Here is a 288,358-nt window from a genome sequence, read left to right as displayed (position 1 = left end):
AATTGGAACTAAAACTTGAATGTAGGTCTATCAAACCCCATAGCCCAAGAACATAAGGAGACTGCGCTCTCAAATTTGTGTGTCTCCATGCCCTGATACTTAGTTAGAACAGTGAATTGGTGATAAGTGGTGGCTTCTTTGTTTGCAGCAAGGTTTAGCTAGCATATAAGCCATTCACAGAGAGCCAGAACAGTTTGCAAGACCAGTTGAGCAGACACCCACTGCAGGAAACTGCAACTTTGATAGTCATGGTCAGAAGCATGCTCAACCATCCCAACTAGTGAAAATATTTTGAAGATGGATAAGTTAAACCTGCTGGAATATGACACTCAGAATGAGACCTCCAAATGAAGCAGCTCAATAGAAATGGTTTGAAAGCCTTTATATTGTCTAAAATGAGACCAATCTGTTCATTATGGGGATAAAACCTAATAAAGCAGTTAGAAATGGTTAATCCAATGCATAAGCATTGCCTTATGTATCATACTATGGTGAAGATTGCATTGCCATTCTATAAAAGGCTACATCAGACAACAGGTGTGACACAGCCAAAGCACCTGCTAAACACACCTGTACCAGCTCTGCAAGATTCACGTGTGCTATGCCTGTGTGAGGTTTTAATACAGGAATGAAGAGTGAGTTCCTGGAAGAGTCAGTGATACTCTAGCCAAAACAGAAAATGTCAGTGAAAAAATAAAATGAAAGAAAAATGGTGCCCAACAGATAAAAGGAAAAGGTCTTCTTTCGACTATATTGGGTTGTTATAATTCCTGTTTCTAATTCTGGACTTTTTCCTATTAGAGGGTTGATTAGGCAATGAACATAACTGTGAGCTTGGTTCTCCTGGGTTGCTAGAGAGGAGGAAGCAAAAGTATGATATAACCTGTATTAGCCAAAGGGGTGCTGATACAAAATACCAGAAAACTGTTGGTTGTAGATTGTAGAAGCTTACAACCACAAGGCCATAAAATGTAAGTTACTTCCCTCACCAAAATCTGTTGCCATGTGTTGGAGAAAGATGACTGCCAATCTCTGTGGGGGTCAAGCCTTCCTCTTCCTCCTAAGGCTCCGTGGTCCCAGTTTCTTCCAATCTCAGTTGTGGGCTAGCATAAGGCTCATCCCTTTCCCCAGGGCTCATTTCTTTCTAAGCTTTCTCAACTGTTCAGGGCTCTGGTCTCTTCAGCTGCAAACTATTGGTGAATGGCTCAGCTCTTTGCCCGGGGCTCAGTGTCCAAAACTAAACTCTATTCTCCTTTGTATATTTACTTCCCTGCCTTTGATTGAGCATCTTTTATAGAGCTCACAAATGTGGTGGTGGAGGGGCAGGGACTCAAACCCAGTCACCCTAATACTGTGGACAAATTAAATCCCTAATCTTGATTTAATAAAGTAAAAATGAAATCTCTGAATCTAATACACCCAGAGGAACAGATCAGTTTACAAACACAATCCAATATCTGTTTCTGAAATTCATAAACAGTACCAAATTGCCACATAACCATAAGCAGAGGGAGTGTTAGAGTATGCTAAAGAAGAATGCTTGAGTGAAAGCAACTCCCTAGTTCTGTCCCTGATCCTGCACAAACACTACCAATGCACACCTAAGTCAAGGGAATAAAGTTAGATTTGCCAGTGAGGCTAATAAGGTTTTCAAAGTGAAGATACCCAGAAATTCTTGGTATCTAGAAGCAATCAACCACTTAAATTTTAATGTGGTTATTGTTATATGGAGGTTCATGCAAATAAAGTTTTTTAAAACTGTTTGGCAGCAAGAATATTTGTCCTGAATTTCAGATATTCCCAAGAATGCTGAGAAAGGAAAATGTTCTGCTGCTTGGCAATATTCCAGAGAGCTAATTACCTTAGATAAGATTTATGAGAGACTGCGTAGATTGCTTTTCCACACATACTTTCCTAAGGTGAGACTTTTGTTGATGATTTTTCTTAAACCTCTGTGCCTTCACACATGCCTGTGCTCAGGATGTTTCTGGTGTTTGCCACCAGTTTTACTTTCAAATGTCTTCTTGCCTTTAAAGACTTGGCTAAATTGTTACCTTTGCTATGAAGCTTTTTTATGACCCTATACTGTACAATGGTCCAAAGCTTTTGTGCTACTAATGTACACATTATGGTATTGTTAATACTCTACTACATTTGTGTTTTAAGTGTCTGTTTCCTGGTTCTCCCTAGTAGATTAGTAACTCTAGTTACTAATTAGTAGATTAGTAATAGGGACAGTGGCTTTTTTCTTCACATCTACAATAGCTAGAATAGTTTATGAAACTTTGATCTCATTAAATGTCTGTGGAAGGAAGGAAGGAAAGAAGGAAGGAAGGAAGAAAGGAAAAATCATTATCCAACTAATTAGGGAATTTCATAATCCTGGCTAATAAAAATCTCATTGGGAAGAAGAAAGAGCATGGGACATAAAGGCAGAGAACATGGGTTTAAGTGCCAGCATTTCTACCCACTATCTGTGACCTAGGGTAAAAGGCTAAATTTCAGTTTCTTTAGTAAAATTTTAAGGGAATTAGGATTAACTGAAACAAAATATACAAAAACAAATGACTCATGGTTCCTCGAAGATTTAATAATATAATAGTGGCTGACTACACTAAAGAATGATTGACTTTTAAAATCCTTAACAAAATAAAACAAAACACACTTGGCAAAGACCCTGACTTTAGAATTTCTGTGACTTAAGGTATTTTTTTTGTAAACATCAATTTATCTTTTTATTGCTAAAGCAGTACAGTAGCTACTTTTTCTCATTGGTAGAATGCCTCCAAAGCAACTTACATTATGTACTGACTTCTCTTGTTAGAATTAGGGAGTGAGACTTTTTTTCAGTCTCTTTAGTCATGAAAGTGCGTTGCCTACATAAAAATCTTTAGGCTCTTAAGTAAAGCAGAATCCTACGTTTAAGTAATTAATAAGTAATAGAAAACTGATCAGAAACAGAATGAATTGGATTAGGAGGTTACCTTTTCCACATTACAGAAACCCATCTCTTCCTTAGCTCTACTGTGCATCTCCAGGATAGTCTAATTTTAAGAAACCACTACCGTATATATTTCCTTAAGTCTTCAGTGCTCAATCCAGGTCTGTTTACAGGAGAAAGAGATAGCTTCCCCCTTCTCCTGCTTTTCTCTCTACCTTTAGCACCAGTGTCAGGAGAATGCCAGTAGTAAAGGAAAGTAGGAAAAGGAGAGGGACATGTAGCCACCATAATTTCATACTACCTGTGTGAACCACATTCTTGGTTCCAATTAAGTCAACCTCTCCTATTTCCCTCACAATGTTTGTTCAACTTCTTCTTTTTTTCTATACCTTTGCTGAGATTTTTCTCGATCTCCTGGTCACCTCTCTTTCTCTCTCTGACTTTCTCCTCTTTCTGAATGTCTCTGTTCTTTTCATTCTTGTCCATCCTTCGACTCAAGCCCAGCTCCACCTTATGCATGGAGCCCGTGCTGACTTCTTCAGGCTTCATCAAGCACTTCTGCCCTGACCTCTGCTTGAGTTTATAGACACACCTCACAATCCACACGATGCTTAAGGCAGTCTTTTTTTCTTTTTTAAACTGCTCTTTGACCTTTTTTTTTTTAAGATTTATTTTTATTTATTTAATTCCCCTCCCCTCCCCCAGTTGTCTGTTTTCTGTGTCTTTTTGCTGCATCTTATTTCTTTGTCCGCTTCTGTTGTCGTCAGCGGCAGGGGAAGTGTGGGCGGCGCCATTCCTGGGCAGGCTGCACTTTGTTTCGCGCTGGGCGGCTCTCCTTACGGGTGCACTCCTTGAGCGTGGGGCTCCCCTTCGCGGGGGACACCCCTGTGTGGCACAGCACTCCTTGCACACATCAGCACTGCGCATGGGCCAGCTCCACACGGGTCAAGGAGGCCCGGGGCTTGAACCGCGGACCTCCCATGTGGTAGACGGACGCCCTACCCACTGGGCCAAAGTCCGTTTCCCATAGACAGTTTTATTCTTTGATTAGATTTTATTACATGCTACCATTTCATAGTAAATCCTTTGTTGTTTATCCTATCCTTATACTATTTGTAACCATTAGAAGAAACAAACTCAATTTCAGAATACAAAGAATTCCATCCTGTAAAATGGAGAAAATAATAGTACCTACCTTGTAAATTTGTGAGAATTTGATGAGAAAAAAGTAATAAAATTAAAGGCACAAGGGAGGTGCTCAAATGCAACTTGCTATTCCTATTATTTTAAAAATAAGTATGTATGTGCCTAAAGTACCTAACATACTACATGGCACATAGTAAATGTGCAAATAAATATTAATTCCTCACCTTATTTTGCTTTCTTCTTTTGGTGATCCTTTTCCTTCTAACATTTGAGAACTCCAGCAAGTGTTCACAGTCACTATTGTAAGTGAACTTACGGGAAAATGACTGATGCATTATTCACCTCTCTTAATAAACTTAAGATTAGTACTACAATGCTGAGGGAAAAAGTTATTCCAAATGATATAAATTGCTCTATAATATTGATGGAATAACTACTCTAAATCAGATACCACTCCAACCCTGGGAGCATAGCAGTGGATTAGAAAGACAAGCATCCTATTTGTATTTAGTTTACATTCTAGTAGGAGAGAAGTACAGTAAACAAATAATCAGATAAATAGGAACTTCAGATACTGACAACTATTATGCTGAAGAGAAACAGGGCAGTATGCCTGAGTGTGACTAGAGAGGGTGGGATAAATTAGATACGATGCTCATGGAAGCCCTTCCTGCAAAGGTAGCATTTGAACTGAGACCCGAATAATGAGAAGGAGACACATATGCACAATTGGAGGGAAAAGTGGTCTAGGAGAAAAGAACAACAGTGCAAAGACCAAAGATCTTGAGGTAAGAAAAAGTATTGAGCTCACACAATTGGTAAAATGATAAGTTCACAAGGAACAAGTGCAGGATAACTGATTGTACACCAGGGATAAATGGTATTTAGGTAGTTTTCCTCAAGCCTTGAGTTCAGGCTATGCACCTGCTGCTGGCAAGGGAATATTATGTGTTAATTCACACTGTGCATTTTGCAAGCTCACCATTCATGGCATGGTACCAAGGGATTTTTATTAAAGTGGTGACATCAAGTTCTTCTTTTTACAGCCCATCTCTCTCCTTCAGGACAAAATGCTGTAAGCCCTCATTTCCTTATTCAGCAAGGTTTCCTACCTAGTACCTTATTTTCAGAATTACATGAATAATTACTTTTCCTATGATAGCCCATCATATTTGGGATCCAATTCATTGCTATTTTTACAGCTGGTTAACTTTTCATTCTGCTGTATCTTAGCTATAACGTGTCAACAATTTTATCTACATTAATAACCTCCCAATGCAGAGGTGCCATAATTACACCTCTTGATTTGACAGAATTGTTATAGTACTAGCACTTTGAGGGAGATAAAAAGCAAGGAGTAAAAAAGCAATTTATTTTTCTAATGTTTAGTGTTTATGTGTGAGTAGACACTAAATACCTGCATACCGGATGGTCTGCAAATAAGTAGATTCGAATTGCCTGCTGTCATATTTTATGCTATCATTATAAAGTGGCACTTATAAAATCATGATAATTAATTCTCCATCTGAAAAAAATAAAGTGCTTTCTCTGTTCAAAGCCAAAGCCTAAAATAGTAATGAAAATCAATGCCATTTTCAGATTTTGTGATTTGTTTCATGTGGATAGAGAATTAATTTAAAAGAAAAATAATTGTAAGCATATTATAGATAAGGTATTACATCAGATATTTTAAGCGATTAAGAAAAATAATTAAATATAGATCCTTCCTGCTTCTGGGAGTTCATAGTATAGAAGAAGACATAGGATATAAATTTGAAGCACTATGAATTATTGACCAGAAAGTGATTTCTTATAAGAGGGGTTCAAATAAAGTGCTATAGTGGTTAAGAGTCAGAATTGATCATATTTTATATTATAGAAGACATTGGAATAGAACATTTATTGAAAAAATAATTTGGCTCATCATTTTAAAAGTATAGGGGCAGGAAAATACAAAGATAAATGGAAAACTTAAAATAATTCTGTAGGGCTACAATGAACATATAGCTCAGGGCTACACAGAAAATAGGTTAGTAGAATATGTGAAATAAATCTGGGAAAAAAGGTGGAAATTTTTAAGTGGGGTCTGTTAAGTAAACAAAATGGAAAATATGTAACCAGAATAAATCCTCCTGCTTGGCAGCCCCCAGATCTTCCCAGAAGGCTTCACTCTTACAAATTTACTTGTCTTCCTCCCTCCCTCCCTCCCTCCCTTCCTCCCCACCCTTCCCCTCCTTTCCTCTTTCTTTCCTTTTCCTCTTCCTCCTCCTTCTTTTTGCCCTCCCTCCCTCTCTCTCTCCCTCCCTCCCTCCTCCTTGCCCTCCCTCCTTCTTTGTCTTGCTCTCTCTCTCACTTTTTCTTCTCATTGTTTGCTCATTCCTTTGATATTGTCAAAGACTGTTTTTCTTCCTCTTGAGCAACTTGCCAGCCTTGCTCCTTGCATGTTCTTATGGGCTCCTTCCCATGCCCAGGCTACCTTGAACCTAATCTTGTAGCTAAGGAATTGCAGAGATAAGCAAATAAACAAAATAAACAAAAAAATCGGACTATAGGGGGGAATAAAGGAATAAGATTACTTCGAATCCTAACTATTCTAAATACCAATCTCACCCCAGATCTCCTCCTCCACACTTCCTCTCACCCCTGTTCTTGTGCTACCCAAGGGCCTGAGAATCTTAGATAGGCAGCTCATTATCTTCTCCCTCCTCTCTCCTGGCCCTGACCCTTCCACAGGCCCTAATTACCACAAAGGAAAAAATAGCAAACCAAGTGGTCCTAATTGCAACCTCAGTAAATGCCCCACCCATCTCTGTGGAACCAAAGCATCTTTTTTTTATTTTTTTTCATTCCCATTATCAGGAGAAAGTTTTCCACATTTCACAATTAGACTTGTTGCTTGAAATGTGTTTTTTAAAATAGTTTTTTTTATTTTTTTTATTTTTAATCCATTTTAAAAAAAAATATTACATTCAAAAAATATGAGGTCCCATTCAACCCCACCGCCCCCATCCCCTACTCCCCCCACAGCAACACTCTCTCCCTTCATCATGACACATCCATTGCACCTGGTAAGTACATCTCTGGGCATCGCTGCACCCCATAGTCAATGGTCCACATCATAGCCCACACTCTCCCACGTTCCATCCAGTGGGCCCTGGGGGGATCTACAATGTCCCGTAGTTGTCCGTGAAGGACCACCCAGGACAACTCCATGTCCCGAAAATGCCTCCCCATCTCATCTCTTCCTCCCATTCCCCGCACCCAGCAGCCACCACGGCCACCCTTCCCACACCAATGCCACATTTTCTCTCTGGACATTGGATTGGTTGTGTGCATTGCACATCTATGTCAAGTGGGGGCTTAGATTCCACATGGATACTGGATGCGATCCTCCTGCTTTCAGTTGTAGGAACTCTAGGCTCCATGGTGTGGTGGTTGACCTTCTTCAACTCCATGTTAGCTGAGTGGGGTAAGTCCAATAAATCAGAGTGTAGGAGCTGCAGTCTGTTGAGGCTCAGAGCCTGGCTATCATATTGTCAGTCCAGAGATTCAAATCCCCTAAATATATCTTAAACCCCAGCACCAACTACAATTCCAGTAAAGTAGCATGTAAGTCTTGTGAAAAGAGATCCCATCTGAGTCCAGTTCCATCATGCAGAAACACCAGCTCCAAAGAAGGGCCATCTGATATGGCAGTGAACCCCATCTGCCATGACCATAGAACCCATGGGTCTCTTTATCCCTCAAAAGAACCAATACCTGGTGTTGTATCTACTTTATCTGTCTCTTAGACACTGCTCAGTTGTGCATAAGGGCAATCCTTCTGACAACCTCCAGACTCTTTTTTAGAGACCCATAGCCATATAAACTCATTTCTCCTTTCCATTTCCCCCTTACATTAGGTCAAACAGCATTTTGAAGTCATGTTATTATATGTAGACAGGGATATTCTGCTGATCCGCATTGAACCTTTAATTCAAGGTCATTTTCTAGTTGCATCTTCAGCTGATATTTGATAGTGATCCCTCGGTGCCAGGGAGGCTCATCCCCGGGTGTCATGTCCCATGCTGGGGGAAAGCACTGCATCCACATGCTGAGTTTGGCTTCGAGAGTGGCCACATTTGACTAACATGAAGGCTGTCAGGAGGAAACTCCCAGGCACAATGCTGCTCTAGGCCTTGTTCTTATTGCAGGTGTATAGGCTTACAAGCATAGCCATTAGTATCAGGAGCCCACTGTTGGACCCTCATTCCTTCCTGGTTCTTACCGTTGCACCTGGGGGACTGTCGCTGCTCCCCTAGGGACAATGACAGAGCCCCCCGGCCAGGAACCCAGTACCCCCCCAGCTGTTGTTTTTAATTGTTTCCACTATTAGTATATCTAAACATTACCATGTACCCTGGACATATGCCCTGTATAACTCCCTGTCAACCATATATCGCCTGTCAATACCATCCCATACCAGTATTCCTCTGCTGCCATTGTTGAACCATTCTGTGATCCAAAACTTCCTGTAAAGTGAATCCCAATATAATGTCAGTTTCCCTTACTAGTAAAATGGAATATAGCGATGAGTTTAAAGGTTAGATCTAGAGTACATATTGATTTGGAAAAATTTCTACATCCTATCTTTTTCTTTTCTTTTTTCCTAATTATTGAGCTTCTCTTCACAAGAGTCTTAGATCACAGTAATTCATATATACAATATACAGTATTCCCACACATCCACCATAAAACCTTTTCCCTTCCACAGTGATAATCTTTTAACTTATTCATGACATATTTCCTGAAACTGATGTACAGACTCCGAAACAATAGCTTTCAAACAAGGTGAAATCTGTGCTTACAATGTGGTCCATACTTTAGGATATACAGTTTTCTAAATTTTTCAGTTATCCTATGTTTTACATTATGGTTTACATTATTAGTCTGTCATCCCCTATATGTTTTTGTTGTAATATTACATGTTTTATATTCATCCTTGTGTACTCTTGTGAAACTCCTCTCTTGCCCCCACATTTACCTTGGTTCCATCCATTCCACATCCATTTTCCCCTCCCTGGCCCACAGTGACAGTCAATCTCCATTTCCTGAGGAGCCACGTCCAGAGATACTTGCAGCAGTGTTCAGGGCCTGACTTTCTCAACTGCCCTAATGCCCTGGGAGCCACCCTTTCTCTCGAGAGATACAGTTCTCTCTATTTGATGGCATTAGTCCTCCCCAGGATGTGGGTCCACCCCAACTCTCATTTCTTGGGTCTCTACCCAATGGTACAACCCACCCTGGCAAAATGAACCTTCAGCCATTCCCCAGGAGTCTGTCCCGCATCAAACCATTCCCTCTGAGCATCCTAAACAGGTAACCCTCCTAATTATATTTTGATATGATTTTCTCGGCATTTTACTCTCAACCAACACTTGACACTCTCCTATGTTCGTATGTTGCGCCTCCCTCCCCCCAATTTTTTGGGCAATATTACCCCTCTGCCCATCCCCAGCCCCCCTCAAACCTGCAAAGCCCCACCTGAAGGCAACCCCTTGCCCCCATTTTATCTCTTCTTTGTGCTCATACTTACCGCCAGCTCATCATAGATTCCACCCCTGCAGACGTCGGCTCACATCCTTCCTCCATCCCTCCCCCCCCCCCCCGATTTCCTGTAAGCCTATTTTCCAGTCTCTAGCTCTCTGAGGCAGCTTGCTTATTTCATATCATTGAGGTCATGTAGTATTTGTCCTTCAATGCCTGGGTTGCTTCACTCAACATAAGGTTCTCAAGATTCATCCATGTTATCACGTGTGTTTGAAGTGTATTTGTTCTTACAGCCGAGTAGTATTCCATTGTGTGTATATATCACATTTTATTGATCCACTCGTCTGTTGATGGGCATTTGGATTGATTCCAACTTTTGGTGATAGTGCACAATGCTGCTATGAACGTTGGTGTACATATATCGGTTTGTGTCCTTGTTTTCAGTTCTGCTGGGTATATACCCAGCAGTGGTATTGCTGCGTAATATGGCAAATCTATGGTTAGTTTTTTGAGAAACCGCCAAACTGTCCTCCAGAATGGTTGATCCTTCTGCATTCCCACCAGCATTGGATGAGGGTTTCCCTCTCTTCACATCCTCTCCAGCATTTGTATTCTTCTGTTTTTTTCATAGCTGCCAATCTTATGGGAGTAAGATGGTATATCATTGTAGTTTTGATTTGCATTTCCCTGATAGCTAGAGATTTGGAGCATTTTTTCATGTGCTTTTTAGCCATTTGTATTTCTTCTTTGGAGAAGTGTCTGTTTAAATCTTTTTCCCATTTTTTAAATGGGTTGTTTATCTTTTTATTTTCAAGATATATGACTTCTTTATATATGCAAGTTATAAGTCTCTTATCAGATATATGGTTGCCAAATATTTTCTCCCATTGTGTGCGTTCCCTTTTTACTTTCTTGACAAACTCCTTTGAGGTGCAGAAGGCTTTAATTTTGAGGAAGTCCCATTTATCTATTTGTTCTTTTGCTGCTTGTGCTTTTGGTGTGATATTCATGAAGCCATTTCCTATTACAAGGTCCTGTAGATGTTTCCCTACACTGCTTTCCAAGATCTTTATGATCTTGGCTCTTATATTTAGGTCTTTGATCCATCTTGAGTTGATCTTTGTATAAGGTTTGAGATGGTAATCCTCTTTCATTCTTCTACATATGTCTATCCAGATCTCCAGGCACCATTTGTTGAATAGGCCATTCTCTCCCAGTTGAGAGGGTTTGGTGGCTCTATCTAATATTATATGGCTATATATATGAGGCTCTATAACAGAACTTTCAATTTGATTCCATTGGTCTGTGTGTCTCTCCTTATGCCAATACCATGCTTTTTTCACTACTGTAGCTTTATAGTATGTTTTGAAGTCAGGAAGTGTGATTCCTCCAATTTTGTTTTTCTTTTTCAATATGTCTTTGGCTATTCAGGGCCTCTTTCCTTTCCAAATAAATTTCATAGTTAGTTGTTCTAGTTCCTTAAAGAAGGCTGTGTTGATTTTTATTGGGATTGCCTTGAATGTGTAGATCAGTTTTGGTAGGATAGACATCTTAATAATATTTAGTCTTCCTATCCATGAACAATGAAGTGTCTTCCATTTATTTAGGTCTTCTTTGATTTCCTTGAACAGTCTTGTATAGTTCTTGGTGTATAAGTTTTTTACCTCTTTAGTTAAATTTATTCCTAAGTATTTGATTTTTTTATTTACTATTGTGAATGGTATTTGTTTCTTGATTTCCTCCTGATCTTGCTCATTATTGGTGTACAGAAATGCTACTGATTTTTGCACATTGATCTTATAACCTGCGACTTTACTAAACTCATTTAAGAGTTCTAGAAGCTTTGTTGTAGATCTCTCAGGGTTTTCTATGTATAGGATCATGTCATCTGCAAATAATGAAATTTTGACTTCTTCCTTTCCAATTTGAATGCCTTTTATATCTGGTTCTTGCCTCAGTGCTTGAGCAAGTACTTCTAAGACAATGTTAAATAGGAGCGGAGACAATGGGCATCCTTGTCTTGTTCCTTACTTTAGAGGGAAGGATTTTAGGATTTCTCCATTGTAAACAATGTTGGCTGTAGGTTTTTCATATGTACTCTTTATCATGTTCAAAAAGTTTCCTTGTATTCCTATCTTTTGGAGTGTTTTTATCAAGAAAGAGTGCTGTATTTTGTCAAATGCTTTTTCTGCATCTATAGATATAATCATGTGATTTTTTTCCTTCAATCTGTTTATATGGTGTATTACATTGATTGATTTTCTTATGTTGAACCATCCTTGCATACCTGGAATAAATCCCACTTGGTCGTGGTTTATAATTCGTTTAATGTGTTGTTGAATACGATTAGCAAGTATTTTGTTAAGTATTTTTGCGTCTAGGTTCATTAGAGAAATTGGTCTGTAATTTTCCTTTCTTGTGGTGTCTTTGTTTGGCTTTGGTACTAGGGTAATGTTGGCATCATAAAAGGAGTTCCTCAATGTTCCTCTGTTTCAATTTTTTGGAATAGTTTCAGCAGGATTGGTGTTAGTTCTTTCCTGAATGTTTTGTAGAATTCACCCGTGAAGCCATCTGGCCCTGGGCTCTTCTTAGTTGGGAGATTTTTAATGACTGATTCTATCTCTTTGCTTGTGATTGGTTTGTTGAGATCATCAATTTCTTCTTTTGTCAATACAGGCTGCTTATGTGTTTCTAGGAATTTGTCCATTTCCTCTAAATTGTCATTTTTGTTGGAATATAGTTTTTCAAAGTATCCTTTTATGATAGTCTTTATTTCTGTGGGGTCAGTGGTGATATCACCTTTCTCATTTCTTATTTTGTGTATTTGCATCTTTTCTCTTTTTTTCTTTGTTAGTCTCGCTAAAGGTTTGTCAATTTTGTTGATCTTCTCAAAAAACCAGCTCTTGGTCTTGTTTATCTGTTCAAGTGCTTTCTTATTTTCTATTTCATTTAGTTCTGCTCTTATCTTTGTTATTTCCTTCCTTCTTCTTCCTGTTGGGTTACTTTGTTGTTGTTTTTCTAATTCCCTCAAAGGTGCAGTTAGTTCTTCAATTTTTGCTCTTTCTTCTTTTTTGATATATGAATTTATGGCTATAAATTTCCCTCTCGGTACTGCTTTTGCTGCATCCCATAAATTTTGGTATGTTGTGTTATCATTATCATTTGTTTCAAGGTAGTCATTGATTTCTTTTGAGATTTCCTCTTGGACCCACTGTTTTTCTAAGATTGTGCTGTTTAATTTCCAAATTGTGGTGTGAAATCTGGGCCTCTGTCCCTTGCAAATTTCCAGCTTCACTCCACTGTGGTCAGAGATATTGTTTTGTATGATTTCAATCTTTCTGAATTCATTAAGCCTTTCTTTGTGGCCTATCATATGGTCTATCCTGGAGAATGATCCATGTGCACTTGAGAAAAATGTATATCCTGCTGTGTTTGGATGTAATGATCTATATATGTCTATTAGATCCAGCCCCTCTAATATACTGTTCAAATGTTTTGTTTCTTTAGTGATTCTCTTTTGAGATGTTCTGTCTAGAGTTGATAGTGGTGTATTAAAATCCCCCACCATAATTGTAGATGCATCTATTTTTTCACTTAGTTTTTCCAGCGTTTGCCTCACATATTTAGAGGTACCCTTGTTAGGAGCATAAATATTTATGATTGTTTGATCTTCTTGACAGATTGTTCCTTTCACTAAAATGTGGTATCCTTCCCAAAGCATTTTAATTCACCTTAGTAAATCCCTCACCTCTTCCAGCAATCAACCAGACCTTAAAAAGCTTGCTTCCTTTTCTTTCAAAGGAGTGGACTTCTAGTCTCTATCTTCCCCCTGCTATAGCAACCCCTGAATAAAGTCATCCTTACCTGATTAACAGTGTCTGGTACAGTGTTTTCTTGGGCTTCTATATTGATTATACTAGCTAAAGGTTGAGGTTAAGTAAAATATGAGATAAGCATCTCATACATATCTCACCCTCATGGTGCTTATTTATATTTATAGTATGGATGGGTGAGGTAGACAAAAATCTAATTGTGAAAATAAGTTAATTTACTGAATTATAAATTATGATAAATGTTATGAAGGAAACAAAAAGGGGAAAATTAATAAGTGTTACTTGCTTTAGAAAGGGTAATAGGGAAAGATTTTTCTGAAGACCTGGGATTTAAACTAAGATTTCTTCTTTTTTTAACCAGTAAAAAAAAACAGTTTTGTTATTGAATAAGTATTAAACCAGTATGTGATGCATCACAGGAAATCCACTAAAGAGATTGCAAAAAGAAGGAAAGATACAAACAAATACATATATGCTTTCAAGATAAACTAGTCCTCGAGCAAAAAGACTCGCCCGCACTATTTGTCACACATAGTTCTTTTATTTACCTGGAAATTGGGGTGAACTTGGTGTTTGCTAATTGCCCATAGCTGAAGGAATAATAAAACTTCTCATGAATCTATGAGGTGTGGAGAGTTACAACTTAGAGCTAAGCCCAAGGTAAACGCTCATAGAAATGGGGAGAAAAGGGAACTATCTTTCTTTTTCTTTTTTTAATAGAAAGATACATTTATTTCCAGTTTAATTTGAAATATCTGTAAAAGTACCTTGTCTTGAGGCTTTAAAATGTGTATAATTATAAATATCAATATGTTTATGAAAATAAATGTTCTGGAAATTTCTAGCCTTATCATTATAAACCACTCTGAAAAGTCCTTATTTTAACTCTTTTAGCCATCTTTCCATGCTGCCATAATGGTGCACACAAATACCATGGCTGATGCTCTCAAGAGCATCAACAATGCTGAGAAGAGAGGCAAATGCCAGCTTCTTGTAGGCCATGTTCCACAGTGCCCTTCGGTTCCAAACAGTGGTGATGAAGCATGATGACACTGTTGAATTTTAAATCATTGATGATCACACAGAACTGGGAAAATTGTGCTGAATTTCACAAGTAGGGTAAAGGAGTGTGCAACTTAAACATCTAGAAAAATGGCAAGAATTATCTTATCTCATCCTGTCAATTTGGTTTCATCATACTGAGGGCCTCAACTGACACCATGGGCCATGAGAGAGCAAGACGAAAACCCACAGGAGGTAAAACCCTGGAATTCTTTTTCTAGGGATGTAATGCATACATGCAAATAAAATGCCTGAATGGAAAAAGTTTCTATTTTAAAAACTACAACCAAATAAATGTGACAATTTATATGACCTTATCCAACATCTTTTAAAATGTTGCATATGCAAGTATTTAATACAACATACAGTGGCCACAAGCTTATTTTTGCAACTGCTTTTATCTGGGCAAAATATTAACAGTTACACTTTTGTTAATTTTTTTTAACAAATCAATTCTATTGATGTGTTAATAAAGCATAAACCCATCCTAAGATTTTTTTAAAATAAGAGTATACTAGCTTTTTAAAAAAATACTTTTTACTTTTTTAAAGAAGATATTTAGATTACATAAATGTTACATAAAAAATATAGGGGATTTCCATATGCCCCGCTCCCAACCCCTCCCACATTTTCCCATATTAACAGCATCTTTCATTAGTGTGGTAGATTTGTTACAATTGATGAACACATTTTGGAGCATTGCCACTAAGCATGGATTATAGTTTACATTGTAGTTTATACTCCCACACAATTTTGTAAGTATGACAAGGTATATAGTAACTTCTATCTATCATTGCAATAACATTCAGGACAATTCCAAGTCTCAAAAATGTCCCCATATTATACCTGTATTTCCTTCTTCCTCTCCTTAGAACCTTCAGTGGTCACTGCCTCCACATCAATGATAAAATTTCTTCCATTGCTAGAATAACAATAAATCCATAGTAGAATACCAGTAAGTCTACTCTAGTCCATTGTTCATTTCCCAATCCTGAGGATTCTGGGATGGTGATGCCCATTCCAGCTCTAATTGAGAGGGGGCTCCAATTCCATGGGTCAGATGGATGGGACTATCTTGCTTGCCTTTGTAGACTCTCTCTGTTTCTTGGGATGGTCGTTGAGCATATACTAATTTTTTAAAGAGGTGGGAAGGAGCATTTCAAGATAGAAAATAATATTTGCATGGTCCCCTCAACAAGGAAAGAATTTGGCCCCTTCAGGCTACTGAAAGAAAACAAAAATGGTGAAGAGAAGTGAACAGTGGGGAGAGAGGTAAGCAGAGGCCATGTTATGCAGAATTTTTTATTTGGTTCCAAATGCAATGACACATTAATTGCTAGTGAACTATAATGTAGATTATCTTTCTGCCTCAAGAAGAATGTATTGGTGGTAGTAGGAAGTTTAAGAATGGAATTGGAGACACTAGTTTCAAGACAAACAAGAAATGATGGTGAATTGTAGAATCATTAGTACGTGAATTGTAACAGTGGTGGCAAAAAAAAAAATGGAAAGAAATGGAAACATTTGAGATATTTTAGAAATAAAATTGTGGAAGTTATGAGACAAAAATAATGATGATCAACCAGTGATGCATTTTCAGACACTTGCTATTATAGTAGTGTTCAGTAGTATTTCATTGCATAGATAAATTGTTTCTTTATCTATTCCCCATTAGTGAGAGCCTTGATATCAGGTTGATGCTAACTTCAAGAATGCTGTTAATATATGCTTAGTGGCAATGCTCCAAGTATGTTCATCAATTGCAATGACTGCACCACACTAATGAAAGAAGATATTAATGTGGGGAAGGGTGGAGGTGTAGGGTGTGGGGCATATAGGAACCCCTTATATTTTTTTGTGTGTAACATTTTGCATAATCTAAGTATCTTTTAAAAAATAAAAATAAAATATATTAAAAAAAATACTGCTAATATTGACAGCACCAAGTGCTGAGAAGGATAGGGAGAAACTAAAGCCCTCAGTTCTTGCTCCTGGGAATACAAAATTGTACAGCTACTATGGAAAAGAGTTTGGCATATTTTTATGAAGTCAAACATACACTTACATGATTGAACAATCACACTACTAGGTTTTTACTAAAGTGACATGAAAACGTATTGTCATACACCAATATATAGAGAGAGTAACTTTATTTGCAACTGTCAAAAAACTTGAAACAACTCAAATGTCCTTTAACTGGGAAGTAGATAAAAAAAAATTATCTATGCAATGAAACACTACTCAGCAATAAGTATAAGGAACTATGAAGCACACCACCATATGAATGAATCTCAAGTGCATAAAGTAAGGTGAAAAAAAGCAGTCTCAGAAGACTACATGCTATATGATTACATTTATATGACATTTTGGAAAAGGCAAAATTATAAAGATGAAAGGCAAGTCAGTGGATTAAGGGTGGGGAGGAACTAACTACAGAAGGGTAGCTTGAGGGTTTTTCTTGGGAGTTGGGCAGATGGACCTTTTCTATGTCTTGACCATGGAAGTAATTACATGACATTTTGCATTTGCCAAAACTTATAGAATTGTACATCAAAAAGAATGACTAGTAGTGTATGTAAATTTTTTAATAAATAAATAAGGTTCTACCCATGAAACAAAATACTGATGCAGACTAAGCAGGGGTCTACTGCACCAATGGAGAAACTCATGGTCTCACCCACAGCACCTGCTTTTCTGAAACCAAGATAGATGGAAGACAAATTTAATTAGTGAGAATATCTCATAGCAAAAGGGGTAAGTCATTTTGGAAAATATTTTATATTCTTCAGGGTGAGACCCAATTAAGGAATCTTCTTAGTTTTTAAACATCATGAGTGCAGGAATCCTGTCTTTGTTATGATTCAACTTTACACAGTACTAGAAATAGTTCTTGGAATATTTCTAAAATTATATATAATGAGATCTTTCTGTCAGCTTAGTTCAGAGTTAAGTGATTTAAATTAGTCAAATACTTTTGTCTGAAAAATATAGTGAAGAATAAAATCTAAAATTACCATGAGAAATCTGGCAAAACCCATTATTTTTATTTCTGTATATAGTTAGCCAAAACTTCCTACTATTTTAGATTTTGAGCACATATGTAACATGCAAAATCATAGTTAGCCGTTTATTCTAATTTTTGGAAAAAAAATTGTTATGGAGACAGGTTTGTCATGACTTGTTTGCCTACATGCAATCTAAAATATTCCTTAGGTTGCAATTGGATATTCTGATATTTTAAACAAAGGCAATTGATCCCCAAACAACAGGATATACATTCTTATCAAGTGCTCATGGATCTTTTTCTAGGATAGCTTATATGTTGGTTTGCAAAGCAGATCTCAATAAATTTTTAAAAGATAGCACTTTTTCTGATCTTAGTGAAATAAACCTGGAAATCAACAACAGAAAGGAAAAGGGAAAATTCACAAATATATGTAAATTAAACAACATACTCTTATATAATCAGAGGGTCAAAGAAAAATTACTAGAGAAATCAATAAATATCTTGAAGCTAATGAAAATGAGAATACAACATATCAGAACCTATTGGATGCAGTGAAGGCAGTGCTGAGAGGGAATTTTAAAGCCCTCAATGCTTACATTTGAAAAAAAGAAAACAAGAGCTAAATTCAATGACCCAATTACACAGCTGGAGGAACTAGAAAAAGAAGAACAAACTATTCCCAAAGCAAGAAGGAATGAAATAACAAAAATCAGAGCAGAAATAAAAGAAATTGAGAACAAAAAGCAATAGAGAGAATTTTTTTAAAAGGTGGTTCTTCAAGAAGATTAACAAAATTGACAAACCTTAGCTATATTGAAAAATGAAAACTGAGAGATGATGCAAATAAATAAAATTAGAAATGAACATGGGGACATTACTACTGACCTCACAGAAATAAAATAGATAATAAGTGAATACTATGGACAACAGGGAGCCAACAAACTAGACAATGTATATAAAGTGGAAAAATTCCTAGGAACATATGAACAACTTACACTGACCCTAGAAGAAATAGAGGACCTCAAGAAACCAATCACAAGTAGAGAGATTGAAACAGCCATCAAACACCTCCCCAAATTGAAAAGCCCCAGAGCAGATAGCTTCACAGTTGAATTCTACCAAGCATTCAAAGGTTTAAACCAATTTTACTCAGTCTTCCTAAAAATTGAACAGGAAGGTACATTACCAAACTCATTCTATGAAGCCAATGTCACTCTAGATCCAAAGTCAAAGAGCTTACAAAAAAGGAAAATACAGACACATTTCCATAATGAATATGGATGCAAAAATTCTCAACAAAATACTCACTAATTGAATCCAACAACACATTAAAAGAATTCATCATGATGAAGTGGGTTTTATATTAAGCATCCAAGGGTGGTTCAACGCAAGAAAATCAGTGTAATACACTATATTAATAAATCAAAGAAGAAAAATCTCTTGATCATTTTCATTGATGTAGAAAAGGCATTTGACAAAATCCAGCATTCTTTCTTGTTAAAAATACTCCAAAAGATAGGAATTGAAGGACACTTTCTCAACATGATAAAGGGCATATATAAAAAAAGCTAACATTGTCCTCAATGGTGAAAGAATGAAAGTCTTTGCTTTGAGATCAGGAACAAGAAAAGAAGGCCCACTGTAACCACTGTTTTTCAATATTGTGATAAGAATTCTAGCTAGAGCAGTCAGGCAAGAAAAAGATATAAAAGGCATCCAAATTGAAAAGGAAGAAGTAAAATTCTTGACATTCACAGATGATATGATCCTACACCTAGAAAATCTCAAAAAACTACAACAAAGCAACTAGAGCTAATAAATGAGTTCAGCAGAATGGCAGGATACAAGTTAAACATGGGGAAGTAGATGTGGCTCAAGCAATTGAATGCCTGCCTCCCATAGGAGGCCCTAGGTTTGGTTCCCAGTGCCTCCTGAAAAAATAAAAACAAACAACAAGCAAAACAATGAAAAAACCAACTCAGAAAAGCTGATGTGGCTCAGTGGTTGCACACCAGCTTCCCACATACGAGGTCCTGGTTCAATCCCCAGTCCTTGGTACCTAAAAAAAAAGAAAAGATTAATATGCAAAACTCCAAAAATCAGAATCATTTCTATAAACTGGTAATGAGCAATCTGAGGAAAAGATAGGAAAAAATATTCCATTTACAATAGCATAAAAAAGAATCAAATGTGAATAAACTTTAACCAAGGATGTAAAGCACTTATATTCAGAAAAATACAATGCACTGCTAAAAGAAATCAAAGAAGTAAGTAAATGGAAGGACATTCTGTGTTCATGGATTGAAAGACTAAATATCATTAAGATGTGAATTCTACCCAAAATTATTTATAGATTGAATTCAATTTCAATAAAAACTCTAACAGCTTTATTTGCAGAAATGGAAAAGCCAATTATAAATTTATTTGGAAGGGTAAGGGGCCCTTAATAGCCAAAAATATTTTAAAAAAGGAAAACTGAAGTTGTAGGCCTCTCATTTCTGGACTTTGAATTATATTACCTATATTACCTATTACAGTGGTAAAAACAGCATGGTACTGGCATAAAGATAAACATATAGACCAATGGAACTGAACTGATGGTTCAGAAACAGACTTTCACATCTATGGTCATGTGATTTTTGACAAGGCTGCTAAGCCCACCCAGCTGCACCAGAACAGTTTATTAAACAAATGATTATGGGAAAACTAGATATCTATATCCAAAAGAAAGGAAGAGGACCCCACCCCATACCTTATACAAAAATTAACTCAAAATTGATCAAAGTCCTAAATATGAAAGCTAAATCATAAAACTCTTAGAAGAAAATATAGAAAAATATCTTAAGGTTTACACTGAAAGCACAAACAATGAAAGAAAAATGTATAAATGCGACTTCCTCAAACTTAAACAGTTTTGTGCTTCAAATGACTTTGTTAAGCAGGTAAAAACACATACCACTCAATGGGAGAAAATACTTAGAAACACACTGGAAAAGGGTTTTTGATATCCATGCTATATAAAAAGATATACAACTCAACAATTAAAGAGCAAGCAATCCAGAGATCCAAGATGGTGGGTTAGGGAACTGCAGGCTGCACTCCTCCTTCAGAAACTGGGGGAAGACAGGTTTATCTGGCCGTAGGGAAGCCACAGGAGATGGAGGACAATCCTTGAGGGCAGAAAGAGAGAGGGAATCCAGTTGGCCAGGGCTGTGTCTCAGTTCCCAACAGTCTCTTGTGGTGGGAGAGCTGTGGGGAAAAGAGGTGGTAGACCGGCACTACTTGCTCAGGGGGACAGGAGTAGAAGAGAGGGGAGATAGGACCAGATTTCACCCTTTTCTGGGAAAAAGGGAGAAACCAACCAGCGCTGAAGCACCTCCAGGGAGAAGGAAGGGGGTACTGAATAGGCAGACGGTCATACCCACCAGCCCTGGGAAAGAGAGGAACTGGGTCAGTGAGGGGTTGGCTGACAGACTCCCAGCTGCTCTGGTGAGAGGGGAGCAAGGACAGGTAGTCAGTGAACTGTCAGACATCCAATGGACCTGAGGGATAAGGGAGCAGGGAGAGGCAGCCTGCAAGCCATCAGATGCCCAATGAGCCAGAGGGAAAGAAAGGCAGGAAGAGGCAGCCATCAAGCTGTTAGGTGATCAACCTGCCCAGAAGAGAAGGGAACAGAAAGAATGATCCAGCCAGTTGTCTGGCACCCAGCCAACTCACTGGAGGAGGGGAAGTGGCAGGTCCAGCCGCCTCATGACAGGGAACTTAGACTGAGGTGTTCGTTTTTTTTTTTTAAGTTTTATTTTTTTGAAGTTCTGCATTCATTATTTTGTTCCCTACGTCTGGGTAGCTTACCTGCAGAGGGCAGGCTGCAGGGTGATTAGCTGGTGAGCACTGGCAGTCTGAGATGGTTGCTACTGGCCTAAAGAGAGGTCTGTTTTTTCTGTTGTATTTTAACTTCGTATCTTTGTATCTTTCTTTCTTCATTTTCTTTTCTTTCTTTTTTCCTTCTTCTTTTGCTTTATTTTCATTCTACTTTCTCCTGTTCAATATACATTTTTTTCTCCTCTTCTCAGTGTTCCAATATTTTATTTTATTATTTTTAAATTTTATTTTATTTTTCCTGTTTGTTTTTCTTCTCCCATGTTTTTTATTTTTATTCCTTTTTACTTTTATGATTTATCACTCTTATTACTTATTTTTTTCCTGATTCTTTTATGGTTCCTATTCCATCCTTTTCTATTATTCTTTTTCTCTTTTCCTTTCTTTCCCTTTTATTGTCTTAGTATTTTATGGAGGAACATAGACAACAACAAGGATGTAGAATAAGAGTATCAAGTGTCAAGGAGGACCCTTAACATGAAACAAAATTAAATAAAGCCCTAGAGTAGAAAGAGAAGGCAACCAAATGAACAAGTCCATCAAGATAAACAGATGCCTAGACATCAGCAAAAAATTACAAGCCATACTAAGAAATAGGAAGAAATGGCCCTGTTTAATGAACAAATTAAAAGCAGGAGGAGATGCAGAAAATGGAACAGCTAATCAAGGAGGTCCAAACAAATATCATGAATCAGCTTAATGAACAGAAGGAAGAAGTCAAGGATTATAAGAAGACACTATGGGAACATACAAAAGAAATAATAAACATATATAAAAAGTTAAGAGATCTGATGGTGATGAAAGACAAAATGCAAGAAATTAAAAATATGCTGGAAGCACATAGCAGATTTGAACAGGCAGAGTAAAGAATTAGTGATGTTGAAGATATAGTATCTGAAATCACACAAATAGTAGAAGAGATAGACTTTTAAAAAAGAAAAAATTCAGCAAGGACTTAGGAAATTTAATGACAATACAAAATGCACACACAAACATATTATAGGCATCCCAGAGAGAGAAGAGAAAGGAAAGAGGGCAGAAGGAGTGTTGGGAGAAATAATGGCTGAAAACTTCCCAATTCATATAAGGGACACAGATATACATGTCCAGGAAGTGCAGAGCACTCCAAACAGTATAAATCCTAAAAGGCCTGCACAAAATGCATACTTATCAACTGTCAGGTGCTCAAGGCAAAGAGAGAATTCTGACAGCAGCCAGAGAAAAGAGATCCATCACATTTAAGGGAAGCTCAATAATATTAAGTGCTTTTAAAGTCTATTTCTTCTCATATAAGTATAGCTACTCTAAATTTTTTCTGTTTACTTTATCCATGAAATAATCTTTTGCAACCTTTACCTTTCAATTTCTTTTTTTTTTTAAGATTTTATTTAATTTTTAAATTTTTTTTATTTCTCTCCCCTTCCCCCCCAAACCCGGTTATCTGTTCTCTGTGTCTATTTGCTGTGTCTTCTTTGTCCGCTTCTGTTGTCAGCAGCATGGAAATCTGTGTGTCTTTTTGTTATGTCATCTTGTTGTGTCAGCTCTCCATGTGTGCGGCACCATTCCTGGGCAGGCTGCACTTTCTTTCATGCTGGACTGCTCTCCTTATGGGTTGCACCCCTTGCGTGGGAGGCTCCCTTACTTGGGGGACATCCCTGCATGGCACAGCACTCCTTGCGCGCATCAGCACTGCGTGTGGGCCAGCTGCACACGAGTCAAGGATGCCCAGGTTTGAACCGCGGACCTCCCATGTGGTAGACAGATGCCCTAACCACGGGGCCAAGTCTGCCGCCTGCCAAGTCCGCCGCCCTCAATTTCTTGATATCCTTGGGACTAAGGTGAGTCTCTTGTAGACAGTGTATAGAAGGTACATATTTTCTTATCCATTCCACTAGTTTTTGTCTTTTATTTGGGAGTTTAAACTATTAACATTAAATGTTATTACAGTTCTTATTTCATCCATTTTGACCTGTGTGTTTTATCTGTAATAATTTATTTTCACCATTTTTGACACTTTTATTTACTTTTACTGATATAATGTTTAAGCCTCTCTCTCTTCCAAGCTCTCTCTCCTGACTTTTCTTTTCAGGCTGTAGCACTCCCTTTAGTATTTCCTGCAAAGCTAGTCTCTTTGGTATAAATTCTCTCAGTTTCTGTCTATCTGTGAATATTCTAAACTCACCCTCATTTAAAAAAAATTTTTTTCCTCCTCCCCTCACTGTTTGCACTCACTGTCTTCTCTATGTATCTGTTCATGGTGGGCTGTGTGCTCTCTTTTTTTATTAGGAAGTACCAGGAACCAAACCTGGGACCTCCCATGTGAGATGGAAGTGCTCAATTGCTTGAGTCACCTCAGCTTCCTGCTTGTTGTGATCCCTCATTGTATTTCCTCATTGAATTAACTTGTGTCATCATGTTGTGCCAGCTGGCTGTCATGCTCATCTTGGGCACCCAACTGCTTGAGGCACATCTTCTTCCCCTTCATTTGTGAAAGACAGTCTTGCTGGATATAAGATTCTTGGCTGGCAGTTTTTCTCTTTCAGTATCTTAAATATATTATACCACTGCCTTCTTGTCTCCATGGATTCTGATGAGAGATTGGTGCTTTTTGGATATCCCTTATATGCTTTGCATTGCTTTTCTCTTGCTGCTCTCAGAATTCTCTCTTTGTCTTTGGTATTGGACATTCTGATTAATGTGTGTCTCAGAGTTGGTCTATTCAGATTTAATCAGACAGGAGGGCATTATGCTTCTTGAACAAAGATATCTATGTCCTTCAATAGGGTTTGGAAATCTTTTACCATTATTTCTTCAAATATTCCTTCTGCCCCTTTTCTCTTCTCTTCTCTGAGACACCCATGACACATACGTTTGCACATCTCTTGCTGCTATTTAGTTCCCTGAAACCTTGTTCAATTTTTTCCATTCTTTGCTTCATTTGTTCTTTTTATGTTTGCTCTCATAGACCATTTCTTCAAGCTCACAGATCCTTTCTTCTGCCTCCTCAAATCTGCTGTTATATGGCTCCAGTATATTTTTATTTCATTTATTGCATATCCTTCATTCCCAAAAATCTGCTATTTTTCTATATATGCCTTCAAATTCTTCTTTGTGCTCATCCAATGTCTTCTTAATATCCTTAATTTCTTTAGTCATCTCATTGAATTTCTTAAAGAGATTTGTTTGAACATCTATACTTATTTGTCTCAACTCATGTATGTAATCTAAAGGCTTATCTTTTTCTTTATTTGGGCCATATGTTTCTGTTTCTTGGTATGGATTGTAATTTTTTTGTTGGTGTCTTGGTATCTGGCTTCCTAGATGTATTTATTCTCGGTGCAGTTTCTCTCTTTAATTTAGGAATTTCTTAGCATTTTTCCCTTGCTGTTTGTATAGTAGGAGCCAAGGATGTAGTCTGTGTTGTAAACTATGGAGGCTGAAGTTGCCCACATTGACCCAGGGACCGATTACAGCCATGTGTAATAATTCATGTCCTGCAGGCCAAGACTGTCTGTAGTTGCCCAAAGAGGCTGATGGAGCTTCATGTCCCTTCCTCCCCTTCCTGGGGCAGGAATTGAGCTGTAGGTATAGGCAGCAATCTATGCTGTGCAGGTCCAAAATGACTACAGTTGCCCAGGCAGATTGGCCTAGCATCAGCTCCCCTTCCCTGCCAGTGGTGGGGATGGACCCTCTGAACTGCCTAACAATCTATATTGTGTAGGCCAAATGTGCTTGAAGTTGCCCTGAGAGGCTGAGGAAGTACTGTTGCTTCTGCCCTTTAGGGGGTGGGAATGGAACCACTGATGCCCAGCAGTTCAGCCTGTGTAGGCCAAAAGTGCCTTCTGCTACCCAAAGGGGTTAAAGAAACACGAATCCCCTCCTATCTTGTTGGGGGGTAGGAGTGGATCCACAGGTACCCAACAGTTCAGTCCTTGTAGGCTGCGAGTAACTAACACTGTCCAGAGAGGCTGAGGATACTCCGGCTCCCTTTTATCCTATTGGGAAGCAGGGATGGAGTTACAGGTGCCTGAGTACCCAGTCTGTGTGGGTGGAAAGTGCCTGCAGTTACTCAGAGAGGCTGAGGAAATACAGCTCCTCTTCTATCTTTTTTGGGGTACAGGGATAGAGCCCAGCAGTCTGTGCTAGTCAAATGTGCCTGCAGTTACATGAAAGGCTGGTGCAGGCCCTGCCAGCTTCCTTCCTGCCAGAGGTGGGGCTGGAGCATAGGTTAGGGCTACAATTCTATCTGGGTGGAAAGAAGCTCATCCCTACCATCACTGTGATTTTCAAATCTGCCCCACTCTTCCTCATGCTGGAGGTAGAATCAAAATGGCAGCTCCAGCCTCTTTCTGACTTGGACAGGTACAAACTTTAGCTGTTCTTAGAGTTATACTTTAGCCAGTCAAATTTACTAATCGATAGTGAAGTCAATGACCAACTGTCTCTTCCTTCCCTGTTTTTAGGAAATGTAGCTTCCAACTCCAGCCACAGAGTAGTTTCTGAGGTGGTTTACACTGCCAGAGTAAAAGGAGCACTGAGCTCTGCAATGTGGCCTGTATTTTCCAGGAGAGGCTGATGCAGGTCCCCCCCCCCATCTTCCTCCCTATCAGAGGTGGGTCTGGGGCTTAGGCTAGAGCTGCAATCCAATTGAGTTGGAAAGAAGACTTTCCCTGCCAGCACTGTGATTTTCAGCCAGCCCCTCATGCTGGGGACAGAGTTGAAATGGTGACTACCAGCCTCTTTCTGACATGGACAGTATCAAATTTAAGCTGGTCCTAGGATTATACATTAGTCAGTCAAATTTACTAATCACTAGCTGAAGGGGTGCCTAACTGTCTCTTCCTCCCCCACTTTTGGGAAATGGAGCTTCCATTTCCAGCCATGGATTATCTCTTGAGTTGACTTGTGCTGCCAGTGGAGTATGGGCACTAGCCTCCATGGTGTGAAGTGCTTTACTCAGGAATCTTCACTGCAGATGGTGAGTATCCTCCTACCATTCTTTCAAGAATGTCTCAGGATGCTCTTCTGGTCTCCTGAAGCCCCCAAACAGGTGCTTTAGATAACTCTGGGTGATTACTAACTGCCCTGTAGCACAAACTGTCTCTTGAAACTCCTTAGTCTGTTGTCATCTTGCCCCTCTCTGCTTATACTTTTGATATAACTTTTCTTTACTCTGAAACTAAAAATAATATTTAGTGTATTTTAAAAAGAGCAAGCAATACAATTTAAAAATGGGCAAAAACTTAGACACTTCTCCAAAGAGGAAATACGAATGGTGAAAAAGCACATGAAAAAAATGTTCAATATCATTAGCTGTAGCAGTTTAATATTGTTTATGAGTTCCAAAAAATACATATTGGATTATGTTTATAAACTGATTTGTTCCTCTGGGCATATTAGATTATATTGGATTCAGAGGTCTCACTTCTAATTGATTAAATAATGATTAAGGATTTGATTGGCCCATGTCAGCAGGACATTGAGTCCCTTCCTCTTTGGTGGGTGGGGACTCACTGAGAAACTGCACAGCAGAAAAGGGAGGTTGGAGTTTTGATCCTGGGGCCTGGGAAATAAACACACAGAGAAGCAGATACGTGAGGAAACAGAGAAGTCTCCGTTAAACACAGGCAGAGACCTCAGGCAGAGAGATAAGCCATTCACCTGATACCCTACAGTTGCCCTTGTGGAGAAAGTGGAGCAGCTGAGCCTGAAGAGAAGTGAGCCCCGGGAAGTGACGAACCCTGAAACCTTGCAGACATTGACAGCTATCTTGCTCCAACACATGGCAACAGACTTTGGTGAAGGGAAGTTAACTTATGCTTTATGGCCTGATAACCATAAGCTTCTACCCCAAATAAATACCCTTTATAAAATCCAACAGATATCTGGTATTTTGCATCATCACCCCTTTAGCTGACTAATAACACTAGCAATTAGGGAAATGCAAATCAAAACTATAATGAGATATCATCTCACACCTCAGAGAATGGCCATTATTTTTTAAAAGAAAACAGAAAATAGTAAGTCCTGGCGAGAATGTGGAGAAATATGAACACTTCTTCACTGTTGCTGGGAAGGTAGAATGGTGCAGACTGTGTGGAAGACAGTTTGGCAGTTCCCCAGGAAGCTAATTATAGAACTGCCATATGATCAAGCAGTCCCTCTACTAAATCCAGAAGTACTGAAAATATTGATACAAACATACAATTGCATAATGATTTTCATAGCAGCATTATTCACAATTGCCAAAAGAAGGAAATAACCCAAGTATCCATCAACCAATGAATGAATAAACAAAATATGATATATACATATGATGAAACATTATGCTGCTGTAAGAAGTGAAATTCAGACACATATGATAACATGGATGAATCTTAAAGACATTATGCTGGGTTAAATAAGCCAGACACAAAATGACAAGTCTTGTATTGTCTCAATATTATGAACTAAATATGAAAAGCAAACATGTAATGTGAGTTAAAGCCTAGAGTTACTACGAGATAGAATGAGGGCTGAGAACAGTTACTAATACTTAATGTACATAGAATTTTTAATTAGCTTGACTGTAAAAGTTTGGAAATGGATAGAGTTTATGGCAACACATCATGGTGAGTAAACTGACACAGGTTTTTAAATGGGTTTGGGCTGAAAGGAGTAGTCTAGGGATGTAAATGTCGATTGAAAGAAAACTAGAGAATAATCTAGGGACTGAATAAAATAGTGAACCCAGAAGTGGATAAACTATAAACTAGAACAAATGTACATTACTATGACAAGGTGGTAAGAAAATGGTGATGCATGGGGAAAATACAATTAGTATAATTTATTGACTATAGTCAACAGCGAAATTGTAATATTCTTAAATCAATGTCAAAGAATGTACTATATTGATGCTGAGGGTCAATAATAGCTGGGTATGGAATTTTTCTTTTGGACTAAGGAAAACATTAAAGAATTTACTGAAGCAATGACTGCACAATATTGTGATGAAAGTGATAGCCACTGAGTGCACATTTTGGATAGAATGTACAAGGCTTGGGACTATATAATACAGTGAACTGTGTGGTGGAAGATGGACTGTACTTAATAGTACACATATAAGAGTGTTCTCTTATGAGCTGTAGCAAAAGGACAATACTAATATACGGTTAATAATGTGGGGTATGAAAAAATATACCAAATATGTGCTATACACCAGAGTTAGTGGTAATAGTCTGATCATGTTCTCTCATAATCTGTAACAAATGTTCCATAACAATGTAAGGTGTTGGTGGAGGAGTGGTGTTTGGGAATTCTCTACATTATGCATGATTGTTTAGTAAGTTCACAACCTCTCTAATAAAGAATATATATTAAAAAAGAAAGAAAGAAATAGGTTGGTTATAAATGGCAGGTGCAACCCAGAAGCCAATATTTAGTACTTTTTGTTCATCTAAATTGCTTAACTACTTTTGCTGACGGACTTTATAATAATTAAATGTTTTAATTTTCTTATAAAATAAATACCACTGCTCTTTTGTAATATATTGAATACAGGTTAAGATATCACTTTGAATAAAAGTGATTCTGTTAAAAATAAAACAGACCACATTGCTCTGAATAATATGCAAGATGGCCAAAATAAATATTAAATATTACTGGGGGAAGCATCATTCAGAATACTACTCTGGAAATTATATTAACCAGGTATTACTCTTCCCAATGATCTGATTAATAGGAATCATCTGATTGTAAAGGTATAGACTGTGTAGGTGATGAACCCAAGTGTTACAGATTGAATTGTGTGCCCCCAAAAGATATGCTAAAGTTCTAACCCTCTATACTTGTGAATGTGACATTATTTGGAAATAAGACCTTTGTAGATGTAATCAAATTAAGATGGAGTTATTCTGAATTAGGTTGGGCCCTAATCCAGTATGACTGTTACCCATATAAGAAGAGAAGAGACATAAACACACACGTACAAGAAAATATCCTTGTGAAAATGGAGGCAGAGATTGGAGTTACACTGTCACAAGTCAAGTAACACCAAGGATTGCTGGTAATTACCAGAAGCTAGGAATAGGCAAGGAAGGATCCTTTCCTAAGGCCTTCAGAGAGAACATAGCCCTGCTGATGGCTTGAGTTTGGACTTTTAACGATCAGAATTGTGAGAGAATAAATTTAAGTTCACGCTACTTTGTTACAACAGCCCCTGGAAACTAATGCACCAAATAATTTTAGAATAGCACCATAAAATACAAAGCTAGAAAATATTGAAGCTTGCTGTGGTTTGGACTTTATTTGTACCATATTTTTTGAGATGTATATTTTCTAAAGCTACACTTTCAGAAAAACTATAGATATCAACCAAGGATAAGTAAAACTTGACCCCGTGCAAGGTTTTAATTTCAGATTCAGACATACTCTTCACTGAACTACAGATCTGTGTTTAGCCATTCACCCACCTGAGGCAGGTAGGGACAGCATTACACTCTCCACTTATTGTTCTTTATCTAGAAATCCTGAATGGAAAATACTTTGAGTCCTCTTGATAGCAATTAGAAAAATATCAAACTGCCAGGTGACACCACTCTGACCCCCTCGTTACCTTCCTACCCTTAACAGGTTCTTAAGTAGGCACCACTCCTGAGCCACAAATTTCTTACCTCCATAAACACATTTATGAGATTTGTCCTGTTGACCAGTCATCTTGTTAACCACCATATCATCTCAAAGGATGTAGAATGAAATTTTTATCAAGGCACCTAGTCATGTACTATTAACAGAATAAGAGAGAGAAATCACTTTGCACTTGTCCTAGCCTCAGCTATGGTGGAACTGATCCTCAGGTCCTGGGATAAAACCATGAGCTCTGGTCAAGCTCCAACTTTCTTACACATGCTACAGTAAATAAGCATTCAATACCCTCAGTTTCTTCTTAGTAAATATCCCAAAGGACATTTTAAAAAATATGGGCCTCTATTTCTAAAACCTACTCACCAGCATTTCTGTTCCTATTGAGGAGAACCTAAGGATGTTTCCACTTAATTACTCCCTCTATAGGCAGTCATCTTGAGAACTTAGAAGCCTTTGTCTTTTCATCCAGGTTCAAAAAACTCCCTTCTCATCTCCTCCCAGATTATTCTAGTCACTTTACATTCTGTGTCATCATTTCTTGGACTTGATATTATGTCTGTAGCATCATCTTGCATAATGATCCTTAGAAATAAAACAGACAAAAGAGATTGTTCTACGATCCAAAAAGATTTTAAAATGCTGTATATTTTCCCACCTTCTACTCAGGAAATCCATAGCCCATGTTAGCACACTGAAGCTATTTGAAGCCCTACAGTAGAAAATTCTTTAAATAACCCAGTATTTGCCAATTTAATTTACTGAGGAATCTCCTAATTCTGAAAATACCTACCAACATCCTTCTAGATCCAGAATTCAGCAAACTACACTTAGGAAAATGCTGATATAGCAAAAATAATTTTTAAAATTATTTTAATGCTTTTTAAAAATTCTGTTCATCTAATTATTATTAAAATCACCAGGGCATAGGTGAGGACTACTCACCAATACTCCTCCTGCTAGATCCATATGTGGGTTTTACTTCTGCACTTCCTTGAAGTTAGGTATGGACATATGACTGCTAAATCAATGAAATGTGAGCAGAAGTAATGAGTGTCACTTTCAGGTAGAAATATTTAATTCCCTGTATGAGTCTATCCAGAATACTCCCAACCTTGCTATGAAGAAGTTATTATCATTCCTATATTGTGAGTGACAAAACTAATTTTCAGAAAAGGATGGGACAGGATTCTAGTTGTGTGTTTCTCAAAGCACATGTCTTTTCTAACACACCCTGCTGCCTGAAGTTGATACTTATATTACACTAATAATATGCTAAGTTTTATATGCACGCATCTTTCAAGATGATATATTACTCCTTTAGTGATTTTATTTTTGCATCCATTTTTCATGTCACATTCATTACACCACTCCACCTACCTATGGTTCCATTAGAGTAAGTAGCTGGAGTTAAAGCCAATATGTCTTATTTCAAAAAAACAAAACAAAACAAACATATGTATCCATTCACTTCTTCCTTTGAATTAATCGAAAGATAATGAAACAGATACTGGACATTGTATGTCCTGTCATGGCCCACTGGGTGGATGGGGGGAGAGTGTAAACTACAATGTAAACCATTATCCATGTGGTATGGCAGTGCTCCAAACTGTATTCACCAAATGCAATGAATGTCCCATGATAATGAAAGAAGTTGTTGATGTGGGAGGAGTGGGGTGAGGGGGATGGGGTGTATGTGGGGACCTCTTATATTTTTTGAATGTAACATTTAAAACAAAATAGAGAGAAAAAAAACAAGATAATGAAATCTAACAATTTCCTTATATTGTTAGAAAAGCTCAAATCATGTTAATTAATAGGGATGAAGACACCAAAATTACTCTTATCTTTCTCTCTTGGAGCACTGACAAATACTCAGGAGATCTGGATTCTTGTTTTGCTTTTTCTTCTACTTTCTTCTATATCTTTGGGGAAATTATTAAACTCTTTAAGTTGTGATTTCTTCACTTGTAAGATAAAGATAGTAACATCTGCTTTGTAAGCCCCAAAGCTTACTTTTGTTATATGTGTGTGAAAATTAAATGAGATTACATAAGTTTTAAAAAAAACAAAACAGCACTACTTTGGACCTAAAAAGACACTACACTATAAATGTTTTGTATTATAATTATTCACACCTAATTTACTTTTTCCATTCTATTATTTTCACCCAAATCATTTATTATAACCATATTCATTCCATTGTATTCTACATGCCAACAAAGAAAAATTAAAATTTTCCATCACTTCAATAACCCTTTTACAATGCCTTAAACTCTCAGCTCTATGTAAACTCAAGCACTGCTGCAGAAAGTCATGTAACAGGACAGATTTGAAGCATAAACTGCAAGATCACCACCTTCAAATGGGTCTTTAATACCACACCCAAACCTTACCATTTCTCTCATATTCGCCATAACCATTTTAAATATAAATTCTCTCCTAATACTTTTATTTCCCTACTGGAATGATCCAGTCATCCATATATATATACCTGCTCCCAACAAATAACCTCATCTTCTACTTCACAAAGGAAACTTATTCAGCATATGTACATTGAGTGCCTACTAAATGTCAGGTATTTTTCTAGGTGCTGGGGTTACAGTGATTTATAGATATATAATATCCCGGGTACCCTGGTCCTTAGATCTGAAGGAAAAATCAGTCAGCAAATGTATGAACAAATTTTAAATATACAGATAGGTGAAAGATTATCTAAATGAAGAGATAGAAAAATAGACAAATGGGTTTACTGGTATGATAAAGACAGCAAAACAAGCTACTAAGATAATGACAAGGATACCTTTCATATAGTGATCAGTAAAGGACTTTCTGAGGAGGAGTTTTATGAGCAATGTGGCAGAGACTACTGGTTACTTCTCCTAATATCTGTATTTCCTTCTTCCTTCACTGGGAACTACCAAGAAAGACTACCACACTTTTCCCAAACTCTTCTACAGCTGTGCCACTATATGACTAGGCTGCAGCCAGTTAGATTTAAGAAGTGCTTTGTGGTACTATTATAGGCAGTCGTCTTAAAAAAGAGGAGATAAGCCCTGGTTTAGTTTGCTAAAGCTGGTCAAGTAGATACCATAAAATGGATTGGCTTTTAACAATGGGAATTTATTTGTTTACAAGTTTACAGTTTCAAGGCTGAGAAAATGTCCAAATCAAGGCATCATCAGGTGATGATTTCTCCCTGAAGACTGGTGAAAAGCACACGGCGGCATCTGCTGCATTTTCTCTTCTCTTCTGGGTTTCACTGCTTTCAGCTTCTTGCTTCCATGGCTTTTTCTTTGACTGAATTTCATTCTCATAAAGGACTCCAGTAAGAGGATTAAGACTCACCTTGGGCATGTCTTAATGAAGTAACTTGGTCAAAAGATCTTACTTGCAATAGGTTTACACCCACAAGAAAGGATTAACTTTAAGAACATACTTTTCTGGGATACATACAGCTTCAAACTATCTCAAGCCCTTTTTTTACTTCCTACATCCTATTGCTTAGACTTTATTGGATTTTAATGGGGAGACATTGGCAAGCGTAAGAGGAAATGTCTGTGGAATATGGTCATATTCGCATATTAGAGAGCACACTGGCTGTTCCATGGACAGTAGAGTATAGAGAGCACACTAAGAGCAGGGTAACTGGTTAGAAGACTATTGCAATTACCCAAGAGCAAATGATGGTAGCTAGGACAGTTGCAGAGGATATGATTAAAGTGGTTATATTTTCAACATATTTTGGAAGGAAAGCCAATAAGATGTGGAAAATGACAAGTGGGGGAAAAAATGTATCAAGAATGACTCCTTCATTGTAAATCCTCACAGGGCCCACTGGATGGAATGGGGGAGAGTATGGGCCATGATGTGGACCATTGACTATGAGGTGCAGAGGTGCCCAAAGATGTACTTACCAAATCCAATGGATGTGTCATGATGATGGGAACGAGTGTTGTTGGGGGGGGGGGGGGGGGGTGGGGGAGTGGGGTTGAATGGGACCTCACATATATATTTTTGATGTAATATTATTACAAAGTCAATTAAAAAAAAAAAGAAAAAAAAAAAAAGAATGACTCCTTAATTGTTGGCTAGATCAAATGGGTGAAGTTGTGGTACCAGTTACTGAAATGAAAAAGAATGGAGAAGAAGCATAGCTGATGGAAAGTGAGGAAGTGAAGGATCAAAAGTTCTATTTTAGATGTGTATGTTAAGCCTGACATGCCTTTTGGGCATTCAAATGGAGATATTGAGGACAATTTAACAAATGTGTCTGGAGCCTTCTGGATAAAATGGGGATGGGCATATGAATCGGTGTTATCTGTGGGTGGGTGGCACTTAAGCTAAGGGGCTCAATGAAATTGCTTAAGGAGACAGTATAGATGGAAAAGACAGGGGATGACAAGCTATACTGTGCTTCAGCTTTTAGAGGCCATGGTGAGAATATAAACCTTCTTGGAGTGGAGAGGAAAGGGAGGAAAGAGACAGGTTTTCTGTGAACAAGAGCAGGAAAATTCTACAGTAGAAAGAGGGAAATGTGTTATGAAGAGAGAATTGTCTTTTTTATTTGTTTGCTTGATTTTGTATTTTTAAGAAAAGGAAATGTTAAAAATATCAGTAGGCCAATGACAATAATCTAGTCAAGAGAGAGGAATTAATACTTCAGGTGAGAACTGACTAGAAGATGGATCCAAAATAAAAGTGGTAAGGTTGTCCTTAGATCCATGAAGACAGGGACAATGTCTGTTATTGATAACTCTTGCCTTTTCATTGCCTAGCATAGTGTTCAAGACAGTGTGGATGCTTCATAACTATTTGTTAAGAAAATGAATGATATGTTCAATAATTTTAGGGAAGCATATTTTATCTCTAAATTTTAAATTTGATTATTGCTTTTCATGCATAAAATACTTGGGGTTCCCCATAACCTGCTTAATAAAGTTACAAAAAATAAAAAATCCTTAACTTGGCACATAAGGCAGGTAATGCGGGAAACGGACTTGGCCCAGTGGTTAGAGCGTCCGTCTACCACCTGGGAGGTCCACGGTTCAAACCCCGGGCCTCCTTGACCCGTGTGGAGCTGGCCCATGCACAGTGCTGATGCGCTCAAGGAGTGCCGCACCACGCAGGGGTGTCCCCCGTGTAGGGGAACCCCACGTGCAAGGAGTGCACCCCATAAGGAGAGCCGCCCAGCGCAAAAGAAAGTGCAACCTGCCCAGGAATGGCGCCGCCCACACTTCCTGTGCCACTGACGACAACAGAAGCTGACAAAGAAACAAGACGCAGCAAATAGACACAGAGAACAGACAACCGGGGGAGGGGGGGAATTAAATAAATAAATAAATCTTAAAAAAAAAAAAAAAGGCAGGTAATGGCGTAAGTCCTACATCCACATCACAGTGAACAACTAGTTCTAAAAGTCCATCATATTGTTTCCTACCTTATTGCCTTCACTGTGCATGTTCTCTGTTCTTATAAAAACTCCCTTATCAACATTTTGTGTTTTCCTAACTCTTATTGACTGTTTAACATCTGCTCAAGCACTATTCCTTCTGGGAAGCCTTCTTTGATGTCTCTTTGTGACTTGAGGTCTTCACTGTTCCCAAAGTATCTGCGCCAACCTACACATAATTATCATAATATATTGAATTTGTTTACTAACTTCTTTGTTTCTATAATTAAGAATTAAGCTTCTAAGGGAAATATGTTTTTCCATCTCTAAATACTGACAACTTACCTCATGACATTTGTCTTTAAGTAAATAAATGATATCACGACTTCACAAAGATGGTTATGCTATTTAATTGACCAAACTTGTTTACTCCTAAATATCTTCAACAGACATGATTGAAATCTTCCTTCCATTTTCTTGTTGCTATCTAATTGAAAATTCATATATTTAATATGATGGTAATCTTAAAATACTTTCAAATATGAGGATAAGTTTATATAGAATAGCACAGTTGTCATGGGAATGACAAATACTAGGATTTCCACTTGTCATTTCTTCATTCTTTGGCAAACATTCCTATTTAATCATGTTAGTGCTACTGAGATGGGCTGTGACCTTAGAAACATGTGCAGCACAATTTTACCAGGCAGTCAGTATCACAGTTACTGTAGGGAATGAGATTTATTTTGTATTCCTGAGTTTGTACAATGGCTTAGATAAGAGTAACGGTCTGGGTAAATGAAACAAGGTTCAAGTTTTATTGGAAACATGGGAGGATGGAGAATAAATCAATAATTTGCTAAGGAAGGTTCAGGGCTTCGGGTGTATCCCAAGTAGAGAGCATGTAGATGTAGCAGCTGAAAATAGATTAGAGAATGGGAGACAGACCAAGGACAACTTTGGAATTTTTTTTTCAAATAGTCTAGTAGTCCAAGAGTGAGCATTGAAATAAGAATAAATAAAGAAAATAAATGTGGGAATAGTTTGTAAATGTCATATACTCTGCTAATATAGATTGCGACGGTTTGCTCGGTCGGTAGAGGTGGGGTCTGGCTGCGGACGAGGGGTCGGTCCAGCTCAGGATGAGGGGTCGGTCCCACTTGGGACGAGGGGTCAGTCCCACTTGGGACGAGGGGTCGGTCCAGCAGCAGACGAGGGGTCAGTCTCACAGGGGTTGCGCGGTTCGGCTGACGGGGTCGCCCGGCGAAGCCGGCGACGAAGGAGTCACCCGGAGAAGCAGGCGACGAACCGGGGACAAGGGAGGCCAGGCCCTTTTCGGGGGCTTTCAGGACTGGAGGGCGCACGGCAGAAGAACTACCGCGGAGACGAGGTAAACACGCAGGTCCACTTTATTGAGGGAGAGGCAACAGTTTTATAGGGGCTGGGAAGGCTGATTGGTCGAAGCCATGCCCTGTTCTGATTGGTTGCCGGAGAAAGGTCAGTGGGCGGTACTGGACAGGGGAGGGGTGGTGGTTAGGGATTGGCTGTCGCTGTTGCTGGGGGAAGGGGCAGGGTTTAGGGATTGGTGGCTGCTGTTGCTGAGGTGGAGGGCAGACTTGAGTTTCCCACCCACGCCTGGCTGTTGCTGCTGTCGGGGGGAGGGAAAAGGGCAGACTGGATTTTTCCGCCCACGCCTGGCTGTTGCTGCTGTCGGGGGAGGGGAAAAGGGCAGACTGGAATTTTCCGCCCTGCGCCTGCGCAGGGAGAAAGAAGAAGAAGGCATCGTGTGGCACTATCTGGGAAGAGGGGCGGCCACGGAAGCATGGCTGCCGAGAAGGGGAGACCCGAGGGCACTCTACGCCCATACCGAGCTTCCTTCAGGGGTGGCAGTGGGCCCAACCAACCACCCTATTACGGGGGCAGCAGTTTGGAATAGGCCTACCATGGCCGCTCCCCTGCCAGGCCCACAAACCACACTTCAGCCTGAGGGGTGACCGCATTTCCCCCTTCTTTTCAAATAAGGGCCAGGATGGCAGCAGCAACAAGTAGCCAAGGCCCAAGAGGCAGTAAGCAATGAAGGAAGCAGGGCTGAAGAGGGAGGTGAGTATGACGGGGATATAAATGTGCAATTTAGGGGGCGATATCTTGCCGTTGCAAGCAAGGGTGGCCAATGTCCAATTCTTGTTGATCTCGGTGGCTATAAGGTCTATCTGCTGTTAAAAGTCCAGGGTGACAGCGCATTACAGGTAGTTGATCTCTTCTTGGTGGCGAAGAGCAGCAGAGGCAGACTGTGTGATGGTCTGGAGGATCGCAGCTGTGAGGACAAGTCACGCCAGGGCACCAGCGGCGGTGGTGGCGGCAGCGTCGGGAGTGGTGGAGACGTAGGCGAGGACAGCAAGAAGGCCAAAGTCTCCACGGGCGCGAGAGAGGCCGATGTTAACGGGGCGGGCCGACATGGGGCGGCCCAATCTGCAACGCAATGGGGGTTAAAACAAAAAAGGAGGGGGGCGGGACGAGAAAGGATGCTTTGGATGGCTGAGAAGAGGAGTGAGGTCGAGACAGGAGGAAGCTCTGCAGAAGTATGGGAAGGCAAAAGCAGAAACGTTATTAGATGCTAGAAAGCAGGCCGCGGGCCAGGGAAAGCGGGTTGCGGGCCGTTTAGTGGGGCTGGAGCTGCTTGAGAGTGATGGCGGCATGGGGGGCCGCAGTTACAGAAGACTTGGGGCTGTTTCAAAGAGATCTTACACCGGTGAGTGTCTAGGAGACCGGCGAGGGCCCGAACTTGTTGGGCTTGCTTAGCAGATAGGATGTTACCCATTGCTAATGGCCTTTTGGAGCCGATAAGAAAAGGGGCCCTTACCTTGAGAGCGCGGCGATGGGAGCCGAGGTGCGCGGTGAGACGAGGGGTCGGAGCCGGTGGGGCTCCGACGGTGGTCGCGGACCAAGAGAAGGCCCCGACGAGGGGAGGGCAGAACAACGAGCAGTGGAGCAAGGCAAAGGGGAGCAAGCACGGAGGGGAGGAGGCAGAGGTGAAGGCAGGGGTGGAGGTGCTCAGGCACGCGCTCCTGAGAGTTTTATTGGCGCCTCTTAATCATAGCGGGTCGGTATAAGCCCCCGACATGGAAGGAGAAAGCCATCCAGCGATTCTCCCAGACCGCCGTGGATTGTATGAGGTCACCAAGGTTCAGGAGCAGCAATGCAGAGCGAAAAGATAGGGGTGAGAAGAGAGGAGGGCGTAGGGCTTTGGTAGGGTTACTTCAGACGTGCAAGCGCGCTCCCGAGAAATCCAAGGCTCCTCTTAATCATAGCGGGTCGTTATAAGCCCCCGACATGGAAGGAGAAAGCCATCCAGCGATTCTCCCAGACCGCCGTGGATCATATGAGGTAGCCAAGGCTCAGGTAGCAGCAATGTTGCATGAGAGAAGCCCCACGGTGAGAAGAGAGGGGGGGGGCCACCAGGTTATGGAGTGAGGCTGTGGTGGAGTTGCCTTGCCCCACGTTGTGCTGTGGTGGGGTTGCTTTGCCCCACGTTGTGCTGTGGTAGGGTTGCTTTGCCCCACGTTGGGCGCCAACTGCGACGGTTTGCTCAGTCGGTAGAGGTGGGGTCTGGCTGCGGACGAGGGGTCGGTCCAGCTCAGGACGAGGGGTCGGTCCCACTTGGGACGAGGGGTCGGTCCCACTTGGGACGAGGGGTCGGTCCAGCAGCAGACGAGGGGTCGGTCTCACAGGGGTTGCGCGGTTCGGCTGACGGGGTCGCCCGGCGAAGCTGGCGACGAAGGAGTCGCCCGGAGAAGCAGGCGACGAACTGGGGACAAGGGAGGCCAGGCCCTTGTCGGGGGCTCTCAGGACTGGAGGGCGCACAGCAGAAGAACTACCGCGGAGACGAGGTAAACACGCAGGTCCACTTTATTGAGGGAGAGGCAACAGTTTTATAGGGGCTGGGGAAGGCTGATTGGTCGAAGCCATGCCCTGTTCTGATTGGTTGCCGGAGAAAGGTCAGTGGGCAGTAGTGGACAGGGGAGGGGTGGTGGTTAGGGATTGGCTGTCGCTGTTGCTGGGGGAAGGGGCAGGGTTTAGGGATTGGTGGCTGCTGTTGCTGGGGTGGAGGGCAGACTTGAGTTTCCCACCCACGCCTGGCTGTTGCTGCTGTCGGGGGGAGGGAAAAGGGCAGACTGGATTTTTCCGCCCACGCCTGGCTGTTGCTGCTGTCGGGGGAGGGGAAAAGGGCAGACTGGAATTTTCCGCCCTGCGCCTGCGCAGGGAGAAATAAGAAGAAGGCATCGTGTGGCGCTATCTGGGAAGAGGGGCGGCCACGGAAGCATGGCTGCCGAGAAGGGGAGACCCGAGGGCACTCTACGCCCATACCGAGCTTCCTTCAGGGGTGGCGGTGGGCCCGACCAAACACCCTATTACGGGGGCAGCAGTTTGGAATAGGCCTACCACGGCCGCTCCCCTGCCAGGCCCACAAACCACACTTCAGCCCGAGGGGTGACCACAATAGATATAACAAATAAGAGAGAAGGGGAGGGCAAGTGGAAAGTAGAATATGCTTGCCGCTGGCCTCATTGATATTAACTGGGAGTGAAATTATCACTTAAAGCTGGCAAGAAAAATGAAGGAGCAAAAGTTCAAGCATTTGTTAAGAGTACAGAGATAACTTTAGGTAATTTTTATTTTTATTTTTTTAAAGATTTATTTGTTTCTCTCCCCTTCGCCCCACCCCTGCTGTTGTCTTCTTTCTGTGTTCACTTGCTGTGTGTTCTGTCTGCTTGCACTCTTAGTAGCACCAGGAAACTGTGTGTCTTTTTTGTTGCCTCATCTTACTGCACCAGCTCTCCATTTGTGTGGCACCACTCCTGGGTGGGCTGCAATTTTCTATGCAGGATGGCTCTCCTTATGGGGCGCCCTCCTTACATGTGGGGCACTCCCACATAGGGATGCCCCTGTGTGGCAAGGCACTCCTTGTGCACGGCAGTACTACACATGGGCCAACTTACCATATGGGTCTGGAGGCCCTGGGTATCGAACCCTGGATCCTCCCATATGGTAGGCAGATGCTCTATCAGTTGAACCACTTTCTCCTTCCCAAAGGATAATTTTTAAAATAATTTTTGTTGTTAAAACTGAATAAAAGGAGTGGAAGTGGCTCAAAAGTTTAGCACCCACATGGGAGGTCCTGAGCTCAGTTCCCTGTGCCTCCTGAAGAAACAGAAACAAACAACAAGTAAAACAAATGAAAAAACCAACTCAGGGACACTAATGTGGCTCAGTGGTTGAGTGCCAGCTTCCCACATAAAAGGTCCAGGGTTCAATCCCTGGCCCCCATTACCTCAAAAAAACAAAACAAAAAAAAACAAAAAAACTGAATATTGGAAGAGAGAGAGGAGAGGAGGAGAAAAGTATGGTGCAAACTACATTCAATATTGTTTATTACGGGCAGCCAGTAGACATTATCTTAGAAAAACAGTGCTAACGTATTCTACACAAGTATTGGAATAATAGTAACTACAGAAACAAAAAGATAAACTATACCAAATACCAAAATAAATATTAAACCAAGTCTTTTTAAAAATGGCCATAGTTAAAGATTTAGTGTGAATGAAGATATGTATATATAAATATAATGTAAAACCATATGACATAAGTTTGAATTTATAGTAGTTTAGCAATAAATATAAATGTCCTTAATTAAAAGAAAAAAAAAGATGTTCAGCTTGTCTAATAAATACATATCTAACTGTTTATTGAATACAAGAGACACAATACAAAGTGATTCAGACAAGTACAAAATAGAAGGATGGGATATATTAGACAAGAGCAAATGAAAAGGAAGAAGGTGTAATTTTGATATCAGACAAAGTAGAACTTAAATTCTTTATTTTTTCCAAATATATATATATTTCCAGGCTTTCACCATAGGACAGGGTTTAAAAGTAAAGTAGGTTCAGGAACAATGAGCTCACCAAGTATCCATAATGTGGAACCCAGGCCTCCAGAAGTAATGGCTGATGCCAGAGCTGGGGAAGGAGAGACACTTGATAAACTGAGACATCTTTTGTGTCAGAAAGCAGAAAGATGATCTAAGACTTATGGATCATGCCAAAAGGACATAGGATTCAACATGAAGGGATCCTACTGGTCAAAGATGAAAGATGACATAATTTAAGCACCAAAAAAGAAAAAAAAGAAAGAAGTTGATTGAAACTCATTTCATATAAAATAACCTATAAGTTAGTTAGAGAAAGGAGAGAGACAGAAAGAGGCAAAACTGCTCCCCCTTTGTTGGTTATAGTACAGGTAACAGGCCCCAAGTCCTTTCTCTGAATATTTTTAATTAAATATTTTTCCTATTGGAATTATAGCCCATTAACCAAATCACCCTGTTAGATAAGAAAATGTTCCTTTTTATAGAAGACATTTAGTCAATAAATGTAGAGTAAATTGTGGAATTAGAAAATATTTCGCAACCAGTAGTGTAACAATAAAGTCTGCTCATGATCATTAAGGGCAAAAGCAATCATGTGAAATGTTGATAGGAAAATGAACAATAGAGGGTGAAGTTGTCACAACCTGAACTCGCTGATAAAACTTAGCATCAGCAGGAAGGAAATGATCAAGTATTTTGTTTTCCTTTATGTATTAAATATAAAGTATTAGAACCATTTATGAAATCTTCTTACAAAATTTGTGGACTTGATTCTAATGGAGTAGCTAGACAGCTAACTTCCATTATAGAGGAAATAATTCTTAATATCAGTTAACCCATTTTTGTTTTTGTAACAAGGCAGTAGCATGAAAATAAATAAAATAAAATAAAAAGTGGGTGAAAGAAGTTTAGATTCATCACAATTATATGTGATGGTGGACCTGGGTGCAATACTGATTTAAACAATCTACCAGTAAGAAAACAACCAAGGAATTTTGAACATGGACTAAATATTAGATTGTGCTAAGAATTACTGTTAATGTTGTTAGGCTGCTTATAGCACTATGATTATGTAAGAACATGCCCATAGTCTTTAGAGACAAATATTGACATCTTTAAGTTGAAATAACATGGTGTCTAGAATTTGTTTAAAAGTGCTTCAGAAAGAAAATAGAACAGAAAGAGATAAATGAAGCAATTGTGGCAAACCTTGAAAATTGTTGGGCCTGGAAGATGTGTATCTGGGAGCTTGCCCTACTATTGTTTTTCATTTGTAAATGTTTAAAAATATTTAGAATAATTGTTACTAAATAAAAAGAAGATAAAGATCAAAGAGTACTTGTTTCTGTAATAGAAGATGAGAATAATAAAAGAATAAGGCTTCTATGGAAACTCAAAGCTTCAATTAGAACAGAAAACACTGGCTAATTTGTTTTCAGAAATAAAACAAGTACATAGCACATCAAGCCATTTTTAAAGAACTTTACTCAAATTTTAATGTAACTGCTAACATTTGTAAATAGGATTTTTGAAATAAAAACATTTCCTAAGGCAATTTATATTTATTATCACATCTATGAATAAAACCAAGGAAACCAATTTTAGTTTAAAAAAAAAAAGATTGTAATTACTTTCTTCCTTTTCTTTTCTCTGCATTTTTCCTTTGTAAAGAAGTATTTATAAGTTTATTTGTTTTCAAAACCTGTTCTGCAGTCAGGAAAGCTCTCTGAAGATTTCGGTATTTAATGCCAGAAAATGGAATCATGGATGGCAAAGGTGATCTAGCATTTGACTTCTAAGAAACATTGAGTCAAATAATCCCACACTAGTCTAAAGAGGTCTGGCAGTATATTGTGTCTGTCTATTAATAATCAAAAATAAATCACAGGATTACTTTACCTAGCAACAGCAATGGGATATAAGCTTTCAGAGAAATCAGGAAGAACTGATCTATGCAATTGAATGTCAGTCATCTCTACAATTCTGTTATAATCCATGGGGATAGCATGGAAAGTTTGCTCTAAGTGAAAATGTGAAGTCAGTAAAATTTGTCTTTTAATATCCACTAACCTTAGTTCCCCTCTTCCTTCCTTGATGTTTCCCTCTTCCTACTGACCAAACTTAAGTTTTCCAGGTCATTTTTTTTTTTGAAGATTTATTTTATTTATTTTTCTCCCCTTCCCCAGCTCCCCCCACCCCCCCATTGTCTCTCTCTTGTGTCCATTCACTGTGTGTTCTTCTGTGTCCACTTGCATTCTCAGAGCACCGGGAATCTGTGTCTCTTTTTTTGCTTCATCATCTTGCTGCATCATCTCTCTGTGTATGCAGCGCCACTCCTGGTTGGACAGCGCTTTTTTCATGTGGGGCAGCTCTCTTTACTGGGCGCACTCCTTGCACATGGGGCTCCCTTATGCAGGGGACACCCCAGGGTGGCATGGCACTCCTTGTGCATGGCAGCACTGCACGTGGGCCTGCTCACCACATGGGCCAGGAGGCCCTGGGTTCAAACCCTGGACCTCCTATATGATAGGCAACGCTCTATCAGTTGACCCATATCTGCTTCCTGGTCTTTTTGATCTATGCTAATGATAAAGTGTTTAACATACTCACTACAAGAAGCCCAAGACTTAATAGACAAAACTTCCCAGGACTATTGACATTATAAAAGTGGCAATACTTGATCCAAAGGGAAGCAAAGTATTAGAGGAATTTCAGTAACTGGCATTTATTATAAGTAGAAGAGGGGAAAAAAGGCAACTGACACCCAATTTTAGTCAGCCAAAGGGGTGCTGATGCAAAATACCAGAAACATGTTGGCTTTTATAAAGGGTATTTATTTGGGGTAGAAGCTTACATTTACCAGGCCATAAAATATAAGCTACTTCCCCCACTATGTGTTGGAGCAAGATGGCTGCTGGTGTCTGCAATGGTTCAGGCTTCCTGGGTTCCTCTCTTCCCAGGGCTCATTTCTCTTCCAGCTCAGCTGCTCTGCTCCCTCCACAAGGCTAGCTGTAGACAATCAGGTGAATGGCTTGTTTCTCTTCCTGGGGCCTCTGCCTGTGTTTAATGGCATCTTCTCTCCTTCCTAATGTATCTGCGTCCTGTGTATACTAACAGGGCTCCAGGATCAAAACTCCAACCTCCTTCTCTGTGGTGCAGAAATAAAATACAGGAGAGTATGAAAGAACTGTAGAATTCTTTGTTTGTGTTATGTGTCACTTCTGCTGATAGCTCACAAGCTGGAATAAACATATACCCCAGCCCAATTGCAAGTGTGCCCAGAAGGAGAGGAGAAGCAGAAACGAGAGATAACAAGGAGTATCTATTACACCCACACTGTCCATCACAGTGCTGATTTTCAAAATTTGGATGTTATCATGAAAGAAAATGAATGAACAAGAGAGTGAAAATATTGAGTGAATGATTAGGAGAAAATAAGTATACCACAATACTATAATAAATTACTGGGAAAATTTATTATCAATATTTATAAATGACCATTGACCATATACACTCCCATTCCTCAGAAAGATGCCACAAATCTCAGGATAAAAATCTAATTCTATGCCCTTAAACCGATAATAATTTAAGAATTCTCTAGAGTTAAATGAAATCCAGCTAAAAAGGCTAGATGACCCCAAACCTTGATAGAAATGTGCCTTGAAGTTCATATCACAAGAGTAATAGGATAAAAATGAAGCTCAGTGATTTAAAGAATGGAGTCCCCCATATAGGTAACATTATGAAACAAGCAGTCTTCTTGACACATTTGTCCCCACTCTTCTCTTCATCCTATTACTTTTCCCATTCTCCTACTTTATATTCCCACTCCTCAGTATCTGTGAATCTGCTGCTTTCCTAATTTATGCCACTAAGCACACTTTTGTAAAGAGATTCAAATGTGAGGTGTCAAGGGTCTAGGGAAACTAAACCTTAAGTTAAAGTGTAGAATTTCAGCATAAGTAGTTTGGTAGATAGGATTATTGATGTCAATTCTTTACTCTCTACCTATATTAAAATTGTGCATCCATGTCCGTTACCATGTCACTTCTCATTGCCTCACACAAGAATCAGTGGAATATACTTCTCCATGATGTTGATGTTAGGCTTGGCTATATGATTTGATTTGACCAATAGAAAGTGGGCAGAAGTGACAGTGTGCCAGTTCTGACTGAATAGTGGATATAAGAGGCAATGTGTGCTTCTGCTAACCTCTTCTGATTTTCTGCCATCTCCACAAAAAAGCAAGCATTAGGTAGCCACTTGTCCTAACATTATACCCATGGTAAAGATCTGAACCAAATATGCACCCCAGAGCAAGTGAGCCAAACCTAGGAGAGCCTAGGCCACTGAAATTTTGAGATTGTTTGTTATGGACTAATATTGTATTAATAGCTAACTAATGTAAGTGAAGGGAAATATTTCAGGACCAAAAGTTTCCCAATACTCTTAAAAGTTCATTCTGTATATTGCCTACCATTATACTTTGACAAAAGGACAATTGTGTCTCTATCCCTGGAATTTAGTAACAAACTCTGGCATTTATCAGAGTCATCTTTAGAAATTGAAAAAGAAAAGTTAGTAAAAACCAAGACTCTAGAAAGTCAGTAAGCAAAAGAGCCATTATCATAAGGAAAGAATAGCCTATGTAGCCATATGGGTGGGCATCTTTCAAAAGTATATTGTAATTGGGACAGCCAGCAAGATGGTGGCAGGCTAAGGAGCTCCTACAGTCAACTCATTCTACAGTCCAGTTAGTAATCACCCGGAGCTATCAAAACAACTGTTTGGGGGCTCCAGGAGGTCAGAAGAGCATCCTGCAACATCCTTGAAAGAATGGAAGGAGGAGTCTACACATCTGCAGAGAATATTTGTGAGTAGAGCCCTCCATGTTGTGGAGGCTGGTGCCCATACTCCACTGGCATCACAAGGCACCTAGGGAGCTATTCTATGCCTGGAATTGGAAGCTCCTCTTCCCAAAAATGGGGGAGGAAGAAATGGTTGGGCACCAACTTCAACTACTGATTAGTAAATTCAGTTGACTTAAGTATAATCTTAAGAACAGCTAAAGTTTGAACCTGTCCAAATCAGAAACAGGTCAGTAGCCACCATTTTAACTCTGCCCCTGGCATGAGGAGAAGTGGGGTTGACTGAAAATCACAGTGCTGGTAGGAACTGGCTTCTTTCCATCTAGCTCAAATTGCAATTCAGTTCTAGTCTAAGCCCTAGCCCCACCTCTGACAGGGAGGAAGCTGTTCTGTGGTTGGAGTTGGAAGGTCCATTTCCCAAAAACAGGGGAGGAGGGGATGGTTGGCCACCAACTTCAGCTACTGATTGGTAGACATGGCTGGCTAAAGTATAACCCTAAAAACAGCTAAAGTTTGAGCCTGTCCAAGTTGGAAAGAGGTCAGTAGCCACAATTTCAACTCTGCCTTGGGCATGAGGGGAAGTTAGTCTGATTGAAAATCACAGTAACTGTAGGTACCAGCTTCTTTCCACTGATCAGACTGCAGCCCTAGCCGAGGCTTTAGCCCCACCTCTGGCAGGGAGGAAGCTTATGGGACTTTCTGGGTAACTACAGGTATATTTGACTGGCACAGACAGAATAGTCAGAAGCCTACCATGGTAACTGTGCTCATTTTGGACTCACATGGCAAAGATTGCTGCCCATACCTGCAGCTCCATCCCAGCCCCAGGCAGGGGAGCAAGGGGTATGAAGATACATCAGTCTCTCTGGGCAACTAAAGTCTAGGCCTGCACAACTTGGATTACACATGGCTGTGACTCTGCTCCTACCCCTGGCAAAAGAGAAAGATGGAAGAAGCTTTGATGGTCCCTGGGGAAGTGCAGGCAGCTTGAGCCTCTTATAGCACCAACTTATAGCACCAACTACATCCTTGGCTCCTACCACACAAAAAAGCAAGGGAAAAAGGACAAGAGAGCCTAAAACTAAAGAGAGAAACTATACCTAGAATAAAATACATCTAGTAAGCCTGATACCAAGATACCAACAAGAAAATTACAATCCATACCAAGAAACAGGAAGATATAGCCAAGTTAAAGGAACAAGATGAGCCTCCAGATGACATAAAGGAGTGGAGACAACTAATTATAGATGTTCAAACAAGTCTTAATAAATTCAATGAGCTGGCTAAGGAGATTAAGGATATTAAGAAGACATTGGATAAGCACAAAATAATTTGAAAGTACACATAGAAAAACAGCAGATCTTATGGGAATGGAAGACGCAATAGGTGAAATTAAAAATATGCTGTAGTCATATAACAGCAGATTTGAGGAGGCATAAACAAAGATTGATGAGCTTGAAGAAATGGCCTCCAAAAGCAAACTTACAGATAAAGAAAAGAATGGGAAAAATTGAAACAAGTTCTCAAGGAACTAAATGACAACAAGAGATGTACAAACATGCATGTCATGGGTGTCCCAGAAGAAAAGAGAAAAGGGGCAGAAGGAATATTTGAAGAAATAATGTTAGAAAATTTCCTAACCCTTTTGAAGGACATAGATATCCATGTCCAAGAAGTACAAAATACTCCCATCAGAATAAATGAGCAGACCAACTCCAAAACACATACTATTCAGAAAGTCAAATGCCAAATACAAGGAAAGACTTCAGAGAACAGCAAGAGAAAAGCAATGCTTAACATATAAACGATTTCCAATAAGATTAAGTGCTAATTTTTCATCAGAAAACATGGGGACAAGAAGATAGTAGTATGATATATTTAAGACACTGCAAGAGCAAAACTTCCAGCCAAGAATCTTATATCCAGAAAGATTGTCTTTCAAAAATGAGGGCAAGATTACAATACTTAGATAAACAGAAACTGAGAGAGTTTGTAACCACAAGACCAACTTTACGAGAAATACTAAAGGTTGTTCTGCAATCTGAAAAGAAAAGACAGGAGAGAGGGGCTTGGAAGAGAGTCTAGAAATGAAGATTATATCAGTAAAAGTAACTAAAAGTCTCAAAAGAGTGGTGAAAATAATATATGATAGATAAATCTCATAAGTCAAAATGAAGGAAATAAGAACTGCCTTTACAGTAATAACATTGAATCTTAATGGATTGAACTCCCCCATCAAAAGACACAGACTGATGGAATGGAAAAGAAAATGTGAGCCATCTCTATGCTGTGTGCAAGAGACTCACCTTAGCCTAAGGATACCAGTAGATTGAAAGTCAAATGCTGGAAAAAGATATTCCATGCATGCAGTAAGAAAAAACCAACCAACAAACAAAAAATCTGGAGTAGCTATACTTACATTAATGAAATAGGCTTTAAAAGACAATGGTAAAGTGCAAGCTGTGGAGGAAGTCAGGAAAAAAATTCATTTACATTAGTGACTAAAAAAATCAATATTTAGGAAGAAAGTTAACCATGGATGTAAAAACACTTGTATTCAGGAAACTACAATGCATTGTTAAAAGAAATTTAAAAAGACCTACATAATTGGAAGGACATTCTATGGTCATCCATTAGAAGACTAAATATCATTAAGATGTCAATTCTACCCAAACTGATATGCAGATTCAATGCAACTCCAATAAAAATTCCACCAATAATTTTTTAAAAAATGGAAAACATAATTTTCACATTTATCTGGAAGGGAAGCCAGATAGCTTATAATTTCTGAATAGCCAGAAACATCTTAAAAAGGAAAAGAGAAGTTGAAGGACTCTTACCTCCAAACTTTAAATTATATTACCTAACTACAGTGGTAAAAACAGCATGGTACTAGTATGCAGACAGACAAGTAGACCGAGGGAACTGAATAGATGGCTCAGAAACAGATCCTCACAGCTATGGTCAAGTGATTTTTTTTTTGCCTTTTCTTATTTTTTTAATATTACATTAAAAAAATATGAGGTCCCCATATGCCCCCCACCCCCCACCCCACTCCCACTCCTCCCCCCTTAACAACAATCTCCTCCATCACCATGAGACATTCATTGCATTTGGTGAATACATCTCTGAACACCGCTGCACCTCATGGTCAATGATCCACATCATACCATAGCCCACACTCTCCCATGTTCCACCCAGTGGGCCATGGGAGGACATACAATGTCCGGTAACTGTCCCTGCAGCATCACCCAGGACAACTCCAAGTCCCGAAAACACCTCCACATCTCATCTCTTCCTCCCATTCCCTACCCCCAGCAGCCACCATGGCCATTTTCTCCACACCAATGCCACATTTTCTTCAATTACTAATCACAATAGTTCATGAATAGACTATCAGTAAATCCACTCTAATCCATACTCTATTCCTCCATCCTGTGGACCTTGGAATGGTTGTGCCCACACCACATCTATATCAAGAGGAGGCTTAGATTCTACATGGATGCTGGATGCAATCCTCAAGCCTGTCAAACCCACCAGCTCAGGCAGAATAGTCCATTCAAGAAATGGTGCTGGGAGGACTGGATACCCATAGCCAAGAGAAAGAAAGAGGACCCCAATCTCACATCTTACACAAAAATTAACTCAAATGGATCAAAAACCTAAATACAAAAACAAGAACCATAAAACTTCTAGAAGAAAATGTAGGAAGACATCTTCAAGACTGGCGGTAGGTAGTGGATTCTTAAAGGAGATAGGAGGACTGAGATGGATTACTGATGCTTAATATATGTAGCAGTTTTAATTAACTTTACTGTAAAAGTGTGGAAATGTACAGAGTTGATGGTGATAAATTATAGTGATTAACAGCTGGTTTATAAATGGGAAAGTGGTTGGAAAGGTTAGTCTAGGGATGTAAATGTCAACTGAAAGAATGTTAGATAATAATCTAGGTACTGAATAACACAGTAAACCCAGAGGTGGATGAGAATTGTGGTTGATGGTACAGATGCAAGAGTGTCCTTTTTGAACTACAGCAGATGTACATCACTATTGCAGGGTGCTGGGAATGTGAAGAAGTGTGGGAAAAATATAACTGGAGTGACCTATAGGCTGTAGTTAAGAGTAATATTGTAATATTCATGCATCTTTGCTAAAAATGTACTCTATTGATAATGGTGAAGAATAAAAAAGTGTGCCAAATGTACACTGGGGACCATGGTTAGTGGTAATAATCTGATGATATTATCTCATAATCTGTAACGAATATTCAATGAAGGTGTGGTGTGTTGATAGACAGGTGTTGTATTGGAATTCTGCACATGCACATGATTGTTTTGTAAGTTTACAACTTCTGTAATAAAAGTGTATTTTAAAAAATAATAATAGGATGGTTGTGGGGGAATACACCAAATATAAGATATAGACTATAGTTAGTAGTAAGATTTTGATGATCTTCTTTTCATAATTTGTAACAGATGTCTCACAGCAATGCAAGGTGTTGGTGGTGGATTGATGTATGAGACCCCTGTATGATGTTATGCATATTTGCTTTGTAAGTTTACAACTTTTACTATACACTTATTGTTTATGTATGTTCATGTGTAAGTGATATAAAAAATAATAAAAATAATAATAGGATAGTTTGGAGAAAGATACACCAGATGTAAGATAATTTGGTTAATAGTAATATTTTAAGGATGTTCTTTCAACATTAGTTACAAATGTTTCACAACAATGCAAGGTATTGGTAGTAGGGTGAGGTGTGAGAGTCCTGTATGATGTTAGGTATATTTGTTTTGTAAGTTCACAACTATTACTGTATAGAGTAGTTGGAGCTATCCTTTATAACAATATTCCAGTATGGCAGGACTCTTTGCAGAGAAAAAAGAAAATGAAATCAGAAGGAGGTGTGCATCAGTATAAATCCAAGATTATTAATGTGGGCAGTGTTTCCTAACAGGAAAGGAACATGACATTGAAGAAAATAGAATTCCTGTGCAAATGATATAGAAAACTAGAGATGGGCCTGAAGAGGTGTAAACATTTACCCAAATGATCAAATATACTGGCCATATAAAATCTCTCATGGAATTTTATTGCTTTGAGAGCATAACATCATTTCTCCCTTTGCCTAGTAACACAGGCCTTCTTTCATGTAACACATTCCATGAGACTCAAGTAAAACTATATAGCAAATATCCCCATCCCTATAATCAAGGCCTGAGATATGATTCAAGTAGATCAATTATTGGTTTTCTGAGGACACCTCTTTAGAACTTAAATCAGAAGATCTCTGGAGTTAATATACTGGTAGATCGTGAATAGTATTTCTCTAACAGCTATTACATTCACCACAATGGACTAAGAGATGGAGATATGATGAAGCCTGTGGTTACATGCATGTATGAAAATGAACATACCCATTTATTTTAGAATTCTTTGAACCATCAAATTCATGGTTTCCCTAAGTTGTCTTGGGTTGGATTTCTATCCCCAGCAATGGAAAGCATCCTAAACAATGCGGTCAAAACTTTTTTTTTACTGAGGCAAAATGAGACTTGTGGATAAAATGTACTTTTACAAACCCATTGCCATTTTCAACAACTTTTACTCTGCTCTATCTCCCCCACGTATCTTTCACTTTCAGGACTCCATGTTTCCCTTTAGTAAAAGGGTCTAATTTGTGTATGGGTAGAGTGGTCTATAGCTGTCTCTTTTGTCTGGTTGGCTTATCACGTTGTTCAGGTCTTCTATTTTCTTGTTGATCTTTTGCCTAGTTTTTCTAATCATTATTGAGAGTGGAAATCTCTAATCATTATTGTTGAATTTTCTATTTCTACCTTCCTTCTCAGTTTTTTGTTCATTTAGCTTGGGACTCTGCTGTTATTGCATATAGGTTTGTGGTAATTGTATTTTCCTGATGGATTGACACTTTTATCATTATAAAATTCTCTATCTCAGAGATGTTAGTGTAGGCTCTCCAACTGTCTTATAATTTCTGCCAACATGGGATATCTTTTTCTGTGCTTTTATTTTAAACCTATTTGTACCTTTGAATATAAAGTGTATATCCTCCTAGTCCTTTTAGTTAGCTTTTTCATTAAGTCTTTTTTTATTAAGTCTGATAATCTGTCTTTTGATTGGATTGTTAATACATTCACATTTAATGCTATTTTTATATAATTGACTTATGTCTGTCAGTTTACTTTTTTCCTATGTCTCATGAATTCTTAGTTCCTCTTTTAGTCTTTTATTACCTTTTTTATGTTTTAAGTGAATATTTTCTTTTGGACAATTTTAATTATTTTAATGACTTTTTACCAATATTTTTTAATTTTCTTAGTGGTTGTTCTAGAGCTTCCAATATAAATCTTAATTTATTAGTGTATACTTCAGATTTATCCTATGATTCCAGTAAGATATAGAGACTTTACTCATTTGTAGTTCTAGTCAGTTTCCCTTTTTATGATATTATTGTTATGGATATTATGTCTGTACATGCTATAAACACAATAATACATTGTTATAATTTCCCTTTTACATAACCTTTTAACTGTTAAAAATGATCAGAGAATAAAAGGGAGCAAAAATATATAGAGAGGGTTTTTTGATGTTTTGTTGTCTGTACGCTTGTTTGTTTTACTTGTTTGCTTGTAGTTTTCTTATATACCATTTCTGCTTTCTTCATTCCTTCATGTGGGTTCAAGTTACCATCTGGCATCATTTCCTTACTATTTCTTTACTCCAATATAACTTCATTCCCACCCCTTTCCATTGTGCTATCATTGTGAGATATATAATATTCTATATGCTATAACTAAGCAATACAATTTTATATTATTTTGTGCAATTGCTTTTTAAATCACTTAAAAGAAAAAAGAAAAAATACACAATTTTACTCTTTTATTTTTATCTATATAATTACACATACCTAGCCCTTTGCTATTGTTTTTATTTTCCTTGTAGTTCCCAATTCTGCCTTGCATTACTTCCTTTCAGCCTGAAAAATTTCCTTTAGCATTTCTTGAAAAACATGTTTTCTAGCAAGAAATTCACCCAGTTTTTGTTTTTCTGGGAATGCCTTTATTTCACTTCATTTTTGAAAGACAGGTTTACCACATATAGGATTCTTGGTTGACAATTTGTTGCTGTTGTTGTTGTTTTTTTATTTTTATTTTTATTTTTATTTTTTTTTAATTTTTTTATTTTTTATTGACTTTGTAATAATATTACATTAAAAATATATATGTGAGGTCCCATTCAACCCCACCCCCCCACCCCCCCTCTCCCCCCCCCCAACAACACTCGTTCCCATCATCATGACACATCCATTGGATTTGGTAAGTACATCTTTGGGCACCTCTGCACCTCATATACATTGGTTTTTAATCAGCACTTTGAATATATCAGCCCATCAGCCCACTAACTTGTGGCTTCCATTATTTCTAATGAGAAGTAAACTGTTAAGTTTATCAGGGTTTCTTTGAACCTAAATAACTTTTTTTTCTTGCTTTGAGATTTTCTTTATTTAGCTTTCAATACTTTGACTATGATGTATACAAGTATCTATCTCTTTGTGATTCTCCTATTTAGACTACATTGAGCTTCTTAGGTGTGTAAATTAGTGTTTTTCATTATATTTTGGAGGTTTTCAGCTGTTATTTCTTCATTTTTTTATGTTCCTTTCTTTCTCTTTTTTCCTTCTGGTACTCCCATTATGAATATGTTGTTTTTAAAAATATGTTCTATCATTCTCTGAGGCGCTGTTCAATTTTACTTCATATTTTTACCTTCCTTTATTTAATATTGCATAATCTCTTTTGATCCATCTTCAAGTCCCCTGATTCTTTCTCTTAACAATTCAAATTAACCATTGAGCCCTGTAGTGATTTGAAAGGTGGCCCCCACCTCAAAAAAAAAAATGTCTGTGATCTAATCTCTAGGACCTGTAAGTGTTCCATTTTTGAAAAAGGATCTTTGCAGATATAATTAAGGATATTGAGACGAGGTCATCCTGGATTATTGAAGTGTCCTTATAAGAGATAGAAGGGAAGACATAGCTACACATATGAGAAGGTAATGTGAAGAAGGAGGAAAAGATTGGGGTTATGCCAAGGAATACCTGAAGCAACCAGAAGCTGGAAGAGGCAAGAAAGGATTTGAAGAAGTATAGTCCTGCCAACACCTTGATTTCAGACGTCTAGGATTGTGAGAGAATAAATTTCAGTTGTTTTAAGCCACCAGTTTCTTTGTGGTGAATTGTTATAACAGTTGTAGGAAACTGAAAGATGATCCTTTAGTGAAATTTCACTTTGATTATTGAAATTTTCAACTTCAGATTTTTCATCTGTGTGTTTTTTAGAAATAAATTCTCTTTATTGATTTTCTCTGCTTGATGACTCTGTTATTGAACCTTCCTCTAATTCTTTAACCACAATTCTTTTAGTTCTTTGAGTATATTTATAATAGCTTGCTTGAAGTCTTTGTTTGCTAAGTCCAACATCTGGGACACACAAAATAATTTCTATTGTCTGATTTTTTTTCCTGTGTCTGAAAATACATTTCTGTTTCTTTTGAATGCCTTATAAAATTTTTGTTGAAAACTAAACATTATAACAACTCCAGATAGTGATATATCCAACTCTACAATTTGTTCTTTTGTTTGTTTCATCATTTGTCTGTTTATTTAGTGACTTGGCTGAATTAATTTTGTGAAAATTATTTCTCCACAGAATCACTATTGTCACTGCTCAAATTTTCTTTTTTCTTTTTCTTTATACTTTTTTATACCTTTTAGTCTGGATGCCTAGGGGTTGCCCTCGGGTCAGCCTAAGCCACTTATGGGTCAAATGTTGTGCTTAACTTCCCTTGATCAGTTAGATTTTTCACTCATTATCCTAGGGTATATTGTAGCTTGGACACTGATTTTGCAGTTCATATTTAACCAAATACCTAGGAGGTAGAAAATTCCCTCTACAATCATTACTCAGTGGGCTGAGCCTTGGGCATGTATGCAGTCTTCCAGGTCACCAGGGATTAATGTGGTTCTTTATAAAACTGGATCCCTAGATGCTGCCTCTGGATCAGAGTTTTATATTGTTCAGGCAGTGTTTGGACAGATAGCCTGCTTAAGCTCCTGAGCCAATAAAGCTCTTCTTTGCTGATGGATTTGTGTGTAACTCAGGAATTCTTTGAGTCTGTCCCACATCCTTCCACTGATTGCTCCTGAGTGGGTGCCACTTAGTGCACGTGCACAGCCTTTTAGACCACCAAGGTTGAGTGTGACCCCAAGAAAGCACTTCTTTGCTGTCTCTTTTCCTCTGGCTGGTCTTCCATTTTTTCTTATAATATTAGGATAATGAAACTTCCAGCTTCTTAATTGCTTGCCATCAAAATCTCCATTGTTTTCAATAGTGCCTTTCTGCCTGCAATTCTCCTTGTTTTGTTCCCAGTAAAGTCAGTCATCTCAGCAGAGCTATGAAGCAGTCAGTCCTTAGGGCTGCCTCTTACTCTGGGTAGAACCTCTGCAACACTGCAGCACAGATAGATGGGAGAAAGCAGAATTCTGTAATAGAGCTGGGGACATGGGTGATAGGAGCATGATGCAGCTCAACTGCCACAGACTCTTGCTGTTCTTAAGATATACTAGATTTTTCTTGAATAAGTCCTTCTTCATTTGCTGCATTCTCTAATGAAAATTTCCAGAGACTTCAGATGGTTATTTTTAAAGATATAACTTTTACCAGCTAAATGATTGTTTTGCTGGGGAGATGATCCATCAACTTCTTTACACAACCATTCGAAAAATCTTACCTCCAGAATCAAAATTCAATTACTTGTCTCTTGCCCACTTCTCTCAGTACCATGTTAGGTGACTGGCTAACTAATTAACTAATTTAATTCCTCTCTACTTCTGATATTTCGAATGGTTAGTAAAAAAAGGAATTAAAAAAGAAAGCAGATAATAAGAGATAAAGGGAGAGAAGTGGAATGTCAGGGAGAGGAAACAGCAGAAAAAGCAAAGGTGAAGCATTTTTAAAAGTTATAAAACATCTCGGCATTGACAATCTTATTTTTGCCTGATAACAATCTCACAGAGGGAGGAAGGTAAGAATGAATTACTTCATACTTTGCTGAGAAGGCTATCAGTGCCTTGGTTATTGGCTCAAGGTCATAAGATAAGTGGCAGAGGCCAGACCAGATCCCAGGTCTCTTGACTTGTGGTCTTGGAAGCCTTCCTTTATACCCTGAGGCTCAGGTTACCTATGGTCATTTCAAAGGGCTCTATTAACAACGTCATAAGCCATAGGAAGGAATAAGGTAAGGTTGTTTGACATTGTTGCAGAACCATTTAGGGAGACAATTTGGGGAAAAGGAGCTTTTAGTTCTTTCTTATTCATATCACTGAGGTTGCTGCTTTATACTTGTGAGGCCACACTATTTTTTAAATATCTTTTCTCTTAGAGTTTTAGTGACTGTTTACTTTATATGAAAACACCCCCTTTAAATGAGACTCCATGCTGAATGCATCAGATTTCAGTGCTTTAAAAAATTCAAAGGGACAGATCTTACATTTCCAAAACATCAGTCAATTGCTGGCCCTCACTCTTTGCCCTCTATGAGGACAAGGTATTATAATAAGCAAATCACACAGCTGTCTCCCCTCCTTGGTAGATCCTCTTTAATATCTAAGAATTGAATATGTCTTAATTTTCTAATTTCTCTGGTTGATAGAGGATCTTACAACTCTACAATTCCTTTTTCTTTCTCTTTTTAAAAAATAGAAATTAAGCTGCTTTCCTGACTACCAGGAATGAATGGCCTCCCTCAGAATAGACAACAGGCCATCAGGCTGCAGTGAGAACATAGTCTAAATTAGGTTGGCTCTTAGAGTGGAAAAGTTCCCCTCCTTCTTAAGTAACTAGTTATCCTCTTTCTGAGTGAGAAATATTGACAAGCAACAAGAAGATAATGAAGACAGGTTAATAAAAATAATTCATATTTATTTGCTTTCAAGTATTTATAATGGGAGTTTATTTATATACCCCAGTGGTTTACTTGAGAATGTCTATTTTTAAACTATAATACATTATTTGATATTTAATAAAGGGAAGAAATTTAACATATACAGTTAACTCATGTAGTGAAAATCTTGATGGAGGCCTCAAGGCCAAGAGTACATGCCAAACCTTGCTCCCCAGGCACCTATGAATAAGGCCAGAATAAGACCCAGATAATTTAAGCTAAGCTTTAAGAATGAATAAGATACCATCAATTGAAGGAGTACAAATATATTCCTGGCAGAGAAAAAATGGGAATTATTTTCTCCTCAGAGATAGGAAAAATGTACCTTTATTAATATATCCCCAATATATAGCATATACTGGCACAAGAAGGTGCAAGAAAATGTTTTTTGGTGAATGCATTAAAAGCATGGAAACCTAGAAGTAGACAATGAACAACAGTAAATAGTAAGGGGCAAGACATGAGATATGTGATTGCAGAAATAGGCTCACATCACTGAATACTTGCTTGAGTTCCATAAAATCTGTGTATAGGAAATAAATTACCTCAAAGTCCATATTTTTAGACTGTAGTGCATAGCTTGCCCTGTGATTCTCTTTATCAGTAAACAAAGCGAAATCCATATTTAACTAGATCTACAGGATAGTTTGCCACCATTTCTAGGTCTTTTTGCACATTCTGAAAGACCTTCTATCAGGAGAGGAAGATTTGCAAATGAAGCTCAAGGATAAGGAAGGCATAAAGGTCCATAAACTTTTTTTTTTAATATTTATTTATTTATTTCCCCTCCCCACCCCGGTTGTCTGTTCTCTGTGTCTATTTGCTGCGTCGTCTTCTTTGTCCGCTTCTGTTGTTGTCAGCGGCCCGGGAATCTGTGTTTCTTTTTGTTGCATTATCTTGTTGTATCAGCTCTCTGTGTGGGCACCACCATTCTTAGGCAGGCTGCACTTTCTATCACGCTGGGTGGCTCTCCTTACAGGGTACACTCCTTGCATGTGGGGCTCCCCTACGCGGAGGACACCCCTGCATGGCACAGCATTCCTTGCGCACATCAGCACTGTGCATGGGCCAGCTCTACATGGGTCAAGAAGGCCTGGGGTTTGAACCCTGGCCCTCCCATGTGGTAGGCAGACGCCCTAACCACTGGGCCAAGTCCGCTTCCCATCTATAAACTTTTAAAATTCTCTAATGTTGTTTCTTCAACTAAGCTTACCCAAAATGTGCTGCAAGCTATCATCTCAAATCAAATGAAGATGCCCTAGAGAATCCAGAGCAGGTTTTCATGGGAGAGAGAGCCCAAAAGTAAAAAAAAAGAGGAAGCTAGTTATGAGATTCCCTCTCCTGCCTATAGAAAAATTGGATCCAAACTCTATCTAATGGGTGTGACTACTATTATGTTTTTTGATCTAAAGTATCATATTTAGAGAGAAAACATGGTATAACGGGAAGGGTACATTTGAGCCAAAGTCAGAAGACTTGTTTGGACATTAACGTAGATTGAATTTCCTAGAGTAGCTCTGTCAGAAATTGCATACCTCCCACCAAAAACAAAAAAGACTCCACTGTTCTACAGCCAGCAGAAAGTAGCAGTCTGGCTTCACAGGGACACCCTAAGTAGTGGTACTGAGGCAGCAAACCAAAAGCAGAACTGCTAAGAGACTATGGGATCTGGTGGTGGCAGGCAGTCTAAGAGATTTCTAGATCAGAAACTTTCAAACTAAGATGGGAAAGTGGAAAATATAGACATTTTTGTTCTTCTCAGTTTTTCCCTAACAAGGTGAAAAAAAAAGGAAAACAAATTCCCAGCAAGGGCCCAGATACGCTAGGTGGGGACTTGAGACGAATAATAAAGGCGTTAAATTGAAAACTAATTCTCAAATGGAGAGACTTAACAGAGAGAAGGAAAAAAAGCTATCACATTGTCTTAGTTTTCACTGTTGTTCTGAGCTCAGATGAAATCATGGATTCCAAGTGCTTTATAAACTATAAAGCTATGTTATTTATTATGGCTTATCATTGTGGCTAATAATCCCTAAACTAGGTTCATAGAACTAGAAAGGATCATAAAGATCTCCTAATCTTGATTTTCTTTTTCTTCAAAGGATAGCTTAATGGGTGGGTGCAATATTCAAACCACCTGGATCTTCTTTGACCCTGAGATGCCTATTCAAAAACAACTGATCTAATCTTATCCTCTCATTATTCAATAAATTAAAGTGGGACTCAGAGAACAGAAATATCTAGCCTGGAGTCGCAGAGCCAGTAAGTAGTAAGAACCCTTCTTATTTTCTAGTTCCTTATCAAGGATAATCTCTTGTACACATCATATCAGTGCATTGTAATGCTGGAAGAGCTGTATTTCTTGCCAGGTTAACTGGGCTACATGGATTCACAAGTTTTCTGCAAAGAAAAGAAAGGAACAAAGGATGACATCCTGGAAAATAAAGAGCATAAGCCCACTCATTAACTGTCCAGATTTTTTAAAACAGCATAAGAGTAGGTTGGTAAAGTTCACCTATTTCCTTTTCTTTAATTCCAAAATAGTGAGCATTTCCTTTCCCCACACTTAAAAGAGGAATGAAAGGTAAGAAAAAAGAAAATGAAGAATGCAAAGGAAGAGCAAGTCTATGGAGAAGGGTGTTCAAGAGGTAGCCTTGTCTGGGTAACAGAAACTATGTTGATGTGTTGCTGTGTATAGGCTTGAGAGACTAAGAGAGAAGAGAAAATGGTGAATGATGGTAAGTTATGTTGATGGATTTTGAGCATAAATTGGCTAAGGAAAAGTTGTTGCCATAGATAGGCCACAAGAATCTGAATTGATTTCTAATTGGATTAGAAGGATATGACTAGCCTTGTCATTATGCTCCTTATCATAGTCCATGTTTCCCAGAGGGAAGAAGGAGTCAGGTGGGAAATTGAGGAAAATGGAAATCTATGTAAAATTTTTTTTTAAAGATTTATTTATTTATTTTATTTTTCTCCCCTTCCCCCCACCCCACCCCACCCCACCCTACCCCAGTTGTCTGTTCTCTGTGTCTATTTGCTGCATGCTATTATTCTTTGTCTGCTTCGGCAAGGGAGTCTGTGTTTCTTTTTTTGTTGCGTTGTGTTAGCTCTCCATATGTGTGGCACCATTCCTGGGCTGGCTGAACTTTCTTTCGTGCTGCACGGCTCTCCTTACAGGGCACACTCCTTATGGGGCGCACTCCTTACAGGGCACACTCCTTGTGCATGGGGCTCCCCTACACGGGGACACCCCTGCATGGCAGGGCACTCCTTGCGCGTATCAGCACTGTGTGTGGGCCAGTTCCACATGGGTCAAGGAGGCCCGGGGTTTGAACCGTGGACCTCCAATGTGGTAGTCGGACGTCCTGACCACTGGGCCACGTCCACCTCCCTATGTAGACTCTTCACTCGCCTGGATATGCTCCTGGCTCCCTCTGTGCCACTTTGAATATATTTAATACACGGTTGTAATTTTGATGAAAGAGTCATTTCATTGGACTATGGAGTTCCTATTTTATCTTTCTCCTTTATGTTATATATCGTTTTAAAAATGATGGGTTATGAAAGGGAACCAGAGGCATTCAAGCTACGTCAGGCTGGATTTTCTAAAGCAATTACCCATAATTGAGGGATGTTTCCTAGTTAATAACTCATAAAGAGTTGCCTATAATTGAGCCTCTGGATGGCAGTGATTCATATTCATCTTTTTGGTGAGATAAAAGCTCTTATTTTTCCATTCTTATCTTAACAAACCTGTAAGACTAAATATTTTTCTACTGTATTGATTGGACATATGTGATTTCATTTTATTCTAAATACCCCAGCAAATGATGTTAGTAGAATTAGAATCCTATGAGGTCAGAAATGGAAGAAACCTTGGAAACAACCTACTCTGATCTCATGTTAAATGAATAGACCAAGGCCACAGAAATAGTTAGCTGTACACCTGAACTAGAATTCACATAACCTCATTCTATTTCACTGAGAGGTCTAGTTATCTCCCTAATGGAAAATGATTTTATAATTAACTGACAAGAAAAAATATGTGCTTGTTGTGGCTAGAAATTCATTCTGTGTGGATGTGGCATGCAGATAGTAGAAATTGTTGTGACAAAATTAAAACAAATATGTGGAAATCAATCCCTGTGAAAGGAAAAGAAAAATTAGTTTTCTAATCAAGTAGACATGTATAATTTAGGTGGTAATTGACCAACAAATTGTATGCATTTCTGTTTTTAGATTGATTACAGATGTTATTGGTGTGGCAGGAAAAGAGCTGAATCATTTACTTACAAAGGGGAATCATGAATCTATTTATATGTCTGCCTATAGCATAGCCATATTAAGTTGTGAGCATAAAATATTCTCCCATAGATATTTGTGTGTTTGTGTGTGTGTTTTCCTTTCTTAGTTTTCTTAGAAATAGAATAAAAAAGGTCAATTGACATCTGACCAAAGATACTATTACCTAATCATGTGTTTATTACTTGGTTAAAAGTACTTATTGAGCTCCTGCAATTTGTAAAATAATACCAGATTAAGCCTAAGACAATCTGTGTTCAGGAAAAAAAAAAAGTTGTAACCTGTATTAGGGACCTCCAGAAGGAGGATTTGGATATCATTAAATTATGGGTGTTCTACCCACAAAAGTCAGTGTTCTTAAACGGAGCTGCATATTAGATTATTGACGGAGCTACAAGCAAAAATTGAAATCTCTGATCCCCTCCTTCAGAGATTCTAACTCAATAGGTTTGGGAAAAACCACAAAGAATCTATATTTTTTTAAGTTTTCCAGTGACTTTTAAGCAGTCAGTCATATGACAAATCTCAGGAACCACTGCATAAAATAATATACTTTTCCTGCGTGTCAAATATTTTGGAGCAAGATATTACAACTAGTATTTATTACATATATTATACAGTATATAATGTGAGAATGAAGACTTTCAAATATTAGTTCATTTAATCTCTCTAACAGTCCTGGCTGATAGGTGAGTCTCAGCCTCTGCTACCTGGTACTTCACTTCTACATGTCTGTTAGCACTTGATCTGGCTAATTTTGTAGATGATAGATGGGATTTTTGGTGACCTCATGATTTCATCCCAGAAGTCACTTCAGGGAATGGATCTGGCTCAAGTGGTTGAAAGCTTGCTTCCCACAGGAGAGGTCTCAGGTTCGGTTCCTGGTGCCTCCTAAAAACAAAAGCAAACAAACAACAAACAAACAAATGAAAAAAAACAACTTAGGGGAACTGATCGTGGCTCAGTGGTTGAGTGACGGCTTCCCACATGTGAAGTCCCAGGTTCAGTCCCCACCCCTGATACCTCAACAACAACAAAAAAAAAGTCACTACATTCCAGCGACACATAAGCTCCTGGCAGGATTTAAGGCCTTTGGGAAAATAATAAACATTTAAAACTCAGCACTTGAAATCTCTGGTGGAAGATGATTACGGAGTTGGTAAAGCTATTCTGGGGTAGTTTTTATACAACTGTGCTCACAGAGTTGGTTGCTAGATCTGTCCTCTTCAATCAAGGCTTTGACGTCCATGTGCTCCCATGAGCATGGAACTTCATAGGTGGCTGAGTGAGGTTTGGGGGAATGTGACCCAGGTCACACTATTTATTTGGATAAAAATACAAACCATTTGGATCTCAGGCAGCTAGGATTGACCCAAAAGTGTTATTGTCTAATAGCTATTGGCAACCATTTCAGTCATTTCAGGGATCTAGTTTCAAGAATTCACTCTCATACAAAACCAGCCATTCGACCTAGAGAAAGCCAGTACCCCTTTCTTGGCCTGTTTCCTTTCTGGTTGACTGCATCACGAGCAAGGGCAGAAGTTATTTCTGCTTGCCACTGAGTCCTCAGAATCTGGCACATAGTAAAAAGTAAATAATTATTTGCTGACTTAATGAAAAGGATTGGCCTTGATGATCTGGTAAGGCCCAATTAGCTCCAGCATTCTATAGCTCTTTCCTTTCTGGCACATACTCACCTCCAATTAAAACCTTATTCCAGGCTACCCTATTTATGACCCTATTGACAGCTCAGGCCAAAGCTTCCCTCTTAGGTCATTCCTCTCCCGCTTGATTCCTCATTCCATACCTATGACCACCACTAGCTTAAAGAAGTTTCAGTATCAACCCACTTCCTTTGAGGCTTAATCCTGTGTACCCTCATGCATCTTTTACATTTGTTTTTTATCTATACCTTCATTTTCATTCTCCCAATGTTTTCTTTTTCTATAAAGGCATTATGCAGTGAATTTGTGCTTACTAACTCAGAAATAAGTTGGCACCAAATGAAAATAAAATTGCCTTTATTATATGTCCTATGAAGCTACCAAGAAGAAAGAAATTAACAACAATAAATAAATAAATAAATCTAGACTGCAGGAAACCCTGAACATACCAACATAGAAGAGTAAATAGCAATTTCTTCCCAAGGTTTGAGGATAGGTAAAGGAATCACAATTTGATTTAAAAAAAAAACAACTTCACATTTAGTGTCATGACAGATGATACCAACTCTTAGAATCACAACTCTCATTCTCTAACTTCTACAAAAAGTCTCAGTGATCTTGTCCAACCTCTGTACTTCACTGATAAGACTAATTCAAATAACTCCTTCTACTTTCCTATCAGCAGATATTGTAGCAGTTGCTATATTATTAATTTTTTTTCCAATGGGTTAACCCTCTGAGATCAAGACATTGGTCTCAGGACTTTTGTTTTGTCTGAATATAAGAAATTTTAAAAATGTCCCCCATTGCCCTTTGAAGAACTAGAGTAACACTGAAAATGTAATTGCTTTGGGGAACTGACAACTAATTATCCCAAAGCAAAAAGAAGGCTAGGCCTTTAAATAATGAAATGTCAATCAGTGTAATAGAAGTGTCACTTACTTAATACTTCTCTGTGTTTGAAAAGATTGCTCATTATTTGAAGACACTTCCATATGTATCAGCAGCCAGAAATATAGTGGGTACACTCAGACTAGGACTCTTTTTACATACTTAAAGATACTGCACCATAACATAGCTATGAAGCCAGGGACTTACAACACTTTGTGTGTGTGTGCTTGTGGGTGTGTATATCTATGTCTGTGGTATCTTTGTGTATCTGTGTACCTGCCAACTTGCAGGATTCTGTTAAATGCTGGCCTTCTTGTTCTAAGTCTGTGAAGCCACATCTATGGCTGCTTTTCTGCAGAAAGCTACAATATTTCATTCAGAGGAATCTTCAGTGCCCTTGACATTGAACAGTGCCAGGAATCTAACTTCTGGCCATCAAGCATGGAGCTTGAATGCATAAAAAGGAAAACTATTCCAGGAATATTTATGGGAAGCCCTGCTTTGCATAAGTGAAAATGATAAGGGTATACTGTTAATAATCAAGCTGGATTGTTATTTGTATGTAATAATTTATAAATGGGGGAGAAAGGGAGAAAGCCCTACATTTTATTAAGTAATACAGATATTGTTCCAAATATTGTGTTTTGTGTTTATTGGCTCCTTCCACTTTCCTCTTGCTGGGGTCAGATTTTAACTTCTTCATGACCCTTTATAGAAGCAACTTTACTCTTCAGAGAAAAGACAAATAGACTCCCTTTGTTGGAATGACATGACATATTTCTTACACCTCATTATTAAGATTAGCAAAATCTAGCTGGCATAGCTTCAATCTAGCCTCATAAGGTCCCCTTTCTTTTACTCAGGTGATAATGACCAATCAGCAATTCTGATGATGATAAAATACATGTAGGTGTATTACCAATATTGCCTTTTATGGCTAAATGGAATACTAGTAGCTCGTCTTCTATATTAGTCTCTAAACACCGTGAGACCTAGGACTATGTGAAAAAGAGGATAGTACGGTGTAGTATAGTAATGACTTGGACCTAAACCCATGCTCCCTGGTTTGAAAGTCCAGCTATATCACTTATTAACTGAGTGGTTTCAGATAAGTTACTTAAATGCTTCGGTTTGTTCATTTGCAAAATAAGAATAAAATAGTACATACTTTATACAATTGTGAGAGCGAGCACAGGTAAGCATCTAGGACAGTGCCTGAACTTCAATAACTGTTTCCTCATATTTTATGCTTATTAATGAGTGTTTTCTCAAGTGTGGTACATAGAAGAGGCCCAATAGTTTTTGTAGTATAAAGCAAAGGCCTAGGATCAGCTCAAATATCACCTCCTTTACTAAGCCTCCCCAGTCTATAAAGCCTCTTCAATACCCTTATGACTCCTTATCTCTACCTGTTTAATAGCACTTCTCATCTACTACATTATATTAGTGGTTTTTTTCTTCATGTATTCTTTCCCCTCCTAAACCAAAAGCTACTACATGGCAGGCTCCATATAATCTCTCTATTCACTTCATCAACTAGGAAAGAAAACAATTGTCAGATGAAATGACTCAATAACTCAATCAGTGAATCAAAGGGAGTCCTTAAAGACAGGTTGGGAAGGCAGAATAAGAGTGAAAATAGGGTTGAAATTTGGAAATTAGACTAAGAAGTTTGGATGGAGGATTTTGAAATAGACTACCCCCTTCCACGAACCATCCCCAGAAGTCAATGAAACTGTGAAAGTCTGGTGTTCCCCAAAGCTGGGTGGTCTGTTAAACTCTGTCATGCATAGGGGTAGATCCATGTCTCAAACACAGGGGCCAGAAATGATAAATGGCAAGTCTTGGCTCCCTGAGCCAGTTGCGTTGTGCTCAAGAAACAAGGGAATGTTCACTGTGGGCTTTTCACATGGCCCTTGGTATAAAGCCCTGCAAACACGTGACTGATGGAGAAAAAAAGCAGTTCTGCCATGAGATGTCACTGGATTATAAAGATCCAGAGCTGATGAATTCCAATTCAGAATAACAAACTAGAAACGTAAAAAGGTAGGAATGATGCTCACACCCATCAATTTTCCAGAAAGATGACAGGATATTATATGTAAAGTCCAACACTTACAGATAAAATAGAAATAGAAGCTTATAACAAAAATTTCAAAGAAGCAAAAGTAAATATTTCTGGGAAGTTTCTCTAAAGTATGTGCTGAGAATAAAATGTCTGCTGAATAGGTTTTTCCATAAAGCAGAGGTTCGTAACAAGGGGTCTGTGAGCTTGAATTGAAATTGAAAAAACATTATTTTTGTGGGGACTTGTTGGAACAGGTGTGACATATTTATTAAATAATTTACAGCATAGTGTGGACTTAGTCAGGGGTCCATGGTTTTCACCTGAATGGCAAAGGGGTCGAGGAACAAAAAAGGTTAAGAACCCCTGCATAAAGGATTCTCCTAATCAAATAGATTTGGGCAAATGTGCAAGCTATAGCTTTTTCTTGGATATTTATAATGCACATTAGAACATGAAATCGAATCTGAAAAATCTGGAAGTCATAAAACTTTTAAAAATTTACATTAACCCTGAAAGGTAGTGACTTATCCACAATTACCCTTGTTGGTAAAAAAGGGAAGACTAGAATCCACTCCTATTTTTAAAATTTAGTATAATTATTATACTTATTTTTGGTAACTATAAAATAGGTTGGTGGAATAGGCTTCCAAGAAATCAAAAAGGAGGAAGCTAAGAGAATACTTTTAGCACCACTTTCATACTCAAGCTTACCATGCATGAGCCACTCTAGTAATATTTTTCCCAGCACATAGACAGGGAAGCCACACTTGGATGCAAATCCTGCTATTTTCACCTCTTCATTCTAGATCGTTCCAGTTTATATACCCATATATTCAAAAGGGAAGTCTAGTTTCCATATTTACCCACACCCCACAACCACCAAGTTTTATTTCTAAAGTTTTCACCTGGTTCCCTCCCAGAGAGCTTGTAAATGTCCCCAGTGAACTTCTCCCAGAAAACTCAAATGCTATCTTTCTATCTTCATTCGCCTTGACCTTTCTACAACATTATCTATGACTCTTCCTTTCTCTTTTAGTTCAATCTTTCCTTATTTACTCTCGATCCCCAGGATAGAGAACTGAAATAAAGTGAGATTAGATCTAGACTGAAGAACGACTGTCAGAATAGTTCCTGCACTGAGCTGATACAGCAATGAAATCTTTCTTGCAACTTTACTTTGTTATCAATGAAAAACTTGTGGGGCTAAAACCCAAAAACTTGGAATCCAAGACTAAGTCACTAGACAGTAATGTGATATTGAAAAAATTGTGGTACTAAGACCCAAAAAACTTGGAATGGAAGACTAAGCTATTAGACTAAGCTATTAGACTGTGATCTTGAACCAAAAACACCTGGGCCTCTATGTTCATCATTTAGGAATTGAAAGCATCAGATTAGATTTATCTATGATGCCGTCAGTCTTTGACATCCCCAAAGCATAATGCTCAGGAACTGGTTCTACATCTTACGTATGTGACCTTGATCAAATTATTTAACCATTCTGAGCTGCAGAGTCTCACCTATACAACAAAATTATTATAAAGAAAAAATACTTAATATTGAGACCATAGTGTAAAACTGCAAAAACTATAAGGCTGTATTGTATGTGTTCAAATTCCAGCATTTTCACTTCATGGCTGTTTGATCTTGGGCAAGTCAACTAACCTCCTGTACTTCAGTTTCCTCAACTAAAAAAAAAAGTTATAGTAACAGTTTCTTCCATATAAGGATTTGAGGATTAGATAAGTTAATGCTTGGAAAAAAAAAAGAAGAATGCTTGATACATAATAAGTGCTATGTAAGTGTGGCTATTAATATTAATGCATCTTGAAATTCGTTGAAAATCAAGTATTCAAATATTGTTTTTCTTTTTCATCTGATTGTGTGGTATTGGTAATTTGTTCATTGCATTTGAAATTTTGAATCATTGCAAAGAAAACAAAGTATCTCTCTTTGATAATTAAATTATGGATTTATACTCTATCCATAATATTTTTTAAAATTAAGCATTATTTCAGTTTTACCTATGTAAATGGAAAACATGAAAAAAATCTTTTGATTGGAAAAGTCATCATACAAAACACATCAAGCTTCCTTACAATGCAGTTTTCTTATTTTGATTGAGATATACAATAAGAATTACAAGCATTCTTATAGAGTTAAATTTACATTTGTTATTTTACTTTTCACTTCCTATGTCTCATTACATTTTAATTTCTCCATTTCTCCTTCATTGCTTTCTTTTGCTTTAAGTGAATATTTTCTAGTATAACATCATAGCAAGCTTAATGATTTTATTCACTATATTTTTATATTTCCTTAGTGGTTACTCTAGGGCTTATCATGCACATCTTAACTCATCATATTCTACTTCAGCATATGCTAAATTAATTCTAGTGAATAGAAATGGTACACCTATATATAATATATTCCCTCTTCCTATTTTTGTGCAATTGTTATGCATGGGTCACCAAATATGTTACAAACCAATAATATATTGCTATATTTATTACTTTATTTAAGTTTATACCTTCCAGAAAAACTGAAAGAAGAAAGGAAAGCAAGCATACATTTTTAATGTTATATTAACCTTCTGACTTTCCATTTCTGGTTCTCTTAATTTGTTTCTCTGGATTTTAGTTACTATCTGGTATGGTTTCATTATTCTAATACATATTGTGTTGTTATTGGCAAATATACTTCTTTATTTTATAGGTTCAACTATACAATTATGTACATACTTTTTGTACAATTAGTTCTTAAATCAGTAAGGAGAGGAAGGAGAAAATATGTATTCATAGTTTCTTTTATAATTACATTATTACATTTACTAGTGCTCTTTGTTACTTCATGTGGATTTGAATTACTGTCTGGGGTCTCTTGGTTTCAGCCCAAGTTGTTTCCTCTGGCAGTTTTCAAGATTTTCTCTTTGGATTTGGCATTTTCTCTTTGTACTGGTCAGGGTATGGATCTCCTTGTGTTTATCCTACTTGGAGTTCATTGAAATTCCAGGATTTATAGATTTATGTTTTCATTTAAATTTGGGAATGATCAGTCATTTTTTTCTTCAAACATTTTTTCTGTTTCTTTCCCTTCCTCCTCTCCTTCTACTGTCATTATTTATATGTTGTTGAACTTAATTGTGCTCCACATTATCAGAGGCTCTGTTCATTTTTCTTCATTCTCTTATTCTCTCTTCTTTACATTGTGTAATCTCTATCAATATATCTTCACATTTGCTAATTCATTCTTTTGCCAGTTCAAATCTAATGTTAAGCCAATATAGTGAATTTCCCATTTGTGTTATTGTATTTTTCAATTCCAATAGTTCAATTGGATTCTTTTTTATTCTTTCTATTTCATTATTAATATTCTCTATTTGAAGAGCCATTCTCATCATACTTTGCTTTACTTCATTCAGCATGATCTTTTTTAATTATTCATGTTCATATGTTATTCATATTTATAATGACTGCTTTAAAGTCTTTGTTAAATCCAACATCTGGGCTTTCTCACAGATACTTAGTGTTGCTTGCTTTTCTTCTTTTCTATTCTTTTTTTTTTTTTTTTTTACTGTGTATTGGTCACTTGCCTGTTTCTTTGCATAACTTATACTGATCCTCCCATCTCAGGGTTTGCTGTTGCTGTTTACTAGTTTGTTTAATGACTGGTGTATTTTAGTGAAGTATTTTTTCCTTTACAATATGAAGGATCTGTTGTTTCTCCTTAGAAATCTTATCTTTGGGCATGCTCACAGCTACCCTATGATGACAGTATTTTTAGCAGGGCTATCTTTGACTGTCACTTTCCATTATTACATCCAGCATTTAGGCCCCAGTGATTGCCAACTTGCTGCTTCAATGTTTTTAACAATGTTCTGGGGTATAGACTGCTCTATAGTCTAAGCCAATTAATTTCAGGGCTCTTTGCAAGTATAATATTTGACACCAGTGACTAAGGTTTGTTTTGACCCAAGAAATGTTTTTCTTAGCTGTCTTGTTCGCTGATTATCTCTGGTAAACCAGTTGGCCTGTGGTTTAGCTTATTGCTCTTATGGAGATTAGTCAGCCAAAGGGGTCTGATACAAAATACCAGAAATCTTTTGGCTTTTATAAAGGGTTTTATTTGGGGCAGAAGCTTACAATCACAAAGCCATAAAGCATACGTTACTTCCCTCACCAAAGTCTGTTGTCATGTGTTGGTGCAATATGGCAGGTGATGACTGAGAGGGTTCAGCCTTCCTCCTCCTCCCAGGGCTCCATGGTCCCAGTTTCTGCCAATCTCAGCCACAGGATGGGATAAGTCTCACTCTCTCCTGGGGCTCATTTCTCTCCCAGTTCAGCTGCTCTGTTCTCTCCACAAGGTCAGCTGTAGATGATCAGTGTCTCCAGAGCTGCCTCTATTCCTTCGTGTTCTTCTCCCATGTGTTTACTTCCCAGGGCTCCAGCATCCAAGACTACAACATCAAAACTCATCTGCCTTGTCGTTTTCTCTGTGAGAAACATCTCACTGACGAGGCCCAATCAAAGCCTTAATCATAATTCAATCAAGTAAGAATGATACCTCTGAATCCAATACAATCTAATGTACCCAGAGGAACAGACCAATTTACAAATATAATCCAATATCTATTTTTGGAATTCATAATACCAAACTGCTGCTCGAGCTAACAGCCTCCTCTTAATTACTTATCGCCAACATCTCCACTGTTTTCAAGATTTCTCTTATGCTTGAATTTCCTTTGGGGGCAACCTTTAAACTACCTGTTCTTATGCCCTGTCTCCGCTCATAGGCAAAAATCTCTGAGCCATTACTTATGATCTCAGAGTAGAGATACTGGCCTGCTTCTTTCTGAATGGTACTCCTACTTAGGAGCAGGGCACTAGACAGGGACAATACCATTTGCCCTTCTTGGCTTTCCTCTCCTAGTGTGGAACCTCTACTCTATTAATGGACTGAAGTGAGGGTGATATGGGTCTCAGTAACACCCAGCATGCCACAGCTGAGGTCAAGCCCATGAGTGTTGACTGGGTGGAAGAAGGGAGTCCATGACTTCTTGGCCAAACTTGCCTGGAATTTAGTCTCTGCAAACAGCTCGGGTGCTGGAAGTTTTCCCCTCCTAAGAAGATACTGTAGCCCTTGAGATGGACCTGAAGGGAAAGAGATTCCTGTGTTCTGGACTACAACTGCCTAGAGTGGAGTTTCTGGCATGTTGATCTGTTATGGGGAAAGGAGTGATCTGATCATTATTCAAATGCCACAGATTCTCACTGTTTACCAAATTTTAGTAGATTTTCTTGAATAAATGTTCCTTCACTTGCTATATGTCCTTAAGACAATTTCCAGAGATTTTAACTAGTTGTTTTTTGTTTTGTATAATTTCCCCCAGTTAAGATGTTTCTCTGGGTAGTGGACCCACGAACATCATCAACCTTTCATTCAAGAAGTGAAACTACCATTCATTCTTCTGCATGTATTTTAGATGTATGCTTTGTATTGCTTCTATATTGACCCACAATTACACTGATCTCACACCAATTAGTGCACCCATTTTAAAACTCTTTTAGATCCCTTAGGTTTTGCTTCCTTGTAATCAACAATTCAGGAATATTCTCTAGCAATGTCAGTCTCTTTGTGTTTGAATGTTTAATAAGGATTAGTAAATTTAATTGTCTTATTCTCTACTTTCCTTTTTTCCCTTCAGTAATCAGGAATTGCTTAAAGATAAATGCTATTTTAATTAAATTTTTAAAATTGAGATAATTATAAATTTGCATGCAGTAATAAGAAATAATAAAGAGAAATCTCATGTATTCTTACCTAGTTTCCCCAGGAGTAAGAAATGACAAAATGTTAGCACAATATTATGATCAGAATATTGAAATTGATATAGTCAAGACACAGTACAGTTCCATCAACATAAGTACCCCTCATGTTGCCTTTTTATAGCTACACACACTTTCCTCCAGGTCCCACCCCTCCTTAACATTTGTCAACCATTAATCTATTCTCCATTTATATAATCTTGTTATTTCCAGATTGTTATATAAATGTAATCATACAATATGTAACCTTTTGAGATTGGCTTTTTAAACTCAGCATAATCTTCTGGTGATTCATCCAGACTTCTGCAAGTATTAATAATTTATTCCTTTCTATTGCTGAGTAGTATTCCAGGCTCTGTATATGCTATGGTTTGTTTAACCATTCGCCCATTAAAAAACATCTGGGCTTTCAGTATAGTGCAATTATCAAAAAGCAGCTATAAAAATTCACTCATAGATTTTTATGTGAAAATAAAATGTATTCTCTGGAATACATGCCCAGGATTGCATTTCCTTAACAGTATGGTCAAAGGACTTAACATTTTTTTTTTAAGAAACTGCACACTGTTTTCTAAAGAGGATATATGAGTTTATGGCCCTGCCAAACCATCTATGTATTTTCCAGTTTCTCCACATTCTCTACATTTGGCACTGTTGCCATTTTTTATTTTAGCCATTCTGATGTTTGTGTGGTAATATTCCATTGCACTTTTAATTTGGATTTTCTTAATGATTAATGATATTGAATATCTTTCTATTTGATTATTAAGAGTTTGTATATATTGTTTAGTGAGATATATTTTCATGTGTTTTCCTATGGTATAATTAGATTGATTTTTTTTAATATTCAATTTTCAAGGCTTTTTACATATTTCACATATAAGGCCTTTGCCAGATATGTGGTTTACCAATGTTTTATTTCACACTGCAGAATGTATTTTCATCTTAATAGGATCTTTCACAGAATTTTTTTAAAAAAATTTCATGAAGTCTATCTATTTTTCCTTTTGTGGATCATAATGTTTGTCTCAAATTTAAGACTCCTAGCCTAGTCTTAGATCTTGAAGACTTTATTCTACATTTTTTCCCCAGAAGATTTAGAGTTTATGTTTTACATTTAAGTCCATGATCCATTTAAGTTAATTTTTGTATAATGTGTAAGACTTTGGCCAAGGTGCATTTTGTTTCCTATTGCTCCAGCACCATTTGGTGAAATGGATTTTCTTCCTTCATTGATTTGTGGTAGCATTATTCCAAATATCAGTTAAGCATAATTAATTGTGTAGGGATATTTCCATATTCTGTGTTCTATTTATTTTGTCTGTATGTCTATCCTACATGAATTTCACAGAATCTTGATTCTTAGCTATATATTAAGTCTTGTTATCATGCAGAATGATTCCTCCCACATTCCACTTCTTTGTAACATATACTTAGCTATTTTAGTCCTTTTCCTTTGGTTCCCATATAAATTTTAGACTAATTTTGTATAAATCTATTAAAAATCTTTCTGGGCTTTTGGTAAGAATTGCATAAAGTCCAATTAACAATTTAGAGGGAACTGACAGCTTTAATATGTTAAGTCTTTTGCTCCACAAGCATGGTATGCCTCACTATTTGTTTAGATATTATTTTATTTTATTTTATTTCATCAGTGTTGGACAGTTTTAGCATACTGGTTCTATACATGTTTTGTTAGATTTCACCTAAGTATTTCACTCTTTTAATATGAGCATGATAAACACTATTGTATTGTAAATTTCGATGTCTACACACTCATTGCTGGAATATAAACTATGATTGATTTTTGTATATTTGACTTGTATACTGTGACCTTCCTAAGCTTATTTGTTAGTTCTAGGTATGTTTTATAGACTCCTTGAGGAAATTACATAGTAATAATGTCATTGATAAACAGCAACAGTTTTACCTCTTCTTTTCTAATCTGTATTTTTTTCTTGCCTCATCGCACTGATTAGAATTTCCAGAACTCTTTTGAATAAGAATGGTGAAAGCAGAAATCTTTGCCTTATTCCCAACCTTAGGGAGAAAGCATTCAGGCTTTTACCATTAAGTATAATGTTTGCTGTGGGATATTTCTAGACACTCTATCAAGTAGAAGGAGTTTCCCTCTAATACTATTTTGCTTCATACCTTTTAATCATGAATGGGAATTAAATTTGCCAAATGCCTTTTCTGCATTGATAGATGTGATCATATGACTTCCTTCTTTGAGTCTCTTAATATGATGGATTTCATTTCCTGATTTTCAAATATTGAAGCAGTTCTGTATCCATGGAATAAACTCCATTTTGTCTGGTGTCTAATTGTTTTCTATATTCTATTTACTAATATTTTAAGTTTTTATGCATCTATGTTCTTTAGAGATATTGCTCTACAGTTTCTTTTTTTTTCACTATCTTTGTCAGGTTTGATATTAAGGTGATACCAGCATCATAGAATTGATTGGGAAGTACCCTGCATCTTCTGTTTTACAGGAGAAATTATTAATAATTGATGTTAAGTTTTATTTAAACATTTGGTAAGTAGTCTAGTGTGATAATTGCACATAGAGATTGATTATTTTAGAGATTTCAAATAAAAAATAAATTCTTTTAATGGTTATTATATGGTTATTTCCATAGGATGAGTAGCAGGAGTTCATATATTTCATGAAACTGGTTAAGGGGTTAAAGTTGTTCATAATATTCCATTATTGTTTCTTGGATTTCCTTAGGAACTAAAGTGTTATTCACTATTTCATTCCGGTTTGTAGCTTGTCTTTTTCTCTTTATTTTTTCTTTTTCTGTCTTGCTAGATATATGTGAATTTTATTGGTCTTTTCTAATAATCAGTTCTTTGTTTCATTTTCAATATGATTTTCACTTTTCAACTTTATTTATGGTCTTTATTATTTCCTTCTTTCTGCTTTTGTGTTGGGTTTATTTTGCTTTTCTTTTTAATGTTTTGAGGTGAAATCTTATAAGACTTTACATTTTTGTATAAGACTTTTACATTTTTCCCTATGAGCATTACATTAGTTCTTTTCCACAAATTTGATATGTTGCATTTTCATTCACTTCAAGGTTTTTTTTTCTATTTGCCTTGAGACTTATCTTTGACCTATAGATTATTTAGAAGTGTATTGTTTAATTATCAAGTATTTGGAGACTTTCCTGTTATCTTTCTGTTAACGATTTCTAGTTTGACTACATTGTGGTCACAAAGCACACTCTATAATTTCAATTCTTTTAAAATTTTTTGAGGTTCGTTTATGGTCCAAGATATTGTTTCTGTTGATGTATGTTCCATGAACACTTTAAATGAGTATGTATTCTGATGTTGTTGGGTGTTATATTCCATACATATGAATTAGATCTTGTTGGTTTATAGTGTTGTTAAGGTTCCATAAACCCTTGCTAATTTTCTGTCCAGTTCTTTTATCATCTATTGATATAGTTCCTTTTAATTGGTGTTATTGAGTTCTATATCCTTGTTAATTCTCTGCCTGTATGATATATACATTTTGAGGGAAGACTGTTGAAGTCACCAACTATGATTTTGGGTTTGCTATTGCTCCTTTTGGTTTTATCATGGTTTTTTTTTATTTGTGAAAGTCATGGTTTTAAAGGAGATTTAGATTACATACATGTTACTTCAAAAATATAGGGGAGTCCCATATACACAACTTCCTTCCACACTTCTCCCCATTAATGGATCTTTCATTAACATGGTACATTTGCTACAATTGACAGACAAATATTGAAGAATTGCTACTATTCATGGTCTATAGTTTATATGTTTTTACACTTTGTACTACACAATTTTATAGGTTTTGACAAAATGTATAATGGCCTATATCTGTCATTTTAAGATCATGCAGAACAATTCCAATGTTTCAAAAATACCCTATGTTATATATATTTTTCCCTCTCCCTCCCCTCACAGCCTCTGGTAACCATTGTCTTTATATCAATACTACAAGTTTTTCCATTACCATAATACCAATGTCTATTTTAGTTCATAGCTGCATTCCCCCATATGTTTGTTCGTTCCTCTATCTTGGGGATTTGGGGAGGGTGATGCCCACTCTGCTTCCAATTGAGAGGGGGATTAGATCTCATGGGGCAGAGAGATGGAACTGTCTTGTGTGCAGCTGAAGATACTCTCTGCTTCTTGGATTGGACATTGTTCATCATCATCCTTTTGTTAGTTATCCTGGGCAAGTCTGATGAACTGGAGATTAGGTATCGGCTGCAATTCTGCTGAGAATCAAGGTTTACCTGGTTTATGAAAAGCCAGAAGAGTAAATCTCTGGGATATTTATTTAATGGATATAGCGTTAATCATAAGTTCAATTAAATGGGGCAGAAGAACCAAGTGTAGAACAATACAAATAAGTCTAAGTTTGATACATTGGGAGAAATAGGTTATCATATTCCAAATTAAGGTCCACTGATGGGGTACCATTTCCTAGGGTTCTCTTTTCTGCCTATAATGTCTGGATCTCTCTAGAGCCCCCAGAAGCACCCATGCTTGAGGCACTGTTTACTGTGGCACACAGTGAAATCCTCCTGAGACATGCATAATTATAACCTTCAGTTCTGTGTCTCTATCAAGTTTGATTTTAATTTCTTTGACCAATCAATTTTATTGGTACTTATTAATACAGTATAAATCCATCCAAAGTCTATAATCAATGGTATTCAATGTGATCACATGCTGGTACATTCATCGCTTCAATTATTCTTAAAGCACTTTCATTATTCCAATAATAACAATAAATAAAAAACAAAACTCATCACCTCTCAGTCTCTCTATGCTTCCCCTGCCATACATAGCTGCTATTTCTTTTTCCTTCTCTGTAGAATATTTGTATTTATATTTTGTAAAAACAGTCCTATATATGCAGTATCACCCATATTCGTGTTTTATATGTGGTTTTACAGTCATATACAGCACCATGTTACAATTTTTAGTTTTCCTTCTAGTAATATACAAGGGACTTTCCCTTTCAACCACCGGCATGTCCATACAATAGCACTGCTAGTTACAAACACCATGATATGCTTTCACCTTAAACCTTACCTTTCATTCTCTAACTGCATTCTATTTTCTGGTTACCTATATTCTAATTATTATCTGCATGAATTCACATAATATAATTAGTTCATAACAGTGCAGTCATACAATATTTGTCCTTTTGTGTCTGGCTTGTTTCACTCAACATAATGCCCTACAGGTTCAACCATGTTGGCATATGCTTCATGAATTAATTTCATAATATTCCATTGTATATATACACCATAATTTGTTTAACCATTCTCATTTGATGAATATATGGGTTGTTTCCAAGTTTTGACAATCTTGAATAATGCTGCTGTGACCAATGATATGCATATGTCTGTTCATGTATCTGCTTTCAGTTCTGGATACATACCTAGTAATGGTATTGCTGGGTCATAAGGCAAATCTGTGGGCAACTTCCTTAGGAACTGCCAAACAGAACTTCACAGTGGATGTACTATTCTACATTCCCATCAACAGTGAATAAGCATTCCTATTTCCCCACATACACTCCAACATTTACAGTTTTCCAACTTTTTAATAGTGGCCAGTCTAATAGGTGTGAAATGATATCTCATTGCAGCTTTGATTTGCATTTCCCTAATCGCTAGTGATATTGGGCATTTCTTTCTTGTGTTTCTTCGCCATTTGTTTTTCTTCTTTGGACAATTGTCTTTTGCCCATTTTTTAATAGGGTTTTATGTCTTTTATTGTTGAGTTGTTTGATCTCTTTGTATTTCATGGATATTAAACCCTTATCAGATATGTGATTTCCATATATTTTCTCCCACTGAGTTGGCTGCCTTTTCACCCTTTTGACAAAGTCCTTTGAGGTGCAAAAGTGTTGAATTTTGAGGAGGTCCCACTTACCTATTTTTTCTTTTGTTGCTCATACTCTGGGTATATGGTTTAAGAAACTTCCCACTTACCACAAGATCTTGAAGACGTTTTCCTATATTTACTTCTATGAGTTTTAAGGTTGTTGTTTTTATATTAAGGTCATTGATCCATTTTCAGTTAATTTTTGTATGTCGTGTGAGATACAGGTCTTCTTTCTTTCTTTTGGATATGGATATCCAGTTCTTCCAGCACCATTTGTTGAATGCACTCTTCTGTCCCATCTGGGAGGACTTGACCACCTTGTCAAAAGTCACTTGACTGCAGATGAAAGGGTCTATTTCTGAGTTCTCGGTTTGGTTCCATTGGTCAATGTATCTGTCTTTATGACAATACAATGCTGTTTTTACCACTGTAGCTAAGTAATATACTTTAAAGTCCAGAAGTGAGAGTCATCCAAGTTCTTTCTTCTTTTTAAGAACTTTTTGGCTATTTGGGGCCCCTTACTCTTCCAAATAAATCTGATAATAGGTTTTACCACTTCAGCAAAAAAGGCTGTTGGGATTTTTATTGGGATTGCATTGAATCTGTGAATCCATTTGGATATATCTGACAACTTCTTGATATTTAGTCTTCCAATCCATGAACACAGAATGTCCTTCCCTTTACTTAAGTTTTCTTCAATATCTTTTAGCCATGTTTTGTAGTTTTCTGAATACAGTTCCTTTATGTCCTTGGTTAAATTTGCTCCTAAAGATTTCATTATTTTAGTTTCTCTTATGAATGGAATTTTTTCTGATTTCCTCTTCAGATTGCATGTCAGTAGTGTATAGAAAAACTATTGATTTTTGCATAGTAATCTTGTGTCCTGCCATTTTGCTGAACTTGTCTGTTAGTTCTAGTAGCTTTTCTGTGGATTTTTCAAGGTTTTCTAGATATAGGATCCTACCGCCAGTGAATAGTGAAAGTTTTACTTTTTCCTTTCCTATTTGGGTCCCTTTTATTTCTTTATCTAGCCTAATTGCTGTAGTTTAGAACCTCTTGCAGATACTAAATAACAATGATGACAGTGGGCATGCTTGTCTTGCTTCTGATCTCAGAGGGAAAGCTTTCAGTCTTTCATCATTGAGTATAGTGCTAGCTATATGTTTTTCATATATGCACTTTATCATATTGAGAAAGTTTCCTTCTATTCCTATCTTCTGGAGTGTTTTTTAATCAAGAAAGGGCTGCTGTATTTTGTCAAATGCCTTTTTTGCATCAATTGAGATGATCATGTGATTTTTCTTCTTCAATTTATCAATATGGTTTATTACACTACTTGATTTTTCTTATGTTGACTACCCTTGCATACCTGGGATAAAACCCACTTGATCATGGTGTATAATTCTTTTAATGTGCTTTTGGATTCTGTTTGCAGGTATTGAGGATTTTTGCATCTTTATTCATTAGAGATATTGGTCTGCAATTTTCTTTTTTTGTAGTATCTTTATCTGGTTTTGGTATTAGTATAATCTTGGCCTCAGAGAATGAATTTGGTCGCATGTTGAGATCTTCTATTTCTTCTAGGGTCAGTGTAGGTAGTTTATGTGTTTCTAGAAATGTGTCCATCTCCTCTAGATTTTCTAGGTTTTTGCTCTTATTTCTGTGGGGTCACTGGTAATATGCCACCTTTCATTTCTGATTTTATTTATCTGTGTCTTCTCTCTTTTTTTCTTTGTCAGTCTAGCTAAGGGTTTGTCAATTTTGTTGTTTTTCTCAAAGAACCAACTTTAGGCTTTGTTGATTCTCTTTATTGTTTTTTGTTCTCTATTTCATTTATTTCTGATCTGATCTTTAATATTTCCTTCCACTAGCTTTTTTTGGGATTAGTTTGCTGTTCTTTCTCTAGTTCCTCCAGGTGTCCAGCTAGATCTTCAACTTTAGCCCTTTTCTTCTTTTTTATGTAAGCATCGAGTCGCTAAATTTCCCTCTGAGCACTGCCTTTGTAGTTTCCCACATGTTTTGATATGTATTGTTCTTATTTTCATTTAAGAAATTTGCTGAATTCTCTTGCAATTTCTTCTTTGACCTACTGATTATTTAAGAAAATGTTATTTAATCTCCATATATTTATGAATTTTCCCTTTTCCATCCATTATTTCTCTCTTTTTTTGTTGTTGTTACTATTTATGTGTGGAATACCTTATTTAAACTTTTCAGTTTCAACCTGTTTGTGGCCTTGCATTTGATGTGGGTCTCTTGTAAACAATATATAGATGGCCCATATTGTTTTTATCCATTCTATGAATCTATACTTTTGATTAGGGAGTTCAGTCCATTAACATTCAATGTTATTACTTCATCCTTTTTGTCCTTTGGCTATGTGTTGTCATATCATTCTATTGTCCTCTTACCCATTCATGCTTCCTAATAATCTTTATTTCTAAACTCTTCTCCACATCTCTCATCTTTGTTTTTTCCTTTCAGGCAGCAGCACTCCCTTTAGTATCTGTTGTAATTCTGGTCTATCGATAACATATTCTATCAGTTTCTATTTGTCTGTGAAGACTTTGAACTCACTCTCATTTTTGAAGAACAGTGTTGCCAGATACAGAATTTTTGACTGGCAGTTTTTCTCTTTCGGTACCCTTAGATACATCATACCATTTTCTTCTCACCTCCATGGTTTCTAATGACAGGTTGACAATCTTAGCAAATTTCCCTTGTATGTGATGCCTTGCTTTTCTCTTACTGCATTTAGAATCCGCTTTCTATCTCTGATATTTGACATTCTGAATTGTAGGTGTTTTGCAGTAGGTATATTTGGATTTATTCTGATTGGGGCCTGTTGTCCTCCTTGAATATTGATATTTATGTCTTTCATAAGGGTTGGGAAGTTTTCAGTCATTATTTCCTCAAATATTCTTTCTGCCACTTTTTGATTCTCTTCTCCTTCTGGGACACTGATAATGTGAATATTTGTGCATTTCACATTGCCATTCAATTGAATGTCATATAATTCCCTGAGACTCTTCCATTTTTTCCTTCCTTTCTCTTTCTGTTCTTCTGGTTTTTCCAGTTCAGATATTCTGTCTTCAAAATCACCAATTCTTGTGTTCAAGTATTTCAAATCTGCTCTTATGTGCCTTTAATGTACTTTTAATCTCATCCGTCATGTCTTTCATTCCCATAATGTCTGTTACTTTTCTTGTAGGCTTGCAAATTTTGTTTATGCTTACCCAGTGTCTTCTTAATATCCTTTATTTCTTTAAATTCTTTGGAGTGATTTAGGAGAGTTGTATGATTACCACTGATTAATTGTCTTAAATCCAGCATCTCTTCAGGATATTTGTTTAGTTCTTTGGCTGGACCATCTCTTCCCGTTTCCATGTGTGGCTTGTAATTTTTTGCTGATATCTAGGCATCTCAATATGTTTGTGAATTTACTCTGATGGTTGATATCTGTCTCTTGCCTATTTTTTTCACATCTCTTCTTTGATATTTGGTTCAACTTATTCTAAGTCTTTAAAATTGCCTGGCATAAGTTATAAAAATCAGGCCAGGGACTCACTAGTGAGGTACGGATTTTCTCCCAGGGATTAGGATTTTGATAGAAAAGAGGACAGTTTTTGCCCATGTAATTTCTGGACCAGCCAGGAATTGGCACTCATCAGCATACCTTTCCACAGAGGTATTTCATTCTGGGCTTTCCTGTGACTGAAATAGCAATGATAGAAGGCTAGACAGTATGTGGAGGATACTGGAGCTCTCACTAAAGGGTTGAGGGTAGGACCTGACCAATCAGGCCATGTGGACTGGTTGTGGGACCCCCAAACTGAAAGAAGTCTCCAAAACAACTTTTACAAATGTCCCTGCTTAGTGACCTTGGGAAAATCTCTTCATTTTTTCAGGTATTCATTTACTCATCTATAAAATCTTCTTCAAATTAATTAAGTGATTAGCAACCTGAGAAATAGGAAGGGTTGAAAGGCTAAAGAATCCTGGTAATTAAAAGAGGAGGCGGGCCCAGGAACTGACAAGAATGTGAGCTCTCTGGAGATTCCTACTCTCATCTTCGAGCCCCTTTCTTCCCTTCTAATCCTTTTTCGCTCTAGTCTAGGTGTGCACCTTGTTCCCCATTATTGTTAATCCAAGTCAAAGAATTTTTATGTATATGCCCTCCTCACCCCATCATGGTATTTGCTGAGAGTATACCAGGTATCAGAAAACGTAGGGCATTTAGGGTATGGCAGAGCAATTATTTGCCTATCTACATTGGAGGTATAAGCCTTACTAGGAATGTCTGGGTTGCATTGGGAACTCCTGCTGATCCATCAGACTAGAATAAAATGGATATGTTATGATTACTGCTCCCTTCTTTGCCCCCCCCACACAAGTTCCCCAGTGGTTGTGATGAATAAAATTAGATACATAAAAATGAGTACTAATTTTTATAAGATGGTAATTCCTATTTGAGGCTGTGAAAGGCCCCTGAGAAACTCAGAGATAGAATGAGATACAGCCTTAAAATATTATATTTGATTTTTAATCCAAAATCATACTTGAGTAATGCTTAGAAATTACCAAAATTGAGAAAAGCGCCCCAAAAGATTTGCTGCAAGGGGAAGATTTATTATGCATATAAGTGTGTGCTTCTGTGGTTATACACATATATACCCCCAGAGTTTACCAAAATCTAGAAAGCTCCCCTCAGCCACATAACTTGAGAAATCATTGTACAGACACACACACACACACACACACACACACACACACTTATATACTAATACCCTATTTTGCTGCAAAATATCCAAATGTATTGACTCATCCCAGTTCTGTGACTAACCTACTTACTCTATGACCTTAAACAGATCACACCTTTCTAGTTATCAATTTCCTTATATATAAAATGAATAGTCAGAAATAAATTATCTCTGTGGTAGCTGACAGCTCTCCAAATCCAAAGATAACTTACTCACTGTTACTCAAAACAATGTTATTTCCAAGTGAAAAATCAACTACTGCTTTTTTCCATACTACTAAACAAGTGATCTTTGTTATTCCTGACTAAGTGAGAGGAGGGCTTCATAATGTAAATAAATTTGAGAACTGATTCTTTTTTTAATATTCTGAAAGATTCTTATGTTATATTCACTGAAATCCACAAGTGGTAGCAGTAATTTGGAAAGACTTTTTTTGTGTGTGTGAAATAAATATCTTCACCTCAGAGACTGATTTCTCTGTCCATTTCCCAGGTTATAGGATTTGAGGATTGAACAAAGTGAACTTTCAAGGGCACTTCTTTCTGTGGAAGTTTCAATTCCAGGAAATCAAAGCTTGAGTTCTTAGGCTGCTATATTCATATCTGTTCCAAAACAGTGACCCTCAAAGAGTGAAGCATGACCACTGAAGCGCTTCATGCTGTCAGACTTGATCCTAAAAAAAAAAAGTACAAGCAGTAATTTTTAAAATATGAAATGTGTGCTTGGAAAATGTATATATCTCCATGGTTGTCTTTTATTTAACTCTTTCCTTTTAAATTTTCCTCTTACCCCAACAAACGTTTAGTTAATTTTTGTCACTATTTTTATAACAATCCTATTTAAGACCCTTTCAATAACACAATGTGTCATAGTATTTGAACCTCTCTTTGACTTTCTAGAAAGGCCCTGGTGATAAGGTCATGTAGGAGACAGAGAAGACAAAAACTTTCTCCCCTTACCCCTCCCAGGGCCCACTGTGTGCTTTCTCAAAAAGACTGGGAAATCACCAAGTCATTCAGCCTCTCTAGAACCCTGTTTCCTAAGCAACAAAAGGAAGGGAATTTGGTCATTCCAAGTACCCTTCAGTTTGGAAGTACTAGAAATCTTCATTTTATACATTAGTCTGATAAGGTGATAAGTCTCCTGAACAGTTTTCAAAGACAAAAAGAAGTTGATTGAACAATTGTTTCTAACATAAAATAAAGAATAAAACTATAGACGGAGCACTACAAAATGATACCAAAGGAGACAAAGGCAATTCACTTGCTCTGGAAAAATAGTAAAATAAAATGTGAAGTGAATGGCAGCAGGGGGATGGCCATGGATGTTAAAACCGAGCAACAAGATTCTGATGGAGGGTGGGACAACACCTCTGGTGCAAATAATGTTGTGGAGGGAAATATCCAAGTTATATAGGCTTTAAGGATGGTGATACAAGCAAGTGTGAGAAGGCATGTTGTAGAGGAGAGCATTTCTGAATTGCATCAAAAGATGCACTTCAAAGTCTCTTTTTGTCTCCTTCCCTACCACATGCAGCTTTGATATTCTAAAATTTTCTGTTAACAAAGCATAATTCCTGAGATCTAACAGGATCTTAATTCCCAGACACTTTATCATAATGTCTCTCCATCTTTGACAAAACTTGCCTGAAACAAGAGTTCACTTCTTAGTAGGTCCAAAATGGAAATATCCAAAAGTCAAGACTCTTTCCCCACTGAAGGATCCAAATAACTGTGGTGGCTCCTTCAAAGCACAAAGTCTGAGCTCTGGTGATATTTTATCTCAGAAGCAGTATGTGCACCACCTTCCTTGGTTTGTCAGATTGTCTTGTAACTTCTAAACAAGATGAATAGCTAAAACCCAAAAGCTCTTAATGGGGAGTGATCCCAATAGCAGTGTTGTAGAATGAATCAAGCATAGAGGGATTCCAAAATGCAGGGGTTTGGATAGCATTTAAATTCATGTTTGGTAGTAGGGATCCCTGTATTCACAATTAAGTTCAAATTTAACTTTAGGTTTCTTCCTAATCACTTAGTCTCCACTACATGTAACTTTTTAAATGAAGACCTAATCTACACATCAGAGATTTTCAGCTAGGGCATCTTAGAAAGAAAAATGGCATCATAAGGACTTAAATACGGAAAAGACTTTTTAAAGCTCCGTGCTCTTAGACTAACCAGCTATCATCTTCAGTTATAGTGGTGATAACTGTATCATGGTCTGGTGGATAAGACACAGAATGGGGAGAGTAAAAGTCTTTGTTCCAATTCTACCTCTATCATTAGCTCACTGAGCTCTCTTCCAAAAGTTGAAACATTTAGGCCCCCATTTCTAATTGTTTAATTGTTAAAAGAATTAGTTGACTTCTGATTCACAGAAGATACACATGAAATGAGTAGATAAAAGAGAGACTTGAAAATACAATATGTTCTTATTTAAAAGATACTGTGGAGTAATACTCCTCAATCTGAATAACTCAAGAATAACTCAATCACTTCTTATGGGACCTTAAAATATCGGTTCCTATCAGAAAGGTGGAATTGAAGTAGACTTTATGTTTTTAAGTGTTATGGGTAAATGCTTTTTGGTTTCATTGTTGTTTGAGCAAGTCCCCCTCACAATTTTTTAAAAACTTTACAATCTATAGAAAATAATTTCAAGAGAGAAAGTAGGATTAAAATTTAAATGCAGGAAAAGACGAGCATCTTTTATGAAATCACATCATTTCAAGAAGTTGCTATGATTTACTAACTTTCTGAGTTGTAATCAAAGGGTAATCTTTTTCTCTGGTAATTTCTTCCTGTATCATATGGTTGAACAAATGAAGGCTACAGAGTTAGATCATTATAGTAATTGAGATGCCTAAACTTAACCTTATTGGACCAAAACAAATATAAATTTACTCTGCTACTTCCACGTGGGTGTGCATACCCTCAAAGGACCACCCCTTGTCTTGTACCAAATTCCTAATCCAGATAACAGCCATGAGCTCATGCAAGTCACAATAATTTAAACTGCAAAGTATATCTAGAAATACATCCTATCCAAATGCTAATGACTTCTAGGTGTGGATAAAAAAAGGTACTTGTTTGAATTAATCTACCTTTCTATTCTAGAACTTAAGCTATTAAGATCACTTCTGCCACAGCATCCCAAGCCCATGTCTATCTCATATTCACTTTCATCAACAAAAGATTTTTTTCAATCAATGGGGGAACAGCAAGACGAGAGAAAATAATCATTCATTCTAGAAAATTGTTAAATTAGACCAGACTCCCTAAAATTCCAGGGAGAAAAAACTTACTTTCTTCTATTCCTAGAATGCTTATATTCTTTCACTCTTTCATTCAATAAATGTTTATTAAGCACCTACTATGTGTCAGACTCAATACTAATCTTTAGTAGTACAAGAGTGGCTAAGAAAGTTCCTTTCGTGAGGGAGTTCATGGTATATTAATAGTTGAACAGAAATATAAGTTAATTGCAAGTGATGAGGACTATATAAGGTCAGGTACAGAGAGCTGAGGGTAGGGAGGAGTTCAAGAAAGGAGTTCTAGAAAAGAGATATCTAGAAAGGAGTAAGTTGTCATCCAGGAACTAGGGTGAAGAGGAGACTAGAGTCCTGACAGTAGTTCAGTATATCTGATGCAAGAAATGGAGAGTAGAGAAAGATGAAATAGAGGAAAATAGGATATATCTTTAAAAGAACATAGAGGTCTACTCAAGGCATAAGCGTTCTATGCGGATGTGAGGGGGAGAAAAGCATACAACTTGAATTTTCCAGGACAGTGGAGGAAATGGTATATTTTGGTCAGCTATGGAGATGAACACATTTTACTGAATGTCAACCTCACATTCAATAAATAATGTTACACATAATCATTGAAGAAAAACACAAGCTTTTCTTCCTTTTTTCAGAGAGAAGAAATAAATACTTCCTTAAGAAATTGAGAAATATTCCTATTCCATAGATGAGGAAATTGGAGGAAAAATATCAATGATGCTAATCCCTATCTTAGAATACCTGCTAAAACCAGAATTAAAATTTACTAAACCAGACAAGTAGGCCTACACAACAAATTATATGGCATAATAATCATTTGACATGCACTCAGGGAAAGCCAGCTTCTTTCTCTAACTTGACTGGTGTTCTCAGGCAGATGACTACCTATTCTGTAAATGAGGATTAAGTTCCCTTTCAGTTCTAACCCTCTTGGATTCTGAAATATTATACAAATACATATTTACACACTAAACTGAGAAAAGTATAAATGGTAGAAAAGTCTTACTGTGTTTTATTGTAGGTAAGTTAACCTGGTATATATGTTGACCTGAGATTTTTCTGCATAAGCTTTAAGATTTCAAATTGCTTCATGGTCCTGAAGCTGCTTTGAACAGAGGTGCCGATGGGTCCTGAGCTGCTCCCAGCCAGATGCCTAAGCAGGTGCTATGGTGGAGCTTTCCCATATTCCCCACGTCTATTCTCGATTTGCTTCTGCCTCAGCAGTCTCCTGAAGATACTGTTGTCAATTTGGAGAGTGCTAGAAAATCTACAACAAAGGAACTTATCTCCTAAACTCTCAGCAGGTATCATCTGGTCTGGATGAATTTTACATGAATCTTAAATCAGTGCACAGTTGAAGGTTTTGAAATCAATTTTTCTAATTTAGCCAGAAACTTGTTAGTTATAAAAGTGACCTTGAAACCTGAGTCTTAATGTTTTTTGAGCACTTACTATGAGCCTTTCATTTTCCTAAGCACTTTACATATATTAACCAATATAATCCTTATACTAACCCTATAATTACTATTATTATATTTCTTAACAAATAAGGAAAAAAACACAAAACTGGGGCATAAAGATGTTAGGTTATTTGCCCTCGGTTACATGTCTAGAAAACTATAGAGCCAGAATTCAACCCTAAACAGTCTGATTCCACCACCTTCAGTCTAAATAACTACACACATTTTCTCCTCAGGGTGAAGTTACAACCATTTTAACTTCAGCTTACTTATTCTGAAGATACTTCAAACTTGGTGAAGTAATTTTGTAATTACAAGGCATTCTCATTCTTCACTTTCTCAGGAACAATCTCTGCCATCTGTTTATCAGGATGGTATTCAACTTTCCATTTTAGAGAAATAATGAGTTTTGAAGAAGCTGACTTGCCTAGCTCGGGTCATGAGAGCCAAGATCACTTCAGGTCAACTAATTCTTTCACTATTTTTAACAGGAATTCTTTCTTCTACTACACAACAATTTTTATAAAGACACTTCCTATAAATCACTCTAAACTATTCCTCTAAGCTTTTCATGACCTATGATTTGGTTAAGGTTATAACTAGGTGACAGTACTTTGGTACTGGAAAAAAAGTTCATAGTTGAAAAGAAGAGTTGAGAATCCAGAAGACAAATATAACCATTAGCAAAGATAGACTCCAAACCTGGGTTAACTTGACCATGTATGTCCTAAGTGAAATACTGATGCTCATGCTATCAAGGAGTTGAACTTTTGTAATCAGGATTAATAACAGCATAAATAAGGGCAGGATATTGTGTCCTGAAAATATTAAATCTACACTAACTCAGACTGGGTCACTCAAAGACATATAATTGCAAATGTTTGTCAGAAATGGAATCAGTGGGCTTGAACCACTCCATATAGGGTCTCTTGGGTAACCAAATCAGAATAATAACCCTGCTGGAGAAAATCTGCTTAGCACTTACCTGAATGAGGGAAAAGTTCCCTAGAAGCATAAGAATATTCCAAGAAAGAAATTAACATAGTGTTTGTGGTAGTTTGGAGATGTATGTACCCCCAGAAAAACACCCATCCCTGTGTGTATGAACCTATTGTAAATACTACATTTTTTTAAAGATTTATTTAAAAATTTTGTTTCTTTCTCCTTCTCCTCTGCCCCCTGCCCCAGCTGTCTGTTCTCTGTGTCCATGTGCTGCGTGTTCTTTTGTCTGCTTCTGTTCTTGTCAGCGGCATGGGAATCTGTGTCTCTTTTTGTTGCATCATCTTGCTGGGTCAGCTCTCCATGTGGGCAGTGCCATTCTTGGGCAGGCTGCACTTTCTTTCGTGCTGGGTGGCTCTTCTTATGGGGCACACTCCTAGTGTGTGGGGTTCCCCTATGTGGGGGCACCCCTGCATAGCATCGCACTCCTTGCATGCATCAGCACTGCACATGGGCCAACTCCACACGGACTAGGAGGCCCAGGGTTTGTACCGCAGACCTCCCATGTGGTAGACAGATGCCCTATCCACTGGGCCAAGTCCGCTTCCTGTAAATACTACTTTTTGATAAAGTTACTTCAGTTAAGGTGTGGCCCAGCCCAACCAGGATGGGTCTTAATCTTATTCCTGGAGTCCTTTATAAGTAAAATGAAATCCAGGCACAGAGAAAGGAAGTCATGGGATGCAAGAAGCTGAAGATCAATGGAACCCAGAAGAGAAGTGAGAGGCCAGAAGAGACCTCTATGTGAATTGCCATGTGATAAAGGACCCCCAAACCAAAGATCACTAGCAGGCAGACCCAGACTGCCTGTCTTTGGAAAGAAACATTGCTTTAATGATACCTTGATCTGGACATTTTCCTAGCCACAATAGTATGAGCTAATAAATTCTCATTATTTAAGCCAACCCATTGTATAGTATTTGCTTGAGTAGCCAAGAAAACTAAAACAGTGTGGGAACAAATGTCCAGCTAGCAATCAGGAAAGCTGGATTACAATTTGTTTTAGAATTGATATGTAATCACCTCTTATGCAAGCCATTTAACCCTCCGTGATTACTTTCTTATCTGTAACCTGGGGATTATATACTCATCCTGCTTGCTTTGATGGCTTAATACGAGATTCAAATAAGAGAACAGGTTTAAAAGACAATGAAAAGTGAAATTTGAGCTCTGCATGTGAGGGGTTAACTGATATAAGCAATGTAAGGAATTGCTTTTGAATAGGCCAACATTACCATCTATTTCTGGGAAGAATCGTTCATTGACCACATAGACTGTGCTTGGCACCATGCTAGACACTTCTCACAGTTCATCTCACTTGATTTCATAAACCTGATACTGTGTCATTATCATTTTACTGATGAGAAAATCCAGGCTCTGTCTCAAAATCACCCAGCTAGTGAAAGTAGCACAGGCATTCACATCTAGGTGTGTCTACCAGAAAAGTTAATGGAAATGGCAAATGAAAGAGTATAGAGTCAGGGGACTAGAACAAATGGAAGGATCAGGTGTTATGATAAACAATGGATGAGAAACCACCAAGGAGGAAATAATTTGATCTTGGAGGTGTCATTTGAGACCTTTTGAGGTACATTTCTATGAGTGCTATGCTTCCATAGAATTCATATTTCAAGACAGCTGAAGCTACCTGTTCATTCTCTCAATAAACTAATGTGCTTATTTTCTTTGACAGTAAGAAGCTAATCTCCTCTTCCTTCAGGTCACTTTCTTTATTATAATAGGACCTTGTGGAAAGATCAGATAGGTGGATGGTGCATAAGGTCAGGGTGACTTTGTGACATTCTCAGGGAAAATATCTCAAAAAATTTGTCCAATGGAAAGAACATGAGCTACACTAAAATAACTCATTTATCCTCCTACACCTCCAGCATTGTATCACTATCATCACCATCATCATCACCATCATCATCATCATCAACAACAACAAACAACAACATAGTTTAACTGGCATGAAAGCTAGAAATGCCCTTTGACCTTAAGCAGTCAGTTAGCCTTTTTCACTTCAATCCGCCATTATGTAAATTAGGCTATTGGATCAGGCGAGATCTCTGAGGTCCTTTCCAGTTCAAAATTTTGAGAAGTCTCAAATAAATTACAATAAGCTTACTTATATAAAACAAAAGGGAAAGTGACATAAATAATAGTCCTGGCCCTCAAGGGACTTAGAAACTAGAGTTTATCCAGAAAAGCCGGTATCCACAACAAAAATTAATTGGAAAAAAATCACTAAAAATAATGAAATCATATTATTGCATAATATCCAGTGATATTTACCTTAGGAAGTTTAAATTGCTCTATTTATATCTTTCATTTGTCAGACCACACTTAACTGCCCCACCCAACCCTACCCTATATAATTTCTTCATTGTCACCTTTCAAAATTATATTCATGATTCAAAGCTCAAGCTTCAAATACCACCTGCATCAAAAGGCATCCTTACCTCAGCAAGAGTATTTCTCACCCTCCTTTATATTCAGTTCCACTTCTTGATTTGCCTATACAATACTTGGGATGCAGTCTTATTTGGGAAGGGCCTGATTTTTAAATATGGCTCAACTACTGATTAGCTAGCAGACCTCTCAGACTTCCAGTAAAGTAGAACTGATAATAATGTTTTTCTCACAGACTATGGAGCAAATTAAATGAAGTAAAATGTGGATGCACTTAGCAGAGATTCAAGAACATATCTGAACCCTCTGTTGGCAATTATATCATTCAGCTTTCTACTCCAGTTATTTGTGTATCTGTTTTATTCTCTGGTAGAAGGTAAAATCTGAGGACAGAAAACTTCTTTCTCATTCATCTTACCCCCATGCTTTCCTGTAACTTAATACCTAGCATAAACGCTTTACGTGCTGAATTTTATCAAATTGGTGTCAGTATGTAAAACCTGTCTCTTGGACTCTAAGAATTTTCAACAAATTCAGCTCTAACAGGAAATTTGTTTGTCTTCTATCTATTCCCCACCCCTTACTACCCCCTTCACAGCTTTGGAGGAGAGGCTGTAGTCAGAGTCATTTCACTATAAGAAAATCATCAATTTTCTGATGAAAACCCTTGTCATTAAATATCCAGCCTCTGGCACAATTCCTACATTCCCACAGTGCACCTGGTTAATTTGTGAGCCTGCCTTGGTGAGCAGAGACTCTCCCCTGACCCTGGAAGACAATCAGCAGTAGTCCTGAATCATGAAGCATGAACACTTACCATGGCATCATCTTCAGCTGCCATACCAGCTCCTTTTATTGAAGGTCATCCAGCGACCCTGTCTTCCATAGAGAGCTAATCAGTCCCTTCCTTTCCCTGACATGCTTTTTTCTACTCTTCCCTCCTTCTCACACTGGGCTCCTACCTATCCGTTTTTCCTTTACAGTGGTTCCCTTTTCCTTTACAGTGGTTCCTTTACAGTGGTTCCCTTGAAAAGGGAACTGAGGAGTTGGAAGTTTTGCAGTCTTCAACCTACTGAGCTATAAATACCCGACTGAGAAAACCAAAATATGTTTATAGGACTTATGATAGTTCCTTGTCTAAACCATACATATGAAATGCATTTCAACATTTCTCAGAAAATCTCCAAATCCCAGATTCAATTGGCAGCACAAATTTACTCCCCACAAGACAGCACCAAAATCGCAACTTTGCAGTTTTCAGTCAAGCCTATGCATGCAGCTGCATTGTGCTAGCAAAAGCGGAACATTATTAGCTCACATATCCTGGCAAGCCATGTCTTAAAACGATTTTTCTAAGCTATAAGAAATTCAGCTTGGTAGTGTCGAAGCATCATAAACAGCTAAATTGGTAAAATCTGAGACTCTGATGTTAAAGATATTCTGTAGCTGCAGCCATAGTAAAGTGAGGCAGAATACTTTGTAAGATCACAAATTTAGAAATTAGACAGATTTCTGTCCTGCCACCTACATGATGTGTCACCTGAGAAGTTTATGTTTCTAAGCTTCAGTTTTCTCCTAAATATAAAACTGCAAGAAATACCATAACCACTAAATAGAATATTTGTGACAATAAAGTAAGATCATATATACAAATAATTTAGCTTAGTACTTCCTATTTATTAGAACCTCAACTAAAGATACTTACTTTTTAAAAAGCTCATATCCATTACAAGATGGAAATACTCAAGCCAAAATGGTTTCCAAGCCTGCAAAGATATTGTCTCATTCTAGATGAGTTGTTTGGATATGAAACAAAATCTAGAAAGATTTTCACAACAAGATTTGTGATCCTGCTTTCATAATTTGTCCTCTATCAACTAGGGGCTTCAATTAGGCCAGAATTAACTGGTAGTCTCCAGGAATGATGCTATAGGAATCTAGGAATGATTCTGTAAGGTAATTGATCACTTGTCTATCTCTCTCACAGGAATGTAAGCTCTCAAGGGCAGGGCCTATGTCTTTCATTTCTTTATCATCATTATCTGTTTGTGTTCAACAAGAGAAGGTCACAGCATAATTGTTAGTATTAGGGCAGTTCCCAGCTCAAACCTTTCAAGATCATTTCTTTTCCTCAAGGTGTTAACTATTATAATCTCATCTATGGAAGGACTGTCAAGGCATTTGGCACTCTGCCATGTGATCTACCTATAGGCTTCCTCTCATTCAAATTTCATAACACCCTTTGAGATAACCATTACTGTTATTCCCATAGTACAGATAAGAGAACTGAGGGTTAGGGAGTTAAATAAACCAGCCTAAGTTGTACAATGTTGCCTGTTCCCAAACCAGACCTTTCTGGGTACAGAGCTCACTGCATAAATGCACATTTACAACTCTTATTGCTGTAATGAGGCAGGACAAACACTATGAATGGTTGTTAACAGATACTATTAGGATTCAAGTATTTATATAGGTATCTTATCCCATACCAGAGCAGCTGACTCCTCTAGAAAACTGGTAAGCTCAAAACTGCTTACATTTACCATTACAATCACTGCAGGTACACAGATATCCATGGGAAAGAATAAGGAAGACTTCTATTGGAAAATTTCATATGATATTCTATTTATTAATAATATATCTCAGAGACAGTATATGACCAGAGGTTCATAGAGTCAAATCAACCCTCTTATTCTCAGAGGTCTTGTTGGGACACTAAAATTAGAGTGGACTTACTTTTATTCTACTATAGAACTACTGTGACTAGTAATGGAAGGAACTGTAGCATTGATCTGGAGAGAGTGGCCACGGCAGTTGCTGAGAACAGGGAGAGGGAAGAAGAAATGTGATGTGGGGGCATTTTCAGGACTTGGAGTTGTCCTAAATGATATTGCAGAGAAGATGCTGGACGTTGTATATCCTGCCATAACCCAATGAATGTACTGGCAGAGAGTGTAAACTACAATGTAAACTATAATCTATGCAGTGCAGCAGTGCTCCAAAATGTATTCACCAAATGTAATGAATGCGCCACAATGATGAAAGAGGTTGTTGATGTGGGAGGAGTGGGAGGGAGTGGGGTGTGGGGTATGTGGGAACCTTTTATGTTTTTTAAAGTAACATTTTTCATGATCTATGTATCTTCAAAAAAATACAATAAAAAACAAAATAAAACAAAAAAAGTATTGTATTGATATAGCCTCTCAAAATATGATGCTTTCTGATATGTGACAGGGCATGATCCTCACTCCACACAGGCTCACTGCCTGAAGCTTCCAAGCCTGGGCTGGATGAAAGGAAGAGACCCTGTACAAAATTTGTGCATGCTATTTCTTCATTTTCCTGCAGCTTAGCTAAAACAGATACTGAAGTTTGAGACATGGACATGTTGGCTTAGGATGCAACAAGCAAGTTTCCATGGATAAGAGCGAAAGACCTTAGCTGGGGGCTGATGTCACCTGTTAGCTGGAACACATCAAGAGGGCCTCACTTCCCCCAAAATTCCCTTCCAACTTTGAGACTTTAAGAGATCTCTAGTGATGGGTCTAAGACCTTGTACTTGGTCCTGCACAGGCCAAGTTTTGTATCAATTCTCAAAATACATGAAGGAGATTTAGTCTATTTATAGATAACTCAGAAATCAGAGTCAATGGGGAGCCAAGAAGAGTTTTGAGGATGGTGGAATCATATACTTCGTATTAACAGAAATTTAGGAGGATCTTTCTTAGAAATTTTGTCTGGAAGTCCATAATACCTCCCTACCACAATGCTCTCTCTCTCCCCCTTTTTTTTCACAAGCCCCCAGGCAGTGTTCTGCATCCTCTATCCTCAAATGAGCCTGGATAATTGATTCTCTTAACATTTGGGGTGACTTGCAAGGATGTTTTCCTCATAACCTTTAGTGGCTGCTTCTAATCCTATTAGCAACCTCCCATCACAGAATATTAATGTGGTTGTATCTGATTTCACTTTTTGCCAATACCCCACGAAATGTAGCAGTTTATTAGTGACTTTTATGTCATGTGGTTTTAGCAAAATTGAATGCTAACGAGATGTGATTCGGTGGAAAATTATAGCGATAAGGAAATTGCCTTCTATATTTGCAACATAGGCTTAAGTTTAGAATGGGGATACCAAGATTTCTTTTACTAATAATATTTCTGAAGCACAGGGTGGTACTGTGTATTTACAATTGATACAGCAGATGATTAAGTTACTGGTACTGGTGGATTGCTGAACAACCTTGCAAATCACAGAGATGGTCAGAGAAAGTAGCAGGGAGATGACAGTTGCATTGTCTCATCTGATGCCTCATTTATTACCTCCCTCACCAAAAGAGTGGGAAAAGATTCAGGATCATGACAATGATGGTAGTCTTATCTAAAATAAACTTATTAAATGAGACAGATTCTTCATTACTAGTCAGGACCCAAATGATTAAATAGCTTTTCTTGCCATTGAATTCCAAGCAGAAATCAATGTACATTATACAGTTTCCACAGCTGAAATTGCAAAAGACCCAAGGACAGGATAAAGCTGGTGATTTACTGAAATAGTTCATTAGTGCAATGGTCAAGAGATGGAGTACAGTTTGTCCATGTAGAACAGCTTATATCTTGTTCATTTTTTGTATATATTAGAAAAGCTACTGGCATAAACTCCCCATTTGTAATATTCATGTTGCAAAACCAAAGGAAAAGAATTGTCTCTATATTCAGGGCATTTTTTTAGGCCAATAAGCTGCTTTATGGAGACTTGTCTTTTGTCATTCAACTATCAGTGGTGCTACCCAATGAATTTGGCATGGTTTACAACAAATGCCATGATTAGGGATTATTAAACACAGCCCTGGGTCCTCCCTGTGCCACCACACAGCACTAAAAGGACAGAGAAGAGGCTGTGGTATATGTTCTTGAATAATTTAAACAGCTCATGAACTTTTATACAAACTTTATTTAACACCAACAGTTTTGGGGAGTTTCTACAAATAGTTGTCCTTCCAATTTAAAATTTAGAGAAAGACATAAAAGTTTAAAAGAAGGAAAAATAGAAGCAAACTATAATATTCAACAATTGAAGGATTTCCCTCTTCTTGACTATCAGTAAAAATGATTTTAATTACTCTTGTAATGTCTTCTTCCAAAAAAGGATTTGAGTTGGGTTATAATAAAAGCAGTATATCAGAGACGTTCCAGTTACCTATTACTATGTATAGAAATACCCTAGAAGTAATGACAGAAAATAACAATTTCATTCTGCTCATAATTTTTTGTGTCAGGAATTTAGGACAGAAATAGTGAAGATGGTTTGTCTTTGATCCACAGTGGCTGGTATCTTAATTAGGGTGGTTTGAACAGCCAGAAATTGTGGGCATGACTTAACTGGGCCCATATGTCTAGAGCGTCAAGTTGTTTTGAAATTCTTCAGGTCTTCTCCATGCTACCTCTACTAGTTGTCCCAGAATGACAGCTGCTTCACATCATAGTGGTCAAACAAGACACTAAGTTCAACCTTGATTCAAAGCAGCAGAATTAAGACAATACTCCTCAATAGGATAATTAGCATAATATTTGCAGCCATCTTTAGTATGTCAGCATAGGTATAGGATAATTAGAATAAAGATATTTTTAAATAAGAAGAGCTGTGCTGTGGAAGGAACAAATGATTAAACTAGAATACTAGGTAAATGATTGCTCCTACTAGGATGCTAGGAGTATAGAATTTAACCCCGAGCTTCCTAGTGATCAAGGCAAAAAGAAAAAGAAGCAAAACAGTATGCATTACAAGGTCAATAAATTATGCTATATTTTTAATTCAGGCAAGTTTTGTAAATTATTATTTGAATAATAATCAACAAAGATAGAATGTGCCATGTATGTTACACAGTTCCTTGCCACCTAACCCTCCCTTTCTGCTGCCGTACCTCAGTTCACCCCTGAGTAGTAGTCATTGTGAATAGGAAAGTAGCTGCTTAGAATGGAGTCTGAGGTTAAGAGATTGAGAAGAGGACAGAAGAGAAAAGAGTGTGAGTTGAGACAAAAACAATGAAAAAGATCAATAAAGAAGAAAAGGAGAAAGAGAACTAGATGTGCAGATACCGAAATACCATCTTGGTTTGTCTTGACTGCTCGGACTAATACCACAGAATGGGTTGGCTTAAACAAAAGGAATTTATTGTCTCACAATTTTGGAGGCAAGAATCCCAACATTAAGGTTTCTTCCAAAGTCTGTAGCATTCTGGCAATGGATGGTTTGAAATCCTTGGCATTCTTGGCTTAAAGATGCTTCTTTCCTATGGTTATCTCTCTCCTCTGGCTTCTCCTGAACTGTGTCTGAATTTCCTCTGCTTATAAGAACTACAGTCATATAGATTAAGGTCTATTCTGATTGAATTTGGCTATATCCAAATAGGATCTTTGAAGATCCTATTTAAAATGAGCTCACACTCACAAGACCAGGGGTTAGAACTTGAACATATCTTTGTTGGGACCATGATTCAATCTACCACAGACACTGTGGTTCAGCCTTGTAAAGTGTTCCACTGGTCACAGACACAAATGCCTATTGGGATTTAGTAGGTTCCTACACTACCAGAAATATCTGAAGCCTAAGACCATAAATAGAGGTAAAGGTTCTGTCCAATGGAAACATGTATGTCCTGTCTAAAATTATCAAATATTTTTATTAAGTTGATTATATGAACGATACTGCCCAACATACCCATGTCTATGGCTGACTGTAGGCTGTGCTGCTGGCTTCCAGGTTGTATCCCTGGGCTTTGACTTTGCCATTTATGGAGAAATTTGGAGTTCTCAGGCTGAAAATCCAGACTGTAGCATTGAGGTCCCTCTCCAGCTGAGAGACTTTCCAGGATAACTGAAAAACCAATCACAGGTAATCACAGAGTATGGGACTGACCTCCCTCCCTTCCCATATTCTAACAGCTAGGACCTAGGTCTCATATCATCTGTCAAAATAGTCATTTTGTAAGAAATGAGAGAAGGAGATTTTATTGATAGTATGGGATAAGTTAATGAGTTACGCCAGACTGGTCCAAAGTAATAATTCCTACTCAGATTCACAGTGTTAGCATTGAGAAATACATTGGTGCATTTTGTCAGGCAAGCTATCACTATGTAATTTACCTCTAATTGTCACTTTTATGCCATATAATGTGTTAAAATCCAAAAAAAAAGGACTATAATGTGATCTTCATGAATAGGACAGTCAATATTAGCTCTCCTCCAGTTCTAACCAAAAGATTTTTCTTCCTCCTTTCTCCCACCTCCTCCTCATTTTTCTAATGGGCTACCATTAAAACCAATAAAATACCCAGAAAACTAACATTTTTTAATCAAAAAATTTTTTAACAAAAGTAGAATTTCAAATGAAAAATAAACTACTCTGTTTTCTATAGATCTCCCTCTTCCCTTCTTCCTTTTTAAAATTTTGTGGCAAAGGCTAATTGTGTTTCTACTTATCTAAACTCCCCTTAGACTAATAAAATCATGGATTTTTAGCTGTGCATGTGGCAACCCAATTTTTCCTTTGCTAGTCTCTTCAAATTTAATCACCCTATTTTTTCCAGTTGCAAAGGATTCAAGTTCAGGTCCTCCCTATATCCCTATCCCTATGTTTCTTCCTTCATTGTGTCATGTCCCCATGCTCTCTTTCCATGATGTTTCCCATCCACTTAGTTCTCACTTCATGCCCAAAACTGATTTTTTTTCCAATGGTATGAACAGTAGTAGATAATAATATCATGACCCTCATAAAATAGAACTGCAGTTCAATGGGTTCCTTTGATGACTAAATTCATATACTACTCAAGCCAAATACGGTTGAGAGAGAGTCCACATAGCTGGTTGTTCATTTTGAGACATCTCATTTGAATCTTACTAGATGTTCTATATTGTAGATTCTCAGTATTTTACATCCTTAATGTTTTCTTTGATGGCCAGTTTGTTCTGACTCATTGGTTGGAGAAAATTAGGTGAGATATAAGAATTAGTAATTGTTACTCCCTTTAGATTGGCGTTGATTATGGTGAATAACAAGGTGAACTTTCTAGTAAAATGGTTCTGATCTTTTCCATTCATCTATTTGCCCATTAGCTACCTTATTGTGTGGGGGGAAAAAAGCATTAGTTCCTCCATAGTAACACATTTTATCATTCAGTCTTAATTGCAGACGTAGACTTTTATAGTCTAATGTAACAGAATAAAAGAAATAAAAAATGAGTTCTATGGAAAAGAGGAGAATTAATTTTATTTTGGAACAAAGAAAATGAATTTCAGATGGAGCATTCCAAAAGCTTTGGTTTCATGAATAGCTAATCTTTATGGTAATGGACAGCCGTGCTCCTGTGAACATCTAAGCGTCAGTTAACTTTGGTCAGAGATGGAGATATTAAAGGTCGTGGAAAGAGAAAATTGACTCTCTTCTTCTAACTGGGCTTCTTTACTGCAGAATTATACTAAGCTTTCTCACCAACCCTTAGACTGACATTCACAGTAATGAAATGTATCATTCTCTCCTGCCACAAAAAGCCAGGAATTTTAAAAGACCTGTCCTTCATCAGTAAGTACTGCACAATTTTTCCCCTTCAGGGTTTTTTTTGTGTGTGTGAATATCGTGCTGGCCTTCTTTATATTCTTTTTCTTCTAATGGAAAATTTCTTTCCTCTGTAATTTGTTTCAAAGTAACCCAGTGTGAACCCAAAAGGCAACACCTATGGGTGACCAGACAGAAAGAATGAACCAGATTAGAGACCTTTTTTAATGAAGGTCCCAGGTGAAGATACATGGAGAGGAACATACACAATTGTGTGTCTCAGGGAAATTTGGGATGATATGGCCACCTGAAGTTGAAACTTAGTGGGGGGTCTCACAGGAATAGCCAAAGCTGTCCATTCCCTAAGAATGAGAGAAAGATGCCAAGGTGAACTTTAGAACAGTACTGACAAGAAGACAAAAGACTACTGGGGTTTGGGGTGATCACTTAAGAAAGGAAATGGAACCTTTGAAGTGCCAGCATTGTAATTATAAGACCTGGTAAGATGTCCTAAAGCTTTGCAACTTCTCTTTATTTGCTATTTTTATTGCCATTCTGTTTCCCTGAACCAGAAAACCCATTGAAGGAGAAAGACATGGGTAGTCTGCGTCTTCCTAGAGCTTGACTTGGGAGGATTAGCCTCCAAAAGATACAGTGGTGGTGGCCATTAAAAGAAGGAAAATGAGAACACAAACAAGCTTAGTGACGTGGGTTCACAAGGAGGAAGGTAGTGGATTTGGGCTGAACAGCGGTCTGAGAGCTATGGATTCATAATGTCCTTGTGCTTCTTCCACATTCACAACCCACTAAAGTAACTGTTAAGTACCATGTCAGTTTTAATGGAAAACATTATGACCATTATATGAATAGCAGCTCAGCAGAATTAACATTTCACCTGATTCATTAAACATTATTCTATCCTTAAGCCAAAGGTCTCCTAACATTGGATTCATAAGAAAATAACGAATGAAATGTCATTTGTATCTATTACTTTTTAAATATCTATTTTGCAAAGTTTTAAGAGTGAGGAGTGAATTTGGAAGTGAAAATGCTTTCTATAATGGCTTTAGTTTTCTCTACTTACGGAAAAGAATTATTTGGAGGGAGCCAAACATAAAATGCTGGGGGAAGGCTGCATTTGAAAGAAGATATTAAATTAGTGTTGTGGGTTCCTTTTTTTATGTGATCCAAATGTAAGAAGACTTTATATACCACTTGAGATGAATATACCCAAAATAGTCTAGAATTGTCGCTGATTATACAAATGCGGTTTTTACCCAGAAAAAGGCATGATTATGGATTTATTAATCCTTTGAGAAGAGCAAGGATAGCCATTTTAAGAGGAAGAGAATGAGGGAAAAAGAAAAGGAGAGAGACAATATGATATTGAAATACTACTGAAGCCAAACCACAGAATTACTAAGTAACAGAATGAACCAAATATTATGATGAGATATATCATAAGAACAAAAAAATATGTCCCCAGTACTTTTTGTGGCACTTACTCTATTCCACCATTAAAATTCATGGCACTCTCTTAACCTGCTGGTAGTAGTATAACCATTATGGAAGGTATTTGGCAACATATAATACAACACTTTCCATTCAGGATTTCTTTTTCCTAAAGAAAGGTGAGTATCGCATAAGAACATAGTCATACCTTGGTACTCAAGTGCTTTGAAACTTGTGAGATTTGGTACTTGATGCATTTTGATACAAAATTTTGTCCCAGTACTCGTCTTTTGTTCAGTACTCAATGTGCAAGCTAGAACTTGTCAGGGTTGGTTGCCTCATGACTTGCTGCTTTTTCCAGCCAAAACAAAGCGTAACACTTTAGTCACATGGAAGCTCTTGCCCTGTGCATATCCCATTGCCGTCTTAGCATCTGTGGTCATTTTGTGTATTTTGTGTGTTTTTTTTCCTCATCACGGGTCCTAAGAAAATGAGTAGTGATAGTACTGAGCAGAAAAGAAAATTACTTTGCACCACCATTGAGCAAAAGAAAAGAAATAACAGGTAAATATGAGAGTGATATTCGCATTAATAATCCTGCCAGGAAATATGGTATGCATAAAACAATGGTCTCCACCTTCATTAAGAATAAAGAAGTGATAAAAAAAAAAGGTCGCTATTGCAAATGGAACTAAAGCAGTAACAAAGCAGCATTCTCAAACACTCATGGAAATTGAAAAGCTGTTATTAATTTAGGTAAATGAAAAGAGTTAGAGGGAGAGAGTGTATCAAAAGTCATGATACATGAAAAAAACAAAAGTGTTGCATGCCAATCTTTTGAAAAACAAACCTGAATCAAGTTATGAGAATGTTGACGTTTTTAAGACCAGCCATGGCTGGTTTGACCGTTTTAAAAAGAGTACCAGCATCCGTAGTGTCATGAGGCATGGTGAGACAGCAAGTGCTAATAAAATGCCTGCTGATGAATTTGTAAGTAAATTTCAAGACTGAAGGAAGTTGAAGGTTTATTCCACACCAAGTTTTTAACTATGATGAAACTGGAGTTTTTGGAAACAAAAAAGTAGAACCTATATTACTAAAGAGGAGAAGACATTCTCAGGGCAGGTTTTCTGGCCAGAGGTTGTGACTCAGAGAGACTAAGAAGAAAAAGCATTTGACAAAATAACAGCACCCTTTCTTGATAAAAACACTCCAAAAGATTGGAACACAAGGAAATTTTTTGAACATGATAAAGAGTATATATGAAAAACCCACAGCCAACATCGTTTACAATGGAGAAATCCTAAAATCCTTCCCTCTAAAGTCAGGAACAAGACAAGGTGCCCACTCTCTCCCCTTCTATTTAACATTGTCTTAGAAGTACTTGCTTGAGCACTGAGGCAAGAACCAGATATAAAAGGCATTCAAATTGGAAAAGAAGAAGTCAAAATTTCATTATTTGCAGATGACATGATCCTATACATAGAAAACCCTGAGAGATCTACAACAAAGCTTCTAGAACTTATAAATGAGTTTAGTAAAGTCGCAGGTTATAAGATCAATGTGCAAAAATCAGTAGCATTTCTGAACATCAATAATGAGCAAGATCAGGAGGAAATCAAGAAACAAATACCATTCACAATAGTAAATAAAAAAATCAAATACTTAGGAATAAATTTAAATAAGATGTAAAAAACGTATACACTGAGAACTATACAAGACTGTTCAAGGAAAATAAAGAAGACCTAAATAAATGGAAGAATATTCCTTGTTCATGGATAGGAAGACTAAATATTATTAAGATGTCTATCCTACCTAAACTGATCTACACATTCAATGCAATCCCAATAAAAATCAACATAGCCTTCTTTAAGGAACTAGAAAAATTATGAAATTTATTTGGAAAGCAAAGAGGCCCCGAATAGCCAAAGACATATTGAAAGAGAAAAATGAAATCGGAGGAATCACACTACCTGACTTCAAAACATACTACAAAGCTACAGTAGTGAAAACAGCATGGTATTGGCATAAGGAGAGACACACAGACCAATGAAATTGAATTGAAAGTTCTGATATAGAACCTCATATATATAGCCATATAATATTCGATAAAGCCACCAAACCCTCTCAACTGGGAGAGAGTGGCCTATTCAAAAAATGGTGCCTGGAGAACTGGATATCCATATGTAGAAGAATGAAAGAGGATTACCATCTCACACCTTATACAAAGATCAACTCAAGATGGATCAAAGACCTAAATATAAGAGCCAAGACCATAAAGACCTTGGGAAGCTGTGTAGGGAAACATCTACAAGACCTTGTAATAGGAAATGGCTTCATGAACATCACAGCAAAAGCACGAGCAGCAAAAGAACAAATAGATAAATGGGACTTCCTCAAAAATAAAGCCTTCTGCACCTCAAAGGAGTTTGTCAAGAAAGTAAAAAGGGAGCCTACACAATGGGAGAAAATATTTGGCAACCATATATCCGATAAGAGACTTATAACTTGCATATATAAAGAACTCCTATACCTTTAAAATAAAAAGATAAACAACCCATTTAAAAAATGGGAAAAAGATTTAAACAGACACTTCTCCAAAGAAGAAATACAAATGGCTAAAAAGCACATGAAAAAATGCTCCAAATCTTTAGCTATCAGGAAAATGCAAATCAAAACTACAATGCGATACCATCTTACTCCCATAAGATTGGCAAGTATGAAAAAAACAGAAGTATACAAATGATGGAGAGGATGTGAAGAAAGGGGAACATTCATCCACTGCTGGTGGGAATGCAGAAGGATCCAACCATTCTGGAGGACAGTTTGGCGGTTTCTCAAAAAACTAACCATAGATTTGCCATATGACCGAGCAATTCCTCTGCTGGGTATATACCTGACAGAACTGAACACAAGGACACAAACCGATATATGCACACCAATGTTCATAGCAGCATTGTTCACTATCGCCAAAAGTTGGAATCAACCCAAATGCCCATCAACAGATGAGTGGATCAATAAAATGTGATATATACGTACAATGGAATACCACTCAGCTTTAAGAACAAATACACTACAAACACACGTGATAACATAGATGAATCTTGAGAACCTTATGTTGAGTGAAGCAACTCAGGCATTGAAGGCCAAATACTACATGACCTCAATGATATGAAATAAGCAAACTGCCTCAGAGAGCTAGAGACTGGAAGATAGGCTTACAGGAAATCGGGGGGTGAGGAATGATTTGAGCTGATGTCTGCAGGGGTGGAATCTATGATGAGCTGGTGGTAAGTATGAGCACAAAGAAGAGATAAAATGGGGGCAAGGGGTTGCCTTTGGGTGGGGCTTTGTGGGTTTGAGGGGGGCTAGGGATGGGCGGATGGGTAATATTGCCCAAGAATTTGGGGGGAGGGTGGGGTAACATATGAACATAGGAGATTATCAGGTGTTGGTTGAGAGTATAATACTGAGAAAATCTTTTCAAATATAATTAGCAAGGTTACCTGTTTAAGATACTTAAAGGGGATTATCTGATGTAGGACACACTCCTAAGGAATATGTGAATGCTCATTTTGCCAGAGTGGGTTATACCACTGGGTAGAGACCCATATAATGAGAGTGAAGGTAGGCCCACATCCTGGGGAGGGCTAATGCCATCAAATAGAGGGAACTGTATCTCTCGAGAGAAAGGGTGGCTCCCAGGGCATTAGGGCAGTTGAGCAAGTCAAGCCCTCAACACTTTTGCAAGTATCTCTGAACATGGCTCCTCAAGAAATGAAGATTGACTGTCACTATGGGCCCCAAGGGGAGGGGGAAATAGATATTGAATAGATGGAACCAACATAACTGTGAGGGCAATAGAAGTGTTTCACAAGAGTACACAAGGATGAATATAAAACATGTAATATTACACCAAAAACATATAGGGGATGACAGACTAATAACGTAAACCATAATGTAAAACATAGGATAACCAAAAATTTAGAAAACTGTATAGCCTAAAGTATAAACCACAATGTAAACACAAATGTTACCTTGTTTAAAAGCTGTTGTCTCAATACCTGTACATCAGTTTCAGTAAAAATGGTATGAATAAGTTAAAAGATTATCGCTGTGGAAGGGAAAAGGGTTTATATTGGATATGTGGGAGTACTGTATATTGTATATATGAATTACTTTGATCTATGGCTCTTGTGAAGAGAAGCTCAAAAATTAGGAAAAAAAAAAAGAAAAAGATAGGATGTAGAATTTTTCCAAATCAATATGTATTCTATATCTAACCTTTAAACTCATCACTATATTCCATTTTACTGTTAAGGGAACCTGGCATTATATTGGGCTTCACTTTTCAGGAAGTTTTGGAGTTCAACAATGGCAGCGGAGGAATACTGGTATGGGATGTTATTGACAGGGGACATATGATTGACAGGGAGTTATACAGGGCATGTGTCCAGGGGGCATGGAATTGTTTGGATATACTCATTGTGGAAACAATTAAAAACAACAGCTGGGGGGTACTGGGTTCCTGGCCAGTGGGGGGCTCTGTCGTGGTCCCTAGGTGAGCAGCGGCAGTCCCCCGGGTGCAACGGGAAGGACCAGGAAGGAAGGAGGGTCCAACAGTGAGCCCTTGATACTAATGACTACACTTGTGAGCCTATACACCAGAAATAAGAACAAGGCCTAGAGCAGCACTGTGCCTAAGAGTTCCCTCCTGACAGCCTCCGTGTTACTCAAATGTTGCCAGTCTCAAAGCCAAACTCAGAATGTAAATGCAATGCCTTCCCCCCAGCGTGGGACATGACACCCAAGGATGAGCCTCCCTGGCACCAAGGGATCACTACCAAGTACCAGCTGATGACGTAACCAGAACATGATCTTGAATTAAAGGTTCAACGCGGACCAGCAGAATATCCCTGTCTACATATAATAACAGGAGTTAAAAATGCTGTTTGACCTAAAGTAAGGGGGAAATGGAAAGGACAAATGAGTTTATATGGCTATGAGTCTCTAAAAAAGAGTCTGGAGGTTGTCAGAAGGATTGCCCTTATGCACACCTGAGCAGAGTCTCAGAGACAGATAAAGTAGATACAACCCCAGGTATTAGTTCTTTTGAGGGATAAAGAGACCCACAGGTTTTATGGTCATGGCAGATGAGTTCACTGCCATGTCAGTTGACCCTTCTTTGGAGATGGTGTTTCTGCATGATGGAGCTGGACTCAGATGTGATCTCTTTTCACAAGCCTTTCCTGCTACTTTACTGGAATTGTAGTTGGTGCTGGGGTTTAAGATATATCTAGGGGATCTGAATCTCTGGACTGACAATATGATAGCCAGGCCCTGACCTCAACAGACTTCAGCTCGTACACTCTGATTTATTGGACTTTCCCCATTCAGCTAACATGGAGTTGAAGAATGTCAACCACCACACCATGGAGCCTAGAGTGCCTACAACTGAAAGCAGGAGGATTGCATCCAGTATCCATGTGGAATCTAAGCCCCCTCTTGACATAGATGTGGGATGGATGCAACCAAGCCAAGGTCCACAGGAAGGAGGAATACAGTAAGGATTAGAGTGGACTTAATGATACTCTATTCATGAAATATTGTGGTTAATAATTGAGAAAATGTGGCATTGGTGTGGAAAAAGTGGCCATGATGGCTGATGGGTGTGGGGAATGGGAGGAGGAGATGACATGTGGAGGCATTTTCGGGACTTGGAGTTGTCCCGGCTGGTGCTACAGGGACAATTGCTGGACATTATATGTCCTCCCATGGCTTACTGGATGGAACGTGGGAGAGTGTGGGTTATGGTGTGGACCATTGGCCATGGGGTGCAGTGATGCCCAGAGATGTACTCACCAAATGCAATGGATGTGTCATGATGATGGGGGAGAGTGTTACTGTGGGGGGAGTGGTGGGGTGGGGTGGTGGGGGTGAATGGGGACCTCATATTTTTTGAATGTAATTTTTTTTTAAATTAATTAAAAAAAAAAGAAGAAGGGTTTGAGAGAAGCAGACTTGGCTCAGTGGTTAGGGTGTCCGTCTACCACATGGGAGGTCTGTGGTTCAAACCCCAGGCCTCCTTGACCCGTGTGGAGCTGACCCATGCGCAGTGCTGATGAGCACAAGGAGTGCCATGCCACACAGGGGTGTCCCCACATAGGGGAGCCCCATGTGCAAGGAGTGTGCCCCATAAGGAGAGCCAGCTGCCCAGCCCAAAAGAAAGTGTAGCCTGCCCAGGAATGGTGCCGCACACATGGAGAGCTGACACATCAAGATGACACAACAAAAAGAAACACAGATTCCCATGCCGCTGACAACAACAGAAGCAGATGAAGAACATGCAGCAAATAGACACAGAGAACAGACAACCAGGGTGGGGTGGGGTGAGGTGAAGGGAAGAGAAATAAAATAAATAAATCTTTAAAAAAAAAAAAGATGGGTTTGAGTCTGACCCCAAGCCTGCAGGTACAGAGGTTACAGTTGTGCAGGATACTGTATCTTTGGGCCAATCCATGGGTCTGGAGGTTGATACTGCTGTGTTGAGGAGTTAGTGGAGGATCATTGTGACTGCTCAGCACTGAGAAGCTGTAGGAACTACAGAAAGAGCAGTAACAAGATGTAGCTGAAGAGATTTCCTCAGGTAAGAGATAGGGAAGGTGTCTCCAATTCCTCGATAAAAAAGTGTGCAAAATGGGAAGAAGTTCAAATCTTTATGCAGAAGTACCATCCAGACAAAGCTCTGACAAGCATAAATATGAATGTATTGAAAGAATTTCACACTTGAGGAATTCTGAAAACAAGACAGAAGCAGTCCTCATTGGATAAATTTTTAGTGAAGGTGAAAAAGAGTGTGTAAGAGTATGTGGTGCAAGTTGAAAAAAGGCAGAAAAGAGAAAGAACACCTGAAGTACAAGTGCCTAATGTTTTATTGGAGAAGGCTCTCCTTCCAAGCAATCCTCCATGTAACCTCTCCTCACACCATCCTATTAGGCCATGAACTCTTCTCAGTATAGGTAAAGTGAAGTTATGTTTTTTTCTCATGTAAAATCATGCTATACAACCCTATCTTTTTACATATTGCCTTAAAAATGCACATTGTCTTTGGCTTAGGAACACATTAAATTTATTTACATTATTCCTTATGGGAAAAATTTGATTGGTACTCATAATTTTTGGTACTCATCATGCCTCCCAGGACCAATTAATGATGAGTACCAAGGTACCACTATATTAATAAATGGAAATGACCTAAAGTTCTGCTAATAGGATGTTGGGTAAACAAACTATAGTATATCCATAGGATTGAATACTCTATAGGCATTTAATATCAGTTATAGAAGATTATTTAATCATATGGGGGAAATAATCACAATAAGCTGAATAAATTGTGTGGCTCTTTCATAGCACTAGATTTTCAAGAAAAGATGAGGAGTCTAGAATTTGTATATTAATGCACTGGAAGAAATAAATACAACTGTTGAAGGAATCTGAAACTATTGATTGTGTATTGCATTGATTCCTACCATGTCATAAGGCAGCTATTTGTTGAAAAGGAGACCAGAGGAATGATATTGTGTTGGATTTTGATTTGTTCATTCATTGTTCATTTACATATTCATCTATTTACACAGACATAGTGTCTTAAATGCCTACAACATGTTGAGTACTTGTCTAGGTACTAAAGTATAGTTGAAAAATGGGGAGAGATAAGGCTAGAAAAGCAAGCAGAGAATGGGTCAGGGAGAATCTTTGCATTCCTTGCACAAGATTTTGGGTAATCTTCTAGGCATTGGGGAGTCACTGATAAATTTTGAGCAGGGAAATAATAAGATTAGATTTTCATGTTAGATAATTTTGGCAGCAGTAAGGATAGTAGATTACAGGAGAATAGAACTGAAATAGGGATCAGGTGATTAGACTTTTGGGGTAGCTGGTGTGAGAGCTGAGGAGGACCTAAACCAAGGTTGTTGCCCAAAAAATAGGGAAGAAGGAACAGACACAAAATATGTTTGTGAAGTAAAGTTGGACATGGAGACCAACAGGGTATATGAGGGGAAGAAAGACTGGACATAATTTTAGATAATCCTCAGTTTTGGCTTGGGTAGAGAATAATTCTACTATCAAAATTTTTGCATGCTGCTTCAGCATTCATTTTACTTTGACAAAGCCACTTGATTCAACACTGAACTTTGGCCTAGTTAATAAGCAATTATCCAGCTCTGGGGCATAAACTCCCCCAAAGCCCAAACCCTCATCTGTGGCCACCATTCATGCCACACACACACATACCTCACCCAAAACCCATATTTGGCCCCAAATGATAAGTTAGCCATCCCCATCACCCTTGGATCCCTAATTCCTTTCCCTTTTTATGCATTTGCTTTTAAATTATTTTTAATTTTTTTCTTATTTTTACAAAATACTTAGATTACACAAATGTCACATAAAAAATATAAGGGATTCCCATATGCCCTGCTCCCCATACCTCCAACATTTTTCAACATTAACAACATCCTTCATTAGTGAGGTACATTCATTGCAATTGATGAACACATTTTGGAGCACTGCCACTAATTGTGGATTAAAGTTTATATCGTAGTTTATACCCTCTCCCACCCAAGTCTGTAGGTTATGGCAAGATATATAATAGCTTGCATCTGTCATTGCAATGTCATTTGGGACAATTCCCAAGTCCCCAAAATGCCCCTATATTACACCTGTTTTTCCCTCTCCCTGCCCTCAGAACCTCCACATCAATGATATAATTTCTTCCATTGCTAGCATTGCAATAAGTCTGTAGTAGAATACCAGTAAGTCTACTTTAGTACATAGTTCATTCCCCAATCCTGAGGATTCTGAGATGATGATGTCCACTCCACCTCTAATTGAGAGGAGTCTGTGATCCCATTGGGCTGATGGATGGGACTCTCTTGCTTGCGGTTGTAGACTCTCTCAGTTCCTTAGGATAGTCATTATCCATCATCATCTCTTTGTTAGTTGTCCTAGGTGAGACAAATTCACTGGAGAGTAGGTGTTGCAACTTCATTGGGATTCAGGGCCCAGCTGGAACATGGACAACCCAAAGATGTAAGTCTCTTAGACATACACCTACCAACTCTAGTATTAATTTTAGGTTCAAATAGAAGGACAAAAGAGCCATGTGTAGGGAAAGCACAAATGAGTCCAACTCTGTCACACTGGGGAGCATAAATTCCAAAGTAGTGCTCACTGGCAAGGGACCAAACTCCTGAGCTATCTGCCCTGACTAGAGTGTCTGGATGTTTCCAGAGACCTTATGAGCCCCACTATTTGGGGTAATATCTGCTTTGGCATTCAATGAGATCCTGCTGAGATGTGCATAAGGGTAACCTCTGGCATGACCTCCCAACTCACTTTAAAGTCTTTTTGCATATAAACTCATTTGTCTTTACCTTTTCCCCCTTTTGGTCAAGGTCTTTCCCAGTTGGATTGTTAGTTGGTGCATGGTAATAATCCCTCAGTGCCAGGGAGGCTCATCCCCAGGAGTCATGTCCCATGCTGGGGGAAGGTAATGTATTTATATGCTGAGTTTGACTTAGAGAGAGGCCACACTTGAGCAACAAAGAGGCTTCCAGGGGGCAACTTTTAGGCACTCTGTAATACTAGGCTAAGCTTCAATTTCAGGAGTAAAGTTTCATATGCACATCCATCAATATCAAGGGCCTGTCAATGGACCTACACATTTGCTTTAAAGTAAGCAATCCTTGACTCCCCAGGAAATCTAGTAATCTCCATCCCTGAACCACAATAAAGACACAAGCCCATGGCCCCCTCTTGCTCTGCCCATGTGCTCTCTCTCTACTAGTTGAGCTATCCAGTCATGCTTCCGGTTAACCCCTTATTGCACTCTCTCTCTCTCTAAGGGACCTTTACTTTTACTCATACATTATGACCTCAATTTCCCTTTTTATCACACCCAGCCTCCACCCAGATCTAAGTTTAAAATCCAATTTAACTACAAAACAAGCTCTATTCAGCAAATTACTATGGATAGCAATCTATGGCATTTTATACATTTTCATTTTGCTGCCCTATCCATAGAAATTCTGCAGGAAGAAATCTAGATTAATTTTACACACATTCATATACACCTCTGAAGTTTTAAAGGAGTTTTATCAATACTGATAACCCATTCCAATTCTCTATCATGGAAATTTTTCACTACACTCTATGACTTTGTGACTATGGCTTCACTTGGTAAAATGAGACATTTACCCTTGAAGTCTAAATCTCTGGAATTTCTAATAGAACTGTGAATGAAAATAATAAAAACGAATATACAGAGAACCAATTATGTCCCTAGCTCTGACTTAGAATTTTACATTTATTACATCATACACTCCTTGCAGCAATATCTGGTTATTTTCTCACTTTACAGATAAGAAAATGAAGCACTGACAGATTAATTAATTTACCCAACATTCAACAACTAGCCAGTGGAACAGCTGGAGTTCAAACAAATACTGTCAATTTTTTAATCGATAAAATTTGGGTCAGAATTTCAAATGATAAAATGGGTCTATATAGGAGGGAATTTTCTGATTTAAGAGCTGGAAATGCTATGCTCTTTGTGCATGGGAAGTAAAGAGAATGGCCTCTGTTTTGCATCTTTATGAATTGATCAACTCAACATCAAATACTTAGATATACCCTCAGTCTTTTCAGAAACTCCTTAGTTGGTTCATTACTCCTATGGTGATTTGGAGCTATGTATCCTAGAAAAACACATTCTTAAACTTAACTCATTCCTGTGAGTGTGAACCCACTCTAAGTAGGACATTTTGATGAGGTTATCACAGTCAAGGCGTGACCCAAGTCAACCAGTTTTGGTTTTAATCTCATTACTGGCATCCTTTATAAGCACAATGAAATTCAGACAGATAAAGAGAAAGCCACAGGAAGCAAAAAGTTGAAGACCATGGGAACCCAGAAGAGAAGGAAGAGGACAGCAGAGGCTGCCTTGTGTATTGCCATGTGACAGAGGAGCCTAGGATCACTGGCAGTTAGCTCCAGTATGTCAGTTTTGGTACTTTTCCTAACTTGCAAACCATGAGCTAATAAATTCCCATTATTTAAGCCAACCCATTTCATGGAATTTGCTCAAGCAACCAAGAAAACTAAAACAACTCTATTATCGTAGAATGAAGCCTTAGATTAAAATTAGGCATGGGGACTCTGACCAATTGCTTTGGACTCAGAGCTGAAATGGTGTCACACTTGTCAAGATGATTTAAAGTGACCTAAGGAAGTAGGTATAACCTGACATTATTAATCATTGTGAGAAAGCAATTGAAGGCAGGTAGTGGTAGAAACTCCTGGCAAAAACAAAGTTATGGGCATTCTGGGAATTAATGTGCTCATGTCCTCACCTCAGTGAGTTTGGATATGTTTAATTACCACAGAATATATGAAAAACAGCTGTCAAAAGTACCTCTGGAGCATTCCCATGGAAGTCTACTTGCCTCGAACAATTTAGACTAGCATCACCATCAGAAGGGAAGATAGATAAATTGCCTGGAAAACAGTTTAATACAGTATTTCAAAATCTCAATGTTGAAATAATTTTTAAAGGTCATTTATGCCAATATTTTTTTAAATGATGGGCCACAGATGGATATTCATGTGTAACAAAGTTGTCATTGGTCCAAGGCAAAATTAAAAGAGTAAGGACATTGCAGTAAATTTTTTTAATCCCCACCTCCCACAGCATTTTGTGTGCTGTCTGCTTTCTGTGTCCATTAGCTGTGTGTTCTTCCGTGTCTGTATTTATTTTTATTTCCCTTCCCCCTCTTGCAGCTTGCTTGCTGTCTGCTCTCTGTATCCATCGCTGTGCTCTTCTGCATTTTTTGCTTGTCTCACTTTTCCTGTTGCATCACCTTGCTGAGTCGGCTCTCAGTGGTGCTAGTGGGCTGGGCAGCACTCCACAGGGCTTGTGGACCAGGCGGCTCTCCACAGTATGCGGGTGAGCCTGCCTTCACAAGGAGGCCCCGGAACACAAACCCAGGGCCTCCCATATGGTAGATGTGAGCCCAACCGATTGAGCCATAGCTGCCTCTCCTGTAGTAAATTTTTAACAAAGCTATATTTATTCAATTTAAAGGGAGATCTGTTTTCTAATATTATGTTTTTAGAACTTAATCTGGATTTTTTTCTTTATTAAATGATAATTGCAATTAACAATTATTCTTTTATGTTGTTTTGTTTCCCTACATAGTTATTTTGTAAAATAACATGGGCATTTAAAAAAATTACTATTTGGTAAAATAAAATTTTCTGGAACTTCTGAGCTAATCTAATTCACAGTCTCTTTCAGGCCATATTTGAAGCACTCTTGAATATTTTAAACAAACAGCCATCCAACCCATACTTGAAGTCCAGTGGGAATGAGAAAGTCAATACTCTACTCCATTTTTCAATGGTCCTAGATGTTTGCTGTTTTTGTCATATTTTGCTAAATATGTTTCAGTAGTTCCACCCAATAATAATACTTTCATATACACATTTTATATACGATAAAATGTAAGAGGGTATGTAGCTTTCCCTTGCTAATGAGTGGCATGACTAAGACTAATCTTAGGTTCTTCATACTTCAAAGCCACACTCCAACCAACCACAAAGTTTTGCTTTCCAAGTCTTGCCTAATGACATCTTAGAGATCAAGCCCAGTTTCTCTTCTACCTGATAGGCTTTCACAAATTTAAAGACAACTTTTATGTTTCTCTGAGTTATCTCTTAGCTAGGATAAACATCATGAGTTCCTTTCATTGTTGGTAATGTGGCAAGATTCCTTAATGTCCCTTTACCAAGACAGCTTCTTAAAAAATCGCTGACTTCATTATCATTCTTATAGGAGGCAATATGGTGTTGTAAAGAGAAGATGGCCTTAAAGACAGACCTACTTGTGTTTGGTCCTGGCTCTGCCTCTGACTAATTCTGTGACTTATCAAGACATATTTATTAATCAGAGTTGAGCATCAGTTTCCTCATCTGTAAGATGGGAATAATTCCCAGAAGCATCTCTGTGAAGATTAAATACAAGATTCTATTCATAGGTAGCTTTCACTAATTTTGTAAACAGAAAATTAAAACAACAAACAAAAAATGTATGTGTATGTTTATGTGTATCTGGACTATGACAGACAAAAATGAAGTTAAGAATTAACTTGATAAAAATTGTTAGCCCCCTTAGATCTCAAAGATACCAAATGAAATGAGGAAAGATATGTGAAATTGCAATTTCTCTATCATTCTGACTCACATCAGATTCAAGGATTAGACGATTAACTTTCTACACTTGTCCCCCATTGATCACTTGATTCATATGCTCTCCTGGAATTGGATTGTTATCCAAGCATGGCAAATTAAACTTCCAATTTAACAATTAAAACCATCAGGCTGATAAATGAGACTATGTTGCTGATTTATTCTGGGTGAAATTTTAGCTCCCAGGCATAAGTGAGGCTCTCTGTTTTCAAAAGTAGCCTGGCTCCAGCCTGAATCTGAGCTCTCATACTGTCACTATCACCAGGCATCTCTACTCAGGGCATGATAGTCCTAAAGGTATTCAGAACTGAGTCACTCATGGGACTGCAATGTTACTGTCCCTTTGTTGCCATTATGTGCTGGTTCTGTAACTCTCTGGAAGAAGCTTTTAATTGACCTCTTATTCTGTTTTTAAATAGATAAAATAAGTATTATAAATCGGTCTCCATGTTTTCTCCTTTGACTCAGCACTATAAGTGAAAATTCCTATCAAAATACACATACAATGCTCTAATCATATCACCGCATTATGGTGTAGTGGGTATACCTTTGGAATCATGCTAATATGGGTTCAAATTTTGCTTTAACATTTATTAATAGTTATATACCTGGGTACATAACTTTATCACTCTGAGCATCAACTTTATCATTTGGAAAGTAAAAAATATATCACCTACACTATAGAATTGTTATGAAGATAAGGGGATGAATAAAGGGCTCAGCAGACCTCCCTGGCACATGGTAGATACATGGTAACTGGACTATTCTCTGTTATTGTCCATATTTCTTCCTCTAGCATTGTGACTTCTGGGCGCTTGTAACAAAATACAAAGAGATGTCAATTCATTGTCACTTGGAACATTTTATTAACTTCATGAAGTCTGATAACTGTATAGAAGAGAGGAATGTGATACCTCATGCTCCTCTAGAAGTTCAATCACCTCAAAAACCTCTTTTATCTTCAATATATAACCATAGGGATTATTCTTGAATATTTTCTGAATTCATACATTTTTTATAACCTCAATGGAAAGCAAAAACAGTACGTGTGGATAATTCCTGTTTGTCTCAGATTTCTGGAAACAAGACATCTTATTTAAAAGATCACAACTTATTTAACTTGTGTAGGAAGGAAACAGACGACAAAAAGATGTCCAAAAAAAATTAAGCCAGCTTCATAGGAGTTTATTAAAAGAAAATCTTTATGTCAAAGTCAGGGCATTTAGGCCATTCTACCTTCAGCTAACTATTAAATCACCAGAGGGAGATGGTAGATGAATTGTTAAATGATCCTGTTTGCCTGCAAGATCTGCTTCATTGTTTTAATATTAATGCTCATGACCTTAAAGTTTGTTAAGAAAATCTCCCTCACGTCTTCCATTATGTCCTGAACAGTCACCAGTTAACAAGGTCCAATCATTAACATGCAACAGTGTGCTGTGAGTGCAGCAGAATTATAAACATGAATACACAAAGATTTCAAAATTCATTTCCAATAACTGAATGCCTTGCATCCCCAGTGTTCCTTGTCTTTTTGCTCCATGCATCAAAGGGTCTTAAACATCTACCATGAAAAGAATCACATCACTTTTTGATGGGCACAGGCACTGTGGTTAAGAGAAAAGAGAGGGAGTGAGAAAAGAGTGTTAGTCTCAGGGGATTAAACCTTTTTATTTTTTATTGCAAGTGTTTTCACTTCCACTAAAATATTTCATATGTGTCACCATCCTCATACAAAAGAGAATTTTCTGAGACCTTTCCAGGAGGGTTAATAAAATTGTCAGATTCCTAATGCTAAAAGATTAATATTATTGTAACTAAATTTTTAAAAAATAAATTCAGAAAGGGGCAAAATGGCCTCTTGCTGATTTTACATATCTGTAAAAGGCAGCCAAGCTGACATCTATGAGCTGTCTGTGGGGTAATCTAACTGACTTTTCTTCCAGGGCTGCTGGAATAAAAGACCTATAAGACAGCAATTGCTTTATTTGCTCTTATCTTCCAAAAATCACTAACTCTTCACAACTGCAATCATGAATATTTACTAGAGGCTGAAATTGAGCAAATCTAGCCCCAGTTGAGTACTGTACTAGAGTATATGGTTAATACTTTGAAATCAAGGCTCCCTAGAATGTTTGAACAGGATTATTTTGGTAAAAGAAATTATGGAATTTAATGAAATTTAAACAACAAAATCCTAACCCATATCATCATTCGTGAGCTTGAATAGAGAAAGAGCACTGGGCAGCATGTCAGAAGGTCTGAATTAAGGTCTGCCTCCTCTATTGACTAGATGTAATACCGTACTTGAACAAGTCACTTAACCCACTCTAAACCTCTGCTTCCTTCTCTATAAAATGTGAATGAAACTTCCTAGATTTTAAATTAAATTGGACAAGTTAGGTAACCCCTCAGAAATTTGGTTTCTTAATCTGTCAAATGGGAATCATGATTCTTGCCTTATGACCTCACATAATTGTGAAAGTGGCAAAGATCTTCTGCCAACCTTGACCAAAGTACTAACTGAAAAGATATGGTGGTTACACCTGAGATCAGGTATTTTGCCCTAAAAACACCTGAGGGGTTTCTCCTCTTGGTTCCCTCTTGGAAACAGCCAAAAGACGAAATCCACATCAAGAACTAAAATCAAGCCATTTTCTAATTTTTAATATAAGCACGAAGACACATAGTAGAGCAAAACGGTAACGGTATCATGATTAATTAATTATCCAAGGTATTAAATCTGTAGATGTTCCTGACTCATTAATAAAGTATATATTTATATACATAAGAACACTTGGGAAAAAAGTTTGCCTTCTAGGAAATAAGGTGTATTTTTAAAAAAGTTATTCTAGAGTGGTGTAGTGTTAATTCAGTCTATTATTGCAGGCGTAGCCAGGAGTTGTGAAGTTAATGTGACTATTCTGGTCTCAATCTTGATCATCTTTTCTTTTTGCTTTTACTTTTGTGCTATACCTCTCCCTGTATTCCAATTCCAGCTGGTAGGTTTTATTATCAGTTCTGATTTCCTTTTTGTACAGCACCCTCACCCTCTTAAACTGAAATTGTTCCAAGTTCAGCCATCCAAACTTGTGGGCTTTTTCTTGGCTACAACAGAGCTTATAAATGAAGTTCCTATTGGCTAGTGAAGAAATTCTTTAACTCAGGCACTGCAAAGAAGTGTTATTGCCCTGTGACATATGTATGGCATTCACTTTTCCTGCTATGATGAGGTTGTTTTCATAAGCATCTCTGGTTTTAAAAGTGGTGAAAAAACTATATTTCAGGTAAACACTCCTTAGAAGCATTTTCTCCATTACTCAAATATCTTGTGCCCAAGGATGCACAGGATAAGATCAAACCTCTTCATCTGGGATTAAAGGTTTTCCCTGACTCAGGATTACAAATAGGCTTTTAAACAACTAAGCAGGGCACAAAATTGTTAGAAAAATCTCCCCAAAATGTAGGAGTTCTCTTTATTATGCAAGCAAGAAGACTAGAGATGCTCTCATAGAACCCTAGAGTTCACAAGTTCCCTCTTTTTAGCCTATCAGCACTCAGCTCACACCCTCCATTTCTGTTCTTTCCACAGACTGTTTCCCCCACCAGATTGAACTGCTTGGAGAAGTGATGGTGTTTTATTCATCTGAAATGTTTGGTGCTTAGCATAGTGACTAGTACCAAGTGGGTACTCACTGTATATTGACTGGTGCAAACATTGATTCTTATAGCTGCAGAAGGTATGAATGAATATTGACCTTAATGTATACCTCATTTGTTTATTGCTTGAGATTTTACTGTATAAGATTTTCAAATGTACTACAATAGTAAATGTACTCTGGAATGCAAACCCAGTAGTTAAACTAAGCATGCTACAAAGCTGGCCATGTCTTTGAAAACATATTTTATAAAAAATAGCCTATCTTGGATATTTCCTCCTAACTTCCATTCCATCAAGACAGCCTTCATGAGCAGTGATTTCTTTTCCATCATGGGTGCTCTGTTTATTTCTTCTTACTCTTTCCATAGAAAAGTCATTACTAATGACTTTTCATTAGCTCTAATGAGCTATTCTTTACACAGGATTTGTAGGAAGCAGGACAAAATATATCTTATTAAGATTCAATGCAGGTAGAATATATCCCTTTAAAAAGGGCCTGATGTTAAAAAGTTGAAACAGCCTTGGGAAGGAGCATTGTCTGCTATGTGGTAGAAGTTTTCATAAAGAATCCCTGGTTTGTGATGCTGAGAAGGAAACTATCCCTTGAACCTCTTCTGTATAGACCAGAACTAAGTCCCACAGTGCAGGTGTTCTGTGTGTGCAGAACACATGGATGTGGCTTTTGAGTTGTAAACTGCTTTAAGAATGAGAAGACAAAGAATATCCTTAAATAATGAACAGATGTATTAGATCTGCAGATGTTGCAGTCTAACACATGCAGTGCATGCTTGCATGACACACAGCAGTGGTGACTGGAGGAAACTGTTCATCTACCAGGGAAGTGTTACATAATTGGTTTTAAAATGCTGGCATAGCATTTTATTCTGTTTTTGCCAATGCCTGATCCAGGGATTAGGATGCATTTTGAAAACAAAGAAATCTGGCTTTGTTTGAATTAATGATCAAGTAATCACTTGAATATCTATTCTATCAGTCATTGTCAAATTTTAGAGTGCATATGAATTAACTGGTATCTTCTTAACAATGCAAATTTCCAAACCTAACTCCCAAGATATTCCAAATCAATAAGCTTGGTGGGGCCTGGAAGCTTGCATGTTCAGTGGGGTCTAAAGGTGATTTGAAGGATGGTGGTCATCTGATCCCATTTGAAAACATTTTATCATATGATCAATACTGCAAGCTAGGTAGAAAAATGGGACTTTGAGGTGTTTCTCTTTCAGACTGTGTCCCATTTCTGCTTCCTTTATTAATATTAATAATGTAATTGAAAAATATTCCAAATCATTAATATTATTAAGCAAAAATAATAGGTAGGAATTACTGAATATTTCCTCCACTGTTCTTGGCATTTTACATAGGTTAATCTAAAAATTAACCTTATAAAATGAGAATGATTGATTTTCCCATTTTATTGTGACATACCTATTACTCAAGAGAGCATAACAAACTTGACAACTGTCATACAGAGTAAGTGATAGAACCTAGGTCAGGTCAAGCTGATTGTCAGCCCATGGACTTAGCCACAATTCCTTCCTAAACAATAACTTCGCAACCTGACTCCAAATCTGGCCCTTTTTCTCTCTGAAGTCCCTCCCAGGCTGTGGTTAGCTTTGTCTACCTACAGGCCAAGCCCATAGATGGAGGTCCCCAGCTAGTCACACTGCCAGTTGGAATCTAGCACTCCTACTTATGAAAAAATCAAACCAAAGCATATAAGGTGGCCCTGCTTACAAGGAGTCTACAGTCTGCTGAAGAAGAACAGATTATGGGTGAAATAGTACAAAACACCTGAAATGATAGATAACTAAACATGAAATCAATGTTTTCAGCTTTAAAAGTTCATGTATAGAGATTTAATGAGGACTAGAGTAATTTTTAAAGACTCCATGGGAGGGTTGGAATTTAGGATGAGCCTTTAAGGATAAATAGAATAACAGAAGAGGTAAGGGGATAAGAAGGGAGAGAAAAAATAGGCACACTGATTCTCTGCTTTGACATATGTCTTCTTGGTTAAAGAAGCTACATTTTCTCCAACACAGCCACCCCACCCTGGATTACATACAGATGACTATTAACCTCTTTCTTGTACATTTTCAATGACAAAGAATTCATTCCCTTCCATAGCCTTCAGCTTAATTATTGGATACTGCTCATACAGTGTTCACTTTGAAAAAATGCTTCCAGTGTAACTTCCCCTTATTGGCCGTAGTTTTGCCCTCTGGAGTAGCACAGAACCAGCTTGTTGCATGAGCAAAGATAGAGAGAGAGAAATCAGCACTTAGCTTTCATAGGACATTAGGGAAAAAATCAACCTGACTCCAGGGTAAGATTTATTTGGAAGACTTATGGAAAATAAGATTGCAGAAGTTCAGAGATTCTGAGAAGGGAGCTGGGAGGAAGGGACTTGAATGAGGAGGAGGGGGAAGAGAAAAGTTGGCAGCTGTGATGTATTTGCTGCTATTCCATTCACTCAGTGAGGATCATACGCCTACAATTATGCCTGACACTTTACTAGGCCTTGGGGATGCAGGGAGGAAAAATATAGATGTGGTCCTTATTATAGCAGCCAGGATAGGCTACATTATGCAACCCCAAATCTCTGTAGCTTAGCACAATAAAGTTTTATTTCTCACAAATAGTACAGGCCCAGTTATGATGAAAGGGGAACTCTTCTCAGTGCAGTCTCTTAGGGGCCCAGATGGACTGACCTCAAAATACATTCCCGTGATCCTGGAGCAGGACAAAAGGAATGGAAAAAAGAGGATATTACCTCAACATTTTACTCAGAATGACCATATCAATTGTGCTCAAAGTGCAAGACCCGAAGCAAGCCATATAACTACAACTAACTTCCACGTTAGGAGTAAAATCCCCACAAGAAATGGAATATTTGTAGATAAGACTGACGTGCCTGTTTTTACAGAATTTGTAGTCTAGGGTTAGGTGAAGACAGGCAGGTAAACAGGAAGTTACAGCCAATATGGTAAGTGCTATAAAATAGGAAAAAGATCTTTGGGAGCGGTACCTACCCAGACCCAGAAAGGTCAAAGAAGAATTCTAAGAAAAACTGGTAAAAGCCAAAAGTATGAGTATGAATGTAGCTGAATGAAAAAGGAATTGGGAGAGGAACTACCTTGAGCTTAGACCTCAAAGCACATAAGAGCAAAGCACGGATCATGGAGTATTTGGAAGGGGGTGATTGATCAGACTAGAGAAGTAAGCATGTAAGGCCTTACCAGTCACATTTACAAGTTTGTACTTAATCATTGACCAGTATGGGACCGGTTGCTAGACTTGAAGTGCCACTGGTTGAAGTGAGATTGTGGTAGAAGGTGAAAGTATTGTATTTGCAAGTCACTTTCCATATTTGCAACAAATCGACAGTGTTAATATTATTATTACCACTTTTCCAAATGAAGAAACTAAAGTTTTATAAAAGTTAAATGCCATCACAAAGACCACAGAATAAATAGATGTGTTAATAAGAGAGAATGAGGGGAGTTGGACTTGGCACAGTGGTTAGGGCGCCGGTCTACCACATGGGAGGTCCGCAGTTCAAACTCTGGGCCTCCTTGACCTGTGTGGAGCTGGCCCATACGCAGTGCTGATGCGCACAAGGAGTGCACTGCCACGCAGGGGTGTCCCCCGCAGGGGAGACCCATGTGCAAGGAGTGCGCCCCATAAGGAGAGCCGCCAGCACGAAAGAAAGTGCAGCCTGCCTAAGAATGGCACCACCCACACGGAGAGCTGACATCCACAAGATGACACAACAAAAAGAAACACAGATTCACGTGCTGCTGACAACAACAGAGGCAGATAAAGAAGATGACAACCAGGGCAGGGATGGGGGGGAAGGGGAGAGAAATAAATCTTAAAAAAAAAAAAAAAGAGGGAATGAGGTTCAAAACCTACAATGTATATGATTCTAAGCCCATGCTCTGTATTTTATAGTGTTGTCCTCTAGTCCTCCTGAAATATAATCATAGTTCCTCAATGATAAATTTACAACCTAACCTCTTACCCAAAAAAGTTTTAATTCTTAGAGAAAGTTAGTATAGAAGTGTTTATAACTCTTTATTCCCTATGGGATAAGGTAAGTGGACTATTATTTGAAGGAGATGAGGTGATCAACCCACTGCCTCTTTGGTTTCTGGAGATCACAAGGTAAGGATAGCAATTATCTTAACAAGAGAAGCTCTAAGGGGAAAAGGAGGATGTAATGGACACTTATTCAAGTGAACTGGGAGAATTTACTCCTTGTCACAAGTGTCTGCTCAGTCTAGGCACTAAAGACCAACCTGTGTTGCTCCTGCCTCTTACAGCTCAAAACAGGAAAAGTCTGGACAAATAAATACAGTTTGATCTGACAAGGCAGTGCTGGGAACATCTCACTTTCCATGCCTCCCCTGGTTCCACAATCCAGGATGAGATAGAATTAGGAGTGATTTCCGTATATCACATTGCAATCTTGTCTAAAAGTGATTTTCAAAATTGTTGCTCATGGGGGTGTCATTTGTTCAAATACGTAATCCAAGATTGTCCTTCATTCAAGACTCCAATTGTTCTCAGAAGCTGCTTTTGAATTAAAGTGCTAGTTTTCAATTTTTGCAATTTTCTCTGTACTTTCCCTGGTGCTGACCAAGGGCCCACGATGATGTTAGCAGTTCGAAGTGTTTGATGGAGTATCTATCATATCTTAAAATAATTACTAAGCGCACAGTTTTTGGGTATAATCTTCATAAGATTTTTTTTGCTATAACTTAAATTAAAATTTAAAATATACTTCATTAATGTTTGCTGGAATTTTGCCATGCATTTAAAGGTTTGAATTTAAAAGAGGTTATTATGAATTGAGCTTATGTGTGTAGGCTGCAAAGGAGGACGTTTACATACTAATGATATTCATATAATTAGCTTCATTAATGGCAGAAATTGTCATATATACATACACAGGAAATACGCAGTAGGTATTACTTGAGCATATACATGACTGAACTGAGCAGTTAATAGTAATAATAATATTTAATTTTTTCTATACCGTGTAATGAACTGTTTACTGAATTGGCTATTTTAATATTTTTAAGTCTCATTTGAAGAATATAAATAACCTATGAGGTGGACAGGATTGGTTTCATTATCTATATGAAGGAAGATCTAACCTGGATGATGGATGAAAAAGGATTTGAATATGGGTTTTCTCAGAGCCACTCCACTGAACTAGGTGAGAGCTCTAACCTACCACAAGGATTTGCCTTAAGAAAAATTGTGAAATGAATACAGGTTCTTCTTTGGCTCTCTCAGTCTCCTACTTACATACCCTTTCCTACATCAGGACTCCCTAGTCCTGGGAAAACTTCAGAGACTTCATGACTCTCACCTACCTGTTCCTCCAAATCCGTTCTTAGAAAGATTTGAGAAATGCTGCCCTACCAAATCATAGCTTAATAGTGACCTCTTTTGGGAAGTTTTGTTCTTAGCAGAGTATATTACACAATCTAGGGCTATCTACCAACTTGTTCACCTTTAAAATGTAGCTGGTTAGTTACCTTTGGTAATGAAGATGCTCATAAGAGCTAGCCAGCTATGGTCAATAACCTGGCAAGAGAAAATCTATCAATTGCTTGTCCAGCTTGTCTTCTTGACCTTCTATTATGGCATATACATCCCATGGCATCAAAACCTAGATCCTGCTATGTGACACAGGACCTTTCTATTTTTGTCAACTATTTGGACATTCTCCTTCAGCTTATGTATGTCTATTAACCAGGATAGCTTCCCTGTCAGCAGATGGCTATCTGATGTGGACCAACCCCCTAACAGTATGATTTCTGGGATCAGCAAACAAGTAGAAGAGCTTTGAGAGGAAATAGGGGACACTGTGGAGCCCATTAAATCACAATTGCTATTTTGGATAGCTAAAATGGTGGCATAAAGTGCTCCAGGATGCTCTTTCCATACAGAGTCTTTGAAAAACTAGCAAAAACTGGCAGAGCCATCTTCCCCAAAACTATAGAAAATGCTTAAAGGGTTGCAATAACTAGGATAAGTGCCAAATAAAGAAAATGCAGCTCTAAAAATGGTATGAGAACCAAACACTGTTGATTTATGAAAGTGATTGTGGCTGAAAGGGGTAGTCTAGGGAGGTTAATGTTGGTTGGATGAAAGTCAGAGGATAATATAAGGAATGTATAACAGTGACTTGGGGAGTAGATGAAGATTGTGGTTAATAATTTAAATACAGGAATGTTCTATACAAGGTGTTAAGAATATGGTGATGCATGGAGAAAATATAACTAATGTAACTGACAGACTGTAGTTAACAATAATATTGTAATATTTTTGTAGCAACATCAAAGAAAGAACTACATTAATGCTAAAGGTGAAAAAAAAAGTTTGAAAAGAAAACATTTAAAATGGTATGAGAAGCTTGTGGTGCCTTGCAGGCTGCTCACCCACCTCTCCCAGCATTTTATGGAGCTAGCCTGTACTCCCATGTGTGCCCTTGGTCCTGTTTCAGAGGGAGCAGAGTATACCCTATGGGCATACCAGGATGCCTGTAAGTGGGTGCCTATCAGGTGAGTGCATGAAAGACTGAAATAGGAAATTGCTCTCTGACTCACCCTTTCAGAATTTTCCCTACAGGCAGAAGCATCTAGCAGATTACTAAAGCAGAGTAGGAATCAAGTAAGTCAAAGTGGCATAGGGCAAATAATTACTGATTTAAGACATATAACAGAGCAACCTGGAGGGGAGAAAAGTCTATTTCATGGGGAGGAAAGGGGATATTTGGATTCCTATAAATGGGGGAATTCCTAAGGACAAAAGAAAACACAAGCCCAGGACAACACACAAGCTTAGAAAAGATGAAGAGGATCTTGAACTTCACTTTTAACTTGGAATGACCTTCTTGATTTGAGGATTCTGAGTGAGAGCAACAGCCAACTCAGAACTAATTTTCAAAGACTATAGAAGGTGATTTTTTTTGTATTTTTTGTTTGCTTTTTGCTTTTTTTTTTTCTTTGCATTTGTTTGTTTGTTTTTGTTAGCTCCTGGTACTCAAGGAAATCTGTCACATCACTAGCTGGATACAAATTTAAGAAACAGACAATTAAGGGGTTAAATCCCAGAGTTAACACTTTAAAATACCGAAATGCGCAGAATGCAACGAAGGTTATAGGACAAAGAAATAGGAAATAAGACCTATCCAAATGAACAAAAGAAAACTTCAGAAAACATCTATTAAGGAGACAGCCTTTGGACATACCAGGCAAAGACTTAAAAAAAAAAAGAAAAAAAAATCACTACTTCGATATCTCAAGGAGATAAAGGAAAATGTGAAAAAAGAACTAAACTAAAAGATATCAGAAAAATAATGGATGAAAAATATGAACATCACTATAAAAAGGCAGAAAAATTTTAAAGAAATCAAGCAGAAATACTGGAACTGAAGAACACAATAACTGGGGAAAAAATCCCCTAGAGGGTTTCAATAACAGATGTCAGCTGACAGAATCAGTGAACTCAAAGACAAGACAATTGAAATAATTCAGACAGAGGAGTAAAAAAAAAATTTTGAAACACAGGGAACAGAACCTAAGAGACCTATAGGACAACATCAAGTGTACAATATCCATATTATGGGAGTCTCAGAAGGAGAAGAAAGAGAGAAAGAGGCAGAAGGAATACTCAAAGAAAGGAATAATGGCAGAAAAATTCCCAAATCTACCAAAGACTTGAATATGCACATTCGAAAAGTCCAGCAATCACAAAGAGAACAGACTCAAAGAGAAACAATTCCAGACATACAGTAGTCAAACTCTTAAATACCGAGTACAAGGACAGAGTTCTGAAAGTTGTAAGAGAAAAGTAATATGTTATGTAAAAGGGAGTAACATTAAGATTAAGTGCTGATTTCTGAAAGTTGTAAGAGAAAAGTAATGTGCTATGTAAAAGGGAGTATGAAAAAAATTAAGTGCTGATTTCTCATCAGAAACCATGGAACAAGAAAGCAGTGGGATGAAATATTTAAAGAACTGAAAGAAAGTAATTGCTAACCAAGAATTTTGAGACTGTTTTTCAAAAGTAAGGATGAGTTTAAAACTTTCCCAGGTAAACAAAAGCTGAGCAACTTCATCACCACCGGACTTGCCCTATAAGCAATGCTAATGGGGGTTCTTCAGAATGAAAGTAAAGGAAGCTAGAGCTTGGAAAAAAGTGTCATAAATAAATAAATAAATAAATAAAGATTTCTGACAAAGGTAATCATATTGGTAATGATAAATGCCAGAAAATTTGTAATGTATTATTTATTGTAGCTCCACTTATTTCTTACAGGTTCTAAAATGCAAATGCATAAAAAGTAATGATAAATCTATGGTTTTTGATGTAAAATGTACAAAGATATCATTTGTAACAAGTTTGAAAAAGAGGTTAGGGATACAAAATACTGATACTTAATAAATGAAAGGATTATAAAAGGGTATTATGAAAAATTCTATGCCTACAAATTAGATCATCTTGATAATATGGACAAATTCCTAGAAAGAAACAAAGTCCCTACACTGATTTAAAAAGTAGAAGATCCCAAAATATGGATAACAAGTAAAGAGATTGAATCATTAATCAAAAACTTCCCAACAAAGAAAATTCCAGTACCACGTGGTTTCACTGGTGAATTTTACCAAAGAGTCAAAGAAGAATTAACACTAATTCTGCTTAAACTCTTCCAAAAAATGTAAATGAAGAGAATATTTCTGAACTCATTCTAATACCAAAGCCAGATGATACCACAAGAAAAGAAAATTATAGACCTATATTCTTTATGAATATACATGCAAAAATCCTCAACAAAAAAACAACTCCCAAAGGAGATTAAAAGAATTATACACCATGATCAAGTGGGATTGGTCCCAGATATGGAAGTGTGATTCAACATAAGAAAATAATTTAATACACCACTAAATAGAATGAAGAGTAAAAAGAGAATGAATAGAGAAAAGGCATTTGACAAAATCTTGCATCCTTTCTTGATTTAAAAAAATCCAGAAAATGAGGAATAGAAGAAAACAACATGATAAGGGGCATACCATCTATACTAACATAACAACTAACATCACTCTCAGTGGTGAAAAACTGATATCTTTCCCTCTAAGATCAAGAACAAGACAATGATGCATTGTACTGCAAGTTCTACCCAGAACAGTTGGGCAAGGAAAAGAAATGAAAGGAATCCAAATTGGAAAACAAGAAGTGAAAGTTTCCCTATTTGCAGATGACATTATCCTAGAGAAGATACTAAAAAATCCACAACAAACCTACTAGAGCAAATAAACAAGTTCAGCAAAGAGGCAGGGCAGGGTAAAAGATAAAAACTAAAAAATCAGTAGGGTTTCTGGACAGTCTGAAGAGGAAATCAAGAAAAATATTCCATTTACAATAGCAACTAGTATCAAATACCTAGGAATAAATTTAACCAAAGATGTAAAGGACTTGTACATAGGAAGTTACAAAGAATTGGTGAAAAAATCAAAGAAGACCTAAATAAATGGATGGACATTTCATGAATTGTCAGTATTAGATATTAGATATTAGATATTGACATGAATTAACAATATTAGATATTGTTAAGATGTCAATTCTATCCAAAGTGATTTAAAGACTCAATGCAATCCCTATAAAATTTCCAACAGCTTTCTCTGCAGAAATGGAAAAGGCAATCATCAAATGTATATGGAAGAGTAAGAGGTATAAAATAGGGAAAAATATCTTGAAAAAGAAGAATGAAGCTGGAAGACTACTGCTTCCCAATTTTAAATCTAATTACAGAGTTACGGTAATCAAAACAACATAGTAGTGACACAAGGAAAAACATACAGATGAATGGAATCAAATTTAGAGTTCAAAAATAAACCCTTAAGAGTTCCAGGAAGATGACATTGGAGTAGGCAGGCAGGGCTCAACTCTCATAAAAACAATGAAGGAAGGGCCAAAAACTGACCAAGAGACTGACTTTGAGGTTCAGCAGACAAGGATAGTGCTGCACAATTCCCAGGAAGGTGAGGGATAGAGAGACAAAGAACGCAAAACAACAAGCCTGAGTTACTAAACTCCTGCAGTGGCCATGATGGGCTCCATTCCCCCCACATTCAAGACATTAAGCCTGGATAAAGCCTCTGGCTCACTGTTGCTGACTGAGAGGGGAAAAAACATCTTCCTCTCTGTCAGCTGTTACCAGGGACAAGGGAGGGTAAGAGGGCTGTTCTTCTGTGAATTCAGTCAGCAAAGCCCACTTTGAATTTTGGCTTTAGCCAGATCAAAAGTGGGAAAGTGGAGTTTGAAACACTTCTGTGGAAAGTTTCTCTATAAATAGCTATCAGCTGGCCAGACAGGAAATTGCAAGAAGAAAAACTGCTTTTAGGTCTCTCTTTAACCCCACCTAAGAGAGAAAATCTGTGCCCATTAGTGGAGCCCCTGACCCAATTTTGATAACTTAAGCTGGGCAATTTTAAAGACAGAATAAGTGTAACCAAAATTCAAAGAACTGTGAAAAAAAAAAAAAAACTAGGCAAAAGAGAGAAACTATCAGGGTAAATTCACCAACATATTTAGATACCTAGACATCAGTAACAAATTACCTGCCATACTAGAAAACATGAAGAGATGGCACAGTGAAAGGAACAAACCAAATGTCCTGATGAGATACAGGATTTAAGACAACTAATCAATGATAATCACACAGATTTAGTAAATCAATTCAAGGAATTGAAGGAAAATATGATGACTAAAGAGATAAAGTACACTGGATGAATGAACATAAAGAACAATTTGAAAGCCTACAAAGAAAAATAACAGACATTATGAGGATGAAGGACATGATGGACAATATTAAAAATACATTAAAAGTACATAGGAGCACATTTGAATTGCTCAAAGACAGAATCAGTAATTTTGAGGACAGAACATCTGAACTGGAAAAGAAAGGAGAACAAAAAGAGAAAAGAATGAAAAAATGGAATAGGGTCTCAGGAAATTGAATGATAATGTGAAATGCACAAGCATTTGTGTTATTATCAATGTCCCAAAAAGAGAAGAGAATCTAGAAAAGAGCAGGAAGAATATCTGAGTAAATGATGATAGAAAACTACTGAACCATTATGAAAGATATAAATATAAATATCCAAGAAGGGCAATGCAGCCCAAGCAGAATAAATTGGAAAAGACCTACTCCAAGAAACCTACTCTTCAGAATGACAAATATTAGATACAGAGGATTCTGAAAGGAGCAAGAGAAAATCAAAGCATCACATACAAGGGAAACTCAGTAAGATTTAGTGCAGACCTTTCATCAGAAGCCATGGAGGTGAGATGAAAGTGGTATGATGTATCTGAGGTACTGAAAGAGAAAAACTGCCAGCCAAGAATTCTTTATCTGGCAACACTGTCCTTCAAAAATGAGGGTGAGTTTAAAGTCTTCACAGACAAAGGAAAACTGAGAGAATATGTTCCCCAAAGACCAGAATTGCAAGAGATATTAAAGGGAGTGCTGCAGCCTGAAAGGAAAAACTGAGGGCAAGAGATTTGGAGAACAGTGTAGAAATGAAGAAAATTAGGAAGAGTAAATTAAAGGATCAAAAGACAGACAATAATAAGATATAACAATGGAAAGCCAAAGGACAAAATGGATGAAATAAGTAAAGCCTTCACGATAATAACATTGAAAGTTAATGGCTTGAATTCCCTAGTCAAAAGACATATACTAACAGAATGGTTAAAAAAAAAAAAAAAAAGAGCCATCTACTACAAAGACTCATGTCAGATGTAAGGACACAACCAGTTGAAAGGGAAAGGTTAGAAAAAGATATTCTACACAAATAGTAACCAAAACAGGCCTGCAGGGAACGAAAAAGATTTTACATGCAAAACTGCTATAAGGGATGAAGTAAGTCATTATATATTAATGAAAGGGGCAATTCACCAAGAAGAAATAACTGTACTAAATATTTATGAACCTAACTAGGGTACCCCAGAATACATGAGGGCCACACTGGCAAAACTGAAGGAAAAATTAGATGACTCTGCAATAATAGTTGGAGACTTCCATACACTACTCTCAGTATTGGTTGGAACATTTGGACAGAGGATAAATAAAAAAACAGAGAGCTTGAATAATATGATAAATAAACTAGGCCTAACAGATATTTATAGAGCATTCTACCACCAAACAGAGGAAATACATTCTATCAATTCTCATGGATCCTTCTCCAGGATTGAAATTATATTAAAGACTTTCTCTAATCATAATGGAATGAAGATAGAAATCAATAATGGGTGGGAAGAGGAAAAATTCATAAATATATGGAAATTAAACAACACACTTTTAAAAATTCAGTGGGTCAAATAAAAATTGCAAGAGAATTCAGTAAATATCTTGAGATGAATGAAAATGAGAACACAATATATCAAAATCTATGGGACATTGCAAAGTCAGTACTGAAGGGAAATTTTACAGCCCTCAGTACTTACATTAAAAAAGAAGAAAGAGCCTTAACCTAAATAGGAAAGGTAGAAGTAAAAATTTCTCTATTCACTGATGACACAATCCTATATCTAGAAAATCCTGAAAAATTCACAATAAGGGTACTAGAACTAATAGATGAGTTCAGCAAAGTGGCAGGGTACAAAATTAATACTAAAAAATCAGTAGTATCTCTATACACTACTGGTGAGCAATCAGAGGAGGAAATCAGAAAAAAATTCCATTTATTTTAGCAGCTACAACAATCAAATATTTAGGAATAAACTAAACAAGGAACATAAAGTACCTATATTCAGAAAACTATAAAACATGGTTAAACTTAAGAAGACTTAAGTAAATGGAAGGATATTCCATGTTCATAGACTGAAAGACTAAATATTGTTAAGATGTTAATTCTACCCAAACTGATTTACAGATTCAAAGCAATCCCAATAAAAATCCCATCAGCCTTTACTGCAGAAGTGGAAAAACAAATTATTAAATTTATTTGGAAGGGTAAGTGGCCCCAAATAGCCAAAAAAAGTCTTAAAAAAAGAAATAAGTTAAGGATTTTCACTTCCTGACTTTAAAGCACATTACTTAGCTATGGTGGTAAAAAAAGAACAAAAAACTACATGGTACTGGAATAAAGACAGACACATTGATTAATGGAACCCAACTGAGAACTCGGAAATAGACCCTCACATCTTTGGTCAGGTGATTTTTGACAAGGCTCTAAAGCCCTCCCAGCTGGGCCAGAGGAGTCTGTTCAACAAATGGTGCTGGGAGAACTGGGTGACCATATAGAAAAGAAAGAAAGAAGACCCCTATCTCACACCTTATTCAAAAACTAAATCAAAATGGATCAAGTACCTAAATATAAAGGCGACAACCTTAACACTCATAGAAGAAAGGTTAGGAAAATATCTTCAATATCTTGTGGTAGGTGTTAGTTTCTTAAGCCTTACACCCAAAGCTCTAGAATAAAAGAATGAAAAAATAAATTGGATTTCTCAAAATGAAACACTTTTGCACCTCAAAAGACTTTGTCACAAAGATGAAAAGGCAGCCAATTCAGTCTGAGAAAATATTTGGAAATCACAAATCTGATAAGTTTAATATCCATGATATATAAAAAGATCATACAACTTAACAATAAAAAATCAAACTACCTGGTTAAAAAATGGGTAAAAGACATAAATAGACAACTGTCCAAAGAGAAAATACAAATGGCAAAAAAAAGCATGAAAAAAATGTTCAACTTCACTAGTGATTAGGGAAATGCAAATTTCCCTAATTCAATCAATGAATGGATAAAGAAATTGCGGTTGTATTCACGTGATGGAATATTATGCAGTTGTAAGAAGAAATGAGTCATGAAGCATTTGACAACATGAATGAACCTGGAGGACATTATGTTGAGTGAAGCAAACCAGACCCAAAAGGAAAAATACTATATGAGTACTCTTTTATGAACTAAATATATTGTGTAAACTCATGGAGCTAATAACTAGAATATGGGTCACCGGAAAATAGAATGAGGATAGAGAATGTAAAGCAGAGGGTTAGCTTGTGCAGTATTGGTAAAAAAAAAAAAGGTTGTTTATAAATCTTTGGAAGTGAATAGAAATGGTGAAAGCACATCACAGTCTTTATAACTGGCAGAGCTATTATTTGGGCATGACGGTGGTTAAAAAAGAAAGTCTAAAGTCATGCATATTACTCAAAGGAAAGCTAAAAAACATAAGATGGGACTATATATCATAGAAAGACCTCATGTGAAATACAAATGTGGGTAATATTGCATACATGAGACTGTTTTTACAAAATGTAAATACAAATAAATGAGTTAGACAGAAACAGAATAGCAGCTACATATGGCCCAGGAAGCACAGAGAGGTTGAGAGATGATGAGGTTTTCTGGTTTGTCTGTTTCTGTTTACTAGTGTTATTACTGGAATAATGAAACTGCTCCAATAATGGTTGAAATGATGAATGCATAACTATGTGATTTTACCAGATATCATTGATTGTACAGTTTGGATGGATTTTTTACTGATATGTGTCAATCAAATGGATTTGTTAAAGAAATAAAAAATAAATGAAACTTCAGTCCTGCTAAAAGAGTAAAAAAATTTTAAAAAGTATAAACCATCAGACATAATTGGTTTTGGACAAGGGTGTCAACTCCACTCACTGAGGGAAAGAATAGTCTCTTGAATAAATGGTGCTTGGAATATTGGTTATCCATGTGAAAAAGAATGAAGGTGGACCCCTACCTCATACTGCATACAAAAATTAACTCAAAGTGGATCAAAGACCTAAATATAGGAACCAAATCTATAAACCTACTAAAAGAAAATATAGGGAAGCATTTTCAAAACTTTGGTTAAGCAGTGGTTTCTTAGATTTTACACCAAAAGCATGAGAAACAAGTGAAAAGATAGGTTTAATTAAAATTAAAAATATTTTTGCATCAAAGGACTTCCTCATGAAAGCAAAAGCTCAACCTACTGAATGGGAGAAAATATTTGGAAACTACATATCCATTAAGGGTTTGATACCCAAAATGCAACATAGCAACAAAAGGCAAACAACATGAATTTTTTAAAAATGGTCAAAAGACTTGAATATACATTTCTTTAATGAAGATATAGAAATGACCAATAAGTCATCTGAGCATGATAAAATGCTCAACATCATTTTAGCCATTTGGCAAATGCAAATCACAAACACATTTCACATCCTTTTAAATGGCTACTGTTAAAGAAATGGAAAACAACAAGGGTCAGAGGGGATGGTTCCTAGCTGGTGGGAATGTAAAATAGTGCAGAAGCTGTGGAAACAGTTTGGCAGTTCCTCAGAAAATTAAGTATAGAATTACCATATGACTAGAAAACAAATGAATTGAAAGTAAGGACTCAGATACTTGCCCACCAATGATCCTATTGGCACTATTCCCAATTTCCAAAGATAGAAGCAACCAAAGTGTCCATCAACAGATGAATGGGTAAACAAATTGTGTTATATACAGATAATGGTATATATACAAATGAATTTCTGAAACATATGACCACATGGATGAACCTTGAAAACATTATATTTAGTGCAAAAAGCTAGGCACAAAGGTCAACTAACCTATGATCACACTGATATGAAATAATTGGAATGAGCAAATTCATAGGGTCAGAAACTAGAACATAGGTGGGGTAAGGAATCAGGAGTTGATCCTAATTGGAACAGAGCTTCTGTCTGCAGTGCTGGAAAATTTTGATAATGGATGATGTTGATGGTAGCACAACATTATAAATTGAATTAGTACCACTGACATATATTTGAATGCAGTTACAAGGGAAAATTTAGGTTGTATATATGACTAGAGAATGAAATTTTTAAAAGAACATAGGACTATAGAACACAATCAGTAAACCCTAATGTAAACTATGGATTAAAATTAATAGTTTAATTATGATAATATTGTTTCATCAATTGTAAGAAATATATCAAAATAATGTGAAATGTTAATATAGAGAAAAGTGAGTGTGTGGGGGTATATGGAAACTCTTCATGGTTTTTCTGTAAACCTACAACTTCTCTAATAGCATAAATAAATACATTTTTAAAATCACAATTGTTCTCCCTTACCTTAAGACTAACTGCTACAGCCTATTTCTTACAGCTGATTTCTTCAGTGAAGGAGAAGATGTTAAAAGTTTGTTTAAAATATTTATATGTCTTTTTACAAGTTCTTGCTAAATTTACCTTCTGCTCCTCCTTTTACATCCCTCCTTTTTTTTTTAAGATTTATTTTATTTATTTCTCTCCCCTTCCCCACCCCGCCCCAGTTATCTGTTCTCTGTGTCCATTTGCTACGTGCTCTTTGTCCGCTTGTCAGCAACATGGAAAACTGTCTCTTTTTGTTGTGTCATCTTGCTGACTTCAGTTCTCCATGTGTGTGGCACCATTCCTGGGCAGGCACTCCTTGTGCGTGGGGGTCCCCCTGCATGGCACAGCACTCCTTGCATGCATCTGAAGCACGTGAGCTAGCTCCACATGGGTCAAGGAGGCCCGGGGTTTGAACCGCGAACCTCCCATGTGGTAGACGGACACCCTAACCACTGGGCCAAGTCCGCTTCCCCCTCCTACTTTCAACTCACCAATTCCAAGCACCACTGTGTATAAGCTAGTGGCAACCCCACGGGACATCTGACCTAAACTTTGAGTTTGTAAACCCCAGTCTGAGCCCATCACCCTAGCCCCAAATTCATTTGGGAAATGGAGATTAGAAAACAGCATATGCTTTTGACATTTTCTTAACTATCAACTCCTGCCTCGTAGATTAGACTTCTGCCTAGAACCCCTTTTCCCTGCCAAAATTTCTGAGGCCAGTTGTCAGCTTAACTTGATTGTTTTCACCCTTCACTTACATAAACCCTGGTATGATAAAGTTTATAAAAGCACTGATAATGACAATAACAGACAATTAAATAGAGATGGCAATTTATGGAAGACATGAAGCTAAAAATAGTACCTTTGTAAAAAATACCATTTCTATCACAAAAGAACAATTGAGACACAAAGGCAGTTTGCCAAAATTACATGTTTGGGGAAAAGTGATTGAACTGTGAGTGACAGTATTAAAGAATTTATGAACTATGTATGTATCACACTTAAAAAACTAGCAGAAAATTGCTGTTGTTGTTGGAACTGAGAAATGTGACACAAGGATATATATGATTAGAAAATGATAATAATAATTGCCCTAGAATTATCTGCTCAAGGTCTTGAGTAGCCTTAAAAGGATCATATTTTAGAATAAGACCTATATGTTCCCCTTCAGGCCACATAGATTTGTTTTTCCTCCTGCGTTTTGTAATTCAAAGTAAAAGTCAGAACCACTTGTAGATTAAGCACTAGGAGAGTTATTGTAACAAAAAAAAGGCACTGGTACACTAATAATACCATACTACATTCAAGGACATGAATGGATCTAAACTTGTGGCTAAAGGCAATCATCACTGTCGCCTTTCACACCACCCACTTGTTGCTCTTTGTTGTTCAGTCCTTAGTGGTCCATTATTTGTTCCCTGAAATGAAACCAAGAAAGAAAATTCAATCTAAAGGCCCTAAAGGTGAGAAAACATCTCTAGTTCATGACCCCTGAAACTTAAACAGTTATGTTGCTTTAGACAGTTTCAGCAGAACTAAAAGACTGTCACTCAATATAACTTCCATATTTCCCCATATTCCTTGGCCAATACAAGTAGGAAATATGGACCTACTCATCAATTTGCTTTTATAGTGGGTACACTTCTCCCAAAATATAACTTCTTTATTATACTATGTTAAACTAAGTTCTCAGACCTAGTAATCTGGCATGTTAGTTTATAGAATTTTGTCTGGTAAAGATAGAATTAATTTCATTGCCCTGTAGGGTATTAACTAGTTTTGTATTTAATCCAGCATTATTATCTTATCAATTCTTCATTACATTGTCTATAAATGCCTTTTGAACTCGTCTTAAAATCTTACTGATTCTATAATGAATTGAGTAAAATATTTGACTTGTTCATTTGATATTTTTATGAGGGTCATGTTTTTAACTTCTGAAAATTATACTTTAGGAATTTGGGTAGTTGTCCTTTTGAAATCCCTATATGGACTATCCTGATAGAGCCAATTAAATCGAATGACTTGAAAAGCACATCTCATGGGTTGCTTAATCTCAGACATGTCTCTTCTTGGCTGCCAGAATTAGTCCCAGCAGCAATAAAACTTTAATCTTGCTGATTCTCTGTATCCCTAGGATTCTCTTTTATTCTTTTCTTATTTTGAGTATTCGTTTTTGCTTCTGGTTTTCATCTGCCCTGTAAGTTATACCCCATTAGTGGTAGCAATGATAGAGAATTTGGTTTTGTGATATGACCATTTGTAACCTGTCCGATGCATGAAGGAGACCTATTTTCTTCTGTTAGATGAAAGTAGGGAATCTGATTTGTTACTCTGGGTTTGTTCTCTGCTTACCAATTGGTGAACTTGAATCAATTAATGATGTTGTGCCCACCAGGAAATAAAACAGATCTGTAAGATTTGGACTGATAAGTTTTTGTGTCTTTCTGCTTATTTTTGAACTTTGACTGCATTTGTAGAACTGAAACTATAGTAGATTTATATTTCTGCATATCTGTAAATGAGAAAAGCTTTTATCTCCCATTATATAAGTATAAAATGTTTTTCTACCTCCAGAGGAAATTAATAAATTATACTGTAATGTCCTTTAAATTTAAAGAGCTCTGCTCTCATGGCTTACAGAGATAAATAATTATTTATGTAAATATAATAGTCCCAAAATTCAGAGCAAAGAAGAAAATTGAACTTCTAATAGTTTAAAAGTCCTAGACTTAAAAAAAAGAAGCCATTCTTAAAGACACTGCTCAGAAACACTTTAACATAATAATATAAATTGACATAATTAAAATGTATCTTTGGACACATTAGATGGGTGTAAAATTTTTTATTTAATAATAAATAAAAGGTATTATATGTGTTGTATTCTTGAATTTATTAGTATTGAGTATAATAAAGCATGCCTTTAATTTATTTGTTTTCTCATGAGATTAGTTACTCTGATCTTTCTAAATATCTTATTCTATTTACTGCTCACCTAAACCAATATTACTACTACATAACAATTTACTACCAGAGTATATTGGCCTTATGAAGGAGATGCTATGCTTTTGTGTGTGTGTGTTTATATGTGGGTGCAAGTGAAGTACTTAAAATAGGTCCCATGGCCTATCAGGGATATCAAGCTTTAGGATTATAAAATGTTCCCTCACACAATGATAAATGAAATATATCGTTTAAAGGACAAATATGAAAAGTTTCTCTCTGTGGGGTAGAAAATATAATTCCCTACTTTGGTCCTAAATAAGCATGAGAAATATTATACTCATCCAATTGAAACAAAGACTAAGAGTTTAGAAAGTTTAAGTGACTTAGATCACAAGACTAATAAATGATATATCTAGAAAACAGTATATCTAGTACCCACACTCCCAGCCAAGTATTTTCTCCAGGGGTTTCTATATTCTGTGAACTACACACACCTAACCATAACCACATTTTACATGTGCATCTCCAATATGTAAGTATTTATTCACATATTATATATGTGTACTGCTATATTCATATATCATATACATAACAAAAGAAAAATAGAAATGTTTAAAGTTTGAGATATAAAATATAAATAGAACTTCTAATATTTTCTTCCCATACCAATTGGAATATCTTTCCAATATACCAGGGGTATATGTTAGACATTAATTTTCCATTTGCACTGGTGCTGATCCAGGACCTTTCATGTGAACTTACAAAGAGTTTGGGGCCCACAAAATCAAGGGAGATATGGAGAAACTGGAGAAAAATGGATTCTCTTTTCTTGATCTTATATCTCCTGCAGTTACCATCTCAGAAATGCATTCCTTATTTTTACCCATAGGTCCAAAGTCCAACTTAATTTTATTTCATTTTTCCTTGGTTAATGTGCTCAAAAGGATGCATACCATCACATTCCTTTGCTCTTTGCCTCTGGAGAAAGTTTTATAAAGGTTGCAGTTTTCACAAATTACCCTGAATTTTGTAAGGACAATCAGTGCTTGTGCAATCAAAAGAAGGTTGACTATGGAAATGAATCACCCCTTCTTCTGAATTGAATGTTTGTCTTCAAAACCGCCCTGTGAGGTAAGCAAATCAAATATTATTTTCCATATAACAGATAAGAAATCTGCCACAGTATATACTTGGCTATAAACAAAATTGAGTTGAATGAAAGAGTCTAAGTTCATGGAGCAGAACTAGTTCTAAAATCTGAGTCTAACTCCTGGTGGAAGAGTCTTGGGTCTTTTTCTTAAAACAGTTGTCCTTGGAAAGGGTCTAATGGGTAGGAAAGAGAAGACTAAAGTTGAAATAAGAAGCCCTTTACCAGGGTCCAAGCCATTTCCTAGCTATTTAAATTGAACAGGTCACTCGGTACCTGAGCTTTATAGTCTTTGTCTGCAAAATGTTGTATTTAATACCTACCTTCCACATCTCAGAAAGTTGCCCACAAGATCAAACTAGACAATTACAAATATAAGACACTATTTATACAATCTAAATCCCCTGGATGACTGAGTGGTGGGGCTTTTTTTAAATCAAAATACCTGGATCAAGAATGCCATAAGTTTGAAATATATTTATGAGCTATTTTGATAGCCATATTGATCAGAACTGAGTGATTCATTTTCCATTCAGTCAAAAGATTTCATTATAATGAAAATATTTATTCAAGATATAATAAGAGCAGGGGACCCAAAATATGAAAAGTACAAGCAAAGGGTGGTCCCTTCAAGGAGGGATGTGGCAGAAAACTACGCTGTATAAATTCTGAGAGAGGATAATTACAACAGATTGCAGATCCATGAAATCTTCTTGGTGGAAATGAGATTTATGCTTGGTTTTGAAATGAAAAGGAATAGGAGGCGCTGGACTTAGCCCAGTGGTTAGGGCATCCGTCTACCACATGGGAGGTTCGCGGTTCAAACCCAGGGCCTCCTTGACCCGTGTGGAGCTGGCCCATGTGCAGTGCTGATACGTGAAAGGAGTGCCCTGTCACGTAGGGGTGTCCCCCGCATAAGGAAGCCCCACGTGCAAGGAGTGTGCCCCATAAGGAGAGCCGCCCAGCGCAAAGAAAGTGCAGCCTGCCTAGGAATGATGCCGCACACATGGAGAGCTGACACAAGATGATGCTACAAAAAGAAACACAGATTCCCATGCCGCTGACAACAACAGAAGCGGACAAAGAAGACGCAGCAAATAGACACAGAGAACAGACAACAGGGGTGGGGGGAAAAATGAATAAATAAATCTTAAAAAAAAAAAAAAAGGAATAGGAATGGAAGAACGACCCATAGGAAGGAGAATGTGGACATTTGTTAGAAACAAGGAGATAACTTATGGACTTGCATCACATGGCGTACCTGCCCCTACTGCCTCTCATGATAATACAGATATTCACTACCATGGGTAACACTTCAACTTATAAAATATTTTGGTTTACATTCTCTCATTTGATCATAATATTACCCCCAAAATAACTAATAGTATGTAAGTAACATAACCTGGATGCACTGACTCTGAAACTTAAGCTCTTGCCACTACATGGCCTTGCCCTAGCATTGTGACATTTCAGAGGACACTTGCTCTTCAAATTTTTGCTTCTGGGTATTTCAGAGTAGAAGAGATCTTGATGCTAAATATCCGGAAGGAAAGAAAACAGAATGAATCAAATGGTATGAGGTATAGAGTAGGGGATCAAATCAATACTCTTCTATTTAGATAAATCATTTTTACTTAGCTGAAAACACAATGGGTCTCCAAATTATTATTATTTTGAGTATTAAGCTGTAAGTAAGGAATGTTTTCTTTATGTTATCTATATATATTTGAATCTAAAGAATCCAACTTATCCTGAAAAAAGTCATTCCTGTCAGCTGCCAGTTTCTCTGGATAGAGTTTAATTAGCTGATTGAGTTGGATGCATATCTTAAATTATAAAATCATTTTGTCTAATTTAAGGCTTCACATATTATCTATGTGCCATATACTGTTTTGTATTATGCACCAGGAATGTACGTATGAGTTAATTCTTCAATGGCAGTTATGTTTTTTTACAAACTCAACACTTAAAATATTTAACAAGCATAAAAAAGATGTAACATGATCAGATGGCAGGAATAAAATGTTATCTTAAGGCATTATTAAAAACGTCTTGATGTCCGAATGTCACATGGCTCTGTAGGCAGGAAAAATAGTAAAGATGAAATAATACAGAATAACTTCATCAAAGAGTTCATTTAAAAATTCTTGCCAATTTCCAAAAATATTCTAAAATGTATAGTAAAATATGTAGCCTTTGAAAATCCAATTCTACTACTAGGATCCTAAAATAAATAAATAAAATAATAGAGTATAGATGGATATTTATGTACCAAGAGGTTCATTAAAAGGATGCTTACAAAAGCAAAGTGGGGGCATAGTCTAAAATATTAAACCAGAGGTTTGCACACATTCTCAATTTCAATCTGGATGTTCCTTTACTATATAGCACTAAAGTGTTGTTTTTCAAAGTATGATCTGCAGACCACCTTCATCAGCATCAGCTCGAAGTTTGTTGGAAATACAGTTACTGGGTCAGAATCTGCATTTAAATAAAAACCCCAGGTGACTCCCCTGCACACTGAAGTTTGAAAAGCCCTGGTCTAGAAGATAAGTCAGTGTCACACACCACTGCTTTGTTGATAATGACAGCAAGGCACAAAAATATCCCACAGTGAGACAGAAGCCAATGTGGGACTACATGCAACCATCTTTTACAATGATGATTTGCCTAAAATAATGCAAGGGGTTTTGTTGATTTTGTGGTAGGATCCTTCCTGTGGCCAGACAAGAATTCGCCTACAGAGAATAGAGAGCTGAGTAAAAGATAATGGGTTAAAGCATTTGTCAAGTAGTCTGTCCTTGGAATCCTTAGCTTAGACTTTCTCTTTAACCCGACTTTAGAAAGTGTTTGAGTTCTATAGCAAAAGTACAACATAGAGAAAAATAAAGAGAACTAGCTCTCAACCCTTGTTAAGTATAAAAGAAGATTTCTGGGGATAAGGATGAGCTTAAAGTTGATGGATCTTTTAACTACACAGTATACTGAAACAAAAATCCATTTATTATAGAAGTTAATCCTGAGACCACTTCAATGTCACGTTCATCTGGATTTTCAAAAAGATTTTCCAGTGCATCACCTGAGGCCTTATATGCATTTCCTTTCAGATGTTTAATAACCACAGGATCAAGACCAAATATTGTCCCATAGGAGAGTGCTGAGAAGTATATGACTGACATTTTATTCATGTCATCCTCACAGTTATTTATTCATTCACTTTTGAGCACCATTGATTTGTCAGGTTCTGTGGATTTAAGATTGAACACTAAATGGTCTCTATTCCCCAAAAGGCTCACAGTCTAGCAGAAAAGTAGCAAAATTACTAAATAAATTAGATTTACTATGGAATGTGCCATAAGAGGTACATGATTCAAATGCTTAGAGCAAGTATTTATTTCTTTCTAAGGCAGGGAGAAGTTAAAGTTCCCAAAGAAAGGAACATTCTACTCTGGCTTTCATTCCCACAACTTGGCTTTTATTGTCAAAAATACCACAGTCATATGATATACCCTATATTCCCACACCTAAGATACAAGATTAGTAGTTACCATTCCCTGAATAACTGATAAATGTACTAGAACTTCTAGGTTTTGACATACTTATTAACTAGTCTTTTGCATCTCAGATAACAGCTCCAATATTCACATAGTTGATTAGGCTAAAATCCTGGGAGTCATCCTTGAATATTTTCTTTCTCTCACCTCTTATTTGGATCCATTAGGCAGTGCTATTGGTTCTCCAACATATATCCCCAATACTTACTTTCTCCCTTTCCACTGCCACCACCTTACTCCAAGCCACCTGCAGTGCTCAGCTGGACCACTGCAGTAGCCTCACAATGACCTGCGCACATCCTTTCTTTCTCCTTACCAAGCCATTTTTTTTTCCTCACGGTAGCCAGGAAATTGTGTAATACTGATCAAATAATGCTTAAAGCTAGTTGATGTCTTTGCAATAACATTTGAATAAACAGAAAGCTTTTTTTTCCCTTAAGAACTTTGTATCATTTTATTTTATGGATACCCCATAGTATATGTAAGCAATTCCCTGTGGAAAGATGAAACCTGGGCAGGTGGCTTTTTCAGTGTAAGAAAGTCTGATTTTCTGACCCAAGACCATGAGAGCTGCAGCCTGTAACTGAATCAGGGAAAGAAAAGGCTTAGGACACCAGTCTCCACAGCCTTTAAAAGCCTTCCTGATACATTTCAGGATCCCTTAAACCTCACCCCATCCCATCCTCTCCGCTTACTCCACACTGGTCATATTTCTGTTCCTGATGCACTTTCTCATCTCTGAGCCTCTTTCTGCCTGGTTCTCTGCCTGGGACTCCATTCCTTCATTTGTCTACTTAAGACATTCTCATTCTTGGCTCAAAAGTTACCATCTCAAGGAGGTATTTCCAAAATCATGCCATGCCCTATCACACTGATCAGACCATCTCAATTATTTTCCTTATAGAATTTATCATCAAAGTATAAAAAAGTGATGGTTTGGGATGGCATCATCAACATGTTACCAAAAGACATCCCCTAGACAAGTCTCCTGTCAGAATTAATACATCAAAGGACAAATCCCACTTGCTTTTAAATTTGGATGACAATCAAGACTGGAGAAGAACTCCACAAATGCTGAATTGAAGAAAAAGAAAAATAATCTCCAAGATCAAGGAGGAGATTTCTGTTCCAGGCCCACTGTCTAGATACTCCCCCCTCATTTGGTCCTTCACAACCTGGGAGTCACACAGAGGCAGCACAGCCCATGACACTCCTACCAGGGTACAGACTATAGAGTCACACACAGCAGTGAGTTCTAACTCCATGCATATCCAGGCACAGGGACCCACATCCATAAAGACCCAGGGTAGAAACATTGAGAAGTACCACATAAAAAAGAGCCCCTGGGCTGGGGGTGGGGTGAGGAGAGTGACCATGGCAAATCTGTTGGCAATGTTTGCTGGGCCACCTAAAAGCCAAATGGACCTTGCTGTATTGACCCACCTTTCTGGATTGATCCTATCTGGGTCCTCAGGGAGGGATAACCTAATGCAAAAAAAAAAAGAGAGAGAGAGAGACAGAAAAGCTTCATAGAAAAATTAAGGAAAGGGTGCTGAACTGCTGTAAGAAGGAATGGAGAACTGCAAAGTGTAAGAAAAGGGAACACCAAGTGAGAGAGAATTTAAGTAAATCAGGGAGAAAATTCTGTACAAAACCAAACATAAACAGATCAAGATTCCCAAAGAAAGAATAGAAGAAAGGGAGATGTCTTCTGGAGGTGAAACAATTGAACAGGATTACAATCTTGAAAATTGTACTGTGTATCCAGGGCAAGAATAAAATAAAGAACAGCTGAGAAAATCTGAACACGTCAACAGGAACTATTCTGTAGATCTAAAATGAGTTGGACCAAGCATCAAAGAGCCTTAATACAAACCCAATCAACAATAACACCCTAGACAAGAGGGAGAAACTGACTTTCAGAATTAACTCATTAAAATAATCAGATGCCTAGATATCAGCGAAAAATTACAAGTTATACCAAGAAACAAGAAGATATGGCTCAGTCAAAGGAACAGATTAAAACTTCAGAGGAGACACAGTATTTGGGTCAACTAAACAAAGAAGTTCAAACAAATCTCCTAAATTAATTCAAGAAGAGGAAAGAAAACACAGATATAGAACTAGAAGGTATAAATAAGACAATGTGTGAACGTGAAAAAGAATTTGAAAGTTTTAAAAAGAAATGTATCAGAAATTATAGGGATGAAAGGCACTATAGTGGAGATTTAAGAAATACACAAGGGACATACGACAGCAGATTTGAATGGACAGAAAAAAGAATCTGTGAACTAGAAGACAGGAAATTTGAAATCATATGGTTAGCAGAATAGATATAAAAAAGAATAGAAAAAAAGGGGAAAGTGTCTCAGGGATTGAGTGACAGTATGAGGCATACAGACATGAGCATCATGGGTGTCTCGGGAGAAGAAAAGGGAAAAGGGACAGAAAGAATATTTGAGAAAATTATGGCTTAAATTTTCCCAATTCTTATAAAAGACACAAATAGACATGTTAAAGTAGTACAACATACTCCAAACAGAATAATTCCTAACAGACTTAAACCAAGACACATACTAATCAGAACGTCAAATGCCAAAGATAAAGAGAATTCTGAAAGCTGCAAGAGAAAAATGATTTGTCACCTAAAAGGGATTCTTAATAAGACTAAGTTCCAGTTTCTTATCAGAAACCACGGACGCAAGAAGGCATTGCCTCAGTCTGCCAAAGGGCAATATGAAGTACAATAAATTGTGTTAACTTTTACAAAGAGGATTTATTTGGGGTGAAAGCTTACAGTTCCAATACTGTGAAAAGTCTAGCCAAGGACACCCTAAGAGGTGTTTTCTCACCAAAATCAGCTGCCATGTTTGAAGCAAGATGGCGGGCTATCTCTGCCTGGTTTCTCCTTCGCCTCCAGACTCTCTCTCTGTGGCTCAGCTGCTCTGCTTTCTTCCATATTTCAGCTGCAAGCAGGAATAAGGTTTGTCTCTTAGGGCTTCCGATATGAGTCTCTCTGTTCTACTCTTTTCCCAATTTCATCTATAAGCTATCAGGCAAATGGTTCATCTCTCCCTGGAGCTTTAGCTATTTGAGCTTTCTCCTTTCTGTCACATGGCAGCATCAGAAATGACAGAGCTCTCTCTTCTTGGGTCTGTCTCAGTCTTTTTCTGTGTTTCCTTTTATATCAGACACAGCAAGGGGCAGAGACCAACCTGAGTTATGCAGTTTTGATGTAGCTCAATCAAAAGCCCTAAATCAATCTCATCAAGAAATCTAAACAACTGAATTTAATGCCATCAAAGGGTACAACAAAGAAAGGAATAGATCATTTTAAAACATAATCTTTCTCTTTTTAGATTCATAAAATAACCTCAAACTGCCAAAGAAGAGGTATGATGTATTTAAGGTGCTAGAGAGAATAACTGCCAGTCAAAGTCTTTATCTGGCAATACTTCCTTCAGAATGAGAGAGAGTTTAAAATATTCACAGATAAACAGAAACTGAAAGAGTTTGTCAATAAAAGACTTGCTTTATATGAATTATTAATGGGAGTTCTGCAGGTTGAAAGGAAAAGACAGTAGAGAATGTTTTGGAGTAGTGTAAAGAAATGAAGATCTTCAGTAAAGGTAACTTAAAGGAAACATGCAAAATCCAATAGCACTGTATCCTCAATATGCAAATCTACTCTTTAATTCTTATAAAAGTCAGAATACAATTGAACAAGAAAAAGGCATTTTTCCTGATAATGAACATGCAAAATATTTAAAGAGGAAAAGTGGGAAAAAACAATATAAAGAAAGGAAACAGGGCATGTGAGCAGACAACATGTATGCTATTTTAGTAAAGTTGGTATCAGATAAATTAGTTTATAGATGTAGGGGGTATAATATAAACTACAGCATACCTACAAAGAAAGTATTTCAAAATATACAGAAAGAGAAATGCGAAGGAAGCAATCGGACACCTTACAAAAGAACAAATATACATAAAAGGAGATTGCAATAAATGATAGAGCCAAAAGAAAGATATGGTATATAAAAACCAAAGAAGACACAGCTGAAGTAAGTACTTCCTTTACAGTAATAACACTGAATGTTAATGGCTTAAACTCCCCAATCAAATGGCACAGATTGACAGGATGGATAAAAAAAGCATGATCCAAATATAGGTCATTTACAAGGGAATCACCTTAGACCCAAAGACACAAATAAATTGGAAGTGAAAGTTTGGAAACAGATATTCCATGCAACTAGTAACCAAAAACAGAGCAGTGGTACCTAACTAATATCTGACAAAAGAGGCATTAAGTCAAAAGCTTTTGTAAGAGACAAAGATTGACACTATTAATAAAAGGATTGTACTGGTTTGAGACTTGTGAACCCCAGAATATCTGTTTATAAAGCAAATCCATTCCTTTGGGTGTGGGACCCTTTGATTAGAATGAATTAAGTTGGGAGCCTTTGATTGGAGGACTTAGTGAGGCATGACCCAGGGTGGATCTCAGCCTTCTTGCTGCAGTCTTTTATAAATAGGAGAAACATGCAGAGACACACAGAGAAAGAGAGCCAATATTTTACCGTCCCATGAGAGGACCTCCTGCAGCTGCAGAAAATAAAAACAAAACAAAACAAAACAAAGAGGCTGAGAGAGAGAACAGAGGTTAAAATTAGTGGTGTAGACCACAAAGGAGAGATGAGCCAAATGGCTGGTCATCCACAGTTGAGCTCAGTGACCATGGAGGAGAAGGCAGAGACCACAACCATTTTGCCTTGCCATGTGGCAGGAGTCCAGGTTTGCCAGCAGCTAATCTTTGGTGAGAAAGCATCTCTGATGATGCCTTGATTTGGACATTTCCACAACCTCAGAAATGTAATGTTTTATCCTAAAAAAATTCCCATTATAAAAGCTAAAATACATGTAAAAACCTGTATTTTGCATTGGCAGCTTTAACAAATAACAATCAGAAATAATTATGCACCTAACCATGGTACCACAAAATACATGAGATAAACAACTGGCAATTACAATAATAGTTGGAGACTTCAATACACAACTCTCATCAATAGATAGAATATCTAGGAAAAAAAGCAACAAGCATACAGAGAACTCAAGTAATATGATAAATGACTTAAGCTTAACAGGTATATACAGGACATTTCATACTACAATAGCAGGATATACATTCTTCTAAAGTGCACATGGATTGCTTTCCATGATAGACCGTATATTGTGCCACAAAACAAGTCTCAGCAAATTTTAAAAGGTTGAAATTATACAAATTTTCTTTGACCATTTTGGAATGAATCTAGAAATCAATAACAGGCAGAGGACTGGAAAATTCACAAATATATTCAAGTTAAATACCATGTTCTTAATCAGTTAGTCAAAGAAGAAATTATGGCAAAATTAGTAAATATCTTGAGAGGAATGAAAATGGGAATGCCATATATAAAAACCTAGGGATACAGTGAAGGCAGTGCTGAGAGTGAAATTTATTGCCCTATATGGCTTCATTAAGAAAGAAGAAAAGAAGAAAAAAAGAAAAGAAAAAATTGCCAAAAAAGAAAAAGAAAATGGAAGAGCTAAAATCAAAGGCCTAACAGCACACCTGAAGGAACTAGAATAAGAACAACCTAAACCCAAAGTAAGTAGAAGGAAAGAAAAAACAAAGATTAGAGCATAAATTAATGAAATTGAGAACAATAAACAATACAGAACATTAATGAAACCAAAATTTGGTTCTTTAAAAAGATCAATTATATTGGCAAATCCTTAGTTAGATTGACAAAAACAAAAAAAGAGAAAACACAAATAAATAAAATCAGAAATGAGAGGAGGGACATTATTCTGACCCACAGAAATAAACAGGATCATAAGATGATACTATGAACAAATGTATGTCAGCAAATTAGACAACTTAGATGAAATGGACAAATTCCTAGAAACAAGCAAGCAATCTACACTGACCCTAGAAGAAAGAGAAGACCCAAATGAATCAATGGCAAGTAAAAAGATTGAAACAGCCATCCAAAACCTCCCAAAAATGAAAAGCCCAAGTCCAGATGGCTCCACAGGTGAATTATACCAATCGTTCAAAGAATTAATACCATACTTGATCAAACTCTTCCAAAGTATTTAAGAGGATAAAACACTACGAAACTCATTCTATGAAGACAACACACTCTAATATCAAAGCCATATGAAGAAATGATGAAAAAGAAAATTACATACCAATTTCTTTAGTGATTATAGATGCAAAAATCCTCAACAAAATACTTTGTAACAGGATTCAAAAGCACATTAAAAGAATTATACACCATGCTCAAGTGGGTTTTATCCCAGGTAGGCAAGGGTGGTTTAAATTAAGAAAATCAATGTAATACATCACATTAATGAATCAAAGAAGAAAAATTAAAAGATCATCTTAATTGATGCTGAAAAGTCATTTGACATAATACAGCAGTCTTTCTTGATAAAAACACTCTGAAAGATAGCTATAGAAGGAATGTTACTCAACCTGATAGAGTGCATGTATGAAAAACCCAGAGCTAACATTGTATTCAATGTTAAAAGACTGAAAGCTTTCCCACTGAAACCAGGAACCACACAAATATGTCCACTGTCACCACTGTTATTCAATATTATGCTACAAGTTCTAGCTAGAGCAATTAGGCAGGAAAAGAAATAAAAGGCACCCAAATTGGAAAGGAAGAAGTAAAACTTTCACTATTTGCTGATGACATGATCTTATATCTAGAAAATCCTGAAAAATCCACAACAAAACTACTGCAATTAATAGATGAGTTCAGCAATGTGATAGGACACAAGATTAATATGCAAAAATCAGTAGTGTTTCTTGACACTCCTAAGAGCAATCTGATGAGGAAGTCAGGGAAAAAATTCTATTTACAACAGCAACTAAAAAAATCAAATATTTAGGAATAAGCTTAACCAAGGACATAAAAGACAGAAAACCATAGGGAAGCAGACTTGGCCCAACGGATAGGACATCTGTCTACCACACGGGAGGTCTGCGGTTCAAACCCGGGGCCTCCTTGACCCGTGTGGAGCTGGCCCATGCACAGTGCTGATGCATGCAAGGAGTGCTGTGCCATGCACACGCAAAGAGTGTGCCCTGTAAGGAGAGCCACCCAGTGCAAAAGAAAGTTCAACTTACCCAGGAATGGTGCCACACACACAGAGAACTGACGCAGCAAGATGATGCAACAAAAAGAGACACAGATTCCCATGCCACTGACAACAACAGAAACGGACAAAGAAGAACATGCAGCAAATGGACACAGAGAACAGACAATTGGGGGAGGGGAAAGAGAAGAGAAATATATATTTTTTTAATCTTAAAAAAAAAACAACTATAAAACATCGCTAAAAGAAATCAAAGATGACCTGAACAAATGGAAGGACATTCTGCGTTCATGGATTATAAAACTAAATATTGTTATAGATGTCAGTTCTACCAAAATTGGTTTATAGATTTTATGCAATCCAAGTAAAAATTCCAATAGCCTTTCTGCAGAAATGGAAAAGGCAATTATCAAATTTATTTGGTAGGGTAAGGAGCACTGAGTAGCCAAGAATATCTTTAAAAAGAAAAAAAGGGGAAGCGGACTAGGCCAAGTGAATAGGGCATCCGTCTACCACATGGGAGGTCCGCGGTTCAAACCCCAGGCCTCCTTGACCCGTGTGGAGCTGGTGCTGATGTGCGCAAGGAGTGCTGTGCCACGCAAGGGTGTCCCCCATATAGGGGAGCCCCACATGCAAGGAGTGGACTCCATAAGGAGAGCTGCCCAGGGCGAAAGAAAGTGCAGCCTGTCCAGGATTGGCACCGCACACATGGAGAGCTGATGCAGCAAGGTGACGCAACAAAAAGAAGCACAGATTCCCATGCCACTGACAATAACAGAAGCAAACAAAACACAGTAAATCGACATAGAGAACAGACAACTGGGGTGGGGAGGGAAGGGGAGAGAAATAAGTAAAATAAATCCTTTTAAAAAAAGGAAAAAGTTGGAAGAAGACTCTCATTTCTTTATTTTAAAGCATGTTACTGAGCTACAGTGGTAAAACAGCACTGTACTGGCATAAAGATTAAATAGGTTGACTAATGGAATTGAATTGTGAATTCAGAAATACACCTTCACACCTATGGTCAATGGTGCTTGAAGAACTGGATATCCATACCCAAAAGAAAGAAAGAGGACCCCTATCTCACACCTTACACAGAAATATATTCAAAATGGATCAAAGCCCTAAATATAAAAGCTAAATACAAAACTCCTAAGAGAAAATATAGGGAGACACCTTCATGATTTTGAGGTAGATGGTGGTTTCTTAAGCCTTATACACAAAACAAGAGCAATGAAAGAAAAATAGATAAATGGACCTCATCAAAATTAAACACTTTTGCTCTTCAAGTGAGTTGCTAAAAGGTGAAAAGACAGCTTATTCAAAGGGAGAAAATATTTGGAAACCACTCATCCAATATAGGTTTGACTTTCATGTTATATAATGAGATCATTCAACTCAATGATAAAAAGAAAAGCAACCCAATTAAAAAGATTTGAATAGCATTTTCCAAAGAGGAAATATAAATGGCTAAAAATCACAGGAAAAGATGCTTAACATCACTAGCTATTAGGGAAACACAGATCAAAATTACAATGTGGTATCATTTCACATCTTAAAGAATGGTTGTTATTAAAAAAAAACAAAAGAGAAAACTGCAATTGCTGGGAATGATGTGGAGAAATAGGAATACTTCTTCACTCTTGGTGGGAATGTAGAAGGAGCAGCCAATTTGGCAGTTCTTCAGGAAGCTAAATATAGAGGTGCTCTATGATCTGACAATCCCTCCAGTAGGAATATATTTAGAAGAACTGAAAGCCAGGATTCAAACAGACATTTGCACACTGATGCTCACATTGGCATTATTCACAATTGTTAAAATAACCCAAGTGCCCATCAATTGATGAATGGATAAACAAAATATAGTATATACATATGATGGAATGCTATTCATCTATAAGAAGTAATGAATTTGGGATGCATATGACAATATGGATGAACCTTGAGGACATTATGTTGAGTGAAATAACTCACTAATATGAACTAAATACAATGAGTAAATTCATGAAGATAAAACCTAAAATATAGTTTACCAGGAGATAGACTGTGGGATGAGAAGGGAGAGCTGATGCTGAATGTATGTAGAATTTTTAAATAAGATTGACTGAGCATGTGTGGAAATGGATAGAGTTGATGGTAAAACATTACAGCAAGTATAACTAACTGTTGATTTACAAATGTGACTGTGGTTAAAAGGTGTACTCTAAGGACAAAAGGTCAATTGAAAGGAAGCCAGAGGATAAAGTAGGAACTGTGTAACATAGAGATTTTTTATGGTGAATGAGGTTTGTGGTTAATAGCACAAATACAAGAATGCTCTTCTATTACAAGATGTTAAGAACATGGTGATACATGGGATACAACTAATGTATCTTATGAACTAGTTACCAGTAATACTGTAATGTTTTTTGCAGCAATGGTAAAGAGTATACTACATCAGTTCTAAGGGTCAATAATAAGGGTTTGAGATTTTTCCTTTTGGAGTAATGAAAACATTCTAAAACTGATGACAGCACAACTCTATGGTGAAACCGAGAGCCATTGAATGTACACTTTGGATAGACTGTGCAAGACATGGGATTGTATAACACAGTGAACCTGATGGTGAGTGATGAACTTTGGTTAACAGTACAAATATGAGGTCATTCTCTCATGAATGGTAACAAATGTACAATACTAATACATGATGTTAATAATATGATAATTTGTGGAAAAAATATACCAAATATAAGACATGGACTATAGTTAGCATTAATATTTTGATGATGTTCTTTCACCATTTCTAACCAATGTTCTATAACAATTCAAGGTGTTGATCATAGAGCAATGTAAGGGAATAGTGTATTGTATATAACACTTTCTCTAAACCTACAAATTCTCTAATAAAATAATAATAAAAAAATCAATTAGGTAAATAAATGAATCAAATATGTAGACATTGCTAGAACTACAACATCAAGAGAATGCAATGTATGTGATACTCCCAATGCTATTTGTCACCTCTCCTCTCAGTTACTTATTGATTCCTTCATTCATTTACTTAAAAAATACTTAATGAAGGATTACATTTCTAAGATCTAGGGATACAAAAGTATACAAAACAAAGAGAAACTTTGCTCTTATGAATTTTATATTTTAGTTGGAGAAGACAGACAATAAATATAGCAATTAAGTAAACTATAGAGTATATTAGAAGATGTGTGTTTTGGAAAAAACAAACCAGAGTAAAGGAATGGAAAGTATCTAGGGAGGATGACAAATTTAAATAGGATACTCATCAGAATTGACAACTGAGAATAGAGTCAAAGGCTGTAAATTGCAGGTGCAATTGGGAGGACATATTTTACTAAGACTAGAAGTGTGCTTGGAACATCATCATGGAATGATGGCTCAGGAAGGGGTCTAATAGATCTCTGTATAGTAGGGTCTCCCAACTGGAAACCAAGCTACAACTTCCTCAAAGGATTCAACTACAATTGAGAATATCTGAGTGATCCTGAATGTGTCTGAAGTCAATTCACATGTCCTTTCTTTGTTTTTGTTTTGTTAGTTTGCTTGATGCATATTGTTTTACTTCATTTTGCTTTGTTCAGTGCATGAGCACAAGAAATAACCGTAAGAGTGAAGGGGTGCTATGTTAGAAATTAATTCTCTAATTCAGATACTTAAACATGTATCTTAATCTCATGAATGAGCTAAAATTGTTCCTTCACACATTGGATGGAACAAAGAAAGCCCTTAAAAGATGTTAGTTATTAATATCTGGTTATTATTTTTATCATCTGATTTAATCCTCACAAAAATCTTTGAAGTAGACAATAGTATTATTACCATTTAAAAAATAAAGAAACTGAGGGCAGAGATTGAAACAAGTTAATCTCTCAATGGTATCCAAACTAAACCAATACTCACTTCACTTATACCGTTCAAATGCTTAAGTTGGCACTTGAGAGAAGGAACCTGGAGAATACACTCTTCTGCGAACACTTTCAATTCACATTCTGTAGTGGGAAAAATAATTCTACCTCCCTCAATCCCAGACTTTTCCATAAAAGTTACAAGGATTTCCCTGTCATCCCAAACTAGGCAAAGAATCAAGGTGGTTTACAAATGCTTTTTACACGAATGCTAGCTTTAGTCATGGCCCAGAGCCTACCTAATGAAAGTGATTTTTAAAAAACAAAATTTAGAAATTTTGGAATGGTTGAAACTCTTTTAAACAAAGATAAGTCAACTCCAGGGACCCAAAAACCACCAGGTCTCCTAGCTTTCAGAAGGATATTCATCTGCTGACTTACATAATAACAGGAGGCTCAGGAGATGCTCTGGCAAGCTAATCAGCAACCAGCAAATGCACTAAAAGTACCAATTTGGAAATTTCTATCTTCCCTGAAGGTAAGTATTAAGCATTTACATGTTTTAAAATTTCCTAATCTTACTTACCTCAATAATTCTATCCTTCTTACATTTTCTGATTTGTAATTAGTATAAGTCAGTTTCTCTCCCAAAGGCAAAATCTGCAGAACTATGTATGAATAAATACAGACGTTTGTGTGTGTGTGTGATTCCAAGAAAGCCTACAGCTGATGTGGTTCTTCTCTCCTATTGTTATGTTTGTGCAGAAAGAAGCTACAAATCACTATGATGCCTCTTTGCCACCTAGTGGGAAACTTAATTTTGCTATTTCTTTTTTTTTTTTTTTACTTTTTTAATCTTTTTTTAAAGATACATAGATCATGCAAAAGTTTTTTCTAATTTTTTTTTATTTAGCTGTCTTTTTTTAAAAAGATACATAGGTCACAAAAAATGTTATATTAAAAAATTTAAGAGGTTCCCTTATACCCCACTCCCTACCCCCCACACACACACTCCTCCCACATCAACAACTTCGTTCATCATTGTGGCACAATCATTGCATTTGGTGAATACTGCAACACAACACAGATTATGGTTTACATTGTAGTTTACACTCTCCCCCAGTCCATTCTGTGGGTTATGGCAGGATATATAATATCCTGCATCTGTCCCTACAATACCATTCTGGGCAACTCCAAGTCCCTATAATGCCCCAACATCATACCTCTTCTTCCCTCTCCCTGCCCTCAGCAACTCCCATGGCCACTGTCTCGACATCAATGATACAATTTCTTCTAATGCTAGAGTCACAATAGTTCTATAGAAGAATACCAATAACTCCACCCTAATCCATATTTTTTTCCTTCCATCCTGTGGACACTGGGATGGTGATGGCCACTCCACCTCTAAATTGAGAGGGGGCTTAGAGCCACATGGCTGATGGATGCAATTCTCCTGCTTGCAGTTGTAGACATTCTCGGTTCCCTGGCGTGGTGGTTGACCATCTTCACTTTCTTGTTAGCTGACCTGGGTAAGTCCAACAAACCAGAGAGTAGGTGTTGCAGCTCTGCTGAGGCTCATGGCCCAGCTGGCACATGGCCAATCCAGAGATTCAAGTCTCCTGAGTATACACCAACCCCAGCACCAACCACAGGTTCAGTAAAAGTGACAGAAGAGGCATGTGTAGAAAAGTCACATCTGAGTCCAACACCATTACACTCAGGAACACAAATTCCAGAGTAGGGCCCACTGGCAAGGCACTGAAGTTCAGAGCCATCTGCCATGACCATAGGACTTAGGTGTCTCTGTAGCCCTCAGGAGCACCAGTACCTGGGGTTGTATCTACTTTGGCTATCTCTGGGATCCTGCTGAGATGTGCGTAAGCGAGACCCCTCTGATGACCTCCCAACTCATCTTGAAGTCTCTTAGCCAAATAAACTCATTTGACTTTACCATTTCCCCCTCCTATCCAATGTCTTTCTCTAGTTGCATCACCAGCTGGTGATTGGTAGTAATCCCTCAGTGCCAGGGAGGCTCATCTCCAGGAGTCATGTCCCATGCTGGGGGGCATGTAATGCATTAACATGCTGAGCTTGACTTAGAGAGTGGCCACATTTGAGCAGCATGGAGACTCTCAGGAGGTAACTCTTAGGCACCCTACAGCTCTAGGCCTACTTGAAATTTCAAGCACACAGGCTCATAAGCATAGTCATCAGTATCAAGGGTCCATCATTGGACCATCCTTCTTCACTGGTCTTTACCCTTGCACTTGGGATGTTTTTCCTTTTCCATTGGGGAATGTGACAGAGCACCCCTGGCTAGGAACACAGCACTCCTTCAGTTGTCTCTTGTAACTCTACCTACTATGACAATACCCAAAGAATATCTGAACTTTTTTATATACCTTATACACATACTCTGGAGAACTCCCTTCCAACCATGTGTCCCCCTTCAATGACACCCACACCAGTGCTCCTCCCCTGCCATAGTTGAATCCTTTCGTGATCCCAAACTTCTTCAAAAATAAAGTCTAATATATTGCCAAATTCAATTAGCAGGAAAATGAAATAGTAATGATAGGTTTAATGATTAGAAATAGAATACATACTAATTAGAAAATCTAAAATAAACTAAAAAAATAAATTGGGATATTACAAAATGAAAAATATCATAAAACATTGTTTTTGACATTTTTCCTTTCATCACTGTAATAGGTGTTGACCTGTATATACAGTGGCAAGGCAATCTCTTTCATTTCTTCCTCAGTGTCTTACATCATTTTTTTCTAATTTTTAATTTTCTCCTCAAAAAAGTTTATATCACAATAAAGTAATATTTATAATATAGGGGACTCCCATATACCCAACATCAAATCCTTTTCCCCCTTCTCCAGCAATAATCTTTTTATATGTTATATTTGCTACAGCTGATGTACAGATATTGAAACATAGCTACTAACCATGGTTCCATATCGGTTTACATTATAATTTATATTTTAGGCTGTACACTTCTCTAAATTTTTAGTTTCATTATAGTTTACATTATGGTTTACATATAAGACTATACACTTTTATAAATTTTTGGTGAAATTTAACATGGCCTATATCCATCATTGCTTGATCTTGTGGAACACTTCCATTGAGCCCAGTTACCTCCTCTTCCATCTATTCTATTCCTCTCTCCCCACTCCCCTTGGGGCCCAAAGGTGACAACCAAGCTTCACTGTATGAAGGACCAGATTCATAGATACTTGCAACAGTGCTGAGGGCTTGACATACTAGATTGTCCTCCCCAATTGGGAGCCACCAATGTTCTCAAGAGACACCCTTCCCTCTGTCTGAGAACATCAGGCCTCCCCAGGATGGGGGTACAACACCTTCCTGCTCATTGTATGGGTCTCCACCCAATGATACAACACACTAAGACAAGATGAGCACTCAGACACTCCCCAGAAGCCTGCCCCAGGTGCACCCTGTGCTATATTTCACCCATCAAACACTCCAAACAAGTATCTCTCCTTATTATATTTTCTAAAGAGTTTTCTTAACATTATAGTTTCAACCATATACCTGACAATCTCCCATGTTCACCTGTTCTCTCCACAACCTCCCCCCAATTCCATGGACCACCTGACCTATCCTCCCAATCCTAGTTCCTCTCAAGCCTGCAAAGCCCCACCCAATAGTGTCCCTATGCCCTCATCTTATCCCTTCCCTGCACAGCTACTTACCTCTACTTTATCATAGATTTCACCCATGTAGGCATCAGCTCACAACCTTCCTCTCCTCTCCAATTTCCGTAAGCCTATCATCCAGTCTGTAGCTCTCTGAGACAGCTTGATTTGCTTAATTCATATCAAAGAGGTCAAGTTGTATTTATCCTTCAATGCCTGGCTTTCTTTGCTAAACATGAGGCCCTCAAGTTTCATCCACGTTATCCTATGTGTTAGTTTTGTATTCTGTCTTACAGCTGAATAGTATTCCATTGTATGTATATACCACACTTTGTTTATCCATTCATCTGTTGATGAGTATTTGGGTTGATTCCAACTTATGGCAATTGTGAATAACGCCACTATGAACATTAGTGCGAATAGTTTGGTTTGTACCCTTGATTTCAGTTCTTCTGATTTCAGTGGAATTGCTGGGTCATATGGCAAATTTATAGCTAACTTTTTTTTTAATTATTTATTTTTTTTAATTACATTTAAAAAAATATGAGGTCCCATTCAACCCCACCGCCACCGCCCCCCACTCCCCCCACAGCAACACTCTCTCCCATCATCATGACACATCCATTGCACCTGGTAAGTTTATCTCTGAGCATCACTGCACCCCATAGTCAATGGTCCACATCATAGCCCAGACTCTCTCACGTTCCATCCAGTGGGCCCTGGGGGGATCTACAATGGCCCGTAATTGTCCGTGAAGCACTATCCAGGACAACTCCACGTCCCGAAAACGCCTCCACATCTCATCTCTTCCTCCCGTTCCCCACACCCAGCAGCCACCATGGCTACCCTTCCCACACCCATTCCACATTTTCTCTGTGGACATTGGATTGGTTGTGTCCATTGCACACCTATGTCAAGTGAGGGCTTAGATTCCACATGGGTACTGGATGCACTCCTCCCACTTCCAGTTGTAGACACTCTAGGCTCCATGTTGTGGTGGTTGACCTTCTTCAACTCCATGTTAGCTGGGTGGAGTAAGTCCAATAAATCAAAGTGTAGGAGCTGAAGTCTGTTGAGGCTCTGGGCTTGGGTGTCATATTATCAGTCCAGAGATTCAAATCCCCTACATATATCTTAAACCCAGCACCGACTATAATTCCAATAAAGTAGCATGCAAGTCTTGTGAAAAGAGATCCCCTCTGAGTCCAATTCCATCACGCAGAAACACCAGCTCCAAAGAAGGGCCATCTGTCATGGCAGTGAACCCCTTCTGCCATGACCATAGAACCCGTGGGTCTCTTTATCCCTCAAAAGAACCAATACCTGGGGTTGTATCTACCTTATCTGTCTCTTAGACTCTGTTCAGTTGTACATAGGGGTATTCCTTCTGACAACCTCCAGACTCTTTTTTAGAGACTCACAGCCTTATAATCTCATTTCTCCTTTCCATTTCCCCCTTACATTAGGTCAAACAGCTTCCCGAAGTCATGTTATTATATGTAGACAGGTATATTCTGCTGTTCCGCATTGAATCTTTAATTCAAGGTCATTTTCTAGTTGCTTCTTCAGCTGGTATGTGGTAGTGATCCCTCGGTGCCAGGGAGGCTCATCCCTGGGTGTCATGTCCCATGCTGGGGGGAATGCATCGCATCTACATGCTGAGTTTGGCTGTGAGAGTGGCCACATTTGAGTAACATGAAGGCTGTCAGGAGGAAACCCCCAGGCACAATGCTACTCTAGGCCTTGTTCTTATTGCAGGTGTATAGGCTCAAAAGTGTAGCCATTAGTATCAAGAGCCCACTGGGGCCCTCCTTCCTTCCTGGTTCTTGCCGTTGCACCTGGAGGATTGCCGCTGCTCTCCCAGGGCCCACAACAGTGACTCCCCGGCCAGGAGCCCAGTACCCCCCCAGCTGTTGTTTTTAATTGTTTCCACTATGAGTATATATAGATATTACCATATACCCTGGGCATATGCCCTGTATAACTCCCTGTCAACCATATATATCCTGTCAATAACATCCCATCTCAGTATTCCTCCGCTGCCATTGTTGAACCACTCTGTGATCCAAAACTTCCCATAAAGTGAATCCCAACATAATGTCAGCTTCAGAAGAGTCTTAGATCACCGAAATTCATATATACAATATACAGTACTTCCCCAGATCCACCATAAAACCTTTTCCCTTCCACAGCAATAATCTTTTAACTTATTCATATCATATTTCCTGAAACTGATGTACAGATTCCAAAACTATAGTTTTCAAACAAGGTGACATCTGTGCTTACTATGTGGTCCATACTTTAGGTTGTACAGTTTTCTAAATTTTTTAGTTATCCTATGTTTTGTCTTATGGTTTTCATTATTAGTCTGTCGTCCCCTATATGTTTTTGGTGTAATATTAGCTGTTTTATATTCATCCTCGTGTACTCTCACATAACTCCTCTCTTGCCCCCTTATTTACCTTTGTTCCATCCATTCCACATCCATTTTCCCCTCCCCTTAGGGCCCACAACGCCTGCCAATGTAATGCCCTGGGAGCCATCCTTTCTCACGAGAGATACAGTTCTCTCTATTCGATGGCATTAGTCTTCCCCAGGATATGGGTTATAGCTAACTTTTTGAGAAACTGCCAAACTGTCCTCCAGAATGGCTGGATCCATCTGCATTCCCACCATCAGTGGATGAGGGTTCCCATTCCTCCACATCCTCTCCAACACTTGTAGTCTTCTGTTTTTTTAATAGCGCCCAGTCTAATGGGTTAAGATGTTATCTCATTGTAGTTTTGATTTGCATTTCCCTAATAGCTAGTGATGTTGAGCATCTTTTCATGTGCTTTTTTTTTACATTTTATTTTTTATTTATTTCTCTCCCTTTCCCACCCCAACCCTATCCCCCCCTCCATTGTCTGCTCTCTGTGTCCATTTGCTGCATGTTCTTTCATCTGCTTCTGTTGTTGCCAGTGGCATGGGAATCTGTGTTTCTTTTTGTTGCATCATCTTGTTATGTCAGCTCTCCATGTGTGTGGCACTGTTCTTGGGCAGGCTGCACTTTATTTCATGCTGGACGACTCTCCTTATGGGGCATACTCCTTGCGTATGGCGCTCCCCTACACGGGGGGGCAACCCTGCGTGGCACGGCACTCCTTGCACAAATCAGCACTGCGCGTGGGCCAGCTCCACATGGGTCAAGGAGGCCCGGGGTTTGAACCGCAGATCTCCCATGTGGTAGACGGATGCCCTATCCACTGGGCCAAGTCTGCTTCCCTTTTCCAGTGCATTTTAACCATTTGTATTTCTTCTGTGTCTCTCCAAACCTCTTGCCCTTTTTTTAAAAAGGATTATTTGTCTTTTTATTTTCAAGATATAGGATTTCTTTATATATGCTGGATATTAGTCTCCTATCAGATATATGGTTACCAAATATTTTCTCCCATTGGGTAGACTGTCTTTTCACTTTCTTGATAAACTTCTTTGAGGTGCAAAAGGCTTTAATTTTGAAGAGGTCCCATTTGTCTATTTTTTCTTCTGCTGCTCATGCTTTGGGTGTGAAGTTCATGAAGCCATTTCCTATTACAAGTTCCTGTAGATGCTTCCCTACATTGTTTTCCAAGGCCTTTTGGTCTTGGCTCTTATATTTAGGTCCTTAATCCATCTTGAGTTGATTTTTGTATAAGGTATGAGATGGTGTTCCTCTCATTCTTTTGCATACAGATATCCAGTTCTCCAAGCACCATTGGTTGAAGAGGCCTTTCTTTCCCAGTCGAGTGAGATTGGTGGCCTTGTTGAATATCAGATGACTGTATATGAGAGATTCTATATCAAAACTCTTTATTCCATTGATCAGTGTGTCTGTCCTTGTGCCAATATAATGCCATTTTGAACACTTTAGCCTTGTAGTATGTTTTAAAGTCAAGTAGAGTGATTCCTCCAATTTCATTTTTATTTTTCAATATGTCTTTGGCTATTCAGGGCCTCTTTCCTTTCCAAATAAATTTCATAGTTAGCCTTTTTAGTTCATTAAAAAATGCTATTCTGATTTTTATTGGGATTGCATTGAATTGATAGATGAGTTTGGGTAGGATAGACATCTTAATGATACTTAGTCTTCCTATCCATGAACAGAGAATATTCTCCATTTATTTAGATCTTCCTTGATTTCCTTTAACAGTGTTGTGTAGTTTTCTATGTGTAAGTATTTTACATCTTTAGTTAAATTTATTCCTAGGTATTTGAGTTTTAAAATGTACTATTGTAAATGGTATTTGTGTCTTGATTTCCTCCTCAGATTGCTCATTATTACTGTACAGAAATGCTAACGAGTTTTGTGCATTGACCTGATAGCCTGTGACTTTACTGGACTCGTTTGTAACTTCTACAAGCTTTGTTGTAGACCTCTCAGGGTTTTCTATAATAGGATCATGTCATCTGCAAATAGTAAAATTTTAAGTTCTTTCTTTCCAATCTGGATGCCTTTTATATGCAGTTATTGCCTCAGTGCTCGAGCAAGTACTTCTAACACAATGTTAAATAGGAGGGGTGGTAGAGGGCATCCTTGTCTTGTTCCTGATCTTAGAGGGAATGATTTTAGGATTTCACCATTGTAAATGATGTTAGCTGTGGGTTTTCCATATATACCCTTGATCATGTTCAGAAAGTTTCCTTCTATTTCTATCTTTTGCAGTGTTTTTATCATAAAGGGTGCTATATTTTGTCAAATGCTTTTTCTGTGTCTATAGATATGATCATGTGATTTTTTTCCTTCAATTTGTTTTTGTGGTGTATCACCTTGATTGATTTTCTTATATTGCACATCCTTGCTTACCAGGGTGCATAAGTCATTTGATGTGTTGCTGAACATGATTAACAAGTATTTTGTTAGGATTTTAGCATCCAGGTTCATTAGAAAGATTGGTCTGTAATTTTCCTTCCTTTTATTGTCTTTCTTTAGTTTTTATATTAGGGTAATGTTGCCATCATAAAATGAGTTAGGCAATGTTCCTGCTATTTCCATTTTTTGAAAGAGTTTAAGCAAGATCGATATTAGTTGTTTATAGAAAGTTTGGTAGAATTCACCTGTGAGGCCATCTGGCCCAGGGCTCTTCTTAGTTGGGAGGCTTTTAATGACTGATTCTATCCCTTTATTTGTGATTGATTTGTTGAGATCATCAATTTCTTCTTTTGTCAATGTAGGCTGCTTATGTGTTTCTAGGAATTTATCCATTTCCTCTAAACTGTCCTTCTTGTAGGCATATAGTTTTTCAAAGTACATCTTATGATAGTCTTTATTTCTGTGGGGTCAGTGGTGATATCCCACTTCTCATTTCTTATTTTGTGTATTTACATCTTCTCACTGTTTTCTTTATCAGTCTAGCTAGGGGTTTGTCAATTTTATTGATCTTCTCAAAGAACCAGCTCTTTGTTTTATTTTTTCCAGTGCCTTCTTATTTTCTATTTCATTTAGCTCTGCTCTGATTTCTGTTATATCTTTCTTCTTCCTTTGGGGTTAGTTTGTTGCTTTTTCACTAATTCCTCCAAGTGTCCAGTTAGGTCTTCAATTTTAGCCCTTTCTTCATTACTGATATTTGAATTTATCACTATGAATTTCTTTCTCAGTACAGCTTTTGCTGCATCCCATAAATTTTAATATGTTGTGCTGTCATTTTAATTGGTTTCAAGGTAGTTACTAATTTCTTTTGAGATTTCCTCCTTGACCCACTGTTTGTCTAAGAGTGTGCTGCTTAACTTCCATACCTTTGTGCCTAATCTGGTTCTCTGACCCTTGCAGATTTCCAGCTTCATTCCACTGTAGCCATAAAAATTATTTTGTAGGATTTCAATTTTTCTGAATTCATGGAGCCTTTCTCTGTGGCCTATCATGGTATATCCTGCTGTATTTGCATATAATGTTCTGTATATGTCTATTAGGTCCAAATTCTCTAATATATTGTTCAATGTCCTTGTTTCTTTATTGATTCTCTGCTGAGATGTTCTGTCCAATGGTGATAATGGTGCATTAAAGTCCCCCATTATAATTGTAGAGGCATCTATTCTTTCACTTAGTTTTTCCAGTGTTTACCTCATGTGTTTGGAGGCACCCTAGTTAGGAGCATAAATGTTTATGATTGTTCTTTCTTCTTGAAAGATTACCCCTTTTATTAATATATAGTATCCATGTTTTCTTCTCACATAGTTTTGTATTTAAAGTCTATTTTGTCTGATATTAATATACCTATATCTGCCCTTTTTTGGTTATTGTTTGCTTGCAAGATTGTTTTCCAGCCATTTACTTTCAATCTCCTTGAATCCCTGGGTTCAAGATGGGTTTCTTGTAGACAGCATATAGATGGGTCATATTTCCATATCCATTCTGCCAATCTGTGTCTCTTGACAGGTGAGTTTAATCCATTGACATTCAGTGTTCTCAAGGAATCACTTACATTTGCCATAATTTCTTTGGATATGTGTATGTCATATGTTGTTTTTATTTCTCTTTTTCTCTTTTTAGTTGTTCTTACATTCTCCTCCAACTCTACCTGTTTTTTTCTTTCCTCCTGCAGAACTCCCTTTAGTAATTTTTGAAGGGCAGGTTTCTTGCTGGTATACTCTCTTATTTTCTGTTTATCTGTGAATATTTTGAACTCTTCATCATTTTTGAATGCCAGCTTTGCTGGATAGAGTATTTTTGGCTGGAAATTGTTTTCTTTTAGTACCTTGACTGTGTCATACCACTACCTTCTTGCCTCCATGGTTTCAGATGAGAAATCAGCCTTAATCTTATTGAGCTTACCTTGTATGTGATGGTTCTCTTTTCTCTTGCTGCCTTCAGTATTTTCTCTTTGTCTTGAGCATTGGACAATTTGACAAGTATATTTCTTGGGGTAACCCTGTTGGGATTTATGCTGTTTGGGGTCTGTTGTGCTTGCTGGACACCTCCCTCAATAGGTTTGGAACATTTTCAGCCATTATTTCCTCCAATACCCCTTCTGTCCCCTTTCCTTTCTTTTCTCCTTCTGGGATGCCTATAATGCATATGTTTGTGCATTTTGTGTTGTCATGCAGATACCTGAGTCCCTGCTGGATTTTTTCTATCTTTTTATCAATCAATTCTACTATGTTTGACTTCAGATATACTGTCTTCTACATCACTAATTCTTTCCTCTGCCTCTTCAAATCTGCTGTTATTTGCTGGTAGTGTATTTTTTATTTCTTGGATTGTGCCATTCATCACCATCATGTCTATTATCTTTTTTGTGTATGTTTACAATTTCTTCTGTATGCTTTCCTAGTGTTTTCTTAATATTCTTAATCTTTTCCTTCACTTCATTAGATTGGCCTATGATATCTGTTTGAAGAGATTTGATTAGGTGTTTGATGCTCTGCTCCTCTTCCTCTTTTTAGGTTTGTTCGTTCAATTGGGCCATGTCTTTTGGTATGGTTTGTAATTTTTTGTTATGGTCTTGTCATCATTTTATCTTGATGGGTTTGTTCAGTTGATAAGCTTCTCCATCTAGTATTGAGGTTTATTTAGGTACTGTTTTGTGTGTGTTAAGTCTTCTCTTTGATACTTTGTACTTCTTATTCTATTTCCTTGTTTTTGTCTAAGTTTCCTTGAAGGAAAAAGATTAGGGCCAGGGAAAGCAAAAGTAAGAAAAGAAAAAGTATAATAGTAGTATTGATAGTAAATGTCAGCAGATGAACCATGTGAGACCTAGGAGGATGAATATTAAACTCATGTAAGCTGTGTAGAGTTATAGCAAATAAAAAAGTAGAGTACCTACAATGAGATGGGAAACTGAATATGGAGAAGAATACAGTATTAATTAAAAGGCCAGTGTGATCTGGAGAGAGGGAAAGAAAAAAGAAAGGACAATAACATAAAGAGGAATAAAAGATAGAAAACAGAATATAAGTGTTAGAAATAAAAAGTCAGAAAAATTGGAAGCTAAAGAAAGAAGGGTGGAATGTGAGAGCAACAACAGAAGATGGGAGATAGAAAGGTATAAAGGAAAGGGGATAGCATTGGTAGCCAAAAGCAGAACACACAGAAAAGAGGAAATCTAGGATGAGGAAGCACAGCAGACAAGAAACACTGCCTGCAGCAACAAAAGAACAAAAATAAAAGGAAAAAAGGGATATTGGGGGATAAAGAGGAAGGAAAGACAAGAAAACAACCAACCATAAAACAGACAAGCCTTCAAGCAAGGAGTACTCTTTGTAATTGAATAAACTGATTAGGAATCTGTCCTTCCCCCTTTCTCCCTTCCTCACCTCTCTCTCTCCCAGAGCAGTAGGAAGTCCATGTGAGAGCTCCCCTCTGAGATTCAAATGGGACCCTGGTGAACCAACTTACCACAGAAAATAATGACTCTCAGTCTCTTTGAGAGCTAGCACTCTCACCTTACCAGGAACCCTAAATATGCTATTGGAAGCCTACCAAGCACATTGTACTATAACCTTCCTTTAGGTGTGCTGCACAGGACTAGTTAATTGCCTAACTCCACCTTCTCTCAGATCAATCTTCCCTAACCCAGGGCATTTAGGTAAATCAGGCAGCCTTAGTAGATTCACCCTTCCTCTCTTCCTAGCTTCTCCCCAAGCCAGCTGGCATGCTCCTCCATGCTCAAAAAAGGGGGGACCAGACAATTGAACCTGCAGTCCTTGGGCCCCTCTACACCTCTCACCAGAACCCTCCCACTCTTGGAGTTTGTTGGAGACCAGCAGGCTAGAGGAATGCCAGTGTTCAGGGAGCATTGGGCTCAGGGAACACGGGTTTGGGGAACGCAGGGTATGAGGAATGGGGAACTCAGGTTTGGGGATCCTGGGTTTGGGAACAAGGGCCTAGCTGTGCGACCAGCAGTGTTCAGGGAATGCTGCAGCTATCAGCCCTAGGAGAAGGGTGTAGTCCTCCCACAGCTTCAGGCACAAGTGCCAGAAACCTGCAGTTTTACCTTGAGCAAGGACTCATTTTGTCACACTCTCTCCAGATCAGTGTCCAGAAACCTCCCACTTTGTGGGTTCCCAAAACAGCTCACTCAGTGAGGATTCTGTCCCCACTCAGCTGTTTTTTTGCAGGAGAGATGATGAGGGTGCCCTACCTCTGATCACACAAAATTTTACATTAAAAAATATAAAAGGTTCCCATATACCCCACTCCCAACAGCCCCCACTCCTCCTACATCAACAACTTCTTTCATTAGTGTGGGTCATTCATTGCATTTGATGAATACATTTTAGAGTACTACTACATAGCATGGATTATAGTTTACTTTGCAGTTTACACTCTCTCCCAGCCCATTTAGTGGGTTATGGCAGGATATATAATGTCCTGCATCTGTCCCTGCAATATCATACAGGACAACTCCAAGTCCTGAAAATGCCCCCATTTCACATCTATTTTTTCCTCTCCCTGCATTCAGCAACTCCCATGGCCACTGTGTCCCTATCAGTGATATATAAGGTCCTACTGTCATGGCAGATGACTCTGGAGTTCAGCCAGTGGGCCCGACTTTGGAATTTGTGCTCCTGAGTATGATGGTGTTGGACTCAGACGTGACTTCTATACACAGGCTTCTTCTGTCACTTTTACTGAACCTGTGGTTGGAGCTTGGTTTGATATATGCTCAGGAGACTTTAATCTCTGGACTGTCCATGTGGTATTTTTTTTCAAACTCTTGTGTCTCAAGCAATTATGGAAGTCTATGAAGTTAAAGTAGAAAGGAGGAAGGCTAAGCTTTGTGTCTTTAAACATAGAATATCAGAAAAGCAATGCATGGTCCAGGCAGAAGACACTTCAGAAGTGCAGTCATAACATTTTCCCAGTATATTAGGAAATCTGGCTTTTTTAATAGCACTGTCCTATCACTATCATTTTTTTCTGTTGTCATCTTTTAGATTACATTTAATCAGATCAATACTGTACATAAAATCTTATTCTGAAGGGTACAGCCCTGATAAATTAGTTACGTCCAAATTTAATGCCTGTGAACTTCAAAATCTCTTGAGAGAGAGAAAAAAGGACTGAGGCTTAAATGTCCAGCTTTTAAAAATCTGCATTGGTAATAGTAAGAGCTTCACTTTAATGACATCTTACCATATGCACAATGGAATATTATAATGTATGTGAAACACTAAGCAAGGTATCTATCTTGTAGTAAGAGCTCAATATATGGCAGTTTTCTGGTGTCAATACTGTGCTAAGTACCTCATATCTATTATCTTTCTTTCTCCTCACTACTGTCTTGCATGACAATAATTATTTATCTCCATTTTACATAGGGGGAACTGAGACTTGTATATGGGAAAACGAGAATTTTGACTTTTGTGTACCTGGTACTAAAATCTATCTGGTAACCTGTACTTTTATTGTTCAAATAAATAAATAAGTAAAATAAGAAAAGCCTTGTGCTTTTGCAAAGGAAGTAACAGTTTTCCTAAGACAGGATTTAATGGCATTGTTACCTACATTTTATACAGTAATGTATCTTTCTACCTGTCTGGAAATTTGTAGGTTAGACTAAAGAGCAATATGAATGTTAAATGTCAAGGCCTGATAATGGATCAATAAAGACTTAATGGCATCCAGTGGCCTATAAGAGAAAGCCCCACTATTTCAGAGGAACTGCTGGTGAAATTGTTACTAATCAAAACAATGTATTATCACCATGGTGACCATGGATTGATGGATGAAATGTCAACAAAATAGAGGGGACTGTATGGATTAGTGATATCTGGAAGGTCACATAGCATAGTGGATATAGCATAGACTCTGGAGCTAGATAGTATGAGTTTGAATGATGGCTCTGCTATTTACTAGCTCTGTAACTTTATCCAATGCAACCTATTTAATGTCTTTATGCTTCAATATACTTATCTTCAAAAACAATACTATCTATTCAATTAGGTTATTAACTTATTGACTTAATTATTTTAATAACCTAATTGAATAGATAGTATTGTTTTTGAAGATTTTTAAAATAAAGCCTTGAGAATGATGTCTGACAAATAGTAAGGGTCAACAAATCTTTCACATTGTAATCAATGAATCTTTTTTTCTGGATTGTGATTCTTCAGACCAAGTCTTTCCCTTTGCGAAAGACAAGATAGCTCACCAGACTCAAAATGAGCTACATCAGTAAAGAGATGGAGAAAATTTCAGAGAATTCCTATCAGAGAAAAAGCTCCATCTTTGACTCTTAGGAATGAGGTGATAAGTACTTGGTATAAAATCTAGGGCCTCTCCATCCCAACCCAACTCATAGGGGTGAGGGGTAGGTGATAGTTGGCACAAGGCTGCTTCAGAAAAGAAGTATTACTGTTCTGTATAATAGAAAAATTGAAATTCCATTGGAGGAATCTACAAATAAAGGCTTATAGATATGACAGAAGGAAGAGAAATGAATAAGAAAGATCAAGGGTTGCTTGGGGAAAGAGTGAGAGTACCAGAAAAGCATCAGAAAAGACAATTTGAGAGAAAGAATTGTCAACAAAGAGCTTTTTAAATTCCATTTTAAAACTGATCCCTGACTATCATTTCCCTACAAAATCTCATTGCTCACTGATGCTTTTGCATGAGGAAATTCTTTTTGGAAATTCAAACGAGTGTTTACTTCTGGACTCAGATGGGTGCCAGAATACAAACAAACAAATGAGCAAACAACGAATAGAGGCAGGAACTGGAGACAAGGAGGCTGTGAAAGTAGAAGTTCCTGGGTATTAATAAAAATCATGCCAAAATTTCAGACATTCAAGACCATGGAATTGATTATAGTCTTAGTCAAACAAACTTCCATCTCCAGCAGGCATAGAGATTAACCTATGGATCCTATCCATATATTTTAGCTGTTTTAATTATGCTTTTGAAGCTCACATATGATCATGGCATTTAAAATTTTTATTATTGCATTTTTTACCTGCAGGACTAAAACCATTATAAGACATTTAATAGAGCTATGATATAAGGTCAAGATTATAGACTGAGAATATTCCACAGGGGAGAAAAATGAGGGGAAGTATGGCAGGCAGGGGTCAATGGGATTCTTTATGGTAATGAGGCAAGTTAAAAAAATGACGATAAATTAAAACTCATCTCAATTAACAGTAGATGTTTTTAAATTTCACAAATGCATTTACATCCATTATCTCACTTAAACATTAAGTGAGACATTATGAAGATAGATGAGGAATTATTCTTCTTATTTCTTTGAGGCAGACCCAACAACCTTTGATAAGATACGTCTTCAGCAGTAGAACAAACTTGGATGCAAATCCAAGTTGTCTGACTAGTGATCTGGAGGTTATTTGGTCTTTCAGGAAGTTTTTATTGAGGCTCTACTAAGTGTCTTTAGTAGGTTGGGGATTTTAGTAAGGGTCTTTTGACTACAAAAGTATGCCTTTTTGCAAATAGTGAATAACAGAGACAAGAATTCACAAATATCTAGTTAGGGTAGAATGTAGGCAAGTTGTGTGTTCAGGATTTCTTCCTACTTTTTGTACTCTCTAGAGCAAAGATATCATTGCAATAGAGGTGGCGTATACCACCCCACTCACCAGAACTCAGGCCCTGAAGATTCTGCCAAGAGATGCTCGATAATTGTGACCAGATGTATGCTCTAGATACTCCATTATCATAGTTAACTGTGTCCCAGGTGTGACTTGTTCTTTAACCAATGAATAATACTTAATTTCAAAGATCGTTATCACTGATCCTGACAGGTTTAAGCAAATATAGTTTCGGTGCTTCCTGTGCTTCATGGGGCATTAGAGGCTAATTTCCACAGTACCTGCAACAACTCTAAACAGTCCTCCTAAAAGTCAATCCATATCTCTGATGCTCAGTTTACTCATCTGTAAGGTGGGGATGAAAATAGGAGTCAGCTCATAGGGTTCCTGGAACACTGGATGAGCTTATGTATAGAAGTACCTAACACATGGTAAATGCTTCATAAATGTTACTTACGGTTAATATAATTCGATTATTATTCTGTGAGAAGATTCATTATTCATCCAAGATCACAAAGCTAGTAATGAATGGATTTGAATACAGACCTATCTGATTTCTGATTCAGGGTTTTTAAGCACTAAGCTATCCTGAAGCAAAAATGTCATTTTATCTGGCAATGAGACTGAAGCAAAATATCAGTGAAAATGATTTTGGAATGGTAAGCATCAGAAAGGGGAAAAATAAAAAGGAAAAAATCTTTAGAATAACCTGACTTGATGAAAGTCATGACTAGAACCAGTGAAAAGAAATGCAAGCTAATGAGCCTCAGGCAAAAGAATAAAAATGGGATTATAACCTTAATTGTTCTTTTGTTTCCAAAACATTAAACTAGTGAAGAATAGAGAGCATATTGGAGGCTAACTCATATCAGAAACCTCCTGTACTTCTAAGAAATCAGGGAGAACATTGAAAGGCAATATGGGCAATTATGATTAAGCTAACAAATCAAAAGCAAGGAAATTTATAATGGACATTTTCCCCAAAAAGTTAGAAGGAAACTCAAATACACACAAAATGAAAAAAAGAAAAGAATGGTCTTTTAGATAGTGTTCAGAGTAAAAAAATTATAACATAATGAAATGTCCTCATGACTACTATAATTTTACCAAGTACATGAGGTTTCAGTAACCATTGGTTATGACTATTTAATTTACTTTTTCAAATAATGTCATTATTCACTCAAAAGGTAGATCTATCCTACTTATTACGTCCCATTTTAGGTATCAATATCTGTTTCAGTTGTTTATTGCTGTGAAATGTTGTAGCAAAATGCTTTAAAACAACGTTTTATTATTTCTCACAATACCGTGGGTTGACTGGCAGTTCCTGTGCTGGTCTTGCCTGAGCTCACTTACTTGGTGCTAGAAGCTGGGAGGCTTAGTTTAGGGATGAGCTTAGCTGGCACAGCTAGGATGGCTGCATCTCTTTTCCCATGTAACCTTTTCTACTTGGCATTTTTCTCCAAATAGCAACCTCAGGTCAGTGTATCTAGAGTGGAAAGTAGAAAAACCAAAGAGTAAGACAATGACCCAGCACCTATGGTAAAAGAGAAAAAAAAAGCTAAAAGCAAAGTGCCACCTTCACTAAGGAAGAGATAAGAGTAGAGGAAACTGAGGACCAAGATTTAGGAATGAGGTGCTAAATGGAAGAAATTTTGCCCAATGAGCATGTTCCTACTCCAAGTTTCTTTATCTTGGTAAATGGCCCAACCATCTATCCTGCTGCCCAGGCCTAAGCATCCTCTTTAATTCCATCTCCTTCCCACAAAGGCTGTCAGTCCCTAAGCCCTGTCAATACTACTTCCTTTTTTTCCCTTCTTTATTTTTTTAATGTTACATTAAAAAAACATGAGGTCCCCATATACCCCTCATCCCCCTCACCCCACTCTTCCCATATCAACAACCTCTTTCATCATCGTGGCACATTCATTCTATTTGGTGAATACATTTTGGAGCACTGTTGCACCACATGCATAATGGTTTACATTGTAGTTTAAACTCTCCCCCAGTCCACCCAGTGAGCCATGGTAGGACATACATTGTCTAGCATCTGTCCCTGCAGTACCACCCAGGACAACTCTAAGTCCTGAAAATTCCCCCACATCGTATTTCTTCTTCCCTCTTCCTATCACTTTCTTATTAGCTCTTAGCATCAGCTTCTTCTTCTCTATCTCCAGGCACTGTCTTAGTTCAGGACTCAATTTCTGGTATATCTGTCTCCCAACTTGTTCCCCTTTAAATGTGGAGAATGTTAAATTTTGTCATCCAAACCAGAACACTTAAAAGAGAAAAGGTGTGCTATTAGCTATTGCTTTAGGATAAGAGGTGTAGAACAGGAATATTCAAGGCAAATCAGGACATTGTCATCACCCTTCAGTAATTTATATAAAATGCAATTCTCCTGCCAATTATCAAAATGGCTTCCTGTAATCTTTCAGGATCAAGTTCAAACTTCTTAGCATGGAATATGATTACCTTAATTGACTGGCCCATGCACAGTCTTGGGCATCATCTGTTGCTGTCTTTTCCCTCTGTGTTTCAGGATGTGCTACAGGTAATACCTCTAATTTACCATACCTCCATCTTTAGACCTCCCCTGTAGCCCTCGCTTAATCCCTCCACTTTCACTACCTTCTTTGTCCTTCAGGAATGTGGTAATTTCAGGAGTAATCAACTCCGGGAATATTTTCTGGACTTAGGCTAGCATAGATAGCTTTGTTTTGCTACTATGGTATCCTGGTAATACCACTGTCATAGCACTAATCATCCAGTATTATAGTAATTTGTTTCCTTAGCTCTTTTTCCTACTAAAACATGAGTCTATGATGGTTAAGTTCATGTGTAAGCTTGGCAAGGTAGTGGTGTTCAGTTCTTTGGTCAAGCAAGCACTGGCCTGATTGCTACTGTGAGGCTATTATGTAGATATAAATCATTAGATAGTTGATTGCATCTAAAGCTAGTTACAGCTACAATTAACAAAGGAGATTATCTTCAGCCATATGAAATTTCATCCAATCAGTTGAAGGTCCTAAAGGGAGTACTGATGGTCTCAGCCGTCAGAAAGAGGAATTTCTGTCTATTTCACCAGTCAGCTTCTCCCAGGGAATTCATCAAAATGGTCATCAAGAGTTTCTAACTTGTGTCCTGCCCTGAGGAATCAGCCACCAGACTTCAAGTCTGCCTGAGGACTCAGTCACCCAACTTTCAGTGGGCCTTGAGGAAAGGCCGTCAAGTCTCCACCTGAATAGATCAACCTATTGTGCCTAAAAAACCGGTATTCACCTCCCCCTGAGGAAACAGCCTTCTATCAGAAGAGATTAACCTTTTTTCACTAGTTGAAATTGTAATGAAATGCCCTGAAATAGCAAGCTTGCAAGACACCACCACTTCCTCTCATGTCCCACCCCTACCACCTCTCTTTTCTACCAAATCTTTTACAAGCCTGAATTCCCAACAGGCCAGAAAAGGTGAGGTACAAAATGTGACCCAAGAGGAGGTGTGCTATACTCCAAAGGAACTGCATGATTTTTCCAATTTATATAGACAGAAATCAGAGGAATATGTGTGGGAATGAAAAATAAGGGTGTGGGATAATAGTGGAAGGAAAATAAAGTTGCCCCAGACTGAATTTATTGATATGGGCCCACTCAGCCGAGATTTTGGATTCAGCATTAAAACTCAAGATGTTAGAAGGGGCTCTAACATTTATTCAGGTGGTTGACAGGAACAAGGACAGAAAGGGTGCCTACATTGATTGCTTAACGTCAAAATACCAGACTACCCTGGTATAATGTAGTTGAAGGGGTCCAAAGGCTTAGAGAGATTGGAATGTAAGAGTGAATTTATCACATAAGAACTGCTCATCCAACCCAGAGGACACAGCTTTCACCAGGACTGTGAGGAATAAATTTATTAGAGCAGTTCCATCATGCCTGAAGAACTCTGTGGTCACTCTTTTCTGTAGGGTAGATATTACCACGGAACTGCTGCCATTGAACTTGGATCCTTAAACACAATGGGGATGAACAAACCCTGGGCTGGTAGGAGTCAAGTGGCAGCACTTAATCACCAAGGACAAGGTGGACATGGCTACCAAAATGTACAGCAGAATCAAAGCAGTAATCAGAATAGTTTACCTCTAAGAGAACTATGACATTGACTAGTTTTTCATAGGGTACCTAGAAGTGAAATAGATGGGCAGTCTACAAAATTCTTACTTGATTTGTATAAGCAGAACAGTTCTAGATTAAGTGAACAAAAGTTTAACTTGAATCATAAAAACAGACAGTCATGGTCCCTCAATCATTTCCTAGGCTTGAGACAGTTTACAAACCCAGAACCATTTGAATGAAGGTGCTTTGGTTTGCTAAATATGCTGGGAGCAAAATACCAGAGATGTGTTGACTTTTATAATAGGAACTTACTAGGGTAAAAGCTTACCATTCTGAGGCTGTGAAAATGTCCAAGTCAAGGCATCAGCAGAGATGTTTTCTTACCAAAGTTGGCTGCTGGTGATCCTGGAGTCCTGCAACATGGCAGGGAGGCCAGTCTCTGCCAAGGACCCTGCTTTCTCCTCCAGGCTCATTTTCTCCCTGAGCTGTGGGCAATCAGGCACATGGCTCCCCTCTTCCTTCTCATTTTGGGCTGATCCACTGATTCTAGCCTCCTGCCTCTCTCTCAGACTTTCAGGATTTCTCTTTCTGTAGCATAGGTGATCCTAGAGTCCTTTCTCAAATGGCAGGGTAAAAACAGCAACAACTTTCTTTCTCTCTGTGTCTCCATTTTTACTGTCTCCAGTAAAAGGATAAGACCCACCCTGGGTCCTACAATTTAATCAAAGGCCTTAAATGAAGTGATATACTCAAAAGTAATCTAATCAAAAGGTCCTTTAAATGAATTTAACCAAAACTTCCTACAGTCAATAGGTTTATATGCACAGGGGTTAGATAACTTAAGAACATAATTTTCTGGGGTCCACAAAAGACTGAAACCAGGAAGAATGGAAGGCTGGGTCCTCTTGGGGAAAAATCCTGCTACACTGACAAAAATTCATATTATTAATATTCTTCTCAACCTTCCCAAAGGAACCAATGGACTTTTAGAAGATCAATGGGGTTTTAGTTGAGGTCCATCTCACAGTGGGTTCAGTGGTCCCCAAACCTACTCTGTGGCTATTTCCCCACTTCTGGAATGCATAATTGGAACAGATATACTCAGCAACTGGCCAAATCAGCACATTGGTGCCATGATTTTAGAGTGAGGGCTATTGTGGTAGGAAAGGATGAGTAGAAGCCACTTGAACTGTCTCAACCTACCAAAATATTATATCAAAAGCAATACCACATGATTGGAGAAGAAATGGGAGTATTTGGGAGCAGAAAATGTGTATCCTATTAAAGTTACGCTGGTATCACTTCAAACAGTAGTTTATAGACTTAGGTTGTTTAATACAATCCCAGGGTAGCCACAAAGAAAGTATTTAAAATATAAACAAAAATGGAAATGAGAAAAGGATCAATCAGTTACTTCACAAATGATCAATTACACACAAAAGGTGCCTTCAATAAAATAAAAGAGACAAAAATATATGGCATAAAAGGCAAAGGACAAAATGGTTAAAGTTCTGCCTTATCAGTAATAACACTGAATGTTAATGGACTAATTTCCTTAATCAAAAGATGCAGATTGTTGAATTAATAAGAACAATTAATAAAAAAGTGCAATCCAACTATAAAAGACAATCCATTTATAAAAGACTCACCTTAGACCCAAGGATACAAATTGGTTGAAAGTGAAAGGATAGAAAAAGGTGTTCCTTGCAAAAAGTAATAATAAGATAGCTGGTGTAGCTATACTAATATCAGACAAAATGGAATTTAAGTCAAAATCTGTTGTTCAGACCCATGGGAGTTATGGTCATGGCCGATGGGGTTAACTACCAGGGCAGATGGCCCCTCTTTGGAAATGGTGTTTATGTGTGATGAATCTGGACTCAGATGGGATCTCCCTTCATAAGACTTTCATGCTAATGTGCTGGAGGTGCAGTTAATGTTGGGGCTTAAGATATAATTAGGGGATTTGAATCTCTGGACTGACAATGTGATAGCCAGGTCCTGAGCCTCAACAGACTCCAGCACCTACAATATGATCTATTAGACTTACCACACTCAGCTAAGATGGAGTTGAAGAAGGACAACCACCACACCATGGAGCCTAGAGCGATTACAACTGAAAATGGGAGGATTGCATCCAGCATCCATGTGGAATCTGAGCCTCCTCTTGACATAGAGGTGCAATGGACACAACCAATCCAATGTCCACATAGAAGAGGTGGCATTGGATTGGGAAAAGTGGACATGGTGGACGATGGGTATGGGGAAAGGCAGGAAGAGATGAGAGGTGGAGGCGTCTTCGGGACATGGAGCTGCCCTGGATGGTGCTTCAGAGGTAATCACCGGACATTGTAAATCCTCACAGGGTCCACTGGATGGAATGGAGGAGAGTATGGGCCATGATGTGGACCATTGTCTATGAGGTGCAGAGGTGCCCAAAGATGTACTTACCAAATCCAATGGATGTGTCATGATGATGGGAACGAGTGTTGTTGGGGGGGGGAGAGGGGGGGTGGGGGGGTGGGGTTGAATGGGACCTCATATATATATTTTTAATGTAATATTATTACAAAGTCAATAAAAAAAAAGTTTAAAGTCAAAAAAAAAATCTGTTGTTGCAAGAGACAAGGAAGGACACCATATATAATAATAGGGTCAATTCACAATAAGAAACAACAATCATGAACATTATGCATCTAGCTATAAACATTTATGCTCCCCAAATACATGAGGCAAACACTGGTATAACTAAGGGGAAAATAGTAACCTCTACAATAATAGTGGGGACTTTAGTACACAACTTTCATCAATGTGTAGAACATCTAAACAGGAGATCAATAAAGAAACAGAGAACTTGAACAATGTGATAAATAATCTAGACCTAACAGATATATATGGAACACTGCAACCCAAAACAGCAGCATATACACTCTTCTCAAGTACACATGGATCATTCCCCCAAGATAGACCACATAGGAGGTGTCACAAAACAAGTCTCAATACATTTTTTTTAATTAGAATTATTCAAAGCATCTTCTCTGACAAGAATGGAGTGAATTTAGAGTTATTCATGGAGATTAAACAACACACTCTTAAATAATCAGAGGGTCAAAGAAGAAATTGCAAGACAATTCAGCAAATATCTTAAGATGAATGAAAATCAGAACACAACATATCAAAACATATGGGACACTGCAAAGGAAGTGTTGAGAGGGAAATTTATAGCCCTCTATGCTTACATTAAAAAAGAAGAAAATGCTAGAATTGAATATCTAACTGCACACTTGGAAGAACTAGAAAAAGAACAGTAAACTAATCCCAAACCAAACTGAAGGAAAGAAATAATAAAGATAGAGCAGAAATAAATGAAATGGAGAGCAGAAAAAACAATAGAAATAAAACAAACAGTCGTTTCTTTGAGAAGATCAACAAATCTACAAACCCTTAGCTAGACTGAACAAAGAAAAAAGGAAAGAAGACACAAATAAATAAGATAAAAAATGAGAGGGGGGAACATTACCAATGACTCTGTAGAAATAAGAGAGGTCATTATTGGATACTTTGAAAAACCATATGCCAAAAAAACAGAAAATGTAGGCAAGATGAACAAATTCCAAGAAACACATGAACCACCTACACTAACCCTAAAAGAAATAGAAGACCGCAACAAACCAATCACACATGAAAGTTTGAAACATTCATCAAAAACCAGGATCCTCAGAACGGAGGAGTAAAACATGGATTAGAGTGGATTTATTGGTATTGTACTATAGAATTATTGTGACTCTAGCAATGGAAGAAATTGTATCTTTGATGTGGAGATAGTGGCCACTGGAGTTGTTGAAGTCAAGGAGAGGGAAAAAGAGGTGTGATATGGAGGCATTTTCGGAACTTGGAGCTGTCCTGAATGATATTGCAGGGACAGATGCAGGACATTATATATCCTGCCATAACCCACTGAATGGACTGGGAGAAAGTGTAAACTACAATGTAAACTATAATCCATGCTGTGTAGCAGTGCTCTAAAATATATTCATGAAATGCAATGAATGTACCACACTATTGTAAGAAGTTTTTGATGTGGGAGAAGTGGAGGGTGTGGAGAGTAGGGTATATGGGAACCTCTTACATTTTTTAATGTAACATTTTGTGTGAAATATGTATCTTTTTTTAAAAAAAAGATAATAAATAAAAAAGAAACAAAAAACAAAAAACACTCTAAGAGAAAAAGCCCAGGACCCGATGGTTTCACAGGTAACTTTTACCAATCATTTAAAGGTGAACTAATACCGATCTTGCTCAAGATCCTTCAAAAAATTGAAAAGGAAAGAATGCTACCAAACTCATTTTATGAAGCCAACATCACCATAATACCAAAAGCAGATAAGGACACTATGAAGAAAAGAAAGTTACAGATTAATATCCCTAATAAATATAGATGCAAAAATCCTCAATAAAATACTTGCAAACAGAATCCAAAATCACATTAAAAGTACTATATACCACTATCAAGTGAGTTTCATCTCAGGTATGCAGGGGTGGTTCAACACAAGAAAATCAATCAGTGTGATAAACCACATTGATAAATCAAAGAAGAAAAATCACATGATCTTCTCCATTGATGCAGAAAAAGCATTTGACAAAATACAGCACTTTGTCTTGATAAAAACACTCCTAAACATGGGAATAGAAGGATGCTTTCTCAATATGATAAAGTGCATATATGAAAAGCCTCGGGCTAGCATTGTACTCAAAGGTGAAAGACTGAAAGCTTTCTCACTGAGATCAGGAACAAGACACAGATGCCCATTGTCATATTATTCAATATTGTGCTAGAAGTTCGAACAACAGCAATTAGTCTTGACAAAGAAATAAAATGTACCCAAATAGGAAAGGAAGAAGTAAAACTTTCACTATTCACTGATGACATGATCCTATATCTAGAAAATCCTGAAAAATCCATAAAAAAACTACTAGAACTAATAGACAAGTTCAGCAAGGTGTTTCTATACAATACAAATGTGCAACCCAAGGAGGAAATCAGTTAAAAAATACATTTATAATAGTGACTAAAACAATCAAATATTTACGAATAAACTTAACCAAAGACATAAAGGACCTATATTCAGAAAACTACAAAATATTGCTAAAAGAAACCAAATAAATAGAAGGGCATTCCATGGTCATGAATTAGAAGACTAATATCATTAAGATGTCAGTTCTCCCCAAACTGATTTACAGATTCAACATAACCCTAATAAAAGTCCCAACAGCATTTTTGCAGAAATCGAAAAGCTAATAATCAAGTTTATTTGGAAGGGGAAGGCACCTCAAATAGCCAAAAATATCTTTATGAAGAGGAATAATGTTGGCGCACTCTTACTTCCTCACATTAAAGCATATTTCTTAGCTACAGTGGTAAAGATAGCATATGGTACTGCCATAAGGACAGAAAGATTGAGCCATGGAACTGAATGGAGAACTCAGAAATCGAACCTCACATCTGCAGTCAAGTGATTTTTGAGAAGGCTCTTAAGCCCACCTACCTGGGCCGGAAGAGTCTATTCAACAAATGGTGCTGGGTGAACTGGATATGCATATTCAAAAGAAAGAAGACCCCTATCTCACACCTTATACAAAAATTAACTCAAAATGGATCAAGGATCTTAATATAAAAACAACATCCATAAAACTCCTACAAGAAAATGTAGGAAAACAGCTTCAAGATCTTGTGGTAGGCAGCTGTTTCTTAAACCTTATACCCAAAGCATGAACAACAAAAGAAAAAATAGATAAATGGGGCCTCCTCTAAATTCAACACTTTTGCACCTCAAAGGACTTTGTCAAAAGGGTGAAAAGGCAGCTGAAACAATGGGAGAAAATATTTGACAATTTCATATCTGACAAGGGATTAATATCCATGATATAGAAGGAGATCATACAACTCAACAATAAAAAGACAAACTATCCCGATTAAACAATGGGCAAATCTTAAAAGACAACTGTCCAAAGAAGAAATACAAATGGCAAAAAGACACATGAAAAAATGTTCAACATCACTAGTGATTAGGGAAATGCTAATCAAAACTACAATGATATATCATTTCATACCTATTAGACTGGCTGCTATTAAAGAGTCAGAAAACTGCAAATGTTGGAGAGAAGGTGGAGAGATAGGAATGCTTAGTCACTGTTGGTGGGAATGTAGAATGGTACAGCCACTGTGGAGGACTGTTTGGCAATTCCTAAGGAAGTTGAATATAGATTTGCCATGTGACCTGGCAATATCATTACTAGGTATATACCCAGAAGAACTGATGGCAGAGACACAAACAGACATCTGCACACTGCTGTTCATAGCAGCATTATTCACAATAGCCAAAAGTTTGTCCATCAACTGACAAATGGGTAAACAAACTGTGGAGTATACTCATGATTATGCAGCAGTAGGAAGAAATGATGTCATGAAATATATGACAACATGGATGAGCTGAATGACATTATGTTGAGTAAAGAGAGCCAGACACAAAAGGACAAAGACTGTATGATTGCCCTAATATGAGCTCAATACATTATGTGAAATATGAGTATGGGTGAATTGTATATATAATACCGCTTTTCTTTGAACTTGAACAAATGTAATTTAATATTACAAAATGTTAATATCAGAGAAAAAAACTAAACATTATACTAAGTGAAGGATACCAGACACAGAATACTACATATTGTATGATTCCATTTATATAAAATGCAAATATAAATCAATTTATAAAGATGAAAATAGATCAATGGTTATGTAGATCTGGGGAAAAGGGGTGTAGAGTCTTTCTTTTTGGAGTTATGAGATTGTTCTAAAAGTTTTGAGATGATGAGTATACAACATTGTGGTTATACTAAAAGCCATTGATTGTATACCTTGGATAGAACATCCAGATGCAGCAGCTATGTACAGTGAGTGAAGCATAGAGAGATTGTGAGGTGGGGAATTTCTTGTTTGTTTGTTTGTCTGTTTTCTTATTTATTATTATTATTGAAATAATGAAAATGCTCTAACAATGATGTAATGACCACACAACTATGGGATTATATCAAATACCATTGATTGTACACTTTGTATGAATAGTATGCTCATTAATACTTATCAATAAAATTGATATGCTTTTTTAAAAAAGCAGAACAAAACAAAATAAAAGCAGAGTGGTACTGGCACAAGGACAGATATATAGACCAAGAGAATTGAATTGAAGTTCATAAATAAACTCCACATCTACGGCCAATTGATTTTATGACAGGGTTGGCCAAGTTCACTTGTGGTGGTTTGGAGCTTTATGTACCCCAGGAAAACACATTCTTAAACTAAATTCATCCCTATGGAATGAACCCATTGTTAGCAGAACCTTTCTGATGGGGTTACTTATATCAGTTAAGGTATGGCACACCTCAATCAGAATAGGTTTTAATCCTAATACTGGAGTCTTATGAGAGAATGATTTAAAGGGAGTAGCCAGAGGTTGAAATTTAATGGAACCTGGAAGAGAAGAGAGAGACTGGGAGACACCATAACATGCCTTGGGCACCAATGTTCATAGCAGCATTATTCAAAATTGCCCCAGATGGAAGCATACCAAGTGTTCATCAACTGATGGGTGGATAAGCAAATATGATAAATATATGCAATGGAATATTACACAATCATGAAAAGGAATGATGTTCTGATACATGTGACAACATGGATGAACTGAAGGCATCACATTAAGTGAAATATGCCAGACAAAAAGGCACAAACATTGTATGATCTTACTGATATGAAATAATTAGAAAAAGCAAATCCATAGAGTCAGAAACTGGATTACAGTTTATCAGTAGCTGGGGAGTGTGTAGGGGATGGGGAATTAAAACTTAATTTGCAAACAATTTATTTTGGGGCTGATAGAAAAGTTTGGTAGTGGATGATGGTGATAATAACATAACACTGTGAATATAATTTAACACCACTGAATTATATATCTGAATGTGCTTAAAGGAGAAATGTTAGGGTGTTTACACATTACTAATATAAAATTTTAAAAAAAATTTTTCAACCCAGGGGATAAAGAACATGATTAGGATAAGTGAAAAATTGGAATATGGACTGTATGCTTAATATCAAGGATAATTTCTTAAAATCTTGATAGCCTACTTAGGTGGTTACATAGTGAATGTCCTTGCTCTCAGGAAAGGTGCCAGGAGGTGTTAAGTGTTAGAGGAACAGGACATATGCAACCAACTCTCAAATGTTTAGATGATAGGTAGGTAGATAGATAGGTAGATAGATAGATAGATAGATAGATAGATAGATAGATAGATAGATAGATAGATAGATAGATAGATAGAGGATAATAGGAAGAAATAATAAATTTCACAAAATGCTAAAATTTGGTAAATCTGGGTATTTGGGTGGGGGTATTTTGGAGTTCAAAATGTTTTTTTAATTATTCTCACAAACTTCCTGTAAGTTTGAAGTTATTTCAAAATAAAAAGTTAAAAAAATTATTATAGTGGTTATAAAATGAAGGAGAGAGAAAAGCAATATTTAGATAAAGTAAATAAAGTCAGAGTATACAAGGTATAAAAAAAATACATGTTTTGTGGCTCTATTTATATAAAATTGTTGAACTAATCCTAGGTAAGAAATTAAAAATAATAGATTTTTGAGTGCAAGATATTGATTGGAAAGGAGCATGAGGGAAATTTCTGGGTAATAAAAATATTTTACTTGTTGATTAGGGTGGTGGTTACATAGGTGTATATGCTTGTCAAAATTCATCAAACTGTAAACCTAAAAGCCATTGCTTTTTATTCCGTATAAATCATACTTGAATTTAAAGAGTATTGGGGAACATAAATTAAAATAAATGAATATTTTAAAAATTATTTTCTCTCTAAAAAAACACAAAACCACCACCACTCCAAAGACTGACAGATCATTCCCTAATGGAATGTGCTACATAAATTAATCATGTAAACTTCATGTCACAGCAAATAAGAATCCTTATAGTAGACATAGAGAAATACCAAAGATTACATAAGAATGAAATGAGTAGTGGAATTATCTTTAGGATCTGAGTGACGAGAAACCCTGTAGTTTATTGGAAAAAAGTCCTGGACTCCAGACCTAGAAGATATGCAATTTGGTATGTAGTTGGAGGTATGCTCCTGTAATACTGTGTGACAATGCACAAAACATTTACCCTCTCTGGGACTGTTGTGGGGTTTCTTTTTCTCTTTCTTTTGAGAAATTAATATATTAAAGTGACCTGTCAATATGGTACCTTTGTGCCTTAGTGTACTGTGACATTGAGAATTCTTGCCTGCAGCATATGCATCCAATGTTACTCTTAAATATGATGTGCTAGTTTTTACAACTATTTCCATTTGAGGTATTTTCATATAAATTAAGCTGTTGTTGAAGTTACCCTCTTCTAATTTAAAAGTACAAATTGACTCTTGTTTGTTTATATATTTCTAACAAATATATTGGAATCTAGGAAATTAGTAACAACATTTTGAATAGGATCATTTTTAGACAAGGGACTCATTTGCACTCTATAACTGTCCCTGGATATTTGCTACTCTGTTTGTTTTCTACTTTAAAAGTGGCAGCTGATTGATTGGGTTGGTTGAACAAATTGACTTACTGAAAATAAAATTGTTGCATAAATTTAGGGTATCCAAATTTGTTCTCATTAAAAAGGATTTTACATGCTGAGCTTGGCTTAGAGAGTGGCCACATTTGAGCAACATGGAGGTTCTCAGGAGATAACTCTTAGGCACCTTGCAGCTCTAGGCCGAGTTGAAATTTCAAGCACACAGGCTCATAAACATATTCATCAGTATGAAAGGCCCATCATTGGACCATCCTTCTTCTCTGGTATTTGTCTTTGTACTTGGAGAATTGTTGTTGCTCCACTGGAGAGTGTGACAGAGTTTCCCAGAATGGGAACTCAGCATTCCCTCAGTTGTCATGTGATAATCTACCCTCTATGTCAATATCAACAAACATCCAAATGTATTTATATAATCTATAAGCATGCCCTGGAGAACTCCCTCCCACCCATGCATCTCCCATCAATGACACCCTACATCAGTGCTCCTCCCCTGCCATAGCTGAACTCCACTGTGATCCAAAACTTCTTCAAAATTGAAGTCCAATATACTGCCAAATTCAATTAATAGGAAAATGAAATATTAATGATAGGTTTAAAGATCAGAAATAGTTGCTCAAATGTGGCCACTCTCTAAGCCAAACTCAGCATGTAAATGCATTACCTTTCCCCCAGCATGGATATGACTCCCAGGGATAAGCCTCCCTGGCACCAAGGGATTACTGCCAAACACCAGCTGGTAATGCAACTAGAAAAAGACCTTGAATAAAAGGGGAAAGTGAGTTTATATGGCTAAGAGACTTCAAAATGAGTGAGAAGGTCATCAGAGGGGCTGTGCTTACACACATCTCAGCAGGATCTCAGAGTTAGCCAAAGTAGATACAACCCCAGGTAGTGGTGCTCCTGAGGATTATGGAGACACCCAGGCCCTACGGTCATCACAGAGGGCTCTGGAGTTTGGTGTTTTGCCAGTAGGCCCTACTTTGGAATTTGTGCTCCTGAGTGTGATGGAATGGGACTTAGATGTGACCTCTCTATGAATGTCTCTTCTGTCACTTTTACTGAACCTGTGGTTGGCACTGGGGTTGGTGTATGCTCAGGAGTCTTGAATCTTAGGACTGCCTGTGTGTCAGCTGAGCCCTGATCCTCAGCAGAGTTGTAAAACCTACTCTTCAGTTTCTTGAACTTACCCAAGTCAGCTAACAGGGAGGTGAGGATGGTCAACCACCACACCAGGGAACCAAGAGTGCCTACAGCAAGCAGGAGAATTCCACCCATCAACTATATGGGATCTAAGGCCCCTCTCAATTTAGAGGTGGAGTGGACATCACCATCCCAAGGTCCGCAGGATGGAGGAATAAAATATGGATTAGAATGAACGTACTGGTATTCTACTATAGAATTATTGTGACTCTAGCAATGGAAGAAATTATATCATTGATGTGGAGACAGTGGCTGCAGGATTTGCTGAAGGCAAGGAGAGGGAAAAAGAGGTGTAATATTGAATTTTTGGGACTTGGAGTTGTCCTGAATGATATTGCAGGGACAGATGCAGGACATTAAATATCCTGCCATAACCCACTGAATGGACTGGGAGAGAATGTAAACTGCAACATAAACTCTACTCCATGCCGTGTAGCAATGCTCCAAGATGTATTCATCAAATGCAATGAATGTACCACACTAAAGAAAGATGTTGTCAATGTGTGGGTAGTGGGGGGTGTGGGGAGTGGGGTATATAGGAACCTCTTATATTTTTTATTGTAATAATTCATGCTACTTATCTATCTTTGAAAAAAGATAATTAAAAGAAAAAAAGAAAAAGAAAAAGAAAAAAAGGGATTTTAAATTCTCTTAAAGTCTACCTTGACTGTTTTTGTTCTTACTTTTCTTGAGGATTTTTATTAGTTTAGATTAGTCCAACAAGGAAACATATGTAACCATCAACTGGGGATTTCCCATCCATATTACAGAGAGAAAAACATATTATCACTCTTTGACATTCTGCTTGAATACTTACAATAATAAATGATGAATTATTCTCAATGTGTTTTATTTATTGATATTAAATGGCTACTTATGTAGGCCAATTATATAATTCATGATGTGAAATAAATGAAAGGCAATAAATCCTACTTAGGATTACTAAAATTACTAAATTACTAAAAGTGTAAATTACTAAAAATGTGCAAAGTATGCCTTAAATAATAACCACAATTCAAGATAATTAAAATCTATTTTTTTCTAATTCTAATCAGACAGACTATGACTAACTTGAGGAATAGAACAAACAGGGCTAATATGAAAAACTGTTATAAAATCTCAATATTTTAATTAGTCTATTGTCATAGAAAATACAAAGTCAAGATTTTATTATGTTTGCAATTATTTCTAAATTGAATAATGTGGGCTTATCACATGCCCAGGAAACGTTCATATTTATCTGCGGTCCACATTCTTCAGTTGAATGGCTGAAATACTCATCCAAAAGAAATATGTGACCAAAAGATAGCCATTGACAAGGGCATTTAGTTTTTTGTCAATATCCCTTCCTTATGTTTTTTAAAAGACGATTCAGTTTATTTTTGTTATAAAAATTCATTTCTCTAAGTAATATAGCATATGGAAGTTGTGGTAGAGCAACCAAAAATAAAAGAAACTTCAAATTGTTGCTTGTCTATAAAATATCACAAATGACAAAATACATAACATTAATTTTTCCGCTTGTAACTTAGGATCATATCTTAAAAGTTCTTTGTCATATTTTTCTTTTTCGATTTTTTGAAATTTAGCCTTCCCTTCTGAAAAAACTTTTTACTTAAGAGTAAAAATTCTGCCATTTCAATTGATCTGCCTCCAGTTTCCTTATCTACGCTTTTATCTTTCCTGGAGCTTTTTATTTCTTCATGTGGATTTGAGTTATTATTAGTGTCCTTTTATTTTAGCCTGAAGGACTCCCTTTAGTAATTCTTGTAAGGCAGGTCTGTTAGCAATAAATACTTCCAACTTTTGTTTATCTGGAAATACCTTGATATCTTTTAATTTTTGAAGGATAGTTTTGGTGGATATAGAATTCTTGCTAGCCAGTCATTTTCATTCTGTCCTTTGAATATGCCATTCACTGCTTTCTACCCTCCAGGGTAAGAAAAAAAAAATTAGCTCTTGATTTTGCTGAGGATCCTTTTATATAATGAGTTATTTTCCTCTTGTTGCTTTGAAGATTCTCCCGTTGTCTTTGTCTTTGAACAGTTTAACTATGATGTGTCTATTAGGTTCTCTCTATATTTTTCCTCTTTGAAATTTGTTAAGGATATTTAGATTAATAGTTTTCATCAAATTTAGGAAGTTTTGGCTATTATTTCTTCAAATACTTTTTTTGTACTTTTCTTTCTTCTCTTTCTGGGACTCTGTTATACATATGTTTGTAGTCTATGGTATCCTTCAGGTCTCTGAGGACCTGTACATGTTTCCCTCTTCCTTTTTCTTTTAGCTATTCAGATGGGATAATATCAACTGACCTATCTTCAAAATCATTGATTCTTTTTTCTGTCAGACCAAATCTGCTGTTGAGCCCCTCTAGTGAGTTTCTCATTTCAGTTACTGTAATTTTCATCTCCAGAATTTCTATTAGTTCTTCTTTATTCATATTATCCATTTTGTGAAACATCATTCTTATACTTTCTTTAATTCTTTAGACATGGTTTCCTTTAGCTCTTTGGATATATTTACAATAACTGATTTAAGGTTAGTCTAATAATTCCCATATCTGGGCTTCCTTAGGAATTGTTTCTTTTGACTCCGTTTTTTTTCCCCTATATATGGGCAACATTTATCTGTTTCTTTGCTTGTCTCATAATGCCTTTTGGAAAAATGAACACTTTAAATATTATAATGTGGCAGATGTAGAAATCAGATTCCTTCCCCTCTTCATGGATTATTGTTATTGCTGTTTGTTGTTGGTTTGGTGACTTCCCTGAACTAATTATGTAAATCTGTATTATTTGTTGCATGTAAACCTTCTGCTTGTTTAGCTTATAATGATTATAAGCAGATTTCCTTAAATGTCTTGAACCAATAAGGCTCTACTCTTTGCCAAGGTGCTTTCTTTGTGTGTGTTAGTGCATACCTTCAATGTTTGAGCAGTTTTTAAGTTCACCTTCGCTTTCATATTCTGCCTGCAAAGAGATTCAATGTCAGCCAGAAATTTCTTAGATCTTTCTTGGGCATGCACATAGCCCTGCACATGCATGTGGCCTTCTAGATTAGTAGGAATATGTCAGGAATTTCTCAGAGCCTGTAAGGAATTCTCATTCTCCAAATTTTCCTTTTAAGTTTTTGGGCAGCCTCTTGTTTGACTCAACTTGTATTGCTGCCTCAGGCAGTTGCATATTAAATAAATGTCATTGATTTCTTTCAAAAAATGCCCTGGAGAAAGTGCCTTTCTCACTCAGTGAGCTCTGAGTCTGATCAAATAAAAATAAACAACTTGTTGGGGCTCTTCCAGGGAACCCACTAGACTGGACAAATAATGACAATTCTCTGGGGTTGAGCTTTTGGAAGAGTTTCAAAGTTATTCTGCCCTTCAGTGGCTGCTAGGCTGCTGGTTTACACAGCTACTACGATAGTGAAGTTGCTTATTTTCAATCTTACCTTAGAGATAGGAATTGGGGAGTGAGAATATAGCACGTTAAAATGCCTCAAATCTCGCTATTCTTACAGATATTTGGCCTTTTTTATTGAATAAATTCTCTGGGTTGTTGCAAATCTTCAGTTAATTTCTATAGTTCTAAAAACAATGGCTTTGGCATTTGTGTGTGTGTGCCAATGTTCTTGTTTCCACGGAGGAGGGGATTTTAACAGACACTTACACCACCTCTCTGGTGGTGCTTCTTCTTTCCCTTCTTTGATTAGGAACTCACTTTTAAAATCAGAAACCATTATTGTATTATTTATTATTCTTCTACCAGTTTTTTCTAATATTTGATTAGTAAAGTAATGTTTGTTTAAGTAAGATTCTGAACCTAACAAATAATCAGCCATACTGAGGAAAGGTTAAATGACTTTATAGAGTATATTTTATAAGGGACTCAATATAAAATGCCATAGATATGAACACCTATATTATGCAGACTTTTGCTAATAACAGACATAAACTAGGCTTTGTAACTCAAGCTAGACAGAATGAAAAAATTATCTTATTATAATGATTTTGGTGCAGTGTATTATCAAAATAGTAACAATCATCAAGCTTGATGTGAATAATGGAAATGATCAATTTCTTAAAAAAACTGGAGTGAGAGAGACCAGTTAGGAGATACTAACTACAGTCCAAGTAAGAGGTGATAGAATCAGAATAAAGATAGTTGTTAGAGGCATTGAGGAAAAGAGATAAAGATTTTGAAATATTGATATTCAGAGGTCATCTCATGAATAATGAAAGCCAGACATCTTTCACCTCAAATTTTAACAGGCATGTGTGGTTCAAATTACAGTTTATGAAAATATTCTGTACTTATCCATATGATTATTTCTAATTTTGCTTAACTGTGTCAGCTTCTCCTTTTAAAGCCTTAAAAGTTTTCCTATACATAGAACTATATTTTTTCTATTTTCCTTTAAACTAGATTACATGAAAACAAGGAAAAAACTCAGCTTGGTTAGTTTGCTTTTTTTAAAACAGTAAATTATTTCATTTCAGGTGGCCTAACATGGAAAAATCAGAATAGTAGAGTTGGAATGGAGCTTAGAGCTCATCTGTTCCAACCTGTCACCCAATGGCTAAACCCCCTCAACAACAGGCTGGGTTGGTAGTCATCCAGCCTGCATTTGAATATGTAGAATGATGGGAAATTCACTGACTTACCTGTTTCACATTGGGATAAACTCGATTTTTGAAATGGTCTTTTTAAAGTTTGCTCTAAATCTGCTTCACTGCAGCATCTGGTACAGTTCTGTGCTCTAGAGTAAGAATTCTCAACTTCCATATCATTGCTACTTGGGGCCAGATAATTCTTTGTCATGGGGCCAGCTGGTACATTGTAGGGTTTTAGCAGTACCTCTGGCCTCTATCCACTAAATGCCAGTAGAACACCTCACCCCATATTGTTGGTTATCAAAAATGTTTTCAGACATTGCCAAGTGTCCCCTGAGGGGTAATATCACTTCCATTTGAGAGTCAGTAGAGTAAACCCCCAAACAAAAAGCACAGGTTAGTGACTAATAATGACCTAGTCTCAAAATCCCACTCTGCCATTTTATTCTGCCAAGTTTCCTTGAGCAAATTTATCTTACTTCTTAGACTCAAATGGAGCTAATAAGATCTACCTCCAAAGGATGAAATCAGATACAGTGAAAGCAGATGCAAAACATGTAACATGGTATATAACACTCAGTAAATGATCAGTAAATGCTAGTTCCTCTCATGGCCTCAAAAAGTTCTTGCTGGTTGATTGATTCTGGAATAAAGCTAAGTCTCAAGTCACATACAGCTGAAAGAAAAACTCAAACAGTATATGACCACAGACTTACACAAATAGGAATGATCATTTCTGAATTCTTCAGCAGCCCTGGCAGTGTAGGACTATGTTCCTCTTTCATTGAAAGTGAAAATGGATTTCAGCCCACAGACACACATTATACTTTTATGGCCTTAATGGCATTTTCAACTGTTTGGGCTCTATTATGCTTTCCCTAGAATCCATTTTCAATAAATGTTATGTTTGCAATTAAACACAGAGGGGGAAAAAAAAAAACTTTAAGAAATAACGGGGAAAATACATTTCCATGAATCAAAAAGCCCTGAAAGTTTTCAAAGAAAATGACATTGCTAAAACAAGATTAGAAATAATTACATTCAAATGGAACATAACATTATGATGTAATTTAATTTGAATTGTACACATCTCTACAGTTTTAGAAAGAACATGCTGCATTCAGAGATAAAGTAAGACCAAATGCCAACTTCATAAACTCTTTTCTTCTTTCTCTTAATATGAGCGTTATCAGATAAAATACAGCCCATCCAGTTAAATTTGAATTTGAGGTAAACAGCAAATTAATTTCAGTATAATGATTTCATAAATGTTGAATGGGACATATGTATAATAAGGAAATTATTCATTGTTTACTGGAAATTCAATTTTTAAAATAATATGCGGCACATTCAGCCTAATCCAGGTTTTTATAATTTTGCCCTTGACTTCATGTTCCCAGTCTTCCCCCCAATTCAACTTCCCTACTCCAAACTCTATAAAAAGAAGTGTTGCTCTCCATGGCCAGAAAATAATGTCAGTGCATAGCATTCTTCAAAACAATGTAGCTTAAGTCTGCTTTTACTGCTTTAAGTAGACTTTCTATTCCAATACTCACAAAGAAATATATTTCTCTCTCTGGCACATACTGTGTTTTGCTTTCCTTTCTGCATCCTCTCACCTTCTGCCTACTTTACTCCTACTCATGTGGCAAGTACAAACTCAAATGCAGCCTCCTTTCTGCTAGCCTCCAATCAGAGCAAAGGAGAGTCTCATCTATGGAATTTTGCTACCACTAAACTGTGTATCTAATGTATTCCTACTGTTGAATTCATACTATATTCCAATTACAGTAAGATCCCCAAATGGCAAGGAACTTGGTAACACTCAGTTGGTGAATAGTTCTTATCCTTCAGTCACATCTTATTCTTATACTGTTCTAGAGATAATTAAACATTTTATTTTGGCATGGGGGAAAGAACAGAAGATTAGGAAGTAATACTACAGGTCATGCAATTTTGGGAAGGATTTCAGGGAGATAGAGGCCAGATATCCAAGTCTTTAGTGTTTTCTGGGCCCACCATTCCCTGATTTGTAAACAGAATAGGCTCAGCTAACCAGAAGCTTCCTAAATTACTGACAGAAGCCCTGGAAGATCGCACCACCATAATTGTCTCCAACCTTATTTAAGCTGGAGCAGGAAAGCACCACCAGGTAATAACATGTCACACCTGGAAGTGGGAAGGTGGAGGCTGAATCCTGGAATATGAGGAAGGCTGTCTCTGTAGATGTACATTTCAGTAACCTTGCAATGTCGTTACCTTAATTTTTGGTGAACCCACTTGTTAACTTACAACAATACTATTTTTTCTTCAAATGTTTGCTTTATTGGACAGAGTTCCATAACTACAATGACTATGGCTTTTTCATCTCTGTAATATAAGAGCCGATCATAATGCCAGATTCAGAGCAAGTAATTCACAAGGAAATACAAGCATTTATTTTGTGATTAAATGAAGTACAGTAGATCCTTTGCTTTATCAAAAACAGGAAAATATTTGAATCAGATTTTAGTATAAATATAAAAATTCATGTAACTTGTTCAAACCTTTTCTCTCATATTGTTTTTTAAACAAATCAATTTTATTTGTACATATTAATAAAACATACAATTTATCCAAAGTGTACAATCAAAATTATTTGGTCTAATTACATAGTTGTGCATTCTTCACTTCAATCATATTTAGAGCATTTTCATTATTCCAATAATAATAATAATAAGCAAAAAAAAAAGAAGAAAATTCTCCATTGCTCAATCTCTCTATGCTTCCCCTGCTATACATAGCTGCTGTTTCTGGCTATTCTTGCACATTTATTTATTTTTAAACAATTTTATTGAGATTTAGTCACATATCATATGATCTATCCAAAGTGTATGATCAATGACTTTTAGTATATCACAATATTGTGCACTCATACCACAAAAAAATGTTAGAACAATTTCATTACTCCAAAAAGAAAAACTCTCCATCCCCAACCTTATATAACCACTAACTTAATTTCATCTTTATAAATTGGTTTATATTTACATTTTATATAAATGGAATCATACAATATGTAGTACTTTGTGTCTGGTCTCTTTCACTTAGCATTATAGTTTTTTGTCTGATATTAACATATATTAGTTTAGTTTCAAAGAAAAATGGTCTTAAATATGGAGTTTTGCCCATATTCATATTTCACATGCAGTTTTACTATGTTATAAATTTCATGTTACATTTTTAGCTTTCCTTTAGTAGTTTTAGCTAAATTACTAAATTTCCTTTAGTAACTTTAGTAATTTTAGCTTTAGTATATACATGTCCTTAGACTTTCCCTTTAAACCACAGTTGTACCATATAATAGTACAGCTAGTTATAAACATTATGTTGTGCTTTCACCTTTTCTATTATTTCCAAAGATTAACACAGATCTTTTTTACCAATACTTTACAAGTTAACCCTTAGTTTTCTATTCTCTAACCTCATTTTATTTTCTGATGACCCATATTCAAGTTATTAACTCCATGAGATTACACAATATATTTAGTTCATAGTAGCACAATCATACAGTATTTGTCCTTTTGGGTCTGGCTTGCTTCATTCAACATAATGTCCTCCAGGTTTATCCATGTGGTCATATGCTTCACAACTTCATTTCTTCTTACACCTGAATACTCCATTATGTGTATACACCAGTTAGTTTATCCTTCATCGGTTGATGGACACCTAGGTTGCCTCCATCTTTTGGCAACTGTGAATAACAATGCTGTGAGCATCAGGGTGCATATGACTATTTGCATCACTGCTCTCAGTTCTGCTGGATATATTCCTGGTAATGGTATTGCCAGGTCATGTGGCAAATCTGTTTTCAATTTCCTTAGGAACTACCAAACAGTCCTCCACAGTCGCTGTACCATTCTACATTCCCACCAACAATGAATAAGCATTCCAGTCTCTCCATATCCTCCCAACACTTGGAGTTTTCTGACTTTTTAATAGTGGCCATTCTAATAAATATGAAATGATGTCTCAATGTAGCTTTGATTTGTACTTCCCTGATTGCTAATGATGTTGAACATTTTTTCATGAATTTTTTCATCATTTGTATTTCTTCTTTGTACAAATATCTATTCAAGTTTTTCTTCCATTTTTTAATTGGGTCATTTGTCTTTCTATTGTTGAATTGTAGCATCTCTTTATATATCATGGATATTAAGCCCTTATTGGATATGTGATTTCCAAATATTTTCTCCCATTGAGCCAGCAGACTTTTCACCCTTTTGACAAAGTGTTGAGGTGTAGAATTTTGAGGTCGGTCTCATTTATATACTTTTTATTTTGTTGCCCGTGCTTTGAGTGTAAGATCCAAAAAACCACTAGCTACCACAAGATCTTGAAGATGTCTCTTTACATTGTCTTCTAGTAGTTTAATGGTCCTGGATTTTATTATTAGGCCTTTGATCCATCCTGAGTTGATTCTTGGATAAGGAATGAGATAGGGGTTCTCTTTCATTCTTTTGGTTATGAATATCCAGTTCTCTCACCATTTGTTGAAGAGATTGTTTTACCCATTAACAAGGGTTTGGTAGGTTTGTCAAAAAGTATTTGTCCATAGAAGTGAGCATTTATTTCTGGACTTTCTCAATTCTATTTCATTGATCAGTGTGTCTATCTTTATGCTAATAACATGCTGTTTTGACTACTGTAACTTTGTAGTGTGTTTTAAGTTGAGGCAGTGAAAGTCCTCCTATATCACTCTTCCTTTTTAGAATGCTTTTGGCTATTCAGGTGCACCTACCCTTCTGTCAAGTAAGCTGTTAGAATTTTGATTGATATTGCATTGAATCTATAAATCTGTTTGGGTAATATTGACATCTTCATGATATTTAACCTTTCAATCCATGAACACAGAATGTCTTTCCATTTGTTCAGGACTTCTTTGAATTTTTTAGTAATGTTTTATGGTTTTCTGAATATAGGTCTTGGACTTCTTTGGTTAAGTTGATTCTTAGGTATTTGAGTCTTTTTGTTGCTATTGTAAGTGGAATTTTTTTCCTGAGTTCATTCACAAATTACTCAAGTCTGGTGTACAGAAACATTATTAATTTTTGCATGTTGATAATCCACCCTGACACCATGCTGAACTCATTTATTAGCTCAACCTGCTTTGTCATTGACATTTCAGAATTTTCTAAATAACAGATAATGTCATCCATGATTAGTGATAGTTGTACTTCCTCTTTTCCTATTTAGAAGTGTTTTATTTATTTTTTTCTTGTCTAATTGCTCTAACTAGAACTTCTAGTACAATATTGAATAACAGTGATGACAGTCAGTGTAGAAGTTTGGAATTATTTATGAATTTCAGAAATAAATATTGGATTATTTTTGTGACCTGGTCTTTTCCTCTGGGCATATTAGATTATATTGGATTCAGAGGTTTATTTGATTAAATAAATGATTAAGGCTTTGATTGAACCATGTCAGTAGACTGTTGCATCCCTGTCCCCTTGGTGGGTGGGAACTCACAGAGAAAAGACATGGCAAAAGATAGAGTTGGGAGTTTTGAGCTGGAGCCCAGGAAGTGAACACACAGGGGAAGAACACAGAGAAATAGAGATGGCTCCTTACACACAGCAGAAGCTCTGGGAAGAGAGACAGAGCCATTAGCCTGATAGTCTAGAGTTGGCCTTGTGGTATGAGCACAGCAGCTGAGCCTGGAGAGAAATGGAACCCCAGGAAGAGAGGAATGCAAGAAGCCTGAACTCTTGGCAGATGTCATCAGCCACCTTGCCCATTGTGTGGCAATAGACTTTGATGAGAGATGTAACTTATGCTTTATGGCCTGGTAACTGTAAGCTTCTACACTAAATAAATACCCTTTATGAAAGCCAACACTTTCCGGTATTTTGCATCAGCACCCCTTTGGCTAACTAATACAGTCAGAAACCTTGTCTTGTTCCTGATCTTGGAGGGAAAGCTTCCAACCTTTCCCATTGAGTATAATGTTAGCTTATCATATTGAGGAATTTCATATTAAGGAATATCATATTGAGGAATTTCTCTTCTATTTCTATCTTTTGAAGTGCTTTTATTAAGAAAGAATGCTAAATTTTGTCAAATGCTTTTTCTGCTTCAATTGAAATGACTATGTGGTTTATTTCCTTCAATTTATTGTAGTGGTATATTACATTAATTGATTTTCTTATGTTGAACCATCCTGGCATACCAGGAATAAAACCCACTTGGTCATGGTATATAATTCTTTTGATATTCTGGTGGATTCTATCTTCAAGCATTTTGTTAAGAATTTTTGCATCTATATTTATTAGAGAGATTTGTCTGTAATTTCATTTTCTTGGAGTATATTTATCTGGCTTTAGTGTTAGGGTGATGTTGACCTCATAAAATGTGTTGTGTAATTTTCCCTCCTCTTAAATTTTTTTGGAAGAATTTAAACATGATTTGTGTTCATTTTTTTCAAAGTTGTTGGTAGCATTCACCTGTGAAGACTTCTCATCCTGAACTTTCATTTGTTGTGAGGTTTTGATGATTGATTCAATCTCTTTAAATATGCTTAGGTTTTTAAGTTCTTGTATTTCTTGTAGAGTTGATGTAGGTTGTTTGTACATTTCTAGGAATTTGTCCATTTCACCTAGGCTGTCAACTTTGTTGGCATACAGATTCTTATATTACCCTCTTATGAACCTTTTTATTTCTGTGGGGTCAGTTGTAACTTCCCTAATTTCATTTGTGATTTTATTTATTTGTATCTTCTCTCTTTTTTCCTTTGTTAGTCTAGCTAAGTGTTTGTCAATTTTATTGATCTTCTTAAAGAACCAGCTTTAGGTTTTGTTGATTTTCTCTATTGTTTTTTTGTTCTCATTTTCAATTATTTCTGCTCTAATCATTTTTTTAAGATTTATTTTTTTTAATTTATTTCTCTCCCCTTCCCCCCCGCCCCCCCATAGTTGTCTGTTTTCTATGTCCGTTTGCTGTGTGTTCTCCTGTGACCACTTACATCCTTATCAGTGGCACAGGGAATCTGTGTTTCTTTTTGTTGTGTCAGCTCTCCATGTGTGCAGCGCCATTCTTGGGCAGGCTGCATTTTCTTTCGCTCTGGGCAGCTCTCCTTATGGGGCGCACTCCTTGCACATGGGACTCCCCTATACGGGGGACACCCCTGCGTGTCACCGCACTCCTTGCGCGCATCAGCACTGCGCCTGGGCCAGCTCTACATGGATCAAGGAAGCCCAGGGTTTGAAACACGGACCTCCCCTGTGGGAGGCAGACATCCTATCCATTGGGCCAAGTCCGTTTCCCCTCTGCTCTAATCTTTATTATTCCTTTCCTTCTGCTTGCTTCGGGAATGATTTGCTGTTCTTTTTCTAATTTCTCCAGTTGTTCAGTTAGATATTTATTTGAATGCTTTCTTCTTTTTTAATGTAGAAGTTTAGAGGTATAAATTTTCCTCTTAGTACTCCCCTTGCTGTATTCCATAAGTTTTGATAAATTGTGTTCTCATTTGCATTTTTCTCAATATACTTTCTAATTTCACTTAGAATTTCTTCTTTGACCCACTGGCTGTTTAGGAGTGTGTTGTTTAGCTTCCATACATTTAAAAAAATTTCCCCTCTCCCTTCTATAATTGATTTCCAGTTTCATTCCATTATGATCTGAAGGTGCTTTGTATAATTTCAATTTTTAAAATATTTTTTATATTTTTATTGAGAACTGTCTTGTGAACTAACATGCAGTCTATCCTGGAGAATGTCCATGAGCACTTGAGAATGTATAACCTGTTGATTTGGGATGCAATATTCTGTATCTGTCCATTAGGTCAAGCTTATTTATCAAATTGTTTAATTTCTCTGTTTCCTTGCTAATCTTCTATTTAGTTGTTCTAGTTAATGACATGAATGGTGTGTTTAAGTCTGCAAATATTTATGTAAAGATGTCTATTTTTTCCTTCAGTTTTGCCAGACTTTGCCTCATGCATTTTGTGGCACCCCGGTTAGGTACATAGATGTTTATGACTACTACTTCTTCCTGGTGGATTGTCCCTTTTATTAATGTATAATGGCCTTCTGTATATCATAACTTTTTTGCATTGACCGTCTTTTGTCTGATATTACTGTAGCTACCCCTGCTCTTTTCCAGTAACTGTATTGTGGAATATCTTTTTCCAACCTTCACTTTCAGCTGTTTTATATCCCTGGGTCTAAGACAGGTGTTTTTAACCTTTTTTATTTCATTGACTCCTTTGCCAGTGAGGTGAAAACCATGGACACCATACTAAATCCACATTAGACTACATTTTATTTTAAAAATATATCACAGTGCACCAACACATCCCCACAAGAATCAAGAATAATTTTTTGAATTTCAGTTCAAGCTCACAGATCCCTTGTTAAGAACTCCTGGTCTAAGGCGAGTCTCTTGTAACTAGAATATGGATTGCTTATTTTTACCCATTCTGTCAGGCTATATTTTTTGATTGGGGAGTTTAATTCATTCACATTCACTGATATGATTATAAACATATGATTTACTTTTGTCATTTTATTCTTTTGTTTTCATATATTATATCTTATTTTCATCTGTCTTTTACTCTTTTGGTTATCCTTTCTGCTTTTCTCATCTTCTATATTCTCCAAGCCTCTCTCTCCTGTCTTTTTCTTTCAGGCTGTAAGGCTCTCTTTAATACTTCCTGCAAAGGCAGATATTTTTTTTACAAACTCTCTTAGTTTCTGTTTATTTATGAATATTTTAAACTCACCTTCACATTCGAAGGACAATTTTACCAGATAAAGAATTCTCAGATTGCAATTTTTCTCTTTCAGCATCCTAATTATTTCATACCACTGTTTTCTTGCCTCCATGGTTTCCGATGAGAAATCTGAACTAAGTCTTACTAGTCATCCCTTGGTTTGCTTCTCCCGTGCTCCTCTCAGAATTTTCTCTTTTTCTTTGATATTTGGCATTCTGAGTAGTATGTGTCCTAGAGGAGGTCTATTTGGATTTATTATGATTGGGGTATGCTGCACTTCTTGGACATGTAAATTCATTTCTTTCATGAGAGTTGGGAAATGTTCAGCCCCTATTTCCTCAAATACTCTTTTTTGTTCCTTATTCCTTCCCCACTTTTTCTAGAACTCCATGATATGTATGTTGTTGCGTTTCATGTTGTCATTCAACTCCTTGAGCCCCTGATCAATTTTTCCATTCTTTTCTCAAATTTAGCTATTCTGCTTTTCTGTATCACTTGTTTTTTCTTCTGTCATTTCAGGTGTGCTCTTGTTTGCCATGATGTACTTTTTTTTTTTTTTTTTACCTCACCTGTCATCATTTATTACCCCAAGCTCTTCTATTTTCTTTCAGGTTTTCAAATCTTCTTTGTCCTTGCTCAGTATCTTCTTGATGTCCTTTATCTCTTTAGCCATACTGGCTTTCCACTCATTAATTTGATTTTGGAAATTTGTATGAATCTCATTGATTAGTTTTTTTCAAATCCTGTAGTTCTTTGGGGCTTTGATATGTTCTAAAGACCCAGAACAGGATGAATCAAGCATCAAAGAATCTTAGTAACAAACAGCCTCCCACCACTAAATTCCTATGAAAAAAAGAAGATGAGCATCATTAAAACTCACCAACATAAACTGATGCCTAGACATCAGCAAAAAATTACAAGCCATACTAACAAAATGGAAGAAATGGTCAAAGGATTGTCCCTTTTAGTTGCTCAAATCTGGGCCATGGACCAAGTAATGGGTTGCAGACCCCTTTCCAAGGGTTTTGAGGAGGGAAGCTACAAAGGCTGGAAAAAGTCTCTCATTTAATTTCCTCACATGCTTTTCCTTGCTCCACCACAGGTGACACACCTTGGCAGTGCTCTCAGGTCAAAGCCTGGTGGGAGTGTGTTTGCTGCCAAAACACCAAAACACTGACTGCAGCAATATGACAGAGGCTCTTGCCTGGAGGCTAAGAGTCTTGCAATTCAAACTTTCTCAGAGAGGCTGTTTTCCAACCTTTGCTTGCAGTCCCCTCCCTTTTTCCAGGTAAGAAATACTTCTATTCCCCTCTGCATCCTCAATAACCAGTCCCCACCAGTAGGGAGAGTGATTGAGAAGGCTGGATCATCTTGATCCCACTGGCTCCCAGGGCAAACAATGGCACAGCCCCTCCCAGCCTGAAAGGCTCCTGGGACACAGCTGACCAAATTTGTGAGCCAAAAGCTGAATCATCCTTAGGCTGCCTCACTCTCTTCCCCATTTTCTGGGGAGGTGGATCTCTGCACATCCTTCTGTTTGTAGCCACTGGCCCAAGGCAGGAGAATTTCAAATTGTCTGCTAGTCCAGTGGGGAAAGGACACTGGCAGAAACCCCATCAGGCAGTCGTAAACTGCTTACAATTGTATTCAGAGAAATTTCAAATCACTAAAGATGTATGTGGAGGAAAGAACAACCAAAGTAGGGGTCAACTGACCTAGGTTTCAGTTTCAACTCTTTATTAGTTTCCAATTTGCTGTAACAAATTAACAAAACTTAATGGCTTAAGACAACATAAAAATTCCTTATCTTAAACAATTCTGCAAATTGGAAGTTTGATAGGGACCTCACTGGGCTAAAATTAAGGTGTTGGCAGGATTGTGTTCCTTGTGGAGTGTCTAGGAGGGAGCCTTTTCCAGTTTGATGTTTTTATTATTTTTCATTGCCTTTGGTTTCTGAAATTTCACTATGATGTGCCTAAATTGGATTTTTTCATCATCTTAAGAGTTCAGTATAATATTCGTACTAAGGATTCATCTTTATTAATCATTATTAATCATTATTTCTGGAAAAAAACCTCAAATATTATCTCTTTATATATTGCCTCTTCCACATTCTCCACTTCTAAAAACTCCTTCTGTTAGATGTACATTGACCTTTTTTAAAATTGTATCTCCCTTGGCTTTTTTTTTTATGCTTGCTAGCTGTCTGCTCTCTGCGTCCATTCACTGTGTGTTCTTCTGTGTGTCTGTATTTATTTTTATTTATTCCGCCCCCCCCCCCTTGTGGCTTGCTTGTTGTCTGCTCTCTGTGTCCATTTGCTGCATGCTCTTCTGTGCTTTTTACTTGTCTCCCTTTTTGTTGCATCACCTTGCTGAGTCAGCTCTCTTCAGAACTTGCGGGCCGGTTGCTCTCCATGATGTGCGGGCAAGCCTGCCTTTACAAGGAGGCCCCAGGACATGAACCCAGGGTCTCCCATATTGTAGACGGGAGCACAACTGATTGAGCCACAGCCACATCCCTCTCCCTTGGCTTTTAATTTTGTTTATGTATTGTTTATCCATTCCTGTTACAATATAAGCAACTCCTTCTGTCTGTTCTACCTTCAAGTTCAGTATATTTCTCTTCAACTAATAATAAATGGCAACTAATAATTAGTAGCAATCTCATAAAGCTTACTTGGTGTCAGACACTCTTTGAAACCCTTTTTACACATTAATTTATTTAATTCTTACAACAATCTTATGAAGTTTATACTATTATTTTCCTTATTTTATAGATGAGGAAACAGGTTCTAATTTGCTGTTTATCACTTGAACCCTTACATTGAGTTTTTAACTTCTTTGACTGCCCTCTTGCATGTTCTCCTTTAACATCAATTCCTAACCATAGCTACCTTCCCACCATAGTCACCATACTGTATTTAACAGATGCCCTTTATGAAAAAAATATAGTGCTGTTGTTATATGTGCAGTTCCAAACTTAAATAAATGATATTTTCCATATCTCAGAGTTTCTTACTTTCATCCAAGTCATACAAGTTTCATACATCAACCTTCAACTCATAATTGCTTCTGAAAGATACATAGTAGTCCACCACAATCATATACCATATTTTACTTAGTGCACTAGGCAGGATAGATCAAATTATGCTTCGGTAACAAGTGGCCCTTTTATAGCTTCTTACAATAACAAACATTTATTTATCAACATGCTACATATCTAGGAAGACTATACTCTCTAAATAGTCTCTTGCTGGAATGTTGCCAATTGTCACATTCCATTGGTTAAAGTATATAATGTGGACAAACCTGATTTTATTGGAGTGTTAAAGTAGATCCTTCCAGGCGGCGGACTTGGCCTAGCGGTCAGGGTGTCCGTCTACCACATGGGAGGTCCGCAGTTCAAACCCCGGACCTCCCTGACCTGTGTGGAGCTGGCCCATGCACAGTGCTGATGTGCGCAAGGAGTGCCAGTGCCACACAGGGGTGTCCCCCGCATAGGGGAGCCCCACGCACAAGTAGTGCGCCCCGTAAGGAGAGCCGCCCAGCGCGAAAGAAAGTGTAGCCTGCCCAGGAATGGTGCCACACACACAGAGAGCTGACACAACAAGATGACTCAACAAAAAGAAACACAGATTCCTGTGCCACTGACAACAACAGAAGCGGACAAAGAAGATGCAGCAAATAGACACAGAGAACAGACAACCGGGGTGGGGGGGAGGGGAGAGAAATGAATAAATAAATAAATCTTAAAAAAAAAATAAAGTAGATCCTTCCCATGGAGGTTATGTTGATATTGGAATACTGTTACTCAATCTTCCGTAGTCCACCTTTCGGATGAACAAATATTTTATTTCTTTCACCTTCAATATGCAGACTTCACTCATTCATTTTCAAGGAAGATAAACCCAAAATTTCCATCAAGTCTTTGTTCTAAGAACAAAACCAGAATCACTGATTCTGGAGGTTAATATTTTTTGTTCAAAAACCTCTGATACAAAATGACAAGTTAGTGGCTTTATGTATTCTCACAATAAAATGATGATGCAGAGATAGCTCATTCAGAAAGTGGAAGAATGGGAGCATATGCCCAAAGCCCCCAAACTATGTCTCTTAGAAATATTTAGGGTTACTGATATATGTAAGTTAGGGGTATGGTTAGGGTTAAAGGTTGTTTATGAATCTCATCTACACTCTGCTACTTTAATCTGTAGCAATTCCAAAATTTTGCTGGACAGAAGTTTCAAGAAGCCATTACCTTCAGAGTGAGGAATGTTCTTTGGACACCTAGATTGTGCTGCATACAAATATTTCCCAAGTTTATTTTCCTCATGGATTTTGGCCTCACTCTTAGTGATTTATTTCTTCTCCCCATGATCTTCTTCGGGCACATATGAAAAGGATGTTTAAGAATATGTCCTCCTAGGTTTCTGAGCAGCTCTTAATTTTCCAATTCCCACCAACTTGGAAAGAGGGTATTAATTGCCTCCTAATTCCAGCCAGCCAATTCCTAAGGTTAGCACATCTTTCCAGAGAATTAGAAAAATTTCTCAGGTGAAGAGATGCCAAACTGCAAGTTGAAAGTTGACTGCAAGGCTACTGAGAGCAAATGCCATGAAATGGTTTGGCTTTTTTTTTTAAGATTTATTTTATTTACTTATTTCTCCCCACCCCCTTGTTGTTTGTATTTGCTGTATCTGTGTGTATGTGTGTGTGGTGTGCTGGTCTTCTGTTTTCTGTTTTTAAGAAGACACAGGGAACTAAACCTGGGCCCTCCCATGTGGGAGGGAGATGCCTAATCACTTGAGCCACCTCCACTCCCTGCTTTGTTGTTCTCTCATTATATTTTCTTCCATGTGTCTCTTGTTGTACCATCTTGTTGTGTCAGCTTGCCATGCCAGTCCATCATGTCACCTCATTGTCTTGCTTGTTTTCTTTACGAGGCACTGGGAACTGAACCCGGACCTTCCATGTGGTAGGCAGGAGCTCAATCACTTGAGCCACATCCACTCCCTGGGTTTGCTTTTAATGATGGGAATTTATTAGCTTACAAGCTTACAGTTTTGAGGCTGTGAAAATGTACAAATCAAACCATCATGAAGACTATGCTTTCTTCCTGAAGACTGGCTGCTGGTGATCCTAGATTCTTCTGCCACATGGCAAAGCACATGGCGGCATCTGCTTGTCTCTCCCTTCACTTCCGGGTTTCATTGCCTTCAGCTTCTTACTTCTGTGAATGTTCTCTCTGTCTGAATTTCATTCTCTTTTAAAGGACTCCAGTAAGAGAATTAAGACCCATCCTGAATGGGTCACACAAATTAAAATAGCCTCATCCCAAGATCCTATTTACAATGGGTCCATACCCTTGTGATGGATTACATTTAAGAACATGCTTTTCTGGGACAGATAGAGTTTCAAACCGCCACACACAATAACTGAAGTAACTCCATCAAAAGATCCTATCAACAATGGTTGACACCCAAAGGAATGGATTTGCTTAAAGAATATGATTTTCTGGGGTACATACAGTTCCAAAGCTCAGCAAGTGGCAAGAGGCAAGGCAAATGGTGAGGTGAGACAACTCCAAAGCAAGACATCTCCATACTAATTCTCAAAATTTCCACATGTGATTAAATAACAGTTGCAAACAGAGGTGGCTGGCTTGAATATGTACTTTTTATATCCTACCTCCCCTTCCCTGTCTCATTTCTCTCGCTTCCTTCTGATGTTTCATGTTTATCCCAGGTAAATGTCTTCAGTTGAATCTTCAGCTAGAGATCAGCTTCTGGGAGAATCCAAACTAAGAAAGTTTCCTTTCATTCTTATTTAAACCTGCCAATTCTTTGCAGAGTTCAAATATTTCTTGTATAACTTATCAAATAAAAACAATATGAACCAGCCTGTTTTACAAATAATCTGTTATTATTATTGCCATTGATATTAATTCCTTTTCCAAAAGCTATATGCTTACTAGGCATCTTACAAATTAATTCATTCAATAGTTGTACTGTATTCTCACCAATGAATAACACAGATCACTATCCTTTCAGCCTTTAATAATTATTTATTCCCTACCCCTTCCTAGATCTAAAGCCATTGAAAATATTTTAACTTTTATATTATTGAGAAATCCTATTACTGGGACAATTTATGTTCCTGTCAGGATTGGCTAAATTATGCTTTAGTTATACTTGATTGACTTCAATTCATATTCGCTTACTACAGCAGAAGTTTATTTATTGCATGGTCTGATGTCTTCACTCTGCGGCCCAGGATGAAGGAAACTTCTATAATGAAAATTTCCAGTCATCATGGAAAAAATGAAGAAAAAAGTAATGTGTTAAACCACAAACTGACTCTTTTTGCCAGGTAAAATACAGAACACCCAGTTAAATTTCAATTTCACATGAGAAGTATTAGTATGTCCCAAATAGTGAATGAGATAAAATTATTAAAAATAACTTTTTATCTGAAATTCACATTTAACCAGATGGCCTGTGTTTTTAATTTTTAAGTCTGACAACCCTACTCATTAAGCTCCTGCCCAGAACTGACTCATTTCATTGGTCAAAACATAGCACATGGCCAAGCCTGACTTAAACGGGATAGGAAACTACTACAATCCACCCTCTGGGAGGGGAAGCACATATTGATGACAAGTCACAAAATCTACTACTTTTATCAATTCCCTTAGTGCTGGACATCAAGGCCTAATCCAATTCTTTGCTGCAAAAAATAATGAATACTATCATCAATGTGTACTTCAGAAATTAAGCAAGAGATTTTTCTGGGATGTAAGCACCCAGGAATTTTCTTGCTAGTTCACAGTGCATATGTACACTGATTTCAGTAAGAATTGCCTGGAAGTTCTCCAGAATGACTGCGCCTGTTCACTTTTTCACAAGAAATGGAGAGTTCATGGAATTACTCAGCTGTAAAAAGGAATGCAGTATTAATACATGGGAAACATGGATGACATATCTTGAAGACCTTATGTTGAATGAAGTAAGCCAGGCACTGAAGGACAAATATTACATTACCTTCTTGGTTTGACTTAAGCAAATTGATCAGACTCAGAGACAGAGTCTGGAAGGTAGGTTATCAGGAGACAGAAAGAGGGTAGAGGGTGTAGAGCCAATGCCCATACAGGCAAAATCTATGATAAGGCAGAAAGATGTGGCTGGGAATGGATGGGTGTTAGAGTGGTACAGCGATGTGATTGGGTTCAGTGGTGCTGGTCTGTGAGGGGGCTTAGGGTAGAGGGTGGGGTTGAACTATCCATGAAACTGGGGAGAGGGTTGGAGGAAGGAGCAGGTGAACTCTGGGATTTGTAGTTCTGTGGTAAAAACAATGGTGGGAATGTTCTTTTGGCAAATATGGCAGGGGAGGGTTACTGGTGCAGGACGCTGTATATGGGGAAATATGCAGGATAGGGCACACCTGGGGCATTTCTCTATGGAATATGTAAATGTTCATCTTGTCATAGTGTGTTATCTCACTGGTTGGAGACCCACAGAATATATAAGAAAATATTAAACTGCCATCCTGGGGAGTCCTGCTATGTTCTCAATTAGAAGGACAAGAATCTCTCAAGAACTTAGGCAGTGCCTAATAAAAGAAAACAGACCAATATGTCAAGCCTTCAGTATTATTGCAAGTAACTAAGTATCTTCAAAAATTGATACTTAGTGATTACCATAGATTCTGAGGGAAGAGGAAGGGCAGAATAGAACAGATGGAACACAGGGCATTGTAATTGTTCTGCATGATCTTGTAATAGTGGATACAAGCCATATTAAATTTTGTCAAAACCTATAAAAGTGTATGGTGCAAAATGTTAACCATTGACCATAGTTAGTAGCAATGCTTCAATATTTGTACATCAATTGAAACAACTGTACCATCCACATATAAAATATTATTAATAGGGGAGAGTGGAAAAGGGGAAGGGTGTTGGGTATATGGGAATCCTGTATAGTTTCTATGTGACTTTTTCATAACTTAAAGCTTCTTTGAAGATGAAATGAAAAAAAAATATGACACTGGGGGAACATAGGGAAGATATTGTCACTGTACATACAAGATAACAGATCTTAAAGTGATGAAACTTTAAGATGTATAAAAACTTTATTTTATTACAATTTTCTAAATTTTTTTATTTCTGTATTTTGTTTTTTATTATTATTTATTTTATTTGGTTATTTTTTGGTTTCATTTTTGGAGATGTTTTGGATCACATAAGGGTCACAAACATGGCAGGGGAGGATCATTGGTGAGGGGTGTCAGTGCTGGGGGAAGGTGTGCAGAGACATGCACCTGGGGCATGATGCTAAGGCATATGAAAATGTCCAAGTGCTCATAGGGCATTGTCTCAATGGATGGAGACCCACACAATAACCAAAAGAATACTGAATTCCCATCCTGGGGAGTCCTCTATATTCTCTAATAGAATGGCAAGAATTCCCCCACACATGGGCAGTACTTCATGAAGGAAGACAGACCATTATGCTAGCCCTTAATATTGATGTGTGTACTTATGAAAATTTTCTTATGAAATTGAAACTTAGCCTAGTATTATATATTGCCTAAGAGTTACCTCCTGAAAGCCTCCCTGTTGTTCAAATGTGTCCTCCTTCCAAGCTAAACTCAGCATATAAAAATAATACGGTCCCCTGGCACAGGACATGACTCCCCAGGAGAAACCTCCATGGCACTGAGGAATTATTACCAAGTACCAACTAGCAATGCATCTGGAAAAAGATGTTGACCAAAGGAGAAATATGAAATACAAATGATTTTTATGGCTAAGAGATTTCAAGTTGAGTCTGGAAGTCATTCCAGAGGTTATGTTCATACACATCTCAGCAGAATCTCATTAACTGACACAGTAAGCAGTGCCTCCAACAGCTGGGCTCCTGAGGGCTCTAGAGACATCTAGACACTTTAAGCAGGGCAGACAAGCTCAGGAATTCAGCACCCTGTCAGTGGGCCTTACTTTTGAATTTGTGCCCCTAGTGTAAAAGAGTTACACTCATTTATAGTTTCCCTACACATGGCTCTTTTGCTCCTTCTATTTGAATAATTAATAAGCACTATACTTGTTAAATGTATGTCCCAGAGACATAAATCTTTGGTCTGTTCATGTGCTGGTTGAGTCCCGAATCTCAGCAGAGTTGCAATAGCTACTCTCCAGTTCACTGGACTGACTCAGGACAACTAACAAGGAGATGATGATGGACAACACCCATTCCAAGGAACAGAGTGTCTGCCAACCGCAAGTAAGATAGTTCCATCCATTTGCCCCATGGGATCTAAGCCCTCTCTCAGTTAGAAACAGAATGGGCATCACCATCCCTAAATCCTCAAGATAGGGGAATAAATGATGGACTAAAGTAGATTTGTTTTTATTTTATTAGAGACATTATTTTCTAGCAATGGAAGAAATTGTATCATTGATCTAAAGGCAGTGGCCACCAGAGGTTCTGAGGGGAGGGAGAGGGAAGAATAGGTATAACACGGGGGCATTTTCAGGACATTGGCATTGTCCTGCATGACATTGCAATGATGGATACAGGCCATTATACATTTGGTCATAACCTATAAAATTGTGTGGGTCAGAGTGTAAACTATAATGTGAACTATAGCCAATGGTTAGTAGCAAGGCTCCAATATGTATTCATCAATTGTAACAAATGCACCACACTAATTAAAGATGTTGTTAGTGTGGGAAAGTATGGGAAGGGTGGGAGTGGAGCATATGGAAATCCCCTATATATTTTTTAATAAGTTTTTTTTAAAGATTTTATTTTTTTAACTTATTTCTCTCCTCCTCCCCTTCCCCCACCCTCAGTTGTCTTCTCTCTGTCACTGTGTGTTCTTCTATGTCTGCTTGTATTCTTGTCAGTGGCACCAGGAATCTGTGTCCCTTTTGTTGCATCATCTTGCTGCGTCAGCTTTCTGTGTGTGCGGCACCACTCATGGACAGGTTGCACTTTTTTGGTGCTGGGTGGCTCTCCCTATGGGGTGCACTTCTTGTGCATGGGGCTCCCCTACACAGGGGACACCCCTACGTGGCATGGCACTCCTTGCGTGCATCAGAACTGTGCGTGAGCCAGGTCATCACACAGATCAGGAGGCCCTGGGTTTGAACCCTGGACCTCCCATGTAGTAAGTGGATGCTCTATCCATTGAGCCAAATCTGCTTCCTTCCCCTATATTTTTAATGTAATGTTTATGTAATCTAAAGCTTCTTTAAAAATAAAATAAAGTGAAAAAAGATGAAATGAAATGAAGATTTATATTCCACACATTTTCTACAATCCTTAGAGCATCCATCTTTCTTTTTCCTAAACTAATCATTATAAATTGGTTTCGCATTTTTAAAATTTGCTGTCTTCTAAATATTAATGAGGTTAAGCATTGTTGCATATATTTATTAAAGTATGCAGTATAGCACTTCTTTGAATTATCCTTTTGTAACCTTTGCCCATTTTTCTATTGGGTTTCCTGTACTTTTCTTCTGATTCTCAGGACTTAGTTCTGTATATTCTAGTTATTAATTCTTTGTTTTACATTTCCAAGAATTTTCTTCCAGATGCCACCCTTCCATTAATTTGGATCATTGTATTATTCCCCGAACATACATTTTCTATTTTAAAGTAAACAAATCAGTCAGTATTTTTCCACTCACAGCTACTATTTTTGGAGTTGTATTTCATAAATCTTTCACACCTAGATCTCCCATGATAGTTTCCCACTATTTATTGGCTTTATAGTTTTACTTTTCATGTTTTGGACTTTCCTACATTAGGAGTCCATTTTCAAACAATATGTGAGGAAGAAATCAACTCCTATATTACTCTACATAGTGACTATATAGTCCTAGCATCAATTGATTATATAATTCATTCATCCTTCACCAATTTATGGCACTACTTTTATTATAAGTCAAATTCTGTATTTGTATAGATCTGCTTCTGGACTCTATTTTCTTTTTTTTTTTTTTTAATTATTTATTTATTTTTTTAAATTACATTATGAAAAATATGAGGTCCCATTCAACCCCACCGCCCCCGCCCCCCACTCCCCCCACAGCAACACTCTCTCCCATCATCATGACACATCCATTGCACCTGGTAAGTTCATCTCTGAGCATCACTGCACCCCATAGTCAATGGTTCACATCATAGCCCAGACTCTCTCACGTTCCATCCAGTGGGCCCTGGGGGGATCTATAATGTCCCGTAATTGTCCATGAAGCACTATCCAGGACAACTCCACGTCCCGAAAACGCCTCCACATCTCATCTCTTCCTCCCGTTCCCCACACCCAGCAGCCACCATGGCTACCCTTCCCACACCCATTCCACATTTTCTCTGTGGACATTGGATTGGTTGTGTCCATTGCACACCTATGTCAAGTGAGGGCTTAGATTCCACATGGGTACTGGATGCACTCCTCCCGCTTCCAGTTGTAGACACTCTAGGCTCCATGTTGTGGTGGTTGACCTTCTTCAACTCCATGTTAGCTGAGTGGAGTAAGTCCAATAAATCAAAGTGTAGGAGCTGAAGTCTGTTGAGGCTCTGGGCCTGGGTGTCATATTATCAGTCCAGAGATTCAAATCCCCTACATATATCTTAAACCCAGCACCAACTACAGTTCCAATAAAGTAGCATGCAAGTCTTGTGAAAAGAGATCCCCTCTGAGTCCAATTCCATCACGCAGAAACACCAGCTCCAAAGAAGGGCTATCTGTCATGGCAGTGAACCCCTTCTGCCATGACCATAGAACCCGTGGGTCTCTTTGTCCCTCAAAAGAACCAAAACCTGGGGTTATATCTACCTTATCTGTCTCTTAGACTCTGTTCAGTTGTACATAGGGGTATTCCTTCTGACAACCTCCAGACTCTTTTTTAGAGACTCACAGCCTTATAATCTCATTTCTCCTTTCCATTTCCCCCTTACATTAGGTCAAACAGCTCCCCGAAGTCATGTTATTATATGTAGACAGGTATATTCTGCTGTTCCGCATTGAATCTTTAATTCAAGGTCATTTTATAGTTGCTTCTTCAGCTGGTATGTGGTAGTGATCCCTCGGTGCCAGGGAGGCTCATCCCCGGGTGTCATGTCCCACGCTGGGGGGAATGCATCGCATCTACACGCTGAGTTTGGCTGTGAGAGTGGCCACATTTGAGTAACATGCAGGCTGTCAGGAGGAAACCCCCAGGCACAATGCTACTCTAGGCCTTGTTCTTATTGCAGGTTTATAGGCTCAAAAGTGTAACCATTAGTATCACGAGCCCACTGTTGGTCCCTCCTTCCTTCCTGGTTCTTGCCGTTGCACCTGGAGGATTGCTGCTGCTCTCCCAGGGCCCACAGCAGTGACCCCCCGGCCAGGTGGACTCTATTTTCTTCCACTGAATTCTTTCGTCCTTCAAAAAGACCTTAATTTTTTAAAATAATGATGATTTTGTACAGTGTCTTAATACTTTGTGGGAAATATAGTCTCTTTTTCCTCTTCTCTTCAAACTTGACTGATGTATTTAAAAATATTTATTCTTTGATTTAAATTTTGAATCAGTTAAAAAATTTAATTTGGAACAGAAATTGAATTTAAAGATGAATGATTAAAATCTTTACAAGTTGAATTGTTCCACCTCATTAATAAAATGTTCAGATCTTCTTTTATGCCCTTTAATGGAAAGTTTGTTGTTGTTGTTTTTGTTTTTGTTACTTAGGAAACATAAACCCAGGACTCTGTACATGGGAATCAGGTGCTCAACCACTGAGCTACACCTGCTCCCCTAATGGAGTTTTAATGTTGTTCCTGCAATAAAGGTCTTAGGTATCTGGTTAGATTACTTCCTAGATAAGGATTTATTTTCTAATGTTGTATAATATTTTTCTTTCTCTTGATTTATTACATTATTGCTGGTATTGTGAAATGTCATTAATTTTTTGGTATGTTGATCTTATTGCCAGCAACTTTTGAAGTTCCCTTATTACTTCTTATAGATTATTACTGATTCTATTGGGTTTCCTATGGAAATCATATCATCTGTAAATAATGACAATTTGAGTTTTCAGTTCTAATTCTTTTTTCATGTATTTTTTTCTTGCATGCTTATATTATATACATTTGTCTGGTTCTCTAGTACATTGATGAATAGTAGAATTGACAAGAGAATCAGTTTAATACCTGCTTCAAAGGGAATGTGTGTCAGGTTAAAGATATTTATATAGGCTGTCTTTAGTCTTTCTATTCTTAGTTCTCTAAGATTTTCTTTCATCAGAAGTAAATATGGAGCTTTTACAAGTGCCTTTTTTGAATCTGTGATGTTCATCATTTGAATTCTTCTCCTTAAGTACATTAATATGGTAAATGTTGCTAAACCGCCTGTAATGTGGAAGACTACTCCCCACAATGGGAATTATGCTGCCCAAAATGCTAACGGTCACAAGATTGCGATAAAATGACCACATCACTGCCTTGATTTTATATATATAAAAAAAGAGTCTCAAAGAAATTAAAGCCTTGTCCAATGTTGCATAATTAGTATATGGCTAAAAGAGTAAATGGCAAGTGACACAGTATGTGACAAAGAGAAAACTACAAGGTATTGTGTAAGAATGTAGATGTTTTTACCCTAGAAGCAGAGAAATGGCTGAAGTGAGGCTCCAACTCATTCTCATAGACAATTTGTACCTGTCTCTTAGGCAAGGACCCAGGCAGTTCTAAATCTCTGCAGGCACAGCTTTTTTCCTGCTGTCAATCAGTCAGAGATTTTTGGTCTGCCAAATGTTTAATAATATCATCATGGAAGTGGATGTGGCTCAAGTGATAGAACTTCTGCCTACCATATGGGAGGATCTGAGTTTGATCTCTGGGTACTCCTGGTGAAAAAGAAGAAAAGAAATTGTGCCCACACAGCAAGCCAGTGCCCGCCTGAGTGCCCTCATGGTGAGCCAGTGCCCCGCGCAAATGAGTCACACATTAAGATGAAGACATGTCAAAAGAGAGACAAGGGGAGAGTCAACGTGAAGCACAGTAGAAGCCAGGAACTGAGGTGGCATAATTGACAAGGAACCTCTCTCCTCATCAGAGGTCTCCAGGATCGAATCCTGCTGAATCAAAAATGAGAAGAGAAGACAACACAGCAAAAACAGCAGGGCAGGACGGGAAGGGGGAAAATAAATAAATCTTTAAAAATATATATCCTCAGTCTTTGAGGAGACTGAATTCTATCTGCAGGCTACCAGGTCATTTTCCCTAAGTGTCTATAGTTTCATTAATTTTCTTTATGTGGATGTAGATGCGAACCAAACCTCAAACCCTACTTGTTCTTTTTTTTTTTTTTGAAGATTTATTTATTTACTTATTTCTCTCCCCTTTCCCTCCCACCCCGGTTGTCTGTTCTCTGTGTCTGTTTGCTGCGTGTTCTTTGTCTGCTTTTGTTGTTGTCAGTGGCACGCAAATCTGTGTTTCTTTTTTGTTGTGTCATCTTGTTGTGTCAGCTCTCCATGTGTGCGGCGCCATTCCTGGGCAGGCTACACTTTCTTTCGCGCTGGGCGGCTCTACTTACGGGCGCACTCCTTGCATGTGGGGCTCCCCTACGCGGGGAACACCCCTGCGTGTCAGGGCACTCCTCGCGCACATCAGCACTGCGCATGGGCCAGCTCCACACGGGTTAAGGAGGTCCAGGGTTTGAACCGCAGACCTCCCATGTGGTAGACGGACGCCCTAACCACTGGGCCAAATCTGTCGCCCCCCTACTTGTTCTTTATAAGCACATTTTCTGAGGCCAATATATACAGGCAGATAAAACTTATTTGAGGCTATTTTAGGCCAGAGTCATATAAGAATTTTAATTTTCTTGATCCTAAAATCAAAGAATTATGCACAGTCTCTCATTTAAAACTATCAACTTTGATCATGTTACATTTACCCAGGGATTATGAGTTCATGAGACTGGAGCAAATTGTGTAATGTGATACTCATGGGAAGGTACCAATTTATGGGCGCTCAAAAAGAAAATAAAGTCATGTTTATTCAAGTAACTCAACTGCTTTGGGTTTCCTCACCTTCAAAGCATGGGCTACAGGTCACACTTGACAAAGAGGATAGAAATACTGGGATGGGCTGTTAAGAGTTTCTTCTAAGCTCTAAAATTTAATAAGTCTATAAAGGTGGTTAGAGAAACACAGTAGAAAGCATGCAGGTTTGGAACGAGATAGATTTATGTCGAAGATTTGGACCCGAAGGGTATTGGGAATGAAAGAAAGAGAGAAGAGAGAAAGAAGCAGAGAAAGAAAGAGCGAGAGAAAAAGAACAAGAGAGCTGGGATCAGGGGGTCTGCAAGTAGCAGCCCTTAATTTAGAAACTGGGATGCATGCTGCTGGCCATTGCTGACTGGGTATCTTTCCTGTAGGCTCATATTGTTTGTCTGAGGGCCTTGAGCTAGGCCCGCAAAGCAGTTTCCCGACAGTGAAATGGGAGAGTCATTTTTATGAAATCTAGACTTACATTCATTAGCCCCAATGAAAGCCCTTTTGACATATAGGGCACAGTTTAGAGGGGGTTTTTCCTCCCCCATTATTTTGTGGCTGAGCAAAATTTCCTCTGCAATTCTTTTGAAAATGACCAGAGATCTAGGTTTCAATTCCAGCTTTTGCCTTTAATAGTTTCTAACCCCTACTTGATCATCATATTTCTCATCTGGGTAATGGAGAAATTAATACAAATCTCACTGGATAGTTGTGTAGATTAAACAGCTATTGGAGTGCCTTAATCACATTAGGACCTCAATAAATGAAGTTATTATGTTGTTGTTACTATTAAAATTTAAATCCTACCTTGTGCTTAGGACTCATGGACATAGCTTCCAACTTATATGCCCTTAATCACATTCTACATACATTTCCTCAGATTTTTGCTAAATTATGTACTGATGAGAATGCCTAATCCCCTACTCTCTCAGGCATCCTTCAATTTGATACATATGCTAATCTCCCCTAAACATTCATTTCACTGCTCTTCTTAGCTATATTTTTAATGTCTTTCTCATCTAAGTATATTTCCAGGGAACTCTAAAAGTGACAACTTCCCAGTTTGACCTAGGCCTCAAACTAGAATAACCATACATTACAGTTTAACTGGAACTGTCTCCACTGATGTGTCTGATTTATATTCCAGTTAAACATTTGTACCAGATCTCTCATTCTTTAAGAAGTTTAATTATTGATAATTGTATTAAAGTACACTGGAATGGGTTTTATAGAACTCTACTTTGTACCCCCAGCTTCTGCCATGGTTTCTCCCAGTAGCATATGAAACACATGAACAGTTAACAGTAATTATTATAATAGTAGGTTACATTAGAAAGGTGATTGGAAATGATCCCTTCCTGGTTTCATGGTCTTTCCCAGAAACTCCCTTTCAAGCCTAGCATCTAGAACAGTTCATAAAACAAAGTGGTCTCAGACCCAAGCAGCCAAATACAACTAACTCCTCTGATTTCAGGTAGTCATGCTATAAGGATTTGGTTGTTTTACCTGCCAGCTACTGCACATACTAGCCAATCTTACTGCATTTTGGTCTGCAACGTGTATGACTCTGCCAGACCACCAGTTGATGGAATTAGTGGGAAACAAGAGATGTTATAGTTGGTAGGTACACAAAATATGTACGGGATAAAAGGCTGATTTATCTACCATAAATGATGTAGAGAGTAGTCAGAGTGCTCTTGGTATAGTAGTTTTGTCATTTATTGTGTCATGTAAATCAAAACTATTTAATTTACTGATTACTAACATTTATTTTCATTAATCCCTTTGGCAGAAATGAGTTAAAAATGAAAGTATGTTTGTAAAATAATTATAAGGAATGAATTTTCTTTTCTCACAAAAGTTGGTGAGGATCATGTTACTTGCACAAAATATTTATCAATATTTATAATCCATCATGGGGGGCCAGAGTGATATCCCTGACCACCTGAAGATATAAATTTGTTGAAGAATCATCAGTGTCTACTTCAAAAGTTGGTTGTAATTTTAAGAAGCATGTGCCCAAATGTGGTAATTTAACATGGACAGCTGAATGTTTACATATCATTCTATGAGACATGATTATTCAGTTAGATAAAATGACTATTCTTTTAAATTAAATTTGCTCATTTTCAGTACCAAACTTTCTTGGGCTTATAAAAAAAACAGTAAGTAAAATCTAATGAGTTGGCTCCATTAGCAGAAGAGCTCTGCAGAAAGTTTTAAGTGATGGCAGGCTTATATCCATGCCATCAGATCATTGAATAGAAAATCTATTAAGTCCAATAATATTGCAATTATTTCAACCATTCCATGAAATCAAAGTAAAGCTTTTGGAAATGTGTTCTGTCAAAGATGAAACATCTGAAATTACTTTGAATACTATTACAAATTCAGTTTAAAAGCCTTAACATTTAAGAACAAATTATTTGTTATTGTAATGATAAAAACAGAAATTTTGGAGGAGCACAATGTTATGAATAAAACAATGTTTTTATAGACCTATGGAACAGAAATATACTTGGAATTGGTTGTACCAAGTTATAATTCACATTTGAATTAAACAAACTGTGTTATTCTACTAATTCAAATAAGATTTGTAAATGTCAAAATTACAAGTTTACCTTCATGTGTGTACAACACACACACAGGAGTATGAGTGAACTATAGCACTTTTTAAGAAAAATTTGATATTAAATACAAAAGCAATGCTTCAGGATGGCAGAACATGCTTTTGCTCTATGGTGCCCATCATCAATTGTATTTTAGAAATGTCTGACCCTTTTAAGAACTATTTTGTAAACCAACATAAGAGCCCTTAATGTCATTAAACTTTTCTGTAAAAAATATCTTCTAAATATGGTCTCCTTTTTTTCAAAATCGTTTATAAATCTTTAATAGAAGTATTCAACAAATAGAATGCAAAACAAAAAACAACAAAAACACTGCTAAAAAGGTAGGAATTGAATAAATTAAACAAGAATTCAAATTGTGCACAAACATAAATTTTAAATTCTATAGTTGTACCTTGAAATATTTTGAGTTTTGGGAAAAGTCTTTTAATGGTGCTCTATTTTCAATTGGATATATTTATATTCCATGCCAGATTTGAATGAAACTGAGAGGGCCTACCATTTTATAACAGTTGATTTTGAATAAACTTGCAAAAATATCATAGTGACAATTAATTTGACTAGTTGTTTTTTATAAAAATATATGAGAAAGAATGCACAATGAGAGAAGAATGACTCTCTGGACTAAGTATTTACATATTTCAATACAAATCAAAAATTAGAATTGGGACTATAAAAAAATTCATTTATAAAAATATGCTCTGAGCCTACTAGGTACCACTGCACAAGTCAGAGAGATTATTTTTTTTCTATTAAAAATATGTTCCATGGAGCAGATCCAATTGAACTTGTCAGCACTTTCAAATTTATGAACCGGAAGAAGACAAACAATGCAGTGAAAAGTTTAAAATAAAACATGATTTTAAAAAATATTTTTCAGGAAAATATAAGTGACTGTTAAAGACACATATGGCAGAGATGCCCAGAGATGTACTTACCAAATGCAATGGATGTGTCATGATGACGGGAGTGAATGTTGCTGGGGGGGGGAGTGGTGGGGTGGGGGTTGTGGGTTGAATGGGATCTCATTTTTTTTTTTTAAATGTAATATTTTTACAAAATCAATAAAAAAATAAATTAAAAAAAAATAAAGACACATATGGCAAAAAGAAATTGATATAAGTATGTGCAGTATACTAAGAAATAACTATTATGCTAACGATATGTTTCATAATATAATGAGGGATTGGCTATTTATTGATTTCTGCATCCATTTACTATTTTGCATTGACATTCATAGATTTACTGTATTTTTAATAAAAACTTTACTTTTGAAAATAGTTTTTGAAAATAATAAAAGCAATTCCCTGAGTATTAAATTTTTTTTAAATATATATGTATGTATGTCATTTCAAAGTATCCTCACATTTTCAGAAGTATTCTAGTTTGGACAATAAATTATATAATAATGCTGCCTAGGATAACTGTCTTGTAGTTCACCCTCCTCTCCTAAACTGAGTTCAGCCAATCAATACAAAGCTCACCTGTATAAGCACCCTAGTATCTTATAAATTGAGAAAGAGAGAGAAAGAGCGAGAGAGAGAAGGAGCAAGAGAGCGAAAGAGAGAGAAAGAGAGAGAGAACAGAACAAGAGGCAGAGAGAGAGAGGCAGAGAGCAGGCTGACAGACTGCTACATATATATAGGCCACTGGGGGCGGCGGGAGCCGAAGACTACCACAGTTGTTGTCACACAGTGTCAAATTGCCAATCTGAATTGTTTCTTTTAAAAATGGTTTAAGTAAGGCATAATTTACATTTAGTCAATGTCTTTCAAGTTACTATGACAAATACCACAAGCTGGTTTGGGCTTAACGAAAGGAATTTATTGGCTCACGTTTTTGAAGCTAGGAGAGTTCAAAATAAAGGAATCAGCAAGCCAACGCTTTTTCCCCAATGTCTGTAACATTTTGGTTCTGGCTGCTGGCCATCCTTGGAGTTCATTGGCTTGCATTCCTGCCTCAAGGCACATGGCCATGTCTTCTTTCTCTTCCAGTTTCCCTTGACTTCCAACTCCTGGTTTCTGGCTCCTCCCTCATGATTTTTCTTACTGTGTTTGAATTTCTTCTGCTTACAAGAACTCCAGTAATCTGGATTAAGATCCAGGCTCCTTCAGCTGAGCCACATCTTATTTAAAATAACATTTTCGAGTGGTCCTATTTACAAAGGGCTCCCGACCACAGGAATGTGGATTAAGATTAAGAACATGTCTAAATTGGGCTATATAGTTCAATCTTCCAAAGTGAAATATAAAAATCTTGTGTGCTGCTCTATTAATTTTTCCCTATGTATACACCATTTGACAGTCACCCACATCAAGATAATGTCCCTTATGTCCCTTCACAGTCAATATTACCATCACTCCCTCACTCAAAGAGGGAGCCATATTATGATTTGTCACCTTAGATTAGTGCTTCCTTTTCTTGAAACACAGTATGTGCTATTTTAGGACTGCCTTATTTTGCTAAAAATAATGCTTTTTATATTCATCCAAATTGTGATTTATTCTTACTGAGTAATTTCCCATTGTAGGAATATGCTTACTATTTATTTATCCTCGTGTTGATAAGCATCCAATTTGTTTTTATTTGGGGATTATTATCAATAAAGCTGTTATGAACATTTGGTACACGTCGTTCTGTGGGTGCTTTAACTTTTTTCTTTTGGACATATGTCCAGGAGTGGAATATCTGGGTCATAGTGTAGGGGTGCATTTAACTTAATTAGAAATTGTCAGAAAGTTTTTCAAAGTGTTTGTCATTTTATAGCTTCACTAGAAATGTGTAAGAGTTTCAAATCCTCAGTAATATTTAGTACAGTCAGTTTATTTTTAATTTTTAGCCTTTCTGATTGAAATGTTATGATATCAAACTGCGATTTTATTTTGCAGATCTTTGAGAGTGCTAGTGTATAAAGCACTTTTTTTCATGCATTTATTATCTATTTGGATATTTTATTTTGTAAAGTGCCTGCTCAACTCTTCAACCATTGTGGTAGGTGGTATCGTTTTCTTATTGATCTATAATAGTTCCATATACTTCTGGATATGAATCCTTTGTCAGACACATTCCTTGTGAGTAGTTACATTATGAATAATTTCTCCCAGTCTGTAGCTTTACGTTCCTTCCTTCCTTAACAGTGCTTTTGGATGAGCAGTAGTTTTTTATTTTGATGAAGTTCATTTCATTGATTTTTTTTTTTTGATTAGTGCTTTATGTTTCATACCAGAGACATATTTTCCCCCTCTAAGGTCACAAAGTTATCCTCTTATTTTTCCTCCAGCCTTCACATTTTGATCTCTGATGCACCTCAAATTAATTTATTTGTATGGTGTGAGGCACCATAATAAAAGCTCATTTATTTTTCATTGAGCATCTAGTAGCTTTAATGTCATGTAATAAAAAGATCTTCCTTTCCTCCACTGGATTTCATTGGTGTCTTTGTCAAAATAATTATTTTTCTTTTACATTAAAAAAGAGAGATAGATCACTTTGCTGAATGGTCAGTATGCAATTCAGCACAAAATGTCCTTCACGGAAACCACAGAGAAGAAAAATTTCAGATCACCTCAGAGACATATGTAATTTGGACTTAGATTAATTTTGCAGTCAAAAGCTGGGCTCTTGCTTTCTCACCATCATTTTTTTGTGACCATTCCTTGATCACAACAGTTGTTTTCAGATGTAACTAATCATTTTATATCTAAATCAACTTGACCTGAAAATCTCTTTCGCTTGTTCCTGGGGCTAGTGATTTGTCCCAAATTTTCAAAAATTGATGGAACCATTCAGCTTCACTGGTGTGTGTTTGGGAACGTTCTACTGTGGGAAACGGGATAAATCCTTTTCCTGAATTGGTATTGTAGGTGACCTTAAGCAAGTTTTTTTATTGGACCTTGGTTTTAATGTCCCTATTGGTCAAAAAATGGTGTGAGTTTGTTGACCTAAGGAAACATTTGGCTCTGAAATTCTAGGATTCAAAGAAGGAACTAGATGTTTTGCCTTGATTAACTGCATGTGCTTCATCATCCATTAGTTTCTTTGATAGGTATGAAAAGAGTGGCAGTTTGTTTCTCTTCCCACTACTTTTATTTACTACCAATCCAATTAGCTACAATTAAAATTTGTAGTTTTAATTACTTTTTCTGATGGATTTTAAAGAAACACTCATAAATATAAATCCTTGCCCTCCCTTTTCCAGGCTTGACAATTGTCTTATTCCTTTCATTTTTTTAAAGATTTTTATTTAATTTATTTATTTCTCTGCGCCACCCCCCCCCCCCCCCCCCCCGCCCCGTTGTCTGCTTTCTGTGTCTATTTACTGCGTGTTCTTCTTTGTCTGCTTCTGTTGTTGTCAGCAGCACCGGAATCTGTGTTTCTTTTTGTTGCATCATCTTGTTGTGTCAGCTCTCCGTGTGTGCAGTGCCATTCCCGGGCAGGCTGAACTTTCTTTTTGCTCTGGGTGGCTCTCCTTATGGGGCACACTCCTTGCACGTGGGGCTCCCCTACACGGGGACACCCCTGCATGGCAGGGCACTCCTTGCACACATCAGCACTGCCCGTGGGCCAGCTCCACATGGTTCAAGGAGGCCCGAGGTTTGAACTTCGGACCTCCCATGTGGTAGATGGACACCCTAACAACTGGGCCAAGTCCGCTTCCCTGTCTTACTCCATTTGATTTTAATTCCTTTGACCCATTTGTGCGAACTCTGATTCATTATTCTTTGTTCCTCTTATTGATCATGTCTCTTTTTTCTTTTCTCCTTATAGTGACAGCACCTTGTTTAAATAAATTTTAGGACTAGATTCACCAAGATTTTAAATTACATGGACTCTGTTTACTTCATGGGACTGTTAAGTATTATAAAAGTACTTCTAGCCTAGTTCAAATATATCCATTTCAGAAACATGCTTTGAATACTTCTGAGACAGAATATCATACATCATTCTCCAGTGTTCTGCTTAAGCTTCCACCTGAGTGATAGGTTTTGAGGAGTTCCAGAAATAGTCCACACACCAAATATATTTCCTAGAGTTGTACATGCCTACTAATGCTTATTTTTACAGATCTAATTTTTATTTAGATTAATTTTATTGTATTTTTTCTTGATCAGATTATATTTAATAGGAATCTGTTTCATAAAGGCAAGGAATTTTGCTTGTTATCTCCCATGTTCCTAACACCTAAAATAATAATGGAAAATAATGATGCTCAATATTTATTTTTCAAATGAATGAATAAATTTTTAAAAATGAATGAATAAATTCATACATTCATTTCATATGATGTGTAATTGTTATTTTCCTTCAAAACTCGTTTTCTCTTTTTTTAAGGGATTACTATTTTGACAGCATAGCTTGAGCTCTAACTATTTGTCAGCTATTATGCTCAGAGTTTTAACAGGCATTTCTCATTTATTCCCCAAAGCAATTCTATGATTGAGTTACTCTTATTTTTTCCATTTTTAAATTATTAAAGTCAGGCTTAGAAATAATAAATACCTTATTCAACAAATTCAAAATTAGTAGAATGAGGATTATGAGTCAATTACAAATAACCAAATAGAAAAATTTAGACCTCAAAACAAGAAAAAAAAAAACCCTCCAAATTTTCACACCATAAATCAACTACTATGAGAATTGTGGCATAAATCTGCCTAATTTTTCTTCCCATGAAGTTTTGGTTTCAGATACGGTAACAGAATATAAAAATAATTTTTTATGTCCTAGTTTTTATACTGGGGTGCCTTGTCTTTGTAACTATCATTTTAGTGGTTGCATATGCCATTAATTCGTTCTTGTAAAACCCCATAGAATGACACTACTTTGAGGAATAACCTCTTCTGCTTTAGGCTACAAATCACTCTTACATAAAAGACAATGATAATGATTATGTTGTAAAGTATTATTTGCTTTTATTATTATTGGAGATTTACCATGAGCCAGGCATTGGGTCAAATGCTTTAGATACAGTTTCTTATTTAGTAAAATATGTTTATAGTATCAAATTATGCCTTGTAAATGCTCTACTTATTAGTATAAATGAGTTTGTCAGCTCTTTTTCCAGAGCAAATTTTGGGAGGGGGAAAGGAAGTAATAAGGATGGCAGTAAGTGAGAAAGAAGGTCCTGGGTGGAAGCATTAGAAGAATGAAATATCCTAAGTCTCAATTTTTTTGGAAAGACATAATGAAGAAGCTCTCTTACAAAGAATTAAATTTTTGACAGAAGTTAATATAAATACCATTTGCCTACCCTTGCATACACTACATCCTTTCCTGTGTACATACTTTCCATTTGCTTGGCCAACTGTACTCCAGCACCTTACTACCTATCAAACACACCTTTACAACAGCCTCCAATACATCTTTCTAGCTCATAACAAGCTATTGTGACATTAATGTCCCTGAAAAATAGTTCCGTTTCATTGAGTCACCACCTCAAATTACTCCAAAAGATCACTACTTCTCAGTGAACCATGCAAAATCTTTTACCTTACATTAAAGGATAAGTTTCAAATCATGTCCTCTTTCTGTATTATCATAAGAAAATGCAATGTCCTTGTCTTCACAAGTTAAATTTCCATATTTCTCTTCTACATGTATGCCAACCTGCTCACATGCTTCAGGTTCTGTTGTATATCTTCCAGGTATTTAAATGGTTATATATGAGTAACCATCCACATGCTCATATTCCATGTCATGCCTTATACTATTCCTTCCAATCACCATGTGTACCCAGCCATCCCCCCAAGGAAGAAGCTACAGCACATCCTTGCCAGCCACAGGCTAGGGACAGGCAGAGGGAGCAGCGGAGGGAAAGAGCTGGCATTTCCTCAGTGCCAAGGCTTGTTGAGTGGCAAGAACTAAGAGTCAGACAGCATTTTTATCACCACTTCATTTGTGAAAAACTACACTTAAATAAATAGATCTAAGGTCACATATCTAGAGGTGAGACATCACAAAATTGAACCCCAGTCTGAATGAACAGATCCAGTTCGAAATCACTATGCTTATTCATACCATGTCTGCCCTATTCTGTACCCTCCTGGATCCAACCTTGCTGTTTCTTCTCCTGTTTGCATCCTTGCCTTGCTTGGAATTATGTTTTCAGCCATGTCCTTGAACTTCTAGTGATTATAATTCTGATTTTACAAACTAACAACACACTTGATTCCTGAGGGACCTGCTCAATGTGACATCTTGATCCTGGCAGAGATCCTGATTTTCCTTGATTTTCCAGCCCAGCCACCCCAAGAAACAAACATACTAACTATACACCTACCAACATTCTAATGTAAAATAAACCAGATTTCTTTCTTCTTTCCAGGGGTAACTAGATCAGTCTCTAATTGGAGGTTTCTATTAAGTAAAAGGAGGGAAAAAGAAGTTGGCTTGTTCTGTATGAATTACCATATGAGCATCTTTTGTCACTAGTCATAAAACATCTCACCCCAAATTCCAAGGGTTTCTCCCCTTCCTTTAGGGTGTTCTGATCACTGACATTTTGGGTACAAAAATATACTTATTTTCGGGCTTTTTTTTCCCACTCATTTTAGTTTTGTTCCATATGTTAGTAGGCAGGTATTGTGACTTTTCTTGTATTCACTGGATAAGTGCTGGATCAAAACCAAGGTGGCTATAAAATATATCCAATTTATTAACATTTCTCATTTTTATAACTTTTCTCATTTTTTATTAAAAGCCCTTTTTAGTCCCATTCTCAAGGATTTAGCAAATGCTCCAAATAAGATAGCTCATACTTGTAAAGGACATTTATTGAGTGTTTACTATACTCTAGGCATTCATGTAAGTGCTTTACATGTATTAAAACATTTATTTCCCACAGTAACTCTCTGATGTAAGTTCCTACAGTTAGTACCACTTTACTGATAAGGATACCAAAGGAGAGATCCCCTAAGCCATTCAGTGACAGAGTCTGGGTCTGAATTTCGATAATCTATTTTCAAAGCATAGGCAATTAACTATCATACTATAGCATATTTTCTATATTTATCGTTATCAAATAAAAGAGAGTAAATGCTTTTATTTTTAATGTTTGTAGATGATGTCATCTGAAAATGTTTGAATTCAATATCATGTTAGGTATTAGTACCAAAATGTAAATTATCCATAATATAATCTAACCACTCTCATTTTCCAATACATTAAAATAGAATAACATAAAAATAATGAGACAGAAAGAGATCATAGATTTATCCGAGGTCACAGAGATTATTTGGGATTTTAACACAGATTTCCTGAATCCAGCATTCATTTCAAGTCATCACAGAAAATCTAATGTACTCAATCTTTTAAGACAATGTATCCCCTGATAAATGTATACATAGCAGCAATTCCCAAGTGTTTTTGATCATTAGACCACTTAATCAGAACAAAATTCCCCTTATCCATAAATTCCCAGCACTACTTCTTACTACCACAAAGCCAAGTTTTTTGAAAAAATCACCCTAGGCTAATTGAAAAAATAACATTTTTTATTGTCAGTCACGGAGGCAAAATAAATTTTAAGTAAATTGTTTTAGTTATACATCTGATAAGCCAAACTATACACATTAAAATCATTGTTTCCTGGAGAAGAGAATGAAAATGTTCTTCATTAATATGACAGATGTTTTAATTTTCCCCCTGCCTGTAATATTTCATTCCTCAACCAGACAGTATCTTCACTGCCCTGAACCTTTGTTCTTTCCTAATTTCTTCTCCTTGGTTTTATTTTTAAACTTCTCTCTTCTAAGAAGCCCTACCCCCACATACCATGTCACTAATATGGTCTGGACTCTCTGTAAAATGCCATAGAGTCATGAACTTATGAAATACTGAGTCATGGCTCAGTATTTACAGCAGAGCACTAGAGTTTAGTGTTACTTTGCCTGCGTTCTCCTCAGGACACCAATTTTTGAGGTTACACAGTGTCCAAGGTCCCCATATTTAGGGACTCAATATAGAACTTTTTGAATGAATAAGTGAATGAGCATTGGGAAAGAATTTACACCAAGCCATATCCTGCTTGATTAGGACCAGTATTATTCATTGGCAAGAGATCTAGTGATCATGGAATGGAGCATAAACAAGAGGTCCCAATGTAACTCATCACATTAGCCTTGTATGTCTACACTCTCACACCCTAAGCTAACTTCTCAACCCCACAAAAACTCTGTGAATCCTAAGCTGATTTTTTCCCTTCTGTATTCTTTTTTTAACCTATCTTTCTTTATTAGAGAAGCAGTGGGTCTAAAGAACAAGCTTGCATAAAATACATGTTTCCCATATACTACCCCACCAGCAACAAATTACATTGGTGGAGAAAATTTGTTACAATTGTTGATAGCACATTTTTATAATTGTACTATTAATTGAAGCCCATGATTTAACTTAGGTTTCACTGTTTGTATAGTGTAGCTCCATGAATTTTTAAAAATTTTATTCTGTCACCATATGCACAATTTAACATTTCCCCTTTTAATGATATTCAGATATATGTTTCAGCACAATTAATTGCATTCACATTTTTATGCTACCATAAACACCATCCATTACCAAAGCATTTCCGTCATTCCAAATAGGAAACCTGTACATTTTAAGCCTTAACATCCCATTCCCTATCCTCACCCCAGCCCCTGGTAATTTATAGTCTAGATTTGACTCTATGAATTTGCTTATTCTAATTGTTTCAAATCAGTGAGACCAATTTTTTGTATAAGTGGGCACACTTTAACTTCTTGAATTTCCATCCCTCATGTAGCAGTTTGATATGGTTATGAATTCCAAAAATAGATATTGGATTATGTTTGTAATCTGGTCTATACCTGGGCATGATTGAGTTATGATTAGGGCTTTGATTGGGTCACATTATTATGGCATACCTTGTGGAGAAAACAGGAGCTGAGCCCAGAGGAATCCAGGAAGCCTGAACCCTCACAGACATCGGCAGCCATCATGCTCCAACACGTGAAAATAGACTTTGGTGAGGGAAGTAACTTATGCTTCATGGCCTGGTATCTGTAAGCTCCTGCCCCAAATAAATACCTTTTATAAAAACCAACCAATTCCTGGTATTTTGCATCAGCACCCCTTTGGTTGACTAATACACCTCACTTGAGGATCACATTTTATTCGCAGATATTACACTATTTCTTTAGTTTCTGTTTAGTATTCTGTCATTATTGAAAATAGCTTTTGAGTGCATTAACTCTTTCACATGTATAACCATGACAGAGATTCTGCATGTTCTTGTAAGTCATCTCCATGTCATGCTACTCTTTTCACTTTACTTGCAGCAAGATGTTCTTGGCTATATAAAATCTTGCAGCATTACATATATCATATGTGAATGTTATAATATGTACCTCTAGGCACTGCTAAAGCAGATTTTACACATTCTTTAACATTTGATGACTGGCCTGTTACTGAAGAGTTTATCAAAATCTATGCACCATAGCTGACCAGTTGGAAACAACAGTCCTAAGAGGACATTGCCCAGCCTCACATCTCTGACTATTAATCAGAGTCATTTCATCATGGCCTTTTTAAACTCAGGAGCTCACACCTGCCTCACTCAAATAGGAAGTTCTTGATTCTCCATACAAGAAAAATTTTCATAGCAGCACTATTAGTATAAATATTACCAATTATCCTACCATTGTTTAATTAGCTGCTAAATTTCTGTTTTGTAAAGAACAAGATGATCTTGCTGAAAAAAGGAAGTGCAGAAAAACAGCTAGTTATCTTGAGGTCTCCAGGGTAGTCATTCTGATCTGCTGCCATATGTCCTTTCAGTACATCATGATGTACTGTGTTATTTGCCGCCCCCCCCCCCCCACCCCCCGTCCCATTGTTTTGAAGTAAAGCATCAAGATGCAGCTAATACAAATCACTTAAGAGAGAGATACGCCTGGGGATCTGCACGGAATTTTGTCCCTTCATTTTATAAGACCCACATGATGATTCTTTGCCAATCTGTGTGTGTGTGTGGAGGTACACACATTCATGCTTAATATTCAACTATTCAAAAAGAACCACAGAAACTACTGAGGATCTAAGTTCTGAAATTTCAACCAGATGAGTAGATTCCTGCACTTATGAATCAATATTTAGTCTTATATACATATTCTCCAACCCTCCCATTATTATCATCATGAAAACATTCAATTTATAAAAGTTAAATTAACTGGAGATGTGACTAACAAGAAATGAATGACAAAAATGGTAAATAAGAGGAAAGAAGCCAGACCTTCTACTTTATTTCCACAGTACTTTCTCTATCCCTCTAGCTAAACATTTACCATATAGAATTATAAACATGCCATTTCCACAGTATTTGATAAATGATGAATGAACAAATGATGTATCATGGACTGCATTGAGCATGAAGTTTCATAATTGTATTAGGAACTGAAATCAGTGTTGACAAATGAATTATAGTTGGGTAATTCAGATGTAGAGACTGACATTATTAAAGACATCAAAAAGAGTAAACTTTGCTCACTAGTGGGACAATTAGTAGATTAGCCCAGGTACAGCATTTTCTACAACCAATATAATCCCAATAATATGTTCCTTTATGGTAAAGAAAAATGACTCACAATCTTTTATTCTGTTTTCCCACCTCAATACTTCTATTGAATGACTAATGTCCTTTGGGTTCCTGGTGACTGTTAATCATATATATATAAGTTAAAAATTAGTATGAACAAACAAAATAAAAACTTGGAGGGACATATTTATCACAGCTTAATTGAAAGCTTTTATATTAGGGAGTAAAATTAATTTATTAAAACAATTTATTAATTATTGAGAAAATGTGAATAACATGGGAAAGAATTACCTGGATAACTTGTGATACCCTGTGTGATTAGTTACACTTTGAAAGGGTGAGAAATTTTCTCATAGGAAAATGTCATCTGGAATGTTATCATTTTAAAAATTCAATAATGAAAACCACAACTAATAAGAACTTTAATGTAATACCAAAGAGTCATGGAAATAAATGTCACTATCTGCAGAAAAAGTGATCTCTTCCTACTTCTATCATTTCATTTTGTTATGCTTCAACCCTAGCCTTTGAAAAATGAAAAGCCCCAGTCACAACCTGTTCATCTATTTCGGAAGCCACAGCCTTTCCTAACAGTTTTCTATTGTATAATAGGTGTTTCAGTGTTTCCAATAAATCATAGTCTCCAGAGAAATTTTGGGAGCACATTCATTTCTTCACACAGTTTGCATTTCTTAAGCACCTACTATGTTGCGAGCATTTCTGGCTTCTAAGGTACTGAGGAAAATGCTGACAGAGAAAACATGAAGGCCCAGTGGAGCTAGCAGTCATCTACACCCCAGCCCGACTTGACTGCTTTCTGAGCCCTGCAGTGCTGAGACTGAGTTTTGAACTTAGTATTCATTTTTAAATCATTTCAAAGTATTTTGTGGTATTTTCAAGACATCATCCTATCTACCAAGGCATCTACCAGATACCTTGGAGCCACTGTAAACTACTTCTCTTTCACATGTGCCCTTACAACATTTACCTGGTGAGTAAACAAATCTTTTCAAGTCTTCTTCAGAAGATGCAATTCCATCTACTTTTGCTCTTAATCCCCACTACCACAGCCTTGGCTCATGCCCTCAGTCTTTCTGCCTCCCACCAGGTCTCTCTATTCTCAGAACCACCTCCTCCTGGCCATCTTCCATGCAAGTATCCTGGTGATATTCCTAAAATGCACTTGAAAACAAGCAAACAAACAAACAGGCAAAAAGCACTGGTCATTGTTTGCTTCATCACAGGGTTCCAGTTGCCTTCAGGAAACAGCTCGAATTCCTTAGCTTGCACACAGTTCTTCACAGGCTGCTTCTAACCTTCAAACAACTAATTATGATACAGTATATCAGACTTGTCCCCATTTTCCAACTTTGCTATGCCCTTTGCCAATTCATGATTTTTGCCCCTTCTGAACTGCCCTTCTCTGTTTGTTTGTTTTTAAATAACTTTATTTCAAACTCAAAAAAATAAAAACAGAAAAAGGCAGCTCAACAAGTTATGGAAGCATTACTTTACATCAATAAGCATTTTTACATATGCTTCTTGGCTATTTATAGAACCCATTTGGACAATGTCTGCTCAAGTCCTTTGCCCATTTTTCAGTTGGATTGTTTGTCTTTTTGTTGCTGAGTTGTAAGAGTTCTTTATGTAACTGGATATCAAGACCTTATTAAACTTGCAAACCTTCTGTTTTTTGTTTTACAGTTACTCAACTTAAAAGGTCTACCTCTACAGTTAACTGCTCTTCAAAGACTACCTTGATTTTCTCAGACAAAGTTAGTTATTCCCTCCTCCATGCTGGCTCCCACAGAATTGTTCATGCACCTATCTTGGTACTTAATGTATTACACACCCTTATTAATCATGCTCTCAAGAACTGGAAACAGGTATTATACATCTCCACATTCTCATCATCTAACATTAGTGCCTCGGTGCCTGGCATATACAATTTGATGCCCAAAACATGCTTGTTAAGTGAATAAATGAGTGAGTAAATGAATTAATTACCTGCTTTTAAAGAATCCAAAACCTTGCAGGAAAGACAGGAGAATAACCAACAATTACTGTATTATGTGGGAGAGAAGCATGTTCTGAATGCTCTGGGACATGACTGAGGAGTAATTCCTGCTCTCTGGTTAATTCCATAAAAAATAACCACTTTAGTATGTTTCAGATAATGTGTCTTACCTGATCCTTGAGAACTTTCTACATGCTCCCTTTTACACTAGGTTTGCTGTGATTCCTGTTATTAATTTTTACATATGATCCATTATTTTTGAATCATTGGAAACCCTAGAGATCTATGGTTCTCTTTCTCTGTTTTCAACCTCTTGACCATATTCACAAGCATCTTACCCGCCTATATCTTTCTTGATTGAACCATCAACCATAATTTCCTCTATATATTGATATTTTCAGATTAACGCAACCAATATCCTCTTTGCCACTTACATTCACCTTCTGATATTTTTATGATCACCTTAAATATTGCAATTAACTCCACCATCTTAATTTTTATTAGTAAGGTTCTCCCTTCTTATACTTCATTACTAAAAAGATCCTTTCTCTAAGAATTATTTCCTGATAATTAAAGGGGAAAAAAGATTATGTGTGTGTGCATGCATAAATGTTACTTTTAAAACAAATAAATCTGGAGGGGTTAAATATCAAATATCTTTGATCCCACCATTCATTCACTTAGCAAATTTAACATCTAATTCCTGTGCCTGATACTAGGGCTATCGTAATGAACAAGGTAGAAGCTATCCCAGTCAATATAATGCTTATAGTCAAACCTATATTTAAATATGTAAATCTGAATCTCTCCTTTCACTCAGAAGTCCACATAATATATTTGTGTCTTTACTGAAAACCAAAACTATAAGATAAATTTGCTCTAAAGTTGCCATACACTCCACATAAACCTAATAAATCCTTTGATTGTTTTCAGGCTTAGAGTATAAATGGTAGAGGCAAAAAAATTTAAATAACCTCAAAAAATGGCTTTATGCTATTGCCATAATAATAATAGCAAACACTTTCACAGGATATCATATAGATTAGGATCTCCTTCTACATGTTTTCTTATGCTAACCCATTTAATCCTCACAACAGCTATACAAACTAGGTACTGTGTTCCTGTTAGCTATCCCTGTGTAATAAACCACATGTCTAAGTTTCAGTAGGCTGTGATCACAAATACCACAAACTAGTTTTTCCTTAAATGAGAGGAATTTATTGGCTCACAGTTTCAGAGACTGGAAGGCTTGCTTTCTCCTGGGGTGATCAGAGTTCTGGCTGTCTGGCAATCCTTGAGTTCCTTGGCTTTCCCATCACATGCTGATGTCCTCTCCTTTCTCTTCCAGGTTCCATTGACTTCTGGCTTCTGACTTCTCCTTGTGGCTTTTTCTCCCTGTGTCTGCATTTCTTCTACTTTTAAAGGCCTCCAGAAATCTGGCTTAAGAGCCAATCATTCATTGGGTCACACTTTAACTAAAAATACTATCTTCAAGAGGTCTTATTTATAATGGGATTATACCTATAGGAATGTGGATTAAGATCAAGAACATGTCTAAATTTGGATACATAATTCAACCTGCCAGATCATCTCAAAACTCAAAAATACATTTTCAGTGTGCACAGAGCATGATGGAGACAGCTTTTATCTGCTCCACTCACAGTCAGCTGGGGTTTATAATTATCTGATACCTGCAGCTCTAACCATCCAAAGTCTTCCTCACACACATGTCTGGCTCTGAGTTCCTGTTTGCTGAGACTTTGACTGAGCCTGGGGCTGGAACACCTGCCTGTGGCCTTTCCAGGAGCCTCAGGCTTCCTCAAAGCATCACCTCTATGTTCAGGCACAAATGTCCTTAAAGAAAGAGCCAGCAGAAACGGTATGAGCTTTCCTAACCTAGCCCTAGAATTCACAGAGCACCCCTTCCACCACATTCTATTAATTTGAAACAAGTCACTAAAGCTGGTTCATAGTCAAGGGAAGGGATATTAGATTCCACCTTTTTTGGGTAGAGTGTTGAAAAACTTGCAGATCTGTCTCAAAACCACTATAAACTATTATTATTCTCCCTACTATATAAATGAAGAAACTAAGGAACAGGGAGATTAAATGATTCACCCAATAGCATATAGTTAGTGAGTGCCAGACAGGATACAAATATAGTTCATTGTGGTTCTAAATGCAGATCTTAACCATTATCCTGCAGTTGCTAATATTTTTAATATTAATTGATTAACTAGCCAAGAACTACATACAAGAACTACACTAAGCATAATAAATAGTTGCAAAATTTATTTCAAATGCCTCCAATAACCTGTATACTTAAGTATAATTCTGGTTTATAATGAGGAATCTGAGATCTTGAAGTTGAATAATTTCCCCAATATGACACACAAATTTCTTAGCAGTTTAATTTAACTCAAACCTCTTCAACTCCAAGGCCTCTTCTCTTTGCTGTGGTGTCATACAGAAAGACTCCTCTTTTGGCAAGATAAAGATATTGTAACCTAAAATATATATGACTATGGTCAAATTATGAGTTCGTTTTTTGATCCATCCACTGTTCTCTTTATCACATGATGCTATTACTTTATATTTGTGGAAAAGGTCTGTATAAATGTTTTAAATATTTAGCTGAGAGTAAATAATGAAGCCTAGAACATTAGAAATTACCTCAATTTTAAACTCATGTTCAATATCTTCTTAAAGGACCCTAGTAACCTAGCTTAGAAAAGTTATTTAGTTAGCTTTGTCCCCATTCAAATTAGAGTAAAGGTGTCTATCTCATAGAGGTGCTGGTATGAGGATTAAAGATAGGTGTATATATATAATTTACTTTCCCTAGGGAGAGACTCATAAAAAAATATTTAAATATGTCAAATCAAGATAATGCTGGAAGTTTTCATCAAATTATACCATTTCCCCCCAAGACGGCTCTCTCTTCTGTTTGCTGATTGTTTTTGTTCATTGCTTGCATTTGTTGTCTGATCATTGCTTTGTTTTTTTTTTCCCCTTGTTGTCTGCTTGTTGTTGTTGTCGTTTTGCTCATTGTCTGTCAGTTTTTTCTTTAGGAAGCACCAGGAACCAAACCCAGGACTTCCCGTGTGGGAGGCAGGTGCTCAACTGCTTGACCCACATCCACTGCCTGCTCATTTTGTTTTTGCTTGTTGTCTACTCGTTGTTTGCTTTTCATCTTGCTTGATGCTTTTGTTCACTGTTTGCTTGTTGTCTGCTCATTGATTTGTTGTTGTTGTTGTCTGATCGTTGTTTTTGCTTAATGTCTGTTTGTTGTTTGTTTGTCTTCTTTAGGAGGCACCAGGAACTTAACTCGAGACCCCCTCATGTGGCAGTTGGGTGCTCCACTGCTTGAGCCACATCTGCTCCTCAATTACACTCTTCATATATGTCTAATGGTAGTGCACTTGGTAAATATTTAAAGCTTTTGATAATATTAAAATTATTACAGAATTATTAAAACTTTCACTTAAAGATCAAGTCATTTTTCTCCCTGTCCTATTTTTGATCCACAAGAGTAGAGTATCCAGGGATACTGTATTCTCTATACCCCATTTAGATCACCTTAATAGCTTATAATAAAGCAAAGAAGTTCACACATGAATTCATTTGGTTTAGCACCAAATGCCTAGAACTAAGACTGCTGGAAAACATTTCTTTTAGGCTTCAGACACAAGGGTGAGATTTTGGATCTTCTACTTTTCTACTACAAAAGCTAGTGAGTTCACTATACAGGCCTTTTTGGACTTTATCATATTCTGCGTCTGGCAAGTTGCTCTTATCTGGGAATAATATCTTCTATTTCACAATAATATCTTCTATTTCACTGTCATGTTTGTCTGAGGTTTCATAAGCACTTGTCACCAATTGTAGACTTGAAATTTTCCTGTACCCTTTAGTACATTTCTGTTGTGTTTTCAGAAGTATAGGGTTTTTTGAAACTCCAAGTTTCATTTGTGATGTAGCGTGACTTTCTGGGAACTGCCTTTCTCTAATCCCCTCTCCAAATAACCATGTTGTTTGACAGATGGCATTCAACAGGTGTGCACTGTGTCTTACAAGGTCTGTGGCTGCCAAAGGAGACATAGCTGGAAAAGATCTAACACTTGTGTTGATCTGCAGGCGTCTGCCATGGCCTGGCAGTTGGGGCTTTAGGCAAGAGTCCAAATACAGAACAAGAGGGCATGTTGCCATCTCAGCAGATGGACATGGGGAGAAGTAGCTGGGAGCTTCTATAACAAGCACGATGGATGTGGCTGGAGGACAAGATGTGCAGCCAATAATCTTCATTTGGCTCTTTATCTGTAGCTTAGAAACCTCAGGTTCAGGAGCAATGTCATTTCTAATTATGGCTTGAGCTGGGGACATTCCCACCATAAGAACTAGGATCTTTGACTGTCATAAATAAGTGTTGGGCAACAGGAAGCCAGCTGGATCTTTGAAGCTGCCAACAGAGCCAGCAATGAAATCAGCACTTGGGATGAGAATTGCCTCTCCTGGAGCTAAGTTAGCAAATACTCTCTGGTTGTCAGAACTGAGAGGTAAGGAAAAAAGATAGATCATTGCATGTTTGTGCTCTTTTCCCCTGTTTTCACTCTGAGTGAACAGGAAAAGTAGGTGAGACACAGGGTGGACAGAATAAATCCTGCCTGTACTGGCAACATAGACTGGGCTGGACTGAGCCAGGGCTGGAAAGAAAGGAAAAACAACAGAGAGAAAACTGATCTCTGGATCAATATTGATTAAAGAAGCTGCAGTATTACAGTAGAGCATGATGTTAAGGGCTTAGAACAAGAAGTCTAGATCCAATATCTGCATCCCACTTACTAGCTTTATAATTTGGCAAATAACTAACCTCTCTGAGCCTCAACTTCCTCATCCAGAAGATGGAGATGAAAGTACACTACTTCAAAGGTCAGCTGTGAAGATTAAATGAGTTAATGTGCATAAACACCTATATCAATGCTTAGAACATAGTAATTACCATATAGTATTAGCTTTTTATTGTTATATATAAAGGCTAGGCTGTCACATGTAAGCTTAAACTGAACTGTATTGGAACTCTATAAACAAACTGTCCTTTGTACCACATTTAGTTGTATCCTCTCAGTCTCTTATATGTTATTGTACTAATTCCCTCAAAAGAACTACTATTATATATTGTTAATTGTCACTGTATAGCACAAATCTTTCCCACTCATCCCCAGCTCCTACAAACAAGACACATGTGAAAAGACAGGTCATTTAATAATATGTCCTCATCTCATTTGTCTCATTCCATAAATAACATGTCCAGTTTCTTATTTGTTACCTAGCCTGGACAAGTAACGGCTTTTAATTATATATCAAATTTATTCCATCCTCTCCAATCATACTTCCTCTGTCTTAGCATAATATCTCATCCCTTTTTCTAGTTTTTCCCCCTAAATGGTCTTTCTATATTCTGTTTTATCCCCAAAATACTCTCAAGATCACCATAACATTTTTTTATAAAAGCCAAAACTGATCATGCAACTTTCCAACTTAAAACTTTCTTCAATAGCTCTTTTAGCATATAAGTAAAATGACTTCCAAATGCATATCCTAAGCATCATCCTCCCGCTGAATGATAAGCTTGAATGTCCAACTGCCTATTCCATATCTCCATTTGAATGACCATCTCAAACAGGCAGAGAATATTTTGTGTAACCAGCAGGGTGGGTAGATAGAGCTCATGATACAAGGGCATCTACTACAGATCTCAGAAAGGTATTGCCTTCATAGTACCGATACATTTCCTAGACTGTGCTTGACTAACCCTAACAAAGCTTAAAGGCAAACCTCATAGGAATCAAAACTCTAAGTAATTGTGTGCCAGAACTAGCTCTGAAACTATTTAAAGGCTTACAAGAAATTTCAACACACAATAACATAACATTCACAAGATATGGTATCTAATCAAAATAGCCGACACACAAAGAAGCAAGAAAATTTGATTTACAACTGGGAGAAAAGCTTGTCAATAGAAACAGACCCAGAAATAAAAGACAGAATGGAATTAGCAAGCCAGAATATTAAAACAGTTATTTTAAATATGCTTCCAATGTTCAAAAAGGTAGAGGAAAACATGGCCATGATGAGAGAATTGAAAGATATACAAAAGACTCAAATTGAACTTCAAGAGATTGAAAATGCAATACCCGAAATGAAAAATACACTGCATAGAATTAACTTCAGGCTGGACACTGTGAAGATAAGTTTCTCCAAACAGAAGACACAGAAGTAGGAATTACCTAAAATGAAACACAAAGAAAAAAGACTGAAAAAAACACATAAGTGTTTGTGAAATAGTATCAAATTATTTAGCATATCTGTAATTGTAGTATGTGAATAAGAAGGGAGGAGAGAAAAATACTTGAATAAATAATGGCTTAAAATTTTCCAAATTTGATGAAAACTATAAACCCACATATCCAAGAAGTTCAATGATTCTCAGACCGATTATATAAAGAGAACTACATCAAAGCACCCCATAATTAAATTCTTTATCCTGCTTACCATAATCTGTTTTCTTCATATCGCTCAGGGACCATGTGACACATTATACTTTTTTTGTGTGTGCATTTATTTGTTTGTTGTCTCTTGTTTCTCTCATTCACTAAAATTTAAGCTCACTGAAAGCAAAATCTTCATTTTTGTAGTTTTTCAACTAAATTCCCAACACCAAGCAATATCTAGGATATAATAGAAGTTAATTAGTATTTCTTGAATGAACGGCCAATGAATGAATAAACTGATCCCTGATGATTTCTCCAACTTTATATTCCACCACTTCTATTCATGCCAATTCACACTCCAGTACAACCAAACTACTTGCAGTTTCTTTAAATACAATTTGAAACCTTTTCCCTCCTATTATTATCTATTCTGTCCCCCTAACATAAGCACTCCTCTCCTTCCTTCCCTGTCATCCTTCAAGATTCAACTCCAGTATCACTTCCCCTAGAGTCCTCTCCTAATAATTTATACTGGGTAAGGTGTTCCTTCCCTATGATTCCTTAACATCTTATGCATAGTTCTTAAGTATTGGATGGCAATTAATTATTTATGAGTACTTCTCTTCAACTAAACTTAATTCCTAGAGGACAGGGACCAGTTTCAATTTATCTTTCTTCCCTGAGCATCAGAACAGGATCCGGCATGTCCAAAGTGCTCAGAAAGCATTTGATGAATTAACGTTGAATAACCATTGCAACCCAACATGCAGGTTTATCTTACTATCACAGGAAATCTCACTTTACCTCACTGAGTAAAAGATATTTTTATGAGCTATATAAAGCTGGTACAAAGTAGTACAAAAAGTACTACTTTAAGAAGACTGTGAGACCTCACGTTGTTCTTTCCAGGGATGCTCCTATCTTCATAATAAAGATTCCCCAAGGTGATTTTTCTCAGTTATACAAAGACTCTCAGGAAGTTGTGATTGTTAGGAGAAATGTTTCATACTCAAACAACAGTATATTTTTTATTGTCTCTCACATTTGGAGACATCTACGGAGGAACTGATTCTCAAAATTCTTAAGTAACTTGTCCAAGGTTACACAGAGTTAATTATCTTTACTCAACACCATAGTTCCTGGATAAATATGATTAAACAGGAAGAAAACAAATATGGAAAACAAAATTCACATTGATTTTGAGGTAGCTGTGAGGTATTCAAGTCTAGATAACAATAATGTATTTAGAAATCTAAACCTTGAGTCCAATACAGGTCTAAAGAGGAATTAGAAATGTGGACAGAATTTCCTAAACTAGCTTCCAGGTAACACCAGTCCTGCAAGATGATCTCCCAAGAAGAATTTCAGTCAAATAAGTTTGAATAAACCTTTATACTGGGTCTTCCTCTTAGTGATTCACAATACACATTATCACATTAAAGACTGAAAACTTTCACCAATCAAAATCCAGTATTTTCCCTATTTATGAGCGCATAAAATGTGTTTGTTTGTAATCAGCAGCCCTCCTAGCTTATGTTACTATATTTGGAATTCATCAGCATTTAGATAAAAGGTAAACCAGAGATAAGAACAATATTCTCCAGGGAGAGTGGAAGGAGTGAGATGGTAAGATACTCCAAATATAAAATTCCTTGACTAAAAGGAGGAAATATTAAATACGAAGGAGTTTTTATGGCTAAGAGATTTCCCATGAGTCTGGAGGTTATTCCAGAGGTAACACTTAATGTATGTCTCAGCAGGATCTCATTGACTGCCACAGCGTACAGTGCCTCAACTAGCAGAGCTTCTGAGGGCTCTAGAGATATTAGACATTATGAGCAGGGCAAACAATCTGAGGAATTTGGCACCCTATCAGTGGGTCTTACTTTAGAATATATGCTCCCTAATGTAACAAAGTTATAGTATCATTTATATTTTTCCTACATATGGTTTTTCTGACTCTTTTATTTAAACCTATAATTAACACTATACCTGTTAAATATATGTCCCAGAGACTTAAATGTTTGGTCTGTTCATGTGCCTGTTGAGCCCTGAGTCTTGACAGAGTTGTGACCAGAGACTACTCCCTGGTTTGTTGCCCAGGACAACTAACAAAAGGAGGATGATGGATAGTGCACATCCCAAGGAACAGAGAGTGTCTAGCTCTAGGTGGACAGTTCCATCCATCTGCCCTTTGGGATCTAGGCCCCCTCCTCTCAGTCAGAAGCAGGGTAGGCATCACCATCCCTGTCACAATTTGAGATTATTTTTTTGAATCCCAAAAAGAGAGATTATGTTTGTAAACAAATCTATTATTCTGTGTGTGATACCCTTTGATTGTATTAAATTCAGTGGGTGTTCTCTGATTAGTTTACTAGATAAAATTAGTTTAGGGCTTCTGATTGGGCTATGTCTGAAAGGCATAACTTGGGTTGAGTCCCCACTCCTTTGGTGAGCTGATATAAATGGACACTTACTCAAGAAGACACATGGGGAAGAGGAAGGAACTTTGACATTTTGATCCTGCCATGTGACAGAAAGGAGAAGTCTCAAACAGCTAAGGCCCCAGGGAGAGATGAGCCTGCTTACAGCTGACCTTGAAGAGAGCCAAGATTGATATAGAAAGCCCGGAAAGAAATGAGCCCTATGCCAGGAGAGAGAGGAAGCTCTGAAAGACAAGCCCTATGCCAGCCTGCAGCTGAGAGAAAGGGAGCCCAGAGTAGAAGCCTGAAGCCTCACAGCGATCAGTGACTATCTTAACTCAACACACGGCAGCCGACTTTGGTGAAAAAGCAACATTGAGTTGAACTCCTTAGGGCCTTGTAACTGTAAGCTTTTACCACAAATACCCTTTATAAAGGCCACCAAATTTCTGGAACTTTCTATCAGCACCCCTTTGGTCTACTAATACAATCCCAGAATCCTCAAGACTGGGAAGTGAAAAAACATTAGGGGGACTGTAGCTCTGGAGCAAAGTAGACATTATCATTCTGTGATGGAGGAATTGTAACATTGATATATGGATGGTGGTCACCAGAGTTTCTGAGTGTTGGGATAGTGAAGAACAGGTGTGACATTTTGAGGACATTGGAATTGTTCTGCATGATATTGCAATGACAGATACAAGCCATTGTACATTTTGTCAAAACCTATAAAACCGTGTGGTGTAAACCATAAACTGTAGACCATGGTGGTACAATACTTCGTTTGTTCACTGATTGTAGCAGATGTACCACACTGATCAAAGAAATTGCTGGTGGGGAAGGGTGTTAAAGGGGAGGGGGTGGGATGTATGGGGTCCTCTGTATTTTTTTATGTAACTTTTGTGTAATCTAAAACTTCTTTAAAAATAAAGAAAAAATAGATACAATTAGAAATATTTTCCTACATTTTAATTTTCTTTAAACCGATACTGAATAAAGCAAGGTACATATTTTCAATTTGGCATGTTCTAACAAAAGGAAGGTAAGGACAGGAATGACAAAATGCATAGAAAATCCTGGGATAAAAAAATAATAACTATTCCCTAAGGACATGCTTCAGTTTGCCAGGGCTTCTATAACAAATACCACAAACTAATTGGCTTTAATAACAGGGATTTATTATCTCACAATTTGGGTGGCTAGAATTCCAGAATCAAGGTGTTAGTAGGATCATGCCTTCTCTGAATTCTATAGTGTTCTGATGGTGGTTTTCTGGAAAACCATAAATGCTTCTCTACCTCTATTACATGGCTGTCTATATTCTTCTGCCTACTATTCCTCACGTCTACATCGCCTTTGTTTATAAGGACTCCAGTCATATTGGATTAAGGCTGACTCTTGTATAGTTTGGCTTCACCTTAACTGATAACATCCTCAAATATCCTATTTACAAAGGGTTCACATCCCTAGGATGAGGGTTTAGGATTTTAACATATCATTCTGAGGATATGATTCAATCCATGACAAGGCATTCCTGTCACCTCCATCCCTTATGAAGGAATCGAAAAGTGATACCAGAAAGCAGCTGCTATGGATCAGGGAGACAGTATCTCAAAGTATGTAAAAGCTCAGACTCAATATATGACTTTAATCAAGTCTCATGATCTCTTTATAGCTCAATATCTTCCATTGTAAAATGGGAATAAGAATAGTCCTTAAGTTATAGAGTTACATCCAGAATTAAATAGCACAATACGAGTAAGCACTTTACATAGAGTTTGGCATATGGATAACACTCATTAAATATTAGTTCATTATTGTTTTACAAAGAAATATAGGAGACACAAAGGAACAAGATTTTCATGATTTTTGAGTGATGAAAGGTTTCACTAGCAAGAAAACGTGTACATAGAGTAACCACAAAACTTAAAGGAAAGATATGAGCTGACACAATGTCAAGGGTATAGAGACAGAAGTTTAGGTTCTGAATCTTTCCATGTTACTCTAGAGTTTGTAAAAAGTCACCTCACTTCTGAAGACCTCAGTGTCTTCCTCTAAATGTTGGGATAAAAATACTCTCCTGGCTGGACTGTTAAAAAGATCAAATGACATAGCAGATGTGAAGTTTTTGGAAAGGTACACACATCATGTAAGAAATGTTAGATGATGATATTATTAATGGAAACATTATAGCCATAAATAAAAATAACAGCAATGTTATAGTCCAAATTCTGAGAGCTCCTGCCATCCTAACCTATCAAATATGGAGAAAAGTGAAACAGAAAGAGGTCCAGGGGCTAAGCAAGACTGCTAGATACATTGTGAAAGAACTAGAACCAGAATTTCAATTTTTTGGTCTTAGATCCAGTTCTTCCTGCAAAGCTCAGAACTATTAGCCACCTCCTAAATGTAGATCAGTGATGCCATCTATGTTATAGCTGTGAGAAAAAAAACCTCTGTTCTGCTTTTTACTGCTTTGCTGCAGGCTGAAGAGTCCAAAACTGTACTGTATGAAAATCACATATCCCTTGAGGTCAGATACATTAACATTTTCTATAAGATTTGCAGGAGCTTTCTCCACAAACTAGAGTAAATATCATTTTGTCTTATTCTCCATGTCACTGATAATTCTGACTTTGGCAGAAGCATCTGTCATTCCAGAAGAACAAAGTGAGAAGAGGAACTAGATTCTGAGAGCCTGATTTGATGTATGATGAAAGATTCTTAAGTTCAGTTCCTGTTTTTTTCACCTAGAGTGAGGCTACCTCCAAAGAAGCTTGGAAGCCATTTTTTTTCCCAAAAAACACTGGATCAAGTCTTAATCAGATATTTGGCACTACTTTGTCTGACTTACTAAACAGCCTGCTCAAATAACTGTACAAATTTAACACGTCCTATCATGACATAGGATAAAGGTGGAAATGGGAGGAGAAAAATATGTCTTAATGAGAAAATCCATATAATGTCTTTAAAAACAAGTTGGAACTCTAGTTGGAAGATAATAAAATGGGGATTGACTTTTCTCACAAGGGGCTTTGCATTTATGGCCCTCTAATCAGTGTAAATGGACCACCAAAGATGTGGACATGGCCCCAAATCCAGGCTTGGAACAAAGACTACCTCCATATTTCTCCTCATCCCATCTGCATTGGAAATATGTTTCATTGTTGTAGCCCTTCTCTTTCCGGTAACAGCACACTGCTTTTTTTTTTTTTTTTTTTTAATCAGGGGTCAGTGCTTCCATATCTCATGTGGTCCTGGTGAAACTGTAAATTATAGTGACTATTATTTCCTCATAGTCATTATCTTATGATTCAGACCAGCAAATCAGGGTACTACATCCCTCCAGCCACAGAGATTTTAGTTCATGAATGGACACGAGACCCAAAGAAGTCCATGTCTTCCCACATATTTGTTATTTGGAGACTTAAAGACAAGCTTTAAAGATACAGCCTTGGTCATCTTTCCCACCAAGAAAGCCTGTGTGAGAACAGAACACAAATGCAGAAGGTAGAAGAGCTGAAAGATGGAAAGAGAAGAGGAAGAAAGACAAGAAAGAAAATCCAGATTTCATTTGTGTTATTGAATCTAGTTATGTAGGATCAAGCTGCACCTCACCTTCTAAATAAGTGAGCTAATAAATTCTCCTGTTATTTTGAAGAAATTGAACTGGGTTTCTGTGACTTATGGCTGAGAGATTGATATGACTGCATCTTTTGGAATCTTTCATGATTCTAGTCCCTAAGATTATGTTTTTCAGTACAAAATGCATGAAAACCAGTTTGCTTCTGATTCTCATTTTGACTGGAGGAAATGATTCAGATAAAACCATCTGAGAATATGAGAAAGGTAATCCTTTAACTTTGGAGGCCTGATTCATTCAAAGAATATAATTGCCTTTAATAGAGCATTGAGATTTGAGATTTTTTCCCACTCTATAGATTATCTTTTTACTTTCTGGATAATGTCCTTTGATGAATAAAAGTTTTAATTTTGATGAAGTCCAATTCATCTATTTTTCTTTTGTTGCTCTTGCTTTTGATGTCATATCTAAGACATTATTACAAAATACAAGGTCATGTAGATTTACCCTCAGGTTTTTGTGATGGTTAGGCTTATGCGTCAAGTCAACCAAGTAATGGTGCCATGCAGGTTGTTTGGTCAAGCCAGCACTGAGCTAATTGTAATAGTAGGACTTTCAGGGACTTTAATCATCAGTGAGTTTATTACATAGATGGCTGGTTACATCTACAATCAACTAAGGAGATTGCCGTCAGCAGTGAGTGACATCTCATCCAATCACTTGAAGGCCTTAAAAGGGGAAAAGATTTCAGCATTCAAGGAGATAATTCCATTCTCTTCTTCAGACGACCAGTGTCTCCTGGGAACTCATCAAGCACCTTCATTGGAGACCCTGGTTTGCAACTTGCCCTACAGAATTTGGACTTGTGTATCCCCACAGTCATGTGAGAAAATTTTATAAAATCTTATAGTATTTACAGATATCTCCTGTCAGTTTTGTTTCCCTAGAGAACCCTAACTATTATAGTGTTCTAAGAATTTTATGACTTAGTCTTATGTCAAGGTCCTTCTCCATTTTTTAGTTAAATTTTGCATATTTTATGAGCTAGGGGAACCAAATCCATTCTTTGGCACGTGGATATCCAGTTTCCCAGTAATAATTTTTGCAAAGACCATTCTTCCTACTTAATATACTTGACACCCTTTTTGAGATCAGTTGGCCATAGATGTGTCAAGTCATTTATGGACTCTATTCTATTGCTCTGTATGACTATGTTTATGCCACTACCATACTATTCTGATTACTGTGAATTGGTAATACATTTTGAAACAGGGAAGTGTGAGACTTCCAACTTCTTTCTCAAGATTGATATGGCTGTTCAGAGCCCCTTGAAGTTCCATATGAATTTAAAAGTCAGTTTTTCCATTTCTGCAAAAAAAGCTGCAAGAATGTTTGTAGGGTATTACCTTTGGGTAGTATCTGCTATCCAGAATATATAAAGAACTGCCACAACACATCAAGAAGAAGAAAAATGGCCCAATTTAAAAATAGGCAAAATAAATATACATTTCTCCAAAGAAGATATGCAGAAAACCAATAAACACATAAATGCAATTCAAAACTACAGTGAGATACCACTTCACATAGATTAGGATGGTTATTATTTTAAAACAGAAAATAACAGCTGTTGGCAAGGAGGCAGAGAAATTGGAACCATTGTACATTGTAGGTGAGAATGTAAAAAAAGTGCCACTGTGGAAAACAGTTTGGCAGTTGCTCAAAATATTAAACATAGTGTTTTTGTTTACTAAAATTTGGTGGTAGTGATATGGTTTGACTTTTGTAATGGGAGCTTATTGGGTTAAAACTTTACAGTTCTGAGGCCATGAAAGCATCTAAATCAAGGCAACAACAAGAGAGGCTGACACACCAAGTTACAGCTGTTGGCAATCAGGCAAATGGCAGAGTCTCTGCCTTCTGCTCTGGGCTTACTCTCTCCCTGAGTTTGGCTATGGGCAATGACGCAATGGCTCCTCCCTTGTCTCTGCCCTCTTCCCCAGGCCTTGTCTCTCAGCCTCTGCGACCTCTCTCTCAGTTCTCAAACTTCTTTCTCTCTTCCATTTTTTTCTTTCTGTATCCGAGGCTTTTATTCCTGTTTATAAAGGAGCAGTAAAAGGATTAAGACTCACCCTCTATAGAGTATGGATTAGAGTGGACTTACTGATATTCTATTCATGAACTATTGAGATTAGTAATCGAAGAAAATGTGGCATTGGTGTGGAGAAAGTGGCCATGGTGGCTGCTGGGGTTAGGGAGTGGGAGGAAGAGATGTGATGTGGGGGCATTTTTGGGACGTGGAGTTGTCCTGGGTGGTGCTGCAGGGACAGTTACCAGACATTGTATGTCCTCCCATGGCCTACTGGGTGGACTGTGAGAGAGTGTGGGCTATGATGTGGACCATTGACCATGAGTTGCAGCGGTGCTCAGAGATGCAATGAATATCTCATGATGATGGAGGAGGTTGTTGTTATGGGGGTAGGAGTGGGGTGAGGGGGGTGGAGGGTATATGGGGACCTCATATTTTTTGAATGTAACATTAAAAAAATAAAGACAAAAAAAGAATCTTCTATTTCTTAAAATTAAAAAGGTATTAAAAATATGAAATATTTTTAACTGGCAAATTAGCAAGGATATATAAGAGCTATATTATCCACTGCTTGTTGTGTATTGGTTTAAAATAATCTGCCAATAAATTTCCTCTATAAAAAAAAAAAGACACCCTCTGTCACACCCTACTGAAGTGATCTAACTGAAAGGTTCCATCTACAATAGCTTTACACTCACAGGAATGGACTAGTTCTAATGAATTGATCTTTTGGGGTCCACCCAGCTTCAAACTGTCACATATAGAATTAACATATGACCTAGCAATTCCACTTTTTAGTGTTACTCAAAAGACATTAAAGCAGGGACTCAAAGAGGTACATATCAGCACTATGAATAATAGTCTAAAGATGGAAACAATCCAAGTTCTATTGACATAGGAACGCATAAACAAAATGTGGTATTTTTATGTGGTACCTACAATGGAATATGATTCAACTGTAAAAAGGGCAAAGTGCTGCTGCTCGCTACAATATGAAGGAACCTTGAAAGCATTATGTTGACTGAAATAAACCAGACAAAGAAGGACAATTATTGTATGGTTCCACTTATATAAAATATGTAAATTAAGCAAATTAGTAGAGAAAGAAAATAGATTAGTGGTTACCAGCAGGGGAAAAGGGGAGTTATTGCTTAATAGCTACCAAGTTTCTATTTGGTGTCATGATAAAGTCTTAGTAAAGGTTAGTAGTGATGGTAACACAACAATTGTGAATGTCATTAGTATTACATGAGTGTACACGTAAAATGACTAAAATGGTAAATTTTGTTTTATATATATATATAGTACTACAATATTTTTTAAAAAGAGCACTGAAAAAAAAAAACTGGGAGACACTCCAAAGTCTTGGCCTTAGTGTTTGAAGTGGGTATTTTCCTCTTGATCAGCTTTTATTTGAGGTCATAAAAATCATTTCATCAGTTGCATTTTTTTCTGTAAAAAGAGATCAGTTTTGCATTTCATCCAGTTGCATTTTTTCTGTAAAAATATTTCATCCATAATTAATTTGCTATAAAGGCAGGGTGATGTTTGAAATATTAACTAATGATTTTTCTGGGATGCTTTTCATTACTCACACCTCTCCCTCATTAAAGCAACTAGGCATGTTATCTTTATCACAAGAGATAGCATGACCCAATAGAATGCCTAACTCAGCTCCCAAATTATTTATTTATTTATTTATTTATTTTTGAAGAAGATTTAGATTACATAAATGTATTAATGCACTTTCCCTCCTACAATTTCCCCCATTAACAACATCTTTCATTAGTGTGGTACATTTATTACAATTGTTGAACACATATTGAAGCATTGCTACTAAATATGGCTTATAGTTTACATTATGTTTTACACAGTGCACTGCACAATTTTACAGGTTATGACAAAATGTATAATAGTCTGTATCTGTCATTGCAATGTCATGCAGGGCATTTGCAAATGTCCTCAAAATGCCCATGTTACACTATTCTTCCCTCTCCCTCCCCTCTGAACCTCTAGTAGCTACTGCCTTCATATCAATGATACAAAATCTTCCCCAGCTGGAAGAATAATACATCTACTTTAGTCCATAGCTGCATTCCCTCCTTAGATTTGTTCAGTTCTAAATCTTGAGGATTTAGGGATGGTGATGCCCTCTCTGTTTCTAATTGAGACAGAGCTTAGATCCCATGGGGCAGAAAGATGGCACTATGTTGCTTGCTGTTGTGGATACTCTCTGTTTTAGGGGATGGGTGTCATCCATCATCATCCTTTTGTTAGTTGTCCTGGGTGAATCTAGGGTTCAACCAGCACATGACCAGACTGAAGATTTAAGTCTCTGGTACATACATTTAATGAGTATAGTGCTAATTATGCATTCAAATAAAAGGGGCAGAAGAGCCATATATAGGGAAATTATAAATGAGTCTAACTCTGTTACTTTAGGGAGCATAATTCCAAAGTAAGACCCACTGAGAGGGTGCCAAATTCCTCAGATTGTTTGCCCTGCTCATAGTGTCTAGATGTCTCTAGAGTCCTCAGGAGCTCTGCTATTTGAGACACTGTTTACTGTAGCAGTCAATGAGATCCTGCTTAGACAAGCATAAGCATAACTTCTGAAATGACCTCCCAACTCACTATGAAATCTCTAACCCAGAGAAACTCATTTGTATTTAATATTTCCCCATTTTGGTTCAGGTCTGTTCCCAAATACTTCGCTAGCTGGTGCTTGATAATAATTCCCTGGTGCTAGGGAGGCTCATGCCCTGGAGTCATGTCCCATGCCAGGGGGAAGGTAGTATGTTTATATGCTGAAATTCACTTACAGAGAGGTCACATTTAAGCAACAAGGGGGCTTTCAGGAAGTAACTGTTAGGCAATATATAATACTAGGCTAAGTTTCAATTTCACAAGAACAAGGTTCATAAGTATAACCATCAATATCAAGGCCTGGTGTGATGGTCTGTCCTCCTTTACTAGGTACTGCCCATGTACTCAGGAGATTCTTGCTATTCTATTAGGGAATGTAGCAGGACTCCCCAGGACGGAAATTCAATATTCTTTTGGTTATTGTGTGGGTCTCAATCTACTGAGACAATACCCATGACCACTTGAGCAAATTCATATGCCATAGTGGCATGCCCCAAGTGAACCCCTCTATACATCCCCATCACCAACACCCCACACCAGTGATCCTCCCCTGCCACAGTTGTGACACTTCCGAGATCCAAAACTGCCCACAAAACAAAGCCAAAAAATTAAAAAATAATAGAAAAAATTCAAAAATTAAATTAAAATTTGTTTATTGTGTCTTTCATCATTGTAAGACCTGTTGTCTTTTATGAAGAGTGACAATTATTTCTGTATGTTCCCCTACTGTCTTTTTTTCCCTCTATCTTCAAAGAAGCTTTAGGTTACAGAATAGTGATATAGAATATACAGGGGATTCCTATATATCCAACCCCCTGCCCCTCTCCCACTCTCCAGCATTAAAATATTTTACATGTGTGTAGCAGTTTGATATTGTTTATGAAATCCAAAACTAGATATTGGATTATATTTGTGAACTGGTCTTTTCCTCTGGGCATGTTAGATTATATTGGATTCCAAGGTTTTACTTTTAGTTGATTAAATAATGATTAAGGCTTTGATTGGGCCACATCAGTAGGGCACTGATAGACTTAAGTAAGGAAAGTAGCTTATGCTTTATGACCTGGTAGCTGTAAGTTTCTACTCCAAATAAATATCCTTTATAAAAACCAACCAATTTCTGGTATTTTACATCAGCACCCCTCTAGTTGACTAATACAACATGTATGGTATATTTGTTACAGTTGAAGTACAAATACTGATGCATTGCTACTAACCATGGTCATTGATCTACATTATGGTTTACATTTTACACCATACAATTTATAGTTTTTGACAAAATTTAAAATGATCTGTATCTATCATCACAAGATCATACAGAAAAATTTCAATACTCTAAATATCGTCTATATTCCACCTATTCTATCTTCTCTCTCCCTCCCCTTGGTACCTATGGTAACCAATAAGTTTCAGTTTTTGAAGAATAAGACTCATAGTTACCTGAAATAATATGAAGTACTCGACAAAGTGGTCTGTTTTCTTTTATTAGGCACTGCCTATGTTCTCCAGAGATTCTTGTCCCTCTAAGTGAGAACATAGCAGGACTCCCCCAGGATGGAAGTTTAATATCTTCCTGTTTATTGTGTGGATCTCCAACCCACTGAGATAACACATTATGACAAGATGAACAGTTACATATTCCACAGAGGTGTGCCCCAGGTATGCCCTATCTCACATATTCCCCAACTCCAACATGCTGCACCAATAGCCCTCCCCTTCCATATTTGCTAAAAGAATATTCCCACCATTGTTGTTTTAATGACAGACCTCCAACTCCCCAGAATTCACCTGTTGCTTCCTACAGCCCTATTCTCAGTTCCATGGACAGTCCAACCCAACTGCCCCACCCTACTCCCCCTCACATTCCAGCAGTGTCAAACCCAATCACATCACTTCACCACTATGAGCCCTCCATCCATTGCCCAACCACCCCTTTTCACCTTATCATAGATTTTTCCCATATTGAGCATCAGCTCACCACTCTCTAACTTACTTTTTCTCTCTTTATAACCTCTCTTCCAGACTCTAGCTCTATGAGTCTGCTCAATTTCCTTAAGTTATATCAGTGAGGTTATGTAATATATACCCTTCAGTGAGTGGCTTACATCATTATACATAATGCCTTCAAGTTCATTCATATTGTCCCATGTGTTAATGCTGTATTTCTACTTACAGCTAAGTAATACTTATTGTATGTATATACCACAATTTGCTTATTCATTCATCTGTTGATGAACACTTAGTTTGCTTCCAACTTTTGGCAATAGTGAATAATGCCACTATGAACATTGGTATGCATGTATCTGTTCATGTCCCTGCTTTCAATTCTTCTGGATATATATCTAGAAGTGAGATTGCTGGATCATATGGCAGGCCTATATTTAACTTCCTGAGTAAATGCCAAACTGTCCTCCAGATTGGCTGCATGATTATACATTCCCATCAGCAGTGAATGAGGGTTCCCTTTCCTTCATATCCTCTCCACCACTTGTAATTCTGGTTTTTTTAATAGCCACCAGTCTAATGGGTGTAAGATGATATCTCACTATAGTTTTGATTTGCATTTCCCTAATAGCTAGTGATGTCAAGCATGTTTTCATGTGCTTTCTTTTTAAAGATTTATTTTTATTTATTTCTCTTCCCTCCTCCCCAGTTGTCTGTTCTTCGGTGTCCATTTGCTGCATGTTCTTGTTTTTGTCCTCTTCTGTTGTTGTCAGCAGCACGGGAATCTGTATTTCTTTTTGTTGCATCATCTTGTTGTGTCAGCTGTCTGTGTGGTGCCATTTTGGGGCAGGCTGCACTTTCTTTCATGCTGGGCGGCTCTCCTTACGGGGTGCACTCCTTGTGCGTGGGGCTCCCCTATGCGGGGGGGCACCCCTGTGTGGCAGGGCACTCCTTGCACGCATCAACACTGCACGTGGGCGAGCTCCACACAAGTCAAGGAGGCCCGGGGTTTGAACTGCGGACCTCCTATGTGGTAGACGGACGCCCTATCCACTGGGCCAAGTCCACTCCCCTTCATGTGCTTTATAGCCATTTGTATTTCTTCTTTGAGGAAGGGCCCATTCGAATCTCTTGCCCATTTTCTAAATAGGTTGTTTGTCTTTTTATTTTCAATATGTAAAAGTTCTTTATATATGCAGGATATTAGGCCCTTATCAGATAAATGGCTCCCAAATATTTTTTCCTATTGATTAGGCTACCTTTTCTCTTTCTTGACAAATTCCTTTGAAGGGTAAATTTTTGAATTTTGATGAGGTCTCATTTATCTATTTTATCTTTCATTTCTCATGCTTTGGGTATAATGTTTATAAAACCATTTCCTCCTATAAGATCTCATAGATGCTTTCCTAAATTATCTTCTAGGAGCTTTATAGTCTTGGCTCTTACGTTCAGGTCTTTGTTCCATCTTGAGTTAATTTCTATATAGGCATGTAGATGGGGCTCTCATTCTTTTGGATGTGTATATAGAGTTCTCTCAGCACCATTTGTTGAAATGGCCATTCTGTCCCAGTAGAGGGGACTAGGTAGTCTTGTCAAATATCAGTTGACTGTACATGTGAGGAACTTTATCAGGTGCCACATGCTGAAGCAAGATGGTCACTGATCTCTGGTTGGTTTTTGCCTTCCCTTTTGGGCTTCCTCTTCTTGAGGCTCTGATTAGGTGCATAAATGTTTATGGCCATTCTTTCTTCTTGGTATATTATCCCTTCTATTAATTTATAGTGTCCTTCTTTGTCTCTTACAATAGTTTTGCTAGTAGAGTCTATTTTGCCCAATATTAGTATAGCTACTCCAACCCTCTTTTTTTTGGGCTATTTTTTGCATGTAAAATCATTTTCCAACCATTCACTTGCAACCTCCTAACATCCTTGGGTCTAAGGTGAGTTCCTTTAAGACAGCACAGAGATGCAAATCAGTGTCTTTTGATTGGTTAGTTTAATCCATTAACATTCAGTGTTTATTATTGTCAAGGCAGTACTTACATTAGCCATAAGGTCTATATTTTATCATATTTTCTTTTTATTTCTTTTTATCATTTTAGATTTTCTTACTAATAATCTTCTTTTCTTCACTCTCTTCCAAATTTTTCTCTCCTGTTTTTTCCTTCCAACCTGCAGAACTCTATTTAGTACATCATTAAGTTAGATGAGAAATAAACCTAAAAATTAATAAATACTTAGATAAAATAAAATAAAAACCTCATCTTACCTATACTGAGCAGAGTCCATGGCTTAACAGGACTCTTAATGGGAGAAGAGTGGAGAGGAGGAGTGGTTACATGAAGTGCTGCTTGGAAGGAGAGTCCCCCTTCAACAGAACAATGGGCACTTGAACTTCAGTTGTTTTCTGCCTTTTTTCAATTTGCACCACAGGCTCTGACACACCCTTTGTCACCTTCACTAAAAACTTGTTCAATGAGGACTGCTTCTGTCTTCTTTTCAGAATTTCTCTAAAGTATGAAATTGTTTGGTCATTCAATAAATTCATATTTCTGCTTGTGAGGGCTTTGTCTGGATGGTACTTTTCCACAAAGTTTTGAACTTCTGCCCACATGCAAAATGAACTTGGGACATCCTCCCTTATCTTCTCACCAGAAGAAATCTTTTCAACCACCTCTTGTTGCCTCTCCTTCTGTAGTTCTTACAACACTTCAGTGCTGAGCTTTTCAGATATTCCTCCGCTAATTCCTCAACATCAGCAATATAGACCTCCAGACCATGTACTGGCCCAAAGATACAATATCCTGCACAACAGCACCCTCTGTACCTGCAGGCTTGAGGTTAGCCTCGAACCCTTTGAAGTCTCTGAGTCACAGCTTCTGGCCACAAATTCTTCCATGCCAAAAGCATTGTCCTATAACAGACTTTCTTCCAGGCTTTATCAATAAGGTTAAGGCAGTGTAGGATATTGAAATGCTCCTTCCAGAATTCTATGAGGTTTAACTGGGTGTCAGAGGTGATCGCAAAGCACCTCTGGAAAAGCACCTTGGTATATAACTTTTCGAAGTCTGAAATCATATGTTCGCCCATGGGTTGGACGAGAAGTCTAGTGTTGGGGGAAGGAATCTTACAGTGATGAAGTTGAACTCCTCCAGTAAGTCATCATCCAAACCTGGAGGGTGGGTAGTGCATTGGCCAAAAGTAGGAGAGCTTTCAGAGGTAAATCTTTCTCCAGCAAAAAATTTTTTCACTGAGGGACCAAACACTTCATTTATCTACTCAGTGAAAAATTGCCTCATGACCCAAGCTGTGCTTTTTGCCCTCCACATCACACATGACATTATACTTCTTGAAAACATGGGTTTTCACTATGATAGACTAGTAGAGACTTGAGTTTTAAGTCCCCACTAGCATTCCCACACAACAATTGAGTGAGCCTGTCCTTCATTGGTTTGTGGCCTGGTAATGCCTTCTCATCTTTTGTGATGTAGGCTCTACTAGGACTTTTTTCCCAAAATATTATGCTCTCATCACCATTAAAAACTTGGTGGGAAATAAAACCCTCAGCCTCTATATAGTCTTGAAATTCATTGGTGAATTCATCAGCAGCCTTTTTATTAGCACTTGCTGCCTCGCCATGATTTGTGACACTATGAATGTCAGCTCTCTTTTTAAAAATTATCAAGCCAGTCATTGATGTCCTTAAAAACTTCAACACTCTCATCGTTGTGTGGTGGTTTGCTTTTCAAAAGATCAGCATGCAACACTTTCACTTTTTCACATATTGATGGTTTCCCATACACTGTCATCTGCTAACTGCTTCTTTTTACAAATTAACAATTTTTTACAAATTTACAAATTAATAACAGCATTCCAACTTCCTCAAGTGTTTGGAAATGCTGCTTTACTGCTTTTATTCCTTTTGCAACATTAGCCTTTTCCCCCAACTTCTTTATTCTTAGTGACGGTGGAGACCATTGTTCTAAGCATACCATACTCCCTAGCAAGATCATTAATGTGAATACCGCTCTCACACTTACCTACTTTTTTAAATTTTTATTTTTTTGCTCATGGTGGTGTGAAGTAATTTTCTTTTCTGCTCAGTGCTATCACTGCTCATTTTCTTAGGACCCATTATGAGCCAAAAAAAAACACGAAAATACACAAAATGACCACAGAAACTAAGATAAGACCACAATGGGAGGTGCACAGGGCAAGAGCTACCATGTGAATAATGCGTGACCCTTTGTTTTGGTTGGAAAGGGTGGCAAGTCACGAGGCAACCAAGAGAGTATTGGTCTGTCCTCCTTTGCTAGGCACTACCCATGTACTCTAGGGGTTCTTGCCACTCTATTTGGGAATGCAGCAGGAATCCGCTGCATGGGAATTCAATATTCTTTTGGTTATTGTGTGGGTCTCCACCTACGAGACAACACCCCATGACCTCTTGAACATATTCATATTCCATATAGGTGAATCCCAGTTGCACCCCTTTCTACATATCCCCCCACCTCTGACACCTCACCTCAGTGATCCTCCACTGACATTGTTGCAACCCTCCTGCAATCTAAAACTCTCCCAAAACAAAGTCAAAAAATAAATAAATAATAAATAATCTAAACATAAGAAATAAAATACCCAAAAAATTTTTAAATTTTTGCTTTGTTTTTTCATCACCTTAAGATCTGTTTTCTTTTATGTACAATGACATTTTTTTCTGAATGTTCCCCCAGTATCTTAGCTCCCAACTTTTGAACTGTAAAAACCTAAGTAGAAGAAATTCAGAGAGAAATGAAGAGAGTTGAGAATGTTGGTGAAATTCCTAAAAAGGTGCTCCCAGAAACTCTAAAGTAGAGGTGGCTGTTTGGTATATGCCACACAGTCCCTCACCTGATCTGTCAAGAAGTTTCCCACAGTCTTATAGTAGACAAGGGGTTCAACCAATAGCTTTCCTTGCTCCCAGGAAGGTCTCCGAGGAAGCAGACAGAGGAAAACTAGGAGATAAGCAAAGGATAGCACAGCAGGAATATGCATAGGTTGATGACCCAGCACCAGATCAGATGACTTGTATCACAGGATATGCCTCTGTGGACAGATGACAATCAGGAAGCAGACACTGCCGTGCCCTGCAACATGAACTTCGATATTCAGCTGCCACTCTGGGAAAAAGGAGCAGGACCCTGAATTGATTGAGATTTTAGTTCCTGCCATCAGGGGAATTTGGCTTTGAAACAAAAGTTACACTGAGTTTAAGAAAAACAAAGATTATATTGCTTAAGCACTAGCACTTGTGGGTAAACAGAGATTCATACTATCAGAGTTTAAAAAATGCCTTTTAGAGTAAAATAACCAAAAAATTTAAAATGATTTGTTTAATGTTTGATTTGAAGTTATGGACCATTAAGCTTAAAGTTGTGTGTGAAATAATTTTTCTTTTTAAACTAAGATTTTTTCAGGCTTTCAGTACACAACTACTCATCAGCTGTGGCCTCCAGAATCCTGTATCTCTTCAACTTGTGCCTAGGAATATTCCTTCTTCATCTTATCGAAAAATCATCTTATACCAGCTATCACATAAAGATGAACTGTTAATCACACGGAACCCTGGACTAAAGAATGCTGCTGACTCAGCATTCCTGCTATAGGATCTTCAACTTCAAGCCCTATCTTTCCTACAGTGGTCCATAGCATCCCATCTGTGTGCAAAACAAAGCAATGAGAAGTATGGTCCAGATTAGCTTTGTTTGCTACACAGAAAGGTTAGATCTTATCTTATTCAACTATTTGAGACATTTTCCTTTCCTTCATTTTAGGAAAAATGAATAATATTTATTGATCACAAAATATACAGTAGGAGACATGCTAGCTCCTTTATGCATGTTCTCTTATTTAATTCTCAAAACAAAACTGTAGGTGGGGCACTATGGTTTTGGAGTTAGTGAACCCACATTATCTCTCCTACAAAAAAATGGCTGAGTGGGGAAAAAAATCCTACCTGGGTGAGCTGTTTCGGGAACCCACAAAGCAGGAGGCTTCTAGACATCCATCTGGAGAGAGTGCACCAATAAGAGTAATTGCTTAAGATAAAACCACAGGTGTCTGGAGATTGTGGATCTGTGGGAAGGCTAAGCTCCTCCCTTAGGGCAGCAAGGTGTGGTGTTCCCCAAACCACGCATTCCCCAAACCTGAAAGCCCTGGACCAGCGTTGCCTGAACCCCGTGTTCCCAGAACCCACGTTCGCCGAACCCACGCCCCTCGGACCCACATTCACCAAACCCAGCATTCCCCAAACCTGCATTCCTTGAACCTGGGGTCCGACGAGTGTGATTCAATTGTCTGGACCCTCCTCCTTTGAACTTTGAGGATCATGTCAACTGGCTTGAGGAGAAACTAGGAAGAGGTAAGAGGTGAATCTGCTGAGGCAGCCTGATTTACCTACAAGTCCTGGGAAAGGGAAAATTGGTCTGGGAGAAGATGGAGTCAGGCAATTAACCAGTCCTGTGCAACCCACCTGGGGGAGGGGGACAGTAGAAAGTGCTTCCAAGAGCATAGACCTCCAAGAGCATATTTAGGATTCCCAACAAGGCATGGGTGCTTGCTCTCGAAGAGACTGAGAGTCGTTATTCTCTGTGGTGAGTTGATTCACCCAGGGTCCCATTTAAGTCTCAGAGGGGAGCTCTCACATGGGCTTCCTGCTGCCTTGGGAGAGAGGGAAGTGAGTAAGGGAGAAAGGGAGAAGGACAGATTCCTAATCAATTTGTTCAATTGCAAAGAGTTGATCCTGCCCTGGGAAGGGGACTCATTTTGAGGAGCAGGTAGACCTGGAAGGAGAGTTTGGCTCAGTGGAGGAGTTTCAACCTTGAGTGTGCAAGGGCTCTGGTTCAGTTCCTGGTTCCTCTTAAAGTAGTGACCCACTGGGATATTAAACATCTGGCTGATACTTTGAGACAGGGAAAACATAGATGTTATCCTTGTATTAGCTTCCCATGGGTCTTTTATTTCCTGCCCCGCCGCCCCCCCCCCACCAAAAAAAGAGATTACTTTTGTTAGAAAATTTGGCTTGGTTTACTCACTAAAACCCAATTCAAGGTCTGCAGCAACAGAGACTGAGTGGTGAACCCCAGCAGCCTGACAATCTCCAAAGAGGTGAAGGAGGGAAGTCTGGTTGTCTTAATGTTTGGTTGACTCCTTGCTTGAGCGTTCGTCTGGTTTTTGTTGTTGCTGTTGTTGTTTTCTTGTCTTTCCTTCCTCTTTATCCCCCCATCCTTTTTTTTTCCTATTAGGTGCTGCTGGCTTATTTCTTGTTTGCTGTACTTTCTCATCCTTGATTTCCTTGGTGTGTGTGTAATTTTGGCTACCAATGCTATCTCTTTTCCTTCCTACATCTTTCTATCTTCCACCTTCTGCTGTTGCTCTTACATTCCACCCCTCTTTCTTCAACCCCCAATTTTTCTGGCTTTTTATTTCTAACACTTCTATTCTGTTTTCTATCTTTCATTAACTCTATATGTTATTGTCCTTTCTTTTCTCTTTCCCTCTCTTCTGATTATGCTGGCCTTTTAATTCATACCATATTCTTCTCCATATTCAATTTCCCATTTCGTTGTAGGTATTCTACTTTTTTTATTCCTATAACTCTACACTGCTTACATGAGTTTAATATTCATTCTCCTAGGTCTTATATGGTTCTTCTGCTAACATTTACTATCAAAACTACTATTATACTTTTTCTTTTCTTACCTCTTTTGCTTTCCCTGGGCCTAATCTTTTTTCCTTCAAGGGAAATTAGACAACAACAAAGAAATAGAATAAGAAGAACAGAGTGTTAAAGAGAAAACAAAACACACATACAAAAATAGCACCTAAATCAAACCCAAGGCTAGACAAAGAAGCTAAACAATTTAACAAACCCATCAAGATAAAATGATGACCAGAGAGCAACAAAAGATTACAAACCATACCAATAATCAGGAAGACATGGCCCAATCCAATGAACAAGCTAAAAACCAGGAAGAGGAGCAGAATATCAAACAATTAAGCAAAGCCTTCCAAGTAAATATCATGAACCAACTTAATGAAGTGAAGGAAGAAATTAAGGATATTAAGAAAACACTTGGAGAGCACATTGAAGAAATTGTAACCATACCCAAAAAGATAATGGATATGATGATGATGAATGGCACTATCCAAGAAATAAAAAATACACTGTCAGCAAATAAAAGCAGATTTGAAGAGGCAGAGGAAAGAATTAGTGATGTGGAAGACAGTATATCTGAAATCATACAGAGAGTAGAATTGATCATAAAAAGATAGAAAAAATCCAGCAGGGACTTAGGGATTTGAATAACAACACAAAATGTACAAACATAGCATTATAAGCATTCCAGAAGGAGAAGAGAAGAAAAAGGGGACAGAAGGTGTGTTGGAGTAAATAATGGCTGAAAACTTCCCAAACATATTGAGGGAGATGTATGTACATGTCCAGGAAGCACAACACACCCCAAACAGTATAAATCCCAATAGGCCTACCCCAAGACATATGCTTGTCAAATTATCCAATGCTCCAGAAAGCAGCAAGAGAAAAGAGAACCATCACATACAAGGGAAGCTCAATAAGATTAAGTGCTGATTTCTCATCTGAAACCCTGGAGGCAAGAAGGCAGTGGTATGACACAGTCAAGGTACTAAAAGAAAAAAAATTTACAACCAAGAATACTCTATCCAGCAAAGCTGGCATTCAAAAATGATGGAGAGTTCAAAATATTCACAGGTAAACAGAAACTAAGAGAAAATGCCAAGAGAAACCTGCCCTTCAAGAAATACCAAAGGGAGTTCTGCAGAAGTAAAGAAGAAAACAAGAGACAGAGAGTTGGAGGAGAGTGTAAGAACAACCAAAAAGACAAAAAGAGAAATAAAAACAACATATGACATACACAAATCCAAAGAAAATATGGCTAATGTAAATAATTCCTTGACAGTAATAGCACTGAATGTTAATGGATTAAACTCACCATCTGTCATGACCATAAGACCTGGGTATCTCTGTAGCCCTCAGAAACACCACTACTTGGGGTTGTATCTACTTTGGCTGTCTCTGAGATCCTGCTGAGATGTGCTTAAGTGCAACCCCTCTGATGACCTCCCGACTCACATTGATGTCTCTTAGCCATACAAATTCATTTGTGTTTACTGTTTCCCCCTTTTATTCAATGTCTTTTTCTAGTTGCATCACCAACTGGTTCTTGGTAGAAATCCCTTGGCACCCAGGAGGCCCATCCCAGGAGTCATGTCCCATGCTGGGGGGAAGGTAATGCATTTATATGTTGATTTTGGCTTAGAGAGTGGCTACATTTAACAACATGGAGGCTCTCAGAAGGTAACTCTTAGGCACCCTGCAGCTCTAGGCCTAGTTGAAATTTCCAGCACACAGGCTCCTAAGCATAGCCATCAGTATCAAGGACCCATCATCACACTATCCTTCTTCAGTGGTCTTTGCACTTGCACTTGGCAGATTGTTGCTGCTCCATTGGGGAGTGCGGTGGAGTTCCCTAGAATGGGAACTCAGCACTCCTTCACTGTCATGTGAAACTCTACCCCTTAAGTCACCACACCAGGGAACTGAGAATGTCTACAACTGCAAGCAGGAGAATTCCATCCATCAGCCATATGGAAGCTAAGACCCTTCTCAAGTCAGAGGTGGAGTGGGCATCACCATCCCAGGCTCCTCAGGATGGAGGAATAAAATATGGATTAGAGTGGACTTACTGGTTTTCTACTATAGAATTATTATGACTCTAGCAATGGAAGAAAATGTGTCATTGATGTGGAGACAGTGGCCATGGGCATTGCTGAGGGCAGGAAGAGGGAGAAAGAGGTATGATATGGGGGCATTTTCAGGACTTTGTATTGTCCTGAATGATATTGCAGTGACAGATGCAAGACATCATATATCCTGTCATAACCCACTGAATGGACTGGGAGAGAGTGTAAACTACAATGTAAACTATAATCCTTACCCAGTTTGGTCCCCATTACCTCTCTGGGAATCTTTCCATCTACTCTCCCATCTCACTCTGCCCCATCCATTATTACTGAACACACTTCAGGTTCTGGGCCCTTGCAATTCATCTGTCTGGAATGGTATTTGACCAGATATTCTCACTTTCTCACTTCCTTCAAATCTCAACTCATTCTACCTGATTGCTTAAAATAATAAAGTAATATATCTTTATTTTTAAATTTAACAAATGTCATTTTATAGGCATCCTCATAATTCTAATTGTTTGACTTGACTGACCTTTAAGGATACAAGTTTCTAAAAATAAGAAGCAAAAATTTGCTTATCTTGCTATTTCCAGAAGAAAAATAGAAAAGATTCAATCAACCCTCTACTGGTCAAAGATTTCAATAAATCTTATTTAGCTTTTTTATCATTCTACTTTTTTTCATTTCTACAAATTGACATTTATTTATTTATTTCAATGGTCCATTTGTTTATTCATTTACTCTTTTATTTGCTGTACATTTTTGAGCATCAGCTAAGATGGAGACACAAAATGAGTAAGACCCATTTCCTGTCTTAAAGCCCTCAAACAGTCTAGTCAGAGACCTTCCTACAAGCCATCAGGAAGAATACTGTGGCATCTACCCCCCAGTTATCTTCATGGGCAAATTCCCTATTAATCATTCCAGAACATCACTCTCAGAATTGCAAAAGGAAAATAAGCAATCTGGAATCTCATTTGTAGAGGGCCATTATAACAAGTACATACACTGATGAAACTTGGTGTTCTAAACAAATAGTATGCTTATTTTTATATTTCTAAGTAATGGAAAGATATTTCATTATAACTCTATGCTTTTTTAAACTCAGTGTTCAAAGTCAGTCAACCTGTTGTTTTGTTGATAACATTGATGAACTAGAGGGGAAAAAGCAGGAGAGTAAAAAATAAAATTTGGTATTAGTTTATCATACTATATAGCTAAATGTTAATTTTATTCTGCTAATTCTCATTCCTGCCTTATCCCCACTCTAACAGTTCCTCCTGGATTTGAAGAATTGGGAGACAATGGAAGAAGGAATGAAGTAAGCTTCTCAGGAAGCTCTGACACACAATTTCCTTTCCAAAGATTGCATTTACTGTCCATGGAGAAGAACTAAATGTGCTGTGTATTCAGGAACCCAGTTTGTTTTGATTATAAACAAAAAATGCACTGAGTTATGGATCCACACAGGAGGCAATATTCAATTCTGTAATATTTTGCTAAAAATAGAAATAACTATAAAGGATTTTGCAAAATGGAGTTCTATAAAATATTATTTTATTGAGATGTTATAACTTCTCTATGGCAATTTATTTTAAAATAATTCCACATAAAGAATGGGAATATTTCATGTGTCTATGGGTGTGTTTGAATTACCTTTAATTCATTCCCTAGGTACAGTCAGTTAGTACTTGAAGTACTGTAATCAAGAATCCATATTCCAGCGATGACTATGTCAGCATTCCAACTATTTACTCTAAATCTCTTCTAGAAGATGTTAATTTGCAAAAGGAATGTTTATTTCTCCCTTACTAGTAAAAATAAGTGAAATTTAGAATCTATGGTTGGATAGAAATATTTTAGAAGCACCAATGCCTGTCAAATTAAAAAAATCTGGACATGGTAAGGAAAGACTTTTTTCAAAAAGATCATTACAAAGGTGAGAGGGGCTACTGCAATAGAAGGAAGGGACTATTGTAATAGGGAGGATGCTCTGACCATAGGTTTGCAAGCATCTTGAAAGCTGGGTGAAAAGGGTGTATCTTTTATAGAGATTATAGAACCAGGTATAGGGAAGTGGGATGAAAGATTGGCATGATCAGATAATAAGCTTGAGAATATTTTATACTGAGGCCTCCTATTTTCTTAACATTAAAGGGAACTGGAGGATAGAGAGAAGCTTAATCAAAGATTGATTAACCAGCATCTTGCTTAGATAGATGAGTGGGGACAAGTAGTTTAATCACTTATGTGATAAGGAACGGGAATGTGGAGGGTTCATGTCACATTTTGCCATAGGTAAACAAGGGAGGTATCCATGAATCTTATAAAAATTATATGAGGAAGGATGACTCTTTGCCGTAAACCATTTTCTAGAGCACAAAGGATGAGGGGATTTCTTAAATTTTTCTGTTTTCCTGAAACACAACATGGATAAAGTTACACATTGCCATGCCTTTTAATGAACCAGACTTACATACATGACAAACCCAGTTATCCAACATCTTCGAAGCATCACTTTATGTCTAGAACTTGTTTAAGACCTGCCTAGAACCCCAGCCTTACAACCCCCATACTTTCCAGCTAACAAATGTTTCTATCATCTTATCCAAACAGAAGGTACCTGATCTGGAGTCCTTATCAGAATGAACCATTCAAGCTTGGGACATGTCAGAGAACCTGAGGTCATGGAGTGGAATGTCACATTACAGAAAAAAACAGTTTTTGTGTCTGCTCTGTAATAAATGTACAATTGGTATAGAATTTGGTATGAGACTTATTTTCTCGAAAAATCCCACTAGTAGTGAAGTTATGAGCAGGAAAATCTAAAATGCCGACATTCAGGGGCTCTGACTGCTAACTGCCTTAGTGATTTAGATCAGTTTACAACAGGTCTCCACCTGGGATCACTATGTTTCTTTAATCTACTTGGAATAACTCTGGGACAGTGGGGGCAATATCAACTTCCCTGTTCACAAAGTGTTTTATAATCTTGCAAATGCTTTTAGATACCAGGTAATGGAATAAATGAGGTACAAAACACCATCCACCTGAGAGAGACAGCTCTCGGAGACATCCTCCTTACATAGTACCTGGGGTACAGTGGAAGTAACATAATCCAGATTAGACATATTTCAACTGTTAAGCAAGAAAAACTAATACAATATCCTCATGATTGGTTCTTTAAATATGAACATGAAAGGAGAGGCCCTTTTAAGGACTGTTAAAATAAGCACAAACCAATCCACAATTATTTAAATATGTAATCTTCAAGAAGTACATTTTTGGTTAAAGTTTCTATATAACAACTACTATTTATTTGTTCTAACAATTTTCTTGGTTCTATTAGTGGAGATTGATAGAAAAAAAAATAGAATGGTCCTTTGAACCATCTTAAATCTTCATGAAGTTTATTTTATTTGCTTCAAAAAATGACATAATTAGAGGATCTAAGGGTAGGCAAGAAGAGAATGAGATTGTTCCCTTTACGTAATTGCTGTGTGATTATTTCTTAGAGGGAAATTGTGTGTTGCATAATTTTTTATTGTTCATTACTGCTACTTCATTATAATTTGAAAAGGGCTAAACAAATACAAAGTGAAACAATTTTCTAAAATGCTAAATTGCCCTAATGGTGGTAAACATCTTTAGTTCTTTTGATAATCAGTTTTTTCCTTAATTGTAGGTTATATTAAACAATAGCTTTATTGTTGGATTCAACTATGAGTGCATATTCACAACAGAAACAGTCTAAATAAAAGTACATTTTACACACAAAGAGTAGAGCTTTTGATTAATCTGTTGGTATAGTCAGTTAAAATGGCAAAAAAGAAGTATTCCATTCTGGTTCTTAAATTGTCAGGTTGATATGCAATGTTTAAATTAGCTACATAATTGCTAAATCTCAATTTTACTCTGAAAACAAAGTGAAGCATAGAATTGATGCAATTATCCAGATAATTTAAGTATGATAGGGCAAAATGCACACTTTATCCTTAAATAATCAGATGTGTAGGATTTAACTATTTTGAATAAATGAACTGATTCTCTTTGTCATAGCTAATCAGAATTGAATTGTGCTTTTGTGATTATTCTGTTATGGTGACCCATGTACAAGTTCAAAACACTCATGTATATAATTGTATATATAGGGTCCCTAATTCAATTATCTTTCAGAGCTGGAGCATCTGCTTTTAAATGCAACAATTTGATATGGATAGTTTTAGGATGTTAAGACTTACCCTCTGTCCATTGCAGCATTTTTCTCTAAATAGATTGAATCTTGTGATTCAAGGTTAATGATGAGAAGAGCTTACTGGTGATCTTTGTTTTGTTGTATTTTTAAGAGGGCAAATTTAGAGTTTACATTGACTTTCCAATGGTATTTGTAAATAATAGCATGTTAATGTCTCAACTGTACAGCATCTCCCACCCCAACTCCTTAGGGGGGCAAAACAACCCTTTGTCCTTTGAATGCATCAAAAGGACTACAATGCTTGGACATTGCTCTTCTGTTTCAACTTCTCTTTCCAGAGGAAGTTCGGAAACAGAAGCTGAGCCAATCAGTGCCTGATATTTTTAAGATTAAGAGAATGAGGTAGTAAAATAAAGAAAAAAAGGGAAAAAAAGAAAACATGAGGTAGCAGCTGGTGTTAGAAGCTAAAAAACGTAGAAGCTGTCCATGGTACTGTCTTTGCAGAAAGAGAAAACAGAATTGGTCCAGTGTTAAGGAAAGAAGAAAAAAGGAAAGACAATTTCAGTGATGATTGAGACCTGACTGATCCCTTTCCTCACCCAAGTTTTATATTGAACCATTCTTTTCCTTCTTTGAGTTAAAAAAAAGTCCACTTTGCTCAAGCTTGAGTTCTGTTTTGCTAATTTACAGCTAAGATAATAGAAATTGACATGTAATATCGGATTGCCTTAACAATATAAGCATAAACAATTCAAGGATATTACATTTATTTTAATATGGAAGGAAATCTCCTAAAACATATTTCAATATATTTCAAAATTGGCATATAAAGACAATGAATTCTATTGCAATCCCTTCCCATAAAATGGATTACACTCAGCACTTCTCACCTGAATGAATTAATCTAAAGTCCAAGAAAATATTAAAAATTTTCAAAATATTATTAGTATGAGTTTAATTCTGTAGTGTCTCAAATGTATATAGGTTTAAAATTTAAATGACAGCTTGTTTCCACTCAGGGCATTTTCACAAGCTATTTCCTTTTTCTGGAATGCTATTACCCAGATATTTTCTCTTTTTTCTTCATTCAGTTCTTAATCAAATATCATGATCTTGGAGAAGATTTCTCTTATAATCTATGGAAAGTAGATTTTTCCTACCTCTAGTTACTCTTTAATATGCCACTTGGTTTTATTTTCATCATAGCCTTTTCTGAAATTATTTGATTTTTGTTTCTTTACTATGTTCCCTGATTAGAATATAAGCTATAAGAGCAAAGAAACATACCTGAACCCAGAACAGTGCCTTCTAACAGAGGAAGATTTGCAAACTCATAGGTAACTCTTCAGTTAGTGAGAAGGGGAGAATTACAGTGTTAGAACTAAAGAAGTATCTAAAAATCACTGGATCAAGAGGAATCAAATACTGTTTTTGTGTATGTATGTATACATGCACGTGTGTGTGTGTGTGTGTGTGTGTGTGTATTTGGCAAACTCTTCAAAGGAATATTAACATGGAAACATTACACATGGACAGTCCGGAGATTCAGGTCTCCTGATACACCAACCCCAGCACCAACCACATGTCTGGTAAAAGTAAATACCCAATTCTAATTGTAAAAAAAAAAATGTATTTCCAAATGCAATGAATGTCTCACGATGATGAAAGAGGTTGTTGATGTGGGAGGAGTGGGGTGAGGGGAGTGGGAGGTATATGGGAACCTCATATTTTTTAATGTAACATTTAAAAAATAGAGAAAAAAATATATATATATATTAAAAAGAGCGTTCTAGTCAAGGTATATAAGGGCAGTTTAATACAAGAAAATCAATCAGTATGATATACCACAATTGGCAAGGAAAAAGTATTTGCCAAATCCAGCAGGCTTTCTTGGAAAAACAAAAGATAGAAATAGAAGGGAGCTTTCTCACCATGATAAAATCTATATATGAAAAACCCACAGCTAACATTGACTCAATGGGAAAGATTGAAAGGTTTCCTGCCAATATTGGGAACAAGAGAGTGATACCCATTAGCACAACTGTTATTCAATTTTGTGCTAGAAGTTCTACCTAGAGCAATTTATCAAGAAAAAGAAATAAAAGGCATCCAAATTAGAAGGAAACAAGTAAAACTTTTATTTGCATGCTATCATCCTATATTTCAAATGTCCTGAAAAATGTACAACAAAACTTCTAGAGCTAATAATTGAGTTCAGCAAAGTTGGGGGATACAAGATTAACATGCAAAAATCAATAGTATTTTGTTTTCTTAAACTTACTGAAGTATGTCACTCATACATGAACATACATAAACAATAAGTGTGTAGTAATAGTTGTGAACTTACAAAACAAACATACATAACATCATGCAGGGCTCTCATACCTCACCCTACCAACAATACTTTGCATTGTTGTTAAACATTTTTTAATGAAAGATAAGAGCATCCTCAAAATATTACTACTACACCAAAGTATTTTTCCACCAATCCACCCTATTATTATTATTTTTATATCAATTGTACATGAACATACATAGACAATAAGTACATAGTGAAAGTTCTGAACTTATAAAACAAACATGCATAACATCATATAGTGGTCCCGTACATCAACCCTCCACCAACATCTTCTCATGGGACATTTGTTACAAATTATGAAAGAATATTGTCAAAATATTACCACTAATTATAATCTTTATATTACATTTGGTGTATTTCCCCCCAACCCACCCTATTATTATTTTTAAACATGTTTTTATGATAGAAGTTGTAACCTTAAAAAACAATCATGCAAATGTGCAGAATTCCCAAACAACACCCCTCTATCAACACACCACACTGTGGTTGAACACCTGTTACAGATTATGAGATAATATGATCTGATTATTATCAGATCCATAGCATATTTTTGTCACAGATTTCCATAATCCCCCATTATCAACACAGTACATCTTTAGAATAGATGCAAGAATATTATATTACTGTTAACCACAGTCCATAGGTCACTTCTGTTGTACTTTTCCCATGTTTCTCCACATTTCCACCAATGTGTAATAGTGATGTACATTTGCTCAAGCTCACAAAGAACACTCTTGCATCTGTAGCATCAATGACAATTCTCATTCACCTCAAGATTTACTGTTCTTTTCAGTCCCTAGATTATTCTCTAGCATTCTGTCCATTATCATTTACATCCCTAGACTACCATTTTCAGTCATTTATAAACCAGCTGTTACTATAATGTGTTACCATCAACATTTCTGCACTTTTTCAGTAAAGCTAATTAACATTTCAACATACATTAAACATTGGTAGTCCATCTCAGCCCTCCTCTTATCTCCTTTAAGACTCCATCACCTACCACCAGGGCTTGAAGATATTTTCTCATGTTTTCTTCTAGAAGCTTTATGGTTCTTATTTTATATTTAGGTTTTTGAGTCATTTTGAGTTAACTTTTGTATAAGGTGTAAGATAGGTGTCCTCTTTCCTTCTTTTGGCTATAGATATCCAGTTCTCAGCACCATTTGTTGAATGGACTGTTCTACTTCAGCTGGTGGGTTTGAGAGGCTAGTCAAAAACCACTTGACCATACACGTGAAGATCTGTTTCTGAACCATCAATTAAGTTCCATTGGTTTATATGTCTGTCTTTAAGCCAGTACCATGCTGTTTTTACTACTGTAGCTAGGTAATATGATTTAAACTCCAGAAATGAGAGTCTGGCACCTTTGCTTTTCCTTTTTAAGATGTTTATGACTTTCCAGGACCCCTTAAGCTTCCAAATAATTTTGATAATCATATTTTCCATTTATTTTTAAAAGGCTGCTGGAATTTTTTATCAGGAGTGCATTGAATCTGTATATCAATTTGAGTAGAATTGACATCTTAATGATATTTATTCTTCCAACCCATGACCATGGAATATTCTTCCAATTATTTAGGTCTTTTCTGATTTATTTTAACAATGAGTTGTAGTGTTCTGAATATAAATGCTTTATATTGTTGGCTAAGGTTATTCCTGAATATTTGGGTTTTATCTGTCATATTTTTTTTCACCACTCTTCTAACATTTTTAGTTACTTTTATTTATATAAGTTTCATTTCTAGGCTCTCTTCCAGGCCTCTTTCTCCTGTCTTTACTCTTCAGGCTGTGGCACACCCTTTAGTATTTCTTGCAAAGCCAGCCTCTTGATTACAAACTCTCTCAGTTTCTATTTATCTTTGAATATTCTAAAATTGCCCTCACTTTTGAAAGACAATCCTGCCAGATATAATATTCTTGGATGAAAGTTTTTCTCTTGTAGTATTTTAAATATATCATACCATTGTCTACTTGCCTCCATGGTTTCTCGTGAGAAGCCAGCACTTAATCTTATTGGGTATCCCTTATATCTTATATCTCTTGCTGTTCTCAGAACTCTCTCTTTGTCTTTGGCATATGATATCCTGATTAGCATGTGTCTCAGAGTTGGTCTATTCAGATTTTTTTGGGTGGGAGTATGTTGTGATCCTTGGACATGGATATCTATATTCTTCAATAGGGTTGGGAACTTTTCTATATTATTTCTTCAAATATTCCTTCTGTCCCTTTTCCCTCCTCTTCTCTTTCTGGGATATCCATAAGACATACATTTGCATGTCTCTTGCTGTCATTTAGTTCCCTGAGACCTTGTTCAAATTTTTCCATTCTTTTCTTCATCTTTTCTTTTGTATGTTCACTTTCATAGGCCATTTCTTCAAGCACACCAATCCTTTGTTCTGCCTTCTCAAATCTTTTATGATTCCAGTGTATTTTTAATTTCATTAATTTCACCTTTCATTCCCATAAGATCTACGTATGCTTTCAAATCCTTCTTTGTGTTCATCCAATGTCTTCTTAATATCCTTAATCTCTTTGGCCATCTCATTGAATTTATTAAGATTTGTTTGAACATCTGTGATTAGTTGTCTCAACTCTTTTATGTAATCTGGAGGCTTTCTTTTTCCTTTAACTGAGCCATGTCTTCCCATTTCTTGGTGTGGATTGTAATCTGGCTTACTAGAGTATTTATTCTGTTTGCAGTTTTTCTCTTTTAAGGCTTCCTGCCCTTTCTCCTTTGCTGGTTATGTAGTGGAGCCAAAGATATAGTAGGTTCAATAAACTGTGGAGGTTCAAGTTGCCCTCATTGCCCCAAGGACTGATGAAGCTTTTCCCAACTTTCTCCTTTGCCAGGGGTAGAGACAGAGCCACAGCTATGTGGAATAATCCAAATCATAGCAGGCCTAGACTGTAGTTACCCAGAGAAACTGATGAAGCTTCATGCCCTTTTCTCCCCTGCCTGAAGCTGCAGGTGTGGGTAGAAATCTATGAAGTGTTGGTCCAAGATGACTGCAGTTGTCCTGGTAGACTTCCAATTATTTAATCTGGGCCAGCCAAATGTATCTGCAGTTACCTGGATAGGCTGGTGGAGGACCTGCCAGATTCCTCTCTTAGAGGTGGGACTGAAACCTAGACTAAGCTTGTAGGCTAGTCTGGGTGAAAGAAACTGGTCTTTACCATCACTGTGATTTTCAGTCATCCCAGCTTCCCCTCATGCTGGTGGTGGAATAAAAATCATAGCTACCAGCCTCTGTCCAACTTGGACACGCTTGTACTTTAGCCAGCTGAGTTTACTAATCAGAAGCTGAAGTTGGTGGCCAACCATTTCTTCCTTCCCTGTTTTTGGAAAATGGAGCTTCCAACTCCAGCCTCATAATAGCTCCTGAGACAGCTTCCACCACCAGAGTATTTTCCCAGAAAGGCTAGTGCAGTTCCCTGAAGCTTCCTCCCTGTCAGAGGTGGGGTTGGGGGTTATGCTAAAGCTGCAATCTGATCTGGAGTAAAAGGAACCAGTTCCTACCAGCACTGTGATTTTCTGTCACCCTCCTTCCCCTATGCCAGGCAGATACCAGTCTCTTTCTGACTTGGACAGGTTCAAACTTTAGCTGTTCTTAGTATTATACTTTAGCCCGCTGAATTTACTCATTAGTAGCTGAAGCAGATGCCCACCAGTCTCTTCCTCCCTCATTTTTGGGAAGTGGAGCTTCCAATTCCAGTTGTGGAATAGCTCTCAAGGTGGTTTGTACCTCCAGTGGTGGGTGGGCACTGGCCTCCAGGGCATGGCGTGCTCTACTTACAGATCTTCTCTGAAAATTGGTAGTCCCCTGTTTCTATTCTTTCAAGGATGTTACAGGATGCTCTTCTGGTCTCCTGGAGCCCCCATACAGGTGCTTTGATAACACCTAACTGCCCTGTAGAAAGAGCTGACTCTAGGAACTCCTTATTCTGCCATCATCTTGCTGGTTTGAATAGTGTTTTTATACACTACTGATGTACAATACGAGGAGGGAATAAGAAACAAAAATCCATTTAAATAGTGTTAAAAGAATCAACTATTTAGAAATAAATTTAAGCAAGGACATGAAGGGCATGTATTCAGAAAACTACAAAACATTGCTAAAATAAACAAAAAATGACTTAAACAAAATGGAAGGATATTCCATGTTCATGGATTAGAAGACTGAATATCATTAAGATGTCAATTGTACCCAAATTGATTTACAGATTCTATGCAATCCCAATAAAAATCCCAACAGCCTTTTTTTTGCAGAAATGAAAAAGCCAATTATCAAATTTATTTGGAAGGGAAAGGGACCCCTATTGGCCAAAAAATGTCTTTAAAAGAAGAAGGATGTTGGAGGACTCTCATTTCTTGACTTTAAAGTACATTACTTAGTTACAGTGATAAAAATCAGCATGGTACTGGCACAAAGACAGACAAATTGATGAATGGGACTGATTGGAGAACTCAAAATAGATCCTCATACCTACAGTCATGTGATTTTTGACAAAGCTGCAAAGCCCTCCCAGATGAGCCAGAACAGTCTGTTCAATAAATGGTGCTGGGAGAACTGGATAATCATATCATATCCTAAAGAAAGAAAGAGGACACATATCTCATACCTTATACAAAAATTAACTCAAAATGGATCAAGGATCTAAATATAAAACTGTGAGCCATAAGCCTCCTTGAAGAAAATAAAGGAAAACATCTTCAAGATCTTGTGGTAGGTGGTAGTTTCTTAAACCTTACACCCAAAACACAAGCAGTGAAAGAAAAAATAAATGGTATCTCCTCAAATTTCAACGCTTTTGCACCTCAAAAGACTTTGTCAGAAAGGTAAAAGTTAGTCTACTCAATGCAAGAAAATATTTTGCAATCACATATCCAATAAGGATTTAATATCCATGATAAATAAAGAGATCATTCAACTCAACAATAAAAAGACAAACTACTGGATTAAAAAAAAAATGGGCAAAACTGATGAAAAGACAATTGTCCCAAGAAGGAATACAAATGGTGAAAAAACACATGAAAAAATGTTCAGCATCACTAGCAATTAGGGAAATGCAAATGAAAGCTACAATGATTAGTGGTTATGTAGGGCTGAAGAAGGAATGCTAAAGGGTGTGAAGACTTTCTTTTTGGAGTAATTACATTGTTCTAAAATATTTGAGATGATGAATATACAACATTGTGATTATACTAAAAGCCATTGATTATACACTTCAGATAGCTCATATGGTATGTGAATATATTTCAATAAAACTGCCTGGTAAACAAATAAATAATTGTGCAAGAAGAGCCAGAAATAACAGCTATATTCAGCAGGGGAAACAGAGAGATTGAGAGGCGAGGAATTTTCTTGTTTCTTTGTCTGGTTTTTGTTTATTATTATTGAAATAATGAAAATGTTTTCATAGTGATTGAAGTAATGAACACACAAATATATGATTATACCAAATATTATTGATTGTACACTCTGGGTAAATTGTGTGTTGTATTAATATGTATCAATAAAATTGATATAAAAAACAACTACAAATTGGCATCATTTCACACCTATTAGAATGGTCACTATTAAAAAGTCAGAAAACCGGAAGTGTTGGAGAAGATGTGGAGAGATAAATGCTTATTTATTGTGGGTGTGATTGTAGAATGTGGAGGACTCCATTGTGGAGGACTGTTTGGCAGTTCTTAAGGAAGCTGATTATAGACTTACCATGTGACCCATGGTATATACCATTGATAAGTATATACCCTGCAGAATTGAGAGCAGTGACATGAACAGACATCTGCCCACCAATATTCATAGCAGCATTATTCATGATTGCAAAAGTTGCAAACAACCCAGGTGCCCATCAATTGATGAATGGATAAAAAAAATGTAGTGGATACACATGATGGAATATTGTGCAGTAGTAAGAAGAAATTAAGTCATGAAGCAGATGACAACATGGATGTACCTAGAGGACATTATGTAAGTGAAACAAGCCAAAAGGGCAAACACTATGATCACACTATTATAACTAAATATATTGTGTAAATTCATGGAGTTGATAATTAGAATATGTCATCAGAAAATAAAGTGATGGTAGAAAATGAAGAGCTGATCATTAATCTGTGCAGAATTGTAAAGAGGTTGTTTGTAAGTCTTTGAAAATGAGCAGAAATAGTGAAAGCACATCATACTCTTCGTAACTAGCAGAGCTATTATGTAGGTATGACAGTGGTTGAATTGCTAAATGGATAAACAAAATTTGATACACTATATATCTAGTGGAATACTATTGAGCTGTAAGAAGAAATGAAGTTGGGATGCATATAACAATTTGGATGAACCTTAGGAACATTGTGTTGAGTGAAATAAGCCAGGCACAAAAAGACAAATATTGTATGGTCTCACTAATATGAACTAAATTCAATGAACCTATATGTAGGTTATTAGGCAATGTTTTGGGGATTGAGAAGGGGAACCTGATGCTTAATGTCTGCAGAATTTTTAATGAAGTTAATTATAAATGTGTGGGTATAAATTATTGTAACACATTATAGTGAATATAATTAACATCACAGATTTATAGGTATGATAGTGGCTGATGGGGGTGATTAGTTGTGAATAGAATGAAAGCTAGAGGATAAACGTGTATAACATAGTGAACTTGGTGGCGGATGAGGAATGTGGTTAAAGTACAAATTCAAGAATATTCTTTCATGAACCAGAAAAATGTATATCAGTATTACAAAGTATGAAAAATAAAGTGATATATGGGAAAATATAACTAATGGAAGTTATAGTCTATAATTAACAGTTATACTGTAATTTTCTTTTTGTCAATTGCAATGAAGGGACTAACATTTTAATATTTTGTTCCATCAACTGTAACTAAAGTACCACACTGATACACAGTGTCAAGAATTGGGAGGTATATGAGAATATTGTATTTTTGTGTGACTTTTCTGTAAACCTACACTTTTCTAATTTAAACAAAAACATGGTCTTGTTTAACACAGAGAACACTGTTGTGGATGATGACTCTAGTCAATAGTACAAATATTAGAATGTTCTTTCATGAACTAGAACAATTGCAGGCCACTATTACAAGGTGTTAATAATAGGGTGGTTTATGGGAAAAATATAACTAATACAAAATATGGACTACATTTAAAAGTAATATTTTAATATTATTTCATCAACTGTAACAAAATTACTATTCCAATACTAAATGTCAACAATAGGGGAATAAAAGGGGTATGGTGTTTTTCTTTATGAGACAATGAATATGGTCTGAAATAGTTTGTGGTGATGAATGCACAACTCTATGTTTATCATGAGAGCCATTGATTGTACATTCTGGATGGATTGTATGGGGTGTGTAGCAGTTTGATATGGTTATGAATTCCAAAAACAGATATTGGACAATATTTGTAATCTGGTCTATACCTGGGTGTGATTAAGTTATGATTATGGCTTTGATTGAGCCACATCATTAGGGCACCATGGGATGGGGACTCACAGATAACAGGCATGGTAAAGGAGAGAGTCGAAGGTTTTTGATGTTGCATTTGATGCCTTAAGTTGGAGTCCCAGGAAGTAAGCGCACAGAGAAAAGAGAAGCAAGGCCCAGGAAGAGAGTAACCCTGAGCCCAGGAAGAAGCAAGCCCTGGAAAGAGAGGAACCCTGAACCCAGAGAGAAGCAAGATCTTAGAAGGGAGGAACCCAGGAAGCCTTAACCCTTGCAGCTATCAGCAGCCATCTTGTTTCAGCATGTGAAAATGGACTAATTTATGCTTTATGGCCTGGTATCTGTAAGCTCCTACCCCAAATAAATACCCTTTATAAAAACCAACCAATTTCTGATATTTTGCATCAGCACCCCTTTGGCTGACTAACACAGAATTTAGTACCAGGAGTGGGGTAGTGCTTTTGCAATTACCAAAATGCAGGAATGGTTTTATAAATGGGAAAGGGATATTTTTGGAGGAATGTGAGATGCTTGGAAGAAAAGACCTACGGTGCTTTGAAGAGACTGCTGATAGCAATATGGATGTTAAAGAGACTTTTTATGATGCTCTAGAAGTAAATGATTAAACTATTATTGGAAACTGGAGGAAAGGTGATCCATGTTTTAAAGTTTCAAAGAACCTAGCAAGATTAATTCCTGGTGATTTATGGAAGGCAGAATTTGAAAAATGGCAAGCCTCAGAATTTAGCTGAAGAAATTTCCAAAGTAAATCTAGAGAATGTGACTTGGTTTCTGCTTGCAGCATATAAAAAAATGCTAGATGAGAGAGGTATACTGAGACTGAACTGTCAGGCAGAAAGAAAACAGAAACTGATTTTGGAAATTCCAAGCCTCAGGAAATCAAGCTCTCAGATGAAAGTACCCCATTGGAGGACTTAACTAAACTTAGAATTTGTAAATCTTGGATTGAAGATGCAATTATCTCAGAAAGACTTGTGGGAAGTCTTACTGTCTGATGGCTTGGACCTCTGCTTCTTGCATGCCAAATCAACAAGGTTTTTGAGAGAACTGTCTGAACAAAACCACTGTCAGCTTGGACTAAAAGGCACATGGAAAGGAGAGATTGAAGGAGAAATGGCTTTAAGAGGAAAACCATGGAAGCTGAGATCTGGAATTAAGACATCACCTTGGGCCAAGAGAGGACCCCTACCCATGTGTACAGAGAGGGTGAGTTTGCCCCAGGAGTTGAAGAGGGTGGACGTTCCTATCCAATGTTCTGGGAAAGTTTTGCCACCTTAGGGTGGAGCACATTCCTCAAGTATTTGGACAGACTCCATAGGTCTGAGAGGGGTGCATCTCTCTCCCATGTATTAGGGAAGGCAAGGTGGTCAACTCATTCTGAGAGGGTTGACCCTGTATGCCAAAGGTTAGGGAAGGTCATGTGGTCAACTTGTTACTCTGATTGAGTTGAGCCTTTTTGCTAAAGGTTAGGATGGAATGTTTTCTTCATGTCACTGTAACAGGGGGATTAAGACTCTAACCCAAAGATTGAGTAAGATGTGGCAATCACCCCAACACTCTTGGAGGATAAGGTCTGGAGCTTGGTTGACACCCAGATGCTTGATGAGGGTGGAACCAAAAAAATGGGCATTGGGCAAGCATGTGAAAAAGATGGGTCCCCATATGGCCCCAAGGAAAAGAAACCATCATCTTAAGAATGACTCTCAAGACTGAAATCGAATGAAGAATGCCCTGCAGGTTTACTGAAATTTAGAGGACCCATGACTCATGTTTTCCTCCCAATTTCTCCTTATTGTAATGAAAATGTTTATCCTTTGTCTATTTGTGTATTGGAAGTAGATGAATTGTTTTGTAAGTTTCAGAGGTCTATAGCAGACAAGACTTTGCCCCAGCACAAACTATTTCCTTAAATTGATTGTGATATGATTTAGTACTTGCATTGTAACTGATATAAGTTGTTTCTTTTACTATTATAATGTCTTTTGGAATTCAGAGGGTGGAGTGTAGCAGTTTGATATTACTGATGAATTCCAAAAAGAAATATTGGATTATGTTTGTTAACTGATCTTTTCCTCTGGGTGTATTAGATTATAAGATTCATAGGTTTACTTGATTAAGTAATTATGTAAACCTCTTGTGCAGTAGGGCATTGAGTCCCCACCTTTTGGTGACTCTCTATTTAATTCACTTAAATATTTAGTCCCCTTTGTGGACTCAAAGATAAAAGGCATGGCAAAGGACAGAGTTGGAGGGTTTTTTGATGTTGGAGTTTTGATGTTGTAGTTTGATGCTGAAGCCTTAAGCTAGAGCCCCAGGAAGTAAGCTCAAAGAGGAAAGAGAAGCAAACCCCAGGAAGAGAGGAACACTGAGCCCAGGAAGAAACAAACCCTGGGAAGAGAGGAAGCCTGAACCCAAAGAGAAAGAAGACCTTTGAATGGAGGAACCCAGGAAGCCTTAACCCTCATGGCTGTCGGCAGCCATCTTGCTTCAACACATGAAAATAGACCTTGGTGAGGGAAGTAATTTATGCTTTATGTCCTGGTGTCTGTAAACTCCTACTCCCAAAATAAATACCCTTTATAAAAACCAACCAATTTCTGGTATTATGCATCACCACCTCTTTGCCTGATGAATACAGGGTGTGATTATATTTTAATAAAACTAATAAAAATATGTTACAGTTTTGAAGTTAAAAATGTTTGCAGATTCCTGAGTTTATGGATAACAGTATGGAGCAAACACTAAACTACACTTAAAGCTTAAAATGAAACATTGAGGAATGAGATGTCCATAGGGACTATGAAAACTTTCCAGCACATTCCTGGGAATCTTGGCAGCAAAAGACATGCATAGAGATGTTTGCATGTTCAAGAAAGATGTGAGAAGCCTCTAATTTCTAATTTCTTGCTGACCCTCAGGCTCTGAGGAAGTATAAAGTAAAGGCTAACAGAAAGTTGTAAAGTGTTTGGCTGAGAGTTGAAGGTCTGCCCCAACACATACATGAATCCACTTGGCAAAGACTAAACAATTTATTAATTCCAGTCATTTAATTAAACCTGTGTCGAATCACTAGCTAACCACAAAGCAAACTGAGTGTAGACAATGGCCATATTAGATTTTTTAGACAAAGACTTTAAATCATCCCTTCTAAATATGTCCAAAGACTTAAGGAAACCATATCCAAGCAACCAGAGAAAAGTATGAGAATGATGTCTTGCAAATTAGAGAATAGTAATAAAAAGAAAGAAATTGTAAATGAATTAAATAGAGAACCTGACATTAAAGAGTAAAATAAATGAAATATAAAATTCCCAAGGGGGCTTGCCTTAGTTTGCTACTATTGCTGTTGGAAATACCACAGACAGGCTGTATTAAACAACAGAAATTTACTGTCTTAAAATTTTGGAGAGTAGAAGTTAACTCATAGTTTCAGCAAGATCATGTTTTCTCTGAAGTCTATAGTGTTATGGTGGTGGCTTGTCTGCAATGCATAGCTCAATCTCTGGCTCTATCATGTAGCTGCCTGCCTCCACGTGTCTCCTCCTATCTTCTACTGTGTCCAAATTTCCTCCGCTCTTAAGAAGTCTAATTGATTCCTCCTGATTCAGTTTTGACTCATGTTAATAGGATCCTCAAAGATCATATTTACAAAAGAGTTCACATCCACAGGATCATGAGTTAGGACTGGAACACATCTTTGTGGAGAACATGATTCAATCTACAAGAGGACTCAACAGATGGTTTGAGTAGACAGAAAAAATTGTCAGTGAACTTGAATATAGGTCAATTGAGACTATCCAGTCTGAGTAACAAAAGGAAAAAGAATGAAGAAAAATGAACAGAAATTCTGAGACCTGTGGGACACCATATGAAAAATGGGAATCTCAGAAGGAGAGGAAAAAGAAAGAGGAATGAATATTTGAAGAAATAATGGCTTAAAATTCCAAAATTTGATGAAAAGATATTAGTCAATATATCCAAGAAGCTCAGTAAACTACAAGATATATTGAATGAGATCCATACCTAGACAAATTATCAAATTGTGGAAATCTCAAGTCAGAGAGATTCTTAAAAGCAGCAAAAGAGAAGACACTCATCATATACAAGGTATACACTAAAATAGTAAGATTTCTGATTTCTTATAAAAACCTTAAACACCAGAAGGCAGTGAGATTATTAAATATGCTAAAAAGACATTTACTGTAAACTAAGAGTTTGATACTGATAAGACTATCTTTCAAATATGAAGAATTAAAAACATTCCTAGATTTTTTTAAAAACTAAGAAATTTCATTATTTACAGACCTGAACTAAAAAATGTCTAAAAGGAGTCTTTCAGAATGAAAAGAAAGAATACTAGAAATAACTGAAATCCACATGAAGAAACAAAGAGCACATAGTTAAATATAAAAGTCAGAATAAATGTATTTTTATTTTTTTATTTATAACTCCTTTTTCGTGCTTTGCAATTTAAAAGACAAATATATTAAGCAATAATTTAATGTTAATTATGTGCAATGTATAAAGATGTAATTTGTGACAAAAATGGCATAAAAGGGTTAAAGTGAAGCTAAATAGGAGCAAAGGTTTTGTACAGTATTTAAATTATCTTTTTTTTTTGAGGTACCTGGCCTGGGGATTGAACCCAGGACCCCATATGTGGGAAGCCAGGGCTCAACCACTGAGTCACATCGGCTCCACTGAGTTGGTTTTTTCATTTGTTTGCTTGTTGTTTGTTTGGTTGGTTTTTGCTTTTAGGAAGCACTGGGAACTGAACCTGGGAACTCCCATGTGGGAAGCAGGCACTTAACCACTTGAGTCACATCAACTTCCCTAAACTATTTTTTTTAATAACCTAGCCAGGAGAACGTTTTTATTCCAACATTAATCCAAAATAGATTGCTATAAATTAATATTTTAAAGTTAGTTCTTACAAAATGATTCAAAATGCATAGAAAATGGTATAACAAAAGATACATAAAAATAGTTAAAAGGGAGCTAAAATGGTACAATACAAAATATCAATTTAACATAACAGAAATACTAGTGGAAGCGGAAAAGATGACGACGCAGCAAATAGACACAGAGAACAGACAACTTGGGCTGGGTGGGGTGGGGCTGGGTGGGGGAGGGGGGAAGGGGAGATAAATAAATAAATAAAAATCTTAAAAAAACAAAAACAGGCAGTTGGAATTTTTATTTTGATTGCATCGAATCTTGTCAATTTGGGAAATACTGACACCTTAACAATATTAAGTCTTACTGTCCACAAACATGGGAAGTCATTCCATATCTTAGTCTTGTTTAATTTATTTCAAGAATGCTTTTATAGTTTTCAGTGTACAGATCTTGTGCTTCTTAGGCTAAATTTATTCCCAAGTATTTTATTATTTTGATGTTATACAATGAATTAGAAATTGTTTCCTCCTCATCTATTTGCTGTGTCTTCTTTGTCCGCTTCTGTTGTTGACAGAGTCACAGGAATCTGTGTTTCTTTTTGTTGCGTCATTTTGTTGTGTCAGCTCTCCATGTGTGTGGCACCATTCTTGGGCAACCTGCACTTTCTTTCATGCTAAGTGGCTCTCCTTACGGGGTGCACTCCTTGCACGTGGGGCTCCCCTACACGGTAGACACCCCTACGTGGCACGGCACTCTTTGCTGCATCAGCTCTGTGCACGGGCCAGCTCCACACGGGTCAAGGAGGCCCGGGCTTTGAACCATGGACCTCCCATGTAGTAGAGGGATGCCCTAACCAGTGGGCCAAGTCTGCTTCCCATGTTTTGTTTTGTTTTTTTAATATCCGCCCCCCCATGGCTTTTTGCCTGCTTTCTGCTCTCTGTGTTCATTCACTATGCATTCTTCTGTGTCTTTATTTATTTATTTTCCCTCCCCCCTTGCTGCTTGCTTGTGTCCATTCACTGTACGCTCTTCTGTGTTTTTTGCTTGTCTCCCTTTTTTTGTTGTGTCACCTTGCTGAATTGGCTATCTGTGGCACCTCCTGGCCAGGCAGCACTCCACAGCGTGCGGGTGAGCCTGCTTTCACAAGGAGGCCCTGGACATGAACCCAGGGCCTCCCATATGATAGACAGGAGCCCAACTGATTGAGCCACAAGCCGTTTCCCCCAACTGCCTGTTTTGAAAAATTGGACAAGCTGATCCATACTTCCATATGGAAAGTAAGAGGCCCTAAGACCCCATAGAGTCTAAACAATCTTGAAAAAGAACAAAATTAAAGTAATCATATTTCTCCATTGCAAAATTTACTACAAAGTTTTAGTAATCGAGGAAGTGTGATACTGATATAAGAATAGACAGGGAGATAAATGGAATAGAATTGGATACCATAAATATACTCATACATCTCTGGTAAATGTATCTTTGACAAAGGTGCCAAGATCATTTGAAGGGGGAAAAATAGCATTTTCAAAAACCAGTACCAAACAACTGGATATCCACTGGCAAAGAATGAATTTGGACCCATACTTTCTTTTTTAAAGTATGAGCTTTGTTTATGATAGTATTACAATTTTGAGGGTAAGGCACTAGAACTAAGGATATAAGTGGAACCAAGGAAAACAAAGGGACAGCTCAATCACTCAGTATGTGAAAATCAAATGTAAATCGTTTTTCCCCAATGTAGAATGGGGATGCATGTAGGGGGCACAGAGAAGAACCAGTTGGTGGTTTGAAGTACTGGAGTGGAGAGCCAGTGACAAATCCCCAGTGATGAGGGGACTAAAACTTTTCTTTTCTTAACTTTTTGCTTTGAAATATGCAAATAATACAAACACCATATAAAGAACTCCAAATACTCCTATCCCCTCAGATACTCACAACCATCTATTTTAACATTTTGCCACATTTGCCATATCATTCTATCTCTCCATCTACCTGTCTGTCTATGTCTATTTATGAATCCATTTTTTGAAAACTAGAGTGTAGGTTGTATACAACATGCTTCTTGAACATTTAAGTCTGCTATGTGCATTTCCTAAGAACAAAAATATTTGCTTATATAGCCACCTTAAGTGCAGTTATCAAATTCAAAAAATTTAAAATCTATATAAGGCTTACAGTCTGTATTCCAATTTTTTCACATGTCCCAGTAATATTCTTTCAAACCATTTCTCCTCTCTTGTTAGATCCTGTCCTTTTATCACATTATATTTAACTCTGTCTCTTTAGTTGCTCTGGAAGACTTTTGAGAACAAGGATATACAATGTTCCCTTTCCTTCAATTTATCTTCAATTTTTATTGAGAATGCAATAAGATTACACTCAAACTTAGGTCTTAGGAAGCTAGGAGTTTAGTTGATATTTGGGATTTCCAAAATTTTCGTGTAAAAAAGAAAGTTAACTAACCATTTATTAAGCTTTTACTATGAGTGAAGCACTCTATGTTATTTTGATGTAGTATCTAGTTTAATTTTCAATATTTTCATAGCTATTTCACACTTAGGGAAATAAAACCTCTCACAGGTAATGAGAATAAAGATTCAAAACCTTACCTTACCAACAGAACTGGTTCCCCTATTCATTCTCTTAACCATTATACAATAGTACAAGTATGAAATCATGGTCAAGGTAGACTACAAAGGAACAATTGTAAAAGTGGGATGGGATGTTCAATAAAATTAAAGTTCTAAAAGTATCAAGAGGAATGAATACTCAAATAGTAAAATAAGCAGGCATAAAAAGGCTTCAAAATTACTCCACAAGCAATTCTCTGATAAGGTCATATTTTGAAAAGACCATAACTGAAAGTTGAAGGAAGAAACACAAGCCTAAAGCTATACAAATGGGTAGCAAAGAAACATAGACTAAAGTAGAGAAAACTCAAGTCCAGAAAAGATAGAACTTGGGGAAAATATCAGTACTTATAATTAAGTTAATCACTTTTATTTAAAGCCAGTCAAACAAGGACAGAAGTACCTCTTTAGGGATGACAAATTAGCAACAGCTGACAGAGGAAAGAAAATCAACCACACAGGTCTCTGTTTGCTTACCAAAGGGGTGCATATACAAAAACCAGAAATCTGTTGTCTTTTATAATGGGGATTTATACGGGGGTAAAATCTTAAAATTCCAAGGCCAAATCAAAACATCAATAGAAATACTTTCTTGCCAAAGTCAGCAACTGGATCTGGTTGTGTTACCATGTGGTGAAGTAAGATGGCCACTGATCTCTGTGAGGTTTCAGCCTTTCTCTCTGGGCATCCTAGCTCAGGCTCAGCTGCTTTGCTTTTTCCCAATTTTAACAGCAAGCTGGCATTAGGGCTTGTCTCTTAGTGTTTCCTATATAGCTCTTTCACTCTCCTTCCAAATTCAGCTATAAGCTATCAGGCAAAAGGGACGCACTGTTTGAGTCTTCTCTTTTCTGTCACATAGCAGGATAAAAAATGACAGAGCTCTGCCTTCTTGTCTCTTCTTGTGTCTATTCATGTGAGTCCATTTATATCAGACTCAGCAAGGGGGCAGGGACTCAATCTGAGTCACTGACATAGTCAAATAAGTCCTAAAGCAGGGGTGCTTAACAAGGGGTCCATTAGCTAAACTTCAAATTTGAAAAAAAAAACACATTATTCTTGTGGGGATGTGTTGGTGCACAGTGATATATTTATTAAATAATACACATATAGTGTGGACTTAGTAAGGAATCTGTGGTTTTCACCTGACTGGCAAAGAGTTTCCTTCCGTAAAGTAATCTTAATAGGTAATCTAATCAAAGACCCCTCAACTGAATTTAATCAATTACCCAGAGTAAAAGATTAGTTTACAAACAATCTTTCTTTTTTGGGGAGTCATAAAATAATCTCAAACTGCCACAAAGTCCTGCTACAATTTTATCTTTTCCATTTTAGAATAGAGTAAGGATAATTAGTATTTATTGAGCACTACTATTTGCCAGTGCTCTCAGGTCATATATAGAGAGAGAATATGCATATGATATATATCTTAGATTATATGTTATATATATAAATAAGCTTTATATATATATTATCTATACTCTATTAAAACTTATATAACCTAAGATATATATTATATATACATATATATTCACACATCAGCTCCTACAATCCTTTTGAAAACTGCACAAGTATGTATAGTTGTCCCAGTTTTACACATGAAGAAGTTGAGGTTTAGAAAATATTATTTACCCAACATTTTAGTAGTTAGGTACAGAGGTGGAATTGAACCCAGCTCAAACTTGTACCAAACCTATACTTTCTCACATAAAAGATTTGGGAAATATTATCAAGTTAAGATTATAGATGGTTGATATTAAGGAGATTTAAATTGACCATATAATAATTTAATATTCAAACTGAATTAGAGTGCACATACAGAAAAAATTCCTGCAAGTTCTAACAGAAAGATAAATGTGCTTGGATAATAAGTGTTTTCCTTTTATTCCATTTTTGTCCTACTTAGTTTCTAGTTAATGTTCTAGTTAAGTTATATCTGTGATAGCCTATGTATATAGTACCCTTCTGCCCAGCACAACCACATTGCACATGCTCTGCATGTTTAAAATTTAGGCAACTCAAGAGAAAACACGAGTCCAAAAGACAACTCAAAGGCATAGATAGGGAACCTTATGCACACAAAGTAAAAACTTGAGATCTCCTTTCCAGCATCCTTTATTAATGGAACATGGGTTGTCTTGGTGACAGTGAAGATATAATATCAGGTCTTATCAGTTACCTATTGTTGCATTAGAATCACACCAAAGTTAGAGCCTTAAAACAACAATCATTATGTTCAAAGAGAGTCACATGGCCAATCCAGATACAAGTTTATTTGTTACTAGGGAGGAACAGACAAGTCACACTGCAAAGGGGTGTGAGTATAAGTATAGAAGGAATTATTGATTTGTGAAATTATGTTTTTTTTTAATTGGACTTAGAAAAAAGTGGAACATACTTGTATAATATGGCAGCTCCAAGGATTCTGCCATCCAAGTGGTATTTGTCTCCTCAAAGTTAACCAGACTTTTCTTCTGTACTGTGCAGGTTTCCTTAATACCTTTTCACCTGAAAGGATAAAACAAGAAATTAAAGGACTACTAGGCAACCCTTTTGCTTTTAAATAAAATATATATATAGAATACTAATTAATTGTCAGATGTAATGAATTAGGGTTATACACAGCAATGCAGAGAGATTTTTAAAGCATAGGGTTGATTTAAAAATATATATATATATATATATGTAATATCAAACTGGATATGAGGAATGGGGTAATAAGGAGTGGAAGTGAGGATCAAATATAAAAGGCAAAAACTAAGAAAAAATAGAATGGATGATAATTTTGTGTCACAGACTGAGGAATATGATAACTCTTCTTAATGCAACCAAGATTTTTTTTAAAAACCAAAATATTTTAATGAGATTTGGGTCTCCTGAGTATACACCAACCCCAGCGCCAACCACACGTCCAGTAAAAGTAACAGAAGAGGCATTGTAGAAAGGTCACATCTGAGTCCAACTCCATCACACTCAGGAACACAAACTCCAAAGTAGGGCCAACTGACATGGTACAGAACTCCAGAGCCATCTGCCTTGACCAAAGAACCTGTGGGTCTCTATAGCCCTCAGGAGAACCAGAACATGGGTTTGTATCTACTTTGACTGTCTCTGGGACCCTGCTGAGGTATGCATAAGCGTGACCCCTTTGATGACCTCCTGACTCTTTTTTGGAGACTCATAGCCATATAAACTCATTTGTCCTCTCCATTTCCCCCTTTATTCAAGGTCAAAAAGCAGTTTTTAACACCTGATATTTCATGTAGGCTGTGATATTCTGCTGGTCTGAGTTGACCCTTTTATTCAAGGTCTTTTTCTAGTTATATCATCAGTTGGGGCTTGGTAGTAATCCTTCAGCACCAGGGAGGCTCATCGCTGGGAGTCATGTCCCATGCCGGGGGGAAGCTAATGCATTTACATGCTGAGTTTGGCTTAGAGAGTGGCCACATTTGAGGAACATGGAAGCTCTCAGGAGGTAACAATTAGGCACCCTGCAGCTCTAGGCCTAGTTCATATTTCAGGTGCACAGGCTGATAAGCATAGTCATCAGTATCAAGGGCTCATTGTTGGACCATCTTTATTGGTCTTTGCCATTGCACTTGGGGGATTGTTGCTGTTCCATTGGGGAATATAATAGAGCTCTCCTGGCTAGGAACTCAGCACTTCCTCAGCTATTGTTTTAACTGTAACCACTATGAAAATATCCAAACATTTTTATGTTCCCTTTATATATGCTCTGGAGAACTCCCTCCCAACCATGTGTCCCCTATCAATAACACCCCACACCAGTATTCTCCCCTGCCATAATTGAACATCTCTGTGGTCCAAAACTTCTTCAAAAATGAAGCCTAATATATTGCCAGATTCCATTAATAGTAAAATGGAACATAGTGATGGGTTTAAAGGTTAGATATAGAATACATACAAATTTAGAAAAATTAAATAAAGTAAAAATAAACTGGGGTATCAAAAATGAAAAAATGAAAAAGCTTTGTTTTTGACGTTTTGACTTTCATCACTGCAACAGGTGTTGCCATGTATGTACAGTGGCAAGGCAATTTCTTCCATTTCTTCCTCAGTGTCTACATCCTTTCTTTTTTTCCTTCTAATTATTAAGTTTGTCTTCACAAAAGTTTTAGATCATAGTAATTCACGTATATAATATATGGTACTCTCACATATCCAACATCAAACACTTTGTCCCTTCCCCAGCAATGATCTGTTTACATGTTTATATTATAATTGATGCAGCTGATATACAGATATTGAAACAATAATTTTCAAACATGGTTCCATTTGGGTTTACATTATGGTTTATATTTTTGACTATAGAATTTTCTAAAATTTTAGTTATCTTATATTTTACAGTATGGTTTACATTTTAGCCTATAGACTTTTATACATTTTTGGTGTAATTTAACATGTCCTATATCCATCATTGTATGATCTTGTGGAACAGTTCTGTTGCCCCACAGTTACACTGATTCCATCTATTCAATACGTCTTTCCTCCTCCCCTCAGGCCCACAGAGACAATCAGTCTTCATTACGTGGAGGACCATATTCAGAGATACTTGCAACAATGTTGAGGGTTTGACATACTTGACTGCCCTAACCCAATGGGAGCCACTGTATCTCTCAAGAGATACAATTCCCTCTTTTTGAGAACATCAGTTCTCCCCAGGATGTAAGTATACCTTCACTCTCATTGTATGGGTCTCCACCCAATGATATATAACCCACTATGACAAAATGAGCACTCACACACTCCCTAGAAGCCTGCCCTTTAAGCATCTTAAACAGATTACCTTCCTTATTATATTTTCTAAAGAGTTTTCTCAACATGGAAAGATACCTGATTTATAAAGTAGAAAAACAAATTTTATTACATTTATGCAGACATAAATAAACATACATATGTGCACTTACCTAAGCTATTCTACATCCAGAAATTTTCTAGCAATATGCACAATAAGTTGTTAAAACTTATATCTGGTGATTAGAATTCAGAGATGTGGCAGTTTGAGGCTTTAATGGACCATAGAAAAATCAAGTCCTTAGAGCTAACCCATTTCTGTTGGTGTGAACCTACTACAGGCAGGGTCTTTTGATTACGTTACTTCGTTTGGGACATGTGCCAGGTTGGGTCTTAATCTTTCTACTGGAGTCCTTTATAAATGGTATTAAAATGGAGAGAGAGGCAGGGAGAAAGCTACAGGAGCTGAGAGAAAGGGACTGAAGCCAGAAACTGAAAGCAATGAAACCTGGAAAGAAAGGAGAGACTAGCATATTGGCCATATGACTAAGGAACTCAGTATCACTAGCGGCTGGTCTTTGGGAAGAAAGCTTAATGATGCCTTGATTTGGATATCTTTCTCAGCCTCAGAACTGTAAGCTTGCAGGCAAATAAATTCCTATTGTAAAAGCCAATCCAATTCTGTTATATTGCATTTTGTCAGCCTAGCAAACTAAAACAGGAGGTAAAAGCTGATGAAGAACATTTCTATTGTATATATATAATCCTCTGATTGCTTTTTATCATGGAGGATATAATATTTATAAATATAAGTTTTATAAAAAAGCTGATTAGGGGAAGCAGACTTGGCCCAGTGGTTAGTAAAAGCTGGTTAGTAAATTAGAGTGATTTGAAGCCCAAGCTGACTGGGACAGATATTGATAGATAATCTTGCTTCATTTAATATTTTAGAGACTCAAATAAACATGCATTGCAAATTCAATGCAATGTGTGGGAATATAGGGATAATAACATGTGCAAGTTAGCAAGAAAGAGTGGTTATATGTGGGTGAGCTATTATTAGTTTAAAAGCAAAAGATATTTTTACTTAGGAGGCTGAAAAGTACAAAAGATAGTAACTTTAAAAAATTGTACATACTTTGACAACACAGTCTAGGTCAGGTAGGCCAGGCTGACAAATTACCCGTAAGGTTATTAGGAACCCAGAATCTCATTCTTCCTTGCAAAACCTTTCTATCCCAAATACATAAAGAAATAGCTTGGCAAAATAAGCACATATTACTTACATGGAGCAAAGACCAAGTTCCAGGGGTAGGAGTGGAGAACCTGTGGAACCACACCAAGGGAAACACTCTGGGACTTAGGAAGTTTAGCATAGCTTCAGAGTGTGTGTGTGTTGCAGCAAAGCAAATCCTGTACTGAATCTGTGTCTCTGTGAAAATACCTTTTGATGTCTTTTTTTTTTAAAGATTTATTTTTTATTTATTTCTCTCCCCTTCCCCCCTCCCTCAATTGTCTGTTCTCTGTGTCCATTTGCTGCGTGTTCTTCTTTGTCCGCTTCTGTTGTTGTCAGTGGCACTGGAATTTGTGTCTCTTTTTCTTGCATCATCTTGCTGCGTCAGCTCTCCATGTGTTTTGCGCCATTCCTGGGCAGGCTGAACTTTCTTTCATGCTGGGCAACTCTCCTTATGGGGCACACTCCTTGTGCGTGGGACTCCCCTATGTGGGGGGTACCCCTGCATGGCATGGCATTCCCTGTGTGCATCAGCACTGCACGTGGGCCAGCTCCACACAGGTCAAGGAGGCCCGGGGTTTGAACCGCGAACTTCCCATGTGGTAGACAGATGCCCTATCCATTGGGCCAAATCCGCTTCCCCCTTTTAATGTCTTGGTCTCCATTTTTAATGCATGAATACATGCCTGGAGATACATTTATTCATCTATACTACTCCATAAGAAGAATGGGTCTGAGAAAAGAAGACACCAAAGAAGAAAAGCAAGTCAAGATATGGGAATAAACAAATCCCAACAATAATTCTGTGCACCTAAATGCATTCATCTGTAAAGTCAAGCCCTTGGATTTTTCTGCGGCATGAGCAATAAATATATATTTTCTCTTAAACCATGTGAACTACTATAGTAGTTGCCTATTGCTGCATAAAAAAATTGCCTCAAGTGAAGCGGACTTGACCCAGTGGTTAGGGTGTCCGTCTACCAAATGGGAGGTCCGTGGTTCAAACCCCAGGCCTCCTTGACCCATGTGGAACTGGCCCATGAGCAGTCCTGATGCGAGTAAGGAGGGCCCTGCCATGCAGGGGTGTCCCCGCGTAGGGGATCCCCACATGCAAGGAGTGCGCCCCGTAAGGAGAGTCACCTAGCGCGAAAGAAAGTGCAGCCTGCCCAGGAATGGAGCCGCTCACACGGAGAGCTAACACAGCAAGATGATGGAACAAAAAGAAACACAGATTCCCGTGCTGCTGAAAACAACAGAAGTGAACGAAGAACATGCAGCAAATAGACACAGAGAACAGACAACTGGGGCTGGGGGAAGAAGGGGAGAGAAATAAATAAATAAATAAATCTTTTTTAAAAAATCACCTCAAAATTTAATGACTTAAGACAACAAAAATCATTTATCATCCTTCACAGTTTCTGATGGTCAGGAATATGAGAATGATTTAGATGGAATGTTCCACCTCAGAGTCTCTTATAATGTGGCTATTAGATGTTGGTGGGAGTTACACTCATCCCAAGACTTCAATGGGGCTGGAAAATAAGTTTCAATGCTGGATTATTCATATGGCTATTGGATGTTGGCTAGGGCCTCAGATTCTTTCCACATGGTCTCTATGGGATTGCTACAGAGATATCATGGCAGGGTAGCTGGCTCCCTCCAGGGCAAGCAATGCAAAAACCCAAGACTAAAGCTGTATTTCCTTTTACAATTTAGTTGTCTAGCCTTGGTAATCACACTCCATCACTTTCTCCATATTCCATTGGTAATAGAGGGTCAGCCCTGATTTAGTGTGGAAGGGATGATGCAAATGCACAAATAACAGGGGGTAAAAAACACTAGAGGCCATCTAGGATGCTGACTACCACAATTTAATTTTGTTCTTGCATTACAAAGAACTCTATCAAAGTGTCAGACCATGATTTCAATCCAGGATGTCTTAGAAAGAACAAAGCTGTGCTCTTAAACACATCATTGTCAATAGAATTTCACAATATAATGGGGAAATTGACATTCACGGGTTGCCTGAATATAATGTAAAATGTTGTGTGTACTCTGATGAAAGGCACAAAGACATAAATGAGCAAAGAGAACAGAGTAGGACCAACCAGGGAGGTCACTGTAAGCTCCAGGGAAGAAGCATACTTACCACACACTTGAGCTAGGCCTTGAAAATTGTTTACTTTATTTAGTTGTTTGGTTGTCTGAGTAAAGATGAAAATAAGGCATTTCAGGGCTAATAAAAGGTGAACAAATGAAGAGACAGGAAGGAGTAATAAGAAGTCTGATATGGCTGTAATGAGGTCCTACTGGGAGATAATAGTGTCATCAATGAATGAAATCATCCTATGGTGGGGCCCTGCATGCTTTCTATAAAGCTCAAATTTAATTTTGTAGCATTCCTGATTCAACAATGTGAGCAGGATTTAAGTAAAGAGAAAAGGTAAGCCTGACCCAGATATCTCTGTATACACAATCCTAAAGTCAAACTTAACATGTACCAGTAAGAAGATTGTCAGTATCTTATAGGGTTCCTTGCAAAGGCTCCCTGGGTCTTGTATCTAATCCTTATCTTTGCAATTTTAAAAGGTCTTTCCTATTTCTTTATTCAAGGCTGGCCAGGTTGTAGGGGACTAGTTGATGCTAATCAAACTCACTAGAGACTGATTAGTAACTTGAAGACTAATTTCTCAGTTCATAAATAGAAACATTATTGCCTAATGGGCCAAAATTCTCAAATCAAATGGATAGTGTATTTTCTTTCCAGTAGGGAAGTTTTCTTGGGAACTGAATTAATATCAGAAAATTGCTTGGTAACTACAGAAATGAAGGAAAGAAAATAGGATGATAATTAATTTGTAATTAATTGCTTTCTCTTTTGTGTGTTTATAGCACTTTACTTTTTGTTCAGTCTACAAAAAAAATCTCATTATATACTCTGCCCTATATTAATTTCTGAGAAATGCAAAAACAAATAAAATCTAGCCTCTGCCATCAGTAAGAGAACAGATGTGGAACTAATATTTATCAAGGACCTAACATGTGCCTGGTCCTAACTAGGTGATTTACATCCATATCTCATTGAATTTCCACCACATACTTTATGAGGATTTTAGAATTTATTTTACCCTTTTGAGGATGAGGAAAAATTTTTAAATCAAGAAAAAATTAATTTAAATTATTTCCCTGAGTCACAAAGGCAAATTGTTAAGTGACTGTGTATATTTGTCAAAAGTCATCAAATTCTACACTTAAAATAAGGGAATTGCAATGGATGTAAATTATACCTCAATAAAACTAAGTAAAGAAAACCATGTTAAAAAACAGAGTATTTATGAAGTTAAACTCTTCAAGAAAGTTGTTATATGTTGTCAGTTCCTACCCCCTAAGGTAGGAAGGGAAGTAGAGTGCTACCTACTTTACATCAAGAATATTATGGGACCTTCCATGGTACCATTTAGAGAACCTGAAATACATTCTTTGCAACTTCCCAGATAATTAAGTCTGATTCAGATC

This window comes from Dasypus novemcinctus, chromosome 10, assembly GCF_030445035.2.
Source record: "Dasypus novemcinctus isolate mDasNov1 chromosome 10, mDasNov1.1.hap2, whole genome shotgun sequence".
Lineage (NCBI taxonomy): Eukaryota > Metazoa > Chordata > Mammalia > Cingulata > Dasypodidae > Dasypus > Dasypus novemcinctus.
The sequence above is the reverse complement of the archived record's forward strand: the minus strand, read 5'-3'. Positions refer to the sequence as shown.